This window comes from Schistocerca serialis, chromosome 6 (assembly GCF_023864345.2).
Source record: "Schistocerca serialis cubense isolate TAMUIC-IGC-003099 chromosome 6, iqSchSeri2.2, whole genome shotgun sequence".
Lineage (NCBI taxonomy): Eukaryota > Metazoa > Arthropoda > Insecta > Orthoptera > Acrididae > Schistocerca > Schistocerca serialis.
In genome coordinates this window covers 257,621,413-257,909,770 of record NC_064643.1, presented here as the reverse complement: position 1 = coordinate 257,909,770, position 288,358 = coordinate 257,621,413, and the positions used below count along the sequence as shown (strand labels likewise).

The following is a 288,358-nucleotide window of genomic DNA, read 5'->3' as shown; positions in this document are numbered from 1 at the left end:
CGTTTAGTAGCGACTTAATGTATGTGTTTGAAATGGTAGGGAGACATTGGTGGAGTGGTAAGGTGCTGGGCTATAATAATAACTATAATATTTTGAAGAAATTTATTTAGCACATTTAAAAACTCAGAGTGAGGAAACAGATCTGACCTTTTCTTTTACTCATATAATAAAACACATCAGCTATGATAACAGAAAATGAAATTCTTGATCAGAAAGTATTTAATTAAAAATAATGCCAACCAACATACTATTAAAACCTTAACTTATTTAAATAAATTCAATAGAAAATCATAGCGGATGAGTATTAACAGAATAAAACTTCAATGTTTATAAAATGTTCTTTAAAACAAATACAGGTTTATCATTATAATTTCCAAAATCCACAGCCACGCAAGCTCTCGTGCTCAAAGTGAAGACCCAGTGGCAACGCGGTTGCAATAAAAAATCAGTTTACTATAGCGTATGCCATGGCCTACATGTAACTCCTTATGGTTTCAATACTTTTACCAAACAATAATCAGCTACCTGCAACATTAAATGTATATAAGAATGAGCACAATGAACACATACAATAAAAAAAAACCCTCCTCACTCCAACAACCGAAATTACTTAAATCCTGAAAACAAACTTTACACAACAATCACAGCTGAATAAGCCACCAAAGATTGGGCCCTTTAGTGAAAAATAGTTTTCTAACGGCTCAGGAAATTTACAAGCCATAACAAGGAAGTACTGATTAGTCTAGTATATGTTAATGGCAGCAATACTGACCTGCAACCAGCATCAGACGCATACAGCAACTTTTGATAAATGACAACGCTTTCTTGTGTGTAAGGCAGTGGAGCAAATACTGCATTACTTAATAGTACACTTTATTCCAAACACAGTTGATATAATGATGCACTCTCAGTGAGCTCTTAGTAAACTATAATACAAAAGACTAGAAACCATGATGATATGGACTGGTTGTTGTTGTGGTCTTCAGTCCTGAGACTGGTTTGATGCAGCTCTCCATGCTACTCTATCCTGTGCAAGCTCCTTCATCTCCCAGTACCTACTGCAACCTACATCCTTCTGAATCTGCTTAGTGTATTCATCTCTTGGTCTCCCTCTACAATTTTTACCCTCCACGGTGCCCTCCAATGCTAAATTTGTGATCCCTTGATGCCTCAGAACATGTCCTACCAACCGATCCCTTCTTCTAGTCAAGTTGTGCCACAAACTTCTCTTCTCCCCAATTCTATTCAATACCTCCTCATTAGTTACGAGATCTACCCACCTTATCTTCAGCATTCTTCTGTAGCACCACATTTCGAAAGCTTCTATTCTCTTCTTGTCCAAACTAGTTATCGTCCATGTTTCACTTCCATACATGGCTACACTCCATACAAATACTTTCAGAAACGACTTCCTGACGCTTAAATCTATACTCGATGTTAACAAATTTCTCTTCTTCAGAAACGCTTTCCTTCCCATTGCCAGTCTACATTTTATATCCTCTCTACTTCGACCATCATCAGTTATTTTGCTCCCTAAATAGCAAAACTCCTTTACTACTTTAAGTGTCTCATTTCCTAATCTAATTCCCTCAGCATCACCTGATTTAGTTTGACTACATTCCATTTTCCTGTTTTTGCTTTTGTTGATGTTCATCTTATATCCTCCTTTCAAGACACTGTCCATTCCGTTCAACTGCTCTTCCAAGTCCTTTGCTGTCTCTGACAGAATTACAATGTCTTCGGCGAACCTCAAAGTTTTTACTTCTTCTCCATGAATTTTAATACCTACTCCGAATTTTTCTTTTGTTTCCTTTACTGCTTGCTCAATATACAGATTGAATAACATCGGGGAGAGGCTACAACCCTGTCTCACTCTTTTCCCAACCACTGCTTCCCTCTCATGCCCCTCGACTCTTATAACTGCCATCTGGTTTCTGTACAAATTGTAAATAGCCTTTCGCTCCCTGTATTTTACCCCTGCCACCTTCAGAATTTGAAAGAGAGTATTCCAGAGTATGGACTGGTAAGGTGCCTAAAACAAACCAAATAACTTCTTTACAGAATGTTGTCATGCAGATGGTCACCATTCAAAAACCAACACAACCTGCTCAAACTAAGCTGCCAACAGTTATGGAGGGCAGAAGGGCACAATTGATGCTGGAATGAGCTGACACCTGCACGTGCTGCGTTATGTCAGCTGCTGTGGCGAGGAGGGCGGCTGCTCACATGGGAAACTCCCCACCACAACCCCTCCCTATCGGATTTTAGTGGTAAGATGCACCAGCGGACAGATCAAGGATGAAAACGGGAAGAAGGAGTACTGAAATGTGAAAAAAGAAGAAAAATAGAAACAGTGAGTGGTCTAAGTTGCAAGATGTGCGAAATCGAGCGAACCGGAAGAACCACGGCGCGGCGTCGTGGTTGTGAGATCACGGTGTTGGACTACAGAGCGGGAGATCCCTGTTCAAATTTTCCTCGGCCACACCTTTTTTTCCGTGACCAAACTATGAACTGTCCATCAGGTCGCTGACGTGTCTGTTCACCTTCCTTATTCTTGTCAGTTGTCATTGTATGCACTGGTTATATAATATGAGTAATGTCATAAGAATATATTACCTTCGCAAGTAAATGTGATGAATAGCAAGAGCAGACAAGATGCTGCATAGAGCTTTTGCAGAAATGAAAACAACAAGTAAACGAATGAACGGGTGTGAACTATGTTACAACAAAGAAATGCAAAAGTCAAAACTACGGAACGCAATAGTCACAACAAGTGGTACTTATGTAGAACAAATAGGAGGTACGTACATCTTGGGTCCCTTCCTTACACCTCGCTGTTGTAGACGGACGTTACGTCACTACACAGACAGAAGTCTGAATACAGCTAACAGGCAAGTCACGGACCAGTTCATAATTTGGTGAAAAAAAAAGTGCAGGAGGAAGACTCTAACACGGATCTCCCCCTGCGCACTCCACCACCCTGGCCACATAACCACGACGCCATGGGTATTCGAAGTCGGGCGATGTCGCACATCTTGAACTTGGGCCTTTTACTGTTTCTATTTTGCTTCTTTTTTCAAAGTTCAGAACACCTTCTTCCTGTTTTTATGCTTAATCAGTGTTCAGTTTTTGACGGACTATCCACTTGGCCATCTTACCACTAAATCTGTGGGGAATGCGATGGGGAGTTTTAGTCAGTGTCCCGAGACGTCACAGCTCACTGGCCGCAGCTCAGTCGGTATTGCCCAAACTGCCTCTGGAGACCAATGGCATGGCTAGCAGGTTACCAACGCACTCTCATTGACGACATGGACTGTGCCCTATAAAGCCACCTAACAGATATGCACGAAGTAGCTAGTTATGAGGAGTAACGTCACAGCCTCTCAGCCAGAGGACAGCCAGTGATGCTGGCGTCAGCTCGTAGAGGGTGGCGTTACTGTGCTGCCCCAGGTTGATGGTAGTTCAGCGGCTCACAAGGTAACGTCAGCTAGGTCTCCAGCGGTCTGGTGGCAGAAGGCACCCAAGTCTTTTCATTAGCGAATGTGAAGATGTGGCAGCAACAGCCATTGGCAACCAAGTCCCTCGGACTGAGCTGAGCTGGCTGTTGCATCATAGACAGAAGACACCTAGGTGGATCACGGATGGCATGTCACAAGTTGCACCTCAGAACTACTTAGTTGCAAACTGAGAAATTGACTTTGAAAGTAAGAGTATTTGTACTTGGCAGTCTGTGCCCATAACTATATTGTGTGGCAAGAATGACCAAATATGGTCAAGTTTTCTGAACCCATCAGCGCTCTGCGCCATGCCACGGTGCCCCAACTCCACTTGTAAGTAGGGTGTTTAGGTTTTTATATTGGTAGCACACTGGATGAAAATCACTGGCTGTGGTGTGTGCAGTCTATGACTGGGTGGCATTGTTGGAATTCGCAATTGTAGTGTTGCGCAGTTGGAGGTGAGCCGCCAGCAGTGGTGGATGTGGGGGGAGAGATGGAGGAGTTTTGAGAGCGGATGATCTGGACGTGTGTCCATCAGAGACAGTAAATTTTTAATACTGGATATCATGAACTGAAATACACTCCTGGAAATGGAAAAAAGAACACATTGACACCGGTGTGTCAGACCCACCATACTTGCTCCGGACACTGCGAGAGGGCTGTGCAAGCAATGATCACACGCACGGCACAGCGGACACACCAGGAACCGCGGTGTTGGCCGTCGAATGGCGCTAGCTGCGCAGCATTTGTGCACCGCCGCCGTCAGTGTCAGCCAGTTTGCCGTGGCATACGGAGCTCCGTCGCAGTCTTTAACACTGGTAGCATGCCGCGACAGCGTGGACGTGAACCGTATGTGCAGTTGACGGACTTTGAGCGAGGGTGTATAGTGGGCATGCGGGAGGCCGGGTGGACGTACCGCCGAATTGCTCAACACGTGGGGCGTGAGGTCTCCACAGTACATCGATGTTGTCGCCAGTGGTCGGCGGAAGGTGCACGTGCCCGTCGACCTGGGACCGGACCGCAGCGACGCACGGATGCACGCCAAGACCGTATGATCCTACGCAGTGCCGTAGGGGACCGCACCGCCACTTCCCAGCAAATTAGGGACACTGTTGCTCCTGGGGTACCGGCGAGGACCATCCGCAACCGTCTCCATGAAGCTGGGCTACGGTCCCGCACACCGTTAGGCCGTCTTCCGCTCACGCCCCAACATCGTGCAGCCCGCCTCCAGTGGTGTCGCGACAGGCGTGAATGGAGGGACGAATGGAGACGTGTTGTCTTCAGCGATGAGAGTCGCTTCTGCCTTGGTGCCAATGATGGTCGTATGCGTGTTTGGCGCCATGCAGGTGAGCGCCACAATCAGGACTGCATACGACCGAGGCACACAGGGCCAACACCTGGCATCATGGTGTGGGGAGCGATCTCCTTCACTGGCCGTACACCACTGGTGATCGTCGAGGGGACACTGAATAGTGCACGGTACATCCAAACCGTCATCGAACCCATCGTTCTACCATTCCTAGACCGGCAAGGGAACTTGCTGTTCCAACAGGACAATGCACGTCCGCATGTATCCCGTGCCACCCAACGAGCTCTAGAAGGTGTAAGTCAACTACCCTGGCCAGCAAGATCTCCGGATCTGTCCCCCATTGAGCATGTTTGGGACTGGATGAAGCGTCGTCTCACGCGGTCTGCGCGTCCAGCACGAACGCTGGTCCAACTGAGGCGCCAGGTGGAAATGGCATGGCAAGCCGTTCCACAGGACTACATCCAGCATCTCTACGATCGTCTCCATGGGAGAATAGCAGCCTGCATTGCTGCGAAAGGTGGATATACACTGTACTAGTGCCGACATTGTGCATGCTCTGTTGCCTGTGTATATGTACCTGTGGTTCTGTCAGTGTGATCATGTGATGTATCTGACCCCAGGAATGTGTCAATAAAGTTTCCCCTTCCTGGGACAATGAATTCACGGTGTTCTTATTTCAATTTCCAGGAGTGTATATGCTATGACTTTTGAACACTATTAAGGTAAATACATTGTATGTTCTCTATCAAAATCTTTCATTTGCTAACTATACCTATCAGTAGTTAGTGCCTTCAGTAGTTAGAATCTTTTATTTAGCTGGCAGTAGAGGCGCTCGCTGTATTGCAGTAGTTCGAGTAACGAAGATTTTTGTGAGGGAAGTGATTTGTGAAAGGTATAGGTTATTGTTAGTCAGGGCCATTCTTTTGTAGAGATTTTTGAAAGTCAGATTGCGTTGCGCTAAAAATATTGTGTGTCAGTTTAGTGATGATCAGAATAAGTAAAGAGAGAAATGTCTGAGTACGTTAAGTTTTGCTCAGCTGTTTGAAAATCAAATAACGTAAGAGTTTTACCAGCACAGTAATTCATTAATTTTTCTAAGAGGACGTTTCACACTCTTCAACTTTTCAGTTTGGTTATTTCTGCACTGCCTGTGGCCTAAAAAGTCACACTCGCATACGATTTACGCGCTGATACTTCATTGTACTTGGTCGACAGAATGACGTTATGCTCCCTTCTCCATGAGATCAATCTGCTGCATTGCCGCTTTGGTCATCCAGCTCATGTGCTGTATAGAAATTAACTCTTTGGTTTATCCATTATACATGCAGCATCGGTTGTTCTTCCTTCCTGGCATTTCGTTCTAGACGTTGCGTATTAGCCTGCCTTGGCTTCGACTCTGGGGAAACTTTAAAAATTTATCACTTCCGCCCTAAATATCGTTCTGCGGCATACCGGTACATAGGCATGTTTCAATGCTTTTTACATTTTTTAATTTTTTCTTTTATTTTTTAGTGTGCCCTTCTAATTTATTTTTACCTTTCAATTTTTAGTTTTACCTTTTTTATTTCTACAGTATTAGGGCGAAAAATGATATAGCCCTTGTCATAGATTACGAATTATAATTTCTCACTCAATTTTTTGTAACAAAGCCAGAGATTTTAAATTTCTTTTTCAATTCCCATGGTCGTTATATCCACATATATTATAAAAATGTGTGTGTATATGTATACCGTATTTGTATGTATGTATGTTCTCTTAAACCATAGCACCGATTTCGACCAAATTTAGTACATACATCATTTCCTGTCTGGAAAGAATCGCTGAGGAGGTAAGAACTACCTATCAATCAAAGGGGTTTGGGTGGGGTTGAAAAAGTAGTACAGCCCATTACATGCGAATGTGCAGATTTAGTTTGAGACTGAGAGCACGTAGAGTCTTGCAACTTTACACATTATTTTGAACCTTTACAAAAAATTTTCTCGCTGACAACCTCCACAAACCGATAAAAGAAACAAAGTTTGTCGCGTATTACATTTAAGATGTTCATGCAGTAAAACTGCCGCATCAGGCATGACGTTTTAATTTATTAATTATTTGCTACTAAATGCATTCGCGACACATTTCGCAAACCGTATCCCCATATGCCGCTAAATATACCTGAAAAATTTTAACGTCTCAAACAGAGAGATGCTTGAAACCAAAACGACGGAGCGGAATTCTCTAGAGGTTCAGGTGAACTATAGATACAAATATGTGTGACTTTTGTTAAATATATGTGGCATGTGCGTACATGGGAGAAACTTTGGGTGTAAAGCTCTTCCTAAACCCATGGATCGATTTCAACCAAACTTGGTACATATACTACTTACTTTTCGGAAAGAAATACTGTGGGGATAAGAGCCAGCAACCTCCTGTTGGGATGGTGCTGATAACGTGGAGAGAGAAAGTAGTAGGAGGAGCTGAACAAAGAGAGAGAGGAAAGAAGGAGATGAACACAAATAATGGGATGAAGTGACGGACAGAGGGGAAGGTCGCAATGGACAGAAACGGAAGATGAGGAGACGGAAAGAGAAAGGGGAGTAGGAAAAGGACAGAGAGGGGGAGAAGGAACAAATGGTTCAAATGGCTCTGAGCACTATGGGACTTAACATCTATGGTCATCAGTCTCCTAGAACTTAGAACTAGTTAAACCTAACTAACCTAAGGACAGCACACAACACCCAGTCATCACGGAGGAGGAACAGATGGACAGAGAGAGGGGGAGGAAGAGATGGACAGAGGTGGAGGGAGAAATGGAAAAAGGGTAGTATAGGAGACAGGCAGTGAGAGGGGAAAGGAATACATATACAGAGAAAGGAAAGAAGAGGAGAAGAACAGAGAGAAGGGGAAGAGGAGATGGAGAGGAGAGAGAAGAAATGTACAGAGAGAGGGGGGGACGAGATATGGGCTGAGAAAGGGAAAAGCACGAGACAGATTGGAAGGATTGGCTTGGCGGGAGGAGGAGGAGTTAAATATTGAGAGAAGGAGCAGATGGACAGAGGGGGAGGGGCGGATGGAATTAGAGAAAGGGAGGAGGAGATGGATAGAGAGGGTTGCGGTGAGGAAATAGGGAGAGAGATGCGGGAGGAAGAGGTGGACTAATAGAAGACTGCAATAAATACGTACCCAGCCAAAACTAGGTACTCAGCTAGTACTTTTATAATGCCGAAATGCTGGGGAGTTAGGTAGTGGAGTGGTAAAGTGCTGGCTGTAATGAAAACCGTAATACTGTAGACAATTTACATAAATATTTAAAAACCCGGTGTGTGGAAACAGCTTTAACCTTTTCGTATACAATAAACCGTCTCCGCAATGGACGCCAGGAAATAATAATTTTCATCAGAATGAATATAATCAAAAACAGCCCCAACAAAAGGCAGTTATGAAAGTCACTACTAAAAACATTCAGCTATTTAAAGAAATTTGTTAGCCAATTCAAACTCGTAAACTTCGATAATGCTGGATTAACTTTCATAAAATAAACCTTCAATGTTTAGAAGATGTTCTTTAGAGAAAACTAACCATATCGTTTACAACTGTACAACCCGCGTCCGTGCAAACACTGCTGTACAAAATGAAGACCCCAGATGTAGTGGGGTCACAATGAACCACCTTGGTTTACTATAATGTACGGCACGGCCTCCAAGTAACCACTTACAGTTTCAAGGCTTTTACAGTGCAATAAATAAGCTATCTGTAACACACCAAATATACATAAGCCCGGGCACAGTTAGTACACGTACAGTAAAATAATCCGTCCTCACTTTAGCAGCCGAAAGTACGTAAAACAGAGACGGCCACGGCGAGATAAATTTCATGCGCGCAGGCTGTGGGACACGTGTGGGCCAAACACCGGCCTCGGTCCTTGTAGGGAGTACCAAGAACAGCGCGAAATTTCGTTGGGTATTGCAGTGTGGTTTTTGTCGGTCGGCACAACTCTCTTCAGTGAACGTGATTGCACACTGCCCTCAGTAAGACACTGCAAGGTGAGAAACAAGTTTTTACCGATTTTATGACGCTGCATTTAAAAAATAATATCGTGTTGTAGAAGGGACAGATTCTAACAAACACACTTCATTACTCTGAGCTCACTGGCGTTAAAGAAAAAGTGTGTTTTGAAGAATTCATTGTGTCCTTGAAAGAATTACAAGTATTACAAATATAATTTCGTAAAAATGTTGAGGAGATTGTCAGTCTTACACAGTTTTTAGGGCTGTTTTCGAGACCTTTTGCTGTTCCAGTTGAAAGCGCCCCTGTGCATGAGCGGAAGTAACTGCCTGATCTGCTAGGTAATTCCTTTTTAAAAACAAATCCGTTTAACATTAACATTTTCCAGGACGTCTACATTTCTTTCCACGTCTCCATAATGAGGTTGCAAATGTGCAAAAATATTTCGACCAAGATATTAGTATGAAAGACTTTTTTCGATTGTGAAACTAAGTAAGTTACGGTTACGAGGCAAACTGAGTGCGAAACTCTGTGAAACTGCCTGCGTCAATCCGCTGCCGACAATTTGTACCAGATGAAAATACATCATGCCTTCAGGCCACCAAAAGTGATTGAATAATACAGAAAATTTGTTATGTTTTCGATCTGTGTTGGTGAGAGGTGTGGAGGATAAAATCAAGTCGTATGCAGTGCAACTGCATTGCCATTTTGATGCTGCACGTTCCCGGTTCCCCCTTCTCATGCTCGGACAGCGTGGTGTGGCAGCGGGGTAATGTGCCTGCCAGACAGAGCTCTATGGCACTCGTACCATGGCACGACTTGCGAGCCGAATTCTTGGCCACCCCTGATTCAAAACTTGAAGACAGTCTCCAAGCTGCACTACCCTCTCCTGCACTAGGTCGAAGCTGGAAGCACAGCTAAGCGTTCTTGCCGCGAACACCAGGCTCACCTTGCTTGCACACCAAAGCTCTACCGCTTCTTACAGCTTGAAGAGCACTGTCTCCAGATAGCTCTACACGCCGTGCGCGCTTCTGTATTCCCTCATTTTCCGCCTGCCCCCTAGTGACAACCAGACAGTATATACAGGGTGAAGAAAAATTCGCACACTCGGACTTTGCAGCGCGATTCCTCAGGTAGTAACAACTCGTGAAAATGTCTTTCACAGAATATCGGCCGGCCGCTATGGGCGAGTGGTTCTAGGCGCTTTAGTCCGGAACAGCGCTGCTGCTACAGTCGCAGGTTCGAATCCTGCCTCGGGCATGGATGTGTGTGATGTCCTTAGATTATTTAGGTTTAAGTAGTTCTAAGTCTAGGGGACTGATGACCTCAAATGTTAAGTCCCATAGTGCTTAGAGACATTTGAACCATTTGAACAGAATTTCGTCCTGCGCATATTGCTGGCAGTAAATTAACGTTAAAGACTGACAATCTGGCAACAGTGTAATCATACGTACGGTAACTACCTCTGTTAGCCCATACCAGTAGTGGTGTGCAGCTGGTGCAGTGGATAGCGTTTTGGGTTAGCGTGCAGGAAGGCGAGGATTCGCTCCGGGTCGAGCCGTATTTATCTTTATTTGCCAGTTTGACTCTGCTATATAGTAACGTGCTATAAACCGTTTTTTGAGCCAGATGTATCCGACATTTACGTAGTAAACAGTTTGGAAATTTTTTTAAAGTACTTTGCTAGCCATACTGGTGATGTAAACGCCAAAACAAAATGTAATGGACGTGAACATGGTAAGAATAATATTTGGGACCGTTGGGCGAGGGACCACAGAAAACAGGTTTGAAAACTAGTAGATACATTGGTGAGAAATAATTCGCGTCCACGATCTGCGAAGACTTCTTAAAAAAAAAAAAGTGTTCAAATGTGTGTGAAATCTTATAGGACTTAACTGCTAAGGTAATCAGGCCCTAAGCTTACACACTACTTAACTTAAATTATCCTAAGGACAAACACACACACCAATGCCAGAGGGAGGACTCGAACCTCCGCCGAGACCAGCCGAGTTCTTCAAAAGCTGGCCAGTGAAAACGATTGTACTTCCATCTCTGTGTGCGTATTATGTAAGTGCAAATGTTCTGTAGAAGCCCCACTGTAGTCGTTGTATGGCTATTAAGACACCAGATACCGTACCACGCAGACTACATTTAGCAAATAAACCCCAAACACCTCGACCCAGAATAATCGAACCCTTGAGCTCCTGCATGTTAGCCCAAAACTCTAGCCACTGTACCAACTGAGCAGCACTACTAATATGCGCTGACAGAGGTAGGAGCATGTGATTGGAGTGCTGCCACATTGTCAGTCTTTAATGGCCATTTACTGTCGTAAATATGCGCAGGACAAAATTTTGTGAGATTGATTGCTAGTATGCGAGGAATCGCGCCGCGAATTTTTCTTTACCCACTATTTCTATGGAATGAGTATAGCTTACTGCGTATGTTCTCAACATCAAACCTGGCTAGTCACGTGATTTTGATACAGCGCTGCTTGTCTACAGTTTTTGGTAACAGACAAACGGGAATATTATACTTATTTGACTTGTTTTATACAAGATGTTTGGAAAATCCCGTTACAAACTTCTAGGACTTGTAAAGTAGATGCGAGTACATATTAAGTAACAGTTCGAAGGGAAACATAGAGTAACATCAATTTATCACTTACGCATATTAATTTATACTAACACTTTACGTGTTTATATTGTTCCGAAGCAGAAAAGAATCCAGCATCCTGTGCGCAAAGGACATTACTGATGCAGTAAAACAGCGGTTCGATGTGGTGACCACCAACATTATTACAGACAACAGACATTGCACCTACGAAGCATGCTCTGGTACACTCTCTCCGTACCACCTGGTTTCCCTCCAGTTTCTAATGCAGCGGCCAGAACTCGTGCCAGCAGATCTTCCTCTATCTTTACAGGAGTCTCGTAAATTAAACTCTGTATTCATTCCCGCAAGAAGTAGTCCATAGGCGTTAAATCCAGTGATCGCGGCTAGCACATAACTGGACCACCGCGACCTGTCCATCTTTCACCATCGTCTGTTGATATGTCTCGTGACTCAGCTACCAAGAATGGGTCCAATACGTTTTATCGGAAGGTTAACAACACAGGAAAAGTTAACTTGAGTGGAAGGAGGTGTGGCCCATTCACATGCCCGTTCAGAACACCCGCCCACACGTTAGTACCAAACCGGTGCTGAAATCCCGGAATATACTCAGTCCCCTCTTCAAGTGCTAGCAGTTTGTAACGGGAATTTCTGAACACCCTAAATGTTTCTCCACGTTTGATTTTTAGTAATGCCGTGCAGTATTGTCGTTGCGACGGATGTAAATATAAGTATGTGAAAGGAGGACTGTCAGCCGCTGTGGCCGACTGGTTCTAGGCTCTTCAGTCCGGAACCGCGCTTCTGCTGCGGTCGCAGGTTCGAATCCTGCCTCGGGCATGGATGTGTGTAATGTCTTTAGGTTAGTTAGGTTTAAGTTGTTCTAAGTCTAGGGGACTGATGATCTCAGATGTTAAGTCTCATAGTGCTTTGAGACATTTGAATCAAGGGAAGACCAGTTACTCTCACTGTCATATGCGTACAATAAATGTGTAATTGTAAATACCACACTGATATTAGGCACTTTCTACGTTGGAAAATGTCGAGAAACGGTGTTTTATAGACTTATTTTGCAGAAATAAATTCTGCGATTTTATGGCAATGTGTTTATGAGACAACTGCTAGATAAATTTGCAACGGTGTTTGAGTAAACAGCCAGTCAGTATTTACATATCGATTCATATCGATTCATATTAGATTTATACACAACAGTCTGATGAATTTCCTCCAATTTACTCAGGTTCTCAGTCTCTTATTTGTATCTATGTTTTTCTGCATGAGACAGTGTCATTGTAACGTATTTTATTTGAACAGATTCAGTATGAATCACTGCCATACAAAATGTATAAAAAATTTTGTTGGTTGTTACAATATATGACCCTACTCCCAAGTTCTAAGACAAATTCAGAAAGTTACTTTAAAACTACAACTTTCTGTTGACACCATCAGAAGCAAAGAGCATTGTATAGTGATGAACCTATCAGCACCAAAATTGAGATCACAATCTAAGATCCAAAAACTAGAATGTCCGATATGTCCCATTATCAGCTCCATCAATAGTTCAAGTTATAAAATCACTAGGAAACTTAATGACATTATTCGCATATGTATTTGAAAATAACTTCTCCGTCAAAAACAGTTATTAGCTCATCAGTAGCATAAAACATAATTCTATCCCAATCCCAGCAAGATTTTCATCTCTTGACATAGCCAACTTATATATAAACTTACCTGTCAAGGAAACAATCAGTATAATATGAAATAACTTACTCCAACGTGGAATTATCTGTAAAGCTGAAATCTATGAACTCAGAGAGATCATGGAGCTTATATTGTCACACAACTACTTCCTGTTCAACAGGTTAGTAGTCTTGTAGGCTTGCTAGCAGAGATATACAGTGAAGCACCAAAGGAACTGGTATAGGCATGCGTATTAAAATACAGAGATGTGTAAACAGGCAGAATACGGCGCTGCGGTCGGCAACACCTGTATAAGATAACAAGCGTCTGGTGTAATTGTTAGATCGATTACTGCTGCTACAATGGCAGGTTCTCAGGATTTAAGAGAGTTTGAACATGGTGTCATAATCGACGCACGAGCAATGGGACATAGCATCTACGAGGTAGCGATGGAGTGGGGATTTTTCCGTGCGACCATTTCAGGAGTGTACAGTGAATATCAAGAATCCGGTAAAACATCAAATCTCCTATATCGAAGCGGCCGGTAAAAGATCCTGCAATAACGGGACCGAGGACGACTGAAGAGAATCGTTCAGCGTGGCAGAAGTGCAACCCTTCAGCCAATGCTGTAGATTTCAATGCTGGGCCATCAACAAGTGTCAGCGAGTGAACCATTCAACGAAACATCATCGATATGGGCTTTCGGAGCCGAAGGCCCAATCGTTTACTCTTGATCACTGCATGACACAAAGCTTTATGCCTCATTTGAGCCCGTCAACACCGACATTGGACTGTTGATGATTGGAAACATGTTGCCTGGTCGGACGAGTCTCGTTTCAGATTGTATATAACGGATGGACGTGTATGGGTACGAAGAAAATCTGATGAATCCATGGACCCTGCATTTTAACAGGGAACTGTTCAAGCTGGTGGAGGCTCTGTAATGGTGTGGGTGTGTGCAGTTGGAGGGGTATGGGACTCCTGACTGGTGACACGTATGTAAGCCTCCTGTCTGATCATTGCATCCACTCATGTTCATCGCGCATTCCGACAGACTTGTGCAATTCCAATAAGACAGTGTGATTCCCCAAACGTCCATGATTGTTACAGAGTGGTTCCAGGAACACTCTTCTCAGTTTAAAACACTTCCGCTGGCCATCAAACTCTCCGCACATGAACATTATTCAGCATATCTGGGATGCCTTGCAACATGCTGTTCACAAAAGATCTGCACCCCTTCGTATTCTTACGGATTTATGGACAGTCCTGCAGGATTCATGGTGTCAGTTCCCTCCAGCACTACTTCAGACATTATTTGACTCCATGCCACGTCGTGTTGCGACACTTCTGCGTGCTCGTGGAAGCCCTACACGATATTAGGCAGGCGTACCAGTTTCTTTAGCTCTTCAATGAATATCAGTAATCTTGAAAACACCTTTTTTTAGATTCCAAACCCAACTGAAACATAAACCGCTTTATTGCAAACGCTATGTTGATGACACTCTCATTCTGTTCAATGGACCAACAAAAGAAATAGAAAATCTAGCGACAGAACTTAAGAAATTGTACCACAAAATCCAATTCACTGTAGAACATGGAACACCAGAAAGCATTAACTTTCTTTATTTAACAATCTTAAATAAAAACCGAAAGTATAACTTTAAAATTTTCAAAAAGCCAAAAAGCCCAATATTACCATACGTAGCTCCTCTTGCCATGAATATGGACATAAAAAAGCGTTCTTCAGAACAATGGTTAATCACTTACTTAAAGGACAAAAAGGACCAGAAATTATTAAATCAGTTGCCTCCAGCATAGGGGACAATCGTACTATAATAGATAAACTAATTCATGCAACAACATTAAATCAACCATTTGCTGAACGGCCACCCACAAGAAAGAAGGCCACGTTTGTAAGTCTTCCCTTCCCAGGGAAGATTTCTTACCAAATTGTCAATCTCTTCAAGACATACAACATTAAAATAAGCATCTTAATCAATAATAAAATGCAAAATAAAATTATAGACAGTACCAAACCACTATACAACAATATCAACATTCAGGTGTATACAAACTCATTTTCATATCGTGTCCAATCTTCTACATTGGACAAATTGGTGGAATCTTCACAACAAGATTTAAAGAACACATCGATGCACTCCGTCTTAACAACCCGAACGAATTCAACTTTGCATCACATCTTGCCCAACACAATCATTCTTCAAAAACCTATAACTAACCTTCAAATACTAAAATTTGCAAACCAAGGCATCATACTTGAGTTTCTTGAAGAAATTGAAATCTTTCTCAACACATATACAACATCTGACTACTTTCTCAATGAGCAAACTGAACTGAGAAACAAACTTTTCCTTCAGAGTTTCGAAGACTTAATGCTATAGCTTTTATAAATATTGCCTCTAGCTGAAATAAACAGAATTTGCCTTTACTAGTACTCTTGGTCCCTTTAATGGTAGAACAGAAGTAAGTCATCAGTTAATTTTAAGTTTTATTTTTGTCTTTAAACATGAAGGTCATGGTCATACAAACAGCTTTAGTTCATTACAAATACTATAACTTTTATACATATTACCTCTAGCAGAAATAAACAGAACCTGCCATTACTAGCATTCCAGATCATTTTAATGTAAGAACAGAAATAAGTCATCAGTTCATTTGAAGTTTTGTTCCAGTTTTAAATTTAAATGTAAAGTTCATGGTCATACGAAGAGCTGCAGTTCATTACAAATACTATAACTGTGAATTATTTTACTTCTTGACATTCATGTTAAAGCCAATTTTGATTAAAGTGTTTGCTCATAAATTGACTGTATTATATAGTTACATACGAATAGAAGTAAGGCACCAGACCACTTGAATTTTGTTCTTGTAGTAATTTATTTATTTTATTGCGGGCTCTCATGTTGACGCCAGTTTTGATGCAAATATTAGTCCATATATCAACTTCAATACATGCAAACAAAAACAAATAATATCTCTGAGGAAAATTAGGTCGATTTCACATCTCTGTCCCTAGATCTTTGTAACAAGTAACACTTGTATAGTACATGCTGGATGGCGGCAAAGTTTCGCTATCACGGTGTATATGCATACATGCTGTGTAAAAGTGTGTGATGCCGTGCCAAATGGCCATTACAACGGAAGTAGACAGATGAATATTAACAAAAAAAAAGCAGTTCTTACTGTCGTGGTAAGTACAAAACTAAATTTTGGATCCAGGTCGACAGATAAACAATACTCATGGCGATGCATTAAAAGATAATCCATTTCTTGTCACAGAGCCAGAACCTAGCATTATGCTACAAATAGTTATGTAACTTCCGGAAAACCATGTGAAGATGAGCCTGAAAAGGTTCGAAAACCGGTTCATGGAGTAATAAATTACTGTTTCAGAAAAAGGGCTTGGTTGCAGTTTTATGTATGTGTTACCGGCCAAACCCGATTTTAGGACCAACTAGTTTCGCCTAGGTCAAACTCTTTCGTCCTGTTACCGATCGGATTAAACAGTTTAGCCTAGTTCGAACCAGTTTATCCTAGGTAGAATTGACATGCTTTAGGATAAACTTGTACGTCCTAGTCTGAAATAATTTCACCTATTCTTTTATCTTCTATAAGCGTTTTAAAGTAAACTGAATAAAGTAATAGAAATAAAATAGTCCATATGATTCATTAAAGCTATTTATTAACTAATCAGTAATTTCACATCCATCTGTAGATCAACTTACATATATCCGTCCACAGAAATCACCTTATCTGCAATTTGCTTATTTACTTATTTTTGCAAGGTTTACTTTGGTGCCACTTAGAATTGCAGAGTACTTTGTTTTTCTTACAATTGCATTTGTTTGTTGTGCAGGTTTTCATTAAACTACATTTCGCGAAGCCTTGCCTTGATCCATCAGAATGTTTTGTGGCTGCAGTCCTTAAAGATATTCAATATCCTGGTTAAAACCTCTCACATCTAAAAGTTTATGATTGCGGACAACGAAATCAGTTCTGAAAAAATAAAAAAGAAGTTAAAACAAATATTTTTTAATATTTTATTACAAAAAATTATGGAATATTTTAACAAAGTAAAACCTGTAACAATGTTTTTGAAGTACGCCATGTTTTGTGCCAACTTTGTAGCGGCCTTCATCAGTCTTTTGAAGTATGAGTCCAATTATGTTTCGAAAGTCACCTCTGCTTTTATCTACATCTGGAATAGGTATGGTTACATTGTTTCCAATGTCAGCTGGTGGATGGTATTTGTCAGAGGAAGCTTTCATTCTTTTAGCTTATTTTTGTAAATTTTCTGGGCGTTGATGACCACGATGTTTAGCGCCCGAAAACCTCAAATCACACACACACTTGTAAATTTTCTGTCTCAATTTTTCTAGCAATTTGAATGTCGTTTGTGTCAATTTTCACAATGTTATCATCATCACTGTCTTAGTGATGTTCAGTCTTGCTGTCATCTTCGATTGCCTACCTTAGGTCATCTTCATTCTGAATATCATGATTTCTTGAGGCAATGAGGAAGTGGAAAATCCTGCTCTAGGTTCGATTCCGAACAATGCTTTGCATGGTGATTGTTTTATGCCAGAGTGGTAAGCTCGATTTTTCATGAATTGGACATACCTTAATCCTTCCGACCACTTCGTCGAATAGTTGTCCTTTAACCAAGAACTCATCATATTTTCAGTGTCTTGGTTGGAACTTTAAACAGAACGCTGACTTTGGCTGTATGTTGGTTTTCCATGCACAATTTTCAGTTCTGACCAATGATTTGCGATTTCACTTATAACATTAATGACAAATTCTCTGCCACTATTAGACTGAATAATGCACGGCACCCTTACAGTTAGGAATTTGTCATTCGGATGATAAGCCACTTCTTAAGCCCTCTTTGATGTTTACGTACGAAGGAGAACAAATTTTGTGAGATGGTCTCGGTAAACTGGAATGAATTTTAAATTCCTGTGTGGTTGTGTCTGGAAATCAATCAGATAGACTTGGCATCTGCTATTCATTTCCGAATGGAGAATTGGCTTTGAAACTAGCCCTCTTTTCCTTTTTGTCGTCTTTTGTTGACAAACATCACACATTGGTAAATAGAGGCATATCATTTCCTTTGTGAAATTGGCATATTTTTTTGACGTCTCGGCTAACACCCTATCTCGAGCACCATGAACCACAGCTATATGAGCTGCGTCAATTACATCATAAAGTTCATCAGCTGGAACAAAGTATTTTGTTTTCCATTCACACCGTGCAATGAGTTTTTTTACATCACCAATTTTCAAAACAGCAAATCGTTTCAGTCTTCTTTTTTGTAATGATGTGCTTTTTTTCAAATGTTCCACGTCTTCTAATTGTTTAGCCAAATCCGCATATTCGTCTACTGATAACACATTATAATGAGAAGACTTTTTGTTTTTCACCCTGCAAAATTTCCTGCAGAAACTTTTCTCTCCGCAGCTTTTGATTGGCTTGTCTACTACACGAAGGCTCGTCGATGATGAAACGCCTCACAATAATTTTACTAGGATTATAATAAAATCTTTTAAACACAACCAGCAACTTAACACGAGCACTCGTCGATCAAAATACCGTTCAAAACAAAGAACTGTGCGAGCGAAGAGCAGTTGAGAGGCCCGAGCGGCGAGCCAGAGATGATTCGGGGATTCCCCGTTCGTACAGGCAGCGACTTGCGTTCCGACTATGCAAAAGTAGTTCAGACTATGGCGTACCAGTTTATCCTAAACCATGTAAATTCTAACTAGGATAAACCGATTCAACCTAGGCCAAACTGTTTTATCCTATCGATAAAGGATGAACGAGTTTGACCTAGGCGAAACTAGTTCATCCTAAAATCGGGTTTGGCCGGTAACATATACACAAATATGATAGAGCCTGTCTGAACGATCATGTGTAACTATTGTTCTTTAAGGCACAGGTTACAGCCCTCCACAGAGGATGGAGGGGGCGGGGCGGGAATTGAGGGATGGGGCAGGTTGGGTATGTGGGTGTACCATCGGTAGAGCAGGCAACTCACGGCTCAAGTGAGTCCTATGCGAACGCTACAAGTTTTTCAATTTGTTCCCCAAAACAAGGTGTCTCTGTAAATGTTACGTCATTGAGAGGTTTGTACCTTCGCGTATTGTCTCGATGAAGATAATTTTAATTCTGAACTGTTCCAAAATCATCATAATTATGTTCCCAACTTCAATTTCCTGAATATGACGCGTAAGTGTTGTTGCCGTCTGACATCTCCCAGCGTCAGGAGTCTTCTCTTTCTTCTCCTCTTTTCTAATTTCAGCATCATTGTGTTTACCTACTCTCCCACTGTTCTCTGTAGAAGTATCTATCTGGGGTCTTTTTCTCCATTCACAATATAAGGCCTTACCACGTGCCTATAGCACCTACAACAAATACTTTAACTGCAGTTTATTCATCACCTCTCTAATTTAGTACTTGGTTTCTTATCTCTCCTAATCCCCGACCTACACATGCTCATGATCTTCTCTTCTGCTTCTAGTATTTTACTTTTCTGTCTGTCTTTGCAGCTGTGTGCTTGTAAATCGTAAATAAGTTCGGCCGACAAGCGTGTTTTCAACTCCGATATTTTTTGCGTTGTGCATTTTTTTATTGCCGTACAGAAGTTTTCTCATTGGACTGAACAAGCTTATTGATTTATTGGTTCTGTGGAATACACCCTGTAAGGACACTCACGATGATTTCTCAACAGCTTGTGCCCACTTTTAGCCTATTCACTGCATTTTAGACCATAAATCTTTCTATAATCATTTTGGTGATACGAGTGGCGTCCAGTGAATTATGAAATACAGGTTTGTTTTAGTCGGTATTCCAATATATCATATTATTCGCCAATCTTATGGCTACAAAACCTTGTTTTTCAACATAATAATAATGTCATGTGACTAGGGCCTCCCGTAGGGTAGACCGTTCGCCGGGTGCAAGTCTTTGGAGTGGACGCCACTTCGGCGACTTGGGCGTCAATGGGGATGGGGATGAAATTGTGAATATTGGGACAACACAACACCCAGTCCCTGAGCGGAGAAAATCTCTGACCCAGCCGGGAATCGAATCCGGGCCCTTAGGATTGACATTCTGTCGCGCTGACCACTCAGCTACCGGGGGCGGACTTTTTTGAACATAATCCCCGTTCAATACGACCGTCTTACTGTGTCTTACTGGGAGGGCCTTTATGCCCGCAAGGTACAGCTCTACTGGTCGACGACGGAGTGGAGTGCAAACTTCATTGCACCAAACAGATGGAACTCGCAAGGTTCGAGATCCGAGTTGGAGAGTGGATGAGGAAGAACAGTCCAGTGAAGTTTTGTGAGTTCCTCTTGGGTGCGCAGACTTGTGAGAGGCCTTCAGTTGTCATGGAAAAATATAAGTTCGTTTGCATTTTGTAGCGACGAACACGCTTAAGTCGTTTCTTCAATTTTCCAAGGGTAGCACAATACACTTCAGAGTTGATCATTGTACGGTGAGGGACAACTTCAAACAAAATAAGCCCTTCTGAGTCCCAGAAAACCGTCGCCATGACTTACACGGCTGAGGATGCGGCTTTAAACATTTTAACCGGAGGAGAGGTGGAATAGCGCCACTCCATGGATTGCCGTTTTGTTTCCGGTTAAGAGTGACGAACCAATATTTCATCGCCTGTGACAATGTTCGAGAAAGAATTGTTACGAAAAGCTCGAATCACGCAAGCGATTCCGCCGCTAGGGACCGAGTGAGCACACACCTATGAGTACGCCAACTGGTGGACGAATTTGTTTGTACTACAAGCAGAGACAGACGAGACGTTCCAACATTGCAGGAGTCACTACGGTGTGCGGCCGGTCGACACGCAGGAGACTGCGCAGGTTTGTGCGACCTTGTGGCAGACCCCTCGCCCAACGACTCGCCGTGCTTTTGTTCACTGCCAGGTCTCTGTAGACATTCTGCAAGCGCCTATGAACACATGTGATGCTCTGGTTCTCCGCTAAAACAACTCTATGACAGCTCTCCGCCACAGACGTCGTTCAAAAGCTTACATATAGCGCCGCCACCTGTCGCAACTCCATCGAACTATATGAGTTGAAGCGGGACGATTCCACAATGTCCCACGACAAATTCCGCATTTTTAAAATCGAAATTGGTCGAGAAATACAACGTGTTGCATTACTTATTACACGCCCCCCGTAGTTCAGAACTTTTCGTTTGTATTGTTTTAAACATAGGAGCACTTTTCAACTGATAAATAATAAATGACGGCCTATGCAAAGAAACCATCCGCGAAAAAGTATCGGATCTCACACAGACGACAGAGACCAATCGCGAAGGGCCACTCGCCATCCGTTCTTAGGATAATGAACCTCCTTTATTTCGTGACTGAACTGGAGGTCTCAAAGAGAGGCTACTCATGGAAGCAGACAGCTTTATTGTTTAGAATCTTTAAAAAGAGAGATTTGGATGCCAATTTAAATGAATGGAATAATAGGCAGCGCTTGTGTTTTAATTACGGAAAGAACTGACGTTAATTTCTGGAGCCGTCCGCCGCGCGCTGTTGGGTCCTGCACGATAATTACCTCACAAAAGGCCGCGCTCAAGTGATCACAATTATGAGTAATTAGCCCTACAATTACCTTCAATTACATCTCACTCAGCCAACCCCTCTACGAAAGGGGAGGGAGGGGGTGCGCTGCGCTGCAGCTCGCCAACCGCTCTGCCCGTCACTCCATGGACTCCGAAATTTCAATTCAACGTTTAGAATTTTTTATTTTTCCGTTTTTTTTCAAGGGGGTAGATGGTTGCTTATCAAAACGTTTTGCTTCAAGAAACCATATAGTCTCTTAATCTTTTATTCGTTGGTTAACAATGTTTCATCTCACCCCAGAATAAGAGACCAACTCCAAAGAATTTGGGTGCTAATAGCTACAAATATTATCAAATCATCGGCCTGACAAGTCATGATTGAAAAATACTGACTCGCTTCATTTACAGAAGAATGAAAAAGATGTAGAAGCAAATCTCGGGGAAGATCAGTTTGGGTTACAGAGAAATGTTGAAACACGTAAGCAAAACCACCCCTACAATGTACCTATATAAAGTAATTTGAAGAAAGACAGCCCACTCTTAGAGCATTTGTATATTGGAGAAAGCTTTTAAAAATGTTGGGAAGAACACATTCTTTCAAATTCTGAAGACTTTAGCGATAAAACTGAGGAAGCGAAAATTTGGAAATTTGTGGTAAGGTCTTATGAGACTATACTGCTGAGGTCATCGGTCCCTAAGCTGACAGACTACTTAATCTAACTTATGCTAAGGACAACACACACACACACCCATGTCCAAGGGAGGACTCGAACCTCCGACGGGGAGAGCCGCGCGAACCGTGACGAGGCGTCCGAGACCGCTCGGCTACCCCGCGCGGCTCAGGAAGCAGAAGTTTATCCATAACTTGTACGAAAACAAGACTACAGCTATAAGAGAGTAAGGATTCGGAAAGGCGGCCTCTGTGGCCATGCGGCTCTAGGCGCCTCAGTCCGGAACCGCGCTGCTGCTACGATCGCAGGTTCGATACCTGCTTCGGGCATGGATGTGTGTGTTGTCCTCAGGTTAAGTAGGTTTAAGTAGTTCTGTCTAGGGGTCTGATGACTTCAGATGTTAAGTCCAAGAGTGCTTAGAGCCCTTTTGAAACATTTTCTGATTCAGAAAGGAAGCAGTAGTTCACAAGGGAATAAGAGAAGTATTTAACCTACTCCCAGTGTTATTCAATCTGTATACAGAATAAGCAGTAAAGCAAATCAAGAAGAAATTTGGAACGTGAAAAATGTTTAGGGTACAGAAATAAAAACTTCGAGGTTTCTCGATTACATTGAAATTCTGCCAGAGACTGGAAAGAGATTATAAGATGAACACTGACAAAATTATAGCTAGGGTAATGGAGTGCAGTGGTATCAAATCTGGAGATGTTGAAGGACCCGCCACACCGAAAGTAGTAGGTGACTTTTGCTGTTTGAGAAGAAATTTAACTGAAAAAATTTTAAATAACCTTTTCTGAGCGTTTTTGCCTGCAGTGTAACTTTGTAAGTGGTAATTAAACAGATGTGTATGGTCGTCTGGGTTGAACGGCTCGAACACGTCACATTACTTATTTATTTATTTAATTAACCTGATCAGATTAGGGCCATCAGGCCCTCTCTTACATCGGACCAGTGTTCCACACATGCATCATTTCACACATCAGAGTTACATCATGACCATAGTTTAAATGAGAAAATTAGCTTACTCTAGTGACAATATGAATAAAGAGTAGTGACTAAGACCTAATAAAGTAAATGCGGCAGTATTTTTACAACAGGTGCTATATATACAGATTATGATAAAAGCAATAATAATAACAGTAAAAAAAATCAAATAATAATGACAAACATGAGAAAGATTGCCAATAGTAATGAAGGTTTGTGCAGATGTACATCAATATCTTGGTGTGTAAAGGAGATGTTTACTAGTATAGCGAGTATTGGGGAAGGGAGATTTAAGGAGGGGGAAAAAGGGAAGTAATGAGGTGAAGTGCATTCATGTACAGAAGAAGGCATTACTGTTGTTTAAGTAGATACGTCATTAACTGTTTTTTGAAGCCGACCATGTTTTTAAGTTCTCTAACATAACGAGGGAGGTTATTCCAGAGTCGGGTTCCCGCTACTGTAAAGGACTTGGAGAAGGTGACTGAGCGATGCAGTGGAACGGAGAGGATTTTATTATTACGGGAACGTGTGTTTCTGTCATGTTGTTCCGACATGAGCGTTAGGGACGAGGAGAGATGTGAGGGACAGGGAAACTGTTCAATAGCTATCTCATAAAGTAGATAATATTATTTCTGAACAAGAGAAATCGTTAAATGATAAATTCTAGCTGCAAGGGTGGCATGTGATAACATATTTTGTTTCTTGTATATCTGGAAAGGACACACAGTTCTATTTGTTAGCCGATGATAAAATCCAAGAACCTATAGGAACACGAAACTTCTGGACAGATTAAAACTGTGTGCCGGACCGAGACTCGAACTTGCCTTTGCCTTTCGCAGGAGGACTTCTGTGAAGTCTGGAGGGTAGGAGACGAGGTACTGGCGGAAGTAAAGCTGTGAGGACGGATCGCGAACCGCGCTTGGGTAGCTCAGTAAGTAAAACACTTGCCCGTGAGAGGCAAATGTCCAGAGTTCGAGTCTCGGACCGACACACAGTTGTAATCTGCGAGGGGGTTCCATATCAGCGCACGCTCTGCTGCAGAGTGAAAATTTCATCGAGTTGTAGGAACAATTTCTAATGCGATCATGCTGAGAGCTTGTCGTTCCGGTTGTCAAACTGAGGTCAAGTTGCACAAATCAATAGAAAACTGAACCAAGGTACGTAACAATGGCAACAGGTTTTTAGTGAGTAATTAGACTGAAGAAAGGCTTAGTGGAAATGAAAGAGATAAATCTGTTGGAGAAACTTATGAGAACAGTTTTGCTCATGAACTTAGGCCACTAAATACGTTGTGTGTGCAAGTGGTACAGTCATCTCCATTATTCCACATCTGCTACGTCATAAGAGAGTTGTACCATTCTATGCTTCTGTGATGGTGAAGGTAAATTTACTGTAACACAATTGTAACTGTTGTTTCCAGACAAGAAAAACATCCACCTAGTCACGTTTATGAAAGCATTTCATGTTGCAATGCCACAACCTTGGTCAGATGCACAAGGAATGACATTCATAAGCGATTTATCCAGCGTAATACCACTTTATGAGCTACAGAGGTTGCCGAATATTTTAAGAAATACGAAGAATTTGAAAGCATTCTAGCCAAATATTGGTCTGCTAGAGTGCAGGAATGTCTATAAAAAGAAATTTCTAAACTGGAACTATCCCAGCCACGCTAAGACAGCCCCAGGAAATCTTTCTAACATGTTTAAACAAGACTAGATTTTGGGACAGTCTTATGACGCACCGAGATTTGGTGAAGACACTTAGGCAAAATTGCCCATACGCATCCGGGAGAAAAATATGAATGTGAGGGAACAGAAAATGAAGGGATGCATGTCTTTTCCAGATCATATTGACTTAATACACGAAAACACAAAGGCCGTGTTGCAGAATGTGAGATTTAACAACAATCGGAATAACAACAACAATCACAGCCACAATAATCATTTAAATAGACATAAACAGAAAAATGATAACTGGTATAATCTGGATTATATGAATCAGAGTAACAGTAAACAGAAGCAGAAACAATCACAGAGCTAAAAAGTAAACAATAATTGGTGAGATACGAATATGGCAGATAATGTGAACTGCGACCACATTAGGAACTGAAATCATGGTCGAGGGATGGAACAGAGGCAGCAGTCAAGTTATTCAATTTGATTAGGTATGATAAAGAATGTGACATTCCAGATGACCTGTACTCTGGCGCCACTAATTATGTCTATAGGTAAAGCTGTAACATTGATTTTATAGAGAGATGCGCGTCAATGATCATTTCGAAAGTAATGTAAAAACGAACTCTATAACTGGTGGCTGTGGACTATACATATTAGCACGTGTGTGTATGTGTGTATGTGTGTGTGTGTGTGTGTGTGTGTGTGTGTGTGTCGTAGTATTTATAGATTTGTGTAGAAATGATTGTATATAAAGGATGTAGAACAAGTTCACATACTGAATATATATTAAGTATGAGCTGAAGACTAAATAGCGTTACCTAAGAGAGAAGTGTAGTGCGAGCACGCTAATGGACTGTGCATTGAGAATATGCCAATGAGTAATAGATATCAAAGACAGTTTCCACAAGAAAGGCAAATAAACATGAAAAGTAGTTTCTGCAGATGGAAATGAGAACAATTGCAGTTAGTGAATGTGAGAACAGTCATAGCAGTGACCCAATTCCTAGTAATTAATTTTTTCATGTTAAATAATGTTGCTATGGTCAAAATATAGTAAGTTAATTTTTTGGAGCAATTACATAAGAAGCCCGTGGTTTAGGGGAAGCGTTCTTGACCAGTAACGAAAGCGTCCTGAATCGCGCGTTTGATCCTAGCCACTTTTTAAATTTTCAATAAAGAATTTCTGCGTTGGTGGGCAAAGTCTTCCGGCACAAGAAGACACCCACGTTCTGCCAAACGGCCTTGTCAATGAGGACGGAGGAGCACACAGAGATTCAGGGCACTCTCTTGCCCTTGGGTTGGGAAATTGTCCATAAAGACCGAAGAAGCAGCAATGGTCAATGGCATGAGCATGCAGAAGACAATGTAAGCCACTGCATTAAAGACACATAATGTCTATCCATAGGACATGTGGCCTGCAACTGAAAAAATCTCATCATGATGTCACCATTTGTAAAGTAATGGCTAGTTTCACAATTTGCGATTGGTCGCGGATGAAAACTGTGATCCAAGAAATGTAGAGTAAAATTCTTTTATTTCTAACAATAATCACAAAATTTCAATCCTTAGGTTACAAATTTCAATCAATAATGACCAGCTTCAGATCCCATTTTATAGCTTATACGGACTAGTCCACCATTCGGATCCCTGGGAGTAGGTTCCCAAAGGCGAAGTGACCATGGAAAAAAAAAGAACACTGAATAACTAACGTTCAAAGAACCGGGACATGGAATGTCACAAGTTTGAAAGTGGTAGGAAAGCCAAAACATTTGGGAAAGGAAATGCTAAGGCTCAATTCAGATATAATAGGTGTCAGTGAAGCGAAATGGAAAGGAGACAAAGATTTCTGGTCAGACCAGAGTAGGGTAATATCAACAGCAGCAGAAAACAATGTAACGGAAGTAGGATTTATTATGAATAGGAAGATGGGCCACAGAGTAAGTTACTATGAATGGTTCAGTGTTAGAATTGTTCCCATCAGAATCAACAGTAAACTAACACCGACAACAATAGTTCAGATATAAACGCTGACGTCACAAGCAGACGATGAGGAAACAGAGAAAGGATATGAGAATATTGAAGGAATAATTCATTGTGTAAAGGGAGATGAAAATCTAGTAATCATGGGAGACTGGAACGCTGTTCTAGGCAAGGAGAAAGGGTTGTGAGAGAATGTTGGTTCACTAGTAATACTGAGAGAGGAGAAAGAGTAATTACGTTTCGCAATACACTTCAGCTGGTAACGGTGAATATTCTGTTCAAGAATACCAATAGGAGGAGATATACTTGGAAAAGGAGGGAGATATACGAAGAGTCCAGTTCGATTACATCAGGGTCAGGCAGAGATTCCGAAATCAGACATCGGGTTGTAACGTAGACATTTAGTAATCAGGAAGTGTAGGCTAGCCACGAAGAATCAGTGCACAAACAAGTGGGATACCAAATCCTTAAGGAATGAAGAGACACGCTTGGAATTCTCTGAGGATATAGACAATGCGATAATGAATAGCTCCTTAGACATTTCAGCTGAAGAGGAAGAATAAGAGAAACATAAGTATCACGATGAAAACTGCCAAGAAACCATGGTTAACAGAAGAAATACTTCAGCTACTCGACGAAAGAAAGAAGCACAAAATAATTAGGGAAATTCAGAAATACAAATCACTTAGGAAAGAAATAAATGAAAATGGCGGAGAAGAGAAGGCGGAATGGGTGCATGAAAACTGTGAAGAAATCGAAAAAGATACGATTGTTTGAAGAACTGACTCAGCATATAGAAAGATCAAAACAACCTTAGATAAAATTTTTAAAAATGTGTGGTAACACTAAGACTGCAATGGGAACACCACTGTTAAATGCACAGGAGAAAGCAAATCGGTGAAAGGAGCGGGGAAGATTTGTCTGATGACGCGATGGATGAAGAAACAGGAGTCAATATAGAAGACATAGGGGATCCAGTATTAGAATCAGGATTTAAAAGAGCCTTGAAAGACTTAAGTTCGAATAAGGCAATGGGTAATTGGTAACATTCCATCAGAAATCCTAAAATCATTGGGGGACGTGGTAACAAAACGACTATTCACGTTGGTGTGTAGAATATATGACTCTGGGGACATACGATCTGAGTTTCGGGAAAACATGATACACACAATTTTGAAGATTTGCAAGAGCCGTCAAGTGCGCGAATTATCGCAGGATCACCTTAAAAACTCATGGATCCAAGCTGCTGACAAGAAAAATGCACAGAAGAACAGAAAAGGAAATTGAGGATTTGATGATAAGTTTGTCTTCAGAAAAGATAAAGGCACGAGAGAGGCAGTTTCTGACGTTGCGGTTGATGAAACAAATCAAGACAAATCAAGACACGTTCATAGGATTTGACGACCTGGAAAAAGGCAGTTTCTGACGTTGCGGTTGATGAAACAAATCAAGACAAATCAAGACACGTTCATAGGATTTGACGACCTGGAAAAAGCGATAGATAGAGTAAAATGGTGCAAGATGTTCGAAATTATCAGAAAAACAGGGGTAAGGTATAGGAGAAGATGGATGATATACAATATATACTAGAAGCAAAACGCAAAAATAAGACTGGAAGAGCAAGAACTAAATGTTCGGATTAAAAAGTGTGTAAGACAAGGATGTAGTCTTTAGTCCGTACTGTTCAATATACACACTGAAGAAGCAGTAACTGAAATAACAGAAACGTTGAAATATGAGATTAAAATTTAAGGTGAAAGGATGTGAAGGAACCAACAGCCTAACCTACACAGAATATGGATTGAGAGTAAACTGAAGAAAGACGAAAGTAACGTGAAGCTGCAGAACTGAGAACAGTGAGAAACTTAACTTCGGAACTGAGCAGCAGGAAGTAGCATAAAAACCCATGATGGACGGGGCAAGGTGGACATAAAAATCAGAATCGCACTGGTGAAAAGAAATCTGCTGGTACGAAATATAGACCTTAATTTGAGGAAGGAATTTTTGAGAATGTAAGTTTGGAGCACAGCATTGTATGGTAGTGAAATATAGACTGTGCGTAAACCGGAACGGAAGAGAATAGAAAGATCTGTGATGTGGCACTAAAGAAAAATGTAGAAAATTAGGTGGACTGATATGATGAGGAATGATGTGGTTCTCCACAGAACTGGCGGGAAGAGGAATACGTGCATCAGGGAATAACTTCCATGGTACTAGAAGAAGCTGTAGACTATAGTAACAGTAGAGGAAGACGGAGAGTGAAAAACATCCAGCAAATATTTGAGGATGTAGGTTGCAACTGCTACTCTGAGATGAAAAGGTTGGCACAGGAAGGGAATTCTTGGCGCGCCGCTTCAAACCAACCTGAAGACTGATGACTCAAAAACATAAATAACTTGAATGTGTATGTACGCTGTTTAGGTTTTGGTAACGTCACTTAGCGCTCTGTTTGAAAATCACTGACTTTGCTGTGTGCAGTCTGTCGCTGTGTAGGGAAGCAGCCATTATAAAATTCACATCAGTCGTTCCATTGTGTGCCAACCAGTCAGCTGTAACTAGCTCTGACGTCATAAATGTTGCGCAATACTTTAAAAATCAAGTAAATAACCTGAAACGTTCTAGCATGTCAGGAGTAATACTACATCAATATGTGTTGAATATCAGTTCAATAACTTTAACCATTTTCGAAATTTGGACATTTTTCTGTAAAAATCATAGGCGCAACAGAAAAGAGCTAAAAACTTAAAAATTTATATTTAGATTCCTTTTGCATAATAATTTAGTAGAAACAGTATTCTGGACGTCACAAATTAATATTTTAGTTGAAATTCATGATTTTCTCGTTTTTGTCTTAGAAATTAAGGAAGCAAGATAGATTAAGTAGGCGAATAAATAAAGCTAGGATGTTTAATTTTAAGTAGAAGGGAGATCCGCTATAATCATAAAAATGTGAGAAGTTTCAACAGAATAACTATAAAACTATAGCGATAGCGTATCTCCAAAGAGCAAGTTCAGAGCTCGTCTACTGTGTGTAGTGTAATCAAATTAATTCTCTCGCCCAAAATATTTGACTTAGCCACGTCAGACTTTTATTATGATTACTTACTTGTGTGCTGATTGCACATTTAAATTGAGAGCTTCATCGGCCTTCAGCAAAGGAAGCTATGATTTATTCGATAAGTTAAAGTGGTGCATTACTAGCCCAGCGGCTAGTCGGGAGAGCAGATTTCATCAGGCGTTCCCTTAGCTGTCCGCACCGCGGCTTTATACGTAAGAACGCTGCGCGAAAAGAAGAAGGCCCCAGTTCTCTCCAGACGCTGATTAGTGCACCACCTGTGCCGGGAGTCGCGTCGCGTCGGTATCGTTGATATAAACAGCCTCGGATGCAGTAATAAGTTACTTGGGATACGCGTATCCATGAAATTGTTTTCGAGTGAATTAATTTTGGGATGACGTTAATGATCTATCTTTAGTTTGCGTATGTCGTATTTTCACGTGCAGCCGTAGGACAGACATTCTACCATTATTTAGCGTGGCGTTTGATGAACAATATCATCAAATTATGGCGAGCATTCACTTAACCATTTAATTTGAACAGTTATAGTTGCATCAGCGCATTAGACTCTGAACTGCTCTGGTAGTTGAATTATGTGGATTCTTTTTGGTCTCTGACTTTCAGAATATAGTGAACATTTTAGAGAGAATGGTTTTTGATTATGAATCCCAGACAATCTCCTAATTCCTGAGAGCTATAAGCTGTAGCTATAAATGTATTTCTCAGATTAAGTGAGCACTAGGAATTCTAATTACAGGCTTCACGTTTTGCTAATCACTTTCTGGTTGCCAATATTGTAGTTAGAGAGCCAGTGTTGAGAATGGCAAATAACAGCATTAAATAAATGATAGGAACATTAACAATTATTCCACCCGCCGCCCCACAGCTGGTTGGAATTGCTGAAATATTCGCTATTTTAGTGTTGGGCAGTTGTAGCGTTGCGCAGTTGGAGGTGAGCCGCCAGCAGTGGTGCATGTGGGGAGAGATGCCAGAGTTTTGGGAAGTTACTATAAGCGAACAATATTGACGTGTGTCCGCCAGAGGCAGTAAATTTGTAATACTGGATATCACGAACTGATACATATATTATGACTTTTGAACACTATTAAGGTAAATACATTGTTTGTTCTTTATCAAAATCTCTCATTTGCTGACTATGCCTATCAGTAGTTAGTGCCTTCAGTAGTTAGAATCTTTTATTTAGCTAGCAGTAGTGGCGCTCGCTGCATTGCAGTAGTTCGAATAACGAAGATTTTTGTGAGGTAGGTGATTCATGAGAGGTATAGGTTATTGTTAGTCAGGGCCATTCTTTTGTAGGGCTTTTTTGAAAGTCAGATTGCGTTGCGCTAAAAGTATTGTGTGTCAGTTTAGTGATGATCAGAAAACTGTTTGAGTACGTTGAGTTTCGCTCAGCTATTTGAAAATCAAATAACATAGAAGTTTACCAGCACAGTCATTCATAATTTTTCTGAGGGGACGTTTCAAATGTTAGGATAAGTTTGTAGTTTTATATGTAAAGTTGGTTTGCTGCTTAATGTTTTACTGTGTGATTTGGTTCTTGTTTCTGCTTGTACATCTCACTGAGCTTGATGCAAGTAAGCTTGTGTGGAAGTGTTTAAATAGTGACACACGAGACACCCTACTTTCTCTTCGTCTGTGAATATAAATTAATTACGACAGAAAAGGGTGTAATCCCAAACAATAAGTAGCAGAGGTTTTCATGTAATGCAACTGGTTTGTGTGTACCGTTCAACATTAGTTAATTGAAGAATAATTTGCGATTGCGAGAGATTTATCATGCAAGTCTCAGACGTTTTATTGTGACAATGTGATACGAATCTATTAGATTTATATACGCAGAACAGCAGTATAAGCTTTGATATATTGGTCTTTCAATCACTAGGATTTAAAATTATGCTATAGACTGGACAGGGTGAGTAACCGCATCTGTGCCTAAAGGACGATATGTTAGACACACTTACCTCCAAGCTGCGACTTTACCTTGCTGTGTGTGCAGTGTATGTGCTTGTGTGGAATTAAGATCAATCTTAATCAACGTATCCACGGGTATGCTGCCCGTGTATAGTGTCCAACGGGCACAATATTTCGGCGATCATACATGTCGCCATCATCAGGTGAACTGACGGACTGAGCTCCTGTGAAAGTGCCGGCACGGAGATCCGTACGCTATGGCTGCTCAGAGGGAACTGGGTTCGGTCGCGGCGGCGGCCGATTTAAATACCCTCCGCCCGCGGCGCGCTCCCTCCGCCGCCCGCGCCCCGCGCCACGGTCGCGCGGTGGAACAGATTGCGACGGCGTCTGAGATGACGTCGGTGTGATGGCTCTGTCCGCCGTGGTCGTCACAACTATACGTTTGCTCGATTTACTCTTGATTAACCCGATGGCAGGTTCCCAAGCCTTGCTAAGATTATAGTCACGGTTTATGAGGTCGTCATTGGTACGAATTTCGATGGCCCCTCTAACAACGCTGTCCCAGTATCTCGACGTCTGTACCAGAATCCTCGTGCGGTCATACTCCATGGCGTGATTTTCCGACAAACAATGTTCAGCGACCGCCGACTTGCTCGGGTACATCAGTCGAGTGTGCCTCTGGTGTTCACGGCATCGATCCTCGACGGTACGCATCGTTTGACCAATATACGACTTGCCACATTGACACGGAATCTGGTACACGCCGGCCTTCCTCAAACCGAGGTCATCTTTGGCGCTCCCCACCAGTGCACGAGTTTTATTTGGAGGACAAAACACAGTTCCGACCCGGTGTTTCTTCAGAATGCGGGCGATTTTCCCCGAGAGTGCGCCTGTGTATGGAATAAATGCAGTGCCTACCTCCTCCCTCGTGACTTCATCCATCTCAACAGGTTGTGTTGCAGTGGTTGGGCGGAGAGCACGTTGAATCTGCCACTCTGAGTACCTATTTTTTCGAAATACAGTTCTCAGATGTTCCAATTCCTGGGGTAGACTCTCTGCGTCAGAGATAGTGCGCGCCCTATGTACTAGAGTTTTAAGTACCCCATTCCTCTGTGAAGGGTGGTGGCAGCTGTATGCATGCAAATACAGATCAGTGTTGTATTTGCACATATAGTATCTCCTACCTTGCTGTGGGCAATAATATGTGCAAATCCGTTACATCTTTGGTTATCGCATCAGGCTGCTGCTCCAACCAACTACAATAGGTGCCATCCGCACAAACAAATATCAAACCATCACATTGTTAATCAATACAATTTACAGCTACATACCTTTGTAAAAATCATTTATCAACTATTAACAAACAGTGCCTACAACAATTGTACAGAAAATAGCTTTAATAAACTGAAATTATCCACACAAACATGAAACAAACAAAATAGAGAACTTGTCAGAATCTTCCTCTTCACTTTAACAGCTTCGTATGATGGGCAAACAGTTTCAAAAATCTGTAATTCTTCTACCACAGAACATTCTATGAACAAAACCGATCGAATTACTGAACAAATCTATGTAAATTCCTGTTTGGAATTCCACTGAAACTGTTACTGAAAAAAAACTAATTCCATATAAATCAGTGAACCCCTTCTTAGGTTGAAGGCCTTTACCCCGGTTTTACCACGGTTTCCCGCGAAATTTGACCGAATGGTGAGGCATAATTAATAAATTTACCCAATGCAAGAAAGAAATCGAACTTCACGAGGAGGAAAAGGAAAGCAACAACGTTGATGTCATGTAATAGTAGAAAATGTAACAAAATAGCTGCGTAAAAAGTGGAATAAAGATCTCAATACAATATGTAAAACTTAAACTTTATTAAATGGTAAAATGAGAAAAAAATCGACGTCAACAAGCAGTTTTCAAGTACACAGAATGTAACATAACAAAAGAGAAAAAATCTGTAACCAAAGACACCGTGATACTAAATTTCCCATGTTAAACAAAGCAAAGATCTAAACGTCAATGGAAAGAAACTAACTAATAAACACAAAGAAAGAAAAAAAAAGAACTATAAATAATTCCAAAAGCCAGTTATATCAGAATGACGATAGACTTGGTTACTCCGCAGCTTAAGTCTGTCGGCATTAGGGACATTGTAATGTGCCTCTTGTAGATCGTGTTTCTATCTTATTGGAATCGCACGCTTTCCGATATCTTTCTCCCTGATCTTTCGCATAAGAGGTCGGATGTGTTGTATGCACGGTCTATTTGAAACTCTCTGACGCTATTCCAGATTCTACTCCCTGAAACAAGGAATAATAAAAGGGATTGTCATCCGTTACAAAACCCCATTTTGAGAGATATTTTTGTACTGAGGCTCTAGGGAGCAATAGAAACTGATGTTATATTGTGTGCTTACTATAGCAAATAAATAATTAACTAAAATAATTTGACTCAGCTACATAATGTACAGCAGCCTCAGTCATTGATGGTTAAATGAAAGAATTAAGTAAACAATCTTTAGATATCACAGTATGACAGAAGTGAAAATAACATAATTTTAATGTGTGGTGCATTTAGGTTTCCGTCAGATTGATCTTCTTGTTAAATCGGCATATTGTCTTTTTTACCATGGCGAATTTAAGCACCTGCAACTTGGAATTAGTTTTCAAGGATTAAATGTTTGCTTTGCATATCACTCAAGACAATTTTCTTTACTCCGCGTACCGTGGGACACAACTCTCGATTAAGGATGTGTTATACTACAATTTTTTAGCGTTGCGACTTATATGTATACAACAGCATCATCTGCTAAAAGCTTCAATAGCCCATCTACTACTGGGACATGAACCGTCTAACTCCATCCATTCTTCATAATAAACAGACACGTTTACATTTACCAATTCATTCTGTCCCCTGATCCATCTGTTTCTCGTCCCCGTCCCCAATTAGCGTCTCCATTGTTTGTTGAAAGACTTTCCGTTTTTTGATGGTTTTCACGTTTTGAATTCAGTTCTGCGGTCGTAAGTCAAAATTGGCAACACACGCCAAATTTAAACTTTGCGATTAAAAGACATGAGAAGTGATTTTTAATACTACTTACTTACTGAAAACTACTCTAGGCCATTCTTTTCACTTCTTTTACGTACATCACAATCGTTGACTTCAACTGTTTTTACGACAAAAAATTATCACCTTCTTTGAGTTCATTGTTAATATGCATGATTTTCTAACTGATGTGATCATAGCACAGTGTTTAGTCTTAATATAAATGACATGCAGGCCTTTTTCGAATCTGAACTATCGAGTTCTGATAGTCTATTGTGGTTAATCTTCATTAGAGCCAAACAGTAAAAAGGAAGACTTCTGTGAAACCGAAGTGCTTTAGACATTTTCCATTATCACGTAAGTTCCATTATCACCCCATTTCTTCGTTTTTCCAGATTACACGTCTGTAAACTTCACCTAGCGTTGCTGAAAAAAAATCGTCTGTCACCTATGTCAGTTCTGAATATCTTACTATCTATTGGAAACCGTAAAATTGCTGCATACATTCTTCAGTAGTCTTACATTAGAGTATTTCTCAAGGGATCTTAGTACAGATTTTAAAGAAACGATTCAAAAGCTTTTTTGAATTTAGGAATGGCAGACAACGTCGTAATGAGTACCACATTTTCGGTATTACAATTGGATCTTTCTCTCCTTAACTAGAATCCGACGTTTCACAGTATGGTTGGTGAAAATTTTGTGAGAGATATTTCACACTGCAGAGAGGAAACTATAGAACGTGTGTCTAATATGGTTTTCTCTTGTGAAATAAAATAATTACATCACTTTATTAGTTTTACTCGTACCCAGAAAAATGATACCGTGCTTAAGACGCTGAACTCGTATTGGAGCCAAAAGTCCAGATCTTAGTTCTCTTGGTTTCCCTAATTCGCTTAAAGGAAATGGCTGAAGGGTTTCTATCAAAAGGACACGACCGATTTTCTGCTACATCCTTCCCCAACCTGAGTTTGTGCCCAGTTTCTAATCACCTCGTCATAAACCCTAATCTACCCTTTTTCGTTCATCATTAAGGTTCAAAATAGATTTTAGTTTCTGATAATCTGAAGATCTAAGTACAGAAATGGAATTATGGAATGGAGATATCTTTGTTGCACTGACGACAGTGAAAGAGATAATAGAGGCGATCAAAATACTAAGCAGAAACAAAGCTCCAGTGAGAGATGGAGTAACAGATGAACCGAAACAGGAAGGAGATACAATTGCGAAACAAATACGAACTCGTGGCCAAAATCTGGAACGCAGAGAAAATCCCAACTGAGTGGAAAGAAAAGGTAATAGTATGTGCATAAAAAGTGCGACAAACAAGAGCGTAGAAATTATAGAGGCGTGTAACTAATTATCACAGCCTACAACATGTACAAAATTCTCCAGAAAGACTGAATCGTATTTACAAGATGAAATAGATAAGAAACACGTGGCATTTACGAATAATCAATCCACCACTGACAAGACGTTTGTACTAAAAGAAACCATGTCAAAATATGGGAAATGTAACAAAACAACGGCAATATTGTTTGTTGATTTTAAAAAGACCTAGGATAACATGAACAGAGAAAAGCTGTGAGAGAAATTGCAGAAGTTCGCAATACAAAAGAAGATTACAAATCATGTCAAAGTTCCACTGCAAGCATCGAAAAGCATATTGAATATGGACAGATAATATGCCAAGGCTTTTGAAATAAACACAGGAAGCAGTTAAGGAGATGGAATATCACCACTCTTGTTCAACGTAATAATAATAGTAATAATAATACAGGAAGCAATGGATGCAGCATGTAAATAAAAGATGAAATTAAGACAAGAATAGCAATTAGTGCACTGGTTTTTGCAGGTGATATTGCATTAATTGCTGAAAATCTCGATGAGCTCAAAATTCTAACAAGAAAGCTATTTCAAAATCAAAGGAAGTTGGATTAGAAGTAAATAATGAGTAACAACTCATTAGAGTAGAAAGAGGCCGCAAGAAAAACGCGGATAAACCTGAAGATTGATAACCACTTGTTTAAAAAAGCTGTTGAGTTTAAATATTTGGGGCCGCTAGTAAACAACAGAACCGATGAGAAACAAGAAATAGGAGGAAGTATTAAGGCGGTATTCATAGCGTCACATTTGCCCAAAAAATTACTGTCATCCAAATTTTTTTCGAAAGAAAACAAAGTAAGGATAGTTGAAACTATAATCAGACCAATATCATATATGGGACAAAAATAGAGAGAGAGGAGATATGTATACAGAGTGAAAGACAAGAATTTTTGGAAAATAAAATCCTGCGGAAACGTTTGGACCAATTTGTGAGGGAGGAGAATGGTGAAGAAGAACGAACAGGGAGATGACGAAGTTATATAATGAAATAGATTTTGCAGACGCCAAGACAAGAAGACTGACAGGAGCTGACCATGTCTATAGGAGACAGAAGGAATCAAGATTGAGAGATGTGTCACAAGTAACCAGGACAAAGACCTTAGGACAGACCGGTCAAGTCGCCTGCAATCTTCATACACTTGGAGCAAATGAAGAAAATATCAACGACAGAACGGCGAGGAGGAAGCTACCTGACGAGGCCAAATTCGACTGTCGTTTGTGGGGCCAGAAGAATAGAATTAACGAAGTGCTACAGACTGTTACCGTGTCTAATCTAGCGATCCATCCCAGCTTCTCATGGGTAGCGATGAGCATCTAGGGATTTGTCTGCTATACAGTTAATTTTGTTTATTGACCACTGCATTGCGTTATTGTTAAAATTCAAAGAACAACTTTCGTTCAGTCAATTCTAGCATCAATCCGGCGCAACTTACTTCTGTGTGACCTTTTTCCACATTGTCCTTCACACTCTTGACACATCACTAACCAAGAATTTTGTTCTTATCAGCTTGACAAATGATACATCATGCATCGCAGACCATTTACGAAGTCGGCAGCAGCTTGTAGCAACCTGGTGCCGCAGTCAGGCAGTGTTATGCCTATTTCCATAAGAGGTGTGGATGATTCCAAAGAGTTCTGCTAATCACCGCTACATGGCATGGCATCGTTTCACAGTGGCGAGAGATTTTAAGTAATGCATGTATGTACAATGTAGATAGTTGCCTTGATCCAAATAGGAATCCTTTTCTCAGACCTTGGTCAAAATTATTATGTAATTTCCTGAACCACTTCTAAATAACTCCTCCGTTCTTCTATATACAACCTCATTTTCTATGATGAACCTGTTACTTCACTTGCCTCATATTACGTGTAACAATTTGAAAGGCGGCAAGCCCCTTGTATTGCCTCTTTTCATTTATTTACGTCTAATGATGCAACTGGAGGGGAATCTTAGTTTAATCAGAGTCACCGTATTATAGTCATTGTGTGACCTGAGTTCACTTCCTCTTCTTAACCTTCAATAACCGACACAGTTCTAGGTGAATCAGCTTTCCTTATGGGCTAGCTGTGGAAGTGAGGAGTGCCGTGAATATGAGACGAGCAGTTTTTAGCAAGACACAGGGAAACGAGCCTTGGGGAGCTGTTTGCACACCGGTGTTTGCAGAACAATAGGCAGAAGGAGTGTAGGTGTAGCATCACCCTGTCAGAAAGGCGGCGGGGGGGTGGGGGTGGGGGGGGGGGGGAGCGGGCCATGAAAGCTCTGCTGAACGGCGAATGGGCAGAGGCTATTGTTCAGGCTATAGCATCTCTTGTGGTAAGCTTGTTAAAGGAAATACCTGAGCAGATATCCATCTGCAGAACATCACAAACAGCTCTGGCCTACTTAACGTTCAGAAGTGCCTACACAGTTGGCCACTAGCCTTGTGGACTTTTTTTTTTTCTTACATTTTCATAGGTCCTATAATACGAGGCTAGCTTGTGGCTGAATGAGCACAACAATTAGTGTGTTGGAAGTGACATCAGGATGATGTAACTTAGCAGGAAATTTTAAGAAAAGAGGAGAAGAAATTCAATTTAATGAGCTATTGGCGTTTCAGCGTATTTTGTCAAAGAAAGGGTTGTGCCATTGGTGAGGCCATAGTAACATTTGAGAGGACTGGTGGATGTAGTTTATCGGTAGGACGAAAAGAGCACTCTTGTTTTTGGCGACTTAGAAAATATTACGCAGATAAGTCACTGACAGGAGACAATGGAAAGAGTTGGCGTCTGCGCTCAGAAGTCGCGAAATCGTCTGGGGCCCAATGTTCTTTTTGTCAACTGTCCAATATCGTAGCGCTGAACCTCAGTCCAGAGAGCTGCCATGTCTCCACTCTGCTCCCATCACATGGAAGACTATGGTAAGCATCGCTTACAGCTCCAGAGTATTAGGCATAGTAGGGCAAGTGAGAGTTTTTTTTTTCTTTGAGTCATCAATATTCTGACTGATTTGATGCGGCCTGTCACGAATTCCTCTCCTGTACTAACCTCTTCATCTCAGAGTAGCACTTGTAACCTACGTCCTCTATTATTTGATGGATGTATTCCAATCTCTGTCTTCCTATACAATTTTTGGCCTCTACAGCTCCCTCTAGTACCATGGAAGTCATTCTCTGATGTTGTAACAGATGTCCTATCATTTTTCGTATCGTGCATAAGATTTCCGACTAAACAATGGTTTTTTTAGTTTTTGTCCTACTTTCACATTAAAATCCCTTATCATCATCATCATCATCAACATGTTGTGGGATTTACTGTCACTTATTAGCTTCTGTAACTCTCTGTACAGGTCTTCCACCTCACTATAAAGTGGGCATATGTATTCTCAATTACCAAGGAAAAGGACGGAAAAATGGGCGATCTTTCATTCCGGAGATGGAGCGCACGATCCAATGGAAAGTGGGAAGATTTCGCCAGAAAACATGCAGTAGCAAAGAATACAGATTAGTGTAGCTGAAGACTGTATTCGTCGAGGTGGACTTTATTCGCTAGTATACATACAGGCCGAGTAAAATAATTATTGACTGGCAGGATGCAGTGTTGGGAGCCGGTCTTGTATGTGACCAACCAGCCAAAATTAGATAAGGTTTTGCAGGTATCTACGAAACCCAACTTGACTCGTTGAAACGTCCATCACAATTTTTTTTATTAAGTATAGTATGTCTGCGCATGTGTGTCAATGTACACATTGGATGCTATAATTTGATTTTTTCTCACATGAAGTTAACAGGTTTGCCGGTAACTATGAAATATTTCTTGTTTAGGGTTGCATTATCTTGAGGTTTTCCTATATCGTCGTTACAGAAAGACAGCTTTAATAAAATAATTAAGTAATAGACACCACCCAATTGATTTGGCACATGGATCACTAAAACGACGGAACAAACCACTTACAGAATTCCAGTATGGATAAAATACTGGCCATAACAATAAATATACTCACGGCATCACATTCATCGACTTTGCAAATTCACAACCAGTCAGTTACACCACTTGTCTACGCTACATAAAGCCGTACGTCAACAAATAATACAGAAGTACTTAAATATTGTCAGTGCTGTGTTCTACACGTGATTGCATACTTATGACATAAAATATCTCGATATTGTTACGCCACCGGGCAAAGCTGACATCCGGTGGTAGTAATAGGTTTAACTGCTCCTAACGCTCCATACTGGAATCTGTTCCTGGTCCAAGAATATAATTAGAATGAATAAAGGCAGCAGCATGAATTTGTTTTAAAGCTCAGATACTTTATGCAGAAGATCAAGCGTAAATTATAATATGTGAAATAAAACAACATTCGGATCGACAAAAACTACTGTCGAAAAATTTGTAGAAGGTTGTTTCCTACATGTCTGTATTTCGTGATGTAGTATACGAAATGATTCTCGTAGCTCCCACAAGGACTGTATTTCTCCTCGTAAATAATTGTGTTTTTGGTTCTATGGATTAGGAGAAACTGTCTGGACCCTGCATGTTGATTAAGTTGGACAGAACAAGATCATTTAACTGTGCCTGGTCTGAAGTCCCTTTGTAGCACTTATTTTTATTCTGAGCTTTTTCTTTCGAAATACACTCATGTTTATCAATTCATGCAAAACAAATCATTGTGAACATTATTAACAGGTGTTTCACTGCCCACATCCCGCATGACACTGAGTGTCAAATGAACTATAGTGATTGATACACTTCAACAATCTTCCATTTAACAGCAAATTCAGTCACAGAGTTCAACATTCTCCAGTTCAGGCACGAGGGAGATTGCTTTGAGCTATATGCATATCTTGGTTCCAGTCCATTTCGAACACTATATAGTCTTGACATATGATGAAGTAGGGTAATATAGCCATTTCTCAGTCTGTGAGTTTATAAAGCATAAAGCCTGTCCTGTGTTTGTTGTTAGTGTCCTGATAATTTTTGCTGAGAGATATGTACATAAGTGAATTTATTAAGTTAACAATGAAGTAAACGTTAAAAATATTCTTAAAAACATGTGCACGTTTATGTTGGTGAGGTCCATATTCTTGTACTGTGTTTGTGAGTGCATCATTCGCTTCGGTGGTTATTATGAAGCTTTGTGGTCCTCTTTGGTCTTAATATTCCTACTGCATAATATAACTCAATGTTAGGACAGCATATGCAAGCATCTTTTCCTTCTTTTGGTAACAAGTTTATCATGTATTTGACTGTCTTATTAAGTTACTGCAGCAAGTGTAACTAAGATATTATAAGGAAAATTTTAAATATTCACAGTACTTTAATCATTTATGTACATCTATAACAATTACAGTAAGTTCTTCATATTTTACATGTACAAATAAATAAATGCAAGGTCATTATTATGCAAATATATACTATTTATGTTGCAACAATTCCAAACAAAACTTTATAATCTTTAAGATAACACTACAGATACACAATTTGTTTTTTCCGGTTTCTACTTCATTTTGGTGATTAAGTAGGGATTAAGTAGTATGACACAGCAGAAAGCCAACGATCATAATGCCATGTCTGTAGTCCGTCTGTATAAATGTTAAACACACCTTATGTAAGGGTGGCTACACGCCACTAAATTATTTTGATCTCTGTAGTTTATCGGTCTGGTGCTACATAATGTGCTCTATCAAAGAACACCTACGAAATATAACCTCACGAAAGTTTTCTGATATCTCGAGGAGCTCAACCTAATGTTTCTGTCCAGCAGTAACTTTAATCATATACGAAATGAGCACAGGAATATAATGTGTCATTAATACTATGAAATCTTCATGTATCATTCTGGGATGTAACTTTCCAAAGCATAAGAGAAACAAAAAGATGTGGCATCGACCGGTCAAGCGGTAACATCTTACGATGTACTTTCACTTATTTATTTTTTTATTTATTTATTTATCAGTAAATTTAGAACCTCAAAATCACTTTATAGCTTGACATAACATCTTCATTCAATCCTGCAGTTTAAAAAGATATTCGGAAAGCTGTCATAGTAGGAGTTTAGTTATCTACATGAAAGTATCATCAACTATGTGTACATGGTACGTTTACATATCAGTAGCATTCATCCCCGTGATTAGAAACTTCACGAAATTTCATTTTTCGTTGTTTCTTGTTTAAAATAACCACAAATTGGAATTAGTGGCATTGCAAAGCAAATAGCTTGTGTTTATAACGAGTCGTCAATTTTCAGTGAGATGTTTTTGAAACTTAATATATATTTCAATAGTTCTTTTAATCGTTTCAATTTTTTTACATTCCTGTACCATTTGTAGCACAATTTCATAGCGGACAATCCTTGTTGCAGGAATAGTGCATTTCTTCATCCACAAACTCATTCTCACAATAACCTACTGGATAACACCAAAAAACGTGAGAAAACTTCTTATTTAGTCCCAGTGTCCTCCCAACAGAAGTTCCTGACCATATCTTTTGCATAACTTCAGATTGCAGCTTCGTTTTAGACACTTCCCGGAAAAATCTGATCCACTTTAATATATCTTGTGTAGCTCCAAGACTTGAGCTCAATGAGTATTTTAGCAACTTAATTTGAAGGGAAACATTCTGTAGCGTCATCTACGAACATTATATGTCATGTAACACGATAACAAATGTAATGGCCACTAGATTCGCCATATGCTGCCTAAGACTTATGGTTTCTGAAGATGGTCACTGTGTAACCGCAACTGGCCGTAATTAAAAACCTGTTCTCTGATTGTGTCTAGAAGAAACAAGAAGGAGGAGTATAAGACATCGCTGTATCAGAACATTTTTGACCTTCCAGTCTGCATATTAGTCACAAACTATTCAATAATCAGTCGACCGAACGATATGAGGTTATGAGCGCTTAGTCTCTGAATAGGCCACGCTTGCATGTAAAGCAAACAAAACACGCAGACTGGCTGTAGATTGCTCCAATAAAGCTAACAAAATGTCCATTGAGGCTTAATCGTCCATCAATTAGGTCAGTGGATGAGCTCTGTATAGCGTAAGGCGCACCTCAAACACGTCTCCCTTTCAAGGCTATGTAACCAACTAATCCAGGCGATAATAAGCTACATCCCTTGACAACGGGAGGTCATTTATAGAGGGGGTGGTGGGGAAGCCCTATTGCATACAGGATGCGTGCCAGCCATCGACAGAATAGCAGACTTATAGAGCAGAACGAGTCATGGATTAAAATATTGAGAGACGAATGGTTCAACGAAGTAAACGTCCCTGTTCGTACAACTTCAACTGTTACAAGGATTCAATATTGTATCTGAATTATATGCAAACGCACGCTGCGGTGATGGACATCAGGCAGATCACACTGACAGTTAACGTGTACCAATTATAAAAGCATGTTAGATTTCGAATTCATTACATCTTACGAGCAGATCAATAAATTGTTCCTATTGTTCAGGTACCTAATGAATTAGCAAATATGGCGTAGAAACATAAATTCTCCTCTTACAGGCAGATGTCCGTATTCTGACTGTCACATGCATTATTGCTCAGGAGAATTTAACCCAGTTTTGTTGCTCCATTAGGGATTGTTAATAGTGACGCTTTTCTCTGAGAGTGACCTTTACATTCGTGCACGATGACTTGGCATTTATTGTATCAACAAACACGTATTTACCATTAGTATTATCTGGATTCAGAGTAACCGTGTCCGATCACAGGTATTCAAGTGCTACAGGCAGCCTATGTCACGTAAATAGATCGGGAATACTTGTAACGCCTCTCTAACAGTAAGTAGTTCCCACATTTTAGGAAACCATTAATAAACAGCAACTATGAATATTTGCGTCTAAAGAAGGATGAAACTGCAGTCAATAATTGTAGCAGAATGAAAACTCACAAGCCGTTCTGAGATTTCTAAGTAGATGATGGGTATATAACCCACTCAGTCGATTCATTATGTCACACGATGCTCGATAGACTACAGATTATTTTCGATAAGTAGTAATGAAATAAAATTCGTACCGATACCGGGACTTGAATCGAGGTGTCTTCCTTGCTAAGCGGATGTGGTGTTCACTACACCACCTTAGCACAGAATACTCTAGTCCATTGCCATCCTTAACACAAACTTCAAACCGAGCGAGGTGGCGCAGTGGTTAGCACACTGGACTCGCATTCGGGAGGACGACGGTTCAATCCCGTCTCCGGCCATCCTGATTTAGGTTTTCCGTGATTTCCCTAAATCGTTTAAGGCAAATGCCGGGATGGTTCCTTTGAAAGGGCACGGCCGATTTCCTTCCCAGTCCTTCCCTAACCCGAGCTTGCGCTCTGTCTCTAATGACCTCGTTGTCGACGGGATGTTAAACACTAACCACCACCACCACCACAAACTTCAATTCAAGCCTGAGGCCAGCTTGATCTTTTGCCTTCTTAAATTGTGCAGCTGAATCAGTCAAAATACCATGGTAGGGCAGTGGATAGCATATGTGTTTAGTAAGCAGCAGACCTGTGTTCAAGTCCCAGCCTTGCCACGAATTTTAATTCAGTACCTCTGCTTCTGTTCTTACCGAAGATAAAGTTGAGACTCAGTATGTTTCCCTGAAAATGTAATTACATCAGATCAACTACAGATTATGTTTCTGTATCATCGACGATAAAAACTAGAGACATACCCCATCAAAACATTAAGATTTATGTATCTCCGAGGTCATATATGAGTTTTGGGCACGACATCGGCTTTTCCAAGTTAGCAAATCGGGAAGAGATGTAAATTCTCTCAAGCCACGCAAGAGATGGAATGATCAGGTCACGGAGATTATACTTGTCAATATTTCCTCTTCTATTAAATTTTTCCAGCGGCCTGTTACTATGAGATTAGCCTTATATTGATGTTTTCCTCGGGATAGTCCGAGTTCAGTCACAGAATTCTTTGCAATGTATTCATTTACATCTTAGTTTTTAGTACAAGATTGTTAGCAGTAAATAAAGTTAAGAAATCTGCACTCTGGAGTACAATGAAACTTGCTTGTTTTCGTGTATAAGCATGAAAGTGCACAAGGCACTCTGCGAATTCCATTTAGATATTGCATTCAGCCGAGATCTATTTCTTCGGCATAGATCCGGTAACATGTTCCTCTCACTAAGTTTCTAATTCGATGCACAGTTTGTTGCTCAGTCCATACGCGAGTGTAACCTTGTAGAGCTGGGCTGGATCGTCAAGCGATCTCCCTCTACTTCCAGCAGAAGGTGCGCACGCTGTCGAGACTACTCAGCAGGCCGTCCTACGACTTGGCGGGAACCGGCGGGGTGGAGGCGGCGCCCGGCGGTGCCGGCGGGGGCGGCGAAGACGCGGAGGCGGCTGCGGCGGCGACGGCGGCGAGGCGCTGCTGCAGCGCCACCTGGTGCTCCTTGGCGCGCATGCGCAGTGCTTCTATACTGTGTTTGCGAGACTCCGGTGACGCGCACGGCTGCGGGGAGGCGGCGCGCTCCGGAGCCGGTGGAGGCGGCGGGGGCGACGGCCGCTCCTGCGGCTGTGGGGGCGGCTGCTGGTGCTGCTGCGCGGCGTGCGGCAGCGGGGGCGGCAGCGGGAAGGCGGCGGCCAGCGGCAGACCGCCTCCGGCCAGCATGTACTGCGACAGAAGCGCCTGCAGCGGCGGCGGTGGGTGGCCGGCCTTGCCGCCGGGCCCCCATGGCAGACCCAGCCCGAACATCGGGGTGAAGCCCAGCGCCGCCCCCGGCCAGAAAGGATCCGGAGGCAGAGGCGGCAGACCCAGCGGCGACGGCACGAAGTCAGCCAGACCTGTGACACACAACATCATCCCCATCAACGAAAGGCCCTCGAATAGCGCTTGCAGTCTATGAACTGTCCTAGCCAGAAGTGAAATACGTCGATGTTATATTTCGATCTGTGGTGTGAGTACTGTAAGACCTTCGGTACACATCCTATCAGATTATTTGACTTGTCGCTCTAACGAAGTAGGCCAGTGTCAGCAATATGTCTCGTGGTCTTATCGTGGCGTGTTTATCTTCTGCCGTTAGGTGAGACGATAGAAACCCCACTTGCACGCTTAGAGTAGCAGATTGGCGGTGACCAACATTAAACAGAACTTGATTAATTTTCACACACATTTATTAAAATAATAAAAAGCGTAGACATCACGTAACTTCATTCTGGAAGCTGTTTACAATTGACAATCTGAAATTCCTTTGGTCTTGGTACGTTAATCTTATTCTCACATATCTCTGATACTTGACAAAGTGTCTATACATTTATCTTCATGGCTATGTACAGGAATATGGTAATCTTATTAGGCGCAGGCTGAAACTTGACTGTAGACTGGTAGACGGGTACAGATGAATGCAGACTGGTACAGATAAATGCAGACTGACTAATCGGAGGTCTGTACACTCGCTATAATACCTCACGCGTTCAGGTATCACTGCGCGAGTGTGATCTGTGAGGAGAAAAGGTTCTACGTTAGCAGCAATCTCACTGGCTCCGTTACATATTAATATACGGATCGGTGGAAACAGAATTTGGTCCGTCTCTAAGGCAGTGCCATCTCGTAGTGTGGAGACGCACCACCACCACCACCGCCGGCCGCGGTGGTCTAGCGGTTCTAGGCGCTCAGTCCGGAACCGCGCGACTGCTACGGTCGCAGGTTCGAATCCTGTCTCGGGCATGGATGTGTGTGATGTCCTTAGGTTAGTTAGGTTTAAGTAGTTCTAAGTTCTATGGGACTGATGACCACAGATGTTAAGTCCCATAGTGCTCAGAGCCATTTGAACCATTTGAACCACCACCACCACTACTACACTTCTTTTGCTGTTACGGTACCCCTCGCTCCCTTTGCGTCTGCTCCAACCTGGGTTAATCTTATCTGGAGACGTAAACATTCTCCACTCATTCTTTCGACATGGTTGTTCCAGTTTCTTACATTTTTTGTATTTTTTGAGAGTAAATCGAAGAAATACGGAAGTAATGAAAAGTGATAGCAATGAGAACAATGAGAAACTTAACACCAAGCTTGGTGGTCATGAAGTAGATGAAGTAAAGGAATTCTTCTACCTAAGAAGCAAATAACCCATGACGAACGGAGCAAATAGGACACAAAAAGTAGACTAGCACTGGCAAAAAGGGTATTCCTGGTCTACTAGTATCAACCATAGGCCTTAATTTCAGGAAGAAATTTCTGAGATTGTAGGCTTGAAGCACAGCACTGTATGGTAGTGAAATAAAGACAGTGGGAGAATCGGAACACAAGAGAATCGAGGCATTTGAAGCGTGATGTTACAAAAGAATGTTGAAAATTTGGTGGACTGATAAGGAAAGAAATGAGGAAATACTCCGGAGAATCTGCAAGGAATAGGCTAAGTGGAAAACACTGACGAGGAGAAGGGCAGGATGATATGGCATCGTTAAGACATCAGGGAATAACTTCCCTGGTACTAGAGGGAGCTGTAGAGGGTAAAAACTGTAGAGGAAGACAGAGACTGGAATACACCCTGCAAACAATTGAGGACGTAGGTTGCAAGTGCTACCCTGGTTCAAATGGCTCTGAGCACTATGCGACCTAACTTCTGAGGTCATCAGTCGCCTAGAACTTAGAACTACTTAAACCTAACTAACCTAAGGACATCACACACATCCATGCCCGAGGCAGGATTCGAACCTGCGACCGTAGCGGTCGCGCGGTTCCAGACTGTAGCGCCTAGAACCGCACGGCCACTCCGGCCGGCTGCTACCCTGAGTGAAGAGGTTGGCACAGGAGATGAATTGGTGGCGGGTTGCATCAAACCAGTCAGAAGCCTGATGACTTTGAAAAAAAATTGAAGATATAAAATGCGAGATAGGTCAATCAAAAGTGGCCCGGATGAGAGGATACGATTGGGCGTTAATGTACGCATATAACACACCTCGTGACGTCCGCACCATGCTGACGCCCACTACGTGATCCAAACCGGTTCCTTGGAGCGCATCTACACCATCTTCATACCTGACAGAGTCGTTAGCAAAGGTCAGTCTGGTTGCGGCCATAGTCAGACGCGCAAATCACCTGATCCGTCAGTGTGCGCTTACTTTGTGTGGGGAGCCCTGACGTCTAAGGTGTGTTGCTGTAAACCTCTGAGTCTTCAAGAACTGAAGCAGAACATTTCGGATGAGTCTGCTGCAATTCCAGCAGCTCAGCTCGCTCTGCCTTCAGAAACTTGTTGACCAGGGCCCACAAGTGGTTACTTTCAACATCTGCCATAATCAGCTTAGTACTGTGTTTCCTTTCCTCTGCTATGTTTCCTTGTACCTTGGTACTCTGCTCTCCGGACTACTTCTATTTGCTCCAATCAGTACTTCCCTGACATCGAAATTTCTAAATTTGTCAGTTCAGGTACATCCCTTGCTCTTAGAAATCTCATTTCTATTGCTTGTATGCGACTCCCTTGGCATTTATTTAGAATCCACGATTCACTTTCATAAACGAGCATTGGGACTACCGTTGTTTTTTTCCTCGTCTTATTTTTCAGACACCGTTTTCTTGTTTCGCGTATTCTCAGAAACTTCGCTAATTTCTTCGCTATGTCCTCGTCGCATGTGACGTCTCAATCTAAATAGCTAAAATGTTTCTACTTTATCATTAATCATAATTTTTGCCTGTACACGGTGTTATCCGTTAAAGGTAATAAATGCCTGCACGATTGGTCGATAGCGCAGCAGACGTCTGATCTGTCATTCACTATAGCCAAGGTGACTTCAGTGCGGGCTACTTCAGCTGACACACTCTCAGGATCTGAGATGACGTGGACCTTGTGAATCACCGTACGGTGAGAGTTGGCTTCTCCAACGTAATTTCAACTTTCCTCTTCAAATGGCTCTGAGCACTATGGGACTTAACATCTTAGGTCATCAGTCCCCTAGAACTTAGAACTACTTAAACCTAACTAACCTAAAGACATCACACAACACCCAGCCATCACGAGGCAGAGAAAATCCCTGACCCCGCCGGGAATCGAACCCGGGAACCCGGGCGTGGGAAGCGAGAACGCTACCGCACCACCACGAGATGCGGGCTTTCCTCTTCACCAACCCATCAAGTAAAGGAAGGCAGCCACAATTTTCAAACTCCATCGCGAAATGATTATCCTGGTGGATTTAATTCAGGCGTTCTCAAACCCGTTTAAATGCTCTGTACCACGAGGCATGCAGGTTTCAATGATGCCGACTCAAAGATACGCTCGATGAAGTTTTCCAGAAACAATTTGGCAATATTTGGTGATAACGACCTTGCCGTTGCAACTCTGTCGGTCATTTCATTGTACTGGTCATTTAAAAAAAGTAAATGGAAATCAACACATGTCAAAATAGGTTCGTTAAACCAATACCAAACCTAACCTCAATTTACCGTAACGAATCAGACGAACACGGGTGAAGATAGAGACCAAATCAAATCTTACAAACTTATCAGGATCATACAAATGCAGTCTCTCTGATCGACCGAAGAAATCCGCCGAACTCTGAATGTGACGCTCACACCGACCTAGTTGTGGGCTCAACAGAGTAGCAAGTGCTACAGTGGTGTAGGAAAAGCAGGATCACGTTCAAAAGATGCATTGTTTACAATCTGATTCAGAGTATCGCAGGATCGGAGCTGACGCAACAAAAGTGTGTGGGGAAATACTAACAACCTCCTGAAGAAAAGCTGCTTCTTACAAAAGATTTATCAAGTTCTTTAATTCTTATTGTGGTGTCCCCCCTCCCCCCCCCCCCCCATCCCTAGATTACATGGTCTCCCGAAGATCCACAAGGAAGATGCTCCTCTTAGACCGATTGTGACTACCGTAGCAGAATAGTGTACGCATGTAACCTAGAATATGTACACTCTTCTGACAATGGTCCACTCTCGTTGAGGAATGCTCTTAGCAAAATGCGACATACGTAACTTACTTTTTGAACTGCTCTCGTACAATGAGGCCGGCCCATAGCCCATTCTCCCTCACAGCATCAAACAGGCCTCTGTGCTTAGCGTCTTCATCCGACGGGCGAGTCACTGTCAACAGTGTCACATGCCCTCGTTTCATTACAGTCTGTGGAAAGGAATTTCATCCAGGACACTGGGGCGAACTCTGGTGGTCAGGAACTTTATTCAACCTCCAGTCCACTTGCTGGTCAAATACCTGAGGTGAAAATTTCTTGCCGGCAGGGGTGGCCGAGCGGTTCTATGCGCTTCAGTCTGGAACCGAGCGCCCACTACGGTCGCAGGTTCGAATCCTGCCTCGGGCATGGATGTGTGTGATGTCCTTAGGTTAGTTAGGTTTAAGTAGTTCTAAGTTCTACGGGGACTGATGACCTCATAAGTTAGGTCCAATAGTGCGCAGAGCCATTTTTTTGAAAATTTCTTACACCGTCAGTATTCGAACCCATTACTTTTGGGTAGTATTCCATCGCCCAGGTGTGGGCGAGAGACCTCGACAACGGATGTAGGTAGCCAGGAATGAACTGGTTAAGAGGGAAGAAATACACGAGGATTACTGAATGACCAGATGTAGTATCTACAGCAGACTGAGGCTGATAGTGGATTTGGTGGTATGCACAGATAAGAAGATTAGCGGAAAGGAAAAGTCGGAAGGAGTGTCAAACCAGTCGAAAGAGTGATGACTTTAAAAAATATATAAAAAAGTGGGTAGAGTGCACTCCCGTCGAGTTTCCGCCGGCGCGCGGTATCCGAGATTGGCGACCCCTCCCTCTCAGCGAGCTGAGCCGCTATATGGGGGCTGGGGCAGGCTGCAGGCTCCAGGCTCCAGCCACTCCCAGCGGCGGTCATTGAGAGCGGCTTATCGGCGCGCGCCGCACGCGCCCTTTTTATGAAGCACGACTCAAACGGCGAGGAGCGTGCGCCGGATCCAGCCACAAAGCGCGTACAGCCCGCGCCGTTTTAGCAACACTAATGAAGACGACCGCCGCCGTATCCGTGCGACGAAAAGCCGGTGCCGCCTCCCTCGCGACACATGTCCTCGCTGTTGCGTACCGCGAGACGCACATATCGTTGTGACGGCTTCCGACTGTGATATTCACATTGGCAGCAAGTGTCTATGAGGTGGCACGTTACCTCGCTCCGTGCTGTTCTGTACAGGGACTGTCGAAGCGTGTTGTCACCAGAATTCGAGATCAACGTGTCAAATACCCTACCTGCCACTTGAAGGTAGCTTTCACGATGATAGATGATTTTCTTTGAAGTTCCCTTTTAGGTTAATATCCTCTGACCACTTTTTCAGCACCGAAATCTGCATTTGCTATTTAGCGGTGCGAGCCTCCCCCCCCCCTCCCCCCACACACACGCACACACAAATAGATAATGCGCTTTGCACCGTGGGAATGTAACAGGGACGGGGAAAATGACGGTGGTACCAGAAGCGATCTCTACCACACACCTTTGCTGGTTGGGCTGTACGCTAGCATGTACCTCTAAAACGGGGAATCTGGACGAATGTTCACGTGCTACTGTCGTGAGCATCTACAGAAAGAGGTAGAAGGACAGTGAAACTAGCACAAGGAGTTAAATGGTTGGACGTACACGACTCTTCATAGAACTTGATGTTCGGTGGCTTATCTCCACTGTAAAATAGGATAGGTGGTGATCTGTTGCATCTCTGCCGAAAGAGCGCAATGCTGATGCACGCGCAAGTGTTTCACGGCACACTGTTCATAGTACAGTGTTGAACATGGAACTCCGCAGCAGACACTCCTACGGGTTCACACGTTCGTCAATTACGACTGCAGTGTGCGCCAGACCATCGGGATCCGGCCGCAGATCAATGGAAACGTGTCGGTTCTTCGGGTGAATCACGTTTCTGCTACACTTCGTCGATGGTCGTCACCACAAATGCCGCCATCGAGGTTAATGTGCAGCACGCCACGGACGCAGGCCTGTGGGAGCAGTATTATGCTATGGGAGACTTTCTCCTGCGATTACATGGGACCTGTCGTGGTAATCGAAGACACGCTGACAGCTGCGAACCACCTGCATCCCTTCATGCTTGATGTCTTCCCCGACGGCGAGGTCATCATTCCACAGTACGACTGTCCCTGTCTCGGAACCAAAACCGTGCTACAGTGGTTTGAGGAGCATTGTAACGAACTGACGATGTCTCGGCGACCAAATTCGCCTAATGTAAATATTGTCGATTCCATCTGTATCGCTATTGGGCGCCGTCATTGCTTAAGCAAACCAGCGACCCGTTATTTAAAGCGAATTGCACGACCTGTGTAGACACGTAATGCCACATACTTCACAAACCTACTAACAAGCTGTCGGATAACTGTGCCCAGAATCAGTGCTGTATTTCGTTCCAAAGGCGGACAAACAATGTATTAAGCAGGTGGTGATAATGTTTCAGCTCATCAGCGTACACATTAACCAAGAATACATAAAAATTCATAAATCGACATAAATAAAAAGAACACGGTAATAAAACGTTTGTTGTATGCTAACATCCGGCCTTCTTATCCAACAAAGGTGTGTGGTGGAGGGTATCCATGATACCACTATCATTTCCCCCTTCGCCGTTCCATTGTACGGTGTAAACCGAGTGTCGATAAACTTCCGTGTGAGCTCTGCTTTCTCTCATTTGATTTTTCATCGCAGAAAGTAACATGTCGCACTACTCTTCTTGGAATGTACACACTTGAAAATTCAACAGCAAAACTCTCCGTGGTAGACAGAGCTTTTATTGCAGCATATGCCACCGGAATTTATTGAGCATATCCGAAACACTCTCTCATTCAGCAAACGATCATCAGCGGCCATCCTTCATTGGATTTTTTTTACTAACTTGAGCTTTTAACAGCCACGAACTGATGAGAAACACTCAAGAAATTGTCTTACAAGTCTTTTCTCAGCCACTTCTTCCGTAGCCATATTACATTTCAACTTTGCAGTGCTATTCTAGATATTCTGAAGAACTTTTTCTTGTAACAGCCATTACAATTTCAATGAATATAAATTATCTTGGAGAGAATATTATTCAGATGTGGGAAAAGGTTACAAGCTCATGGAGTGAAATGTGTGACTCGAGTGCATGTTTTGACTATTCATACATCAAATACCTCAGCTTTTCCACTGTCAAAGTACCTCAAAGTGTTTGACGAAACGCGACTTATTTCTCTTGCTAGATTAGTTCAACCAATTAGTTCTGAATTACAGTTTTCGACAATTACTTTTTTTGCTCTATAATTATGAACCTATTTCACCACAAACCATTTCCCAAAATATTTTCAAGAAGTCTATTTTATTTTTCTTGGTAAATGGAAACCAATATCCATTCCATCGTTTGGTTTGTACATTTTTTATGAGGTGAAACTGTGTACCCACCTCTCATCAACAGTCCCTTCTGACGATAAAAAAGGGCTATGTTCCTTGTAGAAGTATTCCTAACAAACTGATTTGCTACACGAATGTGGCGTCCAAGTTCACAAAGCTTTCTTATAGTTAATTGTTCATTTTAATTCCACTGTTCCTTCCTCCTAATATATCTACGGCTTCGACTGTTCACCACACATTTTACAGTCGATCGTCTGATACCACTATATAAACCTTATTTCATCTGCGGTTGCGGTGTTTCGATTCTGCCTTCACATGCATTACCTACAAGAGATGTAAGAGCACGTTTCCATGGGCCTATCCATTTCATAACTGTTGAAAATACAGGAATGCATTCCTTAAAACACTAAAAAATTTTGATGAATATAAGAAAAAGAAAGAATGTTGGGGTTTAACGTCCTGTCGATGATGTTATTAGAGCCACAGCGCTTGCTCAGATTGAGGAAGGACAGGGAAGAAAATCGGCCGTGCCCTTTGGAAGAACCATCCCGGCATTCGCGGTTTTGGGAAATCAAGAAAAAACTTAATGTGGATGACCTGACGGGAATTTGGAACACCTACCTCTCTAATATGAGTCCAGCATTTCACACTCCTATGACGGCTGATGAATATCAGTTGGTGATAAACCGCATGTACTGAATAATTTATGCCGATGTACTATACTTTTTTACCTGCTTGAACGAAACAATAATAGTTGAGACATGAACTTGACGCTTGACTTGCTCATGCGTGCTACAGTTGGCAATACATATTTACATTTGAGGATGCTCTGACGTCGAATATTCTTAAGCAGTGAAGAAAATGATTGTCGGGGTGATAAAAAAGCTACAGGCAACGTCAAAGAAATCGGACATCCTAGCGAATGCAAGTGACAGAATATTACCTAAATCTCAACCGAGTAACGATTTCATTCTAATATATTTCGACGAATTAGGTGAGCATTAAAAGTTTCTAATGCATCAACGAGACGTGGGCCAAGCAAAAGAACGACACTTCCATAGTTATTTTAAAGCTCGTGGACTCTTCCCCTTTCACGAAAGACACTCGAAAATTTCCGGACGTTTCCTATCACCACGCTGATAGTATATCAAACACTCATCACGAAATATTGTGTCCAGTACACTGCCGTTTGAAGTAAACACGGTATCTTCTTTCGATACTATCCTACCTTAGCTCTTTTGCTGTAGTTAGGTGATAGGGTGCTTCGGAGCAAGTATTTGGTACACATGTCGCCACTGAATGCTACGAAGCTTTCTAAATATCTATAAATTGATCCATGAACCAATCTTACTGTTCCCACCATTATTTTTCGCTATTTGACGCTGTTTGTGGTAACCATCGGTGAACGACTTCAGGATTCAGCAGATTCCTTAATAAATATTCGTACATGTTTGTATATGCAGAGCACAGATCCAACAATTATTGCAATATATTCTTCTGCTTTCATCTCCACTTAAAGTCACAGTAAGTTAAACAAGTTCGTTGTACGTTGCGTCCAATGCGAGGCACACAAGAATGAGGAACTAAAAGAGATTCCCTTGGTTCGTAGTGCTGTTTGGTTGCCACCTTAGTTTACGCAAAATTTTACCAACGAAAATTAGCGAAAGCAGTTCTCCAGCATGCGAGCAGAGAAAAAAGAACAGCTTCAAGGAATATGTTCAAGCTCACCAGGGTATAATCCCTGGATACAGAGGGGCTGCAGTGTTCGTGTTTCATCTGTCACGGACATCGGCAAGGAGATGGCGCTCAGGAGGCCGTCTAGACACCGTTACGAGTGTGCGAGCAGTAACTGCACTGCGTTTAGACCTGAACAGTGTTTGTAACATTCATTCTAGGGTACAACCATCCCCCAACAGACGAGTAAATACCCCTGTTTAACAGCTTCAGCCATCTGAATGGTCTCACTGTGGGCCTGCGCAAAGTTGAACGGTCGTACCGACGGATTGTGACATACGTTGGGCACAATGTGTGGGTGGTGTGCCGCTGCTTTCAGCGGTGGTCTGTGGGACATTGCCAGAGCAGACACACGTCGAAGATCTGCACACAGTGTGAGCAGCAGTGGCCGGCCACACATCACCCAGAAACGAAATCCGGGCACATTTTGCACTATCTTGTTTCCTCAGGATTAAGATCACATGGGCATCTGCCTAGCTACCGCTGACACATGGACACCGCCAAACATGTGCCGTGTAAGAGTCCACTGGAGAGTTGTCTTCAGAGATGAGATGAGGTACACGCGAGTGATGGACGTACGCGTTTATGACAGATGAGCTGCCTGTTCCTGAACGCATTCCCGACGACACACACGTCGCATCCCAGGCTTCGTGGTGTGGAGGTAGGGAAGGGGAGGGGACATACGTGTTAAGGCTCGCGATCACATTTGGTGTTTCTATGGGATAAAGTTATCAGTGGCTGCTACACTGCACAGGCTGTTGTATCCGTGCTACTGCCAGTTCTTCGACAGGAAGCTGATGTGCTGTTCCAGCAGGACAGTGCACGTTCACATACGGCCACTGCGACGCAACGTGCTCTTCGTGGTGTAGAACGGCTACCCTGGCCAGCAAGGTCACCAGATCCCTCGCCAGTGAAACACGTTATGGGACGTGATTAAGCTGGAACTTGCTTGTTCTCCAGGGCATGCAAGACCAAGGAGAAATTACAACGAAAGGTGCAAAGTGCTTATGATTATATATCGCACGATGTCGTTCAGCACCTTTATGATCCTTTCCATATGAGTTTACGCCCCTGCGTTGCCGCCAGACGGAGGTATACTGTGTGTATTGATGCGAATGTTTGGGCACTGTCGACTGTGACGTGTTTCATTGGGTCTGAATATGTTGTCATATACTCCTAGAGTGTTGGACTAGCCGTAACCTCACTTGTCAATAAAATGACTCACTCCATGAGATGCTGAATTTTTTTCGAGCAATGTACTTCGGTGACCACGACCATGGTTCAACACTACTCGATAATGGTGGCGGGCTTCGTTGCCAGACGAGGCCATCAAGACACACTAGGGGCATGCAACGGGAATTGGCTTCCCCGCTACAAATCTGGAAAACTTAATGATTTGCAACTAAGAACTGATTAGTACAGCCATACACATGAAACTACCTCGTCGCCGGTTTTCTTAACGTCTAGAATTTCGTACTGTTCATGTAAGCAGGACAGCTAGCTACTACTCATGGTTTGGACTACTGTACTGTCCGCCCTTACCTGGCTGATCGCCGTGTAGGAAGCCGGCAGTTTCCCTGCCTAGCGCCTTCTCCCGTTTGCGCCATTTTGCTCTTCGGTTCTGAAACCACACCTGCAACACAACAACTCGTCTCAGTTGCTGCTAACTCTACAATTCAGACCTTACGTACTACACTTCCTTTGTACACAAAATATTACTGCTTTATTTACTCGAGTAAACTAGTTTCAAATTTGCAAATAAAAATTATTATACTGTAAAAAGGTCAGTAAGCATTCCGAACTCTTTTTTTTCCAACTGTAGCTTAATAGGTATTTTTGAGAACATATCTTATTTCAAAAATTAACTATTGTTAAACTCATCAGCGCAATGCAACATTTTTAGTGATGTTTCCAAATATTATTCACGACAAAATTTTAATTTTGATAACAGCATTCAGCGATTCAAATTTTTTGCCATCTTTAAATTAAAAATGTGAAGTTAACTGATTTTGTTTCTTTCACTTTCCATCACGTTCTTGGCAATGCGAGATTTACCTCTGAATTCACTACAAACATTTGTCTAAAAAGGGAAAAAGGTTTTTTATAGTACCTTGCTAATTTGAGTGGCGACATGGATAACTCATAAGCTAACAAAATCCAGTCGCGTTAACCGGCATTTCCACGCAATGGGTAGGTGTGGAACTCTCATTCAGATTTCCTACCCTACACCCTCGTCCAGAACAATAAAATGTTTCGCCGTTAGTCACCTCCCAATCGATGAATCATTGAATCCTCATCGTCTGTCCTCCTTCCTTCCGAGACCTGTGTGTGTTCCTTGCATGCTCATGGGAATGTGGGAGATAAGCTCTGACAGAGGCAAGCTCTGACACGAATGACAGCTAACACTAATATGGTGTTTTGGAATTATTAAAAAGATAGTCGTAGTCAAGAGGTGTCAGTTAATGTACAAGTTGTGTGGTCTACGAACTGTACGATAAGCAGTAAGTTTCTTGTAGGAGGGGACGTAAAGTACCAGCTGTGTTGCGCACGATGTAGTAGACTCTGTGGCACACTTTTTAAGCGTTTTCAAACCAAGTGCATTGTTTGTGGGGAAAAAAATCTCCAGGTGAATGGTAGTAATACCATTTACAATATCCGCGACAGGTAAGAACTTATGCCCGAACAACTATAGTGATGAATAATTTCTGCAACGCAATAAACTGCATTCATACCATTAAATGCTATGTGTCATTCGTTGCATACAAACGGGCAACACGTGTGAGGTTTGTGGCACTGATACACCCGCAGTGGCGTACGATGTCGTTTGTAGGTTGTCCCGTGTTCCATGTTCCGCCCGATGTTTTTTTTCTCGGTACTGTAATTCCCTCTATGCTTTCTCACAAATTCTACATGTTTTTGGCATTTTTAGTCTCAGCGAAATGGAAATCTCTAAACAGTTTGGAATCTGCCTGTAGTGACTAAGCTGGAATCACCTGACTCTGACAGCAGACTCATTATTCAGTTGAGACATATTCGCTGCATACGTAGGTTATATCCATGCTTTCTGCTGCAAGTGTCACCAGGCTGCACCCGCGGGTCGTATCCAGCCCGTGACGTCATTTCATTCGGCCCGACGGTGCTTGAATGGGCCTGGTAAAACATGTGGAATACAAGACTCTGTGATACAATTTACACGTAACTATTATTTTTAGAATACTAGAAGATCATCGCACGTGCAGAGACCACTCGGATGTTATGTACATTAAATTTACGATGCTCAGTTGTAAATTATTGTGTCTAGATTGTCTTGTTTATTGTACGGTTTGGTTATTTCACGCCATCCCCAGAATTTAATTATGTTTACAATTATTTTTCGTTTTCCGACCCTGTTTACTTCACTGTTCACTACGGCTACTAACAATGGAGAGGTGGATGCCAGTTGTCGCGTTTTCAACGTAAAGTGCAGCGAAAGTACTCCCCTTTTGAAGGAGTACAATCTCTGGAGTCACTACTGAACAAAACATCTGTCAAAATACTCAATGTGCTCTGAAAAGTTACGGTCTGAGAAATATGAGCCGATGCAACTTAAAGTAGAAACCCAAAGCAATGTCTTCACGAGAAAGTTTGCTGTAAATGAATCTGTCACTCGTACGAGTTACAAAATGATGCACATAATGGCAGAAAGAGGAAAATCGTTAGCCGATGGCAACTTCATCAGAGAGTGTATGATAGAACCACAAAAAGACTAGAGTCCTAAAGAAAGCCAATTTGTTTTGAAGTATCAGCCTTTTGGTAAGTTCAGTTGTGCGGAGAACAGAAGGAACTGGAGAGAACATAGTGCTACAGGTACTCGAGAAAGCTGGGAACTTCTTATGGCATTCTCTGGTGCTAGCTGAGACTATCGATCCCTCGAATACGTCGCAATTTCCCGTGTTCATTCGTAGAGTCAATTTGGGTCCTCAGACAACGGAACGGTTGGTATCCGTTTGCAGCGTACATGGAGCAACAGCTGAAAAGAAAAGAGTTTCTTAGAAGTGCAAAAAATTTTGCAATATTACATCCTTCAACGGTATCAAATTCGAGATGTTCAGTTGATAATGGAAACAATACGGCTGACGCGAAGAAGGGTCTGGTGGCACACAACAGGACTCAGGTGGAAGATTTGAAACTTGCAGGCTCTGCTCATACACTACATCATTCGTCACCAAGTACTTCGTGGGGAATAAACATATTTCTTGTGTACGGAAACCAGCCGTTTCTGCTGTGAACACTAGGGGGCATAAACTCAATCACAGTCAGCTCCTTACTTTTATTGAAGACACCGGGTCTAAATTCTGTGACTTGCCTTATCACAGAGCAATGAGGTGGGTCAGCTGCGGTAAGGCCCTGTTTCGTTTCTGCATACTCCGAAAGGAAATAATTGTTTTGCTCACGGGAAATAATGACAAAGCTGGTCCAAAAGTGTCAGATTCTACCTGGCTGTCAAAATTGTTAGTTTTGAGTGGCATCACATCCCACATGAATTAACATCGAACTTTGAAAATTTAGGGAAAGGATAACCTCGTCTATGATCTCTACAAAATCAAAGGATTTAGAAGAAAGCTGTTCTTGTTTCAAGCACAACTAGAAGGAGAAAACTATTCTTATTTACACGGTTTAAAAGAGTTTTTTTTTTTTTTTGCTACAGTACCCGAAAATGTCAGTGTTGATTTTCCGAAAACAAGAAGCATTATTTGGAGAGAAGAGCGACATTATTCTGTTCCTGAATCACAATGATTGCAACCTTGATGATGTGCCTACTGAACTACGGTTGGAGTTCACCGATTTGTATGCAACTGGGGTAATTTGCATCTGATATGATTTTAGTTCCTGGAACAACTTACGTCTGTGAGCAAAGATTCTCCAAAATGACCTATGTGAAGACAGCACATCGAACGAGATTGACTGATGGATATCTGACAGCGATACTCTAGATTTGGTGCAGCGATACCAAACCAGACGTTGTGATATCTTGAAAGCCAAATGTCACTAATTTCACTGACGTTTTTTGCTACTTAGTTTGTGAGATTCGGATATGTGCGCACTAGGTCTGATGTACGAGTAACTTTTTTGCTATCGTGGCTTTCTTTGATAACTTTTTTGATAAATAAAGATGTTGCTGTCCCTGTCATTTGGAGTGTTGCATACCATTCACCCTTCGTCTTTCGTCCCCACAATTTTCTGTCCTGGTGGTTACCATCCTACAGAAACCCATCACGGTCCAACGTAGCACTGAGAAAACATACAAAGTACTTTATTCAAAAGAAAACATAAAAATGGAACATAAATACCGTATTTGAAACGTATTCACACAGTCTAACATAACAGTTGCGACACTCCGTCTCGTTTTTGTTACTCACAGCAATACGATATCGGATGAGTGGGAATACTAACGTTTATAATGATTTCTAGCATAGTTCTGTAAAGGATGTGAGTGCAGCGTCATAAAAATTAACAATAACTAAAAAGTGACATCCTATTTGCCATTCCTTTGTTTCCTAAGAACCTTGGGAGTTACGAACCGGTACATTACAAAACAATTTATTTACGATTCTCTCGTAATGTACAGATGTTTACTGAATAGCTTCGTTTTCCTTTAATAACAGAAAATTGCTAGTAAACACCAGAGCATCTGACCTTTTGCAGAAAGACGTCGTATATTTACTCAAAAACGTGCAGTTTTGTTCGCTACACTTTCAGCCACATCAGTTTATGTGCAACGTAGGAAACCCACACTCATGAGCCAAAGAAACTGGTACACCTCCCTAATATCGTGTAGGGACCTGGCGAGCACGCAAGAGTGTGACAACACGACGTGGCGTGAACTCGAGTAATGTCCGAAGTAGTGCTGGAGGGAAGTGACAGCATGAATCCTTCAGGGCTGTCCATAAATCCGTAAGAGTACGAGGGGTGGAGATCTCTTCTGAACAGTAAGTTGCAAGGTATCCCAGATATGCCCAATAATCTTCACGTCTGAGGATTTTGGTGGCCAGCGGAAGCGTTTGAACTCAGAAGAGTATTCTTGGAGCCACTCTGTATCAATTCTGGACGCGTGGGATGTAGCATTGTCCTGCTGGAATTGCCCAAGTCCGTCGGAATGCACAATTGACATGAATGGATGCAGGTGATCAGACAGGATGCGTCACCTGTTAGAGTCGTTTCTAGACGTATCAGCGGTCCCATATCACTCCAACTGCACATACCCCGCATCATTACAGAGCCTCCACCAACTTGAACAATCCCCAGCTGACATACAGAGTTCAAAATGGTTCAAATGGCTCTGAGCACTATGGGACTTAACTTCTGAGGTCATCAGTCCCCAAGAACTTAGAACTACTTAAACCTAACTAACCTAAGGACATCACACACATCCATGCCCGAGGCAGGATTCGAACCTGCGACCGTAGCGGTCGCGCGGTTCCAGACTGTAGCGCCTAGAACCTCTCGGCCACTCCGGCCGTCTGACATACAGAGTCCATGGATTCATGGAGTTGTCTCCATACCCATTCACATCCATCCTGTTGATACAATTTGAGACGAGAATCGTCCGACTAGGCAACATGTTTCCAGTCATCAACAGTCCAATGTCGGTGGTGACGGGCCCAGTCGAGACCTTAAGCTTTGTGTCGGGTAATCGTCAATGGTATAGGAGTGGGCCTTCGGCTCCGAAAGCCCATATCGATGATGTTTCGTCGAATGGTTCGCACGGTGACACTTGTTAATGTGCCAGCTCTGAAATATGCAGCAAGTTGCGGAAGGGTTGCACTTCTGTCACGTTGAACGATTCTCTTCGGTCGTCATTGGTCCCGTTGTTGGAGGATCATTTTCCGGCCGCAGCAATGTCGGAGATTTGTTGTTTTACCGAATTGCTGATATTCTCGGTACACTCGTGAAATGGTTGCATGGGAAAAACCCACTTCATCGCTACCTCGGAGATGCTGCGTCCCATCGCTTGTGCGCCGACTATAAGACCACATTCAAACTCACTTAAATCTTGAGAACCTGCCATTGTAGCAGTAGTAGCCGATTTAACAACTTATATAGGCGTTGCCGACCGCAGCGCCTTATTCTGCCTGTTTACATATCTTTGTATTTGAATACGCATGCCTGTACTAGTTTCTTTGGCACTTCAGTGTATACACACAAAAATTTAAAAAAAAAACGCTATATCATATGCCTAAACGTTAGTCGCAAGCCTACATCCAGAGGCAAATTCCGACTATTAGCCGCCGCCGGTAACTACCGTAGTCGGAAGCAATAACCTATCCAGACAACACTGAATTTTGTGGCTGAATGCTTGGTGAGAAATCAGAAAACAATTATACAAAAGTCGATGTTAGAGACTTCGTTTTCGGAAGCAACGGAAGTCGTTTCGCGCAACTATAATACCACTGATTAGAAAGTGAATGAAGAACCAATGCCCGTATGCGAAGTCGTGTCCGGTGAGCCGTGATGCCACACAAACCTGAACACCGAGGCACCCACGCAGATACAAATGCACTGTGGCGCGCGCTTATCGATAGAGTAGTGGCGGTAATAATCGACTTAGGTAATCGAATTAGGCGGCTACCGGCTCATTAGGGCGACAATAAGGACAAAGACGCGGGCCGCGGGCTTACACTGTGTTGCAAGCCAGGCGCGGCGCAGCCGAGCTTGGTGCAGCGGTGATCCGCTTAGCGGCCAGACACGCTCATTACGCGGCGCGCGCGGCCGCCCGGGACGCAGCCGCGCCGTCCACGTGGGGAAGGCGCCATCTCACACACTGACTGCCACAGACCAGGAAGTAACGTCAAAAAAGGCTATTTCTCCAAAATGATGAAACACTGAAAAACATGCCACGTGGCATAGCCTGAGGTAACTAAAGTCGTGGTACACCTCCTAATAACGTGTCGGACCTCCTTTTACCCGGCGCAGTGCAGCAGCTCGACGCGGCAATGTCTCGAGAAGTCGTTGGAAATAGATTGAGCCATGCTGCCTCTACAGCGCTCCATAATTGAGAAAGTGTTGCCGGTGCAGGATTTTGGGCACGAATTGTTTTCTCGATTGTATCCCATGTCGGGCGATCTCTATGAACCAATCGTTAGCTCGAATTGTAGAGAATGTACTTCAAATCGACTGTGGATAGTAGTTGTCCGGTGACAGGCACACTTTCATCCATAAAAATTCCGTTGTTTGGGAACGTGAATGGCTGCAGATAGTCTCCAAGAAGTCGACCGTAACTATTACGGAGTTCAGTTAGGTCAGATGGATTGCAATGCTCGTGTAAGATCACGAATCTGCGAGCAATATAGATTATTACTGAGTTCAGAAAATGTTAACGATATTTGCTACTCTGTTTGAATGTGAGAACCGTATTTTGGACAATAAGAATGATTGTGAAATCTGTGATTCCTGTAGACATAAACTACCACGCAATAATATTATTCAGTATTTTTATGAAGTTTTAAGTCTAATAATAATAGCTGACGCCGGCCAGGGTGGCCGAGCGGTTCTAGGCGCTACAGTCTGGAACCGCGCTACCGCTACGGTCGCAGGTTCGAATCCTGCCTCGGGCATGGATGTGTGTGATGTCTTTAGGTTAGTTAGGTTTAAGTACTTCTAAGTTCTAGGGGACTGATCACCTCAGAAGTTTAGTCCCATAGTGCTCATAGCTATTTGAACCATAATAGCTGACATCCCTGTAAACTAACGACCTCATTATTTCAGTAAAAGAGGCCCTTCGCCTGTTCCTTGGTTGTTCCTTGCAGCAAAAAGCTACGGACTCAAGATTTACGTGCTACCTATGTGGACCGGTTCCCGTGAGATCACCGAAGTTAAGCGCTGTCGGGCGTGGTCGGAATTTGGATGGGTGACCATCCAGGCCGCCATACGCTGTTGCCATTATTCGGGGTGCACTCAGCCTCGTGATGTCAATTGAGGAGCTACTCGACCGAACAGTAGCGACTTCGTTCAAATATACCATCATAACGACCGGGAGAGCAGTGTGCTGACCCAACGCCCCTCCTATCCCGATCCTCCTTGAGGATGACACGGCGGTCGGAGGATCTTGATGGGCCACTTGTGGCCTGTAGACTGAGTTTTTTTTGTTTTTTGTTTGTTTTTTTTTTTTTTTTTTTTGCTATGTGAAAACGCAATCGAGTTGGACATTTCAGAAATTCATCGTTTTGCTTTGACGTGGTAAGACAACTGGACACCTTAATGGTCCTGTTACTCCGGTGCAAATCGAGAAAGCTATGTTCCATGTATGGTGACGCAGAAAAGGGAATCGTATTATCGCTGATGGCAGACTCTATTCGTCGTATTCAGTTGCAATTTATTTCAAAGACCACCTTAATGGGTAACAGCATATCCGACGTGCCATAAGAATTCGATTTCTCAAGGTCGACAATATCTGAGGAGGATCTTAATACATGAGAGAAGAAGTTTTCACGGGCGGAAAACGCCGTATAGGAAGATGGTTCAAATGGCTCTGAGCACTATGGGACTTAACAGCTGCGGTCATACTAACCTAAGGACATCACACACATCCATGCCCGAGGCAGGATTCGAACCTGCGACCGTAGCAGTCGCTCGGCTCCGGACTGCGCGCCTAGAACCGCGAGACCACCGCGGCCGGCACCGTATAGGAAGACCACAAGTGTTTGATGAGAGGACATCTCGTCGCCTCCGCAGTACGACAAGGGTGATCGACGGCTGACCGTGAGTTATCCAGCCTCCAGGATGAATGTGGGGTGTAGGGGGACAAACACCTAATCTAGTGCCTGCCCGTGACTTCTGACCACTTAGTGTAATGGGATACTTGTAATTAAAGTTTTACAGGTTGTTTCCGACAGCAGCTTAGATTCGCGAAGACCTGAAAGTCCTACGCAACCAAAATTGTACCAGAAACTGACTGGCAATTCGACCTCTTGTACTGTGCGTCGTGAAATAGCGACCTACATAAAGATGTCCCTAGACGTGGCAAAACAGAAAGCAGATAGAATATTTGCTGTATTGTTGGAACCTTTTCGACAGCCATAGTTAGACGCGAGTTCAAACATACACGAAACGAGAAATGTATTAGGAGCGAAATAAAACATGATTAGTGCAGGAATAGAGGATAGCTGTTCAAAACAATGTAAAAACAACAGAAATTGCCGGATGTGGATGATGTTACTGAAATATTTTCATTACATACGAAACCTTCTTTCAGTCGTACAGAAGAGGTAGAGAGAAGCGACCTAGCCTCTGAAACAATAAAGTAAACGTTAACAGTGAGACCGAAGGTAAAATTGTTGTTTGGCCTCTGCTTCTAAACTGGATACGTTGCGTTCGACCCTTCATTCAAGAAGCATTGTTGCGCAGCTTTACCATCAGCTGCAGCCAAGCCTGTCCCACATAAACGGGTCTCACAATCCCGGTGTTAAAGAAAGAACAGCTGCCGCAAAAAAGCGATGTCAGCGGCATTGCCGCTATTCAGGCGAAGGACGAATGCAATTCTCGTCCCCGTCCGCGAAAAGAAATTGTCTGGAATGGGAGTGATGGCATGAAAAGAACGGCGAATTAGCTCCCCGTTGAACGTCCTCGAGCGACCAACACAATAATGACGAAAGCACACTAGCTCGCGTCTCGTTACGGAGCACTTTCTAAAGAAAACGAAAACACTTTTTTTCTGCCTACCCATCGGCAAAAAGTCGGGCCGTTATACAATCTACTAAATATTTCCAATTACGGCCTGGAGAACGGGGAGAGAGAGAGAGAGAGAAGCGATCGAGAACGGGCAACACAGGCGCACAATTGTCACGTCAAGATGTCGCCGAGCCTCTGGAATAACATTATTGTGTCTCTATTGTCGTAATGGGGGCTGGGGAATGACTTCAAATGGCAGAAATGAAAACGACAAAGAGTCGACAGGGGGTGAGCGACTGCCTCGGCTGGTTTGGCTGCAAGCATGGGTGGGTGGGGTTGGAGGAAAGAGGGGGGGGGGGAGAGAGAAGAGAGAAACGGGGTGTGGCAGAGACGTCAACTGTTGCCGTGGCGACGCCATTGTCCCTCGCTCACTTTGTTTACTCGATGTCATCTGGCTGCGTAATGACTCGTATGAAAAATACCCACCAGCAAGGTCCATACAACGGCGTCACAACTCTCCCCCATCCCGCAACCCCCCACCCCCCACCCCGCCCAGCCTTCTACTCCGTTCTGCCCACGTAGACGTGCCTGACAGATGCTCGTTACGTTTACCGCAGCAAATGCAACTGTTCCTGTAAGTAGCTATTATTTTCTGCAATAAGCGCCATAAATAAAGAAATGGCGCTTTTGTGGGCCTTCGACGCTCGGTTTTTGTTTTTCCTTTTTTCTCGGCTCTCTTCTTCATCAATGGTGAAAGGGAAAAGACAATAAGATTAGAGATGGGGTAGGAATTGTTATGCCTAATATCTAGCCGAGAGACAAAAGGAGAAGACTTCTCGTTATTATGCTGTCAATTGCGTTTCAGGTGGCGAGAGTTTCGCTACTGCACGACATCGCTAACTCAGCATATCGTAATTTACACAGGAGGAATTCTACGCTTTTGACCTTCGATCGTAGGGATACTGAACAACCGGAAGACTGCAGTGTCTTTCTGAATTAGCGCAATGGTCAAATCACATCCTATTTGGAATGGAACATTTCCGATCAACGTGAAAGGTGGCTGGTAATTTTTAACTTTCACTACTGAATTCTATACTTACTATTCTGTCACTTTCGTATATTAGTTACTGCAGGTTCACTGAAAAGATTAATTCTGTACCTAGTTACTGATCGCGAACAACTTATCTCCTGATCAGCTTGTGCGATATTCAGGGAGCATTCTTTGAACTGAGGCTGTGCCGGCCAGTGAACTCTTAGTCGGCCACGGTGAGAATGCTAGTACTTGAGTTCTGCGTTCTGCCGTGCTGGAAATGGGGCCTGTTTTGGAGTCTGCTACTGTTTTTCTCTATGGTGCGGTGGTGTGAGGTGACATGCTGCAAGAAAAGCACACTTGCAACTTTGGTACACTCATCAATGAACCTAGTCAGAAGTTTATGACTTAAGGGTTATATCTTGATTTTCTTACGTATTACAACTGTGTGTCACATGTTTACTGAGCACTTACATTGCACGTACTAATGTAACAGATTTGCTTTCTGAGAGTCAATTATATGGATTTACATTCAAATCATCTTTCAAATCAGTTTTCCGTGCCACTCATTTGCTTATTTAGACGAATTGTCAAAGAGGGCGGAGGAGCGGACAGAGGTTCAGGGAACTCTCTTGTCCTTGAGGTGGGTAATTACCTCTGAAGGCGGAAGAATCAGCAATGATCAACGACATGAGGATGCAGAAGGCAACGGAAACCACTGCATTAAAGACACACAACGTGTATCCACGGGACATGTGGCCTGTAATTGAAAAAGTGTCATTATGTTCTCCCCATTGGCAAAAGATTTCGGAATAGTCCTCCATTCGTTTCTCTGAGAGAGTACTGCCAAGGAGGTGGTGACCCCGAGAAAGAGACTGAATAACCAACGAAGGGATAGTGTTCTATGAGTCGGGATGTGGAATGTTAGAAGCTAGAACATGGTAGGGAAGCTAGAAAATCTGAAAAGGAAAATGCAAGGGCATAATCTAGATATAGTAGGGATCAGTGAAGAGAAATGGAAAGAAGACAAGGATTTCTGGTCGGATGAATATAGGGTATTATCAAGAGCAGCAGAAAATGGTATAACGATAGTAGGATTTGATATGAATAGAAAGGTGGGGCAGAGAGTGTTTTACCGTAACAGTTCAGTGATAGGTTTGTTCTTATCGACAGCAAACCAAGACTAACAACGATAGTTCAGGTATACATACCGACGTCAGAAGCTGAAAATGACGAAATACCTGAAGTATATGAGGATACTGAAAGGGTAACACACTACGTAAAGGGAGATGAAAATCTAACAATCATGGGGGACTGGAATACAGTTGTAGGGGTAGGAGTAGAAGAAAAGCTTACAGGAGAATACGGGCTGGGAACAAGGAATGAGAAAGGCGAAAGATTAATTGAGTTCTGTAAAAATTTCAGCTAGTAATGGTGAATACTCTCTTCAAGGACCACAAGAGGAAGAGGTGTACTTGGCAAAGGCCGAATGATAAAGAAATATTTCGGTTAGATTACATCATGGTCAGGCAGAGATTCCGAAATCAGATGTATGGCGTATCCAGGAGTGGATATAGATTCAGTCCACAATGTAGTAGTGATGAAGAGTAGGCTGAAGTTTTAAGATATTAGTCCGGAAGAATCAATATGCAAAGAAGTGGGATACGGAAGTACTAAGGAATGACGAGATAAGTTTGAAGATCTCTAAGGCTGAAGACACGGCACTAAGGAATAGCTCAGTAGGCAATACTGTTGAAGAGGAATGGACATCTGTAGAAGTGAGGGTCACAGAAGTTGGAAAAGGAAGGTAATGTGTAGAGACCCTGTGTAACAGAAGGAATACTTCAGTTGATTGATGAAATAATGAAGTACAGGGAAATTCAGGAATGTCGAAGTACAAGTCGCTGAGGAATGAAGTAAATAGGAAGTGCAAGATAGCTAAGAGAAAATGGCTGTACGAAAAATGCGGAGAAATTTAAAAAGAAGTAATTGTCGGAAAGACTGAATCAGCATATAGGAAAGTCAAAACAACGTGCGCAGAAAATAAAAGTAGGAGTGATAACATTAAGAGTGCAATGGGAGTATCACTGTTAGATGCAGAGCAGAGAGCTGATAGGTGGAAAGAGTACATTGAAGGCCTCTATGAGGAAAATTTGACTGATGTAGTAGAAGATGAAACTGCAGTCGATTTATAAGAGATAGGGGATCCAGTATTATAATCAGAATTTAAGATCAAATAAGGCAGAAGGGATAGATAACAGTCCATCAGAATTTCTAAAGTCATTAGGGGAAGTGTCAACAAAACTAATATTTCTCTTGGTATGTAGAATGTATGGGTCTGGCAACATACCATCTGACTTTCAGGTCATGTACTCAAGTTACTTACAAGAATAATATACAGAAGAATGTAAAAGAAATTTAAGGATGTGCTAGATGACGATCAGTTTGTCTTTAGCATAGATAAAGGCACCAGAGAGGCAATTCTGACGTTACGGTTGACAATGGAAGCAAGACTGGAGACAGATCAAGACACTTTCATGGGGTTTGTCAACCTGGAAAAAGCGTTCGACAATATAAAATGGCGCAAGTTGTTCGAAATTCTGAGAAAAGTAGGGGTAAGCTACAGGGAGAGACGGGTAATGTACAACATGTACATGAGCCCAGAGGGAACAATAAGAGAGGAAATCTAAGAACGAAGGGGTTAGATTAAAATGAGTGTAAGACAAGTACGTAGTTTTTTCACCTCTACTGTTCAGCTTATACATCGAAGAATGAATTACGGAAGTAAATGAAAAGTTCTAGAAAAGTGAAGAAGAATTAAGGATCTGCTGAATGGAATGAACAGTCTAATGAGTACAGAATATGGATTGAGAGTAAATTGAAGAAAGACGAAAATAAGGAGAAGTAGCAGAAATGAGAACAGCGAGAAACTTAACGTGAGTATTGATGGTCACGAAGTAGATGAAGTTGAATTGTACTACCTAGACAGCAAAATCACCAATGACGGACGGAGCAAGGAGGACATCAAAAGCAGACTTTCACTAGCAAAAAGAGTATTCGTGACCAAGAGAAATCTACAAAACGTAGGCCTTAACTGGAGGAAGAAATTTCTGAGACTGTACGTTTGGAGCACAACATTGTATGTTAGTGAAACATGGACTGTGGGAAAACTGGAACAGAAGAGAATCGAAGCATTTGAGATGTGGTGTAACAGACGAATGTTAAGAAATAGGTAGACTGATAAGGAATGAGGAGGTTCTGCGCAGAATCGAAGAGGAAAGAAATATGTGGAAGACAAGGAGAAGGGACATCTGGTAAGACATCAGGGAACGACTTCCATGGTGTTGGGAGGAGCTGTAGAGGGCAGGAACTGTAGAGGAAGACAGAGATTGGAATACATACAGCAAATAATTGAGGACGTAGGTTGGTAGGTTGCAAGTGCTACTCTGAGGCGAAGAGAATAGCTCAGGAGAGGAATTCGTGGCGGGTCGCATCAAACCAGTCAGAAGACTGATGACTGGAGAAAAAAAAAAATGCTGAACAGCACTCAGCATTTGAAAAGTGACAACTTGAGGTGAAACGTGACAAATTGATATGAAACGTGCTATCTGTGTTCAGCAGTTTGCAGAATTTTTAGGGATTCCTTCTGCAATTGACAACAGAAGTAATCACTGCGAATATTCTATTTTACTTTTTTCCAAATGGTTGTCAGCACGAAAAGTAGGTGTGATGTTGACACAGCTGCCTGACACGATGTTTTTTATTCTGTAGAAAATGTGCTTATTTGACATCTTGTATCTGCGAGTTATTCTAACAGACTGGGTCCACATTCCCACTGCATTGTACGAGGTGATATGCCTCGTTGCTTTACACATGTTTATGCTGAGTGAGATCTTATACGACTGCCCGCGTTCCCTTAAATTCAATTTTACTTTGCTATGCTCATTGTAAATCGTTGCGCAAAAGGAAAGTGTTCCGTAACTAGATGATTTCTAAAAAAATTTTGCAGATTGTGTGACTAATTTGGTTTATGACTGTATATATTATATTTAAGAAGGTATTTTTCTTATTGAAGGGCGTATCTGGAGTCATTTTCATAGGTAATACTTTTGATAATCTGGCAGGAACCTTACAGCCTATGGAGATATACCACCAAAAAATAGATAAATGTTGGGTGTCGTCTAAATTCATTTCCCACAATCAAAAATATACGATGATGGCGCATTTTAGAGAAGCTACGAAGAAAATGGAAAGAAAACTCCGCCCCATCACATATTGTATTCTGCTGCGGCGTTATTAAAAAATGAACAATCGTATTTAAAAGATAATGTGAACAGCTGTACATACTTGGGAATGGCTTATTAATATGGGGTTGGACCCCCACTTGTCCGTCATACAATTGCTATTCTATTTGAAATACTGGCATGTAATGATTGTATAGCCTCCAGTGGAATGTTATGCCACTCTTCGATGAGAACCTCTTCTAAATCCTGTAGTGACGAGAGAGGCGGAAGTCTGCTCCCAAGACTGCGCTCCAACAGAGTGGTTCGGTAACGTTCAAGTACGGGGACTGTGCTGCCCAGTTTAGTTGCATGCTCCTCATACCGCGATTGTACTTTCCTGGCTGTATGAATGGGTGCATTATCGTCCTGAAATATGGCATAATTGTTGGGGAACAACAATTTGAATCATGGGGTGCACCTGATCGCCTAAAATATTCACATAATCGTTGGCTGTAACACAGCCTTTGAGAGTAATAATGGGACCAGCAGAATACAGTGACATGGCTGCCCACACCATAACACTTCCATCTCCATGCTTAACCGCTGGAATCAAGTAATCAGGATTGTAGGTTTCTTTTGGCGTTCTCTAGACTTAAACCTGGCCCGATGTTGGAAATAACGAAAACGTTCATTCGTCGGATCATATGACTTGTTTTTGCTGATCAGCCGTCCAGGATTTATGCTCCTGACACCATGTTTTACGATTCTTTGCGTTGATTGTCGTCACGAATGGTTTCGGTATAGCAGCTCGTCCATGACTAATCGTTTTATAGAGTTGAGAACAGTGTCTATTGATATGGGGTCTCAAAGATGGCTATTGAGTTCTGCAGTCACTTTAGCCGCTGTAGTTTTGTGTTGTTTTGACACAATTCATGTTAGCGTACGACGATGTCTGTCATTTAGTTTTGATTCGCGCCCAGTACTACGTTTACACGATGATGTCTTTCAACGTTTTGTGCAGGGTGTCATGACTGTTGAAACAAAGGCTCTTTAACATTCAATAAGTTGTCTGTCGCCGGCCGGGGTGGCCGAGCGGTTCTAAGCGCTACAGTCTGGAACCGCGCGACCGCTACGTCGCAGGTTCGAGTCCTGCCTCGGGCATGGATGTGTGTGATGTCCTTAGGTTAGTTAGGTTTAAGTAGTTCTAAGTTCTAGGGGACTGATGACCATAGCTGTTAAGTCCCATAGTGCTCAGAGCCATTTGATCCAACCCTACTACCGCCTTGACGTGCTCGTCTCATTTCACATCGCTTTCCAACGGTACACCTAGATATTTAATCGAAGTGATAGTTAAAAAGTGGTTCAAGTGGCTCTAAGTACTATGTGACTTAACAGCTGAGGCCATCAGTCCCCTAGAACTTAGAACTACTTAAATCTAACTAACCTAAGGACATCACACACATCCATGACCGAGGCAGGATTCGAACCTGCGACCGTAGCAGCAGCGTGGTTCCACACTGAAGTGCCTAGAACCGCTCTGCCACAGCGGCCGGCTAAAGTGATAGTGTCAAGCGGCACACTACCAGTATCGCATTCGAACATTGCAAGACTGTTTCTTCTACTCATTTCTATTAAATTACTGTATTTTTACATTTAGGACAGACTGCTAGAATAAGTGTCTAAGTCATGCAGTATCGTCCTAAAGTCACACAACAACGACACCTGTCCGTAAACCGCATCAGCAAACAGCCACAGACAGCTGCCCACCCTGTCTGTCAGATCGTTTACTTATACAGAGAGTAAGAGTGGTCCTGTTACACTTCCATGAGACACTTCTGACGATATTATTGTCTCTGAAGAACACTCTCCGTCGAGGACAATGTACTGGGTTTTATAAGGTAAGACGTCTTCGAGACATACACATATCTGGGATCCTAAGTCGGACGCCCGAACCTCGTTAGCAGTCCGCAGTGAGGCATCGTGTCAAAGGCTTTTCAAAAATGCAGAAATATAGAATCTGTTTCCCTTCATGCATTGTTCGCAGGATATCATGGTAGAGAAGAGCAAGCCGAGTTTCGTACGAGCTCTGCTAGTTTGTCGGCAGGAACTTCTCCTTCCGTCTCGAAGATATTTGAACTCAGACGCCTTCTGCAGTAAAACGATGTTAAAGATATTGGTATGTAACTTTGGGGGTCGTTGGATAATAAATGCAATGTAAGTAAGGAGCCAGTGCAGCGTACTATCTGCAAAAGCTAATTTGGATTCCTTCCTGACCTGGCAACTTATATATTCTCGACTCTTTCAGCGCCTTCTGTACGCTACAGGTATCCATTACAGAGTCTTCTATACGCCAGTCTGTGCGACAGTCAAGCGACGCTATTCTTGTACGATAGGTTTCTTTAAAACGAAATTTAAAAATTTAGCTTTTCCGTTGCTGTCTTCTATTGCCACATGAGACCCGTCAACGAGCTACTGAAAAGAAGCCTTCGACCCACTCAGCGATTCTACATAGGATCAAAATTTTCTCGGGTCCTCCACTAGATCTTTTGCTAAAGTATGACGGTGGAAGTTCCATGCTTCACGCATTGATCTTTCTACAGACACACTAATTTCTACTAATTTTTGTATGTCGAAATCTGCGCATTCTTTCTACTGATCCAAAAGGTTCTGGTTTGATTCCCAGTGAGTCCTACGATTTTTATCGGACAGTCATCACTTCTTTTACGTATGCCAATAATTGCTAATTTGAAAAATACCGTGTTGCATTGTCGCTCGGAGTCCTTGTTAAACGGTGGGTCCCCCTACAAAGGGAAGAGTAAGTCAGCTCAAAGGCCGGAGGAAGGTTCAAGCATACCACCTCCAATACACAATGCCTAGCAAAGCAATGTGGTGTTCAAACTAACTTTCGAGTTTATGAGAGCTTCATCTTTACCACTGTCGTGAACGGATCGCAACTTATAGAAACAACTGCAGCTCATGACAACTGTTAAAGGTAACGATCGCATGTCTCAATGCATGCATTACAAAGTGATCCACAGACAGCACCGACCTATACGTGTGGAATCATTTGTCCCCACTGCAGCCACATGTTGTTTATGATACGCGCCTAATTGCTGATTCATCAGTACTCCGTACGTTGTATATCTCCAAGTGTGCATGACACGATCAAGCTGACGGATACTTATTGATAAACCTTCCCCCATATGTTCCTATACAATACCCTCAAATCCTTCTGTCCGAACATTTCATTCTTGAAAACATTGTCTGAGTCTTTGTGGCTTGACAGCGGCAGGTTCAATAAAATTTCTATCCTCATCCTCCTCGTCGTCGTCGTCGTCGTCGTCGTCCTGCTCCTTTTTCTTCTTCTTCTTCTTCTTCTTCTTCTTCTTCTTCCTCCAAAAGCTCAAGCTTAGTCTCTGCAGCCACAGCTTCCTCTTTCGACCAGCCTCTTTAATTATGAGGAGCATCCCATTTCACTGACCCTATTCTTTAACTACGATGTCGTCGGTCATCCCCTCGTTTTCTTCCCTACGATCTTGCCATCGAAAATGATGTGGAAAAGAATATCATTTCTAGTTAAGTGTCCAACGAGTTTAGCTTTGCGCTGACCTGTACGTTTCAATAGTTGCTTCTGTGCTACTTCTTGTGGAACCATTCATTTTTCTGTCGGTCCAGCTAGATCTTTTAATTCTCCTCCAGAACCACGTTTTCGCAGCTTCGAGGCGAGCTGTGTCCTGCTTTGCTAACATCCAAATTCCAGATCCATGCGACAGGACACTCCTTAAAAATGTCTTTATAGATATTTTCTTAGTGCGGAAGTTGATGTGCTTGTTCAGCAGAAAGTTTTCTTTGTTTTGGACAGCTTTCTTGGTCCGAGCTGTTCTCTCTAATTCCTTGAGGCATCTATTGTTTCCCACCACCTTGCTACCGAGATGACACGAAATTCGGTTACTTCCTCGAACTGCTCAGTTCCTATTCTTATGTCAGTCTTAACTCACGCTCCCTTCTTTGCCTTATGCATGTCTATTGTCTTTTGGTATTTATTTTTGAATTTAATTTTTTTTTTTTTTTTTTTTGATTTAAGACCCTAAGTATTTAATTCCTTCTTTCTCTGAGATTGTCACTATTGCAACGTAAGCGACGAAGCTAATACAGTGAATATGCATACCACTAATTTTTATTCCAGTCTTCCTTCCTTTCGTTGTTATTGCCTCTTCGATGAAATATGTTATGGAGTGTACCCAAGTTTCAACTCTCCTTTTGATTTTAATTTCTTTCTTTTGGGCATTAATGCCCAGTTCAGTATTTGGACTTTTGTATATACTCTAACTTGGTCTCCTGCTTTACACATTGCTTTAAATAGTAAGTTCCAATCAACCACAAAAAAATGCCTTTTCTAGGTCAATAACCGCTAAATAAGTTTATATGTTAAAATTTGTGTATTTAAAATTTGTGTTTGGGACTGAAAACCCATGAAGTCAAGGTCGCACATGAAATCATCTTTATGTGAACTGGGTTCTACTTTCAGTTAACAATCTAGACACCTTCAGATCATAAAACAGTTTTGATTAGTTTTGGTGCTATTAAAACTCCACACATCGTTAAAATCTTTCTTAAAGTGTCAATATTCACAAGTAACATAATTAAAACAGTTTTTCATCGTCCGTGGCGGGTGTAATTGTACGATGGTCATAAAACAAAAGCATTTGTACCTTACACAATCATTTATTTGATTGTGTCAGGTAATGGCGTAACGCTCTCGCATTACGACCAATTTTTATTTGTCTGACCACGAACGATGAGAAGCTGTTTTAACTATGTTATGTATGGATGTTGTAATTTTAAGGGCGATTTTAACGGTGTTTGAAGCTGTAATGACACCAACATTAATCAAGAACGTTGTTCTAGCCGAAACTAATAATCAATGGAAGCAAAGAATATTTTCTATGCGATCTTGACTTCATGTGTTTTTAATCTCTAACATAAACAAAAAAAAAACAAAAAAAAGCAGATCGCGTATCTCTTGGTGGACAACATCGACAAACTTTATTTTTTCTGTGTCCTTCTAATGTTCCCAAAATTCCTTCGTCCTTTTCTCTTATCTCACGCCAAATTGATCACTGACTAAGTTCCAGGTAACTCTTTCTTTCTATTTTACTTCTATCCACTTCTGTAAAGTTGATCCAGAGTGACTCATGTTGTGGAATTTCCAATGTTCACACGTTCGGTTTTCTGTATACGCCACCATGCTGCACCAAGCATTAAATTAACGTCAGTAATTTCTGTGCCGAGCAGCGCTCTAATGCTCCGTGTCCGAGTACCACTCACGACTTGTAAATAGGTTAGCTCCATGACAGGCAGCAGTGCAGTGTTTATCAAGGAATCGCCACCAGCGAGTATGTGCCAGGGAACTGCTTGTTACGAAGCAGAAGTTCACCAACATGTGCGGCAGACGCCTTGCTCATGTCACTTCAGGTGTTCCTTTGTAACAACAGCAGTTGTAACTACAATTACCTCATCTCATGTCTTGAAGGCCGAAGCAACGTGGTCTAAACATGAATTTAGTAATTTTGTAAGATGACGCGACAGAACACCGGGAAGGATTTTGGTGAGACAAGTAACATCTTATATTTTTTTCTGCAACTAAAAATGGCGTTATCGGGGGAAATGCCTGTACAGGTTACAAATAGTGAACGATTATCTCCATTCGGTTTACATCCTATTTGTCTCCGCGTATTTATTTAGAAATTATTGAAAAATGTTTTTAGCCCTATACGCTGTTCTACGGCACTGAATCTGGAAGTGCACTACTTCGGCCTCTTAATCCCTGCGTGTGAGCATGTGAGCAAGGTAAGTTTCCTTACCATCCTCGAGAGGATTTATAGCGCAACACTGCTCTCTTCTGAAGCTATACAACTGATTCAAGAAAGCTTAGGAGTAGTAAAAAAAAAAATGTTCATATGTTTGTGAGTTAACTGCTAAGGTCATCAGTCCCTAAGCTTACACACTGCTTAACCTAAATTATCCCAAGGACAAACACACACAGCCATGCCAGAGGGAGGACTCGAACCTCCGCCGGGACCAGCCGCACAGTCCATGACTGCAGCGCCTTACATCGCTCGGCTAATCCCGCGCGGCTTGGGAGTAGTAAGTACAGAGCAAAATAATTTATTGTTCGTTTACATTCTCACTCGACTAAAGTCTAATATCGAGCTGTTGAACTATTTACTACATATCAGCAGTTCCGCGATACCTGGGAGACTTACCTAAACTTGAAAGATCCTTGCTTGTAACATTAACTACCTCTTAAGACAGCTTTAGTGAAGTATATTTAATTTATTACACCTTAAAGATCAGTGAAATTCCAATGTTCCAGTATTTCGTGAGTCACTCTCAACATGAAGATTTTTGATCGCACAATTTATCCGTCGCAGTCCCCTCTTTGTTTCGTGAGTTACCTCGTTGGAGTTAGTATTAGGTTGCAATTTCTCTATATTCCCTGTTAAATAGATTTACCGGCACAAACATAATGAAATAAAGAGCTTACTCACAAAACGATGTTTCGCTGGATACGTTCCGGGAAAAGATCGGTTTTGTGTACTTTTTAAAAGGATAATCAGTTCTTGACGTAAGCGAATTTACCTTTTATGTCAACTAAATTTAATCCCACCGCAATAAATGATATTCCTGGCTGGCAGATATATACGCTTTTTAACTCAAACACGCATGTTACCTTTTTAATCTGAGTTTTATTTAATTAGCGTACCATTCAGAATCCAGCCCTATGCCTTTAGGAGCTAAAAGGTCTGGTTTGAAAAGGAGAATTAGCGTAATTAGGATAACTATGATACACTGATAAAGCAAAAGTGATCACTGGGTCTGTCGTCGACAATGGAACATTCATTCATAATAGGGATAACGGTATTACAGAGGCCACAGCGGTGTGGCGCTCCACTATTCCAGACGGATGAAATTCTGTTCTGGGACGAGACATGTGGTATATCTTTCGTTTTCGATCTTCCTCATATTAAATACCTTGAAAACCCAAAAATAATTTGTTTTATTATGGATTTGAATCTTTTGACGGTGTCTATATTGAATAACCAACGAAAAGATGACATTCTACGAGCCGGTGCGTGCATTTAAGTTTGAACGTGGTAGGAAGGCTACACAATCTGAAAAGAGAAATGCTAAGGCTCACTCTAGATATAGTTGGCCACAATGAAGTGACATGGAAAGAAGACAAGGATCTATGGTCAGATGTTTATGGGGTAATCAACAGCAGCAGAAAATGGCGTGACGGCAGTAAGATTCTTTACGAATAGCTAGGTAGGGCAGAGTGAGTTACAGTTTACATTTCTGGTCGCGACCATAGCTGGCCACCTAAGTCACCTGATCTGATAGTGTGCGATTAGTTGGGGACCCCTTAAGTCTAATATGTATCGTAGTAACTGCACCAATTCCAGCAGTCCAGCTTCGATTCTCATTCAGCGGTTTGCTGACCAGAGCCCAAAAGTGCCGAGAGATGAATGGTCGTCACTTTCAGCATCTGCCGAAGATAGATTAGTATTGTATTTTCTTTGTTCTACTGTGTTTCTTTGTACCCTGGAACTCCGTTCTGCGGGTCACTTCCATTTTCCCCAACCTGTATTTGTGACTGGTGCCGCAAATACAATATTCTGCAAAATTTTTGGACGAGATAGATAAAGTACCACAAGAGATTAACGACTCCGTGAAAATAAGTGAAAGTGCAGGAGTGTGTTGCCAGAAGTTTTCCAATCGCGCGCAGAAAGTTGGACGTCACAGCATATGCAATGCTGCACTCAAGTGCGGCTGGCAAGATGATTATTTCATATGCTGTTATTTACATATATTTGACGATGCTGGTGCTAATTTTGTGTATAACTTTTGACGATGCCACTATGGCTGTAGTACATTAGGATACGTTTTTTATAGAACAGACCTGAAGATCGTCATTATAGACTGAAACTGGTAGTCTGATGACAGACATACAGCAAAGGAAATTTATTCAATTCTTCTTCAGTTTTTTCACGTTTTTCATACACCCATTTCATCTTAGCTTCCCTGCACTTCCTACTTACACCATGTGATAGAGTATACGGACATCTGGCTGAAAATCACAAGTTCGTGGCGCGCTCCATATGGAATGCTGGAATTCACTATGGTATTGGCCCACCCATAGCCTTGATGACAGCTTCCACTCTCGGAGGCATACGTTTAATCAGGTGCTGGAAGATTTCTTGGGGAATGGCAGCCCATTCCTCACGAAGTACTGCGCTGAGGAGAGGTATCGATGTCGGTTGGTGAGGCCTGGCACGAAGTCGGCGTTCCAAAACATCCCAAAGGTGCATACCCACAACCTGCCATCAGGTCGCCATATTGTGTTCCGTGATTCGTTACTCCACACAACGTTCTTCCACTGTTCAGTTGTCCAGTGTTTACGCTCCTTACACCAAGCGAGACGTCGTTTAGTATATACCGGCGATGTGTGGCTTACGACCATGAAATCCAAGTTTTCTCACCTTCCGCCTAACTGTCATAGTACTTGTAGTGAATCCTCATGCAGTTTGGAATTCCTGCGCGATGATCTGGATAGATATCTGCGTATTACACATTACGACCCTCTTCCAACTGCCGGCGGTCTCTGACAGTCAACAGGCAAGGTCGGTCTGAACGCTTTTGTGCTGTACTTCACAGTCACATCGGAAACAGTGGACCTGGGGATGTTTAGGAGTATGGTAATCTCGCGTAGAGACTTATGATACAAGTGACACCCTATCACCTGACCACAAGTCCGTGAGTTCCGCGAGGCGGCCCATTCTACTCTCTCAAATGGTTCATATGGCTCTGAGCACTATGGGACTTGACATCAGTGGTCATCAGTCCCCTAGAACTTAGAACTACTTAAACCTAACTAACCTAAGAACATCACACACATACATGCCCGATGCAGGATTCGAACCTGCGACCATAGCGGTCGCGCGGTTCCAGACTGTAGCGCCTAGAACCGCTCGGCCACTTCGGCCGGCTCTGCTCTCTCACGATGTCTAATGATTACTAATGTCGTTGATATGGAGCACCTGCCTACAGGTGGCAGCACATTAGACCTAATATGAAAAACGTATGTTTTTTGGGGTGTCCGAATACTTTTGATCGCATACTGTATTTGGCCCCAACCTGTATCTAAAAATAAGACCAGGCAAGGAACGAGAGTCAAATTTTATAATACTGTGACTGTTCCAGCACTTCTAGAAGGGAATGAATGCTGGATCCGTGCAAAATGAAAATCAGGTAAAATACAAAGCCGGTCGGTGTGGCCGTACGGTTCTAGGCGCTTCAGTCGGGAACCGCGTGACCGCTACGGTCGCAGGTTCGAATCCTGCCTCGGGCATGGACGTGTGTGATGTCCTTAGGTTTGTTAGGTTTAAGTAGTTCTAGGGGACTGATGACGTCAGATGTTAAGTCCCGTAGTGCTCAGAGTCATTTGAACCAAAATACAAAGTACAGGATTTAATTTCTAGGAGCAACGAAATGCTTCTCAAGAATAGACGATAAGTCAGGGTGTTTCTAATATGTACTCTTGCGTCCAAGCAGCTGCCCTGCCTGCGAGCGGTAACGCACTGCCGGTGTGTGGCCGTCGGCAGCCGGAGACGAGCCCTCGCGGCACACGTCGTCTGAAGCCGCGGCGATGCCTCTCGTGGCTGGTAGGGCCCGCTAATTGCTACGCATTACTGCTTCTTTGAAAGCGGGCGCAGCCAGCCGCGCCGCCACTTAGCGCTGGCCGCCCCCTCGCCGGCACACAGCAGCACTTTGGGCGATCCGGCGCGCTCCGTGAATCGCGACTTAATTGGAAACAATTTCACCAATTAATCCGCACAAATCGGTGGAAAGCGGGCGCTGTGGTGGTGGGGGCGGGCAGTGTCTGTCGCCTCGCTCCTTCCCCGGCTTCCACGGTTTCCCGCGTGGGGAGCGTCCGCGGCACTTGAGCTGCGCCCCTGCTACTGCTCTGCGCTAAGGGATCATTTAGCGTTTTGTTCGGGGCAATTGGGACTATTGTCGCGCAGCCCACAATTGCGGGTAATCGGACGCGAGGCGCCCCCAGCTGACACCAGGGAGCGGGACGACGGTGGGGGCGGCGGGGGCAGAGCTGCGCCTCTCGACCCGGCCGCCTCCTCGCCTGCTCGCCACGCCGCGCCGCGCCGCCTCCCATTTCCGCGATCGCTTTCCAGAAATCTGTTCAGCACCACTGGACTCCACACGGTGTCTCCTGCCGCAACAGCGCGAGCAAAGTGGCTCAGTAGTAAATCCGATGTCCAGAAGCTACGGTTTCGAATCCTATCTGTCGTTAACCCGTTTTTTGACGGGAAAATATTTGCTTGTCGATGGAACTTCAATGTGCGACAAAATTCTGCCAGATCTGAATCTGTAATAACTACGAGTTTAACAACACATGAACAGTGATTTAGTACAGATAGACCTCGTCTGTACTTTTGTTGTTCCAGTATTGGGTTCAAATGGCTCTCAGCACAACGGGACTTAACTTCTGAAGTCATCAGTCCTCTAGCACTTAGAACTACTTACACCTAACTAACCTACGGACATCACACACAGCCGGCCAGGGTGGCGAGCGGTTCTAGGCGCTACAGTCTGGAACCGCGCAACCGTTGCGGTCGCAGGTGCGAATCCTGCCTCGGGCATGGATGTGTGTGATGTCCTTAGGTTAGTTAGGTTTAAGTAGTTCTAAGTTCTTGGGGACTGATGACCTCAGAAGTTAAGTCCCATACTGCTCAGAGTCATTTGAACCATTTCAACATCACACACATCCATGCCCGAGGCAGGATTCGAACCTGCGACCGTAGCGGTCGCGCGGTTCCAGACTGAAGCGCCTAGAACCGCTCGGCCACTCCGGCCGGCTGTTCCAGTATTTGTTTTGCCTGTGACGTCATCATACCACTGTAGGCGCAGGTGCGTGTTTGTGTCGAACTAACTTTACATAAAGTTATAAATTGCTGTAGCGGGGTAACACGTTTAGCTCGAACATTGATTCGGGTGTCATTGTGAACAGTATGCAGAGCACAACAAGGACCCTAAGTGAGACAGTAAAAACTTCCTCCGGAAGATACGAGAGGTGTTCAATAAGTATTGCAGCAAATATATTTTCTGAAATTGAGTAGGTTTTATTCAGGATTCCAATACACGAAACTATTCATCGTTCTTTTGGCTACAAAATTCTATTTTTCAATATAATCTCCGTTCAATGCTGCAACGTCACGTCACCTTACTGTGAGGGCTTGTATGCCCACACCTAGCTCTTCATTGTTAATGATACACTGGGTTACAGATGATGATGATGATGATGATGATATTTGGTTTGTGGGGCGCTCAACTGCGCGGTTATCAGTGCCCGTACGAAGTCCCAACCTTTACTCAGTCCAATCTCGCCACTTTCAGGAATGATGATGAAATGATGAGGACAACACAAACACCCAGTCATCTCGAGGCAGGTGAAAATCCCTGACCTCGCCGGGAATCGAACCCGGGACCCCGTGTTCGGGAAGCGAGAAGGTGACCGCGAGACCACGAGCTTGTAAAGAAATTGTAAAGAAATTGGGGATTTATTTTTATCAGATTTTTTAAACTTTTTCCTCAGAAGTGTTCTGAAGCGTCAGTGATGAATTTTCAGTAGCGCATACGGCACATTCATGTAGGTGCCACGTTAAATTTTGCTACTTTCACCAGACAATACAGAAATTTAAGAAACTTCATGGCTATTGACGTAAATGGAACGATAGTCTATTATCGAGTTACACAGTGAGAGTACAAATATTTATCGTCAAATTGTTTCTTTAAAAACTCAATAACAACGGTTTGCGATGTTCTTATACGTGCAAAAAAGCAATAGAGTCGGACGCATTGCTATCTGATTTGATTACGGTACTGGAAGGACATACATTTCTGAAAGTCGATTTGTTCATTGTAAGAAAAAGCCCAAATATTCTGAAGAAACAGGATGAGAGTACCTTGCACCAGTTCCATTCACCTTATATCGCCAGAGGTAAAATTATAACTACCTTGGTGATGTTTTTGTTGTTGCTGTTGTCGTGATCTTCAGTCTGAAGACTGATTTAATCCAGCTCTCCATGCTACTCTATTCTGTACGTGCCTCTTCATATTCAAGTAAATACTGCAACCTACATTTTTCTGGATCTGCTTACTATATTCATCTCTTGGTCTCCCTCTACAATTTTTACCCCCACCCTCCACCCCGCCCCGCCCTCCTCATACTTCCCTCCAATAATAAATTGGTGATCTCTCGACGTCTCAGAACGTGTCAACTGATCCCTTCTTTTGGTCAAGCTGTACCACAAATTTCTTTTCTCCCAAATTCTATTAAGTACCCCTCATTCGTTACGTGATACAAGCACCTAATCTTCAGAATTCTTCTGTAACATGACATTTCAAAAGCTTCGGTTCTCTTATTGTCTAAACTGTTTATCATCTATGGTTGATTTCTGTACGTGGCTACACTCCATAAAATTACTTTCAGGAAAGACTTCCTGACACTTAAATCTACACTCGATGTTAACAAATTTCTATTGTTTGGACATGCTTTTCTTGCCTGCCAGTCTATAGTACATCCTGTCCACTTCGACCATCGTCAGTTATTTTGCTGGCCAAATAGCGAAGCTCATTTACTACTTTAAATGTCTCATTTTCTAATCCAGTTCCCTCAGCATCATCTGATTTAATTGGGCTACATTCTATTATCCTCGTTTTGCTTTTGTTGATTTTCATTCTTATATCCTCCTTTCGAAAGACTGTCCATTCCGTTCCTCAAGTTCTTTGCTGTCTTTGACAGAATTACAGTGTCATCGGCAAATAAAGTTTTTATTTCTTCTTCCAGTAGTTTAACGCATACTCCAAATTTTCTTTAGCTTTCCTTTACTACTTGCTCAAGGAACAGTTTGAATATAATCGGGGATAAGCTACAAGCCAGTCTCACTTTCTTCTCAACCACTGCTTCCCTTTCCTGCCCCTCGACCCTTATAACTGTCAACTTGTTTCTGTACAAGTTGTAAATAGCCTTTCGCTCTCTGTATTTTACCCCCGTCTCTCTCAGATTTTCAAAGAGAGTGTTCCACTCAGCATTGTCAAATGCTTTCTCTCTGTCTGCAAATGCTGTAAACGTAGGTTTGCCTACCCTCGCCGGCCGCGGTGGTCTAGCGGTTCTAGGCGCTCAGTCCGGAACCGCGCGACTGCTACGGTCGCAGGTTCGAATCCTGCCTCGGGCATGGATGTGTGTGATGTCCTTAGGTTAGTTAGGTTTAAGTAGTTCTAAGTTCTAGGGGACTGATGACCATAGATGTTAAGTCCCATAGTCCTCAGAGCCTTTGAAGCCTACCCTCAACCTATCTTCTAAGAGAAGTCCTACCGTTAGTATTGCCTAGCGTGTTCCTAAGTTTCTCCTGAATCCAAACTGATTTTCCCAGCGGTCGGGTTTACCAGTTTTTCCCTTTTCCTGTAAAGAATTTATGTTAGTATTTTGCAATCATCGCTTATTTAACTGATAGTTCAATAATATTCACACCTGTCAGCACTTGCTTTCTTTGGAAGTGAAATTATTACACTATTAATGAAGTCTGAGGGTATTTCGCCTGTGTCATGCATCTTGCTCACCAGATGGAAGAGTTTGCTCATGGCTGGCTCTCCCAAGGCTATCAGTAGGTCTAACGAACTGTCATCTCCTGCCGGGGTCTTGTTTCGACTTACGTCTCTCAGCGCTCTGTCAATATTCCCGCGCTGTATCATATCTCCCATTTCCATAATATTGCCCACAAGTACATATCCCCTGTATAGATCTCCTCCATATACTGCTTCCACCTTTCACCTTTCCCTTCTTTGCTTAGGACTGGTTTTCCATCTGAGCTCTTGATATTCATACTGCTGGTTCTTTTTTGTCCAAAGGTCTCCTAATTTTCTGCAGGCGATATCTGTCTTTCCCCTAGTGACATATGCTTCTATTTCCTTACATTTGTCCCCTAGCCACCCCTGCTTAGCAGCAATTTTGCATTTTGTTAATCTCATTTTTATTCGTTGGTAATCGCTTTCACCTAATTCATTTAACATATTTTTATATTTTCTCGTTTCATCAATTAAATTCAATAGCTCTTGTGTTACCCAAGGATTTTTACTAGCCCTCTTTTTACCTAAATGATCCTCTGCTTCCTTCACTATTTACTCTCACAAAGGTACCCACTCTTCTTGTACGGTATTCCTTTCTCCTGTCCTTGTCAATCGTTCCCTAATACTCCCTCTGAAACTCAACAGTTTCTGGTTCTTTCAGTTTATCCAGACCGCGGCAACTGCAAACGTACTTCAGAGTTGAAGTACACGGGACAATACGTTTTTGAGGCCGAAACGTCTACATTGCACTCATATTCAGTGTGAAATTCTAGCGGTATATGGACCAAATTCAATGTCACTTCCAGCTGTCGCGAAATGGCGAATACAGTTTGATCAATACGCGAGTGATGGTGTCCAAGAAGTCCAAATCTCGCACCACACGATTTCCATCGTTCCACCAAGCTGAAAGAACATCTGAGAGAAAAGAATTTTACACAGATGATGACATTAGTTCTCAAATTGCTCCGTGACCAAGGTGTGGATTTCTATCGTCCAGGAACTGAACGAGTGGCAGGACGTTCCGACCATTATTTACAGGAACTTGGTAACTCCGCTGAAAAATAGTACAATGTATCTCTGTCACTTTGAAGTGTAATACAGTACAATACAGCATTCAATAAAAGTTATTTGGCCTGCAATAATAATGTATAACTTTCTTCTTGAAGTCTCCTCGTAAATACACTCCTGGAAATGGAAAAAAGAACACATTGACACCGGTGTGTCAGACCCACCATACTTGCTCCGGACACTGCGAGAGGGCTGTACAAGCAATGATCACACGCACGGCACAGCGGACACACCAGGAACCGCGGTGTTGGCCGTCGAATGGCGCTAGCTGCACAGCATTTGTGCACCGCCGCCGTCAGTGTCAGCCAGTTTGCCGTGGCATACGGAGCTCCGTCGCAGTCTTTAACACTGGTAGCATGCCGCGACAGCGTGGACGTGAACCGTATGTGCAGTTGACGGACTTTGAGCGAGGGCGTATAGTGGGCATGCGGGAGGCCGGGTGGACGTACCGCCGAATTGCTCAACACGTGGGGCGTGAGGTCTCCACAGTACATCGATGTTGTCGCCAGTGGTCGGCGGAAGGTGCACGTGCCCGTCGACCTGGGACCGGACCGCAGCGACGCACGGATGCACGCTAAGACCGTAGGATCCTACGCAGTGCCGTACGGGACCGCACCGCCACTTCCCAGCAAATTAGGGACACTGTTGCTCCTGGGGTATCGGCGAGGACCATTCGCAACCGTCTCCATGAAGCTGGGCTACGGTCCCGCACAGCGTTAGGCCGTCTTCCGCTCACGCCCCAACATCGTGCAGCCCGCCTCCAGTGGTGTCGCGACAGGCGTGAATGGAGGGACGAATGGAGACGTGTCGTCTTCAGCGATGAGAGTCGCTTCTGCCTTGGTGCCAATGATGGTCGTATGCGTGTTTGGTGCCGTGCAGGTGAGCGCCACAATCAGGACTGCATACGACCGAGGCACACAGGGCCAACACCCGGCATCATGGTGTGGGGAGCGATCTCCTACACTGGCCGTACACCACTGGTGATCGTCGAGGGGACACTGAATAGTGCACGGTACATCCAAACCGTCATCGAACCCATCGTTCTACCATTCCTAGACCGGCAAGGGAACTTGCTGTTCCAACAGGACAATGCACGTCCGCATGTATCCCGTGCCACCCAACGTGCTCTAGAAGGTGTAAGTCAACTACCCTGGCCAGCAAGATCTCCGGATCTGTCCCCCATTGAGCATGTTTGGGACTGGATGAAGCGTCGTCTCACGCGGTCTGCACGTCCAGCACGAACGCTGGTCCAACTGAGGCGCCAGGTGGAAATGGCATGGCAAGCCGTTCCACAGGACTACATCCAGCATCTCTACGATCGTCTCCATGGGAGAATAGCAGCCTGTATTGCTGCGAAAGGTGGATATACACTGTACTAGTGCCGACATTGTGCATGCTCTGTTGCCTGTGTCTATGTGCCTGTGGTTCTGTCAGTGTGATCATGTGATGTATCTGACCCCAGGAATGTGTCAATAAAGTTTCCCCTTCCTGGGACAATGAATTCACGGTGTTCTTATTTCAATTTCCAGGAGTGTATGCGGAAAGGCCTGTTATCTCATGATGTGTAAGCAGTCAAATCGATAATTATTAAGGGATAGCTTCAAAACTCCATGAACTGTGCTTGCAATGTTTACTTTTCAAACCGGTATTCGGGTGTACAACCCGTCGTCTGTGGCATGTGATACAGATAAGCAAGAAAGTGTATGAGATTGATATCTATAGCTTGAAACTGTATATATGAGAAATATGTCGACTTATATTATGTATCTCTATGGCAATGACATGCGTGTACATGCGTGTCAGTTAATGCGATAGTATAAGAAATCCGTCCTAACCCGCATATCACTGCTATAGACATACACAATGTAAGTAGACTTACACATCTGATATTATATGTACAGTTACGTTGTACAGTTGATGAACGTACAGTTGTTTGATCCTCTAAATCAGATGCCACCGACGATGGTTATACACCCGAATACCGGTTTAGCAAATAAGCATTTGAAGTGCAGCACATGAAGTTTTGAAGATGTCCTTTAATAAATATCTTCAAGCTGCGAAGCACCAAGCATTAAAGATATTTCACAACGATAAAATACCTACGAGTAGGTGTACAGAGCGACTTAAACTGGAGCGACCTCACAAAATTAGTCATAGGAAAGACAGATGCGAGTCAAAGTCATTGGAAGAATACTCCGTAAGTGTAGCCAAAAGTATTCAAATGTGTTAATTCCTAAGGGACCTAACTGCTGAGGTCAGCGGTCCCTAGACTTACATACTACTTAAACTAACTTACAAGGGAACCTCCTCATCGCACCCCCCTCAGATTTAGTTATAAGTTGGCACAGTGGATAGGCCTTGAAAAACTGAACACAGATCAATCGAGGAAACAGGAAGAAGTTGTGTGGAACTATGAAAAAAATAAGAAAATATACAAACTGAGTAGCCCATGCGCAGATAAGAAACATCATTGATAACGTGAGCTCAGGTGCGCCGTGGTCTCGTGGTTTGCGTGAGCAACTGTGGAACTGGAGGTCCTCGGTTCAAGTCTTGTCTCGAGTGAAAATTTTAATTTTTTATTTTCAGACGATTATTATCTGAAAAACTTATGTTTTCATCGCTTTTTTGGGAGTGGATATGACATCGACAAGAAAACCTAAATCGGGCAAGGTAGAAGAATCTTTTGACCCATTCGCCAAGTGTACAAGTTAGGTGGGTCGACAACATATTCCTGTAATGTGACGCACATGCTGTCACCAGTGTCGTATAGAATATATCAGACGTGTTTTCCTGCGAAGGAATCGGTTGACCTATGACCTTGCGATCAAATGTTTTCGGTTCCCATTGGAAAGGCACGTCCTTTCGTCTACTAATCGCACGGTTTTGCGGTGCGGTCGCAAAACAGAGACACTAAACTTATTACAATGAACAGAGACGTCAATGAACGAACGGACAGATCATAACTTTGCGAAAATAAAAAAGTAAACTTTTCACACGAGGGAAGACTTGAACCAAGGACCTCTCCTTCCGCAGCTGCTCACGCTAGCCACGGGACCACGGCGCTCCTGAAACCTCGCTCTCCTTGATGTTGCCTATCTTGCGCATGGACTACTCAGTTTGTATATTTTGCTTATTTTTTTCATAGTTCCACACAACTTCTTCCTGTTTTCTCGATTGAGCTGTGTTCAGTTTTTCAAGGCCTATCCACTGCTTCTACTTACAACTAAATCTGAGGGGGGTGCGATGGGGAGGTTCCCTTGTTAGTGTAACTTATGTTAAGAACAACACACACACCCCTGTCTGAGGGAGGACTCGAAACTCCGGCGGGAGGGGCCACGCAATCCGTGACAGGGCGCCTCAAACCGCGCGGCCACTCAGCGCGGTAAGTGTAGCCCGTTGTAGCTTACAAAATCCTCGTTCGACCGATAGATTAATACAGCTAGTCAGTCTGTGATCGGTGTCAGCTAGGATTGATAGAGAAAAGAGAGAAAATCGGAAGAACAGCGCATTTCGTCACAGACTCGTTTACTAAGCCCGAAAGCGCTACTGGCATGATCACCAAAGTCCAATAGTAGACGCTACAAGAAAGACTTGTGAATCACGATGTGGTTTAGTGTTGAAATTACGAGAGTGCTCGTCTCTAGAAGACTGAACCAGTACATTGCTCACTCCTACGTATATTTCGCGAGAAGACCATGACAGCAAGATTAGAGAGAAACAAGCTAGGCAACAGTCGTTCTTCCGCTATTCGCAAGTGGAACAGGAAAGACAGAATCCCCCACAACACTGTGTAACGTGGCTTGCGGTGCATAAACGTAGATGCAAGTGGCAAAGGCAACGATTCGTAATCTGCGTCCTGCAGAATCGAGGGTTTCTGTGGAGATCACTCAACGACAGTGCGAAACTTAAGTGCCATTTTTCCACCTCATTAAAGAAAATATCGTAGAAACAATGAAAATTAACGCCTCTACGAAGCTGAAAAAAATAGACCAACAACAAACCCTCCTTCCAATTCTTAATTTGATAGTTGGTAGAAAAATGCAACACAGACATGGAATAAAACTTCTGCCGGTTGCCCGCACATCTGAATTTACCGCTCGGCTGATCGACAAAATGAAGCCCGTAAGACGTCACTTACTGGGAATGGTCAGTAACCTGAGCCCCTATACTGATGTGACGAGCGAAGGCTACGAATGAGCTCAGCAGGTCTTGGCAGTGACGCTTACGGAGAGGAGAGTAGTGACTCATCAACAAGAGAAAGCTGTTTTCGAAGCCGCCAGCCGATGCCGTTGGACAGTGGGGCTTTTAGATCTCTATCACAGAGACGAATTTTGTGTGAATAGTGCGGACTATGGTGGTTGTTTAAGAAATGTGGGGAACTTTGTGTATTGAACAGCAGTGAAGTGTAAGGCACTGTGATGTGACGGCACACTGGTTTCTTTTAGTGATGGAACAGTGATGGAACTGCACTTCGAGTGACGCATGTCGGCCAAAGTTATATTTGTGCTATGGGTAGTAATATACCTTATGGCAGTGCTTTTTCTTGCAAACTATAATTTGGAGTTTACTTAATCGCCCTCTTTGAAATGTACAGTGGGCTCCAAGAGTGATTTAGGCGTTGTGGCTGTACTGTGTTGTATCTTTGAAGTGAACTGCTACTACATCATTTTAAGTTTACCTCATGCCTGCCACCCTTGAACCAACTGTAACAAGAACATCCCGGTTATTATAATGAATTGACGGATGTTCCTAGTGTTGCAGTCAGGGCTGTATACATAGCACCAGGACGACGATGAAACATATGTTTGTTCAATAATCGGTGCGCTCGCGAAGTATACTGAAAAAATAGTTTATCTTTCTGCCACCAGGTGAAAATATGGCACTGTAAGCAGTCAGAAGTGATAAGTTTCCTGTTTTGGTGCCAGTAGCGGTTTGTGCCTCACCGACGCATGTTGATTTCTTTTTGTGAAGTGACTTTTAGTGCAAAGGGTTTACAAAGTTGAAATTTTCCTAGCGATATACAATGGCTATTGAGAAGAAAAACCGTGCAGTGCTGGTAAAGTTGTTTTATTAGAGTCGCGGGAATATCATCGACAGAAACAGCAGCGAAGAGGTCTCATATCAATAAATGGGCTGAAGAATACGATCACTAAATTAGAAGAAATGGGTGAATTAGGTGGTGTAGCAGGGAGAGGGAGGCGCCGCTTAGCCACGGCAGTTGATGAAGCTGCTGTGCCTACAGCCGATAGTGCAACACAAGCCACAAGTTCTACAGCCAGTGCTCGTTCTGTGTCACTGGAACTCACTCTCTCCTGGTCAAGATTTCAAAAGATCTCGCGACGCATTTCGCACTGGTACACCGACAAGAATGTGCACCAAATGAAACCCCAAGACCGACTTCAACGTCGTGACATTGCCCTTCGTTTTTTGGCACGCACTGAAATGCTTAACATGTGGTCGGCAAGTATTCTTTGGAAGAACGAGGCACATTTTACTCTGCATGGTGCCGTAAATTCACAAAACCGTCGTACATGGCGTTCTTCTCTATCACATTCTGCACGCGAACATACACTGCACTATGCTCATGTGACTGTGTGGTGTGCTTTCACAAACTCGTTTATTCTCTGTCCATTTTTCTTCGAGGAGATGACACGTCGTGGCCTCTTAGATGTACACTGAGATCTGCACGTTGTAATGTCCTTGTGCAGTACGCGATTCCAGCTTTGAAAGAACGTTACTATGTCCACACCACCATTTTCATCCGACATGGGGGGACGCCACATGTCGCTTGCCTGGTGAAATATTTGCTTCGAGAAACGTAACGACCACATCATCTCTAGGCAATTTGAAGATGTGTGGCCTTCTAGACCCATGACATAAATCAATATGACTTCTGGTTGTGGGAGCATCTGAAAGATCATATCTTTCAGGGACCTATCTGCTGGACTCTTCTTGATCTGAAGGATAGCGTAAGACGACATATCGCTCTGATTACACCGGACGTGCAGTGTTACTGATGCAGCATATTGCTGAGTTGGGAGACCGAATGGAACCCATGTTGTAACTTGTGACCATATCCCAATAAATGAGCCGAAATCACCGTTATCCCGTGCTTGATCGCTCCTCCCCTTTTTCTGCACCCGCACTACCTTCTGATTGCTTGCAACACCATATTTTTACCTGCTGGCAGAAGGTTGAACTACTTTTTCCTGCAGCGTACTCCACGAACGCACCGATTAATGAACATACCTATAATGTTCCAGCATCCTGAGATATATACAGCTCACACTGCAGCACTCGGGACATCGACAGTTTAATTATAGACGGTTTTACTGGGTGGCTGCGAGCGATTGGGTTATTTGGCAAACGAAGGAAAGCTCATAGGGCAGTTTTAGCAGAGCTACTGCATATTTAATTTAGTACGTTATCAGCTTAAGTGTGTTTACTTGATAAGTTATTAGTGTGTAAGTTGTATCAGCTGCGTGAATTACAAGTTGCTTCCTGTGAGGGTTAGTATGATTACAGAGTGATTTTTACATGCATTATTTTCCAGATTCCGTCTAATGTTAATCTTCTTTGTCTTGCTAAGACGTGGACTAAGTTCAGCCAGGCAATGCTTTGAATCTGTTCATACTGGTTAATGTCAAGCCCAGGTTTGAGATTAGAGTCATGTTGAAATCCATCCTCGTTCTAAAAGTTTTTAGAACCTTTGTAATTTAGTGAATTTACCTTTTAATAATTTTTTTTTCAAGAAGACAAAGTAATGTTCAATAAAATTATTTTTTGTCATATAGTCAAACTACTACGATTTTATGGTATTAAATAAGTCTTGGTTTCAGCAAAGAATTCGAAATGCATTACGACTGTGAAAAATACAAATTAAGATACTTTGATGGTTTCAACAAAATAAATGTGTAATATTAGTGCAACGTATTTGTGTATTGGCCCAATCCAACAAGCATTTCCTACTAGTTGTGGTGGTATATTGATTTGTCAGTGGGTTAGTCTTTTTCTGTGGTATTAAGCTGTATTCATCACAGATGAGGCGGTCACCTCTGAGATGGGAAACTCATTAATGAGGATAAACTTGCAGAAGGCGTGATATTAGCAGGCCTTCAAACAGCCACAATTATCCGTCGCCGCGCGGAGTGGCCGCGTGGTTTAAGGCGCCACATCATGGATTGCGCGGCCCCTCCTGACAGACGTCCGAGTCCTCCCTCGGGCATGGGTGTGTGTGTTATTCTCAGCATATGTTAGTTTAAGTAGTGTGTAACTCTAGGGACGGATGACCTCAGCAGTTTCCTCCCCTAGGAATTCATTTCAACATTTTATCATCCGTCTCACATTGCACCCGCATCCACAACAATCCACATCACTTTGTTGCGTATCATCATAAGGATGACCCACATTACGATTTGAAACAGTCTATACACATACAGGGTGTCTAGTGAATGAGTCCCTGATTTCAAAATTAAATATCTCGAATACTATGATAGAAAAACAAGTGCAACAAACGGTATGTTTATTGTCAATACTGTAAGAAATTTATACAGAAGTTTCTAAGTAATTCGAAAAGCTGCTAACAGATGGCGCAGTAAGCGCAATACGTTGTCCCTATAAACAGAACAGTGCGCCGCAGCTCAAAGCGATCAGTCCCAACGTTGAAACATGGAAGGAAGTCAGCACATCGAAGGAAAATGACTGCTCAAGCTGATGAAGGCTCTGTAATGGAGTGGGCCGTGTGCAGTTGGAGTGATATTGGACCCCTAACGCGTCTAGATACGACTCTGGCAGGTGACACGTACTTCAGCATCCTGTCTGATCACCTGCGTCGATTCATGTCCATTGAGCATTCCGACGTATTTGGGAAATTCCAGCAGGACAACGTGACACCCCACACGTCCAGAATTGCCACGGACTGGCTCCAGGAACACTCTTCCGATGGCCACCAAAGTCCCCAGACATGAGTATCACTGAGCATATCTGGGACGCCTTGCAACTTGCTTTTCAGAAGAGATCTCCACCCCTTCGCGTACTCTTACGGATTTATGGTCCGCCCTGTATTATTCATGGGGTCAGTTCCCTCCAACACTACTTCAGACATGAGCCGAGTCCATGCAACGTCGTGTTGCGGCACTTCCGCGTGCTCGCCGGGTCCCTAAACGATATTAGGCATGTGTACCAGTTTCTGTGGCTCTTCAGTGTAGAGTGCATGGTACGTGCTGGCACGAAGTAAACCCTTTCGGCTGTAATCAAGGAAAGGATACCAAGTAGTCGCAAAAAAAAAGGCAGATACTGTGGTGTCACCGCCAGACACCACACTTGCTAGGTGGTAGCCTTTAAATCGGCCGTGGTCCGTTAGTATACGTCGCAACCGCGTGTCGCCACTATCAGTGATTGCAGACCGAGCGCCGCCACACGGCAGGTCTACACTCACCCCAGTTGTACAGCCGACTTTGCTAGCGATGGTTCACAGTCTACATACGATCTCATTTGCACAGACGACAGTTTAGCATAGCCTTCAGCTACGTCATTTGCTACGACCTGGCAAGGCGCCATATTCAGTTACTATAATTACTATGTATTCTGAACAGATAATATTGTGAATCATGTACCGTCAAGAGGGACGTTCATCATTAATGGATTAAAGTTATGTATCAAACTAATTACGTCCGCTTTCTGACTTCTCATTCCTTGTCATGTTCCAGACCTCACGCTAGCCTGCTTGAGCTAAAACGCGTGCATTTCGGCCTCCACTCGTAAAACGGTGTTGGCTCCTCTGACAACACAACAGATACGTACTTTATGGAATTCCCTGATATTTGCATGATACCCGTAGCATGATAGTCCCTGACAGTTTCCGATAGGTTTATGGCCACCCTGTCGAAGCCGAGTGTAAGCTAGGAAATTTTCTTGAGCGTATGCAAGAACTAAATGTCTGCTCCATTGCCGGCCGTTGTGGTCAAGCGGTTCTAGGCGCTTCAGTCTGGAACCGCGCGACCGCTACGGTCGCAGGTTCGAATCCTGCCTCGGCCATGGATGTGTGTGATGTCCTTAGGTTAGTTAGGTTTAAATAGTTCTAAGTTCTAGGGGACTGATGACCTCGGATGTTAAGTCCCATAGTGCTCAGAGCCATTTGAACCATTTTGTGCGCCATAATAGGTGGTAGTTAGTAAGTGAAATTCGGAACAGTTACCATCTTAGCAGCACTCACAGTAACGGTTTCCGACAGTACCGAATGTTGGAGCACTGTTCTCAGCAGCGGAAGGGCGTCCAACAAGGTAATTCCACACAGGGAGAGGAACTAGCAGGAAGAAAATTCTTTTCAACGTTCCGTGCGGGTCGGATGGGATTACTTTCGCCTCGAGTCGGACGGTAAGGGCCGCCTACGAGATTGGACTAATAAGAGCGCGAGAGAGGTTTGGTGGGTGGAGGGGGGGGGGGCAGCGGTAGGCAGCTTTTCGGCTTTCGCCGCTAACTGGCGCCATTACGTAATCCGGCCTCCACACTGGGGGCATTAGCGCACACAACAACGCCCCGCGCTGCGCACATTAGCCGGCCTTCTTGTAGCAATTACAGCCAGACCCCGGGGCCGAGAGTCGCGTCGCGCATTCAGGGTAATTTGCCAAGGGCCGCCGCACAGTGAATTAGCAGGGCATTAGTGCAATTTTAATCCTCTTGGGCGCGCTCGGCCAACTGCAAACAAGGCAGCTACAGCTCGGGAGCGGGTGGCCTTCCAGGTCGGTAAGGGTCCGCCTGGGGAGACGGGGCGAAGCCGGACAATGGAGCCGGCGGCCAGCAGCTGGCGGTCACTGGCGCCAGCGCGGAGGCGGCGCTGCTGACCGCTGTTGTCGAATTATCGCAGGCGCTCCCTGCATGCGAAACCTGAGGCCCGAGGCAGAAAGCCTTACGCCCTAGACGCGTGTGGTGCTACTGTAATGAAATCCTTAAATACGAGCCACTCAAGTAACTTGTTTGTACGCTTATTCGACTTTCGGAACGTGCCTATACAGCCGTCCTAACAGTTACGACGATACGAACATGAGGACAACACCCAGTCCCCCAGCAGAGAAAATCTCCGACCCGTCCGAGAATCAATTCCTGGCCGCTTCGGTGACGTCACTTTCGCTACGCCATACGTCGCGAATGCCCGGCTCCGTGCAAGGTTCAAAATGGTTCAAATGGCTCTGAGCACTATGGGACTTAACATCTGTGGTCATCAGTCCCCTAGAACTCAGAACTACTTAAACCTAACTAACCTAAGGACATCACACACATCCATGCCCGAGGCAGCATTCGAACCTGCGACCGTAGCAGTCGCGCGGTTCCGGACTGAGCGCCTAGAACAGCTAGACCACCGCGGCCGGCTCCGTGCAAGGCCCGCGGAAAATCTGTATGCCAATGAACAGCTACCCACTAAAGGTCTTAATTTTGTCTTTTGCTATATAGACCTTGCGTGCATTTAAACGTACAGTAAAGAGTTATGATAAACTCGTATGAGATAGTTACTCGCTCCCCTCCGGAGACGGCTGCCGGCACCCTTAAGATCTACAGTATCACTTGCTGTGACCTACGTGGCGCGGCCTGGCTTTCTTGTGGGCCTTGATCGGGTGATTAATCGCGGAGTACGTTTCCAAACGACTTCTGGAGTACTGATCAAGAGCAAGAACATCTGCAGTACGCTGCAGTGCAATGTATGTCCAAACTGAAGTTTAACTGTGACTTATCAATTGGAAACCTGTTCTACGTGCGTCTGTCCGTCTCCATAGCTTAGTGGCCAGCTCGCCAGAATGGCAGGCGAGGGGCCCGGGTTCGATTCCCGGCAGGATCGGAGATTTTATCTGCTCGAGGAGTGGACGTTGTGTTGTCTTCATAATTATTTCTTCCTTATCGAGACGCAAGACTCAACTAAAAAGACTTGCACCAGGCGACCAGTCTACCCAACAGCATTCTTAACTGAAACGGAATCTCGTATTTGAGACAGCATAATTCAATGGAATTTATTAAAACTAAACTCCGCCCGAACGGACCATGAAGGCCCAACGATACCGACGGCCGCCGTGTCTTTCTTAGCCCACAGGCGTCAATGGATGCGGCTATGGAGGGCCATGTGGTCGGCACACCGCTCTCCCGGCCGTACGTCAGTTTACGAGACTGCAGCCGGAACTTATCGATCAAGTAGCTCCCCAGTTTGCCAAACACGGGCTGAGTGCACCCCGCTTGCCAATAGCGCTCGGCAGATCGTTTGGTCACCCACCCAAGTGCTAGTCCAGCCCGACAGCGCTTAACGTCGGTGATCTGTCGGGAACAGATGTTACCACTGTGGCAAGGCCGTTGGCCAATAGAACTTATTGCTGTATATAAAACGTATAACTAAAACAAATATCTCTCCTCTATACAATTGATCAGGAATATAAATCCTTATGAAAATCGAGCAAACAACAACATCTAACTGTAATTTTAACTATTGAAACTTATAAAAGAGAGACTGCTAGAAGATTTTGTTCACTCTGCGGGAGGTCATGAAACGAGTAAGATTTGCCTACAGAAATATACCGCAGACGAGTTAGCACACATTACAGGCCGTACATTTTATTGAGTTTTATCTAAATTTCGCTTCCGGGAGATCATTATGTAATTTAGTGACTTTTAAACGATTTATTGGACAGTTAGTATGTAATCAGTGTCACGAACTGTCCTAAACTTGAATAACGCTCACTATGATAATTACGAACTGTATGACCTCCAATAGTTAATGTGGACATCATTTTTCATGTGGACATGACTGCTACACTTCAAGGACAGCGATTCAAGAACTGTGTCCCTCCGCCTCGGTAGCTGCACGAACAGCGCGTCGGATTGCTAAACGAAGGCGCGAAGAGGATCGAGTACGATTACCAAATGGCTCTGAGCACTGTAGGACTTAACATCTATGGTCACCAGTCCCCTAGAACTTAGAACTACTTAAACCTAACTAACCTAAGGACACCACACAACACCCAGTCATCACGAGACAGAGAAAATCCATGACCCCGCCGGGAATCGAACCCGCGAACCCGGGCGCGGGAAGCGAGAACGCTACCGCACGACCACGAGCTGAGGACCGTACGATTACCGGTCGGGTTGGAGAGTGTGTCCGCTTCAGGACTGGGTGTTGTGTTCTTGTCCTTACCTTCGTACCGGCATTTATACTGAGATGGCGTAAGTGGCACGACTCGCAAACCAATTAATTAGAAGAAAAGAACGGCGTTAATCCTTCGTTTGTCACACGTGATCTTTTTTGTCACTCCAGTGTTAGGTTACTGTACTCTAACAGTCATCATCATAGTATAGAACATCAAGCGAGTGCAGTATGCGGCTAACCGCTTATCTGTGCGAAAATAATAAACGAGTCTCGAGCTGGCCATAAACGGTAGTTCAATCAACATCTAAGGCCAATTAAGGTATGTAACTTTAAATCCAGTGTGGGCCACACAGGTAAACAGGGCTACGCTACAAACTGCCAGGAGAGTGATTTGCTGTCCCCCACACCCCTCCATACCGCATACTATGACGCCATAAACATAGGATCGCACAGTAGTCGGTCGGTGCCGACTGAGCACCTAGCACACACGGAAAAATACGTGGATACATGAGATAATGCTTCGCATGAATAAGCGAAACAGGTATGGTAGGCACTTATAAAACATTCAGTTGTAAAAAACCGATTTTTCCTGTTTACGTGATGAGGCATAATTGAAGTACCAACTGAGGAAAAATGCTGCAAGTATCTAACCTAATACATAAAAATGAGTTGTTCTTTGTGCTTCTTCTATGCGTTCCTATGCCATTTAACCTATTACAATGAAACTTTGGCACACGCCCAGGAAAGTTTATGTGGGGATACGAATCCCGCCAGCTCATAGGTATGGGAGTGAAAGGGGTACCACAGAGGAACTTAACTAAGGAATGTCTGAAGGAATGTCAATAAAATTTTGTATGTATTGACTCTTATTTGCACCAAATTATTGTGGGATAATATAGCCTAACAACTCGTGGGCATGGGGATGAGAAGACGTGACTTGCAAAAATATTCGATAATGACCAACATTATGATCAAATCCATAGTTTCATGGGCCCCCAGACTTCTCGGAGACAGTCACGATCACGTTTCAGCTCTACAGCTTGAGGACGGGGGGAGGAGGGGGGTCGGAGGGGTGCGTGGGAGGGGGTCTGCAAGCAAGTAACATGTCAAAATCTCTCCTGAAGGAATTTCTTCCAAAACTGACGCACCTATCACTTGTAATCAGTAAAAAAAATGCTGTGACAGTAAGACACCCCCTAGTATCATTATGGCAGAGGCATCAGGGTGAGAAGGGGTAATATAACAGCGTAAATTAGAAACGCCAGGAGCAATTTCAATCAAATTTGGCATATACATGACTCTCTTTGCGTAAAAGTAGTGTGGGAGTATGACGCCTCCATTAGCGAGGGATGGAGGGGACGTTGTGAACGGGTAACATGTTTAAACTTCAGAAAACGTTCAGTCGGTATTATATTTCTTTGCTGTAAGTGATTTGGAGTACTTTATAAGTATGAAGCGCAATCTGTCTCATTTAAGCTGTTCAGTGCATCAATCAAATTGTGGAAATGGGGACTGCAGCGAGACAATTATTTTGCCGACGTATTTCGGGCCAAAGATTATGGCACACGGCCCAATACCGCCGACGCACCGAAAGTCTTTTCTGAAAACGCATGGTGTAAAATAGCGGAGAATCAGACAGTTGCCAACGTCGGTCCTGTTTCTCCAGCAGACAATCAAATGGTTCAAATGGCTCTAAGCACTATGTGACTTAACATCTGAGGTCATCAGTCCCCTAGACTTGGAACTACTTAACGTAACTAACCTAAGGACATCACACACATCCATGCCCGAGGCAGGATTCGAACCTGCGACCGTAGCGGTCGCGCGGTTCCAGACTGTAGCGCCTAGAACCGCTCGGCTACTCCCGCCGGCCCAAAAGAACAGACACCATTGATGGCCTGCAGCTGTCTATAACGAAATTAGAATTATATTAATATCTTCAGCTGCTAACGGGTGGTGATATATATCAATGGGGACAGATGAAACTGTGTGCCCCGACCGGGACACGAACCCGAGATCTCCTACTTCCATGGCAGACGCTCTATCCAGCTGAGCCACCAAGGGCACAGATGACAGCGAGACTGCAGGGACTATCTCGCGCACGCCTCCCGCGAGACCCACATTCTCACCTTGTATGTCCACACACTACATTCGTAGTGTCCCACCCCAGCACACTCATTACTCGTGGAAGACATTGTTTCCAAGTCCCGTAAGAGTTCGGGGAATGTGCGTGCATCCGCACAAAAGGAGGAGGCCATGGCTGGTGTTGCCAGAACTATACATTTATATGGATATGGTGTCCCGGTCTGGGCACACATTTTCACCTGTCCCCGTTGGTATACGAGTATATCAACGCCCGTTAGCAGCTGAAGGTATTAATATAATTCTAATTTCGGAAATCTATAGAGCTGATGTACATGTACAGTTGATTATAATATCTGAAAAACTGCATGGTTTATTCAAGAGAAGGAACTTCAGAAACTAAACATGTCAATAATACGTTGTTCCACCTCTGGTCCTTATGCAAGCAGTTATTCGGCTTGCCATGGATTGATCGACTTGGAGGCCCCCGCCCATAATGCTCGAAACTTTCTTAATTAGGGAGAGATCTAGAGACTCTACTTGCTAAGTTAGGTGCTTGGTAAACACGAAGACAAGCAGTAGAAACTCTTGCCGTGTGTGGGCGGACATTATCATGCTGGAATGTAAGCCCAGCATTGCAAAACAAGGCGTAGAATATCGTCGACGTACCACTGTACTGTAAGAGTGCCGCGCATGACAACCGAAGGGGTCCTGCCATGAAAAGAAACGGCACCCCAGACCATCAGTCCATTGAGCGAGGTGGCGCAGTGGTTAGCACACTGGACTCGCATTCGGGAGGACAACGGTTCAATCCCGCGTCCAGCCATCCTGATTTAGGTTTTCCGTGATTTCCCTAAATCGCTCCAGGCAAATGCCGGGATGGTTCCTTTGAAAGGGCACTGCCGACTTCCTTCCCCATCATTTCCTAATCCTATGAGACCGATGACCTCGCTGTTTGGTCTCCTCCCTCAAAAAGGAGCCAACCAAGACCATCAGTCCCAGTTTTCTTGCCATAATGTGGGCGACAGTCAGGTTGTTTGGAATTGAATTGTCTTCAGTGATGAGTTCCGCTTCGAATTGAGCCCCGATGACCAATGAAGATGTGTCTGGAGACGCTTGGACTCCCACAGGACACCAACCTGACTGTCGCCCGGCCTGCTGCCCGACGACGTGAACTGATGGTCTGCGGTGCCATTTATTTCCACAGCATGACCCCTTTGGTTGTCATCCGCGACATCCTTACAGCACAGCGGTAGGTCGACGATATTCTACTCCCCATTTTGTTGAAATGCATGGCAAGTCATCTTGGGCTTACATTTCAGTAATATAATGCCCGCCCGCTTACCCAAGAGTTTCTATTGCTTCTCTTCTTGCTTGCCAAACCTTATCTTGGCCGTCAAGGTCTCCGGGTCTTTCCCCAGTTGAGACCGTTTGAGGTATTATGGGTAGAGCCCCCTAACCAGCTCGGGATTTTGAAGATCTAACGGGACAGCTGGATAGAATTTGAGACGATATCCCTCAGGAAGACATCCAACAACACCACCAATGTCAAGCCAAATACCTGTTTGCGGAAGGGCCAGAAGTGGGCCAACGCGTTATTTACTTGTCCAGTTTGTGAAACTCTTTCTCTTGATTATGTTCAAATGTGTGTGAATTCCTAAGGGAGCAAACTGCTGAGGTCATCGGTCCCTAGTCTTACACACTGCTTAAACTAACTTATGCTAAGAACAACACACACACCCATGCCAGAGGGAGGACTCTATCCTCCGGCGGGAAGGGCCGCGCAGTCCGTGACATGGCGTCCTAGACCGCTCGGGCACTCCGCGCGGTTCTCTTGAGTAAATCATCCTGATTTTATGAAATTATATATGTTTTTTATGTACATCTATCTATCTATCTATCTACCTATCTATCTATCTTTCTTTTTCTCTCTCGGTGTATTATCTGAGTCACAACGGTCTTTCTGTCAGTCGTTTCGTTTGCTTTATTCGGGAACTATTTCCTGATAATTAGAGGACTTCTTCCATAGTGCTTCGAAGTTCTATTTCGACTCGTCTTTGTTCCTTGTCTTTCTTTTCTCGGAAGAAATACGTTTAAGTCTTCACATAACATACTTGTAGTTCCCAACAGTAATGATTAGGGTTGCGTCTTCACTGACGAGCCCACAATTCGATCTCGAAATACGTGCAACAAAACCGCCGAATTACTGATGCGACGAGTTTCCACAAGCGATGAACATCAGGGTGCACTGATTATTTTGCAAAGCGCAACACCCGGTGGGCGGCGATCTCAATGTGGCAGTAATAAGGACGGCGGCACAGGCCGGATCGCCGGGATTGGATTGTTAAGGGTCGTTACTGATTTCATCTGTGCTAATGATGCAATTGTCATTCGAAAGAGCGCTCGTGAAATCTATTGTACGCAAATCGGTTCGCGTGGCGCAAGTGCCCCTATCACATTTTGCCCGGGGACACCATAACGCTTTATGAATGGAGGCGGGCAATTTCGCGCTAAAATTAACACGCCTCTTCACGCCTGAATGCTGTCCGTTATTATATGCGCCCGTGTGAATATAGATAGTCTCTTTCATTGGTCAATAGTGGCAATAGCATCACAATCGGTCGGCGAAAATTTTTTCCCTACATCTATAGATTCGTGCGATATTTCATTGGTCACTGCCTACATTATTCGTTAATCTATGATTCTGCAACCAAATTAGTGAATGAAATTTACATTCGTGTTTAAATATGCATACATCCCTAGGTAACTGTTCAAACTGTAAATAACAGAGATCGCTAAAAGCACTGCTGGCGATGGAAAACAGTGGACAGATTATTCGACAACATTTGCGTATGTGGTTGTTAATCCTCAAGATAAAGGTGCCGCAGTGGAGATGAATATTGTGTCGTTTGAGGTCCCTCACATTTTTACGGCCAGCAGAGCCCCATGTGCTCAGACTAAGGGGAATAAGCAATGGATGGAATAGCTTGCTTGGCCCAATGCAGCGTACTTCAGCAAAACGTCCACTCATTAGGAATCAAATATGGAGGGTAGGACTCAGTTTGTGGATGAACATTGTCGTCCTCGGAGGAAACCCAGGTCCACATCCCTGTAGAATTTTATCCTTACAGACTACACATCTGTTATAATGCCTTTGATGATTCATACAGTGATATATATGCGCCTAGGATAATGTTGGCCCCAGACGAGAATAATGGCGCTGATGATGATGATGATGATGATGATGATGATTGGCTTGTGGGGCGCTCTACTGCGTGGTCATCAGCGCCCGTAAGAAGTCCCAATTTTTATTCAGTAATTTGTTACGCAGTCCAACAACAACAGGCTCGACGGCCTGTCGAGCTCTTTTTTTTTTTTTGTCATCAGTATACTGACTGATCTGATGCGGCCCGCCACGTATTCCTTTCCTGTGCTAACCTCTTCATCTCAGAGTAGCACTTGCAACCTACGTCCTCAATTATTTGCTTGCCGTATTCCAATGTCTGTCTTCCTCTACAGTTTTTGCCCTATACCGCTCCCTCTAGTATCATGGAAGTCATTCCCTCATGTCCTAGCAGATGTCCTATTATCCTGTCCCTTCTCCTTATCAGTGTTTTCCACATATTTCTTTCCTCTCCGATTCTGCGTAGAACCTCCTCATTCCTTACCTTATCAGTCCACCTAATTTTCAACATTCGTCTATAGCACCACATCTCAAATGCTTCGATTCTCTTCTGTTCCGGTTTTCCCACAGTCCATGTTTCACTACCATACAATGCTGTACTCCAGACGTACATCCTCAGAAATTTCTTACTCAAATTAAGGCCGGTATTTGATATTAGTAGACTTCTCTTGGCCAGAAATGCCTTTTTTGCCATAGCGAGTCTGCTTTTGATGTCCTCCTTGCTCCGTCCGTCATTGGTTATTTTACTGCCTAGGTAGCAGAATTCCTTAACTTCATTGACTTCGTGACCATCAATCCTGATGTTAAGTTTCTCGCTGTTCTCATTTCTACTACTTCTCATTACCTTCGTCTTTCTCCGATTTACTCTCAAACCGTACTGTGTACTCATTAGACTGTTCATTCCGTTCAGCAGATCATTTAATTCTTCACTTTCACTCAGGATAGCAATGTCATCAGTGAATCGTATCATTGATATCCTTTCACCTTGTATTTTAATTCCACACCTGAACCTTTCTTTTATTTCCATCATTGCTTCCTCGATGTACAGATTGAAGAGTAGGGGCGAGAGGCTACAGCCTTGTCTTACACCCTTCTTAATACGAGCACTCCGTTCTTGATCGTCCACTCTTATTATTCCCTTTTGGTTGTTGTACATATTGTATACGACCCGTCTCTCCCTATAGCTTACCCCTACTTTTTTCAGAATCTCGAACAGCTTGCACCATTTTATATTGTCGAACGCTTTTTCCAGGTCGACAAATCCTATGAAAGTGTCTTGATTTTTCATTAGCCTTGCTTTCATTACTAGCCGTAACGTCAGAATTGTCTCTCTCGTCCCTTTACTTTTCCTAAAGCCAAACTGATCGTCACCTAGCGCATTTTCAATTTTCTTTTCCATTCTTCTGTATATTATTCTTGTAAGCACCTTCGATGCATGTGCTGTTAAGCTGATTGTGCGATAATGCTCGCACTTGTCAGCTCTTGCCGCCTTCGGGATTGTGTGGATGATGCTTTTCCGAAAGTCAGATGGTATATCGCCAGACTCATATATTCTACACACCAACGTGAATAGTCGTTTTGTTGCCACTTCCCCCAATGATTTTAGAAATTCTGATGGAATGTTATCTATCCCTTCTGCCTTATTTGACCGTAAGTCCTCCAAAGCTCTTTTAAATTCCGATTCTAATACTCGATCCCCTATCTCTTCTAAATCGACTCCTGTTTCTTCTTCTATCACATCAGTCAAATCTTCACCCTCATAGAGGCTTTCAATGTATTCTTTCCACCTATCTGCTCTCTCCTCTGCATTTAACAGTGGAATTCCCGTTGCACTCTTTATGTTACCACCGTTGCTTTTAATGTCACCAAAGGTTGTTTTGACTTTCCTGTATGCTGAGTCTGTCCTTCCGACAATCATATCTTTTTCGATGTCTTCACATTTTTCCTGCAGCCATTTCGTCTTAGCTTCCCTCCACTTCCTATTTATTTCATTCCTCAGTGATTTGTATTTCTGTATTCCTGATTTTCCCGGAACATGTTTGTACTTCCTCCTTTCATCAATCAACTGAAGCATTTCTTCTGTTACCCATGGTTTCTTCGCAGCTATCTTCTTTGTACCTATGTTTTCCTTCCCAACTTCTGTGATGGCCCTTTTTAGAGATGTCCATTACTCTTCAACAGTACTGCCTACTGCGCTATTCCTTATTGCTGTATCTATAGTGTTAGAGAACTTCAAACGTATCTCGTCATTCCTTAGTACTTCCGTATCCCACTTCTTTGCGTATTGATTCTTCCTGACTAACGTCTTGAACTTCAGCCTACTCTTCATCACTACTTTATTGTGATCTGAGTCTATATCTGCTCCTGGGTACGCCTTACAATCCAGTATCTGATTTCGGAATCTCTGTCTGGCCATGATGTAATCTAATTGAGATCTTCCCGTATCTCCCGGCCTTTTCCAAGTATACCTCCTCCTCTTGTGATTCTTGAACAGGGTATTCGCTATTACTAGCTGAAACTTGTTACAGAACTCAATTAGTCTTTCTCCTCTTTCATTTCTTGTCCCAAGCCCATATTCTCCTGTAACCTTTTCTTCTACTTCGCCTACAACTGCATTCCAGTCGCCCATGCGTATTGGATTTTCGTCGCCCTTTACATACTGCATTATCCTCATACACTTTCTCCATCTGTTCATCTTCAGCTTGCGACGTCGGCATGTATACCTGAACCATCGTTGTCGGTGTTGGTCTGCTGTCGATACTGATTAGAACAACCTGGTCACTGAACTGTTCACAGTAACACACCCTCTGCCCTACCTTCCTATTCGTAACGAATCCTACACCTGTTATACCATTTTCTGCTGCTGTTGATATTACCCGATACTCATCTGACCAGAAATCCTTGTCTTCCTTCCACTTCACTGACTCCTACTATATCTAGATTGAGCCTTTGCATTTCCCTTTTCAGATTTTCTAGTTTCCCTACCACGTTCAAGCTTCTGACATTCCACGCCCCGACTCGAAGAACGTTATCCTTTCGTTGATTATTCAATCTTTTTCTCATGGTAACCTCCCCCTTGGCAGTCCCCTCCCGGAGATCCGAATGGGGGACTATTCCGGAATCTTTTGCCAATGGAGAGATCATCATGACACTTCTTCAATTACAGGCCACATGTCCTGTGGATACACGTTACGTGTCTTTAATGCAGTGGTTTCCAATGCCTTCTGCATCCTCATGTCGTTGATCATTGCTGATTCTTCCGCCTTTAGGGGCAATTTCCCACCCCTAGGACAAGAGAGTGCCCTGAACCTCTATCCGCTCCTCCGCCCTCTTTGACAAGGCCGTTGGCAGAATGAGGCTGACTTCTTATGCCGGAAGTCTTCGGCCGCCAATGCTGATTATGTGTCAAAATTTAGGCAGTGGCGGGGATCGAACCCGGGACCGAAGACGTTTTGATTATATACATACATATACATATACATATACATATATATATATATATATATATATATATATATATATATATATATATATATATATATATGTATATGTATATAATCTCCAGAAGTCGAGGACACTCTCGGAAGGCTATGTAGGTAACGTAGAAGTCGCTGCAAGATATGCAACTACGAAAAGTTCAACATCTTCCGATACATGAGTAGGGACAAAGATTCCGCCGCTATATTTTAGCACGTGGACCCTTTTTCCAGATTTCCGCCGAATGTTTTCTCGTGCCTAAAATACCCTCCACAACCTTAAACGGGAGATTGTACCTTCGTATGGGGCAAAATATTTAAAAAAAATTTTGCTCATAAACATTCCTTGGAGTGTATTTTACTAGGGAAGTATGTTTTCTAAGGGCATTTTACCCATTAAAGGCTTTAAATATTCAATTACTTTAAGGTCAGCACATGTTTCCACGTTCCCCTTTTGCCTTCTGTCAACTTCTGGAACTTCAAAAACCTTATTTGCTGATTTCTGAAAATATTTCGTGCTCACACTTGGCTGCCCTGTTCGCGCGCTACATTCACTTGTTCCTTGTCCTTCCAGAAGCCACATAAATCATTTAACACTGTCTTGTGGTCTAGAATTCCTAAGACAGTATTTGTGGCTAAAGACGCATTGAATTTGGGTGTTTATGATGCAGTTCTTTATGTAATGATGGAAATATGGGGAGAGTTAGGCTGCTTCAAAAGTTAGGCATACAACCTGGGGAAAATATGGTCGTGACATGTTCCGAATTGGTTGCTATCCTTGTGAAGGAAGCAGATTATGAAGTGACTTTGATAGCTAAGAAAGCAAGAATGCACTCAAGGAATGCTAAGAGAGCCAGAGAGGATGATGAAAATGCAGGTGACCCAGGATATCGTGCAGGGACGTTGTCATGATACTAACAAACTATGTTCATCTTTAAAACTAGATACCTGAGATTTTATTTTTTTAATGATTAGATGCCTTTTTTTTTCGGGAACTTACCATCATAGAGCAGTGAAATTTACACAACTTACAGAAACTGCGATGAACATCAACGATGCAGAAGTACAGTTTAGTACTGTAGAAATTATGAATTAATAAAGCTGGAATATGTGTAAAAAATTTTACAACTTGCAAAAAATTCTCTAAAAAATAAATTATGCAAACGAATTATCTACAAAAATAGGTTAATGGAGAGAGACTCTTCCTTCATCAGTCATTAAAATTTTACAACATTATCGTGAACTCTTTACTAGATAAATGTACCTAAGATTAACAAATTTAACATCGTAAGTATGTAATGTACAATCCACCCTTCAATGAGGCCATGTGCCACTTCACTACCCCATCTACATTGGGCTACTTGCGATGTCTCCTCAAGTATTTCAATGTCCGTGAAGTCTTCCAAATGTGCTCGCTGTGCCATTCAGCTTCTCTTGGTTTCTAATTCTGAATTCTAAACGCAAACAGTACCCCACTAGAACACAGAAGACCTCTGCAGACAAACTAAATGGTCTCGTACTGTCACATAATATATGTCACTTGTTTCTGTGTACGCAACTCCAGTTTACTCCAGACGTGTCGCCATCATATAAGGTTTACGGAAATCTCTAGTAAACCTAAAGGATATTTCTCTACGTAAGCAAATAAGACCTACTAAAGCATAAAAAATGACCTGCGTGGTCACTTCAGCTGTTGTTCACCATTTAAATTCTGCTTCTTTGTTAGCTACAGCCGCAACAGAAATTCAGGTTCACGCTAATGCAAAGACCGATGTGACAGAAGTTGTGACTGACATCCTCATGAGCAGACACTATCCCATTCTTATGTGTTAACTACCAAGCGTCTGTGCAATGTCATGGGTCGTCAGCATTTTGATTGTGATCTGGCCATTTCCCCTCCCCCAACTCTCCCCTCCCCCCCCCCCCCCCCCCCCCGCCCCAAGCTATCCGCACAACACCGATACATTTTCAGAGCCGGCCGGTGTTGCCGAGCGATTCTAGGCGCTTGAGTCTGGAACCGCGTGACCGCTACTACGGTCGCAGGTTCGAATCCTGCCTCGGGCATGGATGTATGTGTGATGTCCTTAGGTTGGTTAGGTTTAAGTAGTTCTAAGTTCTAGGGGAGTGATGACCTCAGATGTTAAGTTACAGAGCCACCTTTTCAGACGCAAAGGAATTACAGACACTGGCTGCGACTGGGCATCAAATAATGAGGAAATACCTAGGAATTACAATTACGAACAACTTAAATTGGAAAGAACATATATAAAAAGTTATGGGAACGTAAACCGAAGACTACGTTTTATTGACAGAACACTTAGAAAATGCAACAGATCTACTAAAGAGACTGGCTACACTCCGCTTGTCCCTCCTGTTTTGGAGTAGTGCTGCGCGATCTGGGATCCTTACGAGATAGGATTAACGAAATACAAAGAAAGTTCGAAGAAGAGCAGCACTTTTTGTACTATCGAGAAACAGGGGAGACAGTGTCATTGGCATGGTATAGGATTTGGGGTGGACATCATTCAAACAAAGGCAAAATCTTGTCACGAAATTTTAATCTCAATTATTTTGTCTAGTATGAAATTACAGACCTCTGAAATATCAAGCAGGAACATTTTCCCACCGACTGGTGTATGTGACGGAATATGTAGAGCGCTCACCTGGACGCGCGCCTCGCTGAGGTCGAGTCGCATTGCGAGCTCCTCGCGGGTGAACACGTCCGGATACTGCGTCTTCTCGAAGGCGCGCTCCAGCTGGTGCAGCTGGAACGTGGTGAAGGTGGTCCTGGAGCGGCGCACCTTGCGGGGCTTGGCCTCCTCGGCGTCCGCCTCTGCCGCGTCCAGGTCTCCGGAAGTCGTCGAGCCGCTCTCCGCGCGGCCACAGTCCGTCTCTGCAACATAAAGTGGGAGCGCTCAACGTGACATACAGTAGTAATCCGACTTCATATCCCGATCTCCAGAGGGCAACAGGATGCTTTCATCCCCGAGGCCAGGGAACGGCCTCTGGCCTCCACAACTATACCTCAAAATAGCAAAGACAGGTATAGGGGGTCTAAATACACTACTGGCCATTAAAAATGCTGCACCAAGAAGAAATGCATAGATCCTGAGAAATCAGTACCCAGAACAACCACCTCTGGCCTTAATAACGGCCCTGATATGCCTGGACATTGACTCAAACAGAGCTTGGATGGTGTGTACAGGTACAGCTGCCCACGCACCTTCAACACGATAGCACAGTTCATCAAGAGTAGTGACTGGTGTATTGTGACGAGCCAGTTGCTCGGCCACCATTGACCAGACGTTTTCAATTGGTGAGAGATCTGGAGAACGTGCTGGCCAGGGCAGCAGTCGAACAATTTCTGTACCCAGAAAGGCCTGTACAGGACCTGCAACATGCGGTCGTGCATTATAATGCTGAAATGTAGGGTTTCGCAGGGATCGAATGAAGGGTAGAACCACGGGTCGTAACACATCTGAAGTGTGACGTCCACTGTTCAAAGTGTCGTCAATGCGAACAAGAGGTGACCGTGACGTGTAACCAATGGTACCCCATACCATCACGCCGGGTGATACGCCAGTATGGCGATGACGAATACACGCTTCCAATGTGCGTTCACCGCGATGTCGCCAAACACGGGTGTAACTATCATGATGCTGTAAACAGAACCTGGATTCATCCGAAAAACTGACGTTTTGCCATTCGTGCACCCAGGTTCGTCGTTGAGTACACCATCGCAGGCGCTCCTGTCTGTGATGCAGCGTCAAGGATAACCGCAGCCATGGTCTCCGAGCTCATAGTCCATGCTGCTGCAAACATCGTCGAACTGTTCGTGCAGATGGTTGTTGTCTTGCAAACGTCGCCAACTGTTGACTCAGGGATCGAGACGTGGCTGCACGATCCGTTACAGCCATGCGGATAAGATGCCTGTCACCTCGATTGCTAGTGATACGAGGCCGTTGGGATCCAGCACGGCGTTCCGTATTATCCTCCTGAACCCATCGATTCCATATTCTGCTAACAGTCATTGGATCTCGACCAACACGAGCAGCAGTGTTGCGATACGATAAACCGCAATCGCGATAGGCTACAATCCCATCTTTATCAAAGTCGGAAACGTGATGGTACACATTTCTCCTCCTTACACGAGGCATCACAACAACGTTTCACCAGGCAACGCCGGTCAACTGCGGTTGGAAACTTACCTTATGTCAGCACGTTGTAGGTGTCGCCACCGGCGCCAACCTTGTTTGAATGCTCTGATAAGCTAGTCATTTCCATATCACAGCAACATTCTTCCTGTCGGTTAAATTCTGCGTCTGTAGCACGTCACCTTCGTGGTGTAGCAATTTTAATGACCAGTAGTGTAATAGATTTCGTATAGGAATGTGTGTGCGCTAGTGAAATTACAGAGCTAGCGTGTACAGCAGTATGAATCACAGGGAACTTGAAAGGTATGTAAAGAGAAGTGACATCAGAAATTTATTAATAGTTTACAAGAGGTGCTCGAAAGAGCGGCCACCAGCAGCGATACACGATTCACAGCGGCGGCGCATGGATCGGCGTACATTAGAAAAGACGTCACGCATGTAGGTCACATGTCCAGCAGCAACAGATAAGCGCGGACAACTACATCTTCAGATGAGACAGGACCCTCGTGCACCAGGCTTTTCGTACGACTCCACTAGGAAAAATCCAAGCAGGTTGAATCGGGAGAACGCGGTGGCCAGAGAACTGGACCGCCCCGTCCTATCCACTACTAGTAGTAGACAGGGTCCAGACGATTCCTGACGTTTCGACTGAAGTGGACTAGGACTCCATCGTGCTGGAACCACATTCGTCTGTGGACAGCTGGGGGAACATCGCCCAGAAGTTCGGATAAGGCCTCCTGTAGGAAGATTATGTATGTGTGGCCAGTTAAACGTCTAGGTAGGATGTACCGTTCTACTCAGTTACTGTGCACAATGCCTTCCCACAAATTAATGGAAAACCATTTTTGGTAGACGTGTGTATTGTGCTATGTGGATTACCATGATCCGGCAGGTGAGAACTGCAGATGACCTACGTACCCAACAGCGTACAAGTAGCTTAATCAGTAAATAAAACATCTGCAGGGAATGTTTTATTGGCTGCAATCTGCTGTAGATACCAACGAGCAAAGCTGAGACGTGGAAGATAAACGTCAGGGATCATTGCTTGGACACTCTGTAAATTGCTAGTATGCATTTCCTCTTCATGTGAAGTCCTCAAATTTTGATGGCTCACACCTAGGGCACGTTCTACAGCTCTAGAGCTTCTCCAAGGATTATCCTCTACTGTCTTTAATATACTTTCTTCCATTGAATGAATTCTGAGATATCTTCCAATGCTAGTTCTATTCTGGCGTAATCACAAGCGCCGGAATGAAGATGAGGAACTCAAGATCAGAGAAGGTGGCGAAACGACGTCGGCCAGTGGTGTGCTGTTTAGGACCGCATCATGAAAGGAGCGACACCTGCAAGAAGTGAATGTAATCGCCGCTCCTGACAGCCTCGGCCGGATTTTAGTGAGCCATATCCATTTCTGAAATTAAAATTTGTGGTAAGGTCTTATGGGACCAAACTGCTTCGGTCATCGGTCCCTAAGCTTACGCACTACTTAAGCTAACTGAAACTAACTTACGCTAAGGACAACACACGCACCCATGCCCGAGGAAGGACTCGCACCTCCGACGGGGGGAGCTGCGCGGACCGTGCAAGCCGCCTGAGACGGCGCGGCTACCCCGTGCGGCCCATATCCATTGCTTGTTTGAACATTGTGTATAGTAAGGATTCGGATTTATGTTGCACGTCGCCCATCGCTTGCGACACCTTTGTACATTGAGGTTAAGTATTGTCAATCTGCTTTACAGGAACAAAATTACTAATGTTATTTGCTTGAATTGTTGTATAGCATTCCGAGAACGCAGCATCCGTTAGGCACCCTATACGAGACGAGTGGGCAAGACCCAACGAGTTCCACGCCTGGAACCATGAAAACAATCCACTCGTGCGTAACTCCCGATGAAGACGCTGGAATGTTCGGCGATCTGGCTGATTCGCTCCCTATATATCCTTTGCGCAGATAATCCATTTCCTTGTGCAGCCGCATACATGAAACGCATGTCGTCCAGTTCTGCATTGGTGAAACGATGCATGCTGCTCGACATCCGTGCGGGAAATTATGAATCCAGCTATCGAAGCGCTTTTATACGTCGCACTCATCAGCGCTGTCTACCGGATCAAGGCAGCATTACCGCACACACATTCCTATACGACATCTGCGTATTTCGGTCCCCTCTACCTGTAGTTGCATTTCTGATATACAATTTAGGACCGCGTTGTATAGGACCTAGTAAATGTAGTTGTCAGTAACTTATACTGGACTTAGCGAACTCGATTCACAGTGACCACTGGGTTTTTTTTCTGCCGTGGAGAGGTTCTGGTGCCAAAACGGAAAACACCTGAGTAAATATACTACGAACGTGACAAGCAAGCCGCTGAGGTGAGATGAAATCGAAAGGCTTCCATTAGGCTGACAGCGTGGCAAAATTCATCTCTGCTGTGTGTTTACGGTAACTACTCACTGTACACTTTAAAACAGTAAGTGCATGAGGTTATCACGACGCACTCTGCGTTCTGTAATTAGATCATACTCGAGAGCTTCATTCAAAAACTTTCGAAGTTTCGAGATCGCTGGTCTCAGTTGTGCAACAGGGCTCTTGATTCCTTGTCAGACGTGTGAAGTTTATAGTATCTGAAGCGAAGTCATCCAGTGAAAGCTATGTGATAACAGGAGTGGCCAAGGAAGTGTTTTACTCCCCCCGCTGTGGCCGAACAGTTCTAGAGGCTCTGGTCCGGAACCGTGCTGCTGCTACGGCCACAGGTTCGAATCCTGCCTCGGGCATGGATGTGTGTCATGTCCTTAGGTTAGTTAGGTTTTAGTAGTTCTAAGTTCTAGGGGACTGATGACCTCAGATGTTAAGTCCCATAGTGCTCGGAGCTATTTGAACGATTTGAATCAATCTGTAGCAAACAATTTGAGCAGCCCTCTTAGATTTTCTTGCGGATGATGCCGTCGTTTCCTTTCTACTGAAGTCGTCATATGATCAAAAGCTGTCGATGAGTGATTTAAACAACGTACCTACTCGCTGGAAACGGTGCTATACTTAGGGACCACAATTACGAAAAACTTACATTAGAACCACGAAAAAGAAAATAATGTGGGGAAGGTGAAACATTTATTACATGAAATGTATCAAATTTATAAGGGACTGACGACAATGAAAATTTGTCCTGTATCAGGACCTGAACCTCGATTTGCCCACTTTACGTTAGCGGACATATTATTAGCTTTGGCTATTCGTGCACGACTCGCAGCCGGACACAAACTTCCACAGCTTTTTGATGTTGCTGAACAACTCATACAATGATTATTAAATGAACACATCACCATATCACTGTATCGTTATTTATTTAGTTACGACCCTGGTGTCGACTTTTATGCCATTTGCAAGTGATTGAGTTTATGTCATTAACATATGTTGTAGGACATCAAACTCAAAATTGGCCATAAATTAAGAAAAATATTCGCTTTCCACGAAATATCAGATGTAAAATCATAATCTTGTAAAAAGATCAGTAAATAATAGATACTGATTTTACATCTGGCATTTCGTGGGAAATCATCTGACATTTCGTGCGAAGTTATTATCTTTTATTTACTGATCTCTTTACAAGATTATGATTTTGCATCTGATGTTTTGTGGGGAGCGAATATTTTTCTTAATTTATAGATAATATTGAGCTTGGAGTCACCTGAAAGTGCCGACACTTGGGTCATAATTAATTAAACAACAATACAGTCAAATCGCACTGTGTTCATTTAAAAACTTCCACACGTCGTCGTTCCAGTGTCACAACCTGTACTCGTACTTCCACATTGTGTAATTCCCATATATGGGGAGGACTAATTTAACTGAAAATTCGCTGCTCCGTATCGGCAGATAAATATGACATTGCAGCGCCTGTGTTGATACGAACGATGTAGTGCAGGAACTTCAGTATTGAACGATTTATTGGTAAAAACCTTAGAAGATTTAGTAAAGCTACTAAAGAGACTGCCTACACTAATTCGTCCGTTCTCTTCACGAGTACTATTGCGTGATATTGGATCCTTAACAGATGTGATTGACAGACGACATCAGAAAAGTTCAAAGAAAGACAGCCCGTTGTGTGTTACCGTAAAATACGGAAAAGAGTGTAACGGATATGACAAGCGAGCTGCGTTGGCAATATTGAAACAAAGTCGTTTTCCATTGCGACGATGCCTTTTGGTCCCGAACATGTAAAACTATTTTTTTACTCCCACCTACATAATGTGAAATGACTATCGTAATACATTAAGAGCATCTGAGTTGACACAGAAAGAGTTAAGGGTACATTTTTCTCACGTGCTATTCGAAAGCGGAACAGTCGACAGATGCTCTGGAAGTGGTTCTGGGGAACCTCTGCCAAACACTTAAGTGTTTTTTGCGCAGTAATGATGTAGAGGTAGTTGGTTATGACAGACCACCACCTTCAACAGAGTAACTAATTTTAATACCGTTTATCGAGATTTAATTCAGACTAATTCGTAGACATACATTTACAAAAATTGAAACAAAACGTTATTCTATAACTTCAAGGACGCGAAATAGCTCAGGATACCAAAACGGTAGCAGAACTAATGGTCTTCGATCCCTTTTTCCGAGTTGCCGAGATGAGAAATAGATAGCCTAAGGTCTTCAGCATGTGTAGTTCACATTATTACAATTCCCAGCATTTGAGAGACGGACAAACGATTTATGCTCTAACACTATGCAAAAAGAAAAAATAATGATGCTAGAACTAAACGTAGAACGGTATTTAAGTTTTGTAGCTGGAAATTGGATGAAATGTGAAATACAGAAGTGATGGGAGATGGGAGAAATATTTAAGAAATTCTTAATGACTTTTTATAATGCTAATTAAAAGTTATTCGTCGTATCTACAAGGCAGACGACGATGTTCAGAGCTCTGAAGCTGCAGATATGTAGCATATGGAATCACATCGTCTGGAAATGTGTCAGAAACTAAAGCTGGAGTCTTCTTCAAAATAATGTTTTCCAAATAATGAGGGCTGATGACGATTACAACACAAGACCATATTAACAGATAAAATATTGTCCGACGAACTACAGCAGTATCTGGCAGATAACGTCAGACTATGACAAATAGGAAAATACCGGCAACACGAGTCAACAAAGAACGAAACAAAAAGATTCAAATGGGTCTAAGCACTATGGGACTTAACTTCTGAGGTCTTCAGTCCCCTAGAACTCAGAACTACTTAAATCTAACTAACCTAAGGACATCACACACACCCATGCCCGAGGCAGGATTCGAACCTGCGACCGTTCATAGCTGTAAGAACACCATTTTACAAAAGGATGCGTTCATCGCTGAAACCACTTACATTAATGCGAGAATAAAATGTATTTAATTTATTGTCTCCCTAAAGATTAACTGCATTCTTTTAAAAAATGCAATCACGTCTTGTGCAAGACACGTAAACAGTGCAGTTTAGCATATTCCTCCAGTATGGAAATATTAACATACAACAAAAATCAGTTAATTGAATACGTGCTTATAAACAGATGGTATTATAGCTACCAACAGGAAAGAGAGAAGCTAGACCTATCGCATTTGGCTGGGGAGATTACAAGTTAATACCCTGTAGCAGGAACTCTGAAGTATGTTTACCCAGTTAAGAAGTGGCAAGCCGATTGCAGCATTCCTAGACAGCCGTCTTCTCTGTTATTCAGTTCTATATTTAGCATTCCGAAAGGACAGATGCATTATTTGTGGATTCCAAGACAGCGCTGCAATTTTCATTGGTAATTCCGACACCCTACGGCTCCAGAACAGCAAGCTCATTCTTGTAAAAGAAAGCTGGGTTAAGTTACTAAAGCACCTTTTGACAGCAACAAGTAACGAGAGCAGTTATCTGAATTGCTTCAAAGTCATAATTTTCTCTTAAGCGTCTCTCACTACAATGCGTTAGCTTTAATTTAACATTTTGAATGGTGAAATTCTTTTGAAATATATCTTTCGGGCTAACTTGGAACCTTACAGAACTACCACGGAGCAAAATTTCGCTATCGCCCTGAAAGAGAAAACTAAGCAGACAACAATTCAAACAAATATATAAGCTTTGTATTTTATTTTGATCCTTTCTTACTTATTATTGTGTCTGTAGCTACAGTCACTTGCTGTCCAACGATGCTCTTTGTTGACGAAAACTTGGTCGACGTCAATATAATAGCCAAATTTCATGTTCAAATATGAAATTTGAAGTAGCGATGAAAAAATGCAGCTATAAACAATCGAAGTTACCGAGTCATGTGCAGTTTCTGCTGAATATAATGTCATCAGGAAGATATACAAGTAAATATTTAGTTCAATTTATTGTCAAAATGGGCAGGCAAATGACTATACGCAAATTCTTCGCAGCCAGAACCGCATTCTTTCCGATGGATGACTTCGTCCACAGATTCTATCTCCGTATTTGGAGGGAACAGTTTTGAAGCCGCTTGTTTTCGTAAGTCACACTACATGAAAGTTACTAGGTGGCCCGTGTTTCCACATCCAGTCCTTACCCCTATGAGCAGGCCGTCGTACCCTCTACGTTGTCCTCTTAACAGAAACTTCTTTCTTTTCGATCCAAATTGCTGGTAGTATCCACTTATGATACTTTTCCTGAGTATTAAATTTGTTTTTGTGCTGCGCTTTACACAATATAGTACACATTATGTTCCTGAGTGAGACTGAAGTTATCTTTTTGTGCAAAATTATCTTGTACAACTGATTGGTATTGTTTCTGGCGTAGAATCAATATTTTAAAGGGCGTTAAACTGAAAGCGACCAGATACTTAAGGAAGTCTTTATTGATTCTCAAATTATGGACAGATTTACCAAAACTGCATTCTCGTACTGACCATATAAATCTTTATTATTTTCCCAGTATCACGCTTCATGTTTAATTCCAACGAATGAAAGACAGATGTATTTTTCATGTCCACGATAAGTCATACTTTTGTCAGTTATCTGGGAAAACACTATCCATTGAGAACAAGCATATCGTTGGCGTCTCACAGATTTTAATACCGGAGCAATGCGGAAAAGGGTCTGTTAATTATTCACCCTCGGCCCGTTCCTCCAGCCAGCAACGTGGCCAATAGAAGATATTGCAACAGCAACAATCGAGGGAAGGCTTTTTACCTGCGTTAAGTCGGCATTCAAATTTCCACTTAATGAAGCAGCAATGCGCTCATCGCGAAAGCTCTAGGCTTTCTGTGCAGCGCGACCTGCATCATTGTGAAGGACAAAAGGGAGCTCGTTCCCCCTCCCCACACACACACACACACACACACACACACACACACACACACTTTCGACCGAACGGCAGCCACGTTTTAATACACGACAAGAAAGCAGGTCAATAGCAGAGAACAGGAGGCAGCTTAACTTCTGCTCAGCGGTCCTTTTTCAGAAACAGAAGGGCGGGCAGGACGTACGCTCACCCACAATGGCACAGTTCTCTACCCTCCCTTCCTCCCCTCCCCGTCCCCACCCCCCGCACACCCCTCACGCACCCAGCAATCCTCCTCTGCTCAACCAGATTAGTTCTCTCATTGCGTCCTCGGGCCACGACCTCCCACGTAGACGTCGCTGTACAATTACCGCCATATTAGGCCATTACGGTCGCATTACGTGGACATGCGCAGTGGCCGGCAGTTCTGGCAATGGTTGACGCGAGGGGGTGGGGTGGGGGGGGGGTTGTTGAGGGTAACGGTTAGAGGGTGACCACGCCTGGTGGCCGTACGCTGGACCAGAGAGGCACCGAATTCGCAGGAGCGTAGCTCCCGTGGCGTTTATCCGTCATTAAACCAGAATGGGTGGGTGCAGCGCACAGCGCACCCCCCTCCCTACACCGGTAATTCAATAGCGGGCTGATCAGCCGATTGTGTGCGACAAAGTATCACGTTGTAGTGGAGTACTTGTCCGCTACTTTGTCGCTGGAACGGTGACCATCTGTCCTTTGTGAGCGCCCGACTCGTTCTGCACTTTGGGCTCCCTGTCTCTTGCTCTCGTGACTCCATTCGTGTTTACGCTCGGAAACCAGCATGCGCTACCAGCGAAACCTCGCGGTGTTGCGTGCTAACAGATCAGCTCATACTGCCTTCCACACCACACCCGCTGATTTTGCATAACTCTCGTTGGGTAATAGTCTTTCTGACAGCCATTATAAAGCACATCACGCATAGAAATCCGTACTCTCAAGTAACAAGCGAATTGGAAACGATATGCAGATGCTATTGTGTGCGACCGACTGCAGACGACCTACCTGGCTATGTTACATGTGTAATGAGGCTGTGCAGCCACTGAGAAATCCGCATGGGGGCTGTTGGAGAACTTCTGTGAAAGGTAATTTTTTCCAGCTCCAGCGTATGAGGTCGCACATACCTCCAAGTTTTCAACAGTTCCTGATTTCATTCAGATGTGACACAGCTCAAGATAATCTCTGTTTCAGGGAGTCCACATACCAGCCACAGCAGAATTCAGCGATTTCAATAGATGGAGTCAAAACTGAATCCAACGAAGTAGCTCAGTGCTTAAGACAAATGCTGTACCAGTAAACAATGGGGTTCACATACCCATCCAGTCATCTATCTTGATTCACGTTTTCAGTTGTACTTAATACCTTGAGGCCTCTTTTCCCCATATCCTTATCCAGTTAACCCTGTACGGTATCTCCTACTACTAAGTAGTTCCATTGCAGTGTTACATTATGAAATATAACGTACCTTTTAACCCGAAATTCTCTTTCCGCAAATCAGGTACGAATGAACAACTTCAAGAAAAATATAATTTTATGAAACATAATTGTCGTTAACCAGTTTACCTGCAAGTTGTTAGGCATTGCCCCGAGGAGAAACACACTGTGAATCTTAAAATACAGACTGAAAGTCAAATATTTCCAATGATTACTGTGGAGTCGTTATACAGGATGGGCCAGAAGTCACCATACCCCGGTAACACTTGTGTAGTAAAACCTATTATGCAGCTTGGAAACTATATTGCTTCTTATCGACTATTAAAATTCATGTTACATGTTTTCGGAGTCACAGTCGAGTTTTAATTTGTAGCCACGGCAGATGTGAGTGGTCATAATTACGCTATTGAGGAACACTTTGTGACAAGTGAGTGAGTGCACGAACAACACACAGGGCAGACATATGAGAGAATTGCACGGTAGATTTAATAAGGCTCCTCCACGAAAGGCAACACTTCTGGGTTGGGGAAGAAGTGATTTTGCTTTTGGCAGTGTTAAAGAGAGGGCGCAGATTGGAAGCAGGTTCTACTTCGACTGGACAATGTCTTATGAAACGTGTTTCGGAATTCAGAACAACAAACCGAAGTCACTTGAAGGAAGACCTTAAGATCAGACCTTTTAGACCGACGTCCGTAAATGGAACGAGCGCGTTTTAGCACGCCGTGCTTTGTTAAACGCATTAAACTGAGCCCAGGCTATGCTTTCTGATGAATCTGCGATTTATCGCAGCTCACGTGCTATAAATATAGTCGTTTGGGCCAAAGAGAATCCTCATTACACAGTCGAGTTAGAAATGGTAAGGGCAGCGATGACATCACAACGACTGTTTGGACCGTACTTTTTTGAAGGGACTGTGAATGGTGCATTCGAAGGATTCTTGATTATCGCTCATCAATCTTGGAACCTTGTCTGCTAGGATTAATAGAAAAGACAACGAAAATACAAATAAGAGAGACGCGTTTTATAATGGTTTGATTCAGAAAGCACTGATGACTAAAATTACAGTTTCGTAAGGGTACGTTACAAGAAATTCAGACGTCATTTCCACATCTGCATCTAAATAAATACTCCTCAAGCCAAAAATGGCTCTGAGCACTATGGGACTTAACATCTGAGGTCATAAGTCCCCTAGAACTTAGAACTACTTAAACCTAACCAACCTAAGGACATCACACACACCCATGCCCGAGGCAGGATTCGAACCTGCGACCGTAGCAGTCCCGCGGTTCCGGACTGCAGCGCCAGAACAGCACGGCCACCGCGGCCGGCACTCCTCAAGCCACCGTACGGCGCTTGACGGAGGGTACTCTGTACCACCAATAGTCAGTTCCCTTCCTGTTCCATTCGCGAATAGAGCTTGGGAAAAACGGCTGTCTGTATTAATTTCCCGTATCTTATCTTCGTGGTCTTTACGCGTTGGTTTCAGCAGGATCGTTCTGCAGTCAGCTTCAAAGGCCGGTTCTCTAAACTTTCCCCATAGTTTCTCTCGAAAAGATCGTTGGCGTCCCTCCAGTGACTCCCATTTGAGTTCCCGAAGCATCTCCGTAACACTTGCCCGTTGTTCGTATCTGCCGGTAACAAATCTAGCAGCCCGCCTCTGAATTTCTACGACGTTTTCCTTTAGTCTGACCTGTGCGGATCTCAAACACTCGAGCAGAACTCAATAATTCGCACTCGCTTCCTATATGCAGATTAACCACACTCCTCGAAAATTTTTCCAATAAACCGAAGTCGATCACTCCGCTTTCCTAATCCTCACATGCTTGTTCCATTTCATATCGCTTTGCAACGATAGGCCCAGATATTTAAACAACGTGATTGTGTCAAGGAGGACACTAATAATGATGTGCTTCCAATCCTCATTAACTTACATGTTTCTACATTAAGAGTTAGCTGCCAGCATCACACAAAGTAGAAATTCTGGCTAAGTCATCATCTCCGACACCTTCCCGTACATTACAGAATCAGCAGCAAATGCCTCGAGATGACTGGGTGTTTTTGTTGTCATCATTTTATCATAATTCGTTATTGTGGCGAGTTTGGATTGAGAAAAGTTTGAACCATTTGAATTTGTACGGGCGCTGATAACCGCGCTGTTGAGCTCCCCGCCGTCATCATCATCATCATCATCATCATCGAAATCATCATCATCGTAATCATCAACCGTACAGCAGAGGAACAATTCGGAGATCACGACTGTATTAGTACGACACAACACCATGTCACTGAGTAGCATCTGTGAGAATCGTTTGCAGACACTGATGAATTGACTTGCTATATGGTCTTGCTAGAAGTGAAGGATGGACAAACCCCATGTCTATGTACTCTGACACAGTGATCATTCGACACCCGTTTATGTACACGCCTGAACTGCTGACAAGACAGACAAACAATTATTGTCCAGTTTCCATACTAACATCTTTTTCCGAAATATTCCAAAAATAATATACTCAAGAACAGTCGCACACTGGAGTGGAAACAATTTACTTACCATGCCACAGATGGTATTCCGGAAAGGTTGCTGGACTGAGAATGCTATTTATACATTCACTCATCAAATAGTACAAGCTTAAATGATGATATATCGCCAGGTGGTATTATTTGTGACCTATCAAAGGCCTTCGATTGTGTAGATCATGATACTCTCTTAGAAAAACACAGAATTTTTAGGAATCGGTGGCTTTACACACAGCTGGTTCAAAATGGCTCTGAGCACCATGGGACTTAACTGCTGTGGTCATCAGTCCCCTAGAACTTAGAACTACTTAAACCTAACTAACCTAAGAACATCACACACATACCTGCCCGATGCAGGATTCGAACCTGCGACCGTAGCGGTCGCGCGGTTCCAGACTGTAGTGCCTAGAACCGCTCGGCCACTCCAGCCGGCACACACAGCTGGTTTGAATCATACTGGACAAACAGAATGCAAAAAGTTGTTCTGAATAGTTCATACCATGTAGGAAAGGCAGAAAATTTTGGCGACTGAGTTGAAATTATAAAGAGAGTCCCCCACAGCGTTCAAGTTTGGGTCCACACCTATTTCTTATAAATGTGAATGACTTTCTGCAGAACGATACTAGTGCAATAATAAATCCCATTAGAAAGAAAGCAACGGAAGTAAATGGTTATTTCCAAAGAACTGTTAAGTGGTTCTCTCAAAATGGACTCTCCCTAAATACTGAGAAAAAACACTACATTCAGCTCTGTAAAACATAAACAGTGATACTAGCAATTGACGTAACACATGAGCAGGAGTCAGGAAGTATGCTCCAAGTTTCTAGTAGTACATAGAGGTGAAAACATGAACTGGAGCTGCGTTTCTCAAACAATTAAGTTCAGCCATTTTTAATCTTCATATAATTGCCGATCTCGAAACCAAAAATATAAACCTCTTGATATTTGTTGCATATTTCCACTCAATAATGTCGTACGGAGTAATTTTCTAGGGTAGCTCATCACTTCGGCAGTAGGTACTGAGGGAGAAGGTACTGATTGCACAAAAGCAAGCAGTAAGAATAATACGTGGTGTTCACCCACGGACGTCATGTAGGTAACCTCTGTAAGGGCCTAGGCATTTCAACTGCGCCTTTACAGTATATATTTTCGCTAGTGAAATTTCTCATAAATAATCCACCACAATTTGAGAAGAGCAGTGATGTACATACCTACAACACTACAACGTAAAATGTCCTTTATTATCCAATGTTAAAGTTGTCAGTGGCTGAGAAGAGTTCAATATATAGTAATAAAAACTTTTGATCATTTGGCCAAAAACATAAAATGTGTGACACGCAGCGAAGCAAGTTTTAAGTTCAGTTTAAAATTATTTCTCACGGACGACTCCTCTCACTCCACTGAAAAAATTCTACGTAAAAACTGGTAGTAATACAAAAAATTAATTGTAGTTGCGTGAGTAGGAATAAAATCATAATGTGTTCGCTGATTTTAACACTAATCGTATACACATATCCTGTAAACTGAGTCGTTCCACAACACTTCGATAAAAGAATCGTTCATGTGATCTGTCGAATATGTGACTAGCTAACTAACTGAACTAGACAGACAACGCCACCCCTCGTCATCTTCCTATCCGCCGACGGTGTGTACGTTTACGAAGTTAAACTGACTTCCGAAAATGTTTTCTGGATGCTTCACTTTTTTGTCAAACAGTGCCTTTGCAGGAAAAGCATATGTTTGATAATCCACTGGAAAAATCCTGATAAAATATACTCGCTAAAAGACCCTTTTCTGAAACAAGGGCGATTGATTCTACAGTATTCTTTTGCCAGTTTGGAATCCTTACCGGGTCGGATTAGTAGAGGTGTCAGACAAGTTAAAAAAAGATCCACGTGCTTCATCATAGAATCACTTAGTAAATGTGAGATACTATTTAGAGATGATATTCACAGTGGTTTATTGTTACAACACAACTTTCGATCTTGGGTATTTTCGCTTCATTCGATTAGGATGTCAACTTTCACAATCGTAAGCGTATTAAGCAAGTGCCAGTATTCCCAGATATCTTGTTTGTTCTCGAAAACAAATGGTTAACATAACACACAGTTTGGGCGTCTGATTTCCATTCAGTGGACACGGATGCGATTCCCGCCTGGGTCGGAGATTTTCTCGGCTCGGGAACTGGGTATTGCTTTGTCCTCATTATCCTTTTATCTTTCTTCATCGATTTGTAAGCTGTCGAATGTGTTGGCGGCCGAACTTCCCCAGATTGGATCTCCTGTCAAATTGCATACAGTCATCGTCATCGTCATCGGGCTGTCTGTAGGTTAGCAGCGTATAGATCCAGGCTGAACACCGCAGAGTCGCAGTCGTTCTGCATTTGCGGTCTCTGCGATGCCTGCGTGCGGTTCCCGCGAGACGGCGCAGCGCCAGAGGCGCGACCAATTACGCAGCCTCCATCTGAATGAGAATGGGCGCAACAGCGTGTGCCTAACGGCACGGCCGCCGCCGCCTCTGTGGGGCGTCGCACTGCCGAGGTAGGCGGTCGGTCTTCAGGAAGCTGGGGCAGCGTCCGTCCTCTATGGCGTCGTATCCTTCTGCAGTATCAGGAGACGACTAGAAGACCCACTGGACATTCTACTGCGGAAATCGTTAGGAAATTCACTATTCCCAGATCCAGAGCGTTAAGATTGAGTCGATAATACCGAATTTCAGGCATCACCACGGACAGTGCACGGGCCGACGGTCTTCACTTAACTACTGATGGGTTGTCCCTGCTGACAGACAATCATGAAGTAACAGGAGAAGTCAATGTTGGACCCATTATGACAGCGGGGCGAAACTTGGTGTTAATGGGCTATGGCAGCAGACGACCGACGCGTGTGGCTTTGCTAACAGCACGACATCGCCTGCAGTGCCTCTCCTGGGCTCGTGGCCATATCGGTATGACCGTAGAAGACTGAAATACTGTGGCCTGGTCAGATTTCTGTTGGTAGGAGCTGACGGTATGGTTTGAGTGTGGCGCAGAACACACGCACGTTGCCATGGACCCAATTTGTCGACAAGATACTGTGCAAGCTAGCGGTGGCTCCATAAGGAGTATGTAAATGGAATGGTCTAGATCCATTGGTCCAACTGAATCGATTATTGACTGGAAATGATTGTGTTCAGCTACATGGAGACCATGTGCCGCCATTCAACGCTGTAACTTTGGTATGTGAAAATGCACCATGTCATTGGGCCACAACTGTTCGCGATTGGTTTCAAGAACGTTCTGGACGATCCGAGTGAATGATTTGGCCAACCAGATCGCTCGACATTAATCCCGTCGGACGTCTAAGGGACGTAATTAAGAGGACAGTTCTCGCTCAAAATCCTGCATCGGAAACAATTTCGCAATTACGGACAGCTGCAGAGGCAGCATGGGTCATTATTTCTGCAGGCGATTTCCAACGAATTGTTGAGTCCATGCTACGTCGAGTTGCTGTAGTACGCTGGTCGAAATAAGTCCGACAAGATATTAGGAAGTATCCCACGACTTTTTGTAGCTGCGAAGGGACCTGCTTCCGCGGCCGACCTCACCAATGCCCGCCTTCGTTGTGGCGCTCAACGCTGAGGTAACGCGATTCGAATCCTAGTGGCGGATGAAATTTCTAGTGCATGTATTTGGCGGGTATGGAGAGGAGATGAGGTGGCATCAAGTCCCTGATCACCCGTCTTTGCTGAAGTGTCTTTGATTAAATTCCAAACCTTGCCACAGTGTCTCGAAGTGAGGACGTGTGATACTGTTGGTGGTGATTCGTCTATCGGATGGCTTCTTTAAGCTTGGCGGCCCCTTTAGTGGTATTCGAGTAGAGTAGTAGGCTACGTGCCGGCACTGGGTTACGCCCTCTTCTTTCTGTCACCATCGCAACGACCACCACCACCACCATCACCGAACACACATCCATTACATTCAGCCACAAACAAGAACTATACACAAGACACACGTCTCCCATATCTATTAAGTAAATGGGCAGTTATACGGGGCCAAAAAACTTCTTTCCTATTACGCGGTTCAACCTTCCCCTTGGGAGTAGCCGACAATGCCATTCGTCTTGGCTGTTTTGTTTGCTATGGATTATTTTCGCTTTTTTTCTTTCATTTCCTACAATTTCGAGTTATTCAATGGCTGATGACCGCCTATTATTTATGAAGAAATGTTGATTACACACAATACTGATTCAAATGCAGCCACACGTGCACCGTGGCTTTCACCACCTCATCGAAGAGTCAACGTGCTATTCCTTGCTTGTTCTTTTCGTTTCAGGTTGCCCCCAGATTTCATCTCTGAAGAAAACCACTACTTCCGGCGTGGAAACGACACAGAAGTTCCTCATAGGCATCGAAGCGACTATCTCTTATTTCATTAGTCAACTGATATGTCATCCGCCTTGTGCATACCTTGTTGAATCGCAGCACATAAAGAGCAATGTCTTGAGAAATGGTGTCCACTTGCAAATATGGCTCTGGCTGGTATCTGACGAGAAGTAGTTGCTAATATAGAGGCGCAAAAGGTTTGTATATCTTGGCACTTCCCTTTCATGATGATCCGCCACCATCAGCTAGTTTAAGTCCACGAAGAGTTTCTTACTTTCTGTTCCACTTCAGTCAGAACGAAAATAAACCTGGTTTTGCGTATGGCAAGCTATGTCTCTTGATCACCCGGAACATTCAAAATTGAAGAAGAATGGCCACCTTGCCATAAAGAGGCGCGGTGTACGTCTAACTCCTTACGCATACTGCGCACGGGCGTTTCAGTATCTAAGTACAACCTCAGGAAATGGGACATCGTGCAATATACACTCACTGTGCGAATGTGGGAAGGAACCAACTTCTAGTCATCTCATTAAGTGCCGCCTTTTGTCAGGATTCGCGCACAAGGTGTAAGGAATGCTGGTCACAACTTTTATAAATACTGTATACCGCATAATTATTTGAGTATGTATACGTGTTTTGTGCAGTGCTTTATATCGTCCTTTTTTAATTTCTTTTTTATAAATTGGTTGATTTGCCGATGTGTATTTCATATTCTTTATATATAGTACCCGTTTTCGTAGGTGTTTCTGACAGGAGTAAAGAAGACGGACAAGATCGTGCGCTGAACAAATACTAACATTCAAAATAGTGGCTGTTTCGTTTACATCAATACTCTCGTTTTCCACCACAAGTTCTTTCGCTATGGCAATGATTGAGTTCTCCGTTATGCGGTGTGCCTGCCACGGGCGCGGAGCGTCTTCGCAGACGTCACGTGTAATCAAAACCTTCTGCGCCACTCGCATTTTTGCTCCAAAGTGAGCTACTTCATCCTTATTTTCTTACAGTATCTTCCTTACCTGAAAGTGGCGCTCGGCGAACTTCTTACAACTGCTCCAACACGGTGCAAGTCGACAGTGGGGCACCTACTCTTTCCCGTGTTGCAACAACAGGTTGTCAACGTTGGTCGTTTGTCGAAACAACTCCTGGGAACTGCCAAATCGATAGTATAGCTTTTAGCATTTATAATTTACTTGTAGCATTTTAAATTCAATCACCCTCGTTGAAAAGCTCACTTCAGCTCATCGATCGCTCGATTTACATTGACTTGTCAGTTTCTAATGGCAGTTACCCAACCGGAGACAATTACTACACGTTTGTCACTAATTCAATGTAATGAGTCTGTGATAAGCAAATTCCCAGATCGGTTCATCTTGGTTCCAAAACGTTAGCTACTAGAACACTAATGCAATAAACAATACAACTATCAACTGCACTTTCACAAAACAGTAAATTCTACCATAATTTTAAATTAATAAGCTGTTACTTGAAGTGTTGAGTACAAATGATTAATTTCGTGTTGAACTTTCTAATCATGGAAGAATATGGCTGAGAATGGCAATACTTAATGGAAAAGGAAGAGGATAGTCGAACGGTCATTTTCTCTGCTTACAGAAGAGATTCATTTAATTTTCTGTTTCTTGAGTGGTTACGCTTCTGAATAGTAAACTATCACATCACTAATACGAGTAGATTCGATACATATGTAACGCAACAATTTCCATTATTTGAAGCAATAAAACATGAGTTGGTTTCATGCAGTCAAAGTTAAAACTGAAGCATCACATCTGCTAACAATGCGGGAAGCAGATCAGAGGATGAAATATTTGGGTTCAGCCTCTCATTGACAACCCAAGATCATTAGCAAAATAACACAAGCTCGGATAAAACAAGATTGGAGAAGGGATTCAACAGCGATGTCTTACGATATCCACGGTAAACCTAATTATGGTTTGTCGGACAGGGATTCGAGCTACGCTGAACAAGAGCGCCGTCTCCCCATTCTGAATATCAGCTCTAACAGGTGCTGTGTGCAGCTACAATGTTTTCTTTACTGTAATTGCTCATCAAAGCAATAAGAATAAAAAATGTTACAAGTTTCAAATAGCACTAACATTGCGACAACACTAGGTTAACACAGAAATCACTCATACATTTAGAATATGTTTATTTACTCTTTAATTTCTTGATGAATGTTTTTGACCACCAATAAATTGGTTACACGCCTGACGCGTCACGTTACACGCTTGCATGAGACGAAACAACTCGGATAGGACAAGATTGTCGAAAGAATTCGACCGCGTTCTTTTCACAGGAACCCTTTCGGCATTTACATTAACAGAACGGACAGTTTAGTTGTGAAAATAGAGAATAGCCTTACAACTCCTAACTCTCTTGTAAAAACAGTGTGTATCGCCGTCGATAGAGTAAGCTTTACCTAAATCGATGACACCTCTTCTTTCGTTCTTTCTAGCAAATACACCCGTAACCAATTTTATATTCCATCACACTGTTAATAGCTTGTTTCCGGACACACTGCCGAGATGTTTCCATTTTGAACAAAAATATTTCGACGACCGACCCAGATGTCTTTTGTCATACAGGTTGGAGACCAGGCAGCGAGTACACGTAACAGCGTAATTTGCAGCACTTTAAGGAAGGCTGGATCAGTCTTGGAAATACTGTATAGAGGATGGAGACAACAACTCGGCTGGCAACAGCGTAATACGCCGCTCTGCAGCCTACAGATGAAGTTGAAAAAACATAATGAGGAGAAACAACAATAAACAGTAAACAAAGATGATAAAATAGTGACTGTTTGAAACTGGTACATGGAGAAAAGGTTGTGAAGAAAACATAGAAACAAAAAGGTCAGTGATGTTGATTAAAAACATTTAGGAAATAGACAGGTACAATTGAAAAACTCGGCGACAATCTGGTTTCTGTTCACAACACTAAAAAGGGGACGCACATCACTGAACACTCACGCAAAATACTGCACTATAGAGTACGAAGGAACATGGGTATTGGGGGGGGGGGGGGGCTCGGCTCGGCGCCCTGGAACACACTATTAATGAACCGCGCCGACAAAACTTAAGAGATAACACCGGACGCAATGTTAGAGGACTACACGTTAAGGCTTTAGTGCTATCTAATTACGAGGGGCATTCAGTAAAAAATGAATACATTTCTTCATTTGCTATTTTCGGTTGACTCCCCGTCGGAGGTTCGAGTCCTCCCTCGGGCATGGGTGTGTGTTTTGCCATTAGCGTAAGTTAGTTTAAGTTAGATTAAGCAGGCTTAGGGAGCGATGACCTTAGCCGTTTGGTCCCATAAGACCTAACCACAAATTTTGAATTTTTTTTCGGATGAAAAAAGCGGGATTTGTTATGGGACGTCGTGGAATATTCCTGCTTCAGTCCCTATAGTTTCATGAAGTTCCGATAGATGGCGACGCTGTACGTAGCGTTCAAAACGACGTTTGTGAACGAGGTGCGTTCCAAGCACAGAGCGGTCATTGAGTTTCTTTTGGCAGAAAACCAGTGCATAGCAGATATTCATAGGTGCTTGCAGAAACTCTAGGGACAGAGAACAAAAGCACATTGAGTCGTTGGGTGAGGCGCCCGTCATCATCACAACAAGGTCACTCAAACCTCTCCGATCTCCCGCATGGCAGCCGGCTGCACACAACTCTGACTCCTGCAATGTCGGAAAGTGCAAACACTCTAATTAGAGGTGTTGATGTATCGCTATCAACCACTTCGCTGCTCAGCTGGACGTCTCTGTTGGTAGTGCTGACACACCCATCCACCACCTGGGGTACTCAAAGGCGTGTGCCTGCTGAGTTCCTGCCGGCCGGTGTGGCCGTGCGGCTCTAGGCGCTACAGTCTGGAACCGCGTGACCGCTACGGTCGCAGGTTCGAATCCTGCCTCGGGCATGGAAGTGTGTGATGTCCTTAGGTTAGTTAGGTTTAAGTAGTTCTAAGTTCTAGGGGACTGATGACCACAGATGTTAAGTCCCATAGTGCTCAGAGCCATTTGCTGAGTTCCTCGCCGCCGAACAGAAGACCATGAAGAACAACGAAGGACCATCTGTGCGAAATTGCTTGTGCATTACGAGACTGATCTTGACAGTTTTTTGATGAACATGGGTTCACGATGAAACATGGGTTCACCACTTCGAACTGGAAACATAACCGCACTCCATGGAGAGGAGCCATACCATCTCTCCTCCGAAGAAAAAGTTCAAAGCCGCACTCTGCTGGTAAAATCATTCTTCTGGGACTCTGAGGTGTTATCTGTTTGATGTCAAATGGTTCAAATGGCTCTGAGCACTATGGGACTTAATATCTTAGGTCATCAGTCCCCTAGAACTTAGAACTACTTAAACCTAACCAACCTAAGGACATCACACACATCCATGCCCGAGGCAGGATTCGAACCTGCGACCGTAGCAGTCCCGCGGTTCGGGACTGAAGCGCCTAGAACCGCACGGCCACCGCGGCTGGCTTCTGTTTGATGTCCTCCCTCCTCTTGCTGCAAACGATCGATTCCGAATTGTACTGTGCTCCTATCAGAAACTGAAGAAACGACTTCAGCATGTCCGTCGCCACAAGAATGAAACGAACTACTCCTCTATGGCAACGCAAGGCCTCACACAATCTCCGCACCCGAGAGGAGCACACAGCACTTCAGTGGACTGTTCTCCCGCATCCACTCTACAGCACGGATCTTGCACCTTTCCGACTTCCATCTGTTTGGCCCAATGAAGGAGGCACTCCGAGGAAGCAGAACGTGGATGATGGGGAGGCTACTGATGCAGCAAGGCGTTGGCTCTGACGTCGACCAGTAGGCTGGTACTGGGCGGACATAAAGGTCTCCCAGCAAGTTTACGTGAGGCCGTCGCATTGAACGGAGATTATCTTGAAAAACAGGATTTTGTTGCCAAAAGAGTGGGGAATCCTGACTAAAGCTAACCTGCTTTCAGGAAAAAAAGTGTGTTGCATTACTTATTGAACGCCCCTCCTAGTAATATCCCGTCCCAGTTCCAGGGCCACCAAGGCGCATGCAGAGGGGGAGGAGGACTGAAAAAATGAAGAAAGAAATACGGTTTAAGAATTAATCGGGAGAAGAACAAGGTTTCGTTCTACCTGTCGTGTTCCATCTTCTGTCTACGAAAAGAAGCCTTTTCTCGGTTAACGACCGTGAACGCACGCTGTTGTCACAGCGTCATTTCTGAAGTGTCGTTTTGTCCAAGTAGCATAAAGAAACAACTATACCGAAGCCTCCTGGTGACATTGCCTCTGTGGCAACAGTGCGTTTGATTCACACAACTGACGACTCACAACTAACTCATGTTCAACAACCGAAGCCTTCAGGTATTTTTCTCGACATACGTCGATTGAGGACTTCACAATTTATGAAGAGCAAATAGAAACTGTTCTTTTTTATAAATCATACTAAAACCACTGTAACCGGCCGCTGTGGCCGATCGGTTCTAGGTGCTTCGGTCCGGAACCGCGCGACTGCTACGGTCGAAGTTTCGAATCCTGCCTGGGGCATGGATGTGTGGTGTCCTTAGGTTAGTTGGGTTAAGTAGTCCTAAGTTCTAGGGGACTGATGACCTCAGATGTTAAGTCCCATAGTGTTCATAGTCATTTGAACCATTTTTAGAAGCCACTGTACAGCAGTTCCCAAACAAGAAATGGCAGATTTTTTTATAACGTTTACACAGTTTGTATTTTATTTTCTGCAATGGTATATTTAATTTTTTGTGTGAAATAGTTTTCATTATTTTTCACCTCCCTGATGTATTTCGATAATGCTTCATTTTTATTAAATTTACTTCAAAATTTGCTAAATGTGCACAAAATTCTCTCTGATTCCCTTTTTTGTCAGTACAGCTGTAAATGGTATGTGACTACATTTATAAGACTCTTAAGTAACAAAAACCTTTCAATTTTCTGCTAGGACCTCGAGAGTTGACGTATGTAATCCGATAATAACAAGTAAATTTGGCTAAAATGTATACGATGAAATATAAAAATAAAGCAGAAATTAATTGTTGCTAAAATTACTTTTATTCCAGTAGGAATACCAATTTCGAAAACTTCCTTCACTTCTTGAACTGAAACTTTCAATACATTATATTTCTTTGTCAGACAATACGGACTTCCATAATTATCACTTTTATGACCAATTTGTTTGGGCAATAGCACGTAAGATATGGGAAGGAGCATTTATATCAGCCTTCTTGCTACGTAGCTGCTTCAACAGACGGAGCAAACATGAAGGGGACAGGAAATCTACTGAGACGTTGGCTGAAGTAGCCACCACGAGATACTCATTGAGTAATTTAAGGGAACCACGAAATAAAGTAAGTCGGTATCTGCGCCTCCTAAATACAGTGTGCCTTTGCCGCTACGGCACCTCACTGGCATTGACCTTGAAGACAAATGCACAGTGTATGGCAAATCCCGGCTACTCCGAGACCGATAAGGCAACAGCGTGCTCGGGGACTAATGAGTCGCATGATTCAACGACACTGTAACAGGCAAACTGTGGCGAAATGTTTTCCTACCTGGACGCCGCAAACATCAGCAAACAAAGGCTATGACTTATCACTGGGCTCTTCCAACGACAACGACCATCAGGTATGATAAAGACTATGTCCCATTGCGCGGAGGACTGAATACACACGCTGCCGAGCGGGGACGAGAATGCATTTCAACACTCGCTACCGCTACCTTATAAATCAGGAGGAGGTATACAGTTTCCTCTTACACATCCCGAAGCAGACCAAGAAATTAACTTTAGAATATTGTCTAGGCAACTGTGAGTCGGCTACATCGAGTTCACCATATAAGATATACTTGCATAATTTACTATGTACCGGTGATCGCCTTATTTGACGATTGAACAAAACTGAACGAGAAAGTTTATATCGATTCGTTCAACGCATTAGGTGGATATGAATGTTGGCTATATAAAGATTAGAACAACTTACAAACATTCGACCAAACACGAAACATACTTAAGTACACACACGTTTGCCGGCGTCAGATTTGTTATGAAGTCAACACTGCTCTCGATCTTACATTTCTTATTTCCTTAGGGAAGATACATTTCAGTAACTATAGTAGACTGCATATCAATGCAGTAACCATTTTATTGTATCATTTAACTGAAAAATATCAGATTACAGTAAATTCAGTTTACATGCGGTACGTAGAGACATAACCCATTCTAAGAGAATGCTGTGTTACGGTTCACATGAATACATTGAGATTTCTGTAACACGATTACGACAAAATGAACACTTATTAACAAACTGGACATTAGCCACGTCTCTGAGATCTGATGAGGAGGAGGAGTCAGAATTTCACTGTAACTTGTTCAAGGCAGGACGGGGGACAAATTAGTCAGGAAACACTGATAAAGGGAATATTTAAGGTCACTCCTGTGAACGGAAATTTGGAGCGGTTTGATATGTCGTTAACGAAATCTGATCTGTTATCAGCTGAATAACAGTTACCGCTTGTTCCAGCGTTTCGGCAACTACTCTATAAGCTACTTTTGGGGAAGGGGAAAGGAGGAAATAACGAGGCACGAAGATGCATTTAATAGCAAAGACATTCCTTCTAATCCATTGTGAAAAATAATTGTCTTTACTTACTAACTTGCCGTAGTACGATGAATCTCCTTTGCAATTCCTTCTTTCAAGTAAATTATCGATATTTGCTCACGACTGTAGATCGTTCCATCCATATATTCTTAGCTTTTACACGGCTGGCTGCAAAAAACAGAGTTGGAAAACGATAATGACTATTTCTTTCATCAATAGTTAGAAGTGTTTACTTGAGAACTGCACTCATTTCAACAATTCTCTTTTCCTCCGACTCGTTTCTGATTTATACTGCCTTACCATCACTAAGAACAATATTTCCGAGTAAGGTAATGTGCACAACCAGTCACATAATTTTCTACACGAGAGTAAACAAAAGTGAAGTGGTATAGCAGATGTCGGAGCAGCAGCACGGACGTTAGGGTTTAAAAGCAGCTTCACAGAGAGTACTAAATGAACTGCGTAAGCTCGTTAAGTTGAGGCAGTATGGAACACAGCTGGAGGATGAATGGGACTAATTAAATTAAAGGTATGATAAAGTGGGAGGAGAAGTTTACATAGATCGCAACGACAGCAGTGAGCAGTGAGTGTGGCTATTACTGTATTTAATTAATTGCGTGTAAAGCTCGCACGAGCACTGTGCTGACACCATGCCGAGGAAGTTGCGAAAATTCTACGGTATACTGCATTCCTGCTAAACCGCCGAATTGTGGAAGATTGATACACAAAAGATAAGTACGGTTATCAAAACGCTTCTCAAGAGGAAAAAGTCGGCATTCAGTCAACCACATAAATTAAAAGAGATATTTCTTGTTACGGGCTGTATGTATATTGCTTTGTATTTTACATTTCAACAGCTCTGTACATCAAAGAGACTCCTACTGAACATAGTAATCGTATTTCTCAGATACTGAGAACACAACCTTAATGACTGATAACAGGTTATTTTTATTTGTGTGTTATTGCAGTACTGCGTTTCAGTTGTCGTTAATAGTTGTTACTCAGTATGATTTTAACATACGTAACAGTTTACTAGAGAGCGCCAAATCTACTTTCGTAATTGTAAAGATATGATAAGTTTATTAATGCATGTAATTTTAAGTGCAATTTTCTTCATTTTACATGGAAAATTATTAATATTCCGTTTGGCTAGGCCATATTTTAAAAATGTTATTCGTGATTCACACGAAAAGAGAGACGTTTCCTGTTAGCTTGCAGTCTTCGTTGCAGGAGATAAAACTACAGAATTTCTTCAGCCTCCAAGCATATCTGAGAGGATGTCATTAGGTTTACGCAGTACGAACAAGTGACATTCACAGCCTGACGCGTAATTGCGAGGAAGAGAAAACAGCTTGACAAACAAACAAAATTTAGTCTTCACAATACCACTGCGTTCCTCCTGTGATCCAGCAGCACTTTTAACGGAACACTAATTTCCCGGTTACGATTCACGTAGTGTTACTTCATCGATACATACTATTTCTATGACGATTCTACTGTGTGGATGATGGTAGTCACCCATCGATTAAATCGAACCCGTCACTAGGCGGAGGTAACATCCGTGTGCTGCAGAAAGGCGAAATTGGCAGATTTCACACAACTCTTCTACAGTTTCTGAACGTTTTCCACTCAAACAGCAAAATTAATTGCGTAACTGCAAATCATGGACTACACTAGGGACACAAACTCTGATGTTTGAATTTCGTGTAACGAACTAAAGCACGGTACATGTGAACGCCTCCCACACAGCTTCATTGAGTGGTTGACCATATGTCCTCCAGAGCAGTACATACAATATTAACCTGCCACACTATTGCTGTCTCAATTGAGACCAAAACCAGTTTAAAATAACGTGCACATGAGTGTCTCAAGATTTCTAGTTTTTTTATATTCAAAGAATTTTATATAAGCTCTATATTTTCATTCGATGTGTCATAATTCATATTTTTACTCTGGACATTCCTCAAATAGTAGGCTTCATCTGTCAATACGTCACGCCACAGAGCTTCTGAGGACAAGCACTGTGATCTCTGGTTGTCAGCAGCATGGTCGTTGCTGAAGCCTTCTGTAAGGCACAACTGAGTGAAACGGGTGTTGAAATATGATTTGCTAAAGATTAATCTGAGAAGCGTGTGATGTTGTTGCTGTTTTGCTTGCTGCACTTAATTTATGCTGTGTTTGGAAAACGGAAAGTTTCAGTGGAATTTTTCTTTATCGGTTCAGGTTAGTCTCATTGACCAAATCTGAATAAGTAGAGTTATCTGCACTCAGAAGTTAAGATTTGCCACTCCTTTACCACATCAAGCATTTACCACATCAATCTGAGAAGCGTGTGATGTTGTTGCTGTTTTGCTTGCTGCACTTAATTTATGCTGTGTTTGGAAAACGGAAAGTTTCAGTGGAATTTTTCTTTATCGGTTCAAGTTAGTCTCATTGACCAAATCTGAATAAGTAGAGTTATCTGCACTCAGAAGTTAAGATTTGTCACTCCTTTACCACATCAATAATTAATTTCAAGGCACAGTCGTATTTTTTTATATAAAAGAGTACTTTTGTGTAGTAATTTGCCATTGTTGAAGAATAATAGTTTCAGTATACAGGGCTATTCAAAAAGAAGGGACATATTACAAATGTTTATTGTTTCCAAACTACAAAAGATGGAAACACAATTCCAACGTTCCTGGAAAGAGAAAAGTTCAAATTTTTACGCGTTCAATGTGAGCACCACGTGTTACACGACAAATATCAAAACGGTGGCTCATTTCCTGCCACAGACGAAGCAGCTGGTCTCTCATTATCGAATTCATAGCTTCAACAATGCAATGTCGCAGACTCTGAAGAGTGTCAGGCATAGGGGGGGGGGCTAAAACCGTGGTCTTCCAATCCAGCGTCATCCAGGTAAGTCGGACGTGCTTTGAGAAATTCTCAAACGAACTTCATCGCCGGTGGTCACCCAGGTCTCCAGATCTCACACTTTGTGACCCGACCCGACCAGGAACCGATCCCCTGCCCTTAGGTTAGCAACCGGCCGTATTGACAGCGCGGCTACGAATGCGGACGTACATTTCTGGGTTCTTGGGCCTCCTGACTGAAATCTTTTTATTTGACGTCACTTAGGAGACGTACACGTCTTTGTGATGAAGATGTGATGAAACGAATAGGATGACATGAATACCCAGTTCCCGTACTAGGAAAATCTCCGATGCGCTGGACAAGATAGGAGCTAGTTACAGCGTGAAATATCCCAATCTGTCAGTTTACCGAGGAGGTCTGAAAGGTAAAGGAGCCAGTAATCCACCAATATCTGTCGACACACTACGATTATTTGTCGGTCACTGCCCATCGGGACACATGGTAGAAAGCATGTCACCTACAATCTACGTAAGCTGCGGGACACAGGACAGCAAACCAAACTGCCCGTGAACGTTTTCATCAAGGTGACCAATATGTTGATTAATCAGTGGTGCTCGGTGTCACAGTGCTCTAAGATATTCGGCTGAGGAACATTAAATGCTGAAAATATACGCGATTTTATAGGGAAATATTTCAGTGTCAAACGCTACAAAATTTAGTCGCAACCGGACTCAGTTGATGCATCTGTGCAGACAACTACATAATCCGGAACGTATTTTTGGTAGCTTTACCTCTAAGAATGAAACTTCATCCTTTTTTCTTTGTTACTCTACTGCTGTGGGAAATTATCTTAATGCAGAAAAACTGTTCTTAAAACGCAGTTTCCACTCTCTTATCGACGCGACGTGATCCTGGTCCTACAGATTTCTGTTTCAGGTATTATTGCCGTTAAATGTATTCCTCTTTCCACGGTCCCACAGCACACAGAAGATAATCCTTTTTGTAAAGAGGCTCAAATGGCTCTCAGGAACACGCCAATAACCTCATTTATCAAATGTCAAGCAGATGTAACGCAATATTGGCCACCAATTTCACTAGTGACCAATTACTACGTACACATCGTCCGCCTATGAACTGCAAAAACTGTACTCTTTTGAGTAGTAGATATAAGAATAATGAAGCACCTACTTCACTACTTTCCAGAATATTACGTCATATAGGAAATAATATCGTTTTATGTATGAAATCAGATGGTTAAACGGCCTGGCTCTATATAAAATGTGCAATCTAGTTTGAACCCCTAAATATTTCAGTCGCTGTACGTATCTAAATGTATTGCAGCCTGTAAATATTACCTAACAGTCGGATACTTGTAAAAGAGAGGTGGTAGATGTATTAACTCGACACTATAGGAGAGCTCCATTTCGCAACAGCAAGCAGCAGGAATAATACCGTAAAGGCCTCTTAAAATTGTACGTTCCACTTTTGCCTGTCAAGTGTTTCCAAGAATACCTTTCGTTTCGTTTAGTCTGTAGAACTTTTGGCCACATTAAAAGAAAACTGTTTCATTAATTCAGTTCCTAAAGTCGCAGTCGTTTTCGTTTAAAATGCTCAGTCAGTCATTCAGATTTAGGCTGGCTTCCGTAAAGTGCTTAGTTTAATATACTGCGCTCTCATTACTGAAACAAAGTACGAAAATGCAGAGGCAGAGGCAGAGACCTCTGTTCCAAGTATTCGGCGATGAGATGTTGCTTCGTCCGCGACACGGGAAGCGACGTGCCTATTGTCTTCCCGGTTTCGAGAACTCCTCAGTTGGGGGAAGGAGCAGGCGTGAACCACTGGAAACTTTATCTCCGCCAGAGACAGAGAAAGCCATTAAGCGAGCGGCCTCAGCCTGTCTTGAAAGAGAGGCCATTAGCAGTAATTGGTAGTATATTGGACGGTTAGCTCCCACTTAACACAATGCCCAGCCTACGTGGGCATCAGTATCTCCGCATCACATGCTTTTCCGCATCAATCCTAACATTTGTCCCTTCCACCAAACACTAAGAATCCGTTTTCTACTCGTTTTTCTCCGACACTTGTATGTGCTAGTTGCCTGGAACTGTCCCTTTTTATGTCTAGTCCCCGACTGTAGCCTCTCGTGCACCACCGCATTTTACCGTATTTTCTACTTTAGGGTGTTATTTTTCCACTTTAAGTAATTAAATTATTTATGTGGTGTGCTATATGGGGGGGGGGATATAAATCTCTAATATTCATTTTTATTTTAATCTATTGTAATTTCTCATATCCACCCGCACCAAGGAAAACTCAAAGATCCTTTTGCATAATTTTTTCACTCGTTTGGATCAAACTTTGATAAAAGAACAGACTTTCTACTCCCCTGCGAATACTGAAGGGCACGATTTTCTTGTACAGATCTATGGTAGCCCCTTTCCTGTGCTAGCTATTATTTTTGAGGCTTCCTACATTTTTATCAGGCTATCTTTCTTTTGATTTCCAGTTTTAGATTTTTTGCTCTTAGCCAAGTCTATTCACGAACATTCTGATTTCAGTACAATATTGTATCTTTGGTATGTAGGATCAGATCTCTTGTTGTATATTCCTTTTGTTTCAGTAGAATGAACACGATATTTCTCCCCTTTCAATGATAGGAGATGTTCATAAATATTTATATTTGGTGATAGTGTTGTAACGCATTGTACTGAAATGGGTTCTAAGTATTTCTCGTGCTATAAAAAAAAACAAAAAATAAAAAAACACACAATTACATAGAATGGATCCCCGTGTGAAACATTGCACCGCTACCTTATCCAAGCTCTCTGCCTCCCGATTCGTTCGGTTCTTACAGTACAAGATGATGATTGATGATGATTAGTGTTTTAGGGCGCACAACAGCTAGGTTATCAGCGCCCGTCTTACAGTACAAGCCTTCACAAGCCTTCACTTTCCTACGAATTATTTATTCTTCACATTTTCCATATGTAGATGTCTGTAGTGGGTGAGAGGGAAGAAAAAGAAATTTTATATTTTAACGTCCCGTCGACATCGATGTTGCTAGAGATAAATAGCTCAGGTGGTAGGATTATTTTTTCGAGATTGGATGTTAGCCTTGCTCAAAAATGGTTCAAATGGCTCTGAGCACTATGGGACTCAACTGCTGAGATCGTAAGTCCCTTTGAACTTAGAACTACTTAAACCTAACTAACCTAAGGAGATCAAATACATCCATGCCCGAGGCAGGATTCGAACCTGCGACCGTAGCGGTAGCGCGGTTCCAGACTGCAGCGCCTAGAACCGCTCGGCCACTTCGGCCGGCTTAGCCTTGCTAATCAAGTCCGTAGATTGTTAACGGAAATTACGGAAGGCCATACTCAGGATATACAACACCTTTAGAAAATGTGTATTAACTTTTACTGTAATTTATGTGTCGATCATGTTATACATATAGGACGTGCCCAGCAAAATCGCTTTTAAAGTCGAGACAGGACTCTAAAACGGAATCTGCTTTACATCGTAACGACGCTGTCCTATGACCAAAGACGCTAGGATGGCTAAATTGATTCATCCTTAGTCTGTTATATATGAGAAATTACTTCAAGGTTGCGACTGCCCATCCTGGTTTCAACGTCATGTTTGTCTTAAGCAATTTTAGGTGACAATAACATTTTATCAAAGATATCATCATAATTCCGATGAGTAAGTGATTCTCCTCCTGTAATGTCAACTTTTCTATAATATAAAGCTGAGGCGGGGTAGCTAATCTATACCTTTACATCAGTACTCCGCAAGGCACCTGACGAGTGGCGAAGGGTACTTCTGGTGATCCTACCTTTCCTGTTTCACTCACGAATGGCGTATGGGAAGAATCACTGTCGATATATCTCTTTATTAGCTTTAATTTCTCAATTTCCTGCTTAATCCCTAGATGACTGTGGGATGAAGTAACATGTTGCCTGACTCTTCCCGGAGAGTACTATTATGAAAATTCATTGGCAAAAATCTTTTTGATGCATAACGCCTCTCCTGTAACATCCGCCAGTGGATGAAATATGACTCTTCAAATACATATCACCTTGTCTAATTACGAGAACTTATGATAACTGACTGTATTCTGACAAGAACTCGTCGCATGTATGGGGTTGGTGAATAAGTTTGTAGTGTTTTTTCATAACTTCCATAAACAGAGCACATGCACATAACAGCGACTTTAGTCATTAGTAATATATTCTCCTTTACTATTTACAATAGTCTGCCAACACTGAGGTCAGTTTTAGATTCCGCAAATATAGAAATCACGTGGTTTTGAGGTGAAGAACTCATCGAGTCATGTTCGTAGCGAATTTTCTTCCGAAGAGAAGGTTGTCATCGATGGTGTTTGGAAAAGGTGACAGTCTGTGTGTGCAAGGTCAGATGAATGAGGTGGGTGTGGAATGACTTCCCAACCCAACTCCTGTGTATTTTGTCAGTCTAGCAGAATGCGGGCGGATGGCCGCGCGGGATTAGCCGAGCTGACTTACACGCTGCAGTCATGGACTATGCGGCTGGTCCCGCCGAAGGTTCGAGGCCTCCCTTGGGCATGGGTGTGTGTGTTTGTCCTTAGGATAATTTAGGTTAAGTAGTGTGTAAGCTTAGGGACTGATGACCTTAGCAGTTAAGTCCCATAAGATTTCACACACATTTGAACATTTTTTTGCGGGTGGATATTAACGTGGAGTAGCATCACTTTACGCAGTCTTCCTAGGCGTCTGGAAGACGTCCCAGTTGTTGACAGTAAATTTCAGCAGTGAAACAATTCTCGCCGATTTTAGTGTTTTTAGCTTAGTGCACCCATACACCAGATTTTTGAACCGTCCTCATTGCTCGCAACTGCCACACGATCTTGGAACGATCACAGTTCATCACATTTGCTATTTCTCGAGAACAGTGACGTGTATCACTGCTGATTAATTCGTTAAAAGTCCGAAGGTCTTCCTGGACGTGGAGAGTGACATATCAAAAACATCCTCCTTAAAAGGAAAAAAAACCATTTTGGTGCCGCGCTCTCTCCAGTGGCATACACGGTGCAAATGTTTCTGGCTGCTTCCGCTGCTGTCACCCCTCTATTGAACTCAAACATTACAATATGTTTAAAAAGTTCATTTTATAGTTTCCACAGTTCCCCTCTAACTCCAAATGACTAAATGGCAATATGTAAACTCAAATAGAACCACCGAATTACAAATAAAAAGTGACAGTCGATAAGTAAACCCATAGCAACTGGAATACCAACATGCAAAATAAAAACGCTACGAAGTTATGATGATGACGAAGTCCCATACTCCGAGAAGCGTAGGGAAAGTGCGGGAGATGCGCACTGCCGGATAGATAAGGTCCTAATGCAAGTGGTTTGCCACTGCCTTGCCCATACCGTGATGGGGATGAATGATGATGATGATGATGAAGACAACAACGCCCAGTCATCTCGAAGCAGGGAAAATCCCTGACCCCGCTGGGAATCGAGCCCGGGACCCCTGCGCGGGAAGCGAGAACGCTACCGCAAGACCACGAGCTGCGGACCTACGAAGTTATGCATCAGCTTCATATGTGGTTAAACTCTCAAGCGGGTTGATAAAGATTAGTCGACGTAGTAGTCAATAACAATTCAACGAGAGGGGGATTACATTCTTGCGCAAACGGAACACAGCTCTTTGAACGTTTCCAGAGTCCAAAGTGTCTAAAAGCGATGGATGTTGCAATACCTGATTTACGAGGACAGCATCACCGCAGATAAACTAATTTACGATTACGATCACGGCGGCCTATCGCGGACGTACAACAATACCTGATACGTCCGACTTTTTCGGCCAAGTCCTTCCCGGAAATCTGATTTACAACGCTTGGAGTGGGCGCCGGCTCCGCGCCCCCGAGCCGTCAAATAGTTTGATGTAATTAGTTTCGGCGAGTGCCGGAGCGCGTAATCTTATCAGGCCCCGATAGGCGCGCACATAATTAGCCCGACCAGGCTGGGTTCGAAACAACCGACGCGCGACACGTGCTTAATTAAACCGCCGGCGGAAATATTAATTGCCCTCGCGGATTTGCGAGCCTTATTTCAGCCAAGATCCCGCGTCAAATTTAATCGAGTCGTGTGAACACAATATTCTGCAAATTAGGTACGCGCGAGCGATAACATTAGGTCAACACTCCGATAACACTGAAGGGACCGCGCGTGGGTTGCCGGGAAATGTTGACTTGTTATCCGGTGGACATCGATCGCGCCCAGCTAGAGTAGGCTCGTCTACTGAGAGCAGATAAATCCAACCGTAGGTCCCCAGTTCATTGTCGTTCTGTGTTTCGAGGGGCGAGATAGTAACATTGGCGTTACCCAGATTCTTCAAACATGCGCAGCAAGCACCTCCGCCTGAATGTTAATGTGAGAAAATCTGCGGTTATTCGTAGCGTAAGTTTCTGGCTGCAACTGGCCACATAATATTACTATTTAAAGTGTTTTGTTGCTTGTATGACCATAGGACTACTTGCCTTTTACTTTCGTCTTCCATCTGGTGTCTTAATTGTAAAATTAAACGCATTTATATGCTACAAAATAACATATATCCTAAGGTTACTGTATCTGTCTTGTTGCAGATGTCTGTTCTTTTTTAGCAGCATCTTTTCAGCTTCAGTTGATGCAGTAAAGTCAACTAACGTCGTCAGGATGACGGCATTCGGCACATATCGCAGTGAAGCAGCTCCTGGCGTTTATGGAAACATTGTTTGTCATCTTGTAGCGATATGCAGTGCTGCACAATCTTTTTTGTATGACTTCCAATATTTTTGTAGGCTTACACAGTGTATATAGCTCCAATTTAGTAAAAACTTCTTTTCGCATGTTCACTCTTTCAGACGAAATTGTTTATGTTATGTGGTTACCTGAAATGATGCTTTTGAACACCAATGTATTTGCCGAGATCGCTATGTTAACACAATTACTGGTTTGCTATATTAAGCAGCATGTATTGCCATCCTCAGATCCATAAAGCCGGTAGTGTTAGTTACATCATACGATGCAAACACACTGTTTCACAAGAGGGCGATACAATATGCATAAAAAAGTCGAAGCATTACAATGACATGCCAGGCGTTGTATCATAAAATATGTACACCTTTGAGTACGCATGGCACGAACAAGACAGATACATGCCCCCTCTTGCCCATTCGTGGTATAATGCCATGCTGCCTGCGATAACGTAACTGGTTTATGTTCTGATCTAAGTGATCGAAGTAAAGATAAGCAAAATTAGAAGTGTACGCTAAATGTGAGCAATAAGTCACGCGCTGCTTCTTCACTATCTGAATCAAGTGCATTTATTTCGAAAATCTATACCAACATCCAGAATGAGATTTTCACTCTGCAGCGGAGTGTGCGCTGATATGAAACTTCCTGGCAGATTAAAACTGTGTGCCCGACCGAGACTCGAACTCGGGACCTTTGCCTTTCGCGGGCAAGTGCTCTACCAACTGAGCTACCGAAGCACGACTCACAGCCGGTACTCACAGCTTTACTTCTGCCAGTACCTCGTCTCCTACCAAACTTTACAGAAGCTCTCCTGCGAACCTTGCAGAACTAGCACTCCTGAAAGAAAGGATATTGCGGAGACATGGCTTAGCCACAGCCTGGGGGATGTTTCCAGAATGAGATTTTCACTCTGCAGCGGAGTGTGCGCTGATATGAAACTTCCTGGCAGATTAAAACTGTGTGCCCGACCGAGACTCGAACTCGGGACCTTTGCCTTTCGCGGGCAAGTGCTCTACCAGCTGAGCTACCGAAGCACGACTCACAGCCGGTACTCACAGCTTTACTTCTGCCAGCACCTCGTCTCCTACCTTGACCGCGAAAGGCAAAGGTCCCGAGTTCGAGTCTCGGTCGGGCACACAGTTTTAATCTGCCAGGAAGTTTTACACCAACATCGCTGTAAACCGTATTTTGAAAGCCGTTAAATTGAATTTGCGGCATCAGTTGAATCAGCAACCGCACAGACTACTAGAATAGGTGAAACCTTAAGATGGACGATAGGCGGAACGTGTAATATACTCATCAAAAAAGTTTTGCATCATCTCTGATCCGAGAGTTCCGGAGTCTGTACTGAAAATTGGAAGAGAGATCAACAAACATCATTTCCGCCCTTTTTATTGCTCATGAAAACCACACATTGCATGTTGTACCCCTATACAGCGAGACCTTCAGAGGTGATGGTCCAGATTCCTGTACACACTGGTACCTCTAATAACCAGTCACACAGCCTCTCGCACTGATGCATGACTGTATTAGTCGTGGCATACTATCCACAGGTTCATCCAGGCACTGTTGGTCCAGGTTGTCCCACTCCTCAACGGCGATTCAGCGTAGATCCCTCAGAGTGGTTGGTGGGTCACGTCGTCCATAAACAGCCCTTTTCAATCTATCGCAGGCATCTTCGTTAGGGCTCATGTCTGTAGAACACTCTAGCCACTCTAGTCGAGCGACGTCGTTATCCTGATGAAAGTCATTCACAAGATGTGCACGATGGTGGCCCGAATTGTCGTCCATGAAGACGAATTCGTCGCCAATATGCTGCTGATATGGTTGCACTGTCGGTCGGAGGATGGCATTCACGTCTCGTACAGCCGTTACGGCGCCTTCCATGACCACCAGCGGCGTACGTCGGCCCCATATAATTCTACCCCAAAGCAGCTGAGAACCTCCACCTTGCTACACTCGCTGGACAGTATCTAAGACGTTCAGCCTGACCGGGTTGTCTTCAGACCCTTCTCCTACGATTGTCTGGTTGAAGGCACATGTGTCACTCATCAGTGAAGAGAACGTCATGCCAATCCTGAGTGGTCCATTTGGCATGTTGTTGGGCCCATCTGTTCCGCGCTGCATGGTGTCGTGTTTGGAAAGATGGACCATGCCACGGACGTCGAGAGTGAAGTTGCGCATCACGCTGCCTATTGCGCACAGTTTGAGTCCAAACACGTCGTCCTTTGGCAGCACGAAAAGCATTATTCAACTTGGTGGCGTTGCTGTCAGGGTTCCTCCGAGCCATAATCCGTAGGTAGTGGTTATCCACTGCAGTAGTAGCCCTTGGGCGACCTGAGTGAGGCATGTCATCGACAGTTCCTGTCTCTCTGTATCTCCTCCATGTCCCCCAATATCGCTTTGGTTCACTCCGAGACGCCTGGACACTTCCCTTATTGAGAGCCCTTCCCGGCAAAAAGTAACAATGCGGACGCGATCAAACCGTGGTATTGATCGTCTAGGCGTATGTTGAACTACAGACAACACGAGCCGTGTACCTCCTTCCTGGTGGAATGATTGTAACTGATCGGCTGTCGGACCCCCTCCGTCCAACAGGCGCTGCTCATACACGGCTGTTAGGCTGTTTACATCTTTGGGCGGGTTTAGTGACATCTCTGAACAGTCAAAGGGACAGCGATGTTGGTATAAAACTGTGTCTGTGATACAATATCCACAGTCAACGTCTATCTTCAGGAGTTCTGGTCGCCGGAGTGATACAAAAGTTTTTTAGGTGTGTGTATTATATCATTCAAGAAATACGAACATGTGAATTACTAGTGTTATGTGATTGGTTGGTTGAGGCAATAAGTTCGTATAGTTAAATTTTCGCAACAGTTACGGCCATCCAAGCATCAGTGTGATTAGTTTTCAGGATTAGCTTTAGTTTCTTTTGAAGTTGATCAGTTCTGAACACAGCAAACACTCGACTCTCGTTCTTGATAGTACACCAAAACCGTATCATTTAACAACGAAGTCTTCGTGTATCTGAGCCGGAAACACTGCAATACTTGCAGGAATACTTTCTCTTGTCTTTTCATAAATATAATTGTGCGATTTTCGTGACCACAGATATCTCTTTGATTTCCTGACTGTCGGTACAAATGGTACGTTTGAAGATGGCCAGTAGCCAAACGTGTCAGGAAAGTAGTAAAATATTTGTGATCTAAACAAACATACCGTTAAATCATAGAAAAAAATTTGCTTAGTCATTCGGTTTTTCGAGTCTATACAATAGCTCTGCAATCCATCGTCACGGTACGAGTAGTGAAAACTCCAAAAACATTCGCATTCACCATCTCCACTGGTGCAGTCCGCCTCTGAAACAAGCTACCTTCCTCTTTTGGCCCTGTAAGCTCAAGCGCTTTTGTCGTCTTCATAATTGCTCTCCCAAATATGTACTTATAGTTTAACAGTGACGCAAAGAAGCGTACTCCGTCCAGTTAGGCCTTTCTTTCATTTATTCCTACCGAATCACTATTCTCTCTGTTGTCAATATATGTAAGCCCTATGCACGAAATCTGTAGTCACATGTGTCATAAATATACCGACGAAATTTGAAGAATGTCTGACCAGACGTAATCTGGCCAGGATAAATAAATCAATAAATAAAAATATAACATTACTAAGAAGTGTTCGGAAAGACAGCAGAAGTGCCAGAGGCAATAAGAGAAGATTGGTTCAAATGGCTGTGAGGACTATGGGACTTAACATCTGAGGTTATCAGTCCCCTAGAACTTACAGCTACTTAAACCTAACTAACCTAAGGACATCACACACATCCATGCCCGAGGCAGGATTCGAACCTGCGACCGCAGCGGTCGCGCGGTTCCAGACTGAAGCGCCCAGACCCGCTCGGCCACACCGGCCGGCCAATAAGAGAAGAAGACGGTATCCAAGAAGAAATTCTGATCTTTACCATTTGTAAGGACTATGAATACTTAGTGTAACATGAAATGCAAAACACATTCGGAAGTATGTAGCACACAATCCCCTTATGATTTTTGAAAATTGAACTCACATTTTACCGTAGAGTCATTTAGGATTTTTTTATTTCAAAACCATCTTCAACGGACATTTTTCAAATATAAAACAATTAGTGATAGATTATAGTTCATTTCTTGATTCTTACATGAAATCAAGAATAATCTCTTCCATATTCTCTGACGACCATAACCAGCAGTCCAAAAGCAGGAAAGTATTGAGCGCATGTTATGTCAAAAATTTGTGTTAGTTCTGGAATAAACCACTGTAGAAAACTCGTATGTACTGTTGATCGTATGCACTGTTGATAGACAGTCTGTTTTCCGTCTGTCATGCACTCTGGTTACGCACTAACCTATTTCCTAAATCCCACGTAAATCATAGTGACACTTGCGTCATACACAAACAGTAAACAATTCCGATATCATAAAAAAAATGTGTTGCTACTAACAAGAAAGAAACGTATCCCGTCACTTTTTGATTTCGCTTACGTAGGTGAAAGACACTTTAAGTGAATTAGAAAGGTTAGCAGAAGAATGCAAATAGAAAGAGAGAATATAATGTCAAGTCGTTTCGTATTAAGCTTAGAACGAACGATGTGAACTCTTAAATGGAATGGGCAAGTAGCTGGCTCAAAATTCGGCTTAAACTAAAGAAAAGTATTGAAGTATTACAATATGGGATCCCGACCTAACTGGCACAATTAATTAAGATGTGTAGCTGTACACACATTATTAACAAAGGAATTCGTACATTACACACAGACCAATTCTCGAACTTCCTTCTTAAAAGGTTTCTAGACTTCAAGACTTACTCTATCTTAACTACAATTTTCTGATAGGGTACCTAATTTTTACTTGTCCATCCTCAGTACATGTATTTATTATGCTTTGACATCTATGAAGCCTTTCCGAAGCATCGATGCGTTTTATCCACAGCCGTATACTTATGTGATTTCCCGGGATTGGAAGCATCCGTCACTTATTTGTATTGTATCTCCTATATTTTGAAAATTCTCAATTCTCAAATGGTTCAAATGGCTCTGAGCACTATGGGACTTAACATCTGAGGTCATCAGTCCCCTAGAACTTAGAACTACTTAAACCTAACTAACGTAAGGACATAACACACATCCATGCCCGAGGCAGGATTCGAACCTGCGACCGTAGCGGTCGCGCGGTTCCAGACTGTAGCGCCTAGAATCGCTAGGCCACCCCGGCCGGCATCACTTCTCACCTCTATACATAATTACAATACGGGAACTGTCATGCTTTATATGAAAAACTTTGGTATATATTTTTCAATCTGGTATCTGTGTTTTCTGGAAAACTTCGCCCACGCAAACAACGGATAGATTTCTAAGAACAGAATTCCTTCTCGGAAATTCCGTGTGTTTATACGAAGTGGCAGGAGCTTTTCAAAAGGCATTTAATTATTTCTGACAGGGAATGAAAGCGTCTGGCGCCCGAGGGGCTTAGCGATGTTCTGAAAGGGTCGGAGAGGGAAATACCGCAGGCCGGACTCGGCGAGGTGCAACAAACAGGAGGCGGCGCCAAGCGACACTCCACCGGACCTCGGGCCAACAGCTGACGTCAGATACCCGAGAGCGCAGCTAAGCCGCTACCTGCTGCTTGTGAAGGCCGGACTGTAGCACAGTGGCCCAGGTTGAGAGATGTGTTCCAAGCACTGTGTTTTGACACCGAAAAGTAACGCGGGAGCACACAAGTCATAAACTTCACTAAGCTTCTAATTAGTATTGATTAAATACAGTAGGTGTTGTTTGACCTACTACATTACCGTGTAATATAGCCGTTCGAGTTTCTTGGAAAGATAATCCTCCATTGTTAGGCTGACTCGCTTAATACAGTAAAGTGTACCACATTACTGCATTATATTGCGCAGTTCTAATTAGACAAGCACGTAAGCGGAGGGGGTGGGGGGGGGGGGGGAATGTTACACGTAGAAACAGACTGCGATGACGTACAGGGATAGCACAACGTCTTTACCCGATTACAAAAATATTCTAAGGAACTATGTCGGATGCAGCTGTGTGGGTTCTTATAAGTGGTAGTTTAACTCAAAGCTTTTTAATAATAGAATTCCACAAACCCTTTGATAGGAACTGATTTCTTTTCTTCTCTTTCCTTCTCTCTCTCTCTCTCTCTCTCTCTCTCTCTCTCTCTCTCTCTCGTTACAGTTAGCGTAATTTAGGAGTGCTGCTGTCACAATGGCGGCAGTGCAGGAGAAAGCACAGTTTGTTTTGTGCTTTCATAAAACACGGTCGCCTACCACAGTCGAACGAAAGTTCCGAAGTGCCTAAGCTCGGCATGCGATATGTCCATCGAAGGACGCTACGAAAGAATTGAGAGACTGACAACGTCAGTGACCAAGCAAGACGCGATAGAACGGGAGTGAGTGACGGCACTATTGACAGAGTGTGTATAGGATTTCATCTCAGTCCGCGAAAATCGAAGCGCCATGATTCCAGAGAAGCTGGCATGGCATACCACAGAGCACTGTAGCGAAGTTTTACGCGCACACAGTGCTACACCTACAAACCTTGTAGCCTAGGCCCAGAGGTAAATTATCTGTTCAGTGCAGTGCCATGATACATCTATGAACTCAAACGGAATGCTGTCTTTTACATACATGGCCACTCCGTCACTGTGCAAGGACCTGCTTGAAAAACAGCCAGTTAGTCTGTATCCTGGTAAAGGAAGCCTCTGAATTGTCAAATTATTTAAATAATGCTCCGATATACCAATAATGTCGCCGGTCGGGGTGGCCGAGTGGTTCAAGGCGCTACAATCTGGAACCGCGCGACCGCTACGGTCGCAGGTTCGAATCCTGCCTCGGGCATGGATGTGTGTGGTGTCCTTAGGTTGGTTAGGTTTAAGTAGTTCTGAGTTCTAGGGGACTGATGACCTTAGAAGTTAAGTCCCATAGTGCTCAGAGCCATTTGATCCATTTGAACCAATAATGTCCGAGTCAACATCTATAAGCAGGTCACTAACTTTATTTCTAATACGTCTTATATTTTGATGAAATATGCTAATTCCTTCTCTATTTAGAAACCTGACGTCCTCTGAAGGTGATTCTTTAGTTAGAGGGACTTACTTCAAGCAGGTACACCTATCAGCTGACTTCAGTCTACATCTACATTTACAGGTACTGAGTTTGCTAGGAACGTGCTGGAACGAATCGATACAGATGACTACCTTACTGAAGTTTTGTTTTTCCCATGAAGTGACTTTTCATATCTCCGGGAAAGTGAACAGGCATAATTTCCGGATCTGGGTGTCAGAGAACCGACATGTCGTAGCAGAGAAGTAAGAAACAGCCCCAAAGTGAATGTATGATATGGACCGGTACTTTTCAATTGTTTCGTTAAAAATAAGTCTAGATCGCAATGATATTTACTTTTTATGACCAGCTTTGACTTAGTTAAAGTCATCTTCGGAACTTGAGCTCTGTAAAGGAAGGACTAGCGGAGTCACAGAGAGTACTGAAACGTATGGCGTTTCAAGAAAATTCCGAATTGATGCGGCATTTACCACTGAGGCTGGTACTGGTGTTTCTTCGGCTATTCTCGTCGTAACTGTGACAGATGGCGGTAGAGTGGTGGGCTAAACACCGTGCAGTTTCCTCACTGAATACGGATTACGTCACCACCATACGATGGCAAACGCTTCACAAAAAGTGAAATGTTGTTGTTATAGGAAATTCACAGACTAAGTTACGGTAGGCCAGGTACGAATATATAAGAAGTTCCATTACAAATCATCAGAGAAGTAGACTTATATTACAAGTAGGTGATGTTACAGAATGAGCGAGGAAGCTATGTCACCTCGTGATTTGGTGTGATTGATAAAAACATCGTACTTATGAATATTTATGCCAACAGTTTACCTCGAAATGTTGGAACTTTACGTTTGACGTAACTTACATAGATGGAGCATCGTCACACTGCACGCTATTTGTTAGCCAGTTTCTGCATGAACCTTTCTTAACGGATGGATCCCTTGAAACGATCCAACATCGTTGCCACCACGTCGCTTCTCTGTAATGATGTAAGATCTCTGCGATCGACTGTGCATCGCGTGGCCGCGATTTTTATCTTTGGTCGCTTTTCGGCTATTTAAGCGCACGTCGCTGTGGGAGGACGGTTGGTTTTGGTCGGTTGGTTGATGCCCCTTGTGTAGTCTGGTTGTCGGCGGTCACTCTTTGCGCAGCTCTACCTCTTGTGTAACGTGCGCAGTGGGGCTGTGGACGGAGACCTGCGTTTTGTAGGGAGAGTGTACTGCGTCTAGTGAGAGCTTGGTGGTCTCATCTGTGCTGCTAAACGATATCAAACTGTGAAAGTGCCTTTGGAGTGTATCAGCCTGCAACCTTATACGATACAGAATCAAACTGTAGGAATTATTCAGATTCTTGAAGTCCTGTTGTATATACCGGGTGATCAAAAAGTCAGTATAAATTTGAAAACTTATTAAACCACGGAATAATGTAGATAGAGAGGTAAAAATTAACACACGTACTTGGTATGACATGGGCATGAGGTTTTATTAGAACAAAAAAAAAAAAAAACAAAGGCCACAAAATGTCCGACAGATGGCGTCGTTTGGTGATGATCGTGTGCTCAGCCGCCACTTTCGTCATGCTTGGCCTCCCAGGTCCTCAGACCTCAGTCCGTGCGATTATTGGCTTTGGGGTTACCTGAAGTCGCAAGTGTATCGTGATCGACCGACAACTCTAGGGATGCTGAAAGACAACATACAACGCCAATGCCTCACCGTAACTCCGGACATGCTTTACAGTGCTGTTCGCAACATTATTCTTCGACTACAGTTATTGTTGAGGAATGATTGTGGACATATTTAGCATTTCCTGTAAAAAAAATCATCTTTGCTTTGTTTTACTTTGTTATGCTAATTATTGCTATTCTGATCAGATGAAGCGCCCTCTGTCGGACATTTTTTGAACATTCGTATTTTTTTTTTTTTTTTTTTTTTTTTTTTGCTCTAATGAAACCCCATGTCATTCCAAGCATGTGTGTCAATTTGTACATCTCTATCTACATTATTCCGTGATTTACTCAATTTTCAAATTTATACTGACTTTTTGATCGCCCGGTATGTATGTTGACTCTCGTGCTGTTTGCAGTTAACGGCTCTCCCAGTGTTTGGATGCCCATGATATCTTTTTCGTATCGACCACTGGTGCAGAACGTATTGAACAATGTCTGTTTTGGACGAACTTGAGATACTGCCAGGGGGTGTATATCTAAGTGGGGGCCCGTGCACTCGGAAAGAACTACAGGATTGATGTGATGGCATTTCTTTGTGCCTTTTGCTATTAAGCGTAATCCACCTATAGTGGCATTCTTTGTAAAATTAAGAGATTTATGACCTTATTTTTCTTGTTGTACGTAATTATTATTTAGGATTATAAGGCAGAGTATGTGCTCTGGTTTCTACACATTCTGCAGTGTTCTCATGTGAATGTTTATGTATCGTGGTTCCTGTGCAAAGGCAGTGTGAATTGTTGGTGTAGACTGTGATTGCGAGAGATTTAATTTGCATTCCTGTCTTGAAATTTTTCTGATGTTTTAAGGATCGTGTTCCTCTGTATGTTGCCGACCGGTGTGGCCGTGGGGTTCTAGGCGCTTCAGTCTGGTACCGCGCGACCGCTACGGTCGCAGGTTCGAATCCTGCCTCGGGCGTGGATGTGTGTGATGTCCTTAGGTTAGTTAGGTTTAAGTAGTTCTAAGTTAAATAGGGGACTGATGATCTCAGACGTTAAGTCCCATAGTGCTCAGACTCATTTTCCTCTGTATATTGCCCAGTTGCTGTGTGGTTTTATATTGTTGTTTCAGTGGTATAATCAGTGGTGCGCGTCGTCCTTCGAAGCTGGTCGGTTTAACTGGGGGACGACGACTTGGTGTTAGCCAGTGAGTTGTAACCGATAGCGCGGTCGCTGTGTTTATCAGTAATTCGAGATCTTCTGTTAATGTAAGTTGAGTATTTTATTATTTGTTCCTGGTGACGCCGAGGCGTCCGTCTTTCCTTCTTCGCCGTTCTTTTCAGCTTTCATTCAGGCTCGATCTGAGTTGTTTCCGCGCGCCCTTGATGTGCCATTACTTGCCATTAAAATTTGATAATACCTGAAAGATGCCTTTCATTGTACTAGGTTTTTAACATCTTATTCAAAAGAGAAATTGTGAGTTGTTTCTTCTGTTATGTCTTAAAAGGTGTCCTGCTTCTATGGGAGTTTCTCTCAGTAAACCATTTATTGTGTAGGATTCTTAAGATTTATGTAAAGAGTGTTTTAAAATTATTTATTATTTGGGGCAGGCTTTGACGCCCGTAGACATTTTGTCTAGTAATATTTTAAATTCTAGGTCAATTATGTATATTATTGTGGGGTAACAAGAATTCGCTATTGTCATGCAATTGTTAGATAAAATCTGTTGGACATTACAAGCCAGAGTTTGTGTTTGGTAATTATTGCCTTGTCTTTATTCAGTTGATGTATCCTTGAGGGTGTCCCACGTCTCAGTAACCTCTCTTGACATCGTTTTGTGGAGTTACGTCAAGGATGAATTGTTCAGTTCACCAGTTCTGGTGTGCAAACTGTTACGACACGAATACGAAGACGTCCAGAGACGGTGACTGAAGAGATGTTGGCAAAGACACGGAGAGAACTTATCGCCTAGACGTTCTACGGATAAAAAACTGAGCACATGTGGAGATGTTAACGCTTTATGAGTTAAACTGACATTTGCAACAAACCGTACAGATGTATTTAGGATAATTACTTAGAAAAGAAATTTTTGTAATAAGGAATAGACTTTAAGCACGCCCTGTACTTACAAGTGGCATTCGCCGTTCAGGATACAACTCTCGGTAGTGACTGGAGTGAGTCAGTGCAGGAAGGGGTAGCTTACCGCTTGTAATGGGCAATAGGCCTCTGTAAGGACGGGAAGCTCCGCATACCGGACAATGGCAGCGCTGGTAAAGGGCAAGCAACATATTAAAAGCGGATCGCAGGAGGACCGTTACGTATTGGCTGCTCAGCTCTTTGGCATTCATTGGCTGCAGACCGCAGCAGACAGGCTGCGCCCGCGGGCTACACGGCAGGTAGAGGTGGGCCGCAGCCGAGGCTCCCAGCAGCCCGAGGCGCGGTCCGTCCGGCGCTCTCTGGGCCACAAAGGGTTGGCCCGCGGGCTGAGTGCCTTTCTTCCGGCGTGTCGTCCTCTTGTACAGCGCTGCAAGCCTACAGGTGTTTTCGGCAGGCCCGCCTGCTGCGATGAATCCGACACTGGCGGCCAGACCACAAAGACGTCTTTAGAAAACATGCGCTACAGCGAGGAACTGTCGCCCTTCCCTGGCAATAGCGTCTGCTCGCAAACGTATTCACTCTTCTCAAGGCCTTACAGGAAAATGACACACTTAAGTGCAGTGGCGATAGTGAAAATGTACAGTCAGTCTATGTACGGACGGAGGTCTGGACGGACAACAAAAATGGTATCCGCACCGCATTCGCAAGTCCACAAGTATTTGCATGTTATTTAAATGTGCCGTGACTCGTAACTGCGACCTCTCGCTATGTTTCGAGTTAGTTCCACACTTATGGTACTTCTCAGCGGGAAACATAAAAACACATGACCACTAACATGATTTTTATGGTTCCCTGCCTCAATCTGTACAAACTCAATCCCTACACGATCGCTCTGTTGTGTGTCTGTTCGACCATTAAGAACAGTTTCTCTCAGCAACGGACAGACGTATAAGCTTCAAATTTATGTCACATCTTACGGTTTATGGTCTCTTGGCAATGTAGTAATTGTGAGGTGAGTCAATCCAGCAAAAAGATACGACCATTTGTGTAAAATAATTTGAAACTCACCAACCCACTCATCAAATCATAGTATGAAGGCTTTCACGACCGGATGACATATCTTCTGGTAAACCTTCCGGGATGTAAGGTCGTGGTCCATAAAACTCTTCAGCTCCTAACGTTTCGTCCAGAGCTGCGCTGGACATCTTCAGAGGGGTGTTTCTCCTCCGGTGAGTCTTGCCGCAAGACTCACCGGAGGAGAAACACCCCTCTGAAGATGTCCAGCGCAGCTCTGGACGAAACGTTAGGAGCTGAAGAGTTTTATGGACCACGACCTTACATCCCGGAAGGTTTACCAGAAGATATACCACTCATCAAAACCTGCAGGGTGCTTTTCATTGACGTAGAATCCTGAAATTCCTCAAGAATCAAGGTTTCACAGTACATGTAAAGTAAAAAAAGGGACAGGAAACCAATTGCAATTATATGAGGTAAAAAATATCTTTTTTCCATTACAACATACAATGCATGCATTATCCATCAAAAGGGTAATAGACGAACATTACTGCATCCAAACATAATATTTAAATTGCAATCATGTTTTGGTAAGTAAATAAAAAACTGAAGTACCCTGCTTATTTCTTGCATATCCGAGCTAATCTGACAGACACACACACACACACACACACACACACACACACACACACACACACACACACATACATAGTTTTATATTATTATCCCATTAAATTCCTTACACCACTAGGTAGGTGGGGAATGATTTCTCTTGACTCCTTTTCTGTGCTAAACTAACGCTGAGTGATGAGCAGTGTAAATCGTTTCTCCTTGCAGTATTATATTTATGAATGTTACTGTTGTTTTGAAACTGTGAGTGATTTAAGAGAGTAAATCTGCTGTGAGGCTGTTGTCAGTAAGCCCAGCTGTTTAAAGAGATGTATTCAAGAGGTTCTGGAGTAGACAGCAAGCTTTATCCTCATATAATCCGCATTAGACGCTTTTGTGCAACAAATACTTTTTTTTCTCAACGAGTTACACAAGAATTGGTGTCATAAGACAATGAAGAGAAAAGGGCTTTCTAGAAAGAGGTACTATGACAAGGCATGTGTCGAGACATCAGGAATAAGATTCCACCAGAGGGAGCCGCAGAGACCAAACATCTGACAAATAATCAAAGACAAGGGGAGGTGCAAGCGACCCTCTGAGATGGAGAGGACAGAGCGCATCAAACCAGGCCGTCTAAAATCATGACGCATCAGAACATGTACTGTCTGACGAAGGGATATATTCGAGGGTGCAAAGGACCTCCCGGGGTCCGTTAAGGGTGATAACTAACGGTTCTCCGAATTTTAAAAGGGGGAATACGGGCGACTAGCAATGACAAAGTGTATCAATCTGCAGCCAACTCGGTCGCTGTCATCTGAAAAAACTAATACAGAACAGGCATCATTGGGCTACATCATGCATGAAGCTACATCAATTATCTTCGATAAGGATAGAAGCTGAAGTAATGAATTAAAATTTGTGCCAAGGCTGCGACTTGAACTCAGCCTCCAGTTTACTAGGCAGATGTACCATTCAGTACATCATCCTGGCATTGTGACTAACACACCTGGACGGAATATTCTAGCCCAATACCCTTTCTAACGCAAACTTAATTCTACGCCTCAGTCCATCTTGATTGTCCCATTTTTCAATCGTCCGACTCAGTACGTCTCCAGGACAATGTAGTTACATCAGATCTCTATTAATTAACTTCTATATTTGTTGTACACCGTCACTGCAAAATAAGGGGCGATGTCATCCATACCTTCCTCCTCGAACCTAACAAAGAAGTGATGCATCAGCTCCACTGATAGAGTAGGTTTTTACATCACAGCGACAAGACAAGGTGCTATTAGGGGCATGGGACCAGTTTCTTGATTGGAGCAAACTCCGCTCTGGATAGGTGGGTGGTGGGGGAGGAGGAGATGTCGAGAAATTTTATAAGAAATCGAACTCTGCTTAATCATCTTTGTATTGGTTTATCGTTATCATATCCAACAGTGTTACTGTCACATAAATGTGACGTAGCATGTGAAAGTTGCTGAATTGGACGGGTTACTCCTGTAACTTAAATATCAGATCTGAAGATGGTTCTGAATGAACCGAAACCGGTCATATGAATAATAAAAAAATTTGCAATCAAGACGGATTTTAAGTAACATTATAAAATCACTGATTGCGGTTGTCCCATAAGACATTATGTCTGTTTTTGCAAATATCCAACAGTTATCAATTCTGTATCTGTATGTAATACTAAATACGCCTGTTTTGTCAGAAATTCTGCAAAATTTTCTATAATTAAACGATCAATCGCTAGCATGTTCATAATTATGTCGCGCTAGACTTTCTGACACTTCTGGACTTGAAAGATTGCCCAACGCTCCACTCCCGTTTTTCCTACATTGGGAATTCAGAAAGGATGTTACGTGTCACCCCGAGCTATAAACAATGCTAAAAAAAGTGGTGCATTGTCAGAACAGAGTACATATACCAGGTTTCGCGCAGACGAAGTTATTGTATAGTACGAATAATAGGTGTAGCACAGTGTGCGATGGAGATGATGCGGGAACTGGAAACGTATTCCAAAGATGAAGTACGCGGCACAGTATGAGTCTCGCGGGAAAGAGATCGAAACTGTAGACACATTCACAGTGAAATTCTGGCAGTATATGGACCAAACGCAGTATCGCACCCAGCCGCAGTCAAAAGAGCTAACAATTTGACCAGTGCCGCACACCAGAGGTCCAGATCTTGCACCGTACCATTTTCCATCTATTCGGCAAGCTGAGGGAGCATCTGGGAGGAAGAATTTCCAACAAGGACGAAATTCACACAGTTTCTGGAATGGCTGGCTTTATGACCAAGGAGCGGATTTCACAACCGAAAATTTTTAAGACTGGGAGAATGTACCTACCATTGTTCATAAAGGTGACCGTGTCGAATACTAGTGTCATGGATCTGTCTTTCTTTGACATGTAGTGCAGCATTCAATAAAAGTTACCCGGCCTACCTCAATCATGTGTAAGTCACTTTTTGTAGTCTCTACCTTCGACGGAACATCTGCATTGGAAGTATACGGCTCCTGCATGTAAGTACCATACACCTTACGATTTTCCATTCTGGAAATTGTTTAACTCTGCAACATATTAGTTTTATTCCGTTGGTCAATCACTTGTACCACACGTCGTTACAGATTCAGAACTTATTGTAAGAACATATGCCAAAAATATCAAAACGTTCCGTTACGAGATACCAAAATTTAAATACAGCAAATTAACAATAATACTAACAACAGTTAAAGTAAACATCCAGCAGAATATTTTGCTTCATTTTATAATGCTTACTAATACTTGAAGTAAGTGAAGTTGTAAGTTATCACCTAGCAGTAGGAAATCTAATATTCGACTGAAATTCTGACGTACCGATATTTTCTTATGTCTTATCTCCAAAGTCTTGAATCAAAAGTGTATACTATAGTAAACCATATGCATTTTTAACACTATTCAACCGATCTCTTACCTAATGGGTTCTATAGTGCCTCTTCAAGACAAATTTTGCACAAAATTCTGCATCCTATGTCACGTAATTAAAACAAAATAATAACACTCATTATCCAAAAAAATGTTGCAAAACTTGGCAGATTGTTTCTAAATTCTACAGCTTTCAGCAGTAACCCTAAAATTTCCACTTGAGTCCTAAGATAATGTGCTCGTAATAAATTATTGAAGAACGGTAACTAGCTTTTGAACTTCTGAATGTCTAGATAATGCGACAATGATTAAAACAGTTGGCAGTTCAGTTGAACAGGGATGGACATCCCTAAGAACGGCAACAACAGAAGTTGACGAGCAAACATAGGTACAAGAAAGGTAACTCAAAGAGCCCTTGGGTAACAGAAGAAATACTTAAATTATAGACGAAGGAAGGAAGTGGGCCTACAAAACTGTTCGAGGAAATTCAAGCATACTTGTATATACATCACATGTAAATCAAATTAGAAGTGCAGGAAAGCTAAAATGAAACGGCTGCAGGAAAAATATGAAGAAATTACAGGGGAAATGGTCAGCTTACGGAAAAGTTGAAACAGCCTATTGAAATAAAAGCGTTGCCGTCAACTTTAAGAGTAGAATGGGAATTCTACTTTTAAGCGCAGAAGAGAGCGGGTAGATGCACTGAGTAGACTGAGGGTCTCTATGAGTTGGATGAAATGTCTGCTGACGCGACAGAAGAAATGGGTGTTTCTAGAAATTCAGCCTGAGTTTGGCAGAACTTAGCATTATTTATGAACAGCGGGGAAGAAAGTATGCAGGTAGATAAAAATTCCTTCGAAATTTCTATAATAATGGGGGAGTGTGCGGGGGGAGTGGTTACCAAGCGACTATTCAAATTGGCATGTAGAATATATGAGACTGGAGACGTATCATCAGGCGCTCCGAAATACATTATTCAGACAGTGCCGATAATAACAAAGATTGACAAAATCTCTTAGTGTTTCATGCGTGAAAGCTGCCGACGAGAATTGCATATATAAGAGTGGAAAAGAAAACTGAAGAGGTGATAGATGATGACCACTTTGGATTAAAGAAAAATGAAGCCCCAGAGAGGCAGTTCTGAAGCGGGTGGTAACTGAAGCACGACTTCAGAAAAATTACGACACTTTCGTGGGACTTCTCAACCTGGAGAAAACACTCGACAACGTAAAATATTCAAAATGTTCATAAAATTAGGTATAAGCTATAAAGAAACATGGATCGACATACAAACTGCAGGGAAATCATGAAGAGCAATAAGGATGGAAGATCAAGAACGAAGTGTGCTACTGTTCAATCCATACGTCAATGAAGCGATGGCGGAAATAAAAGAGCAAAGTTCAGGAGTTCGATTAAAATTCGGGGGAAAAGGCTATAAACGATAATTCGCTGGTGACATTGCTATCCTCAGTTAAATTGGGGAAGAACGACGGGATTTGTTGAACGAAGTCAACAGTATAAAGTGCACAGAATATAGATTGACTGGAAACCAATAAAGGACGAAAGTAACAGGGAGTAGCAGTAAGGAGATTAGCGATCAGGTTGATCATAAAATGACGGACTACGAAGTTGACCAAGTTAAGAATTATGCTGTCTTGGAAGCAAAATAAAATCTGACGAAGTAAGCGGACTACCAGGGGCAAAGCATGCACCCATCACTGAAAGTTTTCTGGTATCAGACTTAGTTCTTAATTGGTGTAAGAAATTTCTGAGAATATATGTCGAAAAAGAAGAGAATCTAGGGTTTGAGATGTCGTGCCACAGAGGGACTTTGAACTAATGGATGGTTTCCCACCGAATTGGCGAAGGAAGGAGTATGCAGAAAAACACTAACTAGAAGAAGGGACAGAATGACAATATCTTTTAAGACATCGGGGTAGCTCCCGTGGTATCAGAAGGATCTGAAAACAGTAAAATCTGTGAAGGAATTGGAGCTTGGAATGTATTGAACAAATATTTGAGGATCTTGGTTGTGTTACTCCGATGTAAGGAGGTCGGTACGACAGAGGAACTCGATGCGGGACGTTTCAATCAGGAGACAGAGGGAGGGAGCGACGGAGGGAGGGAGAAGAGAGAGAGAGAGAGAGAGAGAGAGAGAGAGAGAGAGACAGACAGACAGACAGACAGAGAGAGAAGCCTGCCGTAGACAAACTTCATTTACGGGCAAATATTTTACGCAATAAACCGCGACTTATTGGGGATTCTGCAAGAATCATCTTCTTAAACGATTAAAGACTGATTTTAGTTCTTTGTGTTGAATTATAGGCTAGAGAACATTCATGTGACGAGCTATAAGTGAGAATGTCAGGAATCAGCGGAATATTAACTCTAAGGCAAGCAACATGATTCTCTGACACTTGTTTTCAACAACTGAACGATTTATCACCCATTCGGCCCTTTCTGTTGTTTTGTTTATTCCAAATAACCGAATTCAGTTGTCGTGCGGCCATCCTGCCATGCCGAATTTTATGATTTATGTTATCTTCATTTAAGCATCAGGAGTAATTTTATCGAACTGCATTCACACATTTACACTAGCGAATTTAGAAACGGTTCAAATGGCTCTGAGCACTATGGGACTTAACATCTGAGATCATCAGTCCTCTAGAACTTAGAACTACTTAAACCTAACTAACCTAAGGACATCACACGTATCCATGCCCGAAGCAGGATTCGAACCTGTGACCGTAGCGGTCGCGCGGTTCCAGACTGAAGCGCCTAGAACCGCTCGGCCACACAGGCCGTCCAGCAAATTTAGAGGAGGAATAAGTTTGGGTGGAGTTAGCTTTGTGTCGGGCAAAGATGAGTGTGGCTAATAATTCATAGGTAAGAGGCTTTCTAGGCAGACACTACGCAATGATAGTGATCTGTGTCACTATGTACATATGTAGTGATCTGCATCAGTACGAGATATGCCGGACCAGTCGGTGTGTGGTTGGCAATGGACTTCAGAGTTTCGCTAGGTCGTCACGTGCTTTCATTAATTCCCATCGTTATGTATAGTAACTTAATGAAAAGTACTGTAAATTTGATTGACTCTTGAAAGAAAATAGTTGTTTTGAATATTGGTTGACGTGCAGGACTTATTTCATTTAATTGCGAGACTTAAACTGGAATTCGAAATTCAGGTCATACTTGGGAAGGAAGTTGGTACCGGTAAAAATGAACAACCAGTAGGGGAGCATCCAGTCTACAGATTTCAGTTGCCGACTACTGCGGTAAGAAACTTTTTTTTTATGTTCGTGTACGTAATGTCCTTTAAAACCATATGCAGCCATCGTGCGATAAAGCTAAACATTATTAGGCCGAACGGAATGAAGGTTGGTTCAAATGGTTCTGAGCATTATGCGACTTAACTTCGGAGGTCATCAGTCGCCTAGAACTTAGAACTAATTAAACCTAACTAACCTAAGGACATCACACACACCCATGCCCGAGGCAGGATTCGAACCTGCGACCGTAGCGGTCGCTCGGCTCCAGACTGTAGCGCCCAGAACCGCACAGCCACTCCGGAATGAAGGTTGGCAAAGAAACAATGGTTGAGGTAGCACCTCTTGCAAATACACGAACTAGATTAGAATCGTCGCAAATGCAGCCCCTCTTGCGGAAAATTTATGTGATTTGTTGGGATATTTTTTCGATAAAAATGTAGTAACTTTGGTTTGCAGTCAGACATTAAGTGGTGGATGGCGTAGGCGTTCGGTTCTTTTTATCAGGATACGTACCGAATTGTGTGGTGGTGATTAGGTTGGGACCTAAGGACACATCTTCAGAGTAACTGAAAATTCCGGTTTATATCGGAACGTACAGATCTATACATCAATATGTTGCTACTTGTCTTCCTACATATAATCTCATAATGGCGTTAATCGAAAGCAATTTTGTTTTGTTTCAGTCATTTTATGTAATTACTCGCTGCGAAGCATTATCCCATTCTCGTAATTTAAAAAATTTTTAGTGCACAGTTTGGCAAGCTTCATGATTTGGAGTAGTAAATGTACTTCTTGTCTGCATTTCAGTATGATAGATTACAATACATGGACGTATACCACATAGGCTCAGGTATCTGTTTCTTTAAACGTCTCTGTTGAGATTATCATAGGTGTTTACAGGCAGTGCAGTTGTCCGTTGCTGTTCTGTCTCCCACCTGGTTGGTCTGCCTACTGATTGAGCGAGGAACGCAATGAAGAATCAACAACACCCAAGTAACGGTCACGTGTCTTGCAGGTGGTGAAACCTCGATTTCTCTCCCACTCTTCAGCTGCCGGACTGGATGCTGAAATAGACGACTATATTACTCAACGCAGAGAACTATCGATCCATGCCTGTGACTGCATTTAGAGACAAGAAATTGCAGCTGACAGCAGTGACGCGGAACGACAGTTACAAACACGTCTACACTCCTAATACTCTTACAAAAAAAGGTAGAGTAATTTTCTAAGCTTAGTCTACATATTTTGTTTGCGATGAAATACATCCGACGAATGAGTTATGAAACAGATGCTATCTTCGGCAAAATATTTGATGCAAGACTGGATACGGTGAATGGGGAGGTTGAATTTTACACAAAATCAAATAACGCTACCGAATGATGAGGCCAAAAGATGTGAAATGGAAGTGCTTTAAGTAATAAAGCATTTGTGGTAGAGTACAGCTTTCCATTAAAGTTTGGAGAACTACCTGTACTTAAGTGTACAAATATTCTTCAGCAGTCCTACGTTCTCTTTTTTCGTGCAGATATTTTCGTCAGAAACAAATCAGTCTAAAACAACAGAGGCAATTCTGTAGAGTATAAACTTCTGTAAAGCGGTCATGTCTGGAATAACTTGCGTAAGATTATATATATTGCTAAGTCGTTTTTAATAGCTGCAGAAATTTCAACGGGCGACCTTCCCACCCCACCTGTTCAACATCTGCGTCTCTATATTTGTCCTGGAATCTGACACTTATTACGAATTCCACAAAACTCCATCTAATGACTTAAGTTCGTTCTGCTCGTAGCGTCCTCACCTACCTTGAGTGCATATCCCGGTAGCTACAGTAGCCTACTTCTTCTTCTTCTTCTTCTTCTTCTTCTTCTTCTTCATGTTCTGCTCAGGCTCTCTTTCTTCTGAACATAACTGTGCATAAGCAATTCCTGTGAGTAATTTATAGCTGTTTCCTTAGTTACACATGCCCCATTAATTTTTCCTTAGTGCTGAACATTTTCGCATAGGTTTTAAATAGATTTGATTTTTTACAGTTGTTTGGCATTATATTATTTAAGTCATACGTAATTTGCAATAGCGTATGTTTGACATCGTCTGTGTTAACGCACAGTTGTTCATCGAAGGAAGCTTGATATCAATTTTTTGTTTACTTCAGCACTTTTCCGTTCACTTGCTTTTGGCGATATGATTAAGCCAGTGTGTTCTGCGTTAAATGCACCATTACTGCATCCGTAATACGTTCTAGTGAGCTTTCTGAGGATGGGGCGGCTTCCCTATCGTTCCAGCGTTTCAGAAATATATCAAGTGTGACGCTGTCAGTCGTAGATGTACCAGACTAATCTTAAGCATGTAATTCCGACATAAATCTTTCGCATGGCTTACTTTAATTAATTAATTTTTGTTCAGTAATGATGATTTTATCAGCCTCTGTGTAAAGTAATGTTATTTTAGAAGATATCCTTGATGGACACTCCAAGCCAGAAGGTAACGCGTAACAGGAAAAGAGTGCCACAAATATGATAAACGAATTTAGGTGACAATCATTAGAATAGGACTGTATTTCTTTGAGGTAGGACCTTCTCGTGAAATTTTAATCACCAACTTCCTTCTCAGTGTGTGAAAATATTTTACTGGCACCCACATTCATACGGTGGAATGATCATAATAAAATAAAGGAAATCAGAGCTCGCACGGGAAGATTTAAGTGTTCGTCTATCCTGCACGGTCTTCGAGAATGGAACGTTAGACAAACAACTTGACTGTTCGAGGAACCCTTTGCCAGGGAGTTAATTGTGAATCGCAGAGTAATCATGTGGATGTAGATCTTTTCGACAGGGTAAATCTTCCAGTGGTTAGGTACACTTTGGGCTCGATAAGGCAGGGCCTGCTGCAATTTTCATGTTTGCCAAAGACTGTAGTTTTCTTAATAAATCCGCTGCAATGCGTAATTGTGATTATCTAGAAAATGGTATCATTCAATCATAAAACACGAAGACGAATAGGGAGACATTTTAGATTCATATTTCACATATAGGTCACAATCTCTGTAAGTTGGCCCACGGTAATATAATGTTAGGGCTCTGAATAGAATTACAGCTGGCTAGCTCTCCACTGTCCGTAAGAAGAGCAGTCGACGCAGGCCGCTTATCGCTGACCCTTTTTTCCCAGTAGCCTTCTAGATGTGGTAAAGTGGAAAAGTTTCCTGGGTGAAATAATATCCACTGAGAAGCTATTACTGAACAGTTTGTACAAATATTTTTCAACACTTCAGATTATCTAGTTTGTCGAAAGTGGTATACGAAGCTATGAAGAATAGAGGCTTTCTATACAGCTGTTCTTGTCCAATGGCCAGCACTAGCGGCTCGAAAAGCGTCGCTCGATAAACATTGTGATATCTACCAGTAACGAAGTTTTTTAGCGAAGTGTTTCTAGCCACTAGTGCTCATCATCGAGCATCAAGGCACACAAATCACTCGTATGTTACTAATACTATTAGCTATGTTAAAGTGAATTTTATGCCTTGATGTCTCATGATGAGTACTAGTGGTTCGAAACACGTCACTAATAAATTCTTGAGGTTAATTATCCTAAAACAGTGTAAAGTTTGAGATCCTTTCTTACAACATGGTCACGTGACTCTAGCCTGCAAATATGGCTGAGGATTATTATAATACCTGTAAGGTTTTGGAGCAGCAAATCAAAGTTGAAGGCACTTGTTCCTAGAGACATCATTTGGACTGTAAGTTTAACATGTCACGTATGCCTACTCAAACGGCTGTGAAGCTGTCTATCATGTGTAACTGCTGGATGCACTGGGTGTGATAGGGCCGAAAATTAGCTGAACTTTTCGAGAGATTTCAATGGATGTGGTGAGGTCACAAGTGACAACGTGAATAGCTCAAGAATGAATTTTAGACGTTGCATTGCTAATTCTGGCGAGCCCCTGTGCGTTTAATGTGCAGAAATACGGATCAGCCGTGGGCCCGGAGCGACGGTCAATGCTCGCGGGGTGCGCAGCATCCAGCCCGCTGTCCGGCTGTCTGGGCGGTAATGAGGCGGACCGGCTGCAGGTGGAGCCAATAAAACGCCGGCCGCGCCTTCCTCACCCTGCCCTCATTCTCTCCTGGCCAATCTTCGCTTTAACTTTTTCCATTACTTAATACAAAACGAATTAAAGGCGGAATGAGATATAAATGGAGTTTCTGTGTAATATGCCACTAATGGGAAATCTTTCGGAAGATTCCGAGGTCATTTTTCGCCCGCGCCTGCGAAATTAGGAGCTGCATGATTGCATGCTCGTCGCCCGCCACCTACTCGCGGCGGAAGCTGTGCACCGACACGAAAAAGGACCTGTACTAGCGCACACCTCCAAACATACGTAGCATAGCATCCTCTAATTCCAGAGATATCTGAGAGTTACCAGCGATTAAAATGAACAGTACAAGATGTCTCGGATAACGCTGATCTCACGTAAAATTCGAAAGCGTAGAGCGAACTTTTTTTTTACAGTACGTTTAATATAATTAATTTATAACTACAGAGAAGCGACTACATATATATATAAGCTGACAAACACGGCATTGTCCGTGTATTTATTTTTCCAATCTTCTATTACAAAAAAAAAAAAAAAATAAAAATCTTACATTTATTCCCGTACAGTCTCTGCACGCTGGGCACTTCTGTTTCGCGAGTCTACAACGCTATTTTGTAAATGTCTCTCTCTATACCAACGCTTTTTCATATCTCTATATAATCCATTTTTCAGCTACACCGTTTCTGCTCCGCGGTTAAAAGCTGTCAAAAACGTTGTCAGGTGTCAGATTTCTTTCAGTCGTCTGTAGGAGTGTATTAGTAGTAAAGAATAAATGTATTAAAACTTTATGCATCATGCGGCACTTTTTCACGCGTCTCAGTGTTTATGACATCGTCTCTCCTGATCTACACGTGGTATCATGGCGTAATTTTGTAGCCGATGTAGCGGCATATGTGGCTATTGTCTGCGAAATTTATTGCGAACAGAGTTAGTAGCACTAAAGTAATAAATTTAAAAGTCATGCATGATGCAGCAGTTTTTCACGTATCTCATTGTTACTGACAACGTATCTCCAGAATTATGATAGGTAGACGGTTATTACCCCGGCAGCGATTGTTGCCTGACAAGAAAGGATATGTTTACCAACTCTGGTTCATATCGGTTCAGTGGTTTAGGAGGACGTACGGAACGGGCACACACTGATACACCTATTTTTATAATATGCAAGAATATAATTTTGCCTAACAGATAAATAGTGTGACGCAGAACAAAAAGTTGCAATAAAAGAGCGGCCGTTGTGGCCGAGCGGTTCTAGGCGCTTCAGACCGGAACTTCGCGACTGCTGCGGTCGCAGGTTCGAATCCTGCCTCGGGCATGGATGTCTGTGATGTCCGTAAGTTAGGTTTAAGTAGTCTAGGGGACTGATGACCTCAGCTTTTAAGTCCCGTAGTCCTCAGAGCCATTTGATCCACTTTTTGCAATAAAAGAGTTGGGGAAATGTATTAAGCGTAGAGGATAAAAATTGCTAGCAATGCATGATTTTGCACCTACTGTAAAAACAAATTTCTGGGCCTAAAAAAATGACCTGACATAGCTCAACATCTGACCCATAGTCGTATTGTAGGAGTGATTTTACTTGCGCCGGAGACTGGATGAAGTTTTATGTCATCGACACGAGCGTAGGCTAGTTACACGTTCCGTAGATCATTTTAACAATTTTTTTATGTGTATGCATGATCACCATCAGTAGATGATTTCATGCTGGTCAGTTACAACTTCCTAATTGGCACTGGTCCTTTTAACATTAATGAAAATATTATTTTTAAGTCTTGTTTATGCAACTACACCAAAAGTAGGCCGCCGGAGTGTCCGAGCGGTTCTAGGCGCTTCAGTCTGGAACCACGCGACCGCTACGGTCTTGGGTTCGAATCCTGCCTCGGGCATGGATGTGTGTGATGTCCTTAGGTTAGTTAGGTTTAATTAGTTCTAAGTTCTAGGGGACTGATGACCTCAGCTCTTAAGTCCCATAGTCCTCAGAGCCATTTGAACCATTTCAACCAAAAGTAGGATTTTTTTTTACAGGCTACCAGTTTAAAGGAAATTCCACTGTGACTTTAAAAAGTTGTCCAGAAGAAATGATTTTAGGCTAGATTTAGAACTTGCGTTACCTGACGCATATTTTATGTTGTTAGCAAAGCCTTCAAAAATTTTGTTTGACGTGTAGTGAATTACTTTTTGAGCTACTGGCAACCGTTATAATGAATAATAAAGATCAATTATTCTTTTAATATTATAGGTGTGGACATCGCAGTTCTTTTCATACTGGATCATGTATGACGAAATTTCATTAGTGAAAGTATGTAAATGTAAAACTTTGGAGGCGCAGTTGAAAATGTCTAACTTCTTGAAGAGGTACCTAGAAGAAGATTGCGGGTAAACGCCAAATACTGTTACTGTTAGCTATTCTGTAATCAATTTTTTTTTCCAAGTGATTGGTTGTCCTAGAAAATTATACCATAGGCGAGAAATCAGCGAAAGTGAACAAGATATATTAGGAAACTGATTCGTTTGCTTCCGAGACCAGCAACTGTACTAAGAGCAAAGTATCTGCACGTAATCACCCAGATTTCGAAGAGAGACGTCCGGACCATATGTGAACTGAAATACAGATTTTTCGTCAACCATTACCTGAAAAGATGAACTTACATAACCGGAATTTTCTGTGCGAGGTTTCCAGAACTTTCAGTATATTACTGCGACAGTTTCTGGGAAATATTATGTCTACTACCGCACGTAAATTTCTCTGGACATTAGGAGATGTCAAACCACAAACAGCATGGATAGAGGGTTCCAGCCAGCAGCGGAAGGGGCAGAATCAGAGCTGGGCAACAGGCGTCGCTCGATAGCTAGGGCGCTGATCATCCAAATGGCCAAAATGTTGCACGTTCCCTCAGACGAGTAAAACTCGCAAAACTGGTGAGTTGGCAGCGAAATCTTACTACAGACGGCAGGCTTTGGCTTATTGCTGCATGCAGAACGAAATCACTTTGGGACTACATTTTACGACTGTGGTCCGTAGGGGATGATTAAGATAATTACACGTACGGAAGGTTACAATGTTATCGCGGTTACGTCCACTTTCGTGAGTGCTGAGTTTTGGCAGCAGTTCCAGTATTTAAGAACAAGTGTTGTCATTTGGTGACAATGGGCGTTATTTTTCATTGGCACCTTTATGTGGCGACAATTCTTGGACACTTTCGATTAATGAGGTTGATGGGATTGTTTTAATACTTTGTGACAGCCTTGAGCTGCGTGATTATGTAACATGATGTTTTGGTAAAAGAAGTGACAAGGTTGGCTGTTATGGAAGTAAATATTAATTATTGTGCAAGTCTTTCTTCTAGTGTCTAGCTTACCTGTCCGAGAAGTTTGTTTTCCGAGATCCGAGAACATCGTAAAGCAACAATTTGGAATTTAGCGCTGTTCGATTTCATGTGCTGCGGAGAGATCTTACACTCTGATAGGATTGCTGTTCGACCATATGACTGCTGTAAAAATTACCACGTATACATTCGATAGTGGGCCGGAAATTTCGTACTGTAGCAGCTTTCCCTGTCTTTTTTTTTCATTTAACTTCTTTGTTAGACATTTTGCTGCAAAATGTATCAAGGAGTACATTACAGCCTACTTGCTGTTGTGGTCCCCAGTCCAAAGACTGGTTTGATGCAGCGCCTCCAAACTAGTCCGTCCTGTGCTAGCTTCTTCCTCTCTGCCTAAGTTCTGCAACGTACATCCATTTGAACGATGCTTATTGTATTCAAGCATTGGTTTTCCTCTACGAGTTTCCTCCAAAATTTCTTTCCACAACCAAATTCACTATTATCTGACGCCTCAGTAACTATCCTTTCAATAGACAACCTATTTAGTCAAGCTGCGCTACACATTTCTCCCCCCCCCCCTCCCCTCCCCCCCCCCCCCCCGCCTCACCCAATTCGATTCCGTACTTCCTCAATAGTTATTCGATCTACCCGTTTAATCTTCAGCATTTTACTGTAACTACACGTTTCAAAAGTTTCAATTCTCTTGCTATCTGGACTGTTTATCGTTCTCATTTCATTTCCGTGCAAGGCTCCACTGCAGACAAGTGCCTTCAGGGAAGACTTCGTAAGACCTAAATTTACATTCAACGATAACAAATTTCTTTTTTTCATGAATGCTAATCTGGCTATTGCAACTGTAAATTTTATATCTTCCCTATTTCGGCCATCATTCTTTATTTTCCGGGGCAAATAGCAAAGCCCATCTGCAACTATCAGTCTCTCATTCATTAATATAATTCTCTCAGTACAGCCTGTTTTAAGTGGACTGCGTTTCTTTACCCTTGTTCTACTGTTGTTGACGTTCATCTTGTATTCTCTTTTCAAGACATTATCCGTTCCCTTCAACTGCTCTTGGAAGTCTTGACAGAATAACAATGCCATGGCAAACATCAAAGCTTTTGTTTCAAATGGCTCTGAGCACTATGGGACTGAACAGCGGAGGTCATCATTCCCATAGAACTTAGAACTACTTAAGCCTAACTAACCTAAGGACATCACACACATCCATGCCCGAGTCAGGATTCGAACCTGCGACCGTAGCGGTAGTGCGGTTCCAGACTGAAGCGCCTAGAACCGCTCGGCCACTCCGGCCGGCAAAGTTTTTGTTTCTTCTCCCTGAACAGTACTTCTATTTCCATATTTTTCCGTTGCTTCCTTTAGTGCTCGCTCAGATTAAGTAACATAGGTGGGAGGCTACAACCTTTTTTCTTACTCCTTTCTCAACAGCTGATTCCCTTTTATGTCCTTCGATTTTTGTAAGTGCTGCCTAGTTGCTGTACGTGTTGTAAACAATTTTTTCGTTCTCTGTCCCTGCTACCACTCTGTCCCTGCTGCCTTCAGAATTTCGAAAAGTATATTTCAGTCAACAGTGTCAAAAATCTTTTCCATAACTAAAAATGCTGTTAATGCAGGTTGAACTTTATCCTGCTTCCACAGCTAGATATCTGAAATAGTAATGTAACTTTATCATTACGGAATATTGTTTTACTTATGAATTTCAGTTGGCGATGAATGGCACTGTTGGTTTACATATTCCGACTGGAATGTTCGTTCGATTATTTTAATTATTTCCGCTTCTGAGGAGCATGTTATCCATTAAACATGAGTAATTAGTGTAGCTTGCTATGACAAAGTCATTAAAGCATGACATCACTGATGCTGGAAGGAAAGGAAAAGCCTTTGCTGAGATATGACCTTTAGAACAGCACAGAGGAAGATGCCGCTTTGACTTTAATAAAGGTGTGAAGCAAGGGGATAGTCTCTCCACTGTCCTATTCAGTATAGCCCTGCATAGTGTAGTAAATAAAATCAACAAAAGAGGCACCATATTTATGAAAACTAGCCAGGTATTTGCATACGCTGATGGCATTGCTATAGTAGGAAGAAATATCAATACACTCCTAGAAACATATCGGGCAATGGAAAGAGAAACCTTAAAAATTGGCCTCACAGTAAATGAAAACAAAACAAAGTAAATGGTAATGTCACAATCTGAGGCCAGAAGAACCCCTAAATACTAAATATCAATGGAAAATGCTTCAATGGAGTGTCCTCTTTTAACTACTTGGGAGCCCTAATAACAAATGATAACAGTATTGGGAAGGCTATAAGGGAAAGAATACAAGCAGGAAACAGCTTACTTTGCAAATATGGAGCTTTTCAAAAATAGTCTTGTTACAAAAAAAAACTACACTGCTAATATATAATTCCCTAGTCCTCCCAGTTATGACATACGGCTCAGAGGTATGGACGTTGACAGAACACGATAAAAATGCACTAAGAAGCATTGAGCTGAAAATACCACGCAAAATCTATGGGCCAATAAGGGAGGAAGAAGGTTGGAGAATACGCAACAATGCCGAATTACAAGAGTTAATACAAGGCAGGGACATAGTAAAATTTGTGAAATCACAGCGAATACGATGGCTAGGACACTTGGAGAGAATGGCAGAGGATAGAATTCCAAAGAAAATGATGGAAGGTATGATCCATTCAGTTAGGCGAAAAGGGAGACCTAGAAGAAGATGGATTGACTAGGTAATAGTGGATATCACCAATATGGGAGTCCGGGGGTGGAAAAGAACAGCAAATAACCGAGAAGTGTGGAGGAAGATTATTGAAGAAGCCAAGGCTCACCAAGGTCTGTAGCGCTACTGAAGAAGAAGAAGAAGAAGTAGAGGAAGATGCCGAACTTCTGATGTGCACCTTATAATTCCAATGTACCAGTCATAACAGACATTGTCGTATGTCATCACTGTATGAGTAACTTAAGATAAATTTGGAATTGAAAGATTTGTATAGGTTCTCAGTCTGGCGATCAGAATCTGTGGACCACATCTCTACGAACTCATCGCCAGAGAAACAGGTGGAGATAATTTCTTCCAGAAGCAGAACGCTGCCCTCGGGTCGGAGGCCACCTCACCAGCGCGCGCTAGCCACCTTCCCTGAAGAGTCATTTGTGTTAATAGTTTACTACACAACTGATATCGGGATTTTTCCAAGGCAATTGCGAAACTACCGTACGGAAGACAAAAGCCGTTACCCAACACTTTTACTCCCCTCGGCATTTATAGACAGCTGCGATCCGAGCATGAAACAGTTTGGTTAGCCTTGTCGCAGCAGTTAATGCATTAGACTCTAGTTATTATCCGAGAAAGAAACGCAGCCGTATTTACATGCTGCCACCCTTTCTGGCTGACTTTATGTAACGGTGCCCAAACACGGTAATGGGGCTATAACGATCACGGGAACAGGCTCCTACGTGTTCAACGTATTTGTCACTTACGTTTCAAGGATGGCCTCGTTATGTGGAGGCACGCGCGCCGCATTACTGCTCAAAATATTCAATTATCACGAAGTTAGGAAACACGAGGATCCGCTTCGAAGCAGTTGTATGCATACTTCGAATAATAGGTAGAAAACAGTGTGGAAATGAGACCCAGCTCTCTCCGGCCGTACTTTATGAGTCAAAGCAGGTCAGAAGAGAACGAGAATCGTTTGACCCTGGTCTCTATCGCAGTTCATATAGGCGTGCAAAGAGACTGATTTTTCAAATTAGTCAGCTGGAAGCAATTTAGATCAGTGCCAGAGACGGCGTAGGAAAATCCTTGACAGCATACAGTGCTGCCAACTGCGAAGCGCGAGCGACTGTAGGCGAATGCAGTAATCAAGGTTTGAGAACGCTGAGGCATTGCCATAGAGACGTTTACGAAATCACTTATACGTTACTGGCTGTGGCAGTCGCGCGAAGCTGCAGCTCATAGTCCGGTGCAATTTTCAGGAAGCGACTTATTCCGACTCTGTTCTAGCGTCGGTTGTTTACGACAGAGCTCTCATCAGTTTTTCAATTCGAGTTAACGTAAAAATTTCTATAAATAGAACAGTACAGTGTGACTGTTTCGGCGTAGAAATCATTCGAATCAGCTCGAAAGCAAAACTTAAGGCATGTTCTCACTCTAGAAAGAAATTACAGTTTCTTAACGTGCATAGCCAAACAACAGTTCAAACCATGGTCCACCAAATTGCAAATCCTCAGTCATCTCACACTTTCCGCTGCATTCAGCCAAACTAATTGTTGAGGACGAAACTATCTGAGCAGGTTCGTAACTATTCCTGTCACATTTCTCATATGTATGTGTGTAGTCTGCCGAGCTGCTCCCTTATCCTAACTCCACAAGAATTGAGGGTAACTGTTTGTATTATAATAATCTCACCACTGCGATCTACATCCACGAAGACATTCGCCATGCCACAATTCAGAGCAAAGTGTAGATCACGTTGTGCCAAGATTACGCACACGGTAAACTATTATTTTTGCGGAAGCAGGATTGCTGTATTGTCTACCTCTAAAAGCTGTAGATTTACTGAACTGAGGGCACTTTCATCCAAAAATTATCTAACTTCGTTGAGCATTTCATTTACAGTTTAGTGGAAACGGTACCGACCTGCTACGTGCAATAGTGGTTCTTTGAATTCCAATATCTTCCGTCAGATCAGTTCAATAATGACAGCTAAACTGGATGTTATTGCATCGAAAATACTACCACCAGCACCAAAATGGCACGAATTTATGTTCTGCATTACCTATGCACCAAACGAAAAAGTAACTACTCATATTAACGAATTTTTCCTATTATTCGTTATTGTCTTCTTCAGTGGTTAAGGACAGTAGTGGTGGTTGCTGAAACAAACTCATGATATTCACTTAGCTCTCGTAAGTAGCCAATTTCAGCTGTCCTCTTTGCTACCAAAGAATTTTTTCCCAGCTGTTATTTTCGGCCCCGATTTCTAATCTCATAAGGGTTTTTCAGAGAAAAAATAAAATATCCCATCAGATCTTTGCAAGACTATCTAAAGCAACATCTCTTGCTTCACTTTTGACACCTGTGGTCCTCAAATGTAGTTACTTTGTCCACTTGCAGGGAACATTACATTATAAATAAATCAGATAACAGAACAAGTGCGATTCTGCTCCAACATTTTACAGTAATAGACATTTGTAGTTACATTCTAATGGTGGGTCCTTAGGTCCTTTCATTGAATATTTTTCGTAACGCCCGGTAGCTCTCTCTCAGATGTAAGCCAAGTAGCTAATATATGCTTCCTTTCGGACTCCAGTGAACCCTGAAAGAAGATCAGAGCATAGAGGTTATATGTCTTTTCGCTTGGAAATGCCACTTATGACGAATTAATAATTAACGTTTACGGTATCGCAAATACTCTGGAAACGATAACAAACTCCTATGAACTCACTAATGTATGTAATACTGGTCGGAAGCCAAATTCTTTACATTTCACAGCAGTAGAGCCAAGTCTGAGTACGGGTAATGTATTTTGATTTCTAGGTAACGAACTCAAATGTAATGAGATCTCTGAAAAACATCAATTATGTATCTTATATGCAAACAGCTTTACAGTGATTCTTACGGAATGTAACGATCCCTTAGACCCTCCTTGTAACCTATTAGAAGAACCAAACTTTAGTTATTTCTTACTAATATAGTGTTCCTTATATATTCTATGTTTTATTTTGAACTGTCAGACTCTGGGAAAATGACAGTCTTGGACAAGTACCTCTGAGAACATCCTAAGCAAAGTACGAGTAAGAATGAAAGTAATGAGAGCTGACTTTCTTCCGGCGTATATAGTGTTCAAGTAACTTATGGGCATGCAGCCCGGTGACGTCGTCGACAGCAGCTGAAGTTTTTCGTTGAAAATGTCGGTTTGGTCACCTGTCGCAATATCGGCTGTTGTCGACGTCGCCTGGCCGCATTCCCGTAAGTTATACCAACAATGAAAGTAACGTTATGAGCAGCACATTAAATTTTGAGCAAGGTCTCCTTTTCTGAAATGGACAGTAATTAACACTGATGACATGGCGGTATCAATATACACCACTGGAGAGAATTCCAGCGGCAGTTTCGTGGCGACTTCTTTTCTAGAAGCATGTACGTGTAGTAGTTTTCAATACAAAAGCATTTCGCCTCAGACAATGTCAGTTGTTGCATAGTAGGTTAATACAAGTGCAACTTTATAATTGGGTCTTTGTAGAATACATTTCTGCTCACAAGGGAACCTCCCCATCGCACCCCCCTCAGATTTAGTTATAAGTTGGCAGAGTGGATAGGCCTTGAAAAACTGAACACAGATCAATCAAGAAAACAGGAAGAAGTTGTGTGGAACTATGGAAAAAATAAGCAAAATATACAAACTGAGTAGTCTATGTCCAACATATGCAACATCAAGGACAGTCTGAGATCAGGAGCGCCGTGGTCCCGTGGTTAGCGTGAGCAGCAGTGGAACGAGAGATCCTTGGTTCAAGTCCTCCCTCGAGTGAAAAATTTAATTTCTTTATTTTCGCAGTTATGATCTGTCCGTTCGTTCATTGACGTCTTTGTTCACTGTAATAAGTTTAGTGGCTGTGTTTTGCGACCGCACCGCAAAACCGTGCGATTAGTAGACGAAAGGGGAACCGAAAATATTTGATCGCAAGGTCATAAGTCAACCGATTCCTCCACAGGAAAACACGTCTGATATATTCTATACGACACTGGTGACGGCATGTGCGTCACATGACAGGAATATGTTGTCGACCCACCTAACTTGTACACTTGGCGAATAGGTAAAAAGATTCTTCTACCTTGCCCGATTTAGGTTTTCTTGTGGATGTGATAATCACTCCCAAAAAAGTGATGAAAACATAAGAGTGTCACATAAACTGCAACAAATGACTGCAACAGTCGCACAGTTTTCCCTGTGATCTGTCAAAACATATGTTTTTAACGTTTTAAAATTTTCCGTGTGTAGACCGTCAAATCCTGCATATGTCCAAGCAAATCTGAACATGTCCTGGAATTTTGGAGAACGACGTTGATTGTGTGTGTGTGTGTGTGTGTGTGTGTGTGTGTGTGTGTGTGTGTGTGTGTGTGTGTGTGTGTGTGTGTGTGCGCGCGCCCCTGAACTTTGATAATTGTCTGAAAATAAAAAATTAAAATTTTCACTCGGGGGAAAATTCGAACCAAGGACCTCCGGTTCCACAGCTGCTCACGCTAACCACAGGACCACGGCGCTACTAAGGTTGTTCTGTACTTAATGTTACATATCCTGAGCATGGACTACTCAATTTGTATATTTTGCTTATTTTTTTCATAGTTCCACACAACTTCTTCCTGTTTTCTCGATTGATCTTTGTTCAGTTTTTCAAGGCCTATCCACTGTGCCAACTTATAACTAAATCTGAGGGGGGTGCGATTGGGAGGTTCCCTTGTCAGCAGCTGTCCGTTTCTGCCGAAGACTGGACTACAGGTGACTACGACTTGCTATCTGGAACTGCGAGGACATACGGTAAGACGAGTTCACTTTAGAGTGGAAGATTGGGCCCTTGCGCCATCGCAAGAAAGGCAGCCAGGATCTCTATAGTTCACTAAGGAAAACCGTACACCATATCAGCGACGCGAAAGTAAAGCCTTAGTGCAGACGTACTTTGCTGTATCTCCTAGTCCATGGTTGATTTTAAAAAGACCTGATAGGTCTGAAAGTTATCAGTGGAAAGTTTCTTGGTTAATTTATTTCTTGGCGTATCGATTTTTACGTAAATAGGGACACTTTCGGTATTAATCGTTCCCATAATCCATTTTCACGTCGGCATACTGTACATAGCGAGAAGAGATTTTATACTACTAGGTCCATCATACGATAGCTTAATTTAGGATGAGACTAAACGTGAATACCGAAAGATATATTTACTGAAAAATCTGGGAGTTGTTGTAAGTGTGTACTAACCCGTCTTCGCGTTAATATTAGGACAAACTCGCAGTGCTAAGTCTGTCATTAGATACGGCACATGAACTACTCGGATACGAAGAAACTGCTTTCAAATCGAGCAATATTATTTTCTTGAGTCTTAAAACATGATAGTTGTGAGGATTCTGGCTACTAACAGCAAGAAGACTATACTGACTTTTTTAAAAGTTATCATTTAGTTTTGCAAATAAATTATAAAATTAGCTTTTCCTGTTCTTTGTTATTCACCACTATCAGTGACACACACACACACACACACACACACACACACACACACACACACACACACACACACACAGTGTCAATGGCAAAGCACTATTCGTCATATGTTGTTCCCATTTCCCTGGACGTAGAACATGCATTCGCTAAAACAGCCCACTACCAGGTCGGAAACGAGAAGGTGTTATTGGTGGTGTAGTATTTATCACCACAGGCTGCTTATTTGTTTCCTCTGTGGCAACCCTGCTGTAATTTTCCGCGTGCGTGCGCGAGTGTGAAGTGATTGCCGCGCTGTCTGCCATTACCTGATTCCGCGCCACCCTCTCATTTCCTCTGCGGGAGAACTGCTTTCGATCTCGGCTGATGATAAGCTCTGTGTCGCATTATTTTTTCAAAGCACTTAAAACGCTTTGGGAAAGTACGGGGGCGAGAAAGTTAGTCGAAGCAGTGGCGTCGAAGTCGCCGCTCTCTAGATGATTTTGGCCTAGAGACGTTGTAACAAGACCATTTGGAGGACGTAGTATACAAGATTTCTCCCCTTTACAATAATAGCTACAAGAATTCAGTAGTCTCCAACAGTAGTGTATATGTATATAATGGAGAACAAACACAGGCAGTGCTGTGAGGACATGAACAATATAGCAAAGAAGTTTCTAAAATTACACTGTAACTATTTGTTTTACCAGTAATCATGAGTCTGTGCAAATTACTACAAACCTTACCTCGAAAATATCCAACATTCTATTACTAATGTAATTCTAAAGGTAGCAGAGGTAAAACACAGGGAGCGAGATATCTGTACAGAAACCAAACCGTAGTTATAGGAGTCTAAGGATAAGAGAGATGGGCAGTGATTTGAAGGGAATGAAATAAGGTAGTATCCTATCCCCAATATTACGTTATCTGTACAGTAGCAAGCTGTCAAGAACACCGAAGATAAATCGAAAAAGAGAATCAAATTTCAGCGAGAACTTTACTGTTAACCGATGATGTAATTCAGCTGAACGTAATGGATAGTATCTTGAAAGGAGGTTATAAGATAGGCGTAATATGACGGTAATGGAATGTGATGAATACACTGAGGCAATGCCAAGGCAATTAGATTACGAAGTACGACACAAAAACAGTAGATGAGTTGTGCTATTTAGGCAACAAAATATCTATGACCTCAGTAAATCGGTTATCAGACGCAGACTAACAATCATTGTACAGCAATGAAACGTCGATGATAAGTTAGGAAAAAAGAAAACAGAAGCATCTAAAATGTGGTGCTACAGAAGAATGCTGAAAATTATCATCATTCATATAATGACTAACGAGGAGGTACTCGATCGAACTGGGCGAGAAAACGTTTATGGCACAACTTGGCTATAAAAAGGGATAAGTTGGCAGAACACATCCTGAGACATGGAAGAATCATCAGTATTGTGATGTGAGGGAGAGTGGGGATCGTAATAACTGTACAGCGAAACCAAGGCTTGAATAGAGTAAGTAGATTCAACTGGATGTAGGCTGCAATATTTCTGCGGGGCTTGTCCCTGACAGCCAATCACGGAGATCTGCAAGAAAAAAATCTTCAGAATTAGGACAATCTCAAAAAAGAAGAGAACGCAATATCAATTGTTCACGATTTTAGTACAGTCTCTCAAGCTTACAGGATCTCAAAATGTAATGGTAATAAAATTCCCCGCAAAATTTATAATAATAGAAATTATGAATACTACGAAGAACATGTCAATATCTTATGCACCGACGAGCGTTGGAAACAGAAGTTGTGCAAGTGCAACTCTAAGCAAAACTAAAGAAATGCTGTGTGAAAATGTTTCGAGTATCCATGGTGTCAGTTTGTCAAATAATTGTATTAATATATACACGAAAAAATTTTCTTGATAGCAACAATATACCAAGAAAAGTCGGAATGTAGTACACATGATCATGTAAATACGTAGACCAGACATAAGCATAACATGCAAAAAACATAGCATTAGTGAATACATGCATTGCAAAAACCTCAAAGTATGACATCTATAAATATTTCTGACTGTAAAAAGTAATGGAAAAAGGTTTCAAATGGTTCAAATGGCTCTGAGCACTATGCGACTTAACTTCTGAGGTCATCAGTCGCCTAGAACTTAGGACTAATTAAACCTAACTAACCTAAGGACATCACACACATCCATGCCCGAGGCAGGATTCGAACCTGCGACCGGAGCGGTCGCTCGGCTCCAGGCTGTAGCGCCTAGAACCGCACGGCCACTCCGGCCGGCTAAAAAGGTTTCACTATAAACGATATCAGTGAGGTATGAAGCATAATGCGGCGTTCAGGACTGCTACAGTGCGAATATAGATTGCATCTGAATCTTTCTGGCAGATTAAAACTGTGTGCCGGGCCGGGACACGAACTCGGGACCTTTGCCTTTCGCGGGCAAGTGCTCTACCAACTGAGCTACCCAAGCACGACTCACGCCCCGTCCTCACAGCTTTACTTCTGCCAGTACCTCGTCTCCTGCCTTCCAAACTTAAACAGATTACATCTGTATAACAAGGCACATGTCTAGGAGAATGAAAAGACTGAACATCTCCAGCAAAATTGTCATGCACGAGTGCCCACTCTACGATGTTAGACAAATATCTCCGTGTAGACTGTTCCAGGATGGAGTAACTATTGATGCACCGTTTGAACTGCATATGAACTAGTGTCAAGTGTCAATGGGTTTGAAACAAAGAGCACAACGAACAAATAGAAACCAGTTATTAGACAGATGCTTTTAATTTTGCCTTTTTCCTGTACAAATATGGTTTTCACTTTGGCATTTCGGATCCATACCGGGAATAAGCAAATTTTAATTTTTGTATGCTCTTACATCCATAAAAGTCTTTGTTCTTGACACCCTTTTTCCTTACTGTTCCAAATACATGTTATGCACAAAAAAAGGAACTTTACCAGTTAACGTTCCTCCAGCGTCACCACTGTGAGCCAAGTCCTTAATGTAAGTACAAGGAGGAAGAGAGTAACATGTTTTGTAGAACTATCTGTTGTCCGACTTGCACTGTTATCTTGTAAATTACCTGTTGCAATTTGAAAATGACAGAGTGGATAAAGCAGTAAAAAATCGTACAATTTAGCTATGAACTCTAAATTCCTGCTAACAATTTCCTCTTGATAAGGCCTCCACACAGACTAGCAACAGGCAAGGGAGGGCTGTAAGTTTACCCACAGGTTGACGCATCGTGGAGAATGTGTACGTTACCGAAAGTATTCCTATGAAGCACGTTCTGCGCTTTGTTTTGTGTGTGGCTTCGGCTGCATGCCGAAAATAAAAGTATGCTCCAAAAATGGTTCCGACTGAGAATTATGACTTTCATTTTAGGGATGGGGCGATGTCACAAGCTAAAGTAGCATCGTCTGTACCTCACTGAAAGAATTGTGATTGCAGCTATTCTCAATGCATGCTAGAGGTACAGCGCATAATGTTAGCAGCCCATTTCTATGGGCGACGCATTTAGAGACACGGAGAAGGAACTGTGATCTATGATATGTCGTATGACTTCTGTCATTGTGGACGGCTGTTCAGGATCCGCGTTTCAATGGTGATGGTTATTTTACAGAAGCAACTACGCGTTTGGCCTCACGAGGATGAGTGGTCGCCGCTCATCAGGTTCCCACCAGAGAAATTTCTACCACAGTCACTGGGAACGTAAGGCAACAGCTCCACGTCAGAACAAGGACTCTACAAACAACCTGTGAATAGTCTTATTTCCGTCAGTTTGATTGGTTTTGCTCGCCACGAGTTCCTCTTCTATGCCAGCCTCGTCATCTCTTACAGCTAGCGTCCTCTTATTTGTTGGATATATTCAAGTCTATCATCCTCTACAGTTTCACCCTCTTGAACTCCGTAAAGTGCGATGGAAGTTATTCATTGATGCATTAACACATGTCCCATCGTCCTGTCCCTTACTGTGAACGTTTTCCACACATTCCTGTCCTAGCCGATTCTCCGGGGAACATCCTCATATCTTAGCAGTCCACTTTTCTCCATCCTTCCGTAGAACTACATCTGAAACATTCCGAATCTCATTTTTTTCTGATTTTCCCCACAGTCCATAACTCACTTCCACAGAATTCTGAGCTCCAAATATACATTCTCATATTTTTCTTCCTCAAATTAATGCCCGTATTTGAAACTAGCAGACTTCTGGCCAGGAATGCCCTCTTTCCCTTCTCTAGTCTACGTTTTATTCTTCCTTGCGTTGTCCGTAATGTATTTTGCTCCCAAATTAGCAGAGTTCTTTCAAAGCTGCACTTCGTTGTCCACAATTTTCAGTTTAACTTTATCACAAATCTCGATTTTTTTTAGTCCTCATTACCTTTGTCTTTCTTCGGTTTACTCTCTGTTTTGTGCTCATTAGGTCATTCCATTCAACAGGACCTTTAGTTCTTCCTCACTTTCAATGTCGATAGCAATATCAGCAAATCTTATCATTGATATCCTTTTGGTTTGAATTTTAATCCCATGTCTGAACGTATCCTGAGTAAAATCTTCAGTCATTACCTTTTGGATATGGGAAGGAACCTCACATCGACACATTCTTTGGCAAACAGACAGGAAACTGTGGTTCACTGGGACAATTCGTGGAAGTACAGTGTCACCACAGAAGTGATCATCAGAAACTCCTATCCCCTCAAAAAACAATTTTCCTGAGTCCTCCTTAGTAGCGAAAACCCAACTCTGGAACAACCTTCCGCATTATGTTACAGAACTAAATAACATCTCCAGCTTCAGAAGACAGGTAATGACTGAAGCAACCATAAGATTACCATTGATGCTGTACACACTCGTTACCGTTGTACATCCCTCTCTGCAACTTTTTCTCCCTCTTTTCTCAGTATCCTTAGCCGATGTAGTATCCAGAACTTACTTTATCTTAAAACATCTCGTTTTTAGACTTGTAAATTCTTCTTGTAGCTGTCACTATCACTATTGTTATTAACATCACAGTTATTATCGTCGATGTCGTCACCATCATCATCATCATCATTATTTTCGTTATTAGAGGCTACAGCTGCAGTAGTACAAGTAATGCCAATATTAACCTTGTTAGTTCATGGTACAATCTACTTAGAATGTCACATCAGGCATTCAAATCATTTTAATACTAGCTGTCACATTAAAATTGTTATTTCTTAAATAACATCGATGAAATGGATATTGTATGTGTGGAACACTGGGGCCATGTAAGAAAGGGCGTCATGGCTCCAATCAAACCAGGTTAAATAAATAAAAATAACTTGTTAACACAGCTATGTCGTGTCCTGAACACATAAGTAAACTGGATAAACTCGAGCCTGTATAGTACTGTGTAGTCATTCTTTACGTACATGGTTAGTAAGATCCGAACGGGGATCATCGCGACGGGTACGCTGTGTGAAAAGTACTGCTTTATGTTTGTAAGAGCGCCCAAGATTCACTTCCCGGGAAGTAATATAATTATCGTTTCATGGTATCTGCATCTGGCTTGTCGCGAACCACCAGAACAAAGCCCTAAACGTTTGTCTTTGTAGTGTTCCGCTGAAAGTTATCGATTACAAATTATAATGATGTTACTGTCTTGAATTCGAGTACGACAGTAATTCAAAGTAATCACAGTAGTTTGGCGTCCCTGCTTATGTTCAACAAGCTTCTGTTTTCGCGTCATTGTGCTTAACGTGGACTGGGTCACAGGCGCCACGACTAGGATTCCTCTCCCGCATGACATCTATATCTACATTTATACTCCGCAAGCCACCCAACGGTGTGTGGCGGAGGGCACTTTACGCGCCACTGTCATTAACCTCTCTTTCCTGTTCCAATCGCGTATGGTTCGCGGGGAGAACGACTGCCGGAAAGCCCTCGAATCTCTCTAATTTTATATTCTTGATCTCCTCGGGAGGTATAAGTAGGGGGGAAGCAATATATTCGATACCTCATTCAGAAACGCACCCTCTCAAAACCTGGACAGCAAGCTACTCCGAGATGCAGAGCGCCTCTCTTGCAGAGTTTGCCACTTGAGTTTGCTGAACATCTCCGTAACGCTGTCACGCCTACCAAATAACCCTGTGACGAAACGCGCCGCTCTTCTTTGGATCTTCTCTATCTCCTGCGTCAATCCGAGCTGGTACGGATCTCACACTGATGAGCAATACTCAAGTGTAGGTCGAACGAGTGTTTTGTAAGCCACCTCCTTTGTTGATGGACTACATTTTCTAAGGACTCTCCCAATGAATCTCAACCTGGTGCCCGCCTTACCAACAATTAATTTTATATGATCATTCCACTTCAAATCGTTCCGCACGCATACTACCAGATGTTTTACAGAAGTAACTGCTACCAGCGTGTGTTCCGCAATCATATAATCATACAATAATGGATCCTTCTATGTATTCGCAATACATTACATTTGTCTATGTTAAGGGTCAGTTGCCACTCCCTGCACCAAGTGCCTATCCGCTGCAGATCTTCCTGCATTTCGGTGCAATTTTCTAATTCTGCAACTTCTCTGTATACTACAGCATCATCCGCGAAAAGCCGCATGGAACTTCCGACACTATCTACTAGGTCATTCATATATATTGTGAAAAGCAATGGTCCCATGACACTCCCTTGTGGCACGCCAGAGGTTACATTAACGTCATTAGACGTCTCTCCATTGAGAACAACATGCTGTGTTCTGTTTGCTAAAAACTCTTCAATCCAGCCACACAGCTGGTCTGATATTCCGTAGGCTCTTACTTTATCAGACGACAGTGCTGAACTGTATCGAACGCCTTCCGGAGCCTGAATCTAACATTTTCTGGGTCTCATGAACAAATAAAGCGAGTTGGGTGTCACACGATCACTGTTTCCGGAATCCATGTTGATTCCTACAGTAGTAGATGACGAGGGAAGTTGCGTAGAGAAGGGGACGGCACGAAGCCAGGCGCGGCCTCCACAGCCCAGGGTCACAGGGGAGCGCCCCGTGGGGTCCGTTACCGCAGGGCGCACACAGCTAAACATGTTTTGGGCTTCGCCATACAGAACAACTGGATTAGGAACGTGATTCTTGTGAACGAAAACAGCGTCTCCAGCGAGACTTAACTCTCTCTCTCTCTCTCTCTCTCTGTCTGTGTCTGTGTGTGTGGTGTGTGTGTGTTTCAGTCGCTTGGCATATCTTTTGGGACATCTTTCTAAAAGAGGACTGCCCTCGCAGTGACTATTTATGGGACTCTTCGATGGAACATTTCATATCATGTTTGGAAAACTGACGGGCGCTCAACAACATTGTTATCAAACCTTTGTTAAACATTGTTTAAATTCTTAGCGAGACGAACGAAGTCATAGACGTAAAAATTCATCCTGGCCTGTGGACACACCATAGAAACTTTGGACTGCGTGGCAATAACAAAGGCAACAGTTAATTATCAAAATACAAAATGGCTAACGAAAATAACAGATTGGTAATTGCGTGTCTGCATGCGCATTTATGCCCCTTCCTCACGGTTTAATGAAATTCTAATACACTCAGAACAGAAAATTATAAATAAAACGATAACTAACTAAAAAACAATGCTGAAAGTTATCCTCTGGTACATGTGGCTGGCTGACCACTAACAGAAATAGGGGAAAGCCAGTTATTGTTAAAAGTTCTTCACATGGATGTTAAAAATGCTAAAATAAAAATCTTAGTCTCAGTTAAAAATATATTTGCTAAGACAGAAATGGACACAGTGAAAATTGTCAAACTACGATACAGACAGTCGAGGCTGACTGTATCATTGACTAAGGAGACAGTAAAATATCATATCCGGCAATTTAGGTGCTACTACGGACAATACATAAACCTTATATTCCTCTTCACCATCCTGTCTATGATATTAAAGCAGTAGATAAGACGTCAGCAAGAAAAACCGCTGTCGTCGCGTCAAAAATGTAATATGCAGTCTAATAAAATCTGGAACTCCGACGCTGGCAATCCAGGAAGCACATCACACCGTTGGGTCGTCTCGGCGGAGAAGGTGCCTGCGTGTTTAGAGGACGATGATATATTCACAGTCGCGTTAAAGCCACTTCTTTCTGACTGTGTGACGGAACATGTTCGTCACGATGAACTGTGAGATTCACCGTCCTTAATTTTTGTTATTTTGAACCTCCATCCACTTATTCTTATACTGACACAGCTACTACACAGAAACAAGATAGTAGTACACAGGAGGACAGCACAGTGAAGTTAATTTATTTCGTTGCAAGCTTAGCTTGTTGCCATGTCCGCTTGGTCATTTTCCTGTATTCCCACATGGGCCGCTATCCAGCGGAGTGACACTTTATCCTCCTGCTTTTGTAGCGTTTGAACGGTGTCTCTCACGTATTGGACTACATTGCCTGCTGGACGCACTAAATAACTAGTTTGTAGGGTGCTTACAGAATCAGATCAGACGACAAAATTATTCCGTCGACTGAATCTCATCTGCTTCAATGCCTTTAGCATCGCACAGAGCTCTGCATCAAAGGCTGTGAAATCATCTGTAAGCCGAATCCTAAGGACACTACCAGGGAGAAACTTGCGAGCACCCTACCCATTTGAAGATACTTATTTCGTGGTAGAATAATTATGAGCACATTAGAATAGGTTGAATCAAATGTTTGTCATTTATTAACATAAAGCCAGTCTCCCGTCCTGGTCCACCATCTTAGGGAAGTATAGGTTATTCTACTTTTTTTTTTACCGTAGAACTCCAACAATCCGTTGGTAAGAGTCGCCAACGGTTTCTTCTTTACCATTTCTTTATTTTTTACTCTTAGTTGCACCGACAATTTGGGTTAATGGTGACTACATTCGAATAGAAAAGCCTAAAACGGCAAAATCAAGAAATGACGTGTTTCTGTTTGTTCAGTAGCAGCTTAAATGTTTTGACGCTAAAGTCTCCGAGGTATTACATAAGTAGCCAAGAGATAAGAACTTATCTACTGGACTGTTCATTACAGTGTTTCAGAAAATTTATCTGGGACATGTTACACTTCCTAATACGGTCTGTGGCCAACAATTATCAAAATGATTTCTAATGATATGAGGGAGTTAATGGCCATTGAATCTTCAAGGTAGGGGGCAAGGGTGAGGGTGAATATACAGGTGTAAGATCTGTTTTAACGAGTGAAACTTTTATAACTACTTAAATGAGATTTAATGAGGTAACATAACTGGCAGAAGAACATACCAAATTCAAACACCAACGTCACACAAAATTCAGGAATTATCGGCAATTACAGTTGAGGGTACTGTAAATCGTACTGCTTTTATGAAAGATGATGCCTGGTAGCAACGGGCAGCTATAGACTGACTGCTTCACCTTAGACTCCTACCCAACATTTAATTCAGCAGGCCCAGTAATCCGCTTTCCTTTCAGTCTGTGTTTATCTATCTATCTAAAATGAAGCACTCTGTGACCAAACAGTGTGCCCTAGCTCTATATACATTGTAAGAGTGTCTAAAATCCACATGGTAAGAAGACCAATAATTCATAAAACATATGGCCGAAAGACGAAAGGCAGTTACATATGATATAAAACTGATGCAACAAAAATCCGAAAGTTGGATGTTATAACGACAGTGTTCCGCCAGTCCCTGTCATTCTTAACTGGAAATCCTACACCTTCTCCGAAGACAAGACAAGATCGACATTACAGGCCCTTACGGGGGCAACCACAACGTAACATGAAAAGCGGACTCATATTTTGCGTAACCGACACGTAGGGAATGTTGCGAAAATCCGGGAGCAGGTCTTTGTATTTCTTGTTTAAACTTTACTAGTCTCGTCAGGTGAGGACCAAGGATGTAAGAAAGTACACAAACGGAACAAAATTGGACGATCTGCATTCCACAAAAGCTCTCACGTTTCTCTCAGTACCCCAAGGAACCTGCTCCCTCAAGCTTGACACATCTATGAATACCGCAGGATGGAGAACACACTTCTCGAAAAGAAATGTGAATTTCATCAATATTCATAGTCTCATTTCGAGAAATAAATTAGATCTTTGCTAGGAAACTGAACTGCGAAGATCTTTCCAAGATACCCATTTACAGCATTCGAATGTTAAGTTGACGTCACCTGGTAGCAATTTCGATCGTTTCTGCGATTCATACAGGGCGAATGTTGTGTATAAACGAGTAGTCAACACTGTCGTAGGATTAATAGATATTACTACAGCGTCCCTGTAGAGTGGAGTGATCGACATCTTCTGAATTATTCTGAAATTTTCAAACAGTAGTTTCAACCACGAAAAACGTTGGCGGTTACTGTATGTAACAGTGCATGTCACGAGGGAAAGAATTCATGGACAGTTGAATTGATGTTCCTAAACAATGGAAACAATCAACAGACTACACATGAGCAGGAATGTTCAAAAATATCTATAGCAATCTCACTATGCTTATAGTTCCGCAAAAAAAAAAAAAAAAAGATAAAGTCAGACCCATAACTGTGATGGAAGCTAGTATTAGAAATAGGATCATTAATGAACCCCGCAAGCTTGTACGTCTACTCACTTGAGTATACGGCTAGAAGCAACTAAAATTAGTAAATTAAGAAATTTAACGCTGTCGACAAGTGACTATCAAAATATTGGGAAACTGAAATTGAAAAAATACATCTCGGAAATTAAGTGTTACACGGTTTATTCCCTCCATGGAGTGATATACGTTAATAATGTCAACATTCCATTTAACGAGCACAAAATAATTCGTATTTCTCTTAATTAGTGAGATTCAGTCTTAGATGCCACAACTAATGTAACCTTCAACAGGATGTAGCAATTTAATGAGACTCTGTGAAAAGATTAGGCACTTCTCATGTCTAGTTGATCGCAGCTGGGAGAGAGAGTTTATTATGATCGAAAATATGCCTTAATATTGAAATCCAACGGTAGTATTACAGCCTTGTCTTATGTCGAAGTCAGCTTTGTTCATGTGCATTACAACGCTACTGAAGACAAAAAAAGTTAAATAGTTAAACAGTAGAGATAAAGACAAAGCGATCGCCAGTGAAAGCGTTATTGCGGTGTAAGACAGAGCATAAGACGCTGGCATCAAAATATTTGACATCAACCCTTACGCTCCAGCCGTCAGCTGCTTGCATGCACGGACATGCGCAGTTTAAGCCCACCATCAGCCGTCAGTTGTTTGATACAGACAGCAACGGATGTCGTCCGACAACCGTATCCAGCACTTTTCCGGCTGCAGATACGGTGGCGGAATTTGCAAGTCCGCAAATACTTCCCACGAGAAGAAAAATAAGAAACAGTCATCGATGTCTACGTGGCTCAACTAAATTTTGGAGCACACTGGCAGATGGCGACTCTAATAATGTATATACGCTACACTCTTAGCTTTTACATCCTAAGAAAAAATATCGTGGTTGACGAGTGAACATTTCCTAGTTCCACGAATTCAAGCTCTGGAATATACTTGGTGTGTCACATTCTGAGTGTCACATCTGTCACGTACATGCGATATTTACCGGTAGCCAGTGGCGTATCTAAGACGTTATATTCAGGACGAACCTGGTTGCCGAAAATACATCGGACTACTTGCCACAAATGAAACTCGAAATGTAACAACGCCAGTAAGCCATCTGGCTATGTTCTCAAGATCAGTTCATTAGCTGCGGTTACCACAATTTTATGTATTTAACTGCTCTTACACACGAAATGATTCGAGAAATAATTCCATTTTTGGCATATGCTTTCTTGCTACCTGTTGACCTATTAAACTGAACTTTCTTCCGTGTCTGATGGTCACAGGTTATACACAGAAAGCGCTACCATTAAGAAGTAAACATTTACCAAGAAATCGTACATGACAATGATAATAATTTCTATTAACACTTGTGTGAAGTACTCGAACATGTAGAGCGTACAAAAAGCAACGTTTTAACGTTGAAACCAAAGATTCTGCTTTCACGGTAGTAGACGTTTATGAACATTTGCGTAAGGGGTAAAGGACTGGTAATCCAGATGAAGATGAAATGGTAAGTTAAACGCTTAGTGTAATGCAATGACAACGAAACTTTTGCTGAAAACTGTTTTATTTGTCCATTATGAAACAAACACCAATAGGCCCCGCAGAACAGAGAAAGTGTTGCAGGGTGTGTGTCGACAAGCAAGTACTGCGCGCGGACTGACCTTCCTTCACGGAGGCGGTGCCCAGGATCTGGTCTATGCTGTAGAGCCCGCGCGGCCTGGCGGGCTCCTCGGAACTCCTCGGCGGCGGCTGCGACTGCTGCTGTTGCTGCTGCGCCGGCGGCTGCTGCTGCTGCACGTGGTGGTCCATCATCGCTGCACCGTCGCCCAAGCAGCACTGCGGCCCGCCGACCCGTCCTCCCCCCTCGCGGGCGCGCACTCACTTAGATAATGAACCGCTCGCTGTCCCCCTCCCCTCCACCCTTTCGCCCCTCACCGAGTCGTCGATCCGTAGCCGTGGCCGCTGCCGCCGTCTCTCTTTAATCACACGCTATCGGTAAGAACTGACTCCCTCTCGCCGGCGGCAGCGGCGGCGGCGGCTGCGGCGGCTCCGGCCAATGGGAGGCCGCAGCGCGGCTGTCGCGCCCAATCAGAGCGACCGCGTGCCGACGCAGGGGAGGGGCGCTGTTGACAGAGCCGGCGCCCGCGCCCCGCGTCTCATTGGCTGCAGGAAGCGGCTGCGGCTGCCACGCTGGCGGGACGCGCCGCTTAGGTCTGCGACGCTGTTGCGTGTCCTAACCGCCCGTCCTCATGGCAACAGGTGTAAACAAGCGTCAGAAGCTGATTGCGAAACCCTGAACAACTACAGCTTCTTTTTTTGTTTATCGATTCATCTGTTACTTCTTGATAGAACAATTCTATATTTACTGTTGAACGGCAAGTTCGCTGTGTTCTACTGATTTTCAAACTAATTTTCGGCCCATTGGGCCTTCCTCAGGAAACAACTGACTAACGTCTGAAATGAACACTAGTTCTTACGTAACCAAACAGTATACGCAAAGACACAATCACTTGCATAGAGTGCTGTGCAAGAAAGCTGTTTCTTAACGTTGAAATGGACGCAATGGTCATCGCTAAGCACAAGAAATAATTAGACTACACAATATTACAGGTTAAATAGCTATAATGCTAAATTTTGTGACTTCTTAACGCTGGCCGAGAAACTGCTAAACTAAGCACGCTTCATTTATGTTGCGCAAGAAACGCGACTTACATGGTAACTAATATTTTAATGGAAGGGGCAAATATTATACACAGTGCATTGTTAAAATACATAGTTGATAGTATTATAAGTTACATTGTTCAAGTTTGTTGGGTAAACAAAGTTGTTGTTGTTGTGGTCTTCAGTCCTGAGACTGGTTTGATGCAGCTCTCCATTCTACTCTATCCTGTGCAAGCTTCTTCATCTCCCAGTACCTACTGCAACCTACATCCTTCTGAATCTGCTTAGTGTATTCATCTCTTGGTCTCCCTCTTCGATTTTTTCCCTCCACGCTACCCTCCAATACTAAATTGGTGATCCCTTGATGCCTCAACACATGTCCCACCAGCCGATCCCTTCTTATAGTCAAGTTGTGCCACAAACTTCTCCCCAATCCTATTCAGTACTTCTTCATTAGTTATGTGATCTACCCATCTAATCTTCAGCATTCTTCTGTAGCACCACATTTCGAAAGCTTCTATTCTCTTCTTGTCTAAACTATTTATCGTAACGGATAGAAAATTCTATTCTGTTTTAATTTGCATAAATATACTGCTACACAAAGTTAAAACACAATAAAATTTTCTATCCTTTACCTTGCTTGCCCACAAATTTCATAAAAATATCTTGTAACACTTTAATATTATTTTAACCATGTACAATATTGCCCATCGCATAAAAATGTTATTTACGAAGCAAAACATGTTTTTTGGGCAACGTATATTACTAGCGTTCAGTTAGATAGTTCTCGACCAATGTCATGACCACACTGTGGCGTCGTAACCTGTAATACTGTAAGATTTTGTATTTTAGTTGCCGTGTATAATACTGCCCATTGCCTGAAGTTTAGTTCACAATGTTAAAAAACACGTCTATTGCACAACATAAATCAAGAGTGCTTAGTTTAACAGTTTCTCAGCCAATGTCAAGACCTCACAAAATTTAGCATTATAACTATTTAACCTGTAATATTGTGTAGTTTTTGGAACCACGCGACCGCTACGGTCGCAGGATCGAATCCTGCCTCGGGCGTGGATGTGTGTGATGTCCTTAGTTTGGTTAGGTTTAAGTAGTTCTAAGTTCTAGGGGACTGATGACCTCAGATGTTGAGTCCCATAGTGCTCAGAGCCATTTGAGCCATTTGTGTAGTTTAATTATTCATTCTGCTTAACATTGTCCATTGTGTGGACTGTAATTTCTACATTAAGTAACAAGTTTGTTGCACAACACTCTTTGCATATAATGTTTCGTTACCTAAGAACTAGTGTCCCTTTCAGGCGCTAGTCAGTTGTTTCCTGTAGTTGGACTAACAAGCCAAAACTAGTTGGAAATAAATAAAAACCAGTAGAACACGGTGTACTGTTTATTCGACCTTAAAAAGTATATCTTTCTTTCTTTTTTCGTATTGGGCCGTTGTAGATTAGCTCAAGTCAACGATAGAAGAACAAGTGAACGTCCGATTGGAGAACATCGGAGTTCCAACTTGGCGTGTACTACCGGGCCACGATAATATTGCACTTGGCCTCCCGTGACAGTTATGGGAAATTGGAAATATGTGGTAAGTTCCTATGGGATTAAACTGCTGAGGTCATCGGTCCCTAGGCTTACACACTACTTAATTTTACTTAAACTAACTTACGCTGAGGACAACACACACACACACCCATGCCCTAGGCCCTATGGAGGACTCGAACCTTCGACGGGGCAAGCCGCTCGAACCGTGACAAGGCTTCCTAGACCAAGCGACAGTTAAGGGAAACATGCGGTGACATTACAGTAAACAAGTACATTAGTCTCCAGAATGAGATTTTCACTCTGCAGCGGAATGTGCGCTGATGTGAAAATCTCATTCTGGAAACATCCCCCAGGCTGTGGCTAAGCCATGTCTCCGCAATATCCTTTCTTTCAGGAGTGCTAGTTCTGCAAGGTTCGCAGGAGAGCTTCTGTAAATTTTGGAAAGTAGGTGACGAAGTACTGGCAGAAGTAAAGCTGTGAGTACCGGGCGTGAGTCGTGCTTCGGTAGCTCAGATGGTAGAGCACTTGCCCGCGAAAGGCAAAGGTCCCGAGTTCGAGTCTCGGTCGGGCACACAGTTTTAATCTGCCAGGAAGTTTCAAGTACATTAGTGATTAAGGAAAACGCATGGCCCTGTAAATGCTTTCAGATATTTGTGGATATACCGTCAAATGGTTCAGCGTGTCGTCGAGAAATACCGTGATAAAAACTTACAATTACTCGCCTGAAGCGCATACACATGCAGGTGCAATCAAATTGTCGTCGACTAAAAGCCGATAATAATCGCTCAGACTGGCTCTACACGTCTATTTACGCGTTTCCACACGAGGAATGCGACCCACATACGGCCTAGACGATCATTCCTCGTGCTATGCAACAATTTTGTGCTGTTGGAGATCTTCTTCTCTGTCCAGAGTTTCTACTTTCTATCACTCTACACTTCTCTTATTTCTCTGTCCAACCACCATCCTGTTTCAAGTGGAAAGCTTTCACAGTCGACGATATCTATTTTCATTACTAGTAACACATATTATTTCCCAGTAGCTACACCGATAGTGGCTATTGTTGGCAAAAACTAACACAGTGAAACCAAGGAAAGGGCTACAGTAAACTCCGTCTATTGTCTTTCAATAGCCTTTTACTAAGTCAAAGTACATGTCAAAATCACAGCTTCATTAACAGGAATTCAGATGATCTGATTAGCACCTACACTGCATTGTCATCATACTAGAGTCGCATACTCCGAACTTTGTTGTGTTGTACACTATCCGTTGAAAAGAATCCACACATTCCTATATAGTACGGAATTAGCCAGTACGTGTCACGACAGTGTAAAAGGAGGCGGCGTGTATTCTATTAACACCAGAGAAGCAGTAACAGCAGAAATAATCTGTCAGGTGAGCTCATGGATGTGTGTGATGTCCTTAGGTTAGTTAGGTTTAAGTAGTTCTAAGTTCTAGGGGATTGATGACCACAGATGTTAAGTTCCATAGTGCTCAGAGCCATTTGAACCATTTGAACCAATATCGTGTTTTCATTTAAAAAGCTGTAATGAAGAACAGGTTGATCGGGAGATCTAAGTGACTAGTCACATGGCCCAGACATTTGGTGTCACCTGAGTAACAACCTCTCTAAAGCTGTCCAAGTGGACTGTTGGCGATCTAAGTGTGGAGGAGCAACCGTAGCTACACTAAGAGCAGCCAATTGACAGAGCCTGTCAATTATTGTGGGAGATGGTTGTAGGAAGTCGCATGAAGTCGGAGGAAGATATCGACTAGCGCTGTCCAACAACATGTCAACAGTCTAGCTAGCACGATCACTGTACATGTGACTTTAAAAAGAACGGGGCACAGTGGTCGAGAATGTCCTCATAAGGCACACATTTCTGTAGTCATCCCCATCTACATGGTTACTCTGCAATTCAAACTTAAGTGCCCGGCAGAGGGTTCATCGAACCGTTTTTATACTATTTCTCTATCATTCCACTCTCGAATGGCGCGTGGGAAAAGGGAACATCTAATTCTTTCCGTTCGAGCTCTGATTTCTCTTATTTTATTTTGATGATCATTTCTCCCTACTTAGGTGGGTGTCAACAAAATATTTTCGCATTCGGAAGAGAAAGTTGGTGATTGAAATTTCGTAAATAGATCTCGCCACAAAGAAAATTGCCTTTGTTTCAGTGACTGCCACTCCAACTCGCGTATCATATCAGTGACACTCTCACCCCTACATGAAACGTGCTGCCCTTCTTTGCACTTTTTCGATGTCCTACGCCGGTCCTATCTGATAATGATCCCATACCGCGCAGCAATATTGCAGCAGAGGACGGACAAGTGTAATGTAGGCTGTCTCTTTAGTGGGTTTGTCGCATCTTCTATGTGCTCTGTCAACAAAGCGCAGTCTTTGTTTCGCCTTCCCCACAATATTATCTATGTGGTCTTTCCAATTTAAGTTGCTTGTAATTGTAATTCCTAGGTGTTTAGTCGAATTGACAGCCCTTAGTATTATCGTATACCCAAAATTAATCGGATTTCTTTTGTACCCATGTGGATGACCTCACAGTTTTCTTTGTTTAGTACCAATTGCCAGTTTTCGCACCATACAGGAATTATCTTTAGATCATTTTGTAATTGGAATTGCTCGTCTGATGATTTTACTGCTGAGCGAAGTTTGAGTTGGTGCAAAGAGCGACGCCAATGGAAAGCAGATGACTGGAAACAAGTGATTTGGAGCGATGAATCACGATGTAGCCTGTGGCAATTCGATGGAAGGGTGTGAGTTTGGGGAATGCCGGGAGAACGTTCCTGCAAACATATGTAGTGCCAACAATGAAGTACAGAAGAGGTGTGTTACGATATGGAGGTATTTTCCATGATTAGGATGTGGCCCTGTTATTGCAATTTATTGCGAAAGGATATCAACACGTTTTATAAGACGGTGTACCACATAAAGTAGTAAAACAGGTCGGAGATGATGATTGTTTCACCTTGTCAATGACAATGCACCTTGCCGTAAAGCTGCATTTGTGAGATAATGGTTTGTGGACAATAACATTCCTGAAATGGACTAGCCTGTCCAGAGTCCTGACACCAATCCATCAGAAGAGGTTTGGGATGAGTTATAACGACGACTTCGTTCGAGACCACAGTGCCCAATACCATCAATTTGTCAGGTTTCGGCTCTTGAGGGAGGGTGGGCTGACATTCCTCCTCAGGCATCTCGTTGAATGAATCCCCAGAAGAGTTCAAGCCATCACAAAGGCAGAATTTGGTTAACCCCGTATTAATCTGGTTTGCAGGTGAGTGGAAGGATGTTTTTCGTGACAGTTTTTTCCCAAACTGTTCCTAAACTATTTTATAATTTTAAATGCGGATCCCAATAGCCGATGAAGTCAAATCATTGATGATGCATGAAAACTGCATATGATTTCCATTTCCGACACTGATTGCATTGTTAATTATTTCTGCATCCTCTCTATTTCGGCAGCCTTGTGGGCTTTTGGCTGTTCATGAAATGGAAGTTAGCTAAGGGAAGCAGTAGAGTCCAAAAGTGGTTTGGTGCTGTTCTACGCACAGGTAAAGAGCAGAGGGAGGATAGTCGGCGATGTCCGCCCAGCAGGAGCATTGAGGAGGCCATGCAGCGTGCCACAAAAACCTACATTGTGCGAGAAGTGAAAAGAAATTATTTTTAGCTAATATAGGTATCTGAAGGGAGGTGAAAACGGAAGCCTTGATGGCCAGGGAGTAGCCGAATAGCCGATAAGCTCAGGCGTGACCTGATGGATTGTTTGTTCAGACTGTGTTCAAAAATGGTTCAAATGGCTCTGAGCACTATGGGACTCAACTGCTGAGGTCATTAGTCCCCTAGAATTTAGAACTAGTTAAACCTAACTAACCTAATGACATCACAAACATCCATGCCCGAGGCAGGATTCGAACCTGCGACCGTAGCGGTCTTGCGGTTCCAGACTGCAGCGCCTTTAACCGCACGGCCACTTCGGCCGGCTTCAGACTGTGTTATGGGAGTCTCTGGTTGGCTCATAGTAATCATTTTGGTACAAGGGTCGAGATCATGTGTGTACATGCAGAGGTATTGGTTGGCCGTGACTGAAATGTAGTGGTAGAGAATTTCTGCCTTCTTCCCCATGCCACTTCTTACTGGTTAACTACGAGAAATTTTTCAAGAGAAGGAAATTGTTAAACTCGTTTATAAAAGTATCGCTGATCAGAACCAGCAAGGTCTGCTGCAATTTGCAATTTGCGAGCAGGGTTCTGACACTGGGAGGTTGCTGGTTGTTTTTCGGGGAGGAGACCAGACAGCGAGGTCATCGGTCTCATCGGATTGGGGAAGGAAGGGGAAGGAAGTCGGCCGTGCCCTTTCAAAGGAACCATCCCGTCATTTGACTGGAGCGAGTTAGGGAAATCACAGAAAACCTAAATCAGGATGGCCGGACGCGGGATTGAACCGTCGTCCTCCCGAATGCGAGTCCAGTGTGCTAGCCACTGCGCCACCTCGCTCGGTGACGCTGGGAGGACCAGCTAAGTTTCCTAGAGTAAGGTTTGAGGACACTTAGATCACCGTAGAACACTATTGGTTCGGGGGCATCATAGATGATGCTTGTTGCAGAGCCTGAGGCAGTATGCTGTGTATAAGAGCTGCAGAATGAAATTTCCAAACTAAAATACAGCGGCCGAGCTGAACTTATAATTTTCAGCCATTACTGCAGCCGTCTTCCTCACTCACACAGCTTAAGAGTGGTGTGCATGGGGCATCGTTGAAGCCAATGAGATGAAGGGAGTTCAAAGTTAGTTAATTTGCGTCACAGTGTCATGTTTCAGTTCAAATTTTGGCAGTCAGCTAGTTGAATGCATTACACTCTTAGAAAGAGTATTGGTATTCGTTCATGCATTTTTAGAAAATTTTCCTTAAATCATTAGCCTTTCTCACAATCATTGGCCATATTCATGACATCTGCAGATTATGTTTTTATGTATACACCCATTTGTGCCAAGGTGACTCCATTTCCCACATATTAAATATTTATATTCTTAGTGATGATATCTCCATTCGCGATCAATTCAGGACTACTCTCCCATTCGGATATCTAGGACGGGTGACCATGGTATAAGACTGAATAACCAACGAAAGAATAACGTCTACGAGTCGAACAGTGGAATTTCAGAAGCTTGAACGTGGTCTGGAAGTTAGAGAATCTCAAAAGGGAAATGCAGACGCTCAATCTAGATATAGTGGAGGTCAGTGAAGTGACAAGGGAAGAAGGCAAGGATTTCCCGTCAGATCAGTATAGGGTAATATCAACAGCAGCAGGAGGTGGTGTAACAGGAGTAGGACTCGTTATGAATAGGAAGGTAGGGCCGAGGGATCTTAGTGTGAACAGTTGAGTGACAGGGTAGTTCTTATCAGAATCGACAGCAAACTACCATCGACAACAATAGTTCAGATACAAATGCCGATGTAGCACGCAGAAGATAAAGAAATAAAGGAAGTCTATGATGATACTGAACAACTAAGCAGTACGTGAAGGGAGATGAAAATCTAACAGGCGTGAGGAACGGGAATGCAGCTGTAGGGGAAGGAGTCGAAGAAATGGTTACGGGAGAATAGGGGCTTGGTACTAGGAATGATAAAGACATTGAGTTGTATAGTCAATTTCAGCTAGTAATTGAGAATACTGTCTTAAAGAATCACAAAAGGAGGAAGTATACTTGGAAAAGGCCGGCAGATATGGGAAGATTTCAGCTAGATTACGTCGTGGCCAGACAGAGATTCCGAAATCAGGTACTGGAAAGTAAGACGTACCCATGAGCAGATACAGTCTCAGATCACAATTTAATAATGATGAAAAGTAGCCTGAAATTTAAGAGACTAATCAGGAGTGTGCTCCCTGCCGCCGTTGGATAAGCAGCTGCAGCAGCAAGTCGTATAACCTTAGCTTACTTATTTGTTACATAGTTTAATTCTTAATTTCTTTGCGTGTTTTTGGGTACTTGCATTGTTTAATTCATAAATTTCGGGCGTATTATAGTATTTCAGAGATGTAGCATCGCGCTTTAGTACCTGAATAGTGTAAATTCGCGTAGTCGTCTGTCTTCTGTTTTTGTTTTGAACGGTCAGTGTCGGTTGGTCACAGCCAGTGTGCTCCCTGCCGCCGTTGGATAAGCAGCTGCAGCAGCAAGTCGTATAATCCTAGCATACTTATTTGTTACATAGTTTAATTCTTAATTTCTTTGCGTGTTTTTGGGTACTTGCATTGTTTAATTCATAAATTTCGGGCGTATTATAGTATTTGAGGGTTGTAGCATCGCGCTTTAGTGTTTACTTCGTAGATTCTTACTTAAATTGCGTGTGAGTTTCGTATAGGAGATGTAATTTCGAGTTTTAGTTACTGTTATCGTAAATTCAGGCAGATTGTAGCGCAGTCGTTAGGCATTTGTACAGGTTAGTTAATGCATTCTTTGCGTGTTTCCCTTGCGTTATCTAGGCAGTGACTCGTGTTTCAGTAACTGTTGTTCAACATCGATTAGAATGGACAGGGACTGTGATTGCTGTGTTCGGATGAGGGCTGAATTGGCATCCCTTCGCTCACAGCTGCAAGCGGCGCTGACTTCGGTCGCGCAGCTTGAGGCTGTTGCCAATGGGCACCACTGTGGGGAGCCGGACTTGGGTATCACGGGGATGTCAACCTCGTCCCGTCTGTCCCCAGATCGGTCTGCCGCTGTGGTTGCCCCGGTTGCTGCCCGCAGTGGAGCTGAGCCCTCGCCTGTGGTTGATTGGGAGGTCGTTCCAAGGCGTGGCAGGCAGCAAAAGACGTCCCCGGAGGCTGATCAGAAAGCCTCCCCGGTGCGTCTGACAAACAGGTTTCAGGCACTGTCTCTGGCTGAGCCAGATGCAGCTGCCTGCCCTGTTTCAGAGGATGATTCTCAGTCTTCAAGGTCCGGGAAATAACAGGGGGTGGGCTTATTGGTGGTTGGGAGCTCCAATGTTATGCGCGTAATGGGGCCCCTTAGGGATATGGCGGCTAAGGAGGGGAAGAAATCCAGTGTGAACTCCGTGTGGAGTCATTCCTGATGTGGAAAGGGTCCTTCCGGATACCATGAAGAGCAAAGGGTGCAGCCAGCTGCAGGTGGTGGCACATGTCGGCACTAATGACGTGTGTCGCTTTGGATCTGAGGAAATTCTCTCTGAATTCCAGCGGCTATCTGATTTGGTGAAGGCTGCCGGTCTTGCTTACTAGATGAAGGCAGAGCTCTGCAGCATCGTTGACAGAACCGACTGCGGACCTTTGGTGCAGAGCCGGGTGGAGGGTCTGAATCAGAGGCTCCGACGGTTTTTGCGACCGTGTTGGCTGGAGATTCCTTGACTTGCGCCATAGGGTGGTGGGGTTTCTGGTTCCGCTGAATAGGTCAGGCGTTCACTACACTCAGCTGGCGGCTACACGGGTAGCGGAGGCGGCGTGGCGTGGACTGGGCGGTTTTTTAGGTTAGAAGGCCTCGAAAAACTACGAGGTGGGCTGCAATCTCAAAGGGTGCAAGGCAAATACAGGACGTGCTTGGATCAAGGAACAGTCGGAATTGTAGTTGTAAATTGTTGTAGTTGTGCTGGGGAAGTCCCTGAGCTTCAAGCGCTAATAGAAAGCACAGAAGCTGAAATCGTTATAGATACAGAAAGCTGGCTAAAGCCTGAAATAAGTTCTGCAGAAATTGTTACGAAGTCTCAGACGGTGTTCAGGAAAGTTATATTATGCAGAATTGGTGGTGGAGTGTTTGTGTCTGTCAGTAGTGGTTTATCTTGTAGTGAAGTCGAAGTAGATACTCCGTGCGAAGTTGTATGGGTGGAGGTTATACTTAACAGCCGAACTAAGTCAATAATTGGCTCCTTCTACCGACCCCCAGACTCCGATGATATAGTTGCGAAACAGTTCAGAGAAAATTTGAGTCTCGTAACAAATAAATACCCCACTCATAAGGTTATAGTTGGTGGGGACTTCAACCTTCCCTCGATATGTTGGCAAAAATACTTGTTCAAACCCGGTGGTAGGCAGAAAACATCTTCCGAGATTGTCCTAAATGCTTTCTCCGAAAATTATTTCGAGCAGTTAGTCCACACCGAGCGAGGTGGCGCAGTGGTTAGCACACTGGACTCGCATTCGGGAGGACGACGGTTCAATCCCGTCTCCGGCCATCCTGATTTAGGTTTTCCGTGATTTCCCTAAATCGCTTCAGGCGAATGCCGAGATGGTTCCTTTGAAAGGGCACGGCCGATTTCCTTCCCAATCCTTCCCTAACCCGAGCTTGCGCTCCGTCTCTAATGACCTCGATGTCGACGAGACGTTAAACACTAACCACAACAACAACAACAACAAGTTAGTCCACAAATCCACGCGAATTGTAAATGGTTGCGAAAACACGCTTGACCTCTTAGCCACAAACAATCCAGAGCCGATAGAGAGCATCATGACTGATACAGGGATTAGTGATCACAAAGTCGTTGTAGCTAGACTCAATACCGTTTCTTCCAAATCCACCAGAAACAAACGCAAAATAATTTTATTTAAAAAAGCGGATAAAGTGTCACTAGAAGCCTTCCTAAGAGACAATCTCCATTCCTTCCGAACTGACTATGCAAATGTAGACGAGATGTGGCTCAAATTCAAAGATATAGTAGCAACAGCAATTGAGAGATTCATACCTCATAAATTGGTAAGAGATGGAACTGATCCCCCGTGGTACACAAAACAGATCCGAACTCTGTTGCAGAGGCAACGGAAAAAGCATGCGAAGTTCAGAAGAACACGAAATCCCGAAGATTGGCAAAAATTTACAGACGCGCGAAATTTGGCACGGACTTCAATGCGAGATGCCTTTAATAGGTTCCACAACGAAACATTGTCTCGAAATTCGGTAGAAAATCCGAAGAAATTCTGGTCGTATGTAAAGTACACAAGCGGCAAGACGCAGTCAATACCTTCGCTGCGCAGTGCCGATGGTCCTGTTACCGACGACTGTGCCGCTGAAGTGGAGTTATTGAACGCAGTTTTCCGAAATTCCGTCACCAGGGAAGATGAATGGAATATTCCAGAATTTGAAACACGAACAGCTGCTAGCATGAGTTTCTTAGAAGTAGATACCTTAGGGGTTGCGAAGCAACTCAAATCGCTTGATACGGGCAAGTCTTCAGGTCCAGATTGTATACCGATTAGGTTCCTTTCAGATTACGCTGATACAATAGCTCCCTACTTAGCACTCATATACAACCGCTCGCTCACCGATAGATCTGTACCTACAGATTGGAAAATTGCGCAGGTCGCACCAGTATTTAAGAAGGGTAGTATGAGTAATCCATCTAACTACAGACCTATATCATTGACGTCGGCTTGCAGTAAGGTTTTGGAGCATATACTGTATTCAAACATTATGAGTCACCTCGAAGGGAACGATCTATTGATGCGTAATCAGCATGGTTTCAGAAAACATTGTTCTTGTGCAACGGAGCTAGCTCTTTATTCGCACGAAGTAATGGCCGCTATCGACAGGGGATCTCAAGTTGATTCCGCATTTCTAGATTTCCGGAAAGCTTTTGACACCGTTCCTCACAAGCGACTTCTAATCAAGCTGCGGGCCTATGGGGTATCGTCTCAGTTGTACGACTGGATTCGTGATTTCCTGTCAGGAAGGTCGCAGTTCGTAGTAATAGACGGCAAATCATCGAGTAAAACTGAAGTGATATCAGGTGTTCCCCAGCGAAGCGTCCTGGGACCTCTGCTGTTCCTGATCTATGTAAATGACCTGGGTGACAATCTGAGCAGTTCTCTTAGGTTGTTCGCAGATGATGCTGTAATTTACCGTCTAGTAAGGTGATCCGAAGACCAGTATCAGTTGCAAACCGATTTAGAAAAGATTGCTGTATGGTGTGGCAGGTGGCAGTTGACGCTAAATAACGAAAAGTGTGAGGTGATCCACATGAGTTCCAAAAGAAATCCGTTGTAATTCGATTACTCGATAAATAGTACAATTCTCAAGGCTGTCAATTCAACTAAGTACTTGGGTGTTAAAATTACGAACAACTTCAGTTGGAAAGACCACATAGATAGTATTGTGGGGAAGGCGAGCCAAAGGTTGCGTTTCATTGGCAGGACACTTAGAAGATGCAACAAGTCCACTAAAGAGACAGCTTACACTACACTCGTTCGTCCTCTGTTAGAATATTGCTGCGCGGTGTGGGATCCTTACCAGGTGGGACTGACGGAGGACATCGAAAGGGTGTAAAAAAGGGCAGCTCGTTTTGTATTATCACGTAGTAGGGGAGAGAGTGTGGCAGATATGATACGCGAAATGGGATGGAAGTCATTACAGCAAAGACGTTTTTCGTCGCGGCGAGATCTGTTTACGAAATTTCAGTCACCAACTTTTTCTTCCGAACGCGAAAATATTTTGTTGAGCCCAACCTACATAGCTAGGAATGATCATCAAAATAAAATAAGAGAAATCAGATCTCGAACAGAAAGGTTTAGGTGTTCATTTTTCCCGCGCGCTGTTCGGGAGTGGAATGGTAGAGAGATAGTATGATTGTGGTTCGACGAACCCTCTGCCAAGCACTTAAATGTGAATTGCAGAGTAGACATGTAGATGTAGATGTAGAGGAAGAATCAATGCGCAAAGAAGAGCGATACGGAAGTACTAAGGAATGAAGACATGCGCTTGAAATTTTCTAAGGTTATATATTCTGCTGTAAGGAATAGCTCAGTAGGCAGTACAGTTGAAGATGAGAGGACATCTATAAAAAGGGCAATCACAGAAGATGTAAAGAAAAATAGAGGTACAAAGAAAGAAACCATGGGTAACAGAGGAAATACTTCAGTTGATCGATGAGAGAAGGAAGTACAAAAATGTTCACGAAAATTCAGCAATACAGAGATACAAGTCGCTGAGGAATTAAATAAATAGGAAGTGCACGGAAGCTAAGACCAAATGGTTGCATGAAAAATGTGAAGAAATCGAAAAAGAAATGATTGTCGGAAGGACTCAGCATTTAGGAAAATCAAAACAACCTTCAGTGAAATTAAAAGCAGGATGGTAACATTAACAGTGCAACGGGAATTCCAGCGTTAATTGCAGAGGAGAGAGGGGATAGGTGAAAAGAGAACGTTGAAAGTCTCTATGAGGCGGAAGATTTGTTTGATGTGATAGGAGAGGAACCAGGAGCTGATTTAGAAGAGGTAGGGTATCCAGTATTAAATCAGAATTCGAAAGAGCTTTGGAAGATTTAAGATCAAATAAGGCCGAAGGGGTAGCTAGCGTTCAATCAGAATTTCTGAAATCATTGGGGTAAGTGGCAACAAAAAGAATGTATGAGTCTGGCAATATACCATCTGTCTTTCGGAAAAATACCATACACACAATTCCGAAGATGGCAAGAGCTGGTAAGTGTGAAAATGGTTGTACAATCAGCTTAACAGCTCATGCACTCAGGTTGCTGACAAGAATAATTCACAAAAGAATGTATAAGAAAATTGAGGATGTTTTAGAATGGCAAAGGCACTAGAGAGGCAATTCTGAAGTTATGGTTTATAATGGAAGCAAGACTAAAGAAAAACCAAGACACGTTCGTAGGATTTGTCGTCGACCTGGAAAAACCGTTCGACAATATAAAATGGTGCAATATGTTCCAAATTCCGACGAAAATAGGGGTAAGCTACAGGGAAAGATGGGTAATATACAACATGTACAAGAGCCAAGAGGGAATAATAAGAGTGGAAGACCAAGAACGAAGTGCTCGCATTAAAATGGGTTAAGACAACGATGTAGTCTTTCACCCCAACTGTTCACTCTGTACTTCGAAGAAATAATGACGGAAATAAAAGGAAGTTTCAGGAGTGGAATAAAGTTCAAGGTGAAAGGATATCAATGATACGATTCGCTGATGACACTGCTATTCTCAGTGAAAATCAAGGGTTACATGATCTGCTGAACGGAATGAACAGTCTAGTCAGTGCAGAATATGGACTGAGAGTAAATCGAAGAAAGACGAAAGTAATGAGAAGTAGCGGAAGTGAGAACAGCGAGAAACTTAACATCAGGATTGACGGTCACGAAGTAGAAGTAGTTACTAGTTAAGGAATGCTACTATCTAGCCAGCAACATAACTCTTGACGGACAGAGGAAGGAGGACATCAAAAGCAGACTAGCATTAGCGAGAAGGGTATTCCAGACCAAGAGAAGTGTACTAGTATCAAACATAGGCCTTAATTTGAGGAACAAATTTCTGAGAATGTACGTTTGGAGAACAACATACTTCAACATGCTCCGACATGTCATCGTCAAAAGTAAGCCTTTCCAATGTAGAAATACAGTAACATCAAACGAATGCGAGGCTCTGTACACCTTGAAACGGTGTAAATTACTTGAACTGTTACCGCTGTTCACATATGAACAGTGTGTTAGAACGTCGACTTTTAGCGAGTTATGTGAAAGATCTTATCATTGGTAACAGTTTATGTAGTACGTATCACTGCACGGTATACGGAGCTTCGCACTCGAACATAGTTACCTTATTTTTTCAGTGCAAAGGCTTAGCTTTGACGATTGTCAGAGAATTTTAGAATATGACATGTGCTAAAGCAAAATGTTTTGCGGTGCCATTTGAAAATGGCCCGAAGACGGAAATTGCGAATATGATGAAAACAATCTACGTGACAGTGAGCCGCGACCATGAGAAGTTTATCAAGCAGTAAATTATGTCCTATGTCATCTTCGTCCAAAATAGAGAACATTGACAGTTAAAGCAATTAATTATTTTCGTCGTAAAGTCCTCTAGATATCCTTAACCCCACCCTCCCCGCCCCCACCCCCGCCCCCCCTCCCCACCGCTCTCGCAGTGATGTGGAAAGAAAGGGTGACTGGCTGAGGTAGTCACTGAGGAATACCTGCGAGGGACAACGAGGCAGCTGTCTTTCCTCATAACTCAAAGGGTTACGAAAGCCGTAGGCACATCTTCCCCCACCAAACAGGTTAATGTATTGGTTTGGAAAAATCCAGAACGTGTAGTGGCAAGCGCCGTGAAATCCTTATTCTGAGCGACACTAACATGAGTTACCCTCCCCTTCACCAAGCCCAGATCCTGGCTACTCAGATGTAACGTGGCAGGTTACGCTGCCTTAATTGCCTCGTCCCCCACCATGTTGCCAACCCCCTCAGCAGCCGTTGCGCTCAGAAAAGAACTGCGTGAACAGGGGGAGCGGGCGCAGAGCTCGCTGCGCTATCTGTTGTTGGAATCTCGAACCTCTCGTGGGTTTGGCAGTGCTTCGTCGTATGGAGATACTGTAGTTATTTAACCGGAAACCAACGTATCAGTAGCTACGTTCGGCTCTCGCTAAGCACCGAATTTTCAAGGCAAATCACTGAACTTGTACAGGTTTAAAATTCAGAAAACCAAAGCGGGGCGATTCATTAATAGAAGCTGGTACCTGAAAGAACATGTAAAGTTCGAAAGATTGAAACACGCTCAGCCGTTGGTGTGGCAACTTTCCAACATACTAATTGGGAATCGGACGAGACACACATCTCTGCTCTCCCCTCTCGCTCTCCCACTCCCCTTCCTCCTCCTCCTCTCTTGGCAGGTCCCCGGACTCGCACACGTATAGTGAACATTCGCGCGCCGGAGATCGTCGCCTTTTGTGTCTCGTGTGTGTGACGTCGTATAGTGTTTTTGGCGTCCGCCGTCCCACTCCTACGTTCACTTGTGCCGTCGGACTCATCAGTGTTTTGTGCGCCGTGCCGACGTGTTTTCAGTGTTGTTATCGTCACATGTGAACGACTCCGTGTTTTTTATGTCTCTGTGACCTCTCTCTTTTGCCCGTCACTTTGTTCATTGTCATTCACCATGTTTTATACTCTTGTAAAACGCTATGGCTGAAGAGCGGCGTAGTGTGCCGCTGCCAGCCTACCTGAGTTGTACAGGTTTTAAAATAACAATAAAGTAAAAAAAAAAAAAAAAAAAAAAGACGAGACACACCTAATTAGAGGCGCAAAGCATTCTCCTTCGCCCGGATGATGTAAGCGATAAGTGATTGGACTGAGCGTTTCTCATTAGGTAGCCCGTTATTTTGGGTGGCACGTCATCGACAGGAGTAGAAGTAATCACGACGAGCACTAGGAATGTCTATTGGGACGTTTGTCGTCCGTGTTGTGTACTAATGAGCTTGTAGACACTAGTAACAGTAACTTCAATTATTCTTCCAATCCATATGTAGCATACAGTAAACCAGTGCTTAACAGTATTGGTTAAAAGCAGTCTTGGTTGCAATTTTAGTTTTTTTACGCTACTGGCCATTAAAATTGCTACACCACGACGATGACGTGCTACAGACGTGAAATTTAACGGACAGGAAGAAGATGCTGCAATATGAAAATGATTAGCTTTTAACAGAATTCACACAAGGTTGGCGCCGGTGGCGACACCTACAACGTGCTGACATGAAGAAAGTTTCCAACCGATTTCTCATACACAAACAGCAGTTGACCGGCGTTGCCTGGTGAAACGTTGTTGTGATGCCTCGTGTAAGGAGGAGAAATGCGTACCACCACGTTTCCGACTTTGATAAAGGTCGGATTGTACCCTATCGCGATTGTCGTTTATCGTATCGCGACATTATTGCTCACGTTGGTTGAGATCCAGTGACTGTTAGCAGAATATGGAATCAGTGGGTTCAGGAGGGTAATACGGAACACCCTCCTGGATCCCAATGGCCACGTATCACTAGCATTCGTGATGACAGGCATTTTATCCGCATGGCTGTAACGGATCGTGCAGCCACGTCTCGATCCCTGTGTCAATAGATGGGGACGTTTGCAAGACAACAACCATTTGCATGAACAGTTCGACGACGTTTGCAGCAGCATTGACTATCAGCTCGGAGACAATGGCTGCGGTTACCCTTGACGCTGCATCACAGACAGGAGCGGCTGCGATGGTGTATTCAACGACGAACCTGATGGCACGAATGGAAAAACGTCATTTTTTCGGATGAATCTAGGTTATGTTTACAGCACCATGATGGTCGCATCCGTGTTTGGCGACATCCCGGTGAACTCACATTGGAAGCGTGCATTCGTCATCGCCGTACTGGCGTATCACCCGGCGTGATGGTATGGTGTGCCATTGGTTACACGTCTTGGTCACCTCTTGTTCGCATTGACGGCACTTTGAACAGTGCACGTTACATTTCAGATGTGTTACGACCCGTGGCTCTATCCTTCATTCGATCCTTGCGAAACCCTACATTTCAGCAGGATAATGCACGACCGCACGTTGCAGGTCCTGCACGGGCCTTTCTGGATACAGAAAATGTTCGACTGCTGCCCTGGCCAGCACATTCTCCAGATCTCACCAATTGAAAACGTCTGGTCAATGGTGGCCAAGCAACTGGCTCGTCACAATACGCCAGTCACTACTCTTGATCAACTGTGGTATCGTGTTGAAGCTGCATGGGCAGCTGTACCTGTACACGCCATCCAAGCTCTGTTTGACTCAATGGCCAGGAGTATCAAGGACGTTATTACGGCCACAGGTAGTTGTTCTGGGTACTGATTCCCCAGGATCTATGCACCCAAATCGCGTGAAAATGTAATCACATGTCAGTTCTAGTATAATACATTTGCCCAATGAATACCCGTTTATCATCTGCATTTCTTCTTGGTGTAGCAATTTTAATGGCCAGTAGTGTATTTTTTCAACGACGCGTTTCGCCTTATTTAGGCAGCTTCAGGTTATCTACATAGAAAACAAATACATCTATTTAAGAATCGCGGTCGTTTTGTGCAGGCTTGGATAACCTATAAGCATGTATAAACAGATCACCTATTGAGAGAGCAAATACCGTAATTTGGTATTTCTTAGAAGACTCCTTTAGTCAGTGTAGCCAAAGGGTATCGTCAAATATATCAGGCCAACATCACCTTCGTTAAACTCAGTAAGCATTATGCTTACTAGTTGAGCCCCCATCTTCCTCTGTTACTCGCTCCTGTGAACGGGAACGCGCTCATGCAGATCTTGGTTCCTCTTGCTTCCATCTAGAAAAGGTAATGATTTAACTATATTATATTTCTAGTTTTTAGTGAGTTTAACGAAGGCGATGTTGGCCTGATATATTTGACGATGCCCTTTGGCTACACTGACTAATGAATTCTTCTAAGAAATACCAAATTACGGTATTTGCTCTTTCAATAGATGATCTGTTTATACATGCTTATAGTTATTCAAGTCTGCACAAAGCGATCGCGATTCTTAAATAGATGTATTTGTTCTCTGTTTTCTATGTAGATAACCTGAAGACGCCTAAATAAGGCGAAACGCGTCGTTGAAAAAAAAAAAAACTAAAATTGCAACCAAGACTGTTTTTAACCAATACTTCAATTTTTTTTTTCAAGTGATACATTTATCTATAATACGAGGGGCATTCAATAAGTAATGCAACGCATTTTCTTTTTTCTCGGCCCGTTTCGGTTGAAAAATGCGGAATTTTAGTGGGGCATTATGGAATATTGCCGCTTCAGCCCCTTTAGTTTTTGTGAAGTTTCGATAGTTGGCGGCGCGACACATAACCTTCAAATGCCGTCTGTAGTGGAGGTGCGTTCCAAGCAGAGAGCTGTCACTGAGTTTCTTTTGGCGGAAAGCAACATCATTCCAGATACTCATAGGAGCTTGCAGAATGTCTACGGAGACGTGACAGTAAACGAAAGCACGGTGAGTCGTTGGGCGAAGCATCTCTCAACACCGAAACAAACTCGCGCATATCTGTCCGTCTCGAGCATGCCGGCCAGCCGGCCGCGCACAACTGTGACTCCTTTAAATCTCGCTGCTCAACTGGAGTCTCTGTTGGTAGAGCTGCGCACCCGAGAGGAACTAAAAAAAATTTGATTGGACTGTTCTTCCTCTTCCAGTCCGGATCTCGCACCTTCTGACTTCCATCTGTCTGTCGGATGCACTCCGCGGGAAGCAGTTGGTTGATGGTGGGGAGGTTACTGATGCAGCAACACGTTTGTTCCGACGTGTACCAGTAGAGTGGTACCACGCATACAGGCACTCCCAATAAGATCGCATTGTACAGAGATTATGTTGGAAAATAGAGTGAGGAATCATATGGTGTTTTGTAATCCCGAATGAAACAAACATGCATTCAGAAAAAAAAGTGTTTCATTGTTTACTGAACGCCTCTTTCAAACACCGTCGAAAACAAGGAACACAAAATTCAGTCATAACTCGATAACACTTTAGAGTGGTGCAAAGACTGGCAACTTGGCTCAAATGGCTCTGAGCACTATGGGACTCAACTGCTGAGGTCATTAGTCCCCTAGAACTTAGAACTAGTTAAACCTAACTAACCTAAGGACATCACAAACATCCATGCCCGAGGCAGGATTCGAACCTGCGACCGTAGCGGTCTTGCGGTGCCAGACTGCAGCGCCTTTAACCGCACGGTCACTTCGGCCGGCCAACTGGCAACTTGCTTTGAATATACAGAAGTGAAACTTATCCACTACGAAAAACACAAAATGTTTTGTTCTATGATCACAACAGGCTATATCAACGAATCACAATTGGAATCAGTGGACCCTTAAAAATATCTGTCAGAATTTGCACGGATATGGAATGGAACGATCACATAGATTCAGTCGTAGGTAAAACTTTGGGCCATTAACAGAATTCTGGGAGAAATACAGTCAGTCTACAAAGGAAACTACTTATAAGTTACTTGTGTCCCGTCTTAGAGTTTTACTCACATGTATGGGATTTACACGGAACAGGACTAACAGCGCATATTAAATGTATACAAAGGAGAGAGGCGCAAATGTTCACCGGCTTATCTGAGTCGCAGCAGTGTTAAATAACCTCAATTGGCAGACAGCTGAAGACAGTCGCGAATTACTCCACGGGAGCCTCCTTACACACATTCAAGGGCCAGTATCAAGCGAAGAATCTAAAAATATACTTCAACTCCCATCGTATCGCTCCCGTAGAGACCACAAAGATACGATTAGAGCGATTATTGGACACACTTATTGTGAAGGAGTAGACATTAAAATGATGTACGATGGTAAGTCTCCTCGTTCATACAATTAACAGTGGTTCACAGAGCAGTTAACATTGGATCCAAACCTACCGAGAGTGTTCAAAATCCATCCTGATCTTCGTTACCACACCTGCCGCTCACAAAACACAGAGAGGTGTTCTAAGCGCCCTCGATAGTTGCCAGATATACTCAGTAGCACAGAGGCTAGGTGATCTAGGCCATACGATCACCCTCTCCTCTGTGGAGTGTTTCTCAAACTAGTACAGGCGTGCAATAAGTAATGCAATAACTTTTTCTCGGTCAATTTCGGGTGAAAAAATGTGGAATCTGTTGTGGGACATCATGGAATACTCCCGCTTCTGCCCCTATAGTTTCATGAAGCTCCTATAGTTAGCGGCGCTATAATAGCCTTCAGATTATGTTTGTAACGGAGATGCGTTCTGATGTTCAGATGTGTGTGAATTCCTGTTGGACCAAACTGCTGAGGTCATCAAAATGGTTCAAATGGCTCTAAACACTATGGGACTTAACACCTGAGGTCATCAGTCCCCTAGACTTTGAACTACTTAAACCTAACTAACTTAAAGACATCGCACACATCCATGCCCGAGGCAGGATTCGAACCTGCGACCGTAGCAGCAGCGTGGTTTCGAACTGAAGCGCCACAGCGGCCGGCGCTGTCATCGGTCCCTAAGCTTACACACTGTTTAGTATAACTTATGCCAAGTACAGCACACACACCCATGCCCGAGGGACGACTCGAACCTCCAACGGGGGAAGCCGCACGAGCCGTGAAAAGACGCCCCAGACCGCGCGGATATCCCGCGCGGCAGATGCGTCCTAGGCAGAATGCTGTTGTCGAGCATCTCTCGGGGGAAAACCAGAACGTCGCAGATATTCCTAGGCGCTTGCAGAACGCCTACGGAGATCTGGCAGTAAACAAAAGTACAGTGAGTCGCTGGGCGAGGCGTCTGGCATCATTGCAACGAGGAAGGAAGAGCATAACTGTCCGATCTCCCGCATGTCAGCCGACCGCATGCTGTTGTGACTCCTGCAAAGTTGGCATGCGCATACACTCTCATTCGAGGTAATCGACGGATCCCAATCAAACACCTCGCTGTACAACTGGACATCTCTGTTGGTAGTGCTTCACTAGTTGGGTTACTGGAAAATGTGTGTCTGCAAGGGTCCCTCGCCAACAAACAAACCATAAAGAGCAACGAAGGACAGTCTGTGCTGAATTGCTTGCGCTTTAGGAGGCCGATGGTGACATTTTTTGTCGAATACCGTCACAGGCGACGAAAAATATGTTCAACATTTCGAACCGGAAAAAAACTGCTATCTATCGAGTGGCGCCACATCACTTTTCCTCTGAAGCAATAGTTCAAAGTCGCACTCTCTCCAGGTAAAACCATGGCCACGGTCTTCTGGGACTTTGAAGGGGCTATTGTGTTTGATGTCCTTCCCAATGGTGCAACGACCACCTGGGAAGTGTATTGTGCTACCCTCACGAAAGCGAAGAAGCGACTTCAGCGTGTTCGTCGAAATGAAAATGCAAACGAACTTCTCCTTCTCCATGAAAACTCAATGTCTCTAACAAGTCTGAGCAGTCGAGAGGCACTCACAAAACTTCATTGGTCTGTTCTTCCCCATCCACCCTCCAAACCGGATCTCGCACTTTCCATCTGTTCGACCCAACGAAGAATGCACCCAAGGAAAGCAACACGTGGATGATGAGGAGGTTCTTGATCCAGCAAGACGTTCGTTCCTACGTCGACCAAATAGAAGAAGAAGACGATGATGATGATGATAATTTTGGTTTGCTGGGCGCTCAACATCGCGGTTATTAGCGCCCGTACGAGTTCCCAATCTCTCCAGTTTCAATCTCGCCTCTTCCCGAATAATGATGAGATGATGACGAGAACACAAACACCCCGTCCCCGGGCGGAGAAAATTTCCGATCCGGCTGAGAATCGAACCCGGGAACCCGTGATCCAGAGGTAGCAACGCTAACCACTAGTCGACCAGTAGAGTCGTAGCATGTGGGCATGCGGGTCCTCCCAGTAAGGTGCCTTAAGGTCGTAGCATTGAACAGAGATATGTCGGCAAATAGGGTTTTGTAGTCAAAGGATTGGGTAACAATATGGTGTACTGGAACTCTGAATATAACCAACGTGCTTTGAGAAAAATGTATTGGATTAGTTATTGAACTCCCATCGTGTTATCCCACAATCTGTGAGCGAAGAAATGGAGCACGCAGTATTCAACGTTCAAACCGACGAATATTCAGATTTATTGAGCACTCATGTAAAAGTAACAACAAGTGCGCTAGTTCGTAGGCTATCTATGCAGACTGAGAGTCCACTACAGCTCAAAATAGTACAAGATACTTCATCGAACAGGAAGCCAAACCCAGAGTGTCTTTTGCAGTAGCACGGGCAACTGCTGGTTTTCTCAATCAGTTCAGGTGAATTCCCTAGCTACCTGATGATCCGAAGCCATCCTGAAGGGCCGATGCTGGTCCCTAAATGTTGGCTACAAGCCGTAGTTAACGAGATGTTCTCAGTCACACCCTATCGCGGGTCGCGGCGTATGTCGGTGATTGTGTTGTGTTCACGTAGGTGTGTGACAAAGGGACCATCAGGCCAGTTAATCGAGGATTTTTAATGTGTCTTAGGAACGTTGGGGGAGTTACACCCGTGATCCAGGGTTAGGGTCTTTGATTAGTAATCCAAATGCCCTCAAACAAGGCAACCGATTACAGTTTGAATAAAAATCATCACAAGTGGCGGCCGAAGACTTCCGACATAAGAAATCAACCTCATTCAGCAACTGGCCTTGGGGAAGAGGGCGGTTGAGCGGACAGAGGTTCAGGGTACCCTTTTGGCCATGAAGTGGGAAACTGCCCCTAAAGACTAAAGAATAAGCAATGATCAACGCCGTGACGATGCAGAAGGCAATGGATACGCTTTATGTATATGTAATGCATATCCACAGGACTTGTGACCTGTAATTGAAAAAAAGTGTCATGATCTCTCCAATGGCAAAAGATTTCAGACTAATCCCCCATTCCGATCTCCAGAAGGGGTCTGCCAAGAGGAAGGTGACCATGAGAAACAGTTTAATAACCAACGAAAGGATAACATTCTACGAGTCGTGACGTGAAATGTCAGAAGTTTGACGTTGCAGGGAAGTTACAGAATCTGGAAAGGGAATTGCAAAGGCTCGGTCTAGATATAGTGGGGTCAGAGAAGAAAAAAGGCAAGAAAACAAGAACATCTGGTCAAATAAGTGTAGGGTAATATCAATAGCAGTGGAAAATGGTTTAACGGGAGTAGGATTCGTTATGAATAGGAAGGTAGGACAAAGAGTGAGTTACTGTGAACAGTTTAGTGACAGCGTTGTTGTCATCAGAATCGACAGCAAAACAACACCGACAACAGTAGTTCAGATATACAAGCTGACGACACAAGCCTAATATGAAGAGGTAGAGAAAGTTTATCGGGACATTGACTGCGTAATTCAATACGTAAAAGAAGATGAAAATCTAATTGTCACGGCGAATTGGAATGCCATTGTAGGGGGAGGAATGGAAGAAAGGGTTACAGGAGAAATTGAACCTGGTACTACGAACGAGCGAGGAGATGGACTAATTGAGTTCTACAATAAATTTCAGCTAGTAACAGCGAATCCTTTGTTCAAGAATCATAAGATGAGAAGGTATACTCGTAAAAGGTTGCAAGATACGGGAAGATTTCAGTTAGATTACGTCATAGAGAATCCGAAATCAGGTACTGGATTGTAAGGCATTCTCAGGAGCAGAGATAGACTCAGATCACGATTGGGTAGTGATGAAGAGTAGGCCGAGGTTTAAAAGAGTAGTCACGGAGAATCAGTAGGCAAAGAAAAGGTATACATATGTACTAAAGAACGAAGGTATATACTTAAAGTTCTCTGTAGCTATAGATACTGCGATAAGGAATAGATCACTAGTCATTTCAGTTGAAGAGAAATGGACATCTCTATAACGGGCAATGATAGAAGTTGGAAAGGAAAATGTGGGTACAAGGAAGGTAATTGCGAAGAAACAATGAGTAACAAAATAAATACTTCAGTTGATCGGTGAAAGAAGGAAGTATAAAAATGTTCAGAGAAATTCAGGAATAAATACAAGTCACTTACGAATGAAATAAATAAACGTAGAAAGCGCAGGGAAGCTAACGTGAAATGGCTGCATGAAAAATGTGATGGGTGGAAGATGCAGCTGTCACATTGAGGTACAGGAAGCTCTACTTAGAGCAGTTGAGAAGGCAGCAGAGGGATATGACATAATGTGGTGTGAGGTACCGATGACAGATAGTTTCTTCGGTACGGGTATCGTGAGAAAGACTGCCTAAATTGTGGTCCTTCCCCGCGATTGGCTGTTGCATTCGGAAGTTGCGCACCCATATGATAATGTTATTAATATTAGAAAAACTAATCAGCGTATTAATTGCATTTCATATTAAGGTATCTCTCAATAGCCTGCTATCATTCGATTATTTCACAAGTATTAATAATTATCAAAATAATAAACAACTGCTAAACGAAAATGCACTCGAAGGACTTCGGTGATCTTCGGATCGCTCCTAACATGGATGGCGGGAGAAGTGGTTCGGCTGTACGATTAGATCTGATTCGGCAGTCCTGGAGGACAGAGATGTTGTCTGCCACTGTCGATATCAGTGAAGACTTAAAAGCAATGTCTACTTTGAAAATCAGAACTGGTTTGTCAGTGTCGGAGGACAGGCATGTTCTCTGCCTCGGTGAGCGTCAGTTAAGATTTTATTAGAAACTTCTGGTTATCTGAACATGTAGTTAATAATAGTGTGATAACAATTACGGAAATACGTAGTTCATAAATTTGTTGAAGAACGGAAACTATTTGTGGCTCTATAGTGGAATATAATTGTGCAGTTTCTCGTATTTTGCTAATAAAAAGCGAGTCGCATCCCGTATGAACAAACTAATTGGAAATTTAAATATTTTTAGAAGATTTGTTTTTCGCTAAGAGTTTATTACAGCCTCAAGATAACGGATTCACGACCTACATACCGTTTTCCGCCAAGGAGATACAAGACCGCAGGTTGGTGATCATTTATTACTCAGGGCGGTGGAAGCAGAGAGGCACCTCGCGTGTACTGCAGTCTTAGTAAAAAAGAGATCTGTGACACGTCATCTGTGGTATCACAGAGGAGATACGAAGGAGCGAAATTTTCGAGGGAAGGGGTTTATCATACGCTCGTATATACACTACTGGCCATTAAAATTGCTACACCACGAAGATGACGTGCTGCAGACGTGAAATTTAACCGACAGGAAGAAGATGCTGTGTTATGCAAATGATTAGCTTTTCAAAGCATTCACACATGGTTGGCGCCGGTGGCAACACCTACAACGTGCTGACATGAAGAAAGTTCCCAACCGATTTCTCATACACAAACAGCAGTTGACCGGCGTTGCCTGGTGAAACGTTGTTGTGATGCCTCGTGTAAGGAGGAGAAATGCCTACCACCACGTTTCCGACTTTGATAAAGGTCGAATTGTAGCCCATCGCGATTGCGGTTTATCATATCGCGACATTGCTGTTTGCGTTGGTCGAGATCCAAAGACTGCTAGCAGAATATGGAATCGGTGGGTTCAGGAGGGTAATACAGAACGCCTTGAAGGGTCCTAAGGGCTTCGTATCACTAGCAGTCGAGATGACAGGCATCTTATCTGCATGGCTGTAACGGATCGTGCAGCCACCTCTCGATTCCTGAGTCAACAGATGGGGACGTTTGCAAGACAACAACCATCTGCACGAACAGTTCGACGACGTTTGCAGCAGCATAGACTATCAGCTCGGAGACCATGGCCGCTGTTACCCTTGACGCTGCATCACAGACAGGAGCGCCTGCGATGGTGTACTCGACTTCGAACCTGGGTGCACGAGTGGAAAAACGTCCTTTTTCTCTGATGAATCCAGGTTCTGTTTACAGCATCATGATGGTCGCATCCGTGTTTGGCGACATCACGGTGAATGCACATTGGAAGCGTCTATTCGTCATCACCATACTAGCGTATCACTCGGCGTGATGGTATGGGGTGCCAATGGTTACATGTCTCTGTCACCTCTTGTTCGCATTGACGACACTTTGAACAGTGGACGTTACATTTCAGACGTGTTACGACCCGTGGCTCTGCCCTTCATTCTGTCCCTTCGAAATCCTACATTTCAGCAGGATAATGCACGACCGCATTTTGCAGGTCCTGTACGGACCTTTCTGGATCCAGAAAATTTCGAATGCTGCCCTGGCCAACACATTCTCGAGATCTCTCATGAATTGAAAACGTCTGGTCAATGGTGGCCGAGCAACTGGCTCGTCACAATATGCCAGTCACTACTCTTGATGAACTGTGGTATCGTGTTGAAGCTTCATGGGCAACTGTACGTGTACACGCCATCCAAGCTCAGTTTGTCTCAATGCCCAGGCGTACGAATGCCGTTATTACGGCCAGAGGTGGTAGTTCTGGGTACTGATTTGTCAGGATCTATGCACCCAAATTGCGTGAAAATGTAATCACATGTCAGTTCTAGTATAACATATTTGTCTAATGAATACCCGTTTATCATCTGCATTTCTTCTTGGTGTAGCAATTTTAATGGCCAGTAGTGTTTCTTCCTCTCACCCTTCTCCTCTTTTTCAACTTGCCGTAAAGAACTGACCTAGCATACAGAAAAGTCAAAACGAGATTCGGTGAACTTAAGAGCGAGGGTGTTAACATTAACAGTGCAACGGGATTTCCGCTGTTAAATACAGCGGAGAGAGCGGATAGGTGGGCGGACTACATTGCAGCCCTCTATAAGGGGGAAGACTTGTCTGATAGAGTGATTGAACAAGAAACCGGGGTCGAGATAGAAGACATAAGTGATCCAGTATTAGAATCAGAATTTAAAAGAACTTTGGAGGACTTAAGACCAAATAAGGGACAAGGGACAGATAACATTCCATCAGAATTACTAAAATCATTAGGGAAAGTGACAACAAAACGACTATTCACGCTGGTGTGTAGAATGATAGTGTGAGTCTGGTGATTTTCGGAAAAACCTCATCCACATAATTTCAAAGATCCAAACAGCCATCAAGTGAGAGAATTATCACACAATCAGTTTAACAGGTCATGCAAAGTTACAGAAATAAGAATGGAAAATAAAATTAAGGATGTGTTAGATGACGATCAGTTTGACTTTAGGAAAGGTGAAGGTACGTCAGAGGCAATTCTGATGTTGCGGTTGATAATTGAAGCAAGACTTAAGTAAAATTGACTTGGAACAAAAGTTCGACGATGTCTAATGGTGCAAGATGTTCGAAATTCTGGAAAAAATAGAGGTAAGCTAGAGGGAAAGACAGAAAATATACAATACGTACAAGAGCCAGGAGGGAACAATAAAAGTGGATGACGAAGTGCTCGGATTAAAAATAGTGTAAGACACTCGCTGAATGTGGAGAAGAATTACGAGATCTGCTGAATGGAATGAACTGTGTAATGAGCACAGAATATGGATTGAGAGTAAATCGAAGAAAGACCAAAGTAATAAAAAGTAGTAGAACGAGAACAGTGAGAAACTCAACTACAGGATTGATGATCAGAAAGCAAGAAGAACATCAAAAGCAGACTAGCAATAGAACTCCTGGCCAAGAGAAGTCTACTAGTAGCAAACGTAGAACTTAATTTGAAGAAAATATTTCTGAGAATGTAATTCAGAGCACAGCGTTGTGCGGTACTAAATTATGGATTGTGGCAGGAGTGGAAAAGAAGAGGATGGGGATGAACTGATAAAGTAATGAATGAGGAGATTCTCCGCAGAATTGGCAAGGTATATGAAAAAAGACTGAGAAGAAGAAGGGAGAGGATGGTAGGTCAACTGTTAAAAAATCACGGAATAACTTTCGTGGTTCTGTCGGGAGCTGTAAAGGGTAGAAACTGTAGAGCAAGACAGAGATTGGAATACATTCAGTAAATAATTGAAGCCGTAGTCTGGAAGTGCTACTCTGAGATGATGAAGAGGTTGGCACAGAAGAGAAATTCGTGATGAATGCATCAAACCCCTCAGAAGAATGATTTAAAAAATAGCTAATTGAATTTCGAGAGAGGTTAGCACCGTGGTTAAGAGTAATAGTTACAATTCGTGATGAATGCATCAAACCCCTCAGAAGAATGATTAAAAAATAGCTAATTGAATTTCGAGAGAGGTTAGCAACGTGTTGACCACAAAATATTACTGCAGAAGTTGGACCATTATGGAGTAAGGGGAGTAGCTTACAATTGGTTCGCCTCTTACTTTAAGAACAGAAAGCAGAGGGTAATTCTCCGCAATATTGAGAGTGGTAGTGATGTTCAGTCCCAATGGGGCACTGTTAAGTAGGGCGTTCCCCAAGGGTCGGTGCTGGGGCCACTGCTGTTTCTTATTTATATGAATGATATGCCTTCTAGTATTACAGGTGATTCAAAAATATTTCTGTTTGCTGATGACACCAGCTTGATAGTGAAGGATCTTGCGTGTAATATTGAAACAGTAACAAATAATGTAGTTCATGAAATAAGTACGTGGCTTGTGGAAAATAATTTGATGCTAAATCACAGTAAGACTCAGTTTTTACAGTTTCTAACTCACAATTCAACAAGAACCGATATTTTGATCAGACAGAATAGGCATATTATAAGCGAGACGGAACAGTTCAAGTTCCTAGGCGTTCGGGTTGATAGTAAGCTGTTGTGGAAAGCACATGTCCAGGATCTTGTTCAGAAGCTAAATGCTGCTTTATTTACCATTAGAACAGTATCTGAAATAAGTGACACATCAACACGAAAAGTAGTCTACTTCGCATATTTTCATACGCTTATGTCGTATGGTACTATTTTTTGGGGTAATTCTTCTGATTCAAAAAGGGTACTTTTAGCTCAAAAACGGACTGTTCGAGCTATATGTGGTGTACGTTCGAGAACGTCTTGTCGACCCCTATTCAAAAATCTGGGAATTCTGACATTGCCCTCACAGTATATATTTTCTTTAATGTCGTTTGTTGTTAGCAATATTAGCCTATTCCCAAGAGTTAGCAGCTTTCACTCAGTTAATACTAGGCAGAAATCAAATCTGCATGTGGAATGCACTTCCTTGACTCTTGTGCACAAAGGAGTGCAGTATTCTGCTGCATCCATTTTCAATAAGCTACCACAAGAACTCAAAAATCTTAGCAGTAGCCCAAACTCTTTTAAGTCTAAACTGAAGAGTTTCCTCATGGCTCACTCCTTCTATTCTGTCGAGGAGCTCCTGGAAGAGCTAAAAAATTAAGCAAATTCCAGTGTTACATTGTTGATTTTCTTCATTTAAACTTACGACTTGTCACCTGAATATGTTTTTTTATATTTCATTTTATCTGTTTCTAATATCGTGTTACAATTTCACATATTGACTCGTTCCATGACCATGGAGACTTCTCCTTAATTTGGTCCCACGGAACAGTAAATAAATAAATAAAATAAAAAAAAAAATTCTGGCAATAAGGGTTCAGATTTTGCCTATGTACTTTCTTCCCTTTTTTTAGTGTGGAATAATATTTGGCAGTATATGTCAAGCAAGATTATTCGGAAGTAGTCGTTTTCGCCATAATAGTTAGTAAAATGTGTAATACGTTTTTACAGAACAGATTAAAAAATTGACCTACTCGCTATAGCTTGCATCGATTGCTATCATAGAAAAGAATTTATATCGTCTAAGCAACCGAAACACAAATTCGTAAAGCACCATGCACATTTAGTGAAAGCTACTGCCCTGTAGATACAAGGATTTTTCGGAAATGCGGTTCGTTTCGATTCAAAATTATTGTTCTTTCTTCGGCCAGCTGTGATGCAAACTATACATATTTGTTTCTACCTGTGAAAGCACGTTCGCTACACTGAAGCAGAATTAAGGAATGTATTCTATGGAATCTTCCCTCGAAGCGATTTTTCTATTAGTGGATTGCAAACTGGGAACATTTTGAATTTGTTTCGTGAAAAATTTCACCTGTGTGTAAATATCACAGGGTTAGCAAAGCGGAATAAACTTGAGTGACTAATTTTTACGGTGCAAGTGTAAGATTTTTTTTTCGTCTGCAAAGATTTGATGACAATATGTCTGATCAGTGTGCCCTTCTCATGAATCAATAATGTAAAGACATTTTTCCTGTTACAAGTATGTAAGAAAAGAGATTTTAAAAGCCCTTTGTGTAGCACTTTCGTGAACTTTCATGATTTCGCGCAAGTCACAATTATATTTTTTAATTTGTGCGTCAACTCTTCAACTGTTTTTTGAACAATTAAACCAAACTTCCCCGATGGTTTTTGCATACACAAGAAAATGTAAGGGAATATCGTGAAGCAGTTACCGTATGCTGTGCTGTGAAGGAATGACTAACCTTATTCAAATCTTTTTTCTGAACAGGGACGGTTTTCGCTCCTTGTTCCGGAGGGATCTGTTATATGTCGATTGGAACTGGAAGCCGGTTTGATCGGTATTAACTGTACAATAGGGATGAATACCATCGTCTGTATCTCGGGCTTCCGCAGTTGTTAATACTTCATCCATAATTACGAACTCTTTGGAACTGTTCAAATATTTAAAATTTGAACTGCGTATCATATTAGAAGAAAGTGTGCTGTAACGATTGGTTCATTAATGAAATTACTAAGGGGAAAATCACTATTTCTGAATAATTTTGCGGGTCGAAGTGTCACTAAAGTTATTTGTGTAGGTTGTATCCATAAACCCGCAACATCGATTTTCTCTTGTGCTGAAGTTGGAATCGCCAGAGAACATGCTGTAGGTTAACAAATGCTCCCACCAGATCGGACAGTGGATTACTATATCGCTCTGGCGAGTTGTCGTTAGAGGTATGAAGGATCCACATCTACCGTGAAGAAGTCTATGGAAATCAGATGGATATGATGGTCCCTACTGTAACACAAGCTACTAGATGACCTGCCTGGTTTCGAGTATTGGGTACCGAAGATGGCGCCAATTAAGCACCGAAAATTGTAGCTAAATAAAATCATTAAATAAAATTACAGCTGTTACTGTTTATTTTCTTAAAAGCAAAAATTATAGACAATATATCTCTTGTCAGGGCATTCTTACTGCCTGTCTGATATCTTTTGACCGCCCTCGCAACACACTTGAAGCGAATTATATTCAAAATTAAGTCATATACAAATATCATTGCTAGCCTCGGAGCTTTGTTACTCTCTCATTAGCCTAATTCTGATGTGGCGATAACACATCAGCACCTTTGGAGAGTTTGGCATCAGACTGTGCCAGTACTAACCTCAGTGGCCTGAAACACGAAGTGAGGAGAAGTACATGTTCGGGGCGATTGTTTCTGTATCAGAATTGCTGAGGTGCTATTGAGTGGTACAGCTGCTCACCACTTGATTTTAAGCCGCATTGAACTGGAGTGTAATCCACGATAGTCGATGGAAAGCTCACCACAGTCGATTTTCGCTGCAGCGGTTTTCCACCCACAGAGACGCTCGGAGGACAGTCTTGACACAGACGCCAGTCTAAAGAAAAATTCAGTGTGTAGCTAAATTTCATACGCAACAACATATTATGTAATAAGCACCAGATGCAAAATCATAGTTGAATTTCGCGTAGTGTCTGACTTCCACGTAAGTATCACAATATCTATGAAGATTAACGAAATGATGGACACATTATAGTGGACCTGACATATAAAGCTAAAAATAAAGGAAATTTTTTACTGAATAGTTTTTGTAAAATCGTTTGATAAAGACCCCAGCTCTTTGGACGAAAACTGGTCACTGCGCTCCTGCCATCGTATTCTGCGTGACCTGTCCATACGCACTATGACCGCTTGTCGTCTTGCTCATGCTATGATAGTCTGTAGCGCTGACGACCAGTGCGAGACCTCACGTGAAGTCCTGACCTGCTACATACACTGCATGGATAACATCGCTAAACATCTGTAAGCTGCAAGCCACGTGACAGTTTTTCCTGTACCATTATGTGATCCCCCCTTCCCTGTACCATTCGCGAATAGCGTGTGGGAAGAGTGATTGTTGATAACCTTCCGTACTAGAAAAAGCATATTCGTGCAATCACCTATGCAACTGTATGTTTCCTCTGTATCACTTTTAGTTACTACAATCATCTTCACCAGGGGTACGATAATGTAACTGTGCGAAGGTACAGCACGTTTATATGGATGTGTCAGGCAGACTTTAATGACAATTGTGTATGTTCTAAATTTCGTTGCGTCATATCTGACGAAAATGTATCATCATCCATTAATGCACGGTGGTTTTCTCCTGTAAAGCTGGTTTTAATAACTGAAACTGGTAGAGAATAGACATGTAATTCAATTGCTAATGACACAATTATGCTATTTTTAAAATGTTTGACAACAGCAGACAGTCACCCACTTCCGTGTTTCCTCTAATTTCTCGCATTTTCTTTGCCGTTATTTCGTGAGACATATTTGGGAGAAAGTAATATGTAGTCCGACTCCTCAAGGAGTGTAGTCTCTCGTAATGTCAGTAATAAAACTCTCCGTAATGCCCAACACCTCTTTTGTTGCGCATCTCTGTAATGATCTCGAACAGACTAAACGATCCCAAGACGAACTACGTCGCTCTTCATTGGAGCTTATCTGTCTCTTCTATCAATTCAACCCGGTGTTGGCTGTGGACTGATGAGCAATACTCAAGAATCGGTAGAACAAATATTTTGTGTGACACTGCTTTCGTAGATGAATTACATTTCCTTAAGATTCTTCCTATGAATCTCAGCCTGGCATCTGATTTTCTGGGTATTTCGTTTATGTGGTAATTCTGCTTCAAGTAGCTCCGGATGGTTAGTTCTGGTTGTTTTGCGGTGGTTACTGTTTCCAGGAATTTGTCACGAAGTGTCTAATTGTACAGTAGTGGATTTCTTCTCCCACGCGCGTGCAGCATGTTACATTTCTTTACTTTCAGGGTTAAGTAGGGTTAAGTACCAGTCCCTGCACCATTCATCAACCCTCTGCAGGTCTTTCTGCAGTTCGTTATAGTCTTCTGACAGTCCTACCTGTGAACAACCCTACGGAGCTTTCAGCGTTATCCACAAAATCATTTATATATGCATATTGTAAACAGTGAATGTTCTATTACACTTTCTTGACGTGCTCCTGAAATTACCATCTGTCGATTTTGTTCCATTAAGAGCGGCGTGTTGGCTTCAATTTGAAAGAAAGTCTTGGATCCAGTCACAAAACTGTTCCGGTATTTGGTTTTTTCCCATAAACGGCACTGCGTGGCTGTATCAGCTGCCTTACTGAAATCAAGGAACATAGTCTGAACCGAGTGCTCATGTCCACAGAGCAGTGGTTCTCATGGGGGAACAGAGCGAGCTGAGTTTTGCAACATCTCTGTTTGCGGAATCAATTTTGACTTTTATGGAGGCGATTTTCGTTCCCCAAAAACATAATAATATGTGAACATAAAACCTGTTCCATAATTCTACAATAGACTGACGTCAGCAGTATTTATATACTCATATAATAATGTGCATCTGTCCTACAAACATTCTTGTAAATGAGAATGACCTGTGTTTCTTTCACGTTGCTAGGTTTCCTTCATTACTGCAAGACCTACAATAAACTGCTGCTAGAACGAGAGCAAGTTCTTTCATATAGTCTCTGTAGACTCTTACAGATATTTCATCTTGTCCCGATGTCTTTCCACTACTAAGAAATTGTATGTATTTTCCTATTTCACGAACATTTACCTGAATATCTGTCATTTCGGCATTCGTGTGTTGACTGAAAGAAGGGGAGTAGTACAATCTCCCACAGTCATATAGCATGCGACTGCTTTTTCCAAAACTTCCCCATAACCAATATGAAATCAGACCATAAAGACCCATTAGACCAGAATAATTAACAAACACCGAGAAATGTAATGCATGTGAGTACCAGTGATTGTTGACAGTTAATTCATATTTTTCTTTGAAATTGCATGCTTTATTTACGTAAGAGGACTTTGGAAGTACATTTGGATGAGGTGGTAGTGCTCAGATGAGCAGCAAAGTCACGTAGATGGAGAGAGGGGCTACGCACGGGGGAGTTCTTAGAGGGACGCGCCATGAGAGCCGCAGGTCAATGCCATGCAGTCCACTGGACTTTTTTTAGTGCTGTGATTGGATGCCGGGCGCATCACAGGTAACAAAAATACGATTTCTTGTGGCGTAAGGCCTCCAGCAGTGACTATTATACAACTCAGTACCGCAAAAAGAAGGAAAGTTGCTTTTAGCAAGGTCCCAGAAAGAACTAATGTGCACAAAATGTAGAGAGCTGTGTTTCATTGAAACAAACAATATGCTACAGGTAAAATATAGAAAATGGAGTGAGAACCTGGAGTGCCGGCCGCGGTGGTCTCGCGGTTCTAGGTGCGCAGTCCGGAACCGTGTGACCGCTACGGTCGCAGGTTCGATTCCTGCCTCGGGCATGGATGTGTGTGATGTCCTTAGGTTAGTCAGGTTTAAGTAGTTCTAAGTTCTAGGGGACTGATGACCACAGCAGTTGAGTCCCATAGTGCTCAGAGCCATTTGAACCATTTTTTGAACCTGGAGTTCGAGGCGCCATGGAAAGCATGTGATGCTTCAAAGAAACTAAATGTTTATGCAGTATAAGAGCTGCCTGAGCTGGGTAACGAAAATAAAGTGGAAGCTAGAGAGAGAAACTCGACTGTGCTGCCAAGTACCAGCCTCATTGGTCACGTAGTGAGTTAGTAAGAGACTGAGATGCCTGTTTTCAACACTAAATGGTAGGACATGCGTTGCGAGAAAAACTCAGAGAAGGAGACCACAATTTTCTAAGAGACATTTTTACCTGACGGTTATCAGAATATCTGTAGCCCAGTCAGTCTAAACAGATTAAAGAAAGCAAAACGCAGGAATACGAGTTTTCCTACTAGTAAGCATTTGGTGCCAAACCTCTTATCACTGGCTCTCTTGAACTCTCCACCAACAGACTTCACCTGCGCCAACTAGCGATGCCACCAGGGTCCATCTCCGAGCAGATGAGCTGAGAGAAAAGTTTAGCTGTGACTTGGCCGCTGGTGAGGGTCATTGATGTGCCGCCTGTGGTGTCACAGCCAGACACCACACTTGCTAGGTGGTAGCCTTTAAATCGGTCGCGGTCCATTAGCATACGTCGGACCCGCGTGTCGCCACTGTCAGTGATTGCAGACCGAGCGCCGCCACACGGCAGGTCTAGAGAGACGTCCTAGCTCTCGCCCCAGTTGTACAGCAGACTTTGCTAGCGATGCTACACTGACACATACGCTCTCATTTGCCGAGACGATAGTTAGCTTAGTCCTCAGCTACGTCATTTTCTACGACTTAGCAAGGCGCCATTACCAGTTTATATTCAGAGTGTAATAATGTCTAAACAAGAGCGATGTTCTCCAATTGTGGATTAAAATTAAGTATTCCAAGAACTACGTTCTTTTCTTTATAGGATAATTACTTTACCTTGTTCCAGACCTCACGCCAATCTGCGTGAGCTTAACAGCGTGCATTTCGGCCTCCTGTAGCAACACGGTGTTGGCTCTTCTGCCAATACAGCACCGCCAATGACTGACTCTGCTACTGCTTCAGCCTCCATCTGCCATTTGATATCCAGATATGGAACCGTGACCGAGAGATGATGCATAGGCACAGTAAACTGATTTTTGTAGAATTTCTGTAACGTCAATCTTGTCTCTGAAGTCTTGCTTTCAGATTCAGATATCTAGTTTCCTTACACCTCTGGCCACAGATGTAACACGTTCCCTTCTATAATATTATCTGTCTGTTATACTAACACCACAACAAACACCGTACAACTTCATGACTGCAGCTGTTCCCTTTTATACACGTTTACTAGAATCCCACGGCAGACCCCTTTATCAGATGTTAAAAGGCTGTACTTCATTATTATTATTGCTAGTGAGATGGTTTATGAGTCACCTTATCGTAATAAACCGAATTAACAGTGATTCTTGTTTCATTTAGGTATCATTGAAATCCTAATTCAATATTTCAGTATTTCAGAGGGTCATGTCAGATCAAAGGGCCAATTAACATGCTTCCATGTTAGACTAACCAGTTACTTATATCAAAACAGTTCGGAAGACGGAATTCCATATTTCAGCCTCCTCTCTGCCATCTTCCTCTTGGTGCTGTTATGGTCACAGTGTGACTGAACAGATTATTTCGATGCGTTCATTGTTATTACGTAACACCAAAAGTTCCCAACATTTACACACACACACACACACACACACACACACACACACACACGCACGCACACACACATACACAAATATATACATGTAGTCACTGCGTATAATGGAGCACATTGTAAATAAGCAAACCAAGAGTTCTTAGTTCTTGTAGACAGATTGGTTGGCAAAATTTTCCTTTCAAGGTCATTGAACATTTCCTTCATTGCTCTCCTTACGCTCAATTTCTTTTTTATTCACCTTCTGTTTTTACGCTGTGTCTGACTTCTCTTGAATCTGTGATGAAGCTCTCTTTACCTTCTAACACAGCTGCTAAAACAGGGTGGGTCTTTCCTGTTCCTTAAAACCCTGCTCGCAACTTATTTGTGTAAGTCGTATTTTAACGATGCTTTCGAATGTTATCCATTTGTGCTCCACATCTTTTCGTCACATCCACCATCTCTAATTCATCTGATCCAGTTGCTTACGATTGTTTAGATATATGCATTACAAATTCATATGAATTCCGATGTCTAATCCGTAGTAAGGACGATGTCTGGCATCAACAAACATGAGTACTTTACAGGTAGGACCATGAAACTAGTTGTTATTAAATAAATAAATAAAAAAATGTTGCCTTGGATAAGTTGATTTCGAAATATTGTCAGCTAAAGTCCAGCAACTTAGTTCCCTTCGAAAAATTGGGGAGGATTATGGGGAATGGTTAAGTCGCGGCTAAGCAGGTGAGAACATTTGGACTACTATCTGCATCGTACAGTGCTGACCAAAATGGAAGTGCGCCTACTGTAGACAGAAGCGAAAGCTAAGAGCCCGATCAAGGGAAATGGCTGGTTCAAATGGCTCTGAGCACTATGAGACTTAACTTCTGAGGTCATCAGTCTCCTAGAAGTTAGAACTACTTAAACCTGACTAACCTAAGGACATCACACACATCCATGCCCGAGGCAGGATTCGAACCTGCGACCGTAGCGGTCGCGCGGTCCCAGACTGAAGCGCCTAGAACCGCTTGGCCACACCGGCCGGCCAAGGGAAATAAAGTAAGTTTAAAAACCTGAGTAGTGATCCGTCGCGAATCGCGTCAGTGATATACAGTCTGTTAAGTAAGAGAGTGACAGATGGTAAAAGATATCGCCTTAACCGTTGACCTGGTGGACTGGCTACCAGAGTGTGATTTTAGATAGTTTTCTACCTTCCTTTTTTGCAGATTCTATGCTGATCCGCAATCTCTGCCTCATAGAAAGCGATTGTATAAAGAGTAACGTTTACAGTATTCACAAGCAATACGTATTTCCCTCAGGTTAATTACTGACGAAACTCCGCTCATCGAAGTTGATAACGCAGGCTCTAATAGAGCAAGATGTAGCTGTGTTGCTACCCCATAGCAATCTCACTGGCCGGCAAGACTTCAGCTTTCTCTATTCCTCTGTGCTCTTGTACGGATATACACTGAAGTGAAAAAAAGGAAGTCTTGGGACAGTGATACGCACATATAAAGATGGCGGTAGAATCGCGTACACAAGTATAAAAGGGCACTGGATTGGCGGAGCTTTCATTTGTACTAAGGTGACTCTTGTGAAAAGGCTTGCAATGTGATTATGCCCGCAGGGAATTAACAGCCTTTGAACGCGGAATGGTAGTTGAAGCTACACGCTTGTGACTCTCAATTTCGGAAATCTTTAAGGAATTCAATATTCCACTTTCCACAGTCTCAAAAGTGTGCCGAGGATACCAAATTTCAGGCATTACCTCTCACCACGGACAAGTCAGTGGGCGACCGCCTTCACTTAACGTCCGAGAGCAGCGGTGTTTGCATAGAGTTCTTGAAATAATCGGAGGAATCAATGTGACTTACGAGGAATGTATCCATTAGGACAGTGAGGTGAAATTTGGTGTTAATGGGCTATGGCAGCAGACGACTGACGCGAGTGCCTTTGTTAGCAGCACGACATCACCTGCAGCGCCTCTTGGTGTGCTCGTGAACTTATCAGTTGGACCAAAGACGCTTGGAAAACCGTGGGTTGATCAGATGAACCACATTTCCATTGGTAACAGCTGGTGGTATGCTTCGAGTGTGGCGCAGATCCCACGAAGCCATGGATCCAAGTCGTCAACAAGGCACTATGCACGCTGGTGACAACTCTCTAATAGTGTGAGCTGTGTTTACGTAAAATGGACTGGGTCCTCTGGTCCAACTGAACCGATAATTGAGTGGAAATGGTTATGTTCAGCTACTTGGAGACCATTTGCAGCCAGTCATGGACTCCATTTATCTAAACAACTATGTAATTTTTATAGAGGGCTATGCACCATGTCACTGAGCCACGGTTGTTAGCGATCGGGTTGAAGGACATTCTGGACAGTTCGAGCGAACGGTCTGTCCACCGATATCGCCAGACGTGTATCCCATCGAGAATTTATGGGAGATAATCGAAAGGTCAGTTCGTGCACATCATCTTGCACTATCTACACTTTCGCAGTTACGGACAGCTATAGAGGCAACATAGCTCAATGTTTCTGCGGGGAACTTCCAGCGACTTGTTGAGTCTATGTCAGGTGTAGCTGCTGCAGTACGTCGGACAACAAGAGACGGTATCCCATGACTTTTGTCACCTCAATGTATATTAAGATATCAATCACTCCGTCTGTGTACCTAGCAGAATCTCTCGAGCATTTATGACTATAGCAGGAAGCAGTATTAAATAAGACTATATGTATGGCAGCCTCTACTACCGACAAAACTGTTGTTCGCTAAACAGATACTATTGCATTCTAAATGGCAGCATTGTATCCACAGCATGCTATTGAAATTCTTTAATGTATGGTGCCCAAATTGTACTGTAGATAAATAAGGTTTCACGCATGCGGGGACCACTGCTTCATTTTTCGATGGTTTACAAGATCCTGAAAAGAGCACTACGGACAGAGATTTGAACCAACTGTTTTAGAATACAATCTTATTGTGAGCGTTATAGTATCAAATAAGCCGATTCATACTGTTCTCGAACAGAATCCATGTGTCATTTAAGCAGCATGACTTCAGGGTGTTTTCTACTCTGACTTCCGCTGTGACCACCAAACAAAATTAATGCTCCATTTTCACAAATATAAATTTCTGCCACGAGTTAAAATCTCATGGTTAAATTAACGGCTGAAATTCGGATGAAATTTCGAGCTTTTTGCAGTTTTACCCGTTATCGCATCACAGTCAGCAAATAAATCTCTTTCTTTAGACGGATCCCCGCTTACGATTGGTGAGATTTCGTTAGATAGCGCTAACTCAGTTGTGAAACCAGCACAGGTTTCCCTCGTGAGCAGAGCTGATCCTGGCCCCAGCGATACTTTATCCCTGAAATTTTCAATTTACATTGATCCCTAAAGTGTGGACCATGTTGTTCCATCCTCTCTCCGTATCTAGCATCCATCTTCGAGTACGGCTAGATGCCTACCGAGAACCTATGCGAAAGCTGTTAACGCATCTTCTCATCTCCACAGCTCCATTGTCGACTGAATACCAGTATTATGAAACGAGGGCAAAAATTGTTGCTCGCTCAAACAAGAGGTTATTCGTGTTAGCAAGAATGCGTTCGAACATGGTTTATATCTTTGAGTGCAACATCTCTTTGATTTTAATAGGTGATACAAACGCAATTTTTCTTCCTGTCTGTTTACAATTTATCCCGGTTTACTAGACGCTGCATTAAGTAGAGAACCTCAGTGCTGGTTCTTTGTTGTGACTGAAGCGGGGCCAACGAGTGAAGTGATGGTCAGAGGGCTATTTCCTGACGACAATTATCCCTATTCAGGAGGCTCTACCTGTAATGGCTCAGTTCTGCGCTCGTTTAGGTAGGCTGTAGAAACTTTGTTCCCTGCTTTACTGGTCCTTCCAGGACAGTTATAATGTTGTAAGGACATACTATGGTTTTGTAGATAGTAAAGGTTTGTTTCTCCTACCTTCCTAAAAAAATTTTAAAAATAGTAAAAAAGATGGTAAAAAATATAAAAAAGCTTAAGGCGATCTCTCACGTGAGGCGAGCAACCTGGAATGGAGTCCCGATTCGACAAATATTGTCATTATCCTTATTCCCTTACACAGGTGACTGTTGTCCATATTCGCAAATGCGAATGCTGTAAGTAGGCTGTTTAGGTTTTTATGGTGGTAACGCCATGTAGCGCTCTATATGAAAATCACTGGCTGTGCTGTGTGCAGTCTGTGGCTGGTTTGCGTTGTTGGATTTTGCTATTGTAGTGTTGGGCAGTTGGCTGTTAACAGCGCGTTGCGTTGCGCAGTTGGAGGTGAGCCGCCAGCAGTGGCGGATGTGGGGAGAGAGATGGCGGAGTTTTGAGGGCAGATGATCTGGACGTGTGTCTATCAGAGACAGTGAATTTGTAATACTGGATATCATATATATATATATATATATGATGACTTTTGAACACTATTAAGGTAAATACATTGTTTGTTCTTTATCAAAATCTTTCATTTGCTAACTATGCCTATCAGTAGTTAGTGCCTTCAGTAGTTAGAATCTTTTATTTAGCTGGCAGTAGTGGCTCTCGCTGTATTGCAGTAGTTCGAGTAACGAAGATTTTTGTGAGGTAAGTGATTCATGAAAGGTATAGGTTATTGTTAGTCAGGGCCATTCTTTTGTAGGGATTTTTGAAAGTCAGATTGCGTTGCGCTAAAAATATTGTGTGTCAGTTTACTGTTGATCAGAATAAGTAAAGAGCGAAATGTCTGAGTATGTTCAGTTCTTCTCAGCTGTCTGAAAATCAAATAACGTAAGAGGTTTATCAGCACAGTCATTCTTTAATTTTTCTTAGGGGACGTTTCAATCCATTTCATATAGATGAACTTAAGGCACAACTGTCGCAACACGTCGCGTAGGAAAGATGTCATTGTGCACCAAGGTAGAAAAACTTTTCCGGTCAGATGGCTAAATGAACTCCTCGAGTTCTACCAGCCAACCACGCCATACGACTTTGAAATATGACGTGCACCAACAGCTAATTTATTAGTGCAACACGTCCTACATTCCGAGATCTCCAATCGATTCCTGGTGGAACATGCGATTTTAACCACTCGTAAGTGGTGCAGACTGTGTTTGCTTGATAAATGTTTAGGAACAGCTCTCTCTTTTCCACATATTTAGTGCCTTTAAATCCAGTGATGCTTCGTAAGGTTATTCAGGTGTTTCTGCACCAGACTTCGAAAATCGATAGTAAAGTAGCTTCTTGATTCGAGCCCATTCCGGAAAAAAGGAAACAAATTCTGTCCTATTGATGGGACAGATGGTTCTAACCACTGCCGCTGGAGAACACAGTGGTCACAGAGGACGTTGTTGGCCACGTACCCTGTGAGCGATTAGTAAACCATGAGGCATTAAGTCCGCTTCACAGAACGTCCTATGATACGTATTTTCTCCCCGTAAGCGCATTTTTGAAATAATCTCTCCTTTGATATTCTGAGAGTTGCCATTTGAAATTTCTTTATAGTAAAGTCGTACTTCCCCAACCACTTGGGTTTCATGAGGCAGCTCTCAGACTTTAAAACAAGTGTACTTTTACTTCACGAATGTGATGTCGACAAATAACAGCGGAATTGTTTCGATTTGCAATTGTTTTGCTTCTAAGCTGCTAGAGCGGCGATTTACAGATTTGAAATGGGCCCAGGGGGAGTAAACGGACGCTGAAATTTTAACACTGGCAGAAATTTTATTGTTGGGAAGCGTTAAGCTTCCAGTCAATCCGATCGTAAGCTGCTTAGCTGCACAGCTGCGCATCGGCGGGAGCGCGTGGTCGCCGGCCGCGTAAGGGATTCTCCAGAGGAAAACGCTGTTTAACGAGAGTGATTTAATAAAAGCTTAAGCCTTCCCCCGACGAGACGGGTAGCGTTTGCACCTGTAACTGAAATTCGGCGTTGTTCCGTGAAAAAATTCTGGTTAGTGCCTAAATGAGAACCAAGTTCTTTATGTAGAAGTACTTCAAAACGTATGTGCTTTAAGCTCTTAAAGAAACATTTAATGCCTGAGATATGCAAACGAATTCTCTAAAATCCCATCTCAAGCGTCCGTGCCCCACTTCTCGATTTTTATTAATGTGCGATAGGAAGACTGGAGTTATATCTCTTAGTGCTAAACGGTGAAATGATTTTAATTAAGACTGGAAAGACGTTAACAGATTAAACGGGAAAAAGTAATCCTTATCTGCTGGCCAAACCGTTCGGTCACCTTTATTTATGCTTTTCCCGTGTGTTCCGTATGTAAAATGCAAACGGCCGAATGCTACCGTGGGTAATACAACTGAAATTACTTTCCTTACCCTCTTGCAACCAATCTATTCTTCCACACGAAATGTATTGGCAGTTGCGAATATGAACAACCGCCATCTGTATAACTGAATGGCGGCAATGAAAATCTGTGCCAACCCGGGACTCGAACACGAATTTCCCGCTTATCGGTTCGAGTCCCGATCCGACTCAAATTTTCACTGTCGTCATTCCATTATACAGCTGCTGGTTGTCCATATTCGCAAAAGCGAATACACTGCATGTATTCTCAAACGGCTGCAGTCGCAGCGGTGCCTCTCCCGTCGGACGTGCATGCATGTACGAAGGAGTATTGCAGGCAACTTCTGAGCAATACAGACACTGCAATGTCGAATAGAACAGTGGTTCCCAATCTGGGGGTCACTAAAAAATGGCTCTGAGCACTATGGGATTAACTTCTGAGGTCATCAGTCCCCTAGAACTTAGAACTACTTAAACCTAACTAACCTAAGGACAACACACACATCCACGCCCGAGGCAGGATTCGAACCTGCGACCGTAGCGGTCCCGCGCTTCGAGACTGCAGCGCCTAGAACCGCTCGGCTACTTCGGCCGGCGGGGTTCACTACCCCCTGAGGGGTAAAAAGAAATTTTCTGAGGGGTAAAATCTAAACGATTACATCCTGTTTCAGGCACGAAACTAAATTATTTTCAAAATATGATCACTATTTATAAGACTCCAATGTTGATTATGTAGTTATCAGTAATTACTTTTTCTCAATAGGTAGCGTTAATGCGATGGGGGTTACAGGTTCAAAAAAATGGTTCAAATGGCTCTGAGCACTATGGGACTTAACATCTGAGGTCATCAGTCCCCTAGAACTTAGAACTACTTAAACCTAACTAACGTAAGGACATCACACACATCCATGCCCGAGGCAGGATTCGAACCTGCGAGCGTAGCAGTCGCGCTGTTCCGGACTGAAGCGCCTAGAACCGCACGGCCACACCGGCCGGCGGTTACAGGTTCCTCACACAGTCCACACACTACACATGTATGTTGTGCTTTATCTCTTACATTGCTAATAATGAAAATGAGAGGTATGCTTAAGAAATGCTAAATATCTCAAGAAAAGTCTTCTTCAAGTAGTAGGTCGTACCTGCAGTAGTACAGATTGCTTCATTACGCGCTTTGAAACATTATATATATATATATCAATTGATTAAAAGCGCGACGCAGCGGTAGCTACATAATAGCTACTTAGTGCTGTACACAGCATTATTATTATTGTTATTATTATTATTATTATACAATTTTGCTCTTAAGACAGTGATTTAACTTGGGTGATTACTCAATTTTCCCATTCTTTTCATGTTTTCTTCTTCTTTTTTCTTCCTAAAATCTCTTCATTCTTTGACCGTTTTCGTGTTTTCTTTGTTTTGTCCATATTTTCCCTGGTCTCTTCCTTTCTTTTACTTCAAATTTCGTGTTCGTAATTTTGTTTCTGAATTTGTGTCTTTCATCTATCATTTCTTTATTGATTCCTGCTTGTTTTAGGTCTTCTGTTTCATGAAACCAGTTGGTTTTTTTGATTGAGCTGTTGACTACATAAAAGATACTATTTTTAAGTCTGGTTTTGTTCATTCTGTGTATGTGTCCGAAGAATATTAATTGACGTTTTCTGATTATGCCTGTGAGTCTCTCTGTATGTTCGTGTAGTTCTTTGGTTGGCCTCTTCATCCATATACCATCTCTACTCACTCTTCCAAAAATTTATCGAAGGATCTTACGTGCTATCTTTTCTGTCTCTGTGATGACTTCCGACTGATGTCCCGATTGTGGTCGTTTCTGATGCATAGAGGGCTTCTGGTAGAACAACCATATTGTAGTGCGTAAGTTTCGCCTGTCTTGAGATGCTTCTTTTATTGCAGTGCGTCCATGTGAGTTTGTACGCTTTCTGAAGTTTTTCTGTTTGTTCGTTACTTGATCCTCCTATTTATACGTATTCTCCAAGGTACTTGAATTTTTCCTCTTCGTTAACCAATCCGCATTTTGTGTGCATGACTTGTGTGTTGCTGTTCTTTCTCTCCATATATTGTGTTTTCTCGTATGATATCTGTAACCCTGTTTTAGCAGAGACTTCATGTAAATAATATAGAGCTCCTTGCGATTCTTCTCTGTTGTTGCTGAGTATTGCCAATTCATATGCAAGTGCTAGGTATTTTGTGATTGTCTTGTTTGCTCCTGTTCTTCCTAACTGAATTCCGTTTAGTTTTTCTTCCCACTGCTTGATAATTTTGCACAGGACCATGCTGAATAGAAGTGATGAGGGACCATCTCCTTGTCTGACCACTGTATGTATCTCAAATGGCTCTGAGATTTCTCCCATAAATTTTATTTTGGATGTGATGGCATTGAGCGTATGTTCTATCAGTGTCCTAGTTTTTCTGTCTGTTCCTTATTCTTCTAGTGTGTCAAAGAGAGTCTACCTGTCAATGGGATCATCCACAAATGTAATTACAGTGTTGTTCGCCTGTCTGACCTTCAAGAGTATGCACAGGTTCCAAATTTGTTCAGTACAGGTTCTTCCTTTTCCGAACCCTGCCTGGTATTCACATATCATTGTATCGACTTGTGGTTCAAATCTGTTCAGTAACAGCTTGGAAAGAATTTTAAAGTGACCGGTAATAATGAGATCCCTCTGTAATTGTTAGGTCTGCCCTATCTCCATTTTTGTGGAATTGGTGAATCAGTGCGCACTTCCATTCCCGTGAAATTATCTCTGTCATCCATATTTCCAAGAGAATTTTATGAATTTTATTTGTAATATTTTGGTCTGTGAGTTTCCAGATCTCGGTGATAATGCCGTCTCCCCCTGGGGCTCTGTTGTTCTTTGATTGTTTTATAACTTCCTCTACCTCTTCTACCTCTGTGATTGTAGGCGGCTTCGAGTCTGGATTTGATAGTTTTTTCGTGAAGAGTAATTTTCTTTGGGATTCTCATAGATGAGGAGTTTATCATTATATCCTTTAAGAATACTATAATTTTCCCTAGTGTTTGTTTCTAGAGATCCATTTGTTCTTCTGAAGCAGATATTTGGAGGCTGATAACCCATTATATATCCCCTGAATATTCTGTATAAATTTCTCGTATTATTTTTCTTGACGTCTTTCTCAATTTCATTTAGTCTGTTTTTATTGTATGCCCTTTTCACTGCTCTAATATCTGTCGAGAATTGTTTTTGGACTTTGTGGATATCCTCCCATGTTTCTATTGTTCTTTTGCTGCTAAACTTCTTCCATGCCTTAACTCTTCATTCCACTGTCAGATCACAAGTTGCATTCCACCATCTATGTTTGCGTTTCCGGGGAGGCTGACCCCCTCACATTGCCTTCTCAATTGTCTTCGCCAGGTCTGTTGTATTTTGATTAATTTCTTCAATAATTTTGTATCTGTTTATCTTTATGCATTCTGGATCTGGTATTATAATTTTGTTCTGTGTTGTCTTTCAATTCCTTGGAAGTGGCCTAATCTTTACTTGTAGCAAGTGATGGTTTGAGAGTACTTTATGAAATGCTCCCCATTCTTGTTTGTGCGTTGAAAGGGTACAGTACCGCCCGACATTGAAAATAGGTACAACATACTTCATTATTTTTGTCAGAACAACACATTTTTTTGTAAAATAAATCAATTTCTATTAATACAGAGAAGCCAGATACCAGTGTGGGAAAGAATGACAATTTATTTATTTAATTGATCACATGTGCACTCCCACAAAATAAATCCCTACATCCAGTTTGGTGAGATCTGTGAAATGAATGAATGTATGGTCGTCTGCTAACCGCAGATAGTGAATGTGAATATATGATCATCTTTGAGACGATCCTTTGGCCACCTTTGGTGGAACCAAAGAGATGGAACTTACCGGAGCTTTCAGCGCCTGAAATGTGGCTGATCAATACGGTAGCATGGTCTTCCCCCACCTCAACAGAGGTGCGAGAGGACCTGAAGAACGGCCATGTTTCAGCACTCTGCCGCTGGATCTTGTGCTGTTAAGACCTGTCGTAGTTGTGCTCCGTAAAGACAAAAGAGTGGAGACGTGGTGTGCATGTGGAATATTTAAGAGTAGTTTGAAATAATAATTTCTCTATTTCAGGAACTTTTGTGGGGAGAATTAAATGTCAGGCAGGTAATATTAATGGGATCGTAGTAATCTTCGGATGTGACCAACGGTCACAATGAAACCACGTGTAGCAATAAGTTGAAATACTTTCGTGTGCTTAAGTTAAGCTGAATTACTAGCCTGTGTACTATAAGTTGAAATATTTAAGGAATGGCGTGTGCAGGACTTGATATTAGAGACGAGTACTTCCACGTGGTGAGTACTGTGTGAGTCTCAATCTGTGTATGAGACAAAGGATAAAAAGAAGTACTCGTCCATGGTATCAGTTGAGGACTCGCGTGTGTGATGAATATGCTCTTAATATTACTTTGCATGTTATGTTTCCGTGTGACGCTTGATTCAAACTATAATACTCTGAGAGAGAAGCAAGGTGAGTCAGCCGTCTATCCAGCAACGCCACTTGGCTTGCATTGCACAGGAAGACGTGCATATATCTCCAGAGTTCATAGTAGGAAAGAAGAATTACGAAGTGGGGCAGTGTCGTGTGAAACTGGGATAAGTACTAATTGAAGTGGGAAAGCTGAAAGTGATAGTGTTGTGACTATTTATTGTGTTGCATTCCATGTAGTAGTGTGTTGTATGTCATGTAATTTGGGTATGTGTGGTTTCCATGGGAGAGTAGCAAGGTAGTTTCAGAGGTAATGGGTTATGCTTGTTCCTTCTGTACTGCTCGGTCTGGAGGAAAGTTTCGTGATGATGATTGTGAGGGTCGAAGTGTGAGATATAATAAAAGATACACCATCCTATCCAGAAAGTGCACTGTAGCGTTAAATAATTACGAGACCGTAAGGTAATCACCAATGTAAAGCCATGCCCACTGGGCGGAATTTCTCATGTGTTATTGTTGTAGGTTATAGAATTTGTGTGTTTAGGTTATAGAATTTATCGGAATAAATAAGATAGTGAAAAGATAAAGATTGGTGGACTTTTCCTTCGAATTGTATGTTGTCAAGATGTCCCGAATTTATAATGTGTGCGCCATTCATATTCAGTGCGGTGGCCACGTGTTGATAAAAGCCGTTAAATAAACGACAAAAAGAAAATGTGGTATTGCCAGTGCGTAGTGAACAGTCAGAGTTCCTAAATTACTGATAGTCAGATGTGCGTTTCCGTTGCGTATTATTCATACAGGAGGATAATTTGTAACTGAATTGTGAGTACGAGAGTTTATATTACTCGATAAATAAGAATGAATCCACTCGCTTGGCAGACCACTCATCTTGCAGGCCTGACTGCTTGATGCCACAGTATGAGCAAGGCATGTGGGTGCCTCTCAGCGTTTGTGTGCTTTATGTGGGCCTGTGATTTGCTTGTACTTCTTCTCTTTGCCTAGTTGTGCATTGAAATCTCCTAGAACAATTTTGACGAGTCATTCTGGTATTTTGTTTGTCATTTATTCCATGTCTTCCCAAAAGTCTTCGACTTCTTGTGATCACTTCCTGCTGTGATCATTTGTATGTGCGAGTGTGTTGATGATTGTGTATGTTTTGTTTCCTAATTTGATGGTTACTGTGGAGATTATTTCTGATACTGAACTGAAATCTATGATGTTGTCTATGACAGATTTATGTACTGCAAGTCCTGTGCCAAACATTGTTGGTGTTCGCCGCCTGACAGCAGGTTTTCCTTTGTACATCCTATAATTTTCCGTGTTGAAATGGTTCTCGTCAGTAAAACGCGTCTCTTGCGAGGATTCTGACGTGAAATTTTTCTAGTATATCAGTAAGCTGTTTACGTTTGCCTATCGTAATCAATGTATTGGTGTTGAGTGTGCCAATTTAGTGTTTGCGACGAGGTTTCGAGGAGCTCCGACTCTTCGCTATTCCATGATGTTCCTGGTTCAAAAATTCAAATGCTCTGAGCACTGTGCGACTTAACGTCTGAGGTCATCAGTCGCCTAGAACTTAGAACTATTTAAACCTAACTAACCTAAGGACATCACACACATCCATGCCCGAGGCAGGATTCGAACCTGCGACCGTAGCTGTCGCTCGGTTCCAGACTGCAGCGCCTAGAACCGCACGGCCACTCCGGCCGCCGATGTTCCTGGTCCCACAGAATTCGATGACCAGAAAAATCCAGTAAATTCACTGGGACCTGGGGTAGTGGGTATATTTCTCGTTATTCATCATGATTTTTTCATGTTGTAAGTGGTTATGGTGATCTCTGTTGTAGGTCACAATTGTTAAAGACTTGATTGTTGAGATCAAGACGTATTTGTAGCAGCCGCACCAACTAGGTGAACAGACGCTGACCACTAGCCACGGAACAGACACTAATGGGTTTAGGCCTGTGTTAGTATTTGGTCCGCCCTGGCTATTTCATTTCACCAGTACCACCCATATCTGGGAGGCTTTTCCCTATCCACCACCTGGGGAGGCACCTGATGGGGGATCTAACAACCCGATACGAGCATTACTATTATTATTATTATTTCTATTTTTCTCAGACCTTAGGTCTGGTTAGAAATGGAAAGTGACGCGGATCTTCATCAAGCGTGACTTCCTTTTAACTGTACGGTATATGTTACATTGTATTTAGGAACTTTCGGGTTATTGAACACATATCAATAATTACGGATTTCTGTAGTTGTATATATACATTTGGATGTAGCTGTATTGCGTTGATGTACTGGTAGATATTGTGTGGTATGACTCCTGTAGTTGATAGTATAATTGGTATAATGTCAACTTTATCCTGATGCCACATGTCCTTGACTTCCTCAGCCAGTTGGATGTATTTTTCAATCTTTTCTCCTGTTTTCTTCTGTATATTTGTTGTATCGGGTATGGATATTTCGATTAGTTGTGTTAATTTCTTCTTTTTATTGGTGAGTATGATGTCAGGTTTGTTATGTGGTGTTGTTTTATCTGTTATAATGGTTCTGTTCCAGTATAATTTGTATTCATCATTCTCCAGTACATTTTGTGGTGCATACTTGTATGTGGGAACGTGTTGTTTTATTAGTTTATGTTTTATGGCAAGTTGTTGATGTATTATTTTTGCTACACTGTCATGTCTTCTGGGGTATTCTGTATTTGCTAGTATTGTACATCCACTTGTGATGTGATCTACTGTTTCCATTCGTTGTTTGCAAAGTCTGCATTTATCTGTTATGGTATTGGGATCTTTAATAATATGCTTGCTGTAATATCTGGTGTTTATTGTTTGATCCTGTATTGCAATCATGAATCCTTCCGTCTCACTGTATATATTGCCTTTTCTTAGCCATGTGTTCGATGCGTCTTGATCGATGTGTGGCTGTGTTAGATGATACGGGTGCTTGCCATGTAGTGTTTTCTTTTTCCAATTTACTTTCTTCGTATCTGTTGTTATGTGATCTAAAGGGTTGTAGAAGTGGTTATGAAATTGCAGTGGTGTAGCCGATGTATTTATATGAGTGATTGCTTTGTGTATTTTGCTACTTTCTGCTCGTTCTAGAAAGAATTTTCTTAAATTGTTTACCTGTCCATAATGTAGGTTTTTTATGTCGATGAACCCCTTCCTCCTTCCTTTCTGCTTAATGTGAATCTTTTTGTTGCTGAATGTATGTGATGTATTCTATATTTGTGGCATTGTGAACGTGTAAGTGTATTGAGTGCTTCTAGGTCTGTGTTACTCCATTTCACTACTCCAAATGAGTAGGTCAATATTGGTATAGCATAAGTATTTATAGCTTTTGTCTTGTTTCTTGCTGTCGATTATGTTTTCAGTATTTTTGTTAGTCTTTGTCTGTATTTTTCTTTTAGTTCTTCTTTAATATTTGTATTATCTATTCCTATTTTTTGTCTGTATCCTAGATATTTATAGGCATCTGTTTTTTCCATCGCTTCTATGGAGTCACTGTGGTTATTCAATATGTAATCTTCTTGTTCAGTGTGTTTTCCCTTGACTATGCTATTTTTCTTACATTTGTCTGTTCCAAAAGCCATATTTATATCATTGCTGAATACTTCTGTTATCTTTAGTAATTGGTTGAGTTGTTGATTGGTTGCTGCCAGTAGTTTTAGATCATCCATGCATAGCAAATGTGTGATTTTGTGTGGGTATGTTCCAGTAATATTATACCCATAATTTGTATTATTTAGCATGTTGGATAGTGGGTTCAGAGCAAAGCACAACCAGAAAGGACTTAATGAGTCTCCTTGGTATATTCCACGCTTAATCTGTATTGGCTGTGATGTGATATTATATGAATTTGTTTGGATATTAAGAGTGGTTTTCCAGTTTTTCATTACTATGTTTAGGAACTGTATCAATTTAGGATCTACTTTGTATATTTCCAATATCTGTAGTAACCATGAGTGGGGTACACTATCAAAAGCTTTTTGGTAATCAATGTATGCATAGTGTAGCGACCTTTGTTTAGTTTTAGCTTGATATGTCACCTCTGTATCTATTATCAGTTGCTCTTTACATCCTTGTACTCCTTTGCAACAGCCTTTTTGCTCTTCATTTATAATTTTGTTCTGTGTTGTATGTGTCATTAATTTCTGTGTAATGACTGAAGTTAATATTTTTTGTTGGTAGGCATGTTATGGGGCGATATTTAGCTGGGTTCGCTGTGTCTGCTTGATATTTAGGTTTCAGATAGGTTATTCCATGTGTAAGTGTATCAGGGAATGTGTATGGGTCTGCAATGTAACTGTTAAATAATTTAGTTAGATGTGAATGTGTTGAGGTGAACTTCTTTACCCAGAAATTTGCTATTTTCTCATTTCCAGGGGCTTTCCAATTGTGAGTAGAATTAATTGCTCGGGTGACTTCATGTTGCAAAATTATCACTTCAGGAATTTGTGGTATCATCTTGTATGAGTCTGTTTCTGCTTGTATCCACCGTGCATGCCTGTTATGTTGTACCAGGTTTGACCATATGTTGCTCCAGAAGTGTTCCATGTCTGTTATGTTTGGTGGATTGTCTATTTTAATGTGTGTATTATCTATTGTTTGGTAAAATTTCTTTTGGTTTGTGTTGAGAGTTTGGTTTTGTTTCCTTCTATTTTCACTTTTTTTGTATCTTCTAAGTCGTTTGGCCAATGCTTGTAATTTCTGCTTCTTTTCGTCTAATTGCTCTATTGCTTCTTGTTGTGAGATTTTACCTAACCTTTTTCGTTTTTTTTCTGACATTTCATTTCTTATAGATTGTGTTAGCTGTCCAATGTCTTTTCTCAGTTTTTCTGTTCTGATCTGTAGCCTGTGTTGCCATGCTGGTTTTGTGGGTTTCTTCTATATGTTGGTTGGTTCTGATCTCTGCCTAGTGTGTATATTTAGTGTAGTGAGTGCTCCTACATAAACCAGTAGTTGTAGCCCTTCCATAGTTGTGTTTTCATTTATTTTGTTGTGTATGATTGTGTTGATAGTTGTTATTGTTGTTTCGACTTGTGGGTTATTTGGTGGTCTATGCAAGAATGGTCTAATGTCTGAATTTGTGTCTTTGTATTCTATACATGTCAACTGAAATTTTTCTTCTATATCTAACATGTGTGTCACTTCATGTTCTATTTGTGCTTGTTCTGGTGGCTGTCTTAAGATTTCGTTTTCCTCTGATTGTTTAATTGACGCGTTTTGTTCTTTGATTGTTTTCTCTGGGATGTTTGAGTCCATTACTGTATTTTCTTCTTCTTCTAATTGCACATTATTTTGTTCCAGTATTTGTTGTCCTTGTTGTTTGATGTTTTCTAATTCTGACTGGGGTATCCTGTTATTTTTGATTATTACACGGATCTGATCAGCTAGTCGTCGTTCTGTTAAAAATTTTAATTCCGGGTATCTGGTAATAAATGTTGTGTATACTTGTGATCTGTATCCAGTTTTGTTGGTTCCTAGGTTTGTTGCTTGGTAATAACAGAACATGAGGTGTCAATTAACTTCATCTGACCATCTCATCCTCTGTCTGTTTTCCTTCTAGGGTGGTTGCAGGAAGCATATCCTGCAAAACACCTCTATTTTGATTTAAATCATTTTCCAGTTGGCTAGCAGTGTCGTTACCATTGTGGGCGGGCATAGGGTTCAAGCGTCGTCCCCGACCATGACGGCGCTTGTCCGAGGTTTCTTTAGTTCTGTCCTGAACCAAGTAATCACACTAAAAGGGGGGTTAGCCCTATTAGTGGTTTGTTCTTTTCGTCGCCTTTTACGACTTGCAGAACATACCGGAGGCCTATTCTTTTATTATTATTATAACTACTACTATTGCTATTACTATTATTGCTATTACTACTACTACTACTACTACTACTACTACTACTACCACTACTGTTACTACTACTATTAGTAACTGTCGTGACACACAAAGCATTAACTGCCCTAAGTCTTCCAACCCTGCCAGTTCAGAAGTAAGGAGTGCAGCAAGTATAGTGCACTAAGTAAGTGCACACATTTTAATTGGGGTTGCTTTGTGCAGGTAAAGCAAGTGCCCCAATGGAGAGGAGTAATCATGGGAAAGTATGTTTTGTAACAAGTGTCTATCCTCACTACGGATAGTTAGCTTTCTTATCTGAGAAGAGGATGTGGATAGCACTTGCGATTCACCACGAGTTCCTTTGTCATTCATTCCAACACACACACACGCACACAAACTAAATATCATTCATTTTTCATCATTTTAAAAATAACAGTCTTCCAAGAAAAGTCTTTGATTCTGCAGTTTAGTTAAATGGTAAAGGTGGGAGGGGCGGGGTTGGGGGGGGGGGCGGGAGGGCTGCAGACGGTAGGGGGCGGGAGGTACTATCTAAAGTCTAATTGCACTCAGGGGTAATGGTCTGAGAACGATTGAGAACCACTGGTATAGAATCTACCGTTCTTTCTCAAATAGTAGTAACACCTGCTCTTTCATTCTTTTTCTATCTCATCAGTGGAAAAAGGAATAACACGTGAGAAGAAGATACGTAATGATTAGTTAAAAATTATAACCTAACGTGACAAGGTAATAAAAAGTTCGTAATTAGGATACTTTTTTGTTGATTTTATTGACGGAAGATGACTTCCTGCGAGTGTTTTGATTGCATGTCTAGAATTAGTAAGATAATGGAAAACCGAGGAAACTTACTTGCTTTCATGTAAAGTACATAATAGTCTGTTTGGCCAGTATTTTGTGTATGCATACAACGGAAAAGTAATACGTTAAGTATGACGACTATGTTTAAGTTTTGGTAAAGGCAGGACCTAATACCTCGTTAATGCTTGAACTACTGGTAATATGATGTATATCAATCAATAAGGGTTCCATAGTAATCAGGAACTACTGAGTTTTCTTGTTTCGTAGTAACGTCTCACGGTAACAAAATCACAAGTCAGTAGCCTGAGCAGTCTGTTATACCACAAGGTGGGCAGGCAGTACTGGAAGCTGCAGACAGATTCATACGTTATTTCCGACTTGGCTCGTTGCACTTTGGATGGAAGTCTCCTACGTCGCATTGCTGTATACCCTGTTACAAAACCCTGAAACTGTAGTAGGCCCTGTTGTGGAAAAATCGTTATAATTATCCCAAAGTGAGGTTTCTTCGTTCCATCCTATGAGTATTTTTGATGAAAAAAATGGATCTGAGATGTTCACTGGGGGGGTTATTGCTCTTTCACATTGTTAACAGAACGTTTTTATATTTTTCAATACATTTTACTGCTGAACTAAATCCCCTAATTAACTATAATAACACAATTTGTACCGTTATTCTACGTAATAAATTTGACCAATTTTTCCTTCCCTCACTTTGCAGTATATCTTTAACACTGTAACGTATGTTGACTAAAGTGCGCTTCTTGGTAATACACAGACTGACTAATCATTCGTTAGGTTTGTAAAATGCCAAGTAAATTAAGTCGACGACTCAGCGCCCGCGGCTCACCTGTCTGGCTCGTTTGTGTGGCCTGTCGGCAAAACATTAGCAGAAGTGTCGCAGTCTTATGACTACGTACTGTAGTGCTAACATTTTAAGTTTGACAAGGCCAATATCTGGCATGTTTTAATTTTAATTTTATGTTGTGACATTTCTGAAGAAGGCTACATTATTATCGCCGAAACCTAGGTAAAGTTCTTTGCTTATGCAACTGGAGGCTGAAATTTAATATAATTAAAGTTTATTCTAATCCACACCTATGAAAATTTATTTATCTCATGGTAAGAGGACAGTGTTCCAGAGGTTTACACATTGAACTTGCATCCGGAAACAGGGAGCTTCAGATCCCTGCGAGCATTCTGTTTCACGATTTCCGCGATTTCCTTAAGTGGTTTACGACAGATGTCTGAATGGTTCTTTCGAAAATGACACAGTAGTTTGAAATCAACTTATGTTTTACTATTTGTTAGCATAAAATACGAGCGCGTTATTCAGTAGTCTCTCAAGTGGGCAACTCCCGTGAATATACACTGATCAAAAGTATCCGGACACCTATTAGTGGTATGGATTGATGGGATGTGTCCACACTTCGTGTTCATGACGGCCTGAACTCTGCTGGGAACACTTCCAGTGAGGTCTCTGAGTGTCTGTTCAGGAATGGTCGCCCTTTCTTCTCAAACGCCGGTTCCAGGGCAGGTAGCGATGTTGGACGCTGGGGTCTGGAGGGAAGTCGACGTTTTAAATCATCCTAAATATGTTCCAAATGGTTCAGGTCCGGACTCTCGGCAGGCCCGTCTACTTCATAAATGTTATTGTTCACAAACCATTTCCTCACAATGCACTGTCCTGCTTATACAATCATTGTGGCAGAACTGTTCCTTTGCTATACGCAGTGCATAACGCTATAAAATGTGTTCATATGCTTCCGCATTTAGCGTTTTCTTAAGTGCGATAGGGTGGTCACATCCTAGCCACGAAAAACACCCACATGCCGTAACACCACTTTCTCCATATTTCACAATTGACTCTGCGCATGACGGCAGCTAAGGTTCTCCCGGAATTTTCCCACCCCAAACTCCTCCATCGGACTGCCACAGGGTGCAGCGTGATTCATTACTCCAAACAACTCTTCTCCAGTCATGAACTGCCCAGTGACGTCGCCCTGTACACCAACTGGAGTGTCTCTTAACGTGCCTCCAGAAATGTGTGCCTCATCAACAGATGCTGGACCATTATACTTCATTCTTTCTAACTCTCCACGCACAGTGATGGGGCTAGCAGGATTGCTGGAAGCGCGTTTGTAAATCTAGAATGACTCCTGCTCATTTAATGTGATTTTTTACAACCGCCCTCCGCAATGCTCGATCCACTCTGCCCGTCAGTACACGCGGTTGCATGACCTTTGTTTTGCTGTGGTTCTTACTTCGCAGTGACATCACGAACAGTCGACCAGGGCAGCTTCTGAAGCACTGAAATGTCCCCAGAGGATCTGTTACTCGGGTGCCATTAGCACACCTTCGAAATTACTGATCTGTCCTAACCGATCCACTCTGCAATTAGCGCTTCTCTACTGAGAACTTTGTACTTCACGCCTCCTTTTTTACTTTTTATCGAAATGAAGAGACCAGTATTATCTGAAGCTGTCGCTCAGAACTCCCGCATCTCAATGAAAAACTCTATCAGAAATGTCCACTCTCAGCTGAGACAGCTTTTTTTATTCCGATGATTTTGCACATCTTTATTATGGCCTCAGCCAAGCCCAGTGTCAGAAATACCGGTACTATCTTACTTATGAAATTATTATTTGTGCCATTTCATACAACACTGATGGCCAGTTGTCAGTATGGTCCAGGGAATAAAAGTAGAGTTCAGGATCCCCCATGGAAAGGCAATTCGGTTAAAAACCTTATTTATGGCACCAGGGGCGTTCAATACGTACAGCAACACATTTTTCCTGAAAGGAGGTTAGTTTTATTCAGGATTCTAACAAGATATTATTCTTCACCCTCTTCGCTACAAACCCCTATTTTTCAATATAATATCCATTCAATGCGACGGCCTTACGCCACCTTACGGGCAGAGACGCATGGTCCTACTGCACTGGTCCACATCGGAGCCAACGTCTAGCTGCACCAGTACCCTTCCCTTCATCCAAGTACTGCTTCCTACGGAGTGTAATCCTTCAATGGATCAACCAGATGGAAGTCGAAAGGTGCGAGATCCAAGCTAGAGGGTGAATGAAGAAGAACAGTCCAGTGCAGTGAGCTCCTTCAGGTGCGCAGAGACGACTTGCGTTCTTAAGGAGACGGAGAAGTTCGTTTGCTTTTTGCGGTACTTTATTAAATTATTGCGGTACTTTATTAAATTTCCTGAAGGTAGCGAAATGAACGTCGGAATAAACCCTCCAGAATCCCAGAAGACCGTCGTCATGACTTCACCTCTGATGAGAGTGTCCGCACGTTCCAAAATTGCAGGAGTCACAGTTACGTGTGGCCGGCCGGCACGCGGGAGATCGAACAGGATGGCACGACCTTATTCTGATGGTGACCGCCGTCTCGTCCAACCAGGTCTCTACAGACATTCAGCAAGCGCCTATGATCATTGCCTATGTTCTAGTTTTGCTCCAAAAGAAACTCAGTGACACCTCTCTGCTCGAAACGCTCCTCACAGATCTCATTTTGAAGATTACTTATAGCGCCGCCACCTATCAGAACTTTATGAAACTATAGGGGCTGAAGCGGGAATATACCATGATGTCCCACGAGCTCTGCATATTTTTCAGTCGAAATTGGCCGAGAAAATTGTGTTGCATTGCTTGTTGGTGGTAGCAGGGCTAAACAAAGGATGACCACGTGGCGTAACACCGAACCCGTGCCTGACTGCTGATAGAGCGCAGCCTTTCTTCACTGCGGCACTCGGAGAGGGGGTTATAGCTGAAGCAGGGATCTCCGGGGCTGGTGTCTAGCGCACTATCCACCAAACCAGCACGTAGAAGGAGTAAAAACACACTATAGTAAAATTACAAATCGGGCGAAGTTTTAGATCCATTTCGTTGTTTAGCTGAAAAAAATCACCTGTATCGAGACCTTACGACCTCGTACATCGACTACCATATGGAGATTGTTGGATTAATTCGTAGAATCTGTCGCCACGAAACCTATTACGTAACTGTTTTGACTTCCAATAAATTTTAGTAATTTTGGAGGTAACTTCTAAAAGGGAAAACAAATGATAAAACTTGAATTAAACGAAGATAATTGATTAAGCAGATAAATGTAGATGCGATAATTTAGGTTATTGCGAATAAGTGGCCTAACTTCTCAATTAATAGATGAGGCATAGTTACAATGCTTGCAATAGATATTTGATGCTGGAAGAGAGCAGAGAATTCAGTATAATTACATCAGGTGATTATGTTACACGATAGCCTTCCACATTCTGCCTAGTCAGATCTTGATTACCGTCTCTAATTACCCCGTCGTCAATGAGACGTTATCTTCCACCATTTATTTTTCCATTTCAGTATTGGCATTGCAATTTAGAAGTCCAGCATGGACCAATATTAGACGAAGCTACATAGATATATTTTAAGTATCGTAATAGTCTATACATCTATCTTTTAAGTTTCTTAACAATCAGAAATTGTAGATGCAGTGACGGAAATTAAAATTCTAGGTGAAAAGATATCAATGATAAGATTCACTGATCACATTGCTATCCTCAATGAAAGTGAAGAAGAATTACAGGCTGTGTTGAGTAGGATGGACAGACTAATGCGTACAGAATATGGATTGAGAGTAACTCGAAGAAAGACGAAAGTAACCAGAAGTAGCGAAACGAAAATACCAAGAAAGCAGACTAGCACTGGCAAGAAGGTCATTGGTGACCAAGACTGTCAAACATAGGCAGGAATACGATGCAGAAATTGCTGAGAATGTACGTTTGGAGAACAGCATTATATGGTAGTGGAACGTGGACTGTGGGAAAACCGGAAAAGAAGAGAATTGAAGCCTTAGAGATGTGGTGCTGCAGAAGAACGATGAAAGTTAGGTAAGGAATGAGGAGGTTCTCTGTAGGATCGGCGAGGAAAGGAATATATTGAAACCACTGACAAGAAGAAGGAACAGGACGATAGGACACCAGGGAATAACTTCATGGTACTAGAGGAAGGTGGGGAGGGTATAAAAACTGTAGAGATAGATAGGCTTTGGAATACAGAAGATATTCTGAGATGTAAAGGTTGGCACTCACATGCCAAGACAGGAGCTCGCAGATGTTTTAGGGGTGGAGCTAGATGATCCCGTCTTCATGTTAGTTAGTTACGTGTCTCATTGATCAATCTCACGGTAACCGCTATGATGTGGGACTTATCAAGTGCACAATAAATGCAAACAAGAATCATTTTCTTGTTGTTTTTTTTTCTTTTAAAGCTTAAAATTTTTATTATCTACCCCTTTTCCTAAAATGGCACAAGATGCATATATTATACCTATAGATTTATTTACTCCTGTTCGGGAATTCGTCTATGCCATAGAAGGAGTTGTCAAGGAGATATAATTTCAATTTATTTTCAATTCTATTACTGTTGTCTGTCAGACATTTTATTTCATCTGGTAATTTATCGAAAAGTTTCGCAGCAGCATATTTTACCCCTTTCTATGCCAAAGATAGCTTACGTAGAGGATAGTGCAAGTCGTTCTTTCCTCTGGTATTATGAATGTCTGTTGTTTTTAAACAAGTCGAAGTTGTTGAGAACAAATTTTAATTACTGAGTAAATGTCGCCAAAATATTATTCCGTATGACATCAGAGAGTGAAAGTATGCAAAATATGTTAGCTTATTAATTTCTATATCTACAAAATTTGCAATTATACTGATTGCAAAAGTTGCTTAACTTAGTCGCTTCAACAAATCCAAAATATGAATTTTCCGATTAAGATTCTCATTCATGTTTACACCCAAGAACTTAGTATGCTCTACCCTGGCTGCTCACTTTTGTTGATGTGTTATATTTATTGAAGGAACTGTACTCCTTGCAGCTGAAAATTGGATGTACTTTTTTTTTTCAAAGTTCAGAGCAAGCTCATTCGCAGAAAACCAATCAATAACTTTTGCAAAGACATTATTTGTATCACTTTCTATTGGAGTTACTTTTACTGGATTAATAATGACTCTTGTATCATCAGCAAACAGATAAGAAGGGAGGTCAATCACATGTATCAAGAACAGAAGGGAACCCGTGTTCGAACTCTGTGGAACACTTAATGTAATTTCACCCCATTTAGATGAAGTGGAAAACTTCCGTAAATCACTTAATGCATACAAAGAAACGTTTTGCTTCTTCTTCTGTAGGTATGACTGAAACCACTCATATGCTGTTCCATTTATACTGTAGAATTGTAATTTCTATAACATAATGTCATGGTCCACACAATCAAATGCTTTGGATAAGTCACAGAAAATTCCTATTGGTCACAGTTTACTATTTAAAGACTTTGTTACGTGGGCAGTGAAATTGTATATTGCTGTCTCAGAGGAACAGCATTTTTTAAATCCGAGTTGTGATTTACTAAGTGATGAGACGGCTAACAACTCATCAGTATATTACTTTCTCGACAATTTTTGAAAATGCTGTAAGTAAGGATACTGGCCGTTAATTGTTGACATCAGTGGTGTCCCTTTGCTGTAGAGATGCTTGACATGTTGTAACCTGCCAGTTATGATGCATTACATATGTGACTCAGGATATCAGCTGTAATTGCTCCACATTGTTTTAATATGTTGCTAGAGGTGTCACCTACAGTTAATAAATGGTTGATAAATACATTAGCTACTTGTATACTGTTGGTTAAGATGGTCTCAATCTCTTTAATAGTATTACTACCTACACCAGAGGTTACTTTTCCTGTGTCCCTTCTAACAACATTCCATATTGATTTTATTTCATTGCCCGTGTTGTTAATTTCATCTCTAACATACATATTTCTTGAGTTTCTAACATCTTTTCTCAGTATGTTGCAATAATTTTTATAATTTAAAGTTACTTCTCGGTCTTTACTAATTACTGCTGTTTGGAAACGCGTTCTGAATGAGTATTGTTCGGGCCCTCGTCCAGTTTTCGTGATTTCCTTTATCCTAGCTTTCCCTAAATCGTTGCGAGAATGGTTTCTCCAAGAACACCAGGTGTGATTTCCTTCCCATCCCTAGACCACTTCAGCTAATGTTCCGTCGCTAATGTCTTCCACGTTACAAGATGTTGGAACCCTAGTCATCGTTCACCACTTGTGTTGTCCGACACGGGCATAGTACGTCTAACAGAACAGAGTGCCAATTCCTGTTCTTGATGCACATAATCCTCGACGGCGTGGTATTGTGTAGTTCTCGATGCACACTGCTCTCGGCGGGCCCGCGAACAAGAGAAAAAAAGTGAATACGGGAGGTTGTTATAAGCGCAGTGCTCTACTAGACTACGTCCTCAATTATTTGCTGGATTTATTCCAATCTACATCTTTCTCTACAGTTTGTACCCTCCATAGCTCCCTCTCGTATGATCGAAGTTATTTCCTGTCATAAACGGCATGCCTGTCTTTCACCTGTAAGCCGATAATCATTATCCCTTAGAGAAAGACCTAAAGTTCTCCGCGAAACCCGAACCTAAGTGTAATTTGAAATGTTCACACAAAGCGCGATATGGGACGTATAACAATCTTACGACTAACTGGAGATGTCGAACCTTCAGGAATGTCATGTGTGACTTACCCATTCAGCCGCTGAGTCACACAACGTGTGATGAAATCAACAGTTGAGAATATGAATCAAGCCGGTTGAAATGGGCCGTGTCTAACGGTACATTGGCGTGGGTAGCCTGCAATGCTCAGCAACCAGCTACTGTTTGCCGAAGAGATCACTCATGTATTCGGAAGAGCGGGCCGCCAACATGACATCCCCGAGATAATGGGTAGCAGGTAAAGGGAATTTCCGCTCGACCGTATGGAGGAAACGACGTTAACGACTGAAAGTAGCCAGATTCCCAAGTTCTCATCATCGCGGAAAGCTTAAGATACTGAAAATGTTAACACAATTTCCAGTATTTTCCCTTTCATTCCATTCCAGTCTTGGCATCACAGGTAACCTCACCCGCACAACTACACAAATCACTTTACATTATAAAAAATAAATCAGAAAAAACTGCTTTAATTGAACAAGAGCAATGTCTAGTATAAAGTGGAGCGTTTTTCTTTTATTTTCCTCTGTTATTAGTGTTCGATTTTTTGCGATGAGTATGTTGTGAAATACGACTTTTGGAAGTGATGAAAAGTGAAACCACTGTGACAATGTTTAAGGAGCAGTACTGAGGTAATAAAAATTAGAGTAAAACGCCACATCGATAAAGGACTTTAGACCGTCCATATTTATAAGAACTCATTCCATACAAATTACACCAATTGGCTCACAGTTAAAAAACCAAACCAGATAAGTGACGATAGTCGAAGTAGAGAGAATGTAAAATGCAAGCTGGCAATCGCAAGAAAAGATTTTCTGAAAAAGAGAAGTTTGGTAACATCGAATATAAACTTAAATAATAGGAACTTTCTTTGTGAAGGATTTTTCTATGAAGTGTAGCCTTCTATGGAAGTGAAACTTGAGCGATAAGCAATTCAAACAAGAACGGAATAGAAGGTTTCGCAGTGTGATGTTACGGAAGAATTTTGCAAATTGAATGGGTCGACTGAATAACTAATGGGAAGGAACGGAACCGAATTGGCGAAAAAATAAATTTATGGTACAACTTAACTAAAAGAGAGGATCGGTAGACAGGACACGTCCTGAGGCACAAACGAATCGTCAGAAAGTGTGGTGGGTAAAATTTGTAGAGAGAGACCAAGAAATGAATTCAGCAAACAGATTCAGAAGGATGCAGAAACTTCGAAAGGTTAGACTTTCGTGGAGAGCAGCGCCGAACCAGTGTTCGGACGAAAGATCACAACCATAACACAAGCGTTACAATAAATCTCAATGGCTTGATTTTAATCTCTCCAGACTTATCTTTCCATAATTTGACAAAGATAATCTCATCCAAGAAAGTCGTAAGAGAATGTTACAATTAAATGGTTGGATATAATTAAAAAAACAAAGAGCTTCTAAAAATAATAGATAAACTAGTGTATGGTATATACTAACTAGAAGAAGGAGCTAGTGTGTCATCTACTACGGCATCCCCAAATAGTCAACTTATCTCCTCATGGAATAATGCAGGAGGAAAACAACAAGGGCAAATGAAAGAAGGAAAAGGAAGGAATATTAAGGTTTGTTATTCTGATGACGATGAGTCCATTCGAGACTATCTTGAATAAAGAAAAGGGACAGTAATCGGGTGTATCCGTTTCAAAAGAACTGCGTCAGCATTCGACTTAAAAGATTTAGTAAATCCTTACAAAGCTTTAATGTAGATGACTGTACAGAGATTTGAACTTCGTTCCTCGATATGTGGGTCAAGAGTGTCACCCAATGCAGCATCTCGTTACATGGAATGATTCAGCCATTTGCCTCAGCGTTATAGAAATTGCTTCTTCCGATTACGACAAAATTATAAATTACCCATAGATTCATATATTTATACCCATTCACGCAATAATCACAACTTAACTAGTTGTTACAAATCATTAAAATTTCACAAAGGTCCGATGCACACTCCATAAGCAATCTGAACCGATAACCAAATGTGGAGTTGTGAGAGAATTTGGTGAACTTTGAAAAGTATTGAGTTGGACTGTTTTAACGAATCTATCAAATGTTACAAGCATTTAATTTTCTAAAATCTAAATCATTAGACCAATAAGCTCAGGAACACTGAAAATAGGGCATCAAGCTGAGAGCATCGGATCGAAACGAAATTTATTAGATACAATGGTCCAGATGAGAGATTCATTTGATCTCAAAATCAAGGCATGTATACAAATACAGTGAGTGCAAGCAGACAAACACAGTGCAGCATCAGTAACGTGTTGGACCACCTTTTGGTGCAGTTTATGCCGCAACACGGTCCGGCATTGAGTTGATTAGGCGTCCCATGTTGTCCTGAGTCAGATTGGCCCACAAATCTTGAACAGGCAGATCATGCGTAGAGTGACTCGGAGGCATCTGGCTTTTCAAGGGAGAGATCCGCTCTATAGGGGACAGGTCCGGAGAACAGGCCCACCATGGAAGAGTCGGCACATGACACAGTCTTGAGCAACTCGGGCTGTATGCAGACAAGCATTACCTTTCTGGAAAAGTCTTTGTCTCCTTAAGGTTCCAAGTACCTCAATTAATGGGGACCGCCTGTCTTGGGCTACGGCCCCCTCGAACATTACGCAGGCTGTGCGGGCGGTATGGCGCGCGACAGTGTGTGTGTAGCTAATCTGTTCGCTAGGCTACCTCCTCACCCGTATGCGGTTTTATCCGTCCCCAAAACGAATCGTAATTCATCACTAAACACCACGTTTTACCAATCTGTGGCAGTCCACGTCGATATGGCTTCCGCGTCGATATGGCTTAACACTACTGCACAAGTTGTTAACTGCAATTCACAAGGGCTCCTGGATTGCAAATTCGCATCAGCAGGGCGTTTGGAAATGATTTGTCGAACAAGTGGCACCTTTACATCTGCTTGCATCGTGGAGCGTGTCACTGTAGGATCCCTAAACGCTTGCCGCACTATCCTTAGATCCTCTCGCTCTGTAGTCTTCGTGGTCGCTCCAGACCCTATACGTCGCACGTGGGTGCCATCTCGTGTCCACTGCTCCCAACATCGTCTGACGGAACACTCCGAACGATCGACCTGGCGAGACACACGGTGTATCGACCAGCCCGTTTTTTTCATGCCGATGATTAGGCTGCTCTCAAATTGGCTTAATTGTGAGAAATGTCACGCAACATGTCTACCTACATTCTGCGCCTGCTAACGTACTCTTAGAATCGTGGTATCATCACGCGCATGACTCGTCCACTATGCGCCGGTTAAATAGGGCTCCCTGCCCGATTGCAGCGCCATTGCAGGGTCTGTGGGCATTCACATTGGCAACAAACTTTGATTCTTTTGCATACCGGGTCTCACAGTGCCAAATTGCAAAGTCTCGTGTTTGCACCTTTCTTGCTTCTGCGTGCGCTGTTTTGAGTTTTCCTGAGTGTATAATGTAGCAAGACTGGCACACCTGCTTTTTTATACAACTGAAGACCTGAATTTAGCACGGGCGAGATCAGTAGGAACTTGGATCAGGGTCGCACACCGCCAACATAGTGAACACATTCCCACCATGTGACCCCTTTTTTTTTGTAATACCTATTCTGGCTGTTCAAACGATGAAGAAATTGCTTACAGAGATAGCATTATGTTATAAAATTGGCAGCGATTATTAGAAGAGCTGCTTATGATTAACAATTTGTAGGAAAATTGGCATCAGGCAATCAGTATAAACAGAGGCAATGGTATACCCGTAGACAGGAGAAAGGTCCAATATTAAACACAGCAAACAAAAAAATGTTTCATCAGGAAGCATCAAGCTAACACCGTGTCACACCACCCCTAGCATGATAGTGACCTCAATTCGGTCAGGAAGAAACCCCATACGCTTATTCAGGTATATCAAGGTGAAGCCACTCACTGATGATTAAGTTCCGTAAACTGACATATTTCTGGGGCGTTGGTTGGTTCGTTTCACTCCTGGTCCTCAGTAGTTCTCCAGGATGCTACTCTACGCGGTTGTAAAATGAATGTGCACAACGGAGAATAATACACGCTAAAATGAAGAGTTGGCCCTGTCTGACTACCCCTGCTTAATTCTATAAATTACAATCGAAACATAAATGAATGATGAAGGCAACTAATCCTACTAAATGATAAACGTTGTTCCTCCTTATATATTTATTGTAGATTAAAAATACCTTTATATTACAAAGTTTACGTTTTCTAAGTAAAATTACTAATCAACTGCCCAACTCTGCCCCTTATTATGACTGCGCGGTCTAATATGAATAACGTGAAATGACTGGTATCATCTATGTACCAAACACTAGAAGACACTAGTTTCAAAGATGATCTACGGTGGTGTGGAACCTCAATGCAAATAAAGTAACGTGATCACAGCTGTTTAGCTTTTATAGCCCTAATAAGCCGAAGCTATTTGCGATATCACCGTATGTACTGCGTCCGGTGCGTCGAAATGATGGTTCTCGTACTCGTCTGCGACGATGGAAGAACTCCAGCCACAAATAAACTCTTTCAAACACTAGGACGGCAGAAGGCGGTCCTCTAATATAATCTAATACTGTCTTCTCCCCTCTTGAGTTCTACAGAAGAGAAACGCGAACTCCCAACCACAAGGACGGAGGCAGAGGAAGTGCTCTCAATTACTGAACACTGCGTACACAACGACGACTTCCATCCCGGAGGTGAAGTCCAGAATCATATAGGTTCGCAACAGTACAGTGCCTAACTGTTCTAACTGTAAACTCTCCAGTCGGCCGGTGTGGCTGAGCGGTTCTAGGCGGTTCAATCTGGAACCGCGTGACCGTTATGGTCACAGGTTCGAATCCTGCCTCGTACATGGATGTGTGTGATGTCCTTAGGTTAGTTAGGTTTAAGTAGCTTTGATGACCTCAGATGTTAAGTCCCGTAGTGCTCAGTGCCACTTTTTTATAAACTCTCCTGAGAACAAGGACGAGCGACCGTCACACACTGGCGCTCACAACTGAAGACCATGTCTCTCCACCGCTGGTCTCCCAGCAAGGCTCGGCTTCCCACCCTCGTAATTCCGAAAACAAATCATATTCCCGAAACCACGGAATATTCTCCCTCTCTACAGATTCTTCCAAACGCCGACTAACCATATTTTAGTCTTTTGTCGTCAAGCGCGGTAAGTATGGGAGGAAAAACCTATACTCCTACAATGATGTGCTTCTGAGTAAAAATTCTTGGAAATAACACAGCCTGTGTGGTTCCCAAGGTGATGCTTCCTTGTTCCTCTGAGCTGCGTCGAAGATTTTCGTAGTTTCCTACGTGTAATCCTTCCCATCCAACTACAAACCGGCCGGTCGCGACTCAATTGTGCCCCAGCGCTCAGCTGTCCCAACGTCCACCTTGCCACTTCCTGTGTTTAAGCAGGAACAACACATCTTTGTGGGCCTTCCACCCAGGGTCTGAGTTCCGTCTGCCGTTTCATTTCCACTGTCGTTCCAACCTCTACTAGTATGATAGTAAAGACACTCCGTCACCTTTCATGCAATAAGTGTTAACAGTTATTTACAAGGCGTATGTGACCATGTCAGTCTCCTTTGTATATTCATATATACGATGTACAACCTATCACATGACGTCTAATCGTGTTTGTAGGTCACGGCAAAGTATGTGGATGGGTGCTCGTAAGATGCGAAATTATAGCCACCTTACAGTTCCACACATTTTCAATAGGATTAAGATCTGGTGATCTAACGGCCGGTGGTAGTGCGATAGGGTGTCTAAGTGTCCTTCAGATCTGGAAACTTAAGCGTGCATCCCTGTGAATATGGCTGTTATTTTGGAATATGGAAGTATCCACAACATATTCATAACAAAGATGAAGGAGAAAGGGGACACCAAGAACGTTGAAGAAACTGGTTTATGTTCACTGTGAACTAAATGAGCGGGCACAAATCGTGATACAAAAAATACAGCCAACATTCCAAAAAAACCACTCCGCCCTGAACCTCGTCCTCTACACCCTGCAGGTTAAACGCCTCGTTGTGCATGTCGGTACACTCAGCGTATTATTTAACACAACTCATTGGACGACACTAAACGCTTCCACTAAGCTACTGTCCATTTTCAGTGTTGTTTGGGCCAACGAAGACGTGTAGCTATAAGGCCTTTTTTCAGGTAACTGACTCTAAATGTACGGGGAGCATTCAATAAGTAATGCAGCACATTTATTTCTCGTCCAGTTTTGGTTAGTGAGGACTGTGTTGTGGGACATCGTGGAATATTCCAGCAATAGTTCCACGAAATTCCAATAGAAGGAGGCATTGCAATAGCCCTCAAAATGGCGTCTGTTCTTCCTCATCCACCCTACAGCTGTGATCTCACGCCTTCCGATTTCCATCTGTCTGACGCAATCACAAATGCACTCTGCGGGAAGCAGTACGTGGATGATGGTGAGATTATTGATGCAGCAAGACGTTGGCTCCGACGTCAGCTCCGACGTCGACCAGTAGAGTGGTAGCATAGAGACCATCCCAGTAAGGTGGCGTAAGGCCGTTGCATTGAACGGAGGTTATGTTACAAAACAGGATTTTGTAGCAAAAATAGGGAATAATATTGTGTGTTAGAATCCTGAATAAAAAATCCTGAATAAAACCAACCTGCCTTCAGAAAAAAATAGTTGCCTTCGCAATGCTTGCTCGGGATCTGGTTTAGACTGACAAGCATTTACTGAGGGCAGTAAGAACATGAAATCTATTCACATCGACAAGACGTCACACCTGCCATCGGTCCCTGTCAGTTAGGGTCATCTACGACCACTGCGAGTTACAGGTACACCATCCTCGTAGACACACTGGCCACTACACGAGCAGACATCATCACACCGGGCCAATTAATTCACTTTGTGGTCACGAACACGGTCTGTCGCGGCAGGCTCTTCCTACAGCTCTGACACGTCTCCATGTTGACCCGTCTTAGCTTGCTTATTCTATACAATCGACCGACACGTGCCACTACTTCACAGCCATGCCTTATATCAGAGGTCAAGAGTCACACGTCGGCCTCGTGCCAGCTTTGCATCATACAGAGTGCTCGAAAGGCACGTGTGCTCATTCAAGGGGTGACTAATATTTCGTCCGGTGAGCTTATTTGACTGTTTCCTCGTCGAAATTAGTAACAACTACAGTAACTAAAACTGGAAGATGATTTAATCATCGGGGCTGTGACATAGAAATAAAATTTTTTATGAGAGATGTCACAGGAAGGACAAAGAGTTTCGAATAAGGGTTAAGTCAAGGAAGGTACTTGTTAGTCTCACCTAATGCACACGATTTGATCATGAACATAAAATTAGGGAAATGCTAGCTTGCCGGAAACGTACCGAAAGATGTTCTTTCCGTGCACCATGTGTAACTGGAATAAGGCAGGGGCAAAATGATAATAGAATGCGCACTTTTTGTCACACACCATACGGTGAGTTGCAATTCTCGATTACAGGCAGTAAATCCTTAAGGGGGTAGTCTCCTATGAAAGTTTCGAAAAATAGCTTTTTTTTTTTTGCTTGGACTTAAAAATGTTCTCTGGGATGTCTACTTTATTGTGGCGTTCGTCCCACGTTCGCCAGACACTCGAGTTACAAGGCGATTTGTGAAGAAAGGTTTCCGAAAATCATTCACAGCGGGGAAAAAATAGTCGACATGTAATTTCAACGAGGGCCTAACAAGCATTGTGGAAATTACGAACGCGCTCGAGGTCGACAACTACAGGGTGGTCCATTGATAGTGACCGGGACAAATATCTCACGAAATAAGCATCAAACGAAAGAACTGCAAAGAACGAAATTCGTCTAGCTTGAAGGGGGAAACCAGATGGCGCTATGGTTGGCCCGCTAGATGGCTCTGCCAAACGTCAAATGGATATCAACTGCGTTTTTTTTTTAAAAAAGGAGACCTCATTTTTTATTATATATTTGTGTAGTACCTAATGAAATATGAATGTTTTAGTTGGACCACTTTTTTCGCTTTGTGATAGATGGCGCTGTAAGAGTCACAAGCGTGTAAGTACGTGGTATCACGTAACATTCCGCCAGTATGGACGGTATTTGCTTCGTGATACATTACCCGTGTTGAAATGGACCGTTTGCCAATTGCGGAAAAGGTCGATGTCGTGTTGATGTATGGCTATTGTGATCAAAATGTCCAACGGGCGTGTGCTATGAATGCTGCTCGGTATCCTGGACAACATGATCCAAGTGTCCGGACCGTTCGCCGGATAGTTACGTTATTTAAGGAAACAGGAAGTGTTCAGCCACATGTGAAACGTCAGCCACGACCTGCAACAAATGATGATGCTCAAGTAGGTGTTTTACCTGCTGTCGCGGCTAATCCGCACATCAGTAGCAGACAAATTGCGCGAGAATCGGGAATCTCAAAAACGTCGTGCTGAGAATTCTACATCAACATCGATTGCAAAAAAATGGCTCGGAGCACTATGGGACTTAACATCTATGGTCATCAGTCCCCTAGAACTTAGAATTACTTAAACCTAACTAACCTAAGGACATCACACACATCCATGCCCGAGGCAGGATTCGAACCTGCGACCGTAGCAGTCGCGCGGCTCCGGACTGAACGCCTAGAACCGCTAGACCACCGCGGCCGGCCATCGATTGCACCAGTACCATATTTCTATGCACCAGGAATTGCATGGCGACAACTTTGAACATCGTGTACAGTTCTACCACTGGGAACAAGAGAAATTACGGGACGATGACAGATTTTTTGCACGTGTTCTATGTAGCGACGAAGCGTCATTCACCAACAGCGGTAACGTAAACCGGCATAATATGCACTAATGGACAACGGATAATCCACGATGGCTGCGACAAGTGCAACATCAGCGACCTTGGCGGGATAATGTATGGTGCCGCATTATGGGAGGAAGGATAATTGGCCCCCATTTTATCGATGGCAATCTGAATCGTGCAGTGTATGCTGATTTCCTACGTAATGTTCTACCAATATTACTACAAGATGTTTCTCTGCATGACAGAATGGCAATGTACTTCCAACATGATGGATATCCGGCACATAGCTCGCGTGTGGTTGAAGCGGTATTGAATAGCATATTTCATGACAGATGTATTGGTCGTCGAAGCACGTTCACCGGGTCTGACGTCCCCGGGTTTCTTTCTGTGAGGAAAGTTGAAGGATATTTGCTATCGTGATCCACCGACAACGTTGAAAAGATGCGTCAGCGCATTGTCAATGCATGTGTGAACTTTACGGAAGGCGAACTACTCAATGTTGAGAGGAATGTCGTTACACGTATTGTCAAATGCACTGAGGTTGACGGACATAATTTTGACCATTTATTGCATTAATGTGGTATTTATAGGTAGTCACGCTGTAACAGCATGCGTTCTCAGAAATGATACGTTCACAAAGGTACATATATCACATTGGAACAACCGAAATAAAATGTCCAAACATACCTAAGTTCTATATTTTAATTTAAAAAACCTACCTGTTACCAACTGTTCGTCTGAAATTGTGAGCCATGTGTTTGTGACTGTTACAGCGCCGTCTGTCACAAAGCGAAAAAAGTGGTCCAACTAAAACATTCACATTTATTTACGTGCTACACGAATATGTAATAAAAATGGGGGTTCCTATTTAAAAAAAAAACGCAGTTGATAAGCGTTTGACCTATGGCAGCGCCATCTAGCGGGCCAACCATAGCGCCATCTGGTTTCCCCCTTCAAGCTAGAGAAGTTTCGTTCTTTGTAGTTTTTTCGTTTGACGCTTATTTCGTGAGATATTTGGCCCGGACACGATCAGTGGACCACCCTGTATATCTGCGAAAGTTTATTCGCAGTTCACATGACTTACTCATTAGCCCATCCGTAGCGTTTAACCCTTAGGAGACCAGATATCTCCACCATGTTGTTGGAAGCGTGATAGCCTATACAGCACTGTGTCAAAAACGCGCTCTCAGTAGTAAGCACATACTAATCGGATGTGGCACAAACAGTTTTTTGGGGGCATCGTTAGGTCTTACGTGCCCAGCAAATACTTGCGCACTCAACCAGATCGGCTGGCGTGGCACATTAGAAGATACGTCACGCTGATAACAACTTGCAAACCCTCGTAATTTATAGGTAAGCGATCACATGTTTATATTTTCTTTCTGATCTGTAAAGCGCTGATATCCTTACCTTTTGATGGTGTAAAATTTCACATAAATTTCTACACCACACTGCCTGTCACGTTGTCTAGCCACATTTTTCGTGTTACATACTTTAGAGTTAGGCTTTTATATACCTTAGAGTTAGGCTAACATACCGTAACGTATCTTACTAGGTCACGGTAAGTTTGAAGTGAATTTACAAGATAATTTTAATTCTCTCTTGCTTTTGAACTACCTCAATCAATAATGTTTACAGTACTTGCAACTTCAAAAAAGATAAACATTTCAGCTTCTTGAATATACAGTAGAAAATTTATTCATATTAGTATAAAAAGAGTAAATATGTGCTCAAAACTAATCTCTGTGAAAAACGAGCAGCAATTCTCATTGCTCTACAGAAACAGATTATTTACGCAGAATGTCTGCGATTCTGGTGTCGTGTGCAGCAGGTTCTCGGATAAAAGAAGAACTTATAGGAACCCAATTTTTCCATCAACAGACCATCACTCTACAAGTATTTTCTGCAGTATTCAAAACATTCTCAAGCAAAAGATGTTGATAGTTACAACATCTAGTGGCACAGTATTGCAAAAGGTTCTCGTGCAAGAAAACTGAAATTACTGACAGGAGCCGGACAGTATCAGAGGTGTTCATTACCTCTAATCGCAATAACTGACTTCCGATCTTAACAAAAATAGAGGTATAGAAGTGGTATAAGTTCAAATGGTTCAAATGGCTCTAAGCACTATGGGACTTAACTTCTAAGGTCATCAGTCCCCTAGAACTTAGAACTACTTAAACCTAACTAAACAAAGGACATCACACACATCCATGTCCGAGGTAGGATTCGTACCTGCGACCGTAGCGGTCGCGCGGTTCCAGACTGTAGTGCCTAGAACCGCTCGGTCACCCCGGCTGGCCAAAATGTTTCAGTGCTGCTTTTCTGCCACCAAATCCACGCATGTAATATGATCTGGGAAGTCTATACTTACGCTCTTCTTATGGCAGCAGAATTCTCCTGAACAGAATACCTAGGAAAGTGTGCTGTTATCATTGAAGCACGGCGATCGCAGTTGTGTGTGCGCTCATGTTGTGGCCTAACAGAACTTAATCAGCGTCTACGAAAGCATTTCGGATAGCCATGTTGATCGAAAGGCGCAGGGGACTGAATCTCTCAATATAACACTCCTGCTCAAACAGCTTGAAATGATCACTGTTTATTTGATGACCATAGGGGTAGAATGCTGAACCTTCCAGGAACTGTAGCTCTTGCCTTGCTAGGAGTAGTGCAAATTTCCAGCGACCAAGTGACCAACATTCAGTCTTATATTCATCTATACATGGGCGTATTCAGCCATTTTCATGTTAGCTCGAAAATTCTTATTTCTGCATTTAACAGTGTGTGTATGTGGGGAGGGCCCGGGGGGGGGGGGGGGGCGGATAAGGTGGGCTGTGTTGGTTGGATTTCGGGGAGAGACGGGATCACGAAGATCTTTTTCTTTTGAATATTATCAAAATCAGAAAGCCTTTCTTCTTCGCAACGTTCTAGGCAGTGACGATAGGATAAAGTATAAGATGCACAAATAGTGCAATACGATTTACTGACCGCTTGCAACTATATAACTTTACTTCGAGAATTGAAAAAAAAAAAAAAAAAAAGAAAAAAAAAAGCTGTCAATGTGAAATAAGACACACAGGCAAATATTTTGGATCGCAAATCAAGTAAAGGCAAGAAGAAGGTTGAAACAGAGTCGAAGATTTACAGGTAGTTTATTCTGCACACATGCTGGCATTCAGTCTCAGAGACTAAATGATGTTCTTAATCAACTGCCAGAGAAAGCACATCTGCGTCAGAAAACAAACAATTTTTGATCGCCCGGAAATTGATGCGTATCGAACAAACGACCACGTGAAACGTGTTTCTTTTCGGAGAGCGCCTGTTTCATTGCTGTATCGGCGGGGCCCGTGATTTGGGGGGGAATCTAGCGGCGCGCGCAGTGTGTTGAAGAGGCTGTTGCGAGTGGAGGCTGTGTTTAGGTGCCGAGGTGGAGCGTCCTCGGCCGGAATACAACGTCTGCAACAGCAGAGAGGGTCCGGGCGACCGTGAAACATCAATTAGATTAGGGACCCCGCCTGTCGAACACACGAGTGCCGGCCGCCGTCCCCCGCCAGGTTCCGTTTCAAAGAGTGCAGACGGGCGCGCCGCGATCGCGCAGACAGCGGTACGTGGTGCGCGCAAATGTTATCGCAGCCGACGGGTCGGCCCGTCTTCGCAGGTAGTGGCGCGTTAACGCCGACCGAGCCGGCTGGCCGTCTGCGTCCCGTTCCGAGCGACCGTGTGCTAACAGAATTACACGTGCTCGTCCAAATGATGAAAACAGAGCGCTACGAACGCTATTTAATGTGGCGTTGCACCGTCTCTAACCTGTCGTACAATTGTAATTCCTGCAGGAAATCAGCTACACAAGCCGTGATTTCCTTACCGATTCTACATCTAACAAGGGAAGGCCATGAAGTTGGTACCACAGATTTACTTCAAACTTTGTACACTTTTAGTGGGCCATTAAAAAAACATAATGTGAAAGTAATAACGTGCAGTACACTGGCAACTCTGAGAAAATTGCATGAGTAGTTTTACGTGTCTATTAACACTTTAGGTTCTATGCGCTTCAGTCTGGAACCGCGCGACCGCTACGATCGCAGGTTCGAATCCTGCCTCGGGTTACTTAGGTTTAAGTAGTTCTAAGTTCTAGAGGACTGATGACCTCAGATGTTAAGTCCCATAGTCCTCAGAGCCATTATTAATACTTTAGGGGGCGTATGTATTTGTGCGTATGTCCTGGATGTACTTCATGCTGGTCGAGTAATCGCCGGCACGGTAGCTCGGCGTGTTCGGTCAACGGGTTAGCTGCCTTCCGTAATAAAAAGACTGAGCAACTGGATAAACGATGAATGTGAACCGGTGTCATGGGACGTCCGCCCCGAACAAACGCACCCAACAATACGGAACGAAGTGAGATTCAAGAAGTAGAAAATAATTAGCGTTCGAGCTTCATAAGACGACTGCATATGAGGCGACAGTTCGATTTCTGCCCAATCTTAACCATTAATTTTATTTCATCGCTGGTCATATTATTTGGTTCAAATGGCTCTGAGCACTATGGGACTTAACTTCTAAGGTCATCGGTCCCCTAGAACTTAGAACTACTTAAACCTAACTAACCTAAGGACATCACACACATCCATGCACGAGGCAGGATTCGAACCTGCGGCCGTAGTGGTCGCGCGGTTCCAGAGTGTAGCGCCTAGAACCGCTCGGCCACCCCGGCCGGCTCATATCATTTAATTTATATGACATTTTAGAGGTAATATAAAGGAAATATGTCTCTATGACAGATATCATGCTGCAAAGTCTGAAGTTGAGAGCACATCCGACGACTAATTCGACATTACACTTGCGGTCTGGCAAATTGTGACTTATTATATTACTCATTGTGAATAACTTCATTCGCACCGTTATCGACGTTTGACATGGGCTTTCCAAGCCTGTCCCTCGTCCTTGAAAATTTAATTACCAATAGTAAATAGTCAAATAACATATGAAATTCACTACAACTTCACGAAAATGCACTTGTGGTTTTTTCATTGTATTACGTCTCAAATGTCACATAAGTTAAATAATGTGAAAAGCGATGAAAAAAATATAGATTTTTTAGTAATTACCAGCAGGATTCGATCAGTTGCCTCGTTCAAGACGTATGGGGGGAACGATTGACGATAAAACTACGTATGGGCTCTATTGGGTATGATTTTCTCGTTGTCATAATATCGGGATGCATATTTCGGAGGAAGTACCATGTTGACCGACTGGTCTTGGAAGGTACGCTCTCGAAATTTCAACACCAAACCACTCCGTAACGCAAAACGCCTCTAACGTAACGTCTGCCACTGCATTTTGTTGGGTTCTCCACTGGGATATGATGAGGGGATGTGGCGCTACAGACTTATGGCTGTACATTGCTTTGATGCCAGCGCCGCCATGTTAGTAGCTCATGAACATTAGCAGACTACACAATTGCTTCTTGTTCTCCAATTGCTTCTTGTTCTCCAATTGTTTCTTGTTCTCAATTTATATCGTGATAACACAGTGTCAAGAATGCATTTTTCGGACGTTTTTTCTGATCTTAGAGGCATATTAGATCCACTAATACGACGCATCTGGCCTCGTTAGTGTAACTTCTTACCGCTACATGTTCCGAATAAACAAGAAGTAAAGTATATGATGTGAAAAGGCTTCCTTGATAACCCATCGTACTCCTTAATACGGAATGTCGAAAGTGATGTCGTGTCTATGTCCTCCTCCCGAAAATGCTGAGAATGTATTTATCTGTGTCTGAACTGTTTACAGTCAAATTACAGAATGAAATTTTCACATCGCAGTGTGCCCTAACATGAAACTTCCTGGCAGATTAAAGCTGCGTGCCGGATCGAGACTCGAACTAGGGACCTTTGCCTTTCACGGACACGTTCTCTAGTGACTGGGCTACCCAAGCACGGCCCGTCTGCACGGCTTTGTTTCTGTAGAGGATGTCGTATTAAACACCTTTCAGCCGTCCAGTATTCAAACTTATCTTATTTGGCTGCTAGTTTCGGTGATTTACTACACCATCTTCAGGCCCCTGACCGACGTGTAGGAAGATTCCACCTCGGTTGTGATAAAAACAGGAGCCAGAAATACTGGTATTCGTAGATTTCTGCTTGGTGAAATGAAATGGCGTGTGACGAGGGCCTCCCGTCGGATAGACCGCTCGCCTGGTGCAAGTCTTTTGATTTGACGCCACTTCGGCGACTTGCGCGTCGATGGGGATGAAATGATGATGATTACGACAACACAACACCCAGTCCCTGAGCGGAGAAAATCTCCGACCCAGCCGGGAATCGAACCCGGGCCCTCAGGATTGACAGTCTGTCGCGCTGACCACTCAGCTACCGGGGGCGGACTCTGCTTGGTAAAGCGGTACCTTCAACCACTGTTAGATTAGTCCCAGACTGAAGAATTGGTGGAATGAGTGCTCTGTAAGCCGTTTCTCCAGTGGAAGGTTTATATTTCCTGAAGATTCTCTCCAATAATCTCGTTCTGGAACCTACATTTCCTATTTCTTACATGTGGCAGCTCATAGCAGCTGCTCCTAAATATTTTACAATAGTTACCATTTGCGGAGATTTGTCGCCAGTAGGGTAACCGAACAGCAGTGGAGCCTTTCGCCTTGTATCAGGAGTTTGTTTAGCAGGAGATTATTTACAGGCAAAGGTGGAGGAGATGAGAGTACAGGGTAAAACTACGTGTATAGTGACCTCAACTACACCTGAGTCAGAACAAGTTTTGTCCAAATTAAGTGCAACTGAAAGAAGGCAGGAAACAACAACTTCTTCTTATCCCGCGATAGAGTAAAGCAAATTGGAGGAGAATATACAGTTAAGTAGGGTGGAGAACAAAAAGAACCTACAGACTGCACGGAGGCTGGTTATTAGCCTAACTCATCCACAGGGCGATAAAATCCGTTATCCAACAACGGAACAAACGGATTAGGAAATATACCTACCGATGTGAAAACATTAGAAGAGCCGCTGACCAAGGTGTGTACACGTCATTCAGACAAGTTACTTTTACAGAAAACCTATAAGGACTTAGTTCGGGCACATGGAAGAATTTACTGTGACCACAACAAAACCTCGCCAAACGGTTTTATCTTTGCTAGACGTCTGTTATGAGAGTAATGCTGCTGAACTGCAGTATGAATATTTTAGTGAGTGCTGAATTGACAAAAACCGCAGTAAAACTAGGTGTTGACATCATTTGTTTACAGGAGCCATACTCCAGGGCTGGACGACTCATACAGAAGCTCTCATGGCTAAGCCATGTCTCCGCAGTATCCTTTCTTTCAGGAGTGTTAGTTCTGCAAGGTTCGCAGGAGAGCTTCTGTAAAGTTTGGAAGGTAGGAGACGAGATACTGGCAGAAGAAAGCTGTGAGGACCGGGCGTGAGTCGTGCTTCGGTAGCTCAGATGGTAGACGACAACATTAGTTTCGACCGAACTTACGCCAAGTACAACGATGGGACTCGAAACACTTCCGTGATTCCCCACAATCTGAGGGCACGGAAGGAAGATCACGCAAACAACGTTCCCCGAAAAGGAGGAAACGGCGGCGTCGCAAAACATCTCCTCGGGATGACTCCCATTGCCCCGACGACGATGTGCCTGTGGACCAAGACGACACAACAGCCTCTACGAAACAGGATGAGGCAATGGGAACTGTTCGATCAGACTCACAGCGGTCTGTCACATTGACGGTACCGGGACGTGGTGATGCTGAAGAGAAATCACAGCCAGTTGACTCTCCAGACGCATATGCTGTGGCTATGGACACGAATATATCACAGCCTGAAAAGATGTGGTATGACGATATTGAGAAGGCGCCGGACGTCATACAGAGGCAGCCGGCACTCACGAAGATGGCCTAATAATTGTTGAAGGTGAAAGGAGAGGGGCGAGAGAACGTCTTCTAACTGAGCCCCCAGCGCCGATGCAGGGAGATGTTGTTGCGCCTCGACAGAGTGGGATTCAACGCCATGCGAACCGTATTACGACATTAAATATAAATGACGTGCGTTCACCGGCCAAAATACACCTACTGAAGGAAACTATTTGGGCATATGATGCGGATATTGCTTTGCTGCAGGAAGTCCACATAGCTGCACTCCCATACATCGCAGGCTACCAATCCTATTCGTCACATGGAGATCACAATGGGAGTTGGGTGGCAGTTTACGTGCGAGATGGCTTTCCAGTGGAAAACGTGTGTTATCTTCCGTCGGCCAGGGGAATGGCTTTCACGACGTTTGGGACACGCATCATCAATCTTTATGCACCGTCGGGAAATAATCGGCGGCGGGAAAGGGCGCTATTTTATGCAGAAGACATTGCTCCACTATTCCATGGACGTTATGAATGTGTAATAATTGGTGGAGATTTCAACTGTGTTCTCAGCCAGAAAGACCAATGGCCGCAAGCAAACATCAGCCAGGAGTTCCGAATCGTTGTCAACGACCTTGTACTTAGTGACACGTGGGAATTACGACATGGAGCTGCACCGGGATACACCTATGTGACAAGTCATTCGGCGAGCAGATTAGATCGCATTTATATCTCACGGGCTCATGCAAATGATGTCCAGGACGCGGAACGCTGGCCATTGGCATTTTCCGATCACAGCGCATGTACGGTGCTTCTTCCCCGTAGAGAGGTGTGGAACAGTAAGGCCCCGTGGAAACTAAACATTCAACATCTGTATGATCCTGAATGCCGTCAACGGATCCTTGAGACATGGACGATGTGCAAGCGAAGGGTTGGAAGGTATACGACGATGCTTGATTGGTGGCTGACTTGTGCTAAACCGGCGCTTCGCCGTACGTTAATCTCATATAGCAGGGAGATGGCAGAATGGCGCCGCCGTACGACCGACTTTTATTTTGCAGCACTGCGCGACCTGGATGATGGTCCGCCGGGACAGGACATCTGGATCGAACGCAAAAGGATAAAAGCTAAACTAGTGGCTTTAGCTCGGAAACATCTTCAGGGAACCATGGTGCGCGCCAGATGTCACGATACGATAAAGGCACGAGATTCCTTCCATGCACCACGTCGAGAATTAACGAAAGCACCGACGACGCGTTTTGGTACGGGAATTAATTACCCGCAAAGACCGAAGAGTGACGCGTCAAGCGGACATTGTCTCTGCATTCGTCGACCATTACCAACACTTCTATCGGGAAGAAGCAGCCCCTGTCGATGACCTCGACCGTACGTCTCCCGTACACTGACGGTGGAAGCCGCGAGAACCTTACTGGAAGCCTTTAGCTGTGAGGAAGTACATGATGCGATCGCACAAGGTGCGTTTTATCGGTCCCCAGGCATTGATGGGCTTCCTGCTGAATTTTATCGAGAATTTCGCAACGAAATGGCACCGCGATGGACGGAAATGTACAACGAGATGTTAAATTACGATGCGCCTATTCCACCGGCTTTTATGGAACGCCTCCTGGTGCCAGTACATAAACCGAAGCCAGAAATTACGGTCACACATTATCGCCCCATCACCCTGCTTAATGCCGACTATAAGATCTTTTCACGGTTGCTAGCGTCCCGATGTCATATGTTAATTCGTAGCGTTCTCTCTCCAGAACAGACGACACCGGGTGGATCGGTGAATGTGCAAACAGCTACTGGCGAGTGCCGTGATGTGATAGCGCTGGCGGAGGAGTGCCGGCTTAAAGCGGCGATGGTGGCGGTTGATTTTGACAGTGCTTTTGATAAGGTGCGCCACAACTATCTGTACGCTGTACTGGAACAAATGGGATTTCCAGACCGTTTTACTGGTCTCATTAGAAGGTTCTATGGGGGCGCACAATCCTTGGTACAGGTTAATGGGCGTATAGCAGGGCCCATTCAAATTCGACGATCCATTCGCCAGGGCTGCCCTCTTTCGATGCTGCTGTTCGCGATAGCGTTGGAACCATTAATTGGGAGGCTAACCAATTCTCTTTCTGGGATGGAACTACGGGACTAAACCTTCAAATGTCGTGCCTATGCGGACGATCTCCTGCTGCTCGTTCGCTCTGAGGAAGAGGTGAAGACGGTCTTTGAACTGTTGTTGGACCACAGTGTGACGGCGGGTAGTGCAGTGAACATGAACAAATCGGCGGCAATGTCGGTTGGAAGAGGCCTTACGCCGGAAGAAATCAGTCTGTTTCCTTATGTGCAACGATTCCGTTATCTCGGCATCGACTTTACCTCATCTGTAAAACATACTGCGGCAGTTAACTACGAACGTATTTTACAGACAACACGTACCATGGTCCGACAACATCTCCTACGGCGCCTTGATCCTTTGCAGCGAGTCGAGTACCTGAACACTTATGTGGTTTCTCGAATGGTGCATATTTCGCAGATCCTGCCCCTACCACTCACGCTCGGACGTAGACTTCAATCAGCCCTAGGCTATTTTGTGATGATTGGATCGCCCCTCAAGGCGCGATACGAAACGCTCACGCTCCCTACGGACAAGGGGGGACTCGGACTTACGAATGTTCACTGCCGAGCGACGGCGCTCCTTCTAGCCACGATGTACAAGCAATGGCGTAGCGGACGTGATTCCCTTACATTCCGCCTACTGGATCTCCTGGTTCCAGCGTCCCTCACACCTCCGGTGGCGGTCGGCAACATTACGTCACATTTTGCGCATGTCTCAACATTTATCGTGGAACTTAGTTATATCAGAGACGAGCTTCCTCACACGAGACCGCCATGCGCGAAAGATTTTTATGTTTGGCTGCTGCGACGGATAAGTCGTAATGTCATTGAACTCAAACACCTCAGGTTGCATTGGTCGAAGATTTGGAGACATGTGCACCAAAAATTCCTTCCTACCTTCGTTCGGGCACTGTGGTTCTCCGTCGCCTATGGCAAGTTCAACACCAACCAACGGCTCCATGCAATTGGACTAGTGGACACTCCACTATGCCCGAAATATCACCAAGTAGATGACGACCATCACCGCTTAACTTGTATCGCGGTGGAGGACGTCTGGCTCCTAGGAAGACCGATGGTGGCTTGCTACCTCCTTGTGACCTCGCAACATATTACCCCTGCTTCCTTCTTACATCCGGAGAGTGACTACTTTCCGGCGACTAAATCACAGTCGATCGTCTGGGTCAAAGGTTGGAAGATCGCGTACCTCTATGGGGATGCTGCCAAGTCGCGACTTGACTTTTGGTATTTCTTGCAGCAAGCCCACAATGAGGTTCATAGATGGTCACACTCTCGGAAAACCTTTGCCAACTATCTTCAGGCAGTCTTCCTTGACCCCCCACGCAGTTGGGATGTGCCGGGTGCAGTCGGTGTGCACATTTGACAGCTGATAATGAACCTCACGCTTCTCTCACCACTCAATATGTAATGCACATACTACACGATGAAATGACTACATGCTCATTTTAACAGAGTGATCTTTATTGAAAATAAATAAATAAATAAAACAAAACAACATCCCTGTTTCTTCAAATTTATGATTTGTTTTAAAACAATTTTTTTTTTTTTTTTTTTTTTTGCAGTGGATGCATTTATGCATTTATTTAGTGTTTGTGAACTGCCTAATTTTGTATCCAAATAGAATACCAATAAATAAATTTTACAAAAAAAAAAGATGGTAGAGCACTTGCCCGCGTAAGGCAAAGGTCCCGAGTTCGAGTCTCGGTCGGGCACACAGTTTTAATCTGCCAGGAAGTTTCATATCAGTGCACACTCCGCTGCAGAGTGAAAAACTCATTCTGGTCTCCAACGGGTTTAATTGTTCGTACAGAAAAACGCTATTGTTATATTAATTTGAAGTCTTGAAGCTAATCTGACAATAATTAACGTTGAAAGATTAGTGGTAACTCACTTACACGAATATATTATCACTGGTAAATTCATTGACTCTGATAAAACTGTGCTCGTATCCCGCATTAAGATCACACCTTCTGATCCAACCATGCCGTTCTAAATGATAAGACAACAAATCTCAATAATATAGCCTTCTCAATGACCATTAATTAAGTACAAGGTCAAACACTTCAAAGGGCAGGATCGTATTTACCAGAAACTATTTTTTCGCATGGACAGTTATACGTGGCTTTTTCACGAGTTCGCACATTCAGTGATATTTATGTTTGTTCTAAAGGCACATACAGCCAGAAAGTAAACAATTATCACATTATAGAAGCTGACATACTTTTCAAACATGTTTTATAGAATACAGAGGTTTAAAGAAATAACTTTTCTCTGACAAGACAATGCTTACTTTCTATACGTTTTTCAGTTAACCATTTTGTACCTAATGACGTCGGCTTTTTACAATGACACTAATATTAGTGCTAGTCAAAATATACTATTTTGTATTAGTAAATACTTCATTTACTTCTTTCTCGATACTACACTCCTGGAAATGGAAAAAAGAACACATTGACACCGGTGTGTCAGACCCACCATACTTGCTCCGGACACTGCGAGAGGGCTGTACAAGCAATGATCACACGCACGGCACAGCGGACACACCAGGAACCGCGGTGTTGGCCGTCGAATGGCGCTAGCTGCGCAGCATTTGTGCACCGCCGCCGTCAGTGTCAGCCAGTTTGCCGTGGCATACGGAGCTCCATCGCAGTCTTTAACACTGGTAGCATGCCGCGACAGCGTGGACGTGAACCGTATGTGCAGTTGACGGACTTTGAGCGAGGGCGTATAGTGGGCATGCGGGAGGCCGGGTGGACGTACCGCCGAATTGCTCAACACGTGGGGCGTGAGGTCTCCACAGTACATCGATGTTGTCGCCAGTGGTCGGCGGAAGGTGCACGTGCCCGTCGACCTGGGACCGGACCGCAGCGACGCACGGATGGACGCCAAGACCGTAGGATCCTACGCAGTGCCGTAGGGGACCGCACCGCCACTTCCCAGCAAATTAGGGACACTGTTGCTCCTGGGGTATCGGCGAGGACCATTCGCAACCGTCTCCATGAAGCTGGGCTACGGTCCCGCACACCGTTAGGCCGTCTTCCGCTCACGCCCCAACATCGTGCAGCCCGCCTCCAGTGGTGTCGCGACAGGCGCGAATGGAGGGACGAATGGAGACGTGTCGTCTTCAGCGATGAGAGTCGCTTCTGCCTTGGTGCCAATGATGGTCGTATGCGTGTTTGGCGCCGTGCAGGTGAGCGCCACAATCAGGACTGCATACGACCGAGGCACACAGGGCCAACACCCGGCATCATGGTGTGGGGAGCGATCTCCTACACTGGCCGTACACCACTGGTGATCGTCGAGGGGACACTGAATAGTGCACGGTACATCCAAACCGTCATCGAACCCATCGTTCTACCATTCCTAGACCGGCAAGGGAACTTGCTGTTCCAACAGGACAATGCACGTCCGCATGTATCCTGTGCCACCCAACGTGCTCTAGAAGGTGTAAGTCAACTACCCTGGCCAGCAAGATCTCCGGATCTGTCCCCCATTGAGCATGTTTGGGACTGGATGAAGCGTCGTCTCACGCGGTCTGCACGTCCAGCACGAACGCTGGTCCAACTGAGGCGCCAGGTGGAAATGGCATGGCAAGCCGTTCCACAGGACTACATCCAGCATCTCTACGATCGTCTCCATGGGAGAATAGCAGCCTGCATTGCTGTGAAAGGTGGATATACACTGTACTAGTGGCGACATTATGCATGCTCTGTTGCCTGTGTCTATGTGCCTGTGGTTCTGTCAGTGTGATCATGTGATGTATCTGACCCCAGGAATGTCTCAATAAAGTTTCCCCTTCCTGGGACAATGAATTCACGGTGTTCTTATTTCAATTTCCAGGAGTGTATATTACCTATCAGTGACTGAGTGTGAATTATTTTCACAGGTCAACTAGTCTTTCTTATTTATTTTACATGCCACCATCCACCCCCACCCCCCACTACCATTCCCACACAAACAGGTTAACACGCTTTACTTTCTCCACAGTTTAGAAGTGTTTGTTTTGACTTCTAGATCATTTGATTAGAGCAAATATATTAAGAAGTGGAGGCCAGTTGCAAATTCTCTAGCTTCGCATTCACAATAAGCTACTTAGAAGCCTGTTTACAACTTCATAGGAAATAGGCAGTGGCTGTTCCCGGATTATTTGTCGAAGACGTGCCTCACGCATTAGTGGAACTACTTGGGCAGGCGGTCCCCTTTTAGCCCGGACACGGACATTTCACTGACTCACCGCTACCTGTCCGTTGAGGTCATTATGTTTCTCCATCCTTAGTGGTCACGACACGACTGCTGAATGACTGAGCGATTGCTTTTAATGCATGAAGTTTGTCGCATATAACTATACTCTCTTTTTGAAGAAAGGGTTGATGCGTCGTCGACAATGAGACCATTAGCGACGGAACATAAGCTCGTATTGGGATAGAATGGAAAGGAAACTGTGTTTTTGAAAGGAACGGCCCCAGCAGTTGCTTTAGTGATGTGCTGAAGCAACGGAAAACATAAATCTCGATGGTCCGCACGTGGATTTGAACTGCCGCCAACTCGAGTGCCTATTCTTCTTAAAGGTAAACAGTTTTATTTTGCGCTTCATCCGACTGCCATTTTTATTTATACAAACTCAAAGATTTGTAGCTATACATATGGTGTCAACATTCACATTTCAATATAAGATGGTTGTTGCTCTTACGAATTTTTCACAATGACTGGTACTGAGGTGTACGCTATAGTCTATGGTCAACGTATCTTAGATCTCATTTTCGTCACTAGTCCGTATCAGATGCGAAGTGTAGTAATGAAGAGCTGTGATAAAACCTAGGATTGGTTTGAACAGCGCAGTGCATAACTTCGCACTGCCCTGGTAATGTTAACCCGTTGGCTTACCCCAAACTGAAAACAGGTTCCTGCAGCACCAAAAAGAAAATGGATAATTTGATGTGGCTTTCGAACCACGTATCAATTATATTTTTTCCGCATATTCAAAACATTCCTAGATATAATAGTGACATGTTCAGAGAAAAAAGCTGTAATTGAACCCTGGGCCTTAATGCTCATAGTCTGGTAATTACCTATCTGTTTACCACGCCACAGATATAGAATTTTCTTGGTTTAAATTTATCCTTTATTCCCTAAATGTTTCTCTGACGAACTCGAAATGTATAATCTCACGACACTCTCATCGGACCATAAGCATTAACTGTTTTGTAATATATTACATGCAATTCCTACATCAAAATGTTTGCAGTAATTACCTCGTCTGTAATGTGATACATATTGTGTTTCACTTCCATCTGACCACCACATCCTGACATACATTTACATTTTACAATTATTTTTGTTTTTGAAGTGTTCGTCAAATTCCACGATAGGGATAAAATGATTTTAACGAAATTTGTCACTATCAATATTGTTTAGCTCATATTTGACGGCATTTCCTGTGATTAATGGTTCGTTTGTACGAAACCGAACTGGCTAAATTGATGTTCTACCACACAACTTATTACGAATCCTGGCCCGAAAAACATGAAGCACATAGCAGTCAGAGATTCTCTCAGTGTTTTACTCAGTTATTCACAGTTTTGACGTTACCGAACTTAAAATTTCCTTAGTGACTTCAGTAATTATAAAGGTTGTTTCTCCTGTTCTGCATGAATACTTGTTTACTGCAGATGAGACTGGTTGACTGTTCTACATTGACTTACCAGCACTACGTACGTAATGTAGTACTTACTCTTTCCTCCAACTGCTGAATTTTTTAAAAAATTTGACACATCGTGTGCGTTACAGCGAGCATGATGAAGTACATCCCCCACCGCGCTACCTCCTGTTACCGTCAAAATTACTATGTAGTGTTCTGCTTTCTCCGCGGTTTATGGTTGTCTGTGTGCTATGAGAATTTTATGTTCATGACTGTCTTTCTGTTGTTTACTTGAATTGGGCCATCTACCATTTGCATAAGAAGTAGTTTGTGTGTGTGTGCGGGAGGGGGGGGGGGGGGTCTGTAAACAAGCGGCTCAGTCATGCAACCACTTCTCCGTAGCTGAGTGGTGAGCGCGGCTGACTCGTATGCGGAGGAACCGAGTTCGATTCCCGATACTGCCAAGTGCTTCTCCTTGGTGTCACTGGGTACACTCAGCCTTGTGAGGCCAACTGAGGGGCTAATCGGGCCGATTAGTAGCTGTTACAAGGACAAGAAACTCGACAATGACTGTGAGAGCGGTGAGTCGAAAATATGACCCTCCATACTGTATCCAATGATGCCATTGGCAGAGGATGACGTGGCAGTCGGTCGGACCCGATTGGCCTGTCTGGGACCATAGCGCGGAGCTCTACCTTTACCTTATTTTACCTACTAAAAAAGGGACGCGCTGTTCATACGTCGTTTCTTAATTTGTGTCTTGATTAGTAGGTGTCTCAGTACCACTTCTCATTTATCAGATATCATCGTTCCATAATCTAAACATTTTGCACACAAATAGGTGAGAAGACCCGTTACTGTTCGGATACAATGGAAAGAGAAACAAACGTAAAATGTCTGTACTGACATGAAGTTGAAGGCACACATGAAATTAGCCGGAGGTAGAGCAGGTGCCAAGTAAAGGTTCAGTATAAAACTTCCTAAAGCAATTCATCCTCAAAGGAGGTAGCGTAGAGAACCCTTGTTCGATCGATTATTGCGTACTATATAGTTCGTCAATCGGGGGCACTTACAAGGTGGGATTAATAGAGTAGATGCGGAAGATCCAAAGAAGAGCAGCACAATTCATCATTTGTTCGTTAAGCAAGCATAAGAGTGTCACGTTGATGGCAGTTAGATTCCAGAGGCAGACGCTACAACAGAGTCAAGAAGAAACTTCGACGTGCGTCTCACGAAATGACGTTTGATGGGAAAATCAAATGTGTTTGAGACTATAGGAGGCTTAGCTACAGGTGTTTCTGCCACGCCCCGTTCACTAATGGAACAGGAAAGGCAATAAATCGTATTATTATCGGGGTAGCCTCTGCCACTCGGCACAAGGTATAAACGAACATGTACAAAATCTAATACGCCCAGAGTATTCCCTGTACCTATTTTAAGTCTGTAACTTCCTGCAAACGCCACTGTATTTGACGTCATAGGATTTCCAAAAGTGACTAACGCAGCTTTGGATGAATTTTTAACAACTATCTTTAAAATTTCACCTGTTAATACTCTTCAAGTAATAGTGTTAAAACAGTTAAGGGAAGAAGAAATATTGAGTTTAAGTGCCGTCGACACCGAGGTCATTAAAGACAGAGCACAAAGTCGGATCGTGTCACGGATGGGTAATGAAATTGACCCTGCCCTTTCAAAGAAACTATCCCAGCATTTGTCTGGAGAGAATAAGGGAAAACCTGAATCTGGAAGGCCAGATGCGCCGGCCGCTGTGGCCGAGCGGTTCTAGGCGCTGCAGTCCGGAACCGCGCTGCTGCTACGGTCACAGGTTCGAATCTTGCCTCTGGCATGGATGTGTGTGATGTCCTTAGACTAGTTAGGTTTAAGTAGTTCTATGTCTAGACGACTGATGACCTCAGATGTTAAGTTCCATAGTGCTTAGAGCCATTTGAATCATTTGAAGCCAGAGGCGGGTCTGAACCGTCGTCCTCCCAAATGAGAGTCCAGTGCGCCAACCACTTAAATTAACGACACCATCGCATCGCATTCCGTGAGAATTACGGTTCGCGAATAGGCAGTGTACTAAGATTAATTAATAGACAATGAAAAAGAGGAAGGAAGGAAAATTAATGTTTAACCTGGAGAAACTCGAACTGGACAGGAAAGGGATCGGCCATGCCCTTTTCATGCGAACCATCCCGACGTTTATGTTGGCGATTTAGCGAAACCTCGGAAAACCTAAATCAGATTAGAACCCTACTCCCCCAGACTGAGAATCTAGTGTATTAACCACTGCGGTACAATACTCAGTAGACTATTGACGACAGTATTATTGCACGTGAGAGTGAGGTTGCTTTGGTCCGCTTATCGTGAGTTTTTATCCTAATATTTCTTGAGGACATGCTGAACCACTTGATAGAATACGCACAACTATCTTCAGATCATTCATAGAACTCCTCACGTTGTAGAAAATTAGACAACGGAATATGCAGTCGCGCTCATGACTGACATCGCAGGCGCATTCGGTAATCATTGGTGGACTGCAATGTTTGCACACCTCCGGAATCTCGGTGTCCCTAAATGCCAGTATAAGAGCTTTGTTGATTATTGTAGCGTCCAATAGCTTGCGGTGCAGAGCAAGGTAATCAAGAAAGTTACCAAGGGCTGTCCTCAAACATCGTAAGTGGCCCACCGTTCTGGGATCTTAGCACTGAACCCCTATTACATCTGTTAGATGGGGCAGATGCTACTGAAGGTGTTGTCACATACGAAATGACGTTGTAGTAGTTGTGTCTACAGACTCCTGGGCGAGACTTGAGGAAATGGCGAATGAAGTGCTCGCTCAGATTTCTCGTTCACATTCAGTATTAGTGCATGGGCAACAAACTGACTATAGCTGTTCATAAAACCACATCCACACTTCTGAATGGAAGACTTTCTCTTGTCAGAAATACCTCCCCGAGGCTTGCTGGTATCCTTGTAAAACGCAGTAGTGTTTGTAGATATTTAGGCACTGTTCTAGCGAAGAAAATAAACTCTCTAGAACACGTAAAATCTGTTAGTCAGAAAGTGGCTAAAATTATGCGCAATATTGCCCGTGCTGGCAGTGATGACTATAAATTACCGTTGCGTGCGGTGCGGCCATATCACGAAACTATCTTCAACGTCCTTGTGCGCTTAGTTGCCAGTTCCTGGACGCATCGCCTTCGACTAGGCAGCTACAAAACGATACTGCGACGAATTCAGCCTCGCGTACCTCTGAGGCTCACCGGTACCTTTCGCACTACACCTGTCGAGGGATTACTGGTGATTTTTGGGATATGTCCGATGGATATCGTGGTATGTTACAGGACAAAGCTGTATTGATTAGATTAGATTAGATTAGATTAATACTTGTTCCATAGATCATGAATACGACACTTCGTAATGATGTGGAACGTGTCAGGTTAATAAAAGACGTCTGTACAAGATATTACATTACACAAAATATTGCATGACACTAATGTTTAAGTGGTTTTTGTTTTTTTCCCTTAATTTATATCTAAAAATTCAGCCAATGAGTAGAAGGAGTTGTCATCTAGATATTCTTTTAATTTGTTTTTAAGTGTTAGTTGGCTATCTGTCAGGCTTTTGATGCTGTTTGGTAGGTGACCAAAGACTTTTGTGGCAGCATAATTTACCCCTTTCTGTGCCAAAGTCAGATTTAACCCTGCATAGTGAAGATCATCCGTTCTCCTGGTGTTATAGCTATGCACACTGCTATTACTTTTGAACTGGGTTGGATTATTAACAACAAATTTCATAAGTGAATATATATACTGTGTGGTTACTGTGAGGATCCCTACATCCTTAAATAGATGTCTGCAGGATGACCATGGGTGGGCTCCACCAATTATTCTGATTACACGTTTTTGAGTAATGAATACTTTTCTACTCAACGATGAATTACCCCAGAATATGATGCCATACGAAAGCAGTGAATGAAAGTAGGCATAGTAAGCTAATTTACTGAGATTCTTATCACCAAAATTTGCAATAACCCTAATAGCATACGTAGCTGAACTCAGACGTTTCAGCAGACCATCAATGTGTTGCTTCCAGTTTAACCTCTCATCGATGGACACACCTAATTGAGGTGTAGACAATATGATCCTGTGTACGAGATCACAAGAACTCATATTACTGATAAAAGACGTTAATGAGCCTGGAAGTTAGGTGAATGGCAGTCTGACTGGGACAATAGACGCACTGTAAGGCGGGTTTACTATACATTCCCAACCATCAGGAACAGGCTTCGACTGAGACTTGCAAACAGTTATATGTGACCAAAACTTGTGGACTAACATATCTAAAAGCCAACAGCTTAATTTTCAGTCTATAGGATCAAATGGACGTTCTGAATAGAAGTAGGTATAGTTAGCAAATCTCGAGTTATTCCGAGGCTACTAGTATCATGTCTAGTAACCTACGCTGGAAGTTATTTACTAAGAACCTGAGTTTATTGCTTTGGTTGACTATTTTTTAAGTAGAATCTTATTTTCAACTTTCTATTTTATTTCTGCATTAATCTTACAAATGGTTACTATTAACTAACACTGTATACAAATTGTAAATCATTATATGAAACTATGATTACTGAATATGTTCGATCTGTTTAGAGATCCGGGATAACAAGTCAAAAACTCGTGGCAGTAAACTGAAATAACTGAATTGAAATTGAAGTGCTGTGCACCTTCCTCAATCATCACTGTCGTTGCTTACTGCTTGGTCACGGCATCTTTCCGATAAAAGCCACGGGAGGCGAAGAGCGATAGTATTATGGTCGAGCAGTAGGAACGAACGCTATTTATCGTATTTTGTTATTGTTTTCGCTCGAAGACAAAGGAGTTTATGTGGGCAATGACGAGAAAGATACTTCAGAAGACAGTGCCATGGTAGATGGAATATCAGGCTCCGATCTTGGAGATAAAGGAGCGCTGAAGAGCACGCTTCGGTTGGGGTTTTCCCGGCGTTTCCTAATGAGAGCGCCTGGCATCACTACAGCCTCAGCATGCTGCCTCAAGACAGAACAGATTATGAACAGTTACCGAGAAGGTCTAGGTATTTGTAGGTACACCGTAGTCAATACAACTTCTTTCCTCTGGTTCCAACAGTTATCCGCAAAAAAATCGACGAAAATTCCTCGTGTGACGGAGTAAACTTTGTTACAGATTGGATTAATGATTAATGCAGATCGTTATGGCTATAAATTGTTAAGAGAATTCACCGACATATGAAGCCCACTTCACTACAACCTGATCTTCGTGGAATGGAGTCAAACAGAGCCTCGACGTATTTGTGGGGAACCATTTCGGGTGTACAGATTCAGCAGGATCAACCATGATTGTTGAAAGGACTGACGAACAATTTGACGTCAAACGATCCCATGCTTGTTCGATGAACGACATGTCAGGACAACGAGTAGACCAGAAACGCCAGTCTCCAGTTGTCGTGTTGAGATGAGACACGTGGAGGTGACTTGAGGGGACATTGTACTTAATGCTGTAGAACATCTACAGTGTAACCGTAGCACTTCTGACTACCTTCAGAACAAATGGACCTAATGTATCCAGTGGAGCCTCAAGCCACCAATCACGCATTTTTCCGCTTAGCAGTACAGACGCTGCATTGCAGTTATTTTTGAGGACTACTTTCAATGGTTATAGAGAGTACAGTCACCCACAATGCGACAATCTTCCAAAGAGGATGAGCCACTAGCCTTCACCCACAAGTGAATATTGGAATCAGAATTTATCTTAACACGTCTACGACAAGTCAAAGATAAACTCCCATGTGGCATTAGGTAGGAACCCTCACCAGAGATAATAACCTCAGAAACAGGTATAGTTCTGTAAGCCAAAATTTCACGAGTTTCAAAGGATTCCAAACCAGCTCTCCCTGCACTGTTACATGCAACGAAAGCAACTGTTATCCATCCGTTACCTAAAGCAGAAGAAGTAGAACTCTTCATTAAAGAGAAATTAAACCTCGCGCCACAAAACAAAGTAGGTCCATTGATAAGAACAAATTGTGCTGTTTTACCTACTCCCCGTACTTCGTTCTTTTTCCCCTTGGAGGAAGATGTCGATGCACCAAGAGTGCCGTCCACATTTACAAGTGTTTTGTAGACAAGCAATCGCCGGCGACGACGATAACAACGTCTACGTTGTCTTGTGACAGCCAGAGCGACAGCACCAGCAGCAGCGAGTACTGTTTGTATAAAGCGTTTATTTTGCATTTTGTTTACGACCTTCCATTAAGGAAGGGGTTCTATTTGTGTTTATCTGCTCTGCATAGTAACTAACAGTTCTTGATAAAACTTTACGTAGTTTTCGTGTTAGATTTCTTAGTGTTTTCTTGATCGTTTAGAACAGAAAGCGCCCTAAAACCGTCTTTTGTTTGTTTCGCGGCCGTTAGCCACTAGTCACCTGAATCAGCAGTTGTCTTGTGACAGCCAGAGCGACAGCACCAGCAGCAGCGAGTAGTGTCTGTATAAAGCGTTTATTTTGCGTTTTGTTTACGACCTTCCACTAAGGAAGGGGTTCTATTTGTGTTTATCTGCTCTGCATAGTAACTAACAGTTCTTGATAAAACTTTACGTAGTTTTCGTTTTAGATTTCTTAGTGTTTTCTTGATCGTTTAGAACAGAAAGCGCCCTAAAACCGTCTTTTGTTTGTTTCGCGGCCGTTAGCCACTAGTCACTTGAATCAGCAGTTGTCTTGTGACAGCCAGAGCGACAGCACCAGCAGCAGCGAGTACTGTTTGTATAAAGCGTTTTTGTACTTATTTGCTGCGCTTAGCTTTTAAATAGTTTTTCTGGGAAAACCTAGCGTAGTTTTCGCGTCTCGTATTTCAGTGAGTGTTTCTTGATTATCAGAGTAGCTCATCAGAAGATTATCTTGGGAATTTGTCACCGTATAGAGTAGGGTAAACATAGTCATGTGTAGGGGCTGTGGTTGTTGTGAGCGGACGCAAGGAGAATTGGCCACTCTTCGGGGGCAGGTGGAGGCTTTGTCTGTTAGGCTCATCGAGCTCGAGGCGCAGGCGTCGGCTCGTAGTGGCGTTGGGGCAACTGTGGTGAGACCTATGCCTACTTCGGTGGCCTTGGAATCACATGGAACCCCTGATGTCGCTGCGTCTTCCGGCAGTGAGCATCTTACCGGTCAGCCATCACTCCAGGGTGAATGGCGGACAGTGGTGGGCTCGCGCGTGCCTGGCCGAAAGGCGAAGGTGGGATCTGGCCGCGTGGCAGCTGCCTTACCCCTTTCCAACAGGTACGGGGTGCTTCCTAGTGGTGATGACATCGTTTCCGAGCCACCACAGGGTGCCTCGCCTGTTGGGCCAGTGGCCGATTCTCCGGCAAGGTCCCGACAGTCACAGAGGGCGGGCCTATTAGTTATAGGGAGCTCCAACGTTAGGCGGGTTATGGAGCCCCTCAGGAAAATAGCGGGTAGGTCGGGGAAGAATGCCAGTGTGCACTCGGTGTGCTTGCCGGGGGGTCTCGTTCGTAATGTGGAGGAGGCCCTTCCGGCAGCTATTGAACGCACTGGGTGTGACCGGCTGCAGATAGTAGCACATGTCGGAACGAATGACGCCTGCCGCTTGGGTTCTGAGGCCATCCTTGGTTCCTTCCGGCGGCTGGCTGATTTGGTGAAGACAACCAGCATCGCACGCGGAGTGCAAGCTGAGCTTAATATCTGCAGCATAGTGCCCAGAGTCGATCGCGGTCCTCTGGTTTGGAGCCGTGTGGAGGGTCTAAACCAGAGGCTCAGACGACTCTGCGACTATAATGGTTGCAAATTCATCGACCTCCGTTATTGGGTGGAGAACTGTAGGGCCCCCCTAGACAGGTCAGGCGTGCACTACACACCGGAAGCAGCTACTAGGGTAGCAGAGTACGTGTGGCGTGCACACGGGGGTTTTTTAGGTTAGAGGGACCCCCCCCTTGGGCGAAACGATGAAATACCTGACGGCTTACCAGAGAGGACATTATCATCGTTGATAAAGAATGTCCGTCCTCAGAGACCAAAAACAGGAAAAGTTAACGTAATATTGGTAAACTGCAGGAGTATCCAGGGCAAGGTTCCTGAATTAGTATCTCTTATTGAAGGAAATAGTGCGCATATAGTATTAGGAACGGAAAGTTGGTTAAAACCGGAAGTGAACAGTAACGAAATCCTAGACACAGAATGGAATATATACCGCAAGGATAGGATAAACGCCAATGGTGGAGGAGTATTTATAGCAGTAAAGAATTCAATAATATCCAGTGAAGTTATTAGCGAATGCGAATGTGAAATAATCTGGGTTAAGTATCAAAGGTGGGTCAGATATGATAGTCGGATGATTCTATAGACCACCTGCATCAGCAACCGTAGTAGTTGAGCGCCTCAGAGAGAACCTGCAGAACGTCGTGAAGAAGTTTCGTGATCATACTATTGTAATAGGGGGAGACTTCAATCTACCAGGTATAGAATGGGATAGTCACACAATCAGAACTGGAGCCAGGGACAGAGACTCTTGTGACATTATCCTGACTGCCTTGTCCGAGAATTACTTCGAGCAGATAGTTAGAGAACCAACTCGTGAAGCTAACGTTTTAGACCTCATAGCAACAAATAGACCGGAACTTTTCGACTCCGTGAATGTAGAAGAGGGTATCAGTGATCATAAGTCAGTGGTTGCATCAATGACTACAAGTGTAATAAGAAATGCCAAGAAAGGAAGGAAAATATATTTGCTTAACAAGAGTGATAGGGCACAAATCGCAGAATATCTGAGTGACCACCATCAAACGTTCATTTCTGAGGAAGAGGATGTGGAACAAAAATGGAAAAAATTCTGAAACATCGTCCAGTACGCCTTAGATAAGTTCGTACCGACTAAGGTCCAAAGCGAGGGGAAAGATCCACCGTGGTATAACAATCATGTACGAAAGGTACTACGGAAACAAAGAAAGCTTCATCATAGGTTTAAGAGTAGTCGAATCATAGCTGATAAGGAAAAGCTGAACGAAGCGAAAAAGAGCGTAAAGAGAGCAATGAGAGAAGCATTCAACGAATTCGAACATAAAACATTGGCAAACAATCTAAACAAGAACCCTAAAAAGTTTTGGTCATACGTAAAATCGGTAAGCGGATCTAAATCCCCTATTCAGTCACTCGTTGACCACGATGGAACCGAAACAGAGGACGACCGAAGAAAGGCAGAAATACTGAATTCAGTGTTCCGAAACTGTTTCACTGCGGAAAATCGTAACACGGTCCCTGACTTCAACCGTCGCACGGACGCCAAAATGGAAAATATTGAAATAAACGATATCGGAATTGAAAAACAACTGCTATCACTTAGTAGCGGAAAAGCATCCGGACCAGACGAGATACCCTTAAGATTCTACAGTGATTATGCTAAAGAACTTGCCCCCTTTCTATCAGCAATTTATCGTAGATCGCTGGAAGAACGTAAAGTACCTAGCGACTGGAAGAAAGCGCAGGTCGTTCCCATTTTCAAGAAGGGTCATAAATCAGATGCGAATAATTATAGGCCTATTTCGCTTACGTCAATCTGTTGTAGAATAATGGAACATGTTTTGTGTTCTCGTATTATGACGTTCTTAGATAATACAAATCTCCTTCATCATAACTAACATGGATTCCGCAAACAGAGATCATGTGAAACTCAGCTCGCCCTATTTGCCCAAGAAATTCACAGTGCCGTAGACACTGGCGAGCAGATTGATGCCGTATTCCTGGACTTCAGGAAGGCATTTGATACGGTTCCGCACTTACGTTTAGTGAAAAAAATACGAGCTTACGGAATATCGGACCAGGTTTGTGATTGGATTCAGGATTTCCTAGAAGAAAGAACACAACATGTCATTCTTAACGGTTCAAAATCTGCAGATGTAGAGGTAATTTCGGGAGTACCGCAGGGAAGCGTGATAGGACCTTTATTGTTTACAATATACATAAATGACTTAGTTGACAACATCGGTAGCTCCGTGAGGCTATTTGCAGATGACACGGTTGTCTACAAGAAAGTAGCAACATCAGAAGACTCGTACGTACTCCAGGAGGACCTGCAGAGGATTAATGCATGGTGCGACAGCTGGCAGCTTTCCCTAAACGTAGATAAATGTAATATAATGCGCATACATAGGGGCAGAAATCCATTCCAGTACGATTATGCCATAGGTGGTAAATCATTGGAAGCGGTAACGACCGTAAAATACTTAGGAGTTACTATCCGGAGCGATCTGAAGTGGAATGATCACATAAAACAAATAGTGGGAAAAGCGGGCGCCAGGTTGAGATTCATAGGAAGAATTCTAAGAAAATGTGACTCATCGACGAAAGAGTAGCTTACAAAACGCTTGTTCGTCCGATTCTTGAGTATTGCTCATCAGTATGGGACCCTTACCAGGTTGGATTAATAGAAGAGATAGACATGATCCAGCGAAAAGCAGCGCGATTCGTCATGGGGACATTTAGTCAGCGCGAGAGCGTTACGGAGATGCTGAACAAGCTCCAGTGGCGGACACTTCAAGAAAGGCGTTACGCAATACGGAGAGGTTTATTATCGAAATTACGAGAGAGCACATTCCGGGAAGAGATGGGCAACATATTACTACCGCCCACATATATCTCGCGTAATGATCACAACGAAAAGATCCGAGAAATTAGAGCAAATACGGAGACTTACAAGCAGTCGTTCTTTCCACGCACAATTCGTGAATGGAACAGGGAAGGGGGGATCAGATAGTGGTACAATAAGTACCCTCCGCCACACACCGTAAGGTGGCTCGCGGAGTATAGATGTAGATGTAGATGTAGATCTGGATATGTCTGCACCACACATAAATATCACTGTAGGACAGGTTGAAGCGCAAATCGACCGAAGCAGTATCGGTTACGGCCTACGAATACGGCCTTCGAAACATCATATTACTGGCGAAAGAACAGATTTTAATACCTACAAATTTTGTTTGCATTTTGACAAACACTTCGTCCAACTTCGAACTGCAACGTCATCATCTGCATACGCACTTTTCTAGTATCTCAGGTCTTCGGGAAAAAAGTGAATAGATCAAATCTTCGTTGCATACTTTTGGACAGTGAATCGTAGCTGTGAATATTGTATAGCGTGCCTGCCATGTATGTGTTTCCTAAGTTTGAACTACACTGCACTTATGCCTCTGTTCCATTAATAGATTGTGCAGTATGCTTGTTCAAGGTCGTAGCCTGCATCAATGTACTGAAAATGACACCGCATGAAACGATGGCGAGACGCTGTTAATTCGTCTACATAATTAATTGTTTCATTATTGGCTTGTGTTGTATGAACTGTGAGTGACAGAACACAATTACAGAGTTGATACAGCTGAAGATTTAAAAAAAAA

The 288,358-nt window shown here is 42.9% G+C and overlaps 1 protein-coding gene across 1 annotated transcript; it reads right to left on the bottom strand.

Moving 5' to 3' along the window:
• Positions 1-45,691: 45,691 nt before the first annotated feature.
• Positions 45,692-275,556, bottom strand: LOC126484814 (retinal homeobox protein Rx2-like). The gene is made up of 7 exons (XM_050108411.1): positions 275,521-275,556; positions 190,867-191,082; positions 190,511-190,616; positions 110,812-110,843; positions 109,655-109,882; positions 56,996-57,086; positions 45,692-46,209 (listed from the first exon to the last, which is right to left on the bottom strand). The coding sequence occupies exons 1-7, from the start codon at positions 275,554-275,556 to the stop codon at positions 45,692-45,694; spliced, it is 1,227 nt and encodes a 408-aa protein (XP_049964368.1).
• Between the last annotated feature and the right edge of the window lie 12,802 nt (positions 275,557-288,358).

Coding starts and splice junctions, on each gene's coding strand:
- LOC126484814 (XM_050108411.1), bottom strand. CDS start 275,556: ATGGAGAAACATAATGACCTCAACGGACAGGTAGCG. Junction 190,617..190,866: donor CGCCGCCGCCGCTGCCGCCG/GCGAGAGGGAGT, acceptor CCGGCGCAGCAG/CAACAGCAGCAGTCGCAGCC. Junction 110,844..190,510: donor CACCGCCTCCGTGAAGGAAG/GTCAGTCCGCGC, acceptor GACGTTTGCAAG/ACAACAACCATCTGCACGAA.